Source organism: Erithacus rubecula (genome assembly GCF_903797595.1).
Source record: "Erithacus rubecula genome assembly, chromosome: 2".
In the NCBI taxonomy this organism is placed as follows: Eukaryota; Metazoa; Chordata; class Aves; order Passeriformes; family Muscicapidae; genus Erithacus; species Erithacus rubecula.
In genome coordinates, this window is record NC_136685.1 from 36,475,669 (window position 1) to 36,764,026 (window position 288,358).

Sequence of the window (288,358 nt, forward strand, 5' to 3'; positions counted from 1 at the left end):
TAAAAGCATTGTTAGAATTCCTGCATTCCAATTATGTTTGATAGATGGACAATGCTTGGGAATGTGTATAAATGCCTTTTATTCTGCTTCTGTTTGCAAATATATATGTGGGAAAAAAGTGAGAGATCTTGGCATGAAAAATATCTTTCACTGTTAGAACAGAATTTCCTTGCCCAATTCTGAATGAGATTTATTCACTGGTCTTCTCCTCCTGTTTCATTGAGATCTCTGTTCTAAAACTTACTAAAATCAGTAGGTTTTGAAATGACTCTTCATGTTCCAAAGTCATTTGAAAGGATTTATTTTCTATTTTTGAATCTCATTCGAAAATGAACACTGTATGTTAAAAAATACCTTAAACAAAATAAAATGTCTGGAGGTAAATGTAAATCCACTCATCAGAAAATTTAGTTAAATCATACTTAATACTTCATTCTTCTGTGTTACCAACCTAGAGCATACAGTCACTTCTATCACATGTTTGTCAGTCAAGATTAAATCATAAAATCGCAGAATGTTTGAGGTTGGAAGGGACCTCTGGAGATCATCTAGTCCTATGCCCATGCTCAAGCAGGTTTACCCAGAGCAGGTTGCACCAGGTAATGTCCGGGAGTATTTTGAATATCTCCCAAGAGGAGCAGCCTTTGCAGTGCTCAATTACCCCTACACTAAAGAAATTCTTCCTCATAATCACCCTGAACTTGTTCTGTTCCCATTTCTTCCCAATGCCTCTTGTCCTGTTGCTTGGCATTACCAAAAAGAGCCTGTCCCCATCCTCTTGGCACTCTCCCTTCAGATATTTGTAGACAGTGATAAAGTCCCCACCCAGTAATTTCTTTTCGAGGCTGAGCAGGCCCAGCTCCCTCAACTTTTCCTCATCAGAGAGATACTCCTGCTTCTTAATCAATTTTGCAGTCCTTTTCTGGACTCACTCCAGGAGCTCCATGTGTCTCCTGTACTGGTTAGCCCAGAACTGGACACAGCACTCCAGATGTGGCCTCATCAGGGCTCAGTAGTGGGGTAGGATCATTTCCCTTGATTTGCTGGCAGTGCTCTTCCTGGTGCATCTTTAGGTACCATTGGCCTTGGCCACAAGGACACCCTGCTGGCTCATGGACTACTTGCTGTCCACCAGAACCTCCAGGTCCTACTCAGCACAGATTCTTTCCAGCAGGTCAGCCCCCAGCCTGTATTGGAACTTGGGATTATTCTTCCCCAGGTCTAGAACCCTTCATTTTACTTTGTTGAACTAGATAATGTTGTCTGTTCAACTCTCCAGTCTGTTCAGGTCTCAATAAGTGGCAGCACAACCTTCATGGCAGCCACTCCTCCCCATATTTGATCCTCAGCAAGTTTGCATTACATTCTGTCTTTTCACCCCAGTCATTGATGAACAAGTTGAGCAAGACTTGACACAGATCTGACTCATGGGGATCACTGCTGTCTGAAAGTCACCAACTGGACTGGCCACAATCCACCTCATTTTTTCCTCATCTAACCCAAGAATCCTGACCTTACCTGTGAGGATGTTATGGGAGAGAGTGCCAAAAAGCCTCACAGATTTCAAGGTGGACGACATCCACTGCTCTTCTTTCATCTACTCAGCCAGTTATTTCATTGCAGAAAGCTATTGTACTCATGAAGCATGATTTCCCCTTGTTTACTCCTGGTAACCTACTTTTCTTTCCATGCTTGGTGATGACTTCCAGAATGATCTTACCAGTGATGAAGGTTGAGCTGACTGGCCTGAGGTTTCTTGGGCCCTTTTGAAAACTTTTGAAGACCCTTTTTGAAGACTGGAATGACAGTCTTCCCCAGTCCTGGGCATCTTTCCTGTTCTACATGACCTTTCAAATGAATGAATGAATGAATGAATTAATGATTTCACAAAGATGATAGCAGGACTGGAGTAACTCTTCTCTGAAGATAGGCTAAAAGAGTTGGGGTTGTTCAAGCAGGAGAAAGGAAGGTTCCAGAGAGATCTTACAGCAGCATTTCAGTGCCAAAAGCAATACAGAGGAGGCCCCTAGTGATAGGACATGGTGGAATGTGGGAAGATAGGCTGAAAGGATAGTGCAGAAGGCAATCTCTACCAATGAATTACAGCTGTACTGGTTGCCAAGGAGTAGAAACAGCCATGTCTGCCTAGTGAGAGTGGGTGTTATTAAAGAATGGGCTAGCTGGCCATAAGTTGTAGTTGGAGCTTGAGACCCAGAGTCTGTTGCAGTTTGGGATGCTGGCTGTGATGTGAGGAGGTAAGGGACATGTGGTCATGAAAGGGACAGGTAAGATAAGAAGATGTTGTGAGGGACAGACAGGGTTAGGTGGCCAGGAAAGAAGTTTGGGTTAGCCAGTCATGTAGCAGGAAGAAGGAAACTTCCAGAAGAAAGGAGTGTGAAGCTGCCTGAGAGAAGTCCACTGAGAGAAGGCATGTAAAGCTTTTAATAAAGGACTGGTGATGACACCAGTCATGTCTGTCTCAGTGTGGTTACTACAGTGGAATGATTTTAAACTGGAAGAGGGTAGGCTTAGATTAGATGTTAGGAAGAAATTCCTTACTGGGAAGGCAGCTAAACACTGGGGTAGGTTGCCCAGAGAAAGTTGTGGATGCCTCATCCTTGAGGTGCCCAAGACCTGGGTGGAATGAGCTTTGAGCAACCTGGTCCACTGAAGGGGGATTGAAACTGAATGATTTTAGAGGTCCCCTCCTGCCCAAACTATTCTATGATTCTATTTTAATGATGATTAAGGGGAATGGGCAGAGGGGAAAATAATCTGGTTTGCAAGATATTTCCTACTACTATTACTAGTGTACTCGTCTAATGACTTGCTGGTTGTCTCTATCCATTTCAGAATTTTGCCTGGAGAAAACTTAACTCGTCCTAAAGATCCATATATGATCTGTGTCCAAACACAAAAGCCTCAAACTCACTTCAAGCTCTCCAGGAATGCTGGCAGACAGTACTCTTTTGCTAATCATACCATATGTAGGTAAAAAGGTGCCAGGAGTCAGACCAGACCAGAAACATCTCCCACTCAATTACTTGCTTGCACACAACTTTTAGAAGCCAAATTTTAATAAACAAATTATTTTGCCATTAGTCCCCATCATCTTTGCTCAGTCTTAACAATGCAAAAGCTATCCCTTTCCTAAAACCTCTCTTTGGACACGTGTCCAAACCTATGATATTTAATGGCAACTCATTACTCATTCTTGTTTCATTGGCAAGTACACCTGCTGACAGCAGCCAGGCAAAACTGGAGCTTCCTGTACTCATAAACTTTCCAAAAGTCTGCTAGAAACACAGCATACCCTCACTTATTGGGATACTGCAAATTATTTCCAAGATCATAATAAAAATATTTAGCATAACAACTAAAGAAAATAAAATGCTCAACGTTATTTGACCATACTTAAAAATTGCTTTGCTTGTTTTTTGAAGAGGAATGCAATTTCATAGATATGGAACTATTTTTTTTTTTTTTGTCACTTCATGGTGAAGACAAAGTTGACTTAATCAGGAAGGTGTATCTTGGTACATTCAACCTGACACAAAGTTGTTGTGATCAATAGAAAAACATCTACCTTTTTGACACAGTGTGGATATAAATGTAATGCACTTGAAACCTGAAAGCAGGCTCACGGTTTTATGGCATATCTGTACAGATACCAGCAGTGCTTCTAGGAATTGTTACCACTGCCCTGTTTATACATGCTTGTATCTTGTTTTTATCTGATGTTTATAACATCTTTATCTTTGTATATATATGTATGTGTGTGGTATGTGTATAGAGAGGATGAGAGAGAGAAAGAACATGGTGTAAGCTTACACAATTACAGTGAAGTCTCATAATCTTTTATTAATATCATTTGCATCTTTCACAAATGTAGTTGTATGCAAGATAAAATAGCATCAAAAAAGGAAGCAAGCAGACACACTGTGAAAATTTTAGAAAAAACTTAGAGGAGAATTTGTCTTCCATAAAAATGAAACAATAATTTTATAGAAAATGTGTATCTGTTGACACGTAACATTCCCAGGGAAGTATTTATTGTACAGCTGCTGGGAAACAAACCCTTCATTTGTATATTCATTTTCTCTGTCATGAGCATGAGCTGCAGTTTACTATAGAAAAGAAACATTGTCTGGCCATTTATATAGATTGTATTCTGCCTCCTTTTTATGAAATGTTGTCACATAAATATCATAATGCTACAGTTAAAATATTCCAAATAATTATGGATTGTGTCACTTCTAATGAAGAAGGTTAATCTTTTTTAGAAGCAGGAATGTACTCAGCCCTCCATGAAATCAATTTTAAACACAATAAGCGAAGTAATATACCTGAAAGTAGCCTCTCAAGCATGGGGTTGGATCAGGGCTAAGTTGGTGATTTTTCTGGACTAACCAACACCCACTCACAAGTGGGATAAATGTGGTTAAAAATTTAACATAGATTCTTTACTATTTTTCCTTTTTTACTCACAATGGGGGGAAAGAGTTGTACACAATTTGTTCTGGGTTTTAAGTTCATAGGTGAGGAGGATTGCAGAATTTTACTACCATCTAAACTCTTTTTTCAATTCCCACCTCTTTCTTTAAACTTGCAGCTGATTAGAGAAATGTGCAACTGGTTTAGGAATGCATCAATAAGAGGTTTTTTATTTTTATTTTTGCAGTTGTCAGAGACAAAGTTTTGAAAAGCGAATCTTGAAAGTGATTCAAAAGGAAAAGTATTTCTTTTGTGTGATGAAATTTTAAGCTGTAAAAAAATGTCCTTTATCATGCAGGTTGACACTCAGACTGCCTAATTCTCTCTAACCTGATACTCAGATAGAATTTAAATCATTTATGTCTCAGACTGATCCTTTACACCTGAGACAGTGGCATGAGAATCTGGACACCTTTGGTTTGGAATATAAAGTTCGTAATATGCTTAAATCTAAACTGCAACATATGTTTGAAAGTAGCACCTGGTTCCCACCTAAACCACTTTATGATTCACAGATGGGCTGGGAAGCAACAACTCATTTGGAATTCCCAATATGTAAAATATGATCTTAGCAAGACAATACACTCAGACAGTCTAGAGTTTTAATTAAAATCTTACTACAGTTAATTCTGATAATTCAAATGCTTACACTGAGGGATATGGATGCAGATACTAGAGCTTCAGCCCTCTAGGGGTGTCAGAGCTATGAATCTTGCAACCAGGAGGGAAATTTAAGCACCAAATAACAAGCTGGACAGGAGCAGCTTCAGCTCCTCTGGGTTGAATCTTTGCTTGATTCAAAGAGCAAAAAAAAAAGTGTGGCTGAGCTGTCTCTAAACCTTAAGAAAATTTCTCCAGTTTATATATACTTGGACTCTAATCTATTTCTAAAAAACTTATATTTATTTTAAAGAATGATACACAATGCAAGAAAATAATTATTTCTTAAATAATTCCTTAAATTTTAAGTCCTAACTTTCCTTCTTTCACCCACTAAAGTGGTAGCCTTAATGTTTTCACAGTCATGTCTAAATTTCCACTTTGGTTACAGTGCAGATAATATAATTATAAAAGAGTAACCTCCCTGGTACACTCCTTTTGTTGCTGTGTTTTAAAAGGAAATGACAGCCACTTCTGTGCTCTCTGTCGTGCTGGTTGTCTAATATAGGTGTACAGTGGACTAAATTGGAGTAAAAATTGCTTTCTAGATTTTGATTGGGAGATTTAAAGCTGTTCTGGCACATAAAAATAGAGCCTATACTGGGAATGTAGGGGCACCTGAGGAATGTTCATTTCAAGTGCTAACAAGTCTATATGCTTTGGCACTCCTACAATCAGTTAAATATATATTTTCAAGATCATAAATTTGAGCCTAGACACACCATTCCCACTTTATAGTCCTTTGTATGTCTTACCTTGTGAAAATGTTACTCCCAGCTGTAAGTAAAGAATATGTGTCTTCCCTTACACCTATATCACTGCATTGTTAGGAATGTTGATTAAAGTGATTTTTTTAGTTTGTATTTTAAACCCTTTCTTTTAATTAATTAAACACATCTACCTTTTTTTCTTTTAAGTCACATAATTCTTTTGTTCTAGATAAATAGCATGCCATCTTACATATTTATTTGAAAAGATATGTTGCTGACCATCTCTGGTTTTGTTATTGAATATTGTTATGTGGTCAAATCTGCAAATAGTTGAATTACTTCAAGCAAATTGTCCAATTTTGTGTTTAATATCACATTGTGTTTAATTTCACTACTGTGAAAATGTCTTTGATGAAAAGCATTCTGCTTTCTGAAAGAAAAATGCATAATTCCAAATCTTCAATCACAGAAAAATATTACAATTCCATTTAATGCACTTAGTTTCAAAGATGAAAAATTAAAGAGATTCCTTTTGACACATTCTACTCTAAGTTAAAAGACTTATTCAAATTTAGAAAGCATGAGCATACCTTCAGAAGGAAAAAAAGAATTCAGAGAAAAAAGCCCAACATATGCTATGCACCATTGTCTTAATACCATCAAAATAACACCAGAAGCCACTTGAGGATTCTCTGCTGAGCTGCAGAGACTTGTTCACCAATCACTAGACATTCAAGTGGAAGTAAGAAATCCTCTGTAAGACCAGCTAAAAGGTTGTGAATTATTCCTCCTTTCATCTGACAGACTTGCCTTGGCCATTGAATGCAGAAACTGATCTGAAAAATAACAAAAAGCTGCACCCTAGCTTTGAAGGTTACATGTATATGTACATATGTGTGTAAGTTTATGTGTATAGTGTATATAGTCATACATATGGAGCCTGGGTCAGGTATCACACTGAGCTGCCCCTCTGCCTGCCTCACCTTAACTGTGAGCTAGAATAGATTTTGGTGAACTCCAATGGTGCTACAGGCTTGTCTAAAGATCTTGTTTGTGCAAATACAGAGAGAAAAGGATTTATAAAAACATTATCTGGAAGCACACTGGTACTTTCAGTGCAGATAAAACTTGTTCTCTGCTGCCAACCAGGTGGGAAGATTTGAAGCCAATATTTCAAGCAAATCAAATATTTTCAAGCACACAGTGCTTCCCTCACTAGCCCACATGCCATCATTCTGCCCTTGGCTTTGTTTACTAGAGGCTGGGGGTTAGGGAAGCTGGAGATCTACAGCTTCTGTTTTCCAGCCTGGAAGCAGTCAAATGTAGTCAAGTCTGCGGGGGAAAGTGCTATGGTTTCTTGTTTCACTGCAAGACATGGTACAGCCACACATTTTGGACTTAGATGATAAGTGTGCCACATGTATTTGTAAGGATGCCTTCACAACTCACTTGACAAGTTAAAAGCTGCTTGATGCCTCTATATGGGATACCCTTTGTTCTTTATTTGTGCCACTGGCCTTAATCCAGTTCCCTGCTGCTAACTTTCTTTTCCCTTCCTGTCTGTTGGACAGATATTTTCAGATAATGTCTTCTGATAACATACCAGCTCTTGCAAAGGCTGAGCTTATGAATCCCTGACCATACAAGCAGTAAAAACTGTGATAAGGTCAGAGAGTGGATACAGAACGTGGAAATACTTATGCTTACAATGCTACCTGATTGTTTTTGTGTCATGAAATCGCTTTTTGTGTTTTTTCCCCAGTATTTCTCTGGTGAACTTATAATGGAATAATATTCTTAAGTCCCTTTAGACTTGCAAATATTTGTCAGCTGTAAGTTTTTTAATGAAATTTACCCAGTCTGAAAGTCTATGTTATTTGTTGGGATTTTCTTCCCCCCACAATCACATTTTTATGGGAGTTAAGACTTAGGAGCAGTGATAGAGAAAGCTTTTATTTTTTTATGAGAAGAGGAAGAAATGAATAAATTGAATGAATTAGCTTTGCAAACAGATCTCTGATTACAGTTGTTGCTGTGGGACTATCACTAGCGTTACAACCAATAAACAATTTGCTAATACTAAGCCAAGTTCTAACTCTCCAGCTGCTAATTTTAGGTAGAAAAATTGTTTTCATTCTTAATATGCCTTTATTTCACTTATGTATTTTTCATATCCTTGGCTAAAAAGGTAAAATTGTGCTCCATTTAGGTCCAAATAGGTAATTTTATTGTATTTTTTCATACTTTGCTAAGTATTTAGCGCCTAATTTTCACCTTAATTGTCTTTTACTCATACTTGAATAAGAGAACTGAGAAAAAAATCTCACATTAAGACTTATCTTATATGATCCTAGAGGAAAAAGCTTTTTTTAGACATCACTTTTTTTTTTTTTTTTTACTATGTGTCCATCTGCTTTTTGACTGGAGCCCATTTTTTAAAAAATATATTTTCAGTTAATTGGTTTTGTACTTTGGGGAAAAAAAGACAAAAAGAAACACATTAACAACAGTCTTCCAATTTTGCTTCTCCAATTTTTCAATGTCTCTCATGAAATCTAAGTTATTTTTCAACATGCTGAGCTTCCTACTAACAAAGAAACAAGTTTATAAAACTTTGTTGTCTTTCACCTTTAGAAAATAGGAATAATGATATAAAAAATAAAAATAACAAAAAATATATTCATTTGCAGTAACTAGGTGTTGTTTCTATTTAGAATAAGAAATACCCTTGTACCTTGGTTGTAAACTTTTCAGTTATATTTCCACAGGGATGTCATGAAGATGGGCTTGCTGATAGCTGTAAAGCTGAATGTAATTTTAAGTTATCTAATTAGTCCTAGTCATATAGATTAATTACTGGTTTTAAAAAAGTGCAAAAGATTTTTTAATGAGTCAGCTATCTATTCTAGCAGGGAGACTGGAAGGTAGGCCTAGAAAACAATGATTTTCTGATGTATTTAATATGGACTGGGAAGAACAACCTCTAAAAGGAAATATGTAACCAGGGAGGAGATAGTGGTGAAAAAAAAAAAAAAAAGAAAAAAAAAAAGAAAAAATCACAGAGCTGTTCCTCATTGCATTGCCTGCACTGCTGCGCCTGTTTGTGAGAACATCATTGTGCATGGTGACAGATGCAAAACTGGGAAATACAAAAAGAGTCCAGAATACTTTCCTGTAGAAAAGCATTCAGAACCATTAGCCAACCCATATTTTTTGCTTTTCAGTGGCTTCGGTTGATTGATCAAGAAGGCAAATCTTCCATAGATCTTGATTTAGGTCTGTCATTTTGTGCAAATGTCTCAGTTTTCAGAGAGCAACAGTGTACTACATGCCTAATGCTGGCATGAGACCTATGGGTTTTCATCCACTTGAAAGGATGCTAGCTATTCCAGTGCTTCTAAAGTGCCTCAGGACACCTATGTTTAAACAATGCCTAGAAATTTAATCTAAACTTAGCAGAACCATTCATCCCCTCCTAGTGTACTGACAAGATATGTGATGATTGTCCTACTAGTGGTAGAGAGACCTTAAGATAGACACCCAGACTTAGGTGCCTTGGTCTCAAACTGAATCCCACCCAAGGAGGCTTTTTCTTGACTAAATGGTGGCCTTGCAGACCCAGCACATGATAATCAAAGAGATACATATTGTCTCATCCTAATTGTTGAATTGCAATAAAAGTAAAGGTGTTATTTATGGAGCTCCCCTATGCAGCTTTCCCTGATGGCAGAGCTGCCCTGCATAGCATTTTCTGTTTAGCTGACTACCTAAAGTTTCTGTGCAATCTCCAAATTTGTTGGGTAATAGAGTTCTTGGCTACCCTGCGTGAATCTTTTCTTGGTTGAACACCAGGACATGCTTGAACTCAAAGGATCTCACAATGGGTTCCTGGGCACCAGCCATGCTAGCTTCATGTCTCAATATATTATTATGATTTTTTTTTAAATGCTGTGTGAAAAATTATCAGCTGTGGCAACCTCTAGTAAGAGTCAAATTGCTCTCAAAAATGCTGTTCATATTCATATAGTATTTTTACAAGTATTTAAAGTATTTCCAGAGGTTCAATTTTTTCTCCTGCTTTTAACTGCCATTTCATAACCTCTTCTGAGCTTTACTTTATGTATTGGGGCTGCTTTTAAGCTACCTTTATGCTTCCACTATTCAGATAATATTTTATAGAAGTCTGGCTTCTAATTATTCTCAAGACATGCCAGAGCATGATGGCAATCTGGCTAATTCTAAAATCATATATCTAAAACTACTTGGGAGAATGCAGCTGACAGAATGTTAAATTGCTATATTATTCACTCATGTCATATATTATAAGGGACTTTTCTGGCCATCCTCAATGTCAAAATAAAATGTAATATAGACACAGAAATTTGGAAGCAAAGGAGCCATGTAAAAAAAAAAATTAGGCTAGAGCAGATGTAAAGTGTGAGATGGGAGAGTCTGAAGGTTTGAAAGAAGTTGAATAGTTAGGAATACATCTTCACATATCTTAGAACAAATATTACTCATTCAGAGGTGCCCATGCTCATACTCCAGTATAAAGTCTTGGGAAAAAAAAGAAAAAATCCCAGGTGCCATAAAAAGCACCATCTAAGGAGCACTTAAATAATTTAAACAATAATCCTTTTCTTCTTTGCACATATAAAGTCTTCTTATTTTTTTTTGCTGCCTATCTGTAAATAAGAAAGAAAAAAATCTCCTTTTTTTTTAAATTAGGTCTTAAGAAATCATTTTTGTGTGCAGTACAAGAGGCATAAAACACAGGTGAGGAAGATGAATCTACCAGAAACAGAAATACCACTAAAGAATTATGCATATAGGAAGATATTTAGAAATATTGGAAAGTAAATGAACTTTTGCTAAGTGAAAAAACCACCCAAAATCAAACAAACCAATAACCCCCTCCCCCCAAAAAAACCCCACCTCTAATTAACTAGAAGAGAGATATAGCATCTGATAGCCAAAATACACCAAACTTCAAAAGAGAAAATAACTTTACTGTAGCAGTGAGCAATTCACTTTGCCACTCTGAGTTTTCCCATATGTAATTTGGAGAAAAGCATTTATTCACCTCATAAGAGTTGTATAAGGAAAATAAGAAAATGTATGTGCATAGCTTGCTTTTGAATAATATTTTGATTTTTAAACAGGAATTTTTAATTTTGTCTTATGTATTTTGAAGACTTTTACTGCCATTGGTGTAAACATGGTTGTGGTATCAGACATTCTGAAAATTCTGTCAAAACCCTCCCACAGGAACTTTTAAATGAGATTTAAATTAACCAAAAGGGATCAAACATTGTCCGCTAAATGTAATAATCTCTGTCTTGTAGAATTATGTAAAAGTAATTAAAAAGCTGAATGAAGGGATCCCACATAATGTTTCCCAGTTCATTCTTGCATGTAACGTTTCATGCAAATCAGATTATGTTGTTTAATTTAAAAATTACTGGGCCAGATTCTCAGCTGAACTGAAATCAATGGAGTGGAGCTGATTTACACAACCTGTGGGTCTGATCTATGACATTTATTTAACTTATTAAAGTTGTTGAAAAAAAACAACAAACAAACAAACCAGAACAACAAAAACAAGAAAGCAAGCTTTCTTTCTAGATATTTTTTTTTCTTTTTGCCTCTAAGTGTAAGATATCGTTGTGGTTCATGGTAAGCAACACTAAACTGATGAGATCCATGAAAAATTATAAAGGAACAGAGCCTGAATTTAGGCAGGACTGTGGGTGAAGAATGTGCCTACACCCACCCCAACCATTGGAGGCAATACATGTTCCTGGACTCCATTCCTCCTCTGTTTCCCTTTACATCCAAGGAGTTCATACTTATTACTGGTGAGGCTCCACTCTGCATACCTATGCTCCCACTGTGAGTTGGCTGAGTTGTTTTGGCCAGGGAAAAGGAGAAGTGAATCACTGCTGTGATTGTTCTTCCAGTTCCCATAAAGCAAACTGGCCTCACACAAGACCTATCAGGTTCAGCAGGAAAAGAGCAATATGGATAATTATGCAATCTATACACTTTGGAGGTGCAGCAGCAGTAAATGAATATGACATAGTAGTGTCCTCAAATTCAACATGCTCTCATGATACATCACTAATTAAGAACCAGGAGCAGAAATACTATATAAAAACCAGTTGGAAGAAGAGAATTTGATCCTGACCTTTCTTCAGCTTTTGTGGGTTTTCTTGTTTTCAGATTCTACTGAAATTGAAGGATGATTTTAATAGACACTTTGGAGGGAAATAGCAAAACAGGTTTAATTTCCCTTCATGTACCTAGATTTTTGATTCTATTTCCAGTTTTGCTTTCATAGTTACTGTGTCTTTAATTATCATAAATTAATGGCAAAACCAGGGAAATCCATATTAGGTGGGTTACAGAGATAGTGGAAAATCACACTTTGTTTGATGGAAAATGAATACATCAATCATTGGATAGATGTATTTTACCCCAACTAACTTATCTCCACTGGAATATCATAAATATCAAAAATCACCTTTAATAAAATGTTTGTCATCCAATCATCAATTTTTTTCCCCTGTAATGAAATAGTATGAGGTTTTTCGCATTAGTCTATGTTGCAGTAGCTAATAGCTTGACACAAACCCAAAAGTTGGTGTAAGCAGATTTTATTATGTGAAACATCATGGAAATATATTTTTTTTGCATTATTTCTGCATAAAGGTTACATGGCAATAGCATCTTTATTAATTTGCACTGAGCTGCTTGTACATTTGGCAGTGAAGTGCAGGGGTGACTTCAAATTCATTAACTGAAGAACTGAATGTATAAAATTTACTCACAAACTACTCACTGTGTTTGGGATCCAATTAAAAGGAACACTTACAAAAGCAGATCCTTCTTGCTCTGGAGCAGTGAAGCTGAATGAAATATATATAAGACACAGATATAAGAATTCATAAATTCTAATCCATGTTTTCTTGAGACAAATTGAAGAAGATTAAATAGATGTCTGTTCAGACCTCACTTGAAAAATGTATCTTTGAAGATTCTATGCTTCTTGTGTGTTCCACTTACTCTGTCATATTGAAATTAAGACAAATAGAAAATCCGTTGTTCCAAATTAGTCGACATATCCACACGATTGCTCTACAAAATCTTAGCATTTCTTCAATTTACTATAGAGGTAAAACTTTTCTGGAAAGGGAGCTCCACCAGACAAGGAAATCAATACATATGTGTATGAATCTTCACATAAATCTGTTGGAATAGAGAACAATTTGCATGTAGAGAGCACATTGAGTGTCATGGAGTTTACAGAGCTAAATTAAATGTCTCTGGAATATATTTGTAAACAAACCTACTTTTTATGACCTGTATGTCACGTGGTAGTTTTAATGTAATTATACTGATTGCAATGTCATTTCCCTAAAATATATATTTTTATCGTGCTAGAGCATGAATAGGAAAGATGCAGAAACCATAACTGATCATGTCTGGACTGGGAGAGCCACAAGTTTGTCTGAGCTCATGGTGCAGGTTCTTCCATATCCACATCCACTTTCTGCATTCTGTCTGTTGCAGGAAAGAAACTTGGATATACAAGGCCTTGGTATGTTCTAAGCAGATCCTCAGAGACAAACAGCCTGATCCATCAGGAAAGTTTTGATGATTGTTGCTGCAATGCGGAGATCAGTGGAAATCTCAAATCCACCATATTGGCATAAAATAATTAGTTCTAATTGTTCAGATTTCCTGTGTGGCATCATTGAAGTAACAGAAACATCTTCTTGTCTCTAAGTTCAATTCAGAAATAGAGATAACAGTGAAAGCTCTCTCACAGTTTCATGTTTTCTCTGTACTTAAACTGTTACCTTAAGGTTTTTGTATTCAGAGGAGAGTGCATGTGTTTATGGGTGTGCATGTGCATGCATAGGGATAGAGAAAAAAATGCTGCAGTACACATTTTTAGAAACAGAAATAGAGATAAATATTTACTAGTAAAAGAAACAAATAATTTTTATCCAGTTGTAAAAAGTGCTTATGTGCAGGTGTTGCTACTCTGACTACATTAGCTAGATCCATGTTAACAAGCTGAGCAGGGCAGAGACTAGTGCAGCAGTGCTCAGTCATGCATGTAGATTTCTAAAAGGCCTTGTAAAGATTCATCTTTACATGTTTGTCGAACTGTGCACTCTTCTCATGGTGTCATCTTTGCTTTAGACAAAAACAATAGAAAAAATATATTTTTTGAAGAGTCTTTATTTTCTTGTTTTCTAATGCATTTTTCCATACAGCCATCACACTTAAAAATAGTAAATTACTGTATTCAAACCACCTTCTAGAGGTGTCAGATATAAGCATTACAGATGCTTTTGCACCCCAGGTCAAACTGAGAATGAGAATTTTGGATCATCTTGGCTAATATTTGCATACCTGACCAGCTCTACTGTCAGTGAAAAGAAAAACACTCAAAACATAAATTTCACAAACAGCAAACATCTTACTTTGGGACTCTACTTTAAATACCACACTTGTTCTTTCCATTGGCTCCAAAGTCAGTAGATAAGCCAAGCTGAAAGATTTTTTTCCTGGAAATCTATCATCATGATGCTTAACTAGAATACCTCCAGAAGACTAAATACCACCTTATGACACTTTTTCTTCCTGCATAAGGTCTTTTTGAGTTTTGTTTAAATTTATCCTCACTGACAAAGCACCAATATGCACAATAAATAACAGTATTTTTTATATTTTATTTTTAGTAAAGAAAAATTTTATTCAATACAAAATAATTTGCATTTAAATAATTTGCAACATAGACATGTTGAAAAGATGTAAATGCCACCAACACCTGTCTTCTTCTTTTTGATGTAAAATCTTATTTTTAGGAGAATTGTATAGCTCTCATGCCCTAATTTCTTAGAGTACACAATACTGCCTGCTACTAAAAAATTGGTAACCTAAAAAAGAGGTCGAATGGTTGATACAGATGTTAAATCATGTCTACAGTGTACATTAAACAGCCAAAAGATATAAAGCAAGAATTTAATTGACCAATACTTGGGTAGTGTGTGACATTATGTAGCTGTTTTAGCTGGCTTTGTAACATCACACAAATCTATAACTTCATACTTCATGAGTCAGAATCAATAAACCTGCCATTACAGACTCTAAAATCAATCTTGCCTTACATGCTTCCCCGCCTTTACTTCTTCCTATTTTCCTTATACTGCCCAGCAAAACAAAACAAACTGCTTTGAGAATTTATAATCTTTTGAGCTAAGTAAAACAGATGAATTAGGAACATGGATTCTATGGGAAAAGCCACTTACCATACTCTTCAGGGTTGAGTGCACCCAAGTTGGTATTCCAATGTAGCCATAGTCCCTTGCTCCTCTCCCATTATTTTAGATTATTGTGATTTAAGATTAACATAATCAGCCTTGGGCAAATGAAGATCTTCAGTTAAATTGAGAAGCAAAGCCCTAATTTATCCTTTAATATCTGCAATTCCTCTATTCTTCTTTCTGAGAACTAGCTTCACAACCCTGATATTCAATATAGTGATTATATCTTTTCCGCCCTACTGTGCTTTTTACTTCCTCAGTTGTGGACACCAACATAGGTACTAAACTTCGTGTACTTATGTACTTAACCACATATTCAGATGTCTTAAAGTCTTTACCATACAAAAATCATTAATGTCCCAAAAATTTCATAAACTTAGTCATTGAATAAGCAATGTATCACACTCTTGTCATTCTAAAAATTTTACTACAGCAGTTGTGTCACAAGACTAATTTTTATAATGACTCTTTGACCTTTTAATACATGGTCGATCATTTGAAATCTTTATCCTGCCAAGAAGGAGGAATAAGATCCTTTAGATATCTTACAGAGAAAGAGGATGTTCATGGAAGGAGTATCTCTACTTTTTGAAAGTCCAAGAAATCACTTACCTTCATTTTAAGGTTAGTATTTGTTATCAGAGAAAAAGGGAAAGAAAATGAATGTGAATATTATTAACATTTGAATGACCAAAATAATTGCACAAGCTGCCCCTACATTTATTCTCTATGACGTTTTGTTGTTTATTCAGTAAAAATATATTTATTTTGATGATAAAATCTTGTCTTGATATTTAAATGTCTGGAGGATTCATCTCCAAAGAAGCATATGAATCATATAAGAAAACATTTCAACAGGTTTAAGCATGGTAAAAAAAAAGATAACCTGCTTGAACAAGCTAGGCCAAAATCTCAAAAGCAGAAAAGAAGTGATATGATCTTTGATTTAGTTCATTATTGTTCATCAAGGCAAAGCTGCTAATAGATTTAAGATTTTATCTTGCAAAATGAACATACAAATACAATGTTTTGTACATCATATACTCCTGGCAGTAACTGAACTCCAACAGTCTGAAAACAAATCTCTTCTGAGCACAGATTTCCTGTATTTTCCTCATTATTTATTTATATTTCCAAATAATCCAGACACTGCTCAGGATGTGGTTTAATAACCCTGGCTCATACTGTTGAGCTATTAGTGCTCTTGTAGAGAGATTTTGGCATGAATTTTGCTGTGTCAACCCACTGGAGCACTCAACAAAGATTGGTAAATGAGAAGTTTGAGAAGGAAATAACTGTTAGCAGGTGCCATGCATTTGCTTGCAGAGCTGCACTTGCTACACTGAACATGTAATCTGGCAAATATTTTGGCTTGAAACAGCAGAGAGAAAGGGAGAAAAAAAAAAATTAGTATAACACAATTATTTTTCCTGTTGTTTCATAGGTTCTGGCATTCTGGCACAATTTTTGCCCATTTATAGGAAGGGCAGTGCAGTTCCTCCACACAAGATGCCATGTCATCCTTAATTAGCCTCTCTGATCTTTTTGAAAATGGGATGTGGATTCTCTCCAAGATTAATAACTGTACATCTGTTAGTATAACAGTGAGGCAGATTTGTGATCAATAGCCCTACACATGTATCTGAAGAGATCAGTGTCACTGAATGAATCTAATCATGTAATTACAAAAATTAGGCCATTCTACAAGTCATTTGTGTCTCTTTGCTTTGATGGTATTTGATTCTGCTATGATATTTTAAATGATCAAAGTATCACCCCTTCCCTTCCCTTCCCTTCCCTTCCCTTCCCTTCCCTTCCCTTCCCTTCCCTTCCCTTCCTTCCCTTCCCTTCCCTTCCTTCCCTTCCCTTCCCTTCCCTTCCCTTCCCTTCCCTTCCCTTCCTCCCTTCCCTTCCCTTCCCTTCCCTTCCCTTCCCTTCCCTTCCCTTCCCTTCCCTTCCCTTCCCTCCCTTCCCTTCCCTTCCCTTCCTTCCCTTCCCTTCCCTTCCCTTCCCTTCCCTTCCCTTCCCTTCCCTTCCCTTCCCTTCCCTTCCCTTCCCTTCCTTTCCCTTCCCATGACTCTATTCAAATTAAATTAAAAATCCCTAATTAATTGCAGTAGAACATGGAGGAGAATTTTGACCAACCAGTACTCAGTAGACCAAACATGTCTTTTAATCTCTTTGAAAGCTGTTCAAATTCTAGAACTTTTTGGTACAGACCAAGTTTATTCTATTTTTGGTTGTGCCATCAAATATTGGTAATAAAAACACAGAAAGGGAAAAAGGAATATAGAAGTGTTTCTACATTTTAACAGCAGCATATACACCAACACTATCTTTAAAAACTGACCAGAGTGTTTGCTCTCCTACATTTGATGCTGTGGTGTCTATGTGGATGAAATTGTCACTGAAAAACATGGCCTGAGAAAAAATTGCAGAGAACTTCACAGCCAACTCACACCATTTAGTATGAATCATTCCTTTCCTGCAGAGGAGAGGAAAGTGCTGTCAATAAAATGAGGTTTTGTCCTAATTCTATATGAATTAACTACTTGTTTCATTTGGAAAAGAAAATAAAGAAGCTTGTGGATTTCTGTATTTATTCTTCACACCAATGTACAAACCATCATCAGTTATTATCACCAGACTTCAAAAATTTTAGATTTTTTTCCACTCTGTTAGGAATCTGAAAACAACTCTCCAACTTTACATACATGTAGAGAAATCAATGAACCAATATGAGCAGACAATAGGTATTTAGTTTCTGAGACCTTCAGGTTTTGGGAAGAAGCATTATCAAGATCTCCTTTTGCACAGAGGTAATTATGTTTTTCATTCAACGAATGCATGGCAAACTGCACATGGATATGAATTCTGATGCTCCTTGTGAGTTGTTTTGGCCATGGAAAAGGGTAAATTTAGGCTTAAATGAATATGCTATGTCACTAACTGACTTATCTGCTTACAAAGAAGGAGTAGTTATTCAAAGGAGGTAAAGAGACAGTCTACCTGGGGATTCTCAAGCTGTTATCATTAATAAATAATTGTATTGATCTCAAGATATTTTTCAAATTAGAAGAAAACAGACAGACAACCAATAAGAAAAGGGTTAATGAGATAACTAAAGTTGAATTATAAGGGAATTGTTTGGGTTTTTCCACAGTACTACACCGGGAGGCTTCACAGTAAAGTCTAATCTTTATAATCTTTCACAACATGAGAAAGCTTTTGTTTTTATGCCAACTTATGCCTTGATAAAGTCATGACTGCTTTCATTAACAGCAAGCATTTGGCCTCTGCACATTGGGTTTTTGACCCTTTGTGGTGGCCTGCTTTTAACTTTCAGCCATGGCTCTTCAAAGCAGCATATCAGTTCTCCTGTGTTTGGGGAAGAATCTTGATGAGAGTGAAGTTCCATCGCTTCTCCCTGAGGATCTGGCTTCTTTTCCAGAATGTAAACTCTAATGCTTCACATGCTGTCCCTGGCAGGAACTTTCCTAAGCAAGATTTGCAATATGAAAACTATTTCCTACCTATTGAAATTGTAGTGGGGAAGACATAAAAAATATTTCAGTTGTCGAAGAAATCATATAGAAAGACTCTCTTTGCCAGTGGTAGCTCAGATCTGTAAGCAGGTGAGCAACTACTGCTGACTTTTTGCAGCCTGCTCTGGAACTAAATGTCAGCATGGGTTTATGTGCTACACAATACAGCTGACACCTACCAAGGTAACTATAGTGTCTTTTTTTTTTATTTTATTTATTTATTTATTTTTTTTTTTTTTCCAAAACAGCATCCCTGTACATCGTTATCAATAGAGGAATGATTTCTCTTTCAGATTCTTTTCTGAGAGGAGTTAATTTTTGCTCTTCCCCCCACATCATTTTGTCAATGACCCATTAAAATGACATGCAAGAGCTTGAAGTTAGAAGTGCTCTAAATTATGTATTTCTAGTGCGGCACAGCTGCCTGGGAGATACGAGCTTGATTTCACATCCAAATCTCATATTCCTGCACATTTAAACAGAAAACCCATGAATGGTTGCTAGTAATTAATAACCCTCTCCAAACTGTCATCTCCCTCAATTCCTGAGAGCCATACTGCTTCCCCCATCAGCACAATAGAAAATGCAAGGAAATAGCAGTAGAGATGTGGATGGCACTATTTTTGTGTTGTGTCTCTTAACAGCAAGCTACTGCTTGAAGCCCAAGAAACAGCTCTGATCAAAAATGAGTTAATGTGTCCACCCCCACCTTGAAAATATGTCAATGCCTGCCCTGCTTTTCTGAAGACAAGAAAAAAATTCCAAAGGAAAGCTCAAATTGATATTTCTAATTCGCTATCAAACAATTTGTTACATTGAATAATTATTCTTAAATAGATATAAGCATATTTGCAAATTGAAATCTGATTATTGCTTTTGTTATAAGGAAAAGAAAAACTTTGTTTTACACAGAGAGGTTGTTACATATATTACTTTTTTATATATAAATATTTATTCTTGTGAATACAGATCACAGGATACTGGTTTATGTTATTATCAGGCTCATTCTTACTGTATTGTCCCCTAATATCCAAATTTTGAATACATTTCTCTGCTGAACACTTTAGGCCATGGGGTTTCTAAATGTCTACAGCAGTCTGCCATTGCATATGGAATTGCAGATTTTTGGAATTTAATAAGAGCATCATAAAATTACAGGAAAAATGAAAAATTAGTCTTTTCAGAACTGTGTCATGCCAACAATGGAAGAAAAATAGTGATTTGAGTATGAGTATACATAATGCTGTAACATTTTTAAGAACTGTGACAGTGAAAAGAGCATGAAAAAACAGATAATACTAAGTTTAGCAATTACACATAGATTTTTGGCAAAAATTGAAGCAAAGAAAGTAAGTGTTCCTTTAAGAATATTTATCACTTCTGACTTATTTTTCATTACAAGGCCTCAAAGAGCTTTATAAACATCAATTAGATCACACTTGTCTCCTCATCCACTTCAAATGAGTAAACTGAAGTTCAGGGAGATTAAAGGGTTTCTCTATCATAAAATAATAAATCAGTGGAAGAAATGAAAACAGAATTTGAGGCTTGGATGAGAAGATCATATGCAAAATTTTCATAATGCAATAAAAATATCTTAAATATAATGGAGATTGTTTGTTATATATATATAATTGGATCTAATCTAGTGAAAACTACATTTATATTCCAGTGGAAACAAAATTTAGTTTTGTGATGGAAGTATTCAAATCACATTTGGGACTGTTTTCCAGTAATAACACGCCTGTTTGTGGGTGAAAATAGGTTATTGAAAATTGCTTCCACATCAAAGAATGAGTGAGAATTTATGATTTTATATCTATGTATATGCATAGTGGTATCTATGTATATGCATACCAATATGTTTTTATATATATATATATATATATATATCAAATAAAATTGTGTTATTAAAGCTACAAATGCAGGAGGAACAGTGGGACTGAATATGTTACCAGACCATGATAATTTTCATGCAAAACTACACAAAATAAAACCAACAAATTTAATCCAGTTCTAATCCTAACCAGAGACAGAAGCCAATGTTACATTATTAACTGAAAACTTATTTCAGGTTTCAGACATGAGCAGTTGTTTTGTAATATCTATGGTTTCTTTTATAGAATGAGCATTGTTTCTGCAAGTAATGGCAAGTAACATCAAAAGTTAAGACAATGAGATGTATTTAAGATATTTATTTTTTTCCCTACTGACAACTGTAAGATACACTGAAACCTTTGGTGAACTTAAAACAAAGGTTTCGGCACTTCAAAAGGTTCATGATGTTTTTGTTCTTGGAGATTTATTTGACTATATTCTATCTGGCACTATCTGGTGAGCAACTAACAACATAACACAGCGGTGACTGCATGATGCTGTCTCTGTTCTCACTGTGAGCTGGGCAAAGATTCCTCTCTTATATATCCTTAACAATTTGTTGTAGCTGTGGAAAAAAATCGTCTGAACTTGTCACATACTGGCAACAACAAAAGCAGTATTCATCCAGGAATGTTTCTGTCTTGTTAGTTTTGGAAGTTGGACGTGTAAAGCACACGTCTCAGTGACTATGTGGGTTTATCTCATTGGGGCCTCCCAGAGCCAGCTCAGCACCCAAGTGTCACTGGCCTTAGCTGCAGATACTGGGTAAGGACTTCGGTGTGTTGTATTGCAATCTCCCTTACACCTTGTCATTTCTATCTTTCACACATTTTGCTTGTTTCATAGCTCAGTAAAATTCCAGCTTCCCAGGCAACTGCCAGCTGCAGCTGCAATGTGGCTGGCACCTCTCTGATCCCACTGCAGTCAGTGGAAAGTTTCTCCCTGATTTCATCAAGAACTGGACTAAGAGTTTTGTGTGGAAAAAAGCTCCTTCGAGACTGTAGTCTGTAATACTCCAAGTAAATTCCTCTGCCATACTCTTGGCCAGATAGCAAGCTTAAAATCAAATTCCTTCTTGCCAAGCTCAAACAACTGAACACAGGCCATTTCTGATCCACCTGCAAAACTCAGCAGAAGTCAGTAAAATTGTATTATTAGTAGAGAAGAACTAACAGATGTGGGGTGGTTTTTTTGTTGTTTTGTTTTGTTTTGTTTTGTTTTGTTTTGTTTTGTTTTGTTTTGTTTTGTTTTTGTTGTTGTTGTTTTGTTTGTTTGTTTGGGTTTTTTTGTTTGTTTGTTTGTTTGTTTGTTTTTTTTGCGGTTGGCTGCAAGTCCTTGCCTATTTAATCAATATTACTATAGGTTATTTGACAATATCCAGGGGTAAATGTTGATTTATTCAGGATTCTCAGGTGAGCCTTTTTCTACACGAGGCAGAAAATATATTTATATGCAGACATATATAATACTTTTATGGCAGTTCTTCCATTTGCAAAGAAGAGGGAGATAACAATAAGCAAGTATTCAAACTTCTCATTCTGAAATTTACTATTATTTTGTTCATGTGGATATAGTCTCAGCTAACCTTAAACCAGCTGCAAGCTCAGCCACATCACCTGGAGTTTATCTATAGCCTAGAGAAAGAAAAACAATGAATCTAATTCTAAAACAAGCAAGTCAGGTAAAAGGAATGACTCACTTTCCAATGTACCTTGTTTCTCTGCATTAATTATAGTAGCTAAATAATCAATTTAGGTTGGACATATATAGTCTCTGTCCCACTAATTTTTTCTTAAAAAGTTGAATGAGACCTGTTTTAAAGACAAACTTTAATACATCTGTCGATGCATAAATGTATGCATATGATTAAAATATACATAACATGAAATACATAATACAAAACCATATATATAGATGTGCAAATCCACACAAATTCACATATGCATCAATTTATGCACATATTACTACCATAACTCTTGCCTCTATATACATGTGATCAGGTTCCTTAGATGTCTTTCTAAAGTCAGTAATTCTGTTTCCTTAAATATCACTACATAACCTAGTCACATCTCCCTGTGGCCTCCAAGGTACTTAATTAAGAAAATTACATCAATAATTAAAAAATATGTGGCCAATCTGAATCTGTTTTTTTTTAAATTTGATCTTCCTTAAAAAAATTACCAAAAACCAAAACAATCCAAACCACCACATATAATGCATTTGTTTGCCTGTCACTGTATTGTATTAAAAATAAAATCTTAGAAAGATTTCCTTTCAAATATTCATTATTCAGTACATTTAAAAAATAATGACTTGCTTCTTTTAATAGTGATTTTAATAGCTAAAATGCCATTTTGATGACACCTATGCTTTAAAACAGCCATAATAAGGTTTTACAATTCATCTTTTATTGAAAAATTCTCATGAGAATGGAAGAAACAGCTTATTAGTAAGAAGATAGAGGGACAGTAAATGCCCTGTAAGATTGGAGTCATCTTTATTTTCAAATTAATGTTAATTTTGCAGCAGAGAAATATGCTTCAATCAAAAATTACTTTATTCAGTTATGTATTTGAGTTAGATTTGAACCTGACAAACCAAAGAGATGATGAGACATTACAGTTATAATGTCCTTTAAATGGATTTAGATTCAAAGTCTTGCATCCATTTTGGCTTGCACTTCTCCTCCAGATAAATGCTAACCTTTTAAGAGATTGTTGTCATTACCAGTAATTGTTAACAATAATATTGTTAATACTAATTAGCAAAAATGCTGCTACACACAGAGAAAAAATAGGCATAGCTAAAAATACAGAGGAGGTGCTTGTAAGGAAACTGATCAAACAAGCTTAATTATGACCCCCAGATAAAGGGACTGCCATTAAGCCATTAAATTATCACAGATAAGACAGATGCTCAGGCACTGTCTGATGATAAATCACAGCTAAAAACAGCAAGGAAATCAGAGCTTGAACTGCTAATCCTTCTGAGGTTTGTGATGAGCACCAGTTCTCCTACTGCTTTGCATCTATTTATATTGCACTTCGAACCCCCAAATGGCCTCTGCTTATCTGCAGCTCTAGATAATTTATGCCTATTGGTGTGTCACCTCACAGCAGAGGTTGTTATCAGGAAAGAGGAGTTTAGGAAATCTGATCCCTTGAAATGCTAATCCTCTGGAGATTACTGCACATAAACGAGTTTTCTGCTATGACTTACTTTTGTTTATTAGTAACAGAGATTAGCACTTTATGCTTGCCATTTCAGACAACTGCTTCGTTTGGGAGTGATCACTTAATGTACAGGATTTTCACATATGAAATTGTCCTGAGTCTAGCAGTCAAAGGCAAGATAGTAATTTTTCTTTACATGTTATCTCTTAAAAAGATTTGTAAATGTTTTTAGCACATGAAAGGCTGCTCTTAAATGCCTCATTCCTCAGACCTTAATCCAGAAAAGCACCTACCTACAATTCTGTGCAATTTTAATCATGTGGGTCATCATATAGTAACTTTGATGGGATATTCTTGTCCTTATATCCTAGATGTACTTAAGCACTTTGCTGGATCACATCCCAGCAATGACATGCTCTCTGGTTTCATTCAGCAATGATGGGTACACTCCATGCTGAAAAGGTTAATGATGAGAAAGGATATGTGAGTAGGAATTTTATTTAAATGCTCTCTCCCTATCTTAATGCTGTTGAACTGCTAAGAAATCTTATCTTTCAGCATTTGATGGGGTTATTTCCTATATGAATAACTCCCAAAACCATCAAATTCAAACATGCCTATTAAGGTAGTATAATGAAAGCTTGAACTGCAGACATATAAAGCTGCTGAAAATACGTGGACTAAACACATAGCTGCTATGAGTTTTCAATTTCCTTTTTTGTTGTTGCACTCAGGTTCAATAGTCAGACTGGATGAGATCACACCAAGTGACATGTCTGATTACCAATTAGCCAAGCACACTGATGGTAGCTGTTGGTGGCAGCTACTGAGATACAGTACTATGTGTCAAAGAGATAAGGAGATGCAGGAAATTGAGTCGACCTTGAGATTTCATTACATTTAACGTCACCTAATGGCACTTGATATGTTTAAATCTTGGTTACATTCACCTCACTAACTCCATTCCATCTGGTAATTATTAAAAAAAAAAAAAAGAAAAAAGAAAAGTTTCAGAACTTGTGCATTGTTTTTTCTCAGGGGAATACTTCACTATAAAATGCATATGAGAGCAGTCTGGAGGGAATGAAGTGACAGAACTAGTGCCTGCTATTCTCAAGGGTGACAGAGGGGTTATTTCATTACTTTAAAGCACACATTGTATAATTTTGAGGTTATTTCTTAGGTCTCTTGTGGGAATGCAGTTAGTCAGCAGTTCTGTTAACCTTCTCCAAAAGCATGAAAGTGAAGAGGTAGAAAATAAAGCCATCAACAAAATAAAAGCCAAGGATGTACACAAAAAGGAAAGAAAGAATGCTGATTACATCTCTTCGTGTTTGTTTTTGTTGGATTTCATAAAATTACATCCTTATACACAGGAAGGTTTCTGTGAAATTTTGACTCAGATATTTCACAAAGGCAAAGGTTTGCTTAAATTATTTTATTCCTAACATATCTCTAGTTTCTGTGCAAAGAAACAGAAACTTTTGACAGCCTTCTCTACATCTATTTGTGAATGTGTGCTTGAATTTTTGTGTGCACCCATGGGTAGATAGATAAAATTTCTGGCAAACTTAGAGACAGAGCTTTTAAGCTTCTGCCCAAGAATTTTGCCTAGTTGTACTTAAGGAATTATTCACAGCTCTGGTGATAATTAAAATGTGATTACACAAATTTCCAAATCCTTCAGTTTCTATTCACCATCAAAATGAATGTACAGCTTTCATAACTGCATAGATAAAATATAATCCTGAATGGACTAATGTGATAATTTCTATGTTTTTATTTGGAAAAGATTAATAATATTAATATGTTTAACTAGCTTTACACTTAATTTGAATAAACTACAAAAGCCTGCACTTATATTTTTCCGTGGGCTTTGTCTACTTTTTCTATAAACTAGAAGCTAAAACTATAAGTTGTGTTTTCAACATATATTAGAAAACACTAAAGCATTAAGTTTTCAGAAAGAACATGCTCCACATATTTTTACCTATTAATTGGCACATTCTTGACAATATAAATAATAAGAAATTTATAATAAGAAAACTGTATGTCTTGAACTGTCTAAAGAAATTTCTGCTGTCTCTAGCAAGCAAGACCTACTACAGTAGTGTTTGAAATATTCTTGTCCAAATTGGTATTAATTATGGTTGACAACAATGCATTTTCTAAGTTTCAGTTAGCTGAAATATTTAATGATGCATATAACCAACTCCTTGTATTTATTAGAAAAACCTGCCTCCAAACTGACCATCTCAATTTGTTTTTCTTGATACTTCAGTTTTGATTAGAATTGCTGTCCACTGGTTAAAAGTTCATTTGTAATATTAATGTTGAGAGACTTCCCTGGCTATGCATCTACACCAAAGCATGCAGAATTAGCAACAAACAGTAGCTGGAAGTCATGTTGCAGAAGGAAAACTATGACATAATTGCCATTGCAGAAATATGGTGGGAACACCCACACAACTGTAGTGCTGCAATGGATGGCAAAAATCTCTTCAGCAGGAGTAGACAAGGAAGGGAGTGTTTTGATTGCCCAGAATGTAGTGATGGTGATGTTAGGGTTGAGTGTTTTAAGAGTAAGGATCCAAAGAAAGGCCAACAAGGAATATGTCGTGGGAATCCCTTAGAAACCAACCAGCCAGGATGAAGAAGTGAATGAAATAGTCTACAAGCTGCTAGGATGTCTCACATTCACTGGCTTTTGTTGTCATGAGGGACTTCAATTTACCACATATCTGCTGGAAATACAGACACACAAGACAGAAGATGGTCTAGGAGGTTACTGGAGTGTGGAAACTCCAAAAGGAGTTCTATTGGGCCTGTTCTTTGTGAACAAAGAAAAAGTTTGGGTGATGTGATGGTCAGAGGGCTTCTTGGGTGCAGACATAATGAAATAATAGAGTTTGCAATTCTTGGGGAAGTAAGGTGTGGAATCAGCAGAGCTTGGCCTTCTGGAGGGCAGACTTTGGCCTTCTTAGGAGCCTGGCTGAAAAAGTCCATTGGGAGGCAGTCCTGCAGGAGAAATAAATCCAGAAAGACTGGATTCCCTGTGCTTTGAGAGGGAAATCTTAAAAGTGCAGAAGCAGGCTACTACCACCTGCCCTGAATTTTGGAGGTGAGGAAGAAAACCACCTTGGCTTAACAGAGAGCTTTGAGTGGAAATCAGGGAAGAAAGAGACTTTATGACCTTTAGAAGGAGGGGCAGGACATTCAAGGAGACTACAAGGATGTCATGAGGTTATGCAGGAGGAAAACTTGAAGGGCTGAAGCCCAACAAAAACATAATTTGGCTACTGCCATAAAAGATAATATAAAATGTTTCTGTAAACACATCAACAACAAAAAGTAGGCTGCAGAGAATTTCCATCCTTTAATGAATGCAAGGGAAATATAGTAACAAAGGATGAGGAAAAGCCAGGGTACTGCTTCATTCTTTAATAATAGTAATTGTTAAGGTGCTGCGGGGTAACCTCTGACCTGAAAGAAAGGGATGAAGAGCAGAATGATAATACATGGGGAAATTTTCAGTGACCTGCCACACCACTAGGTGCACACAAGTGTTACAGGGCCTGGATGGGATCCACCTAAGGGTATGGAGGGAGCTGCTGGAAGAATTCACTAAGTCACTTTCCATCATTTTTCAACAGTCCTGGTTCTCCTGGGGAGCCCCAAATGACTATAGATTAACAAATGGGACACCCATCTACAAGAAGGGCTGACCTCAATATTGGGGAACATCTTGGAGCAGATCAACCTGAGCGAGATAACATGGCAGGTGCAAGACAACCAGTGGATCAGGCCCAGCCAGCTGGGGTTTAGGAAAGGCAGGTCCTTTCCTAAATCAATCAGCTTGGTCCAGCTGATTGCCTTCTCTGAGAGGGTGACTAGTTCAGTAGGTGAGGGAAAGGCTGTGGATGGAATCTACTGGGACATTAGCAAAGCCTTTCACACAATTTCCCACAGGATTCTCTCAGGGCAACTGGCTGCTCATGGTGTGGATGGTATTTGCAGAGTAAATTGCCTGGATGGCAGGCTCAGAAAGTGATGGTGAATAGAGTTAAATTCCAGTGGTGAAGAGTTATTAGTGGCATTCCCCAGAGTTCGGTGCTGGGGCCAGTTCTGTTTAATCTTTATCAATGATCTCAATGAGGAAATTGAGTGTACTGTCAGTCACTTTGAAAATCACACAAAGTTGGGCAGGATTGCTGATCTGCTGAGGGGTAAGAAGACTCTACAGAGGGATGTGGACAGAGTGGGTCAATTGGCCAAGGCCAGCTGTATGAGGTTCAGCAAGGCAAGGTGCTGGATCCTGCACTTCAGTCACAACTAACCCATGCAGTGCTACAGGCTGGGGCAGAGTGTCAGGCAAGGTGCCCTGCAGAAAAGGACAGGAGGGTGCTGGTCAACAGCCAGCTGATCCTGAGCCAGATGTGTGCCCAGGTGACCAAGAAGGCCAATGGAATCCTGGCTTTTATCAAAAGTAGTGTGGCCAGCAGGACTGTGGCAGTGATTGTCCCCCTGCTCCTGTCACTTGTAAGATGACACCTTGAGTACTGTGTCCTGTTCTGGGTGCCTCACCACAAGTACACTGAAGAGCTGAAATGATCCAAAGAGAAATGAAGCTGATTCTAATGAGGAGCAGCTGAGGGAGCTAGGGTTGTTCAGCCTGGGAAAAAGAAGGCTCAGGGGGACCTCATTGCTCTCTAAAACTACCTGAAAAAAGGCTGTAGTGACAGGAGGCTGGTCTCCTCTCCCGGGTAACAAGTGGTAGGACAAAATGAAATGGATTCTAGTCATGCCAGAGGAGGTTTAGGTTGGGTACTGGGGAAAATGTCTTCATGGAAGATGTTCTCAAGCATTTGAAAAGGCATCCCCAGGAAAGTGGTGGAATCGTCATCCCTGGAGGTATTAAAAGATGTGTTGATGTGGTGCTTAAGAACATAATCTAGTGGTGGATTTGGCAGTACTAGGTTAAGGGTTAGATTCAATCTAACCCTTTTCCAAACTAAATGATTCTCATTCTATGATTCTTTTCTGTGAAAGTGCAAACATATGTGTAAGTATTTACAGGAAAGAGCTAACTCAAGCATAAAATAAATCAAGACTCTAAAATGTCAAAGAAAATTTACTAACTAAGGCTTTTCCTTTTATTTTTAAATATGCCTTTTTATATTTTTTAGTGTGCAATAAATTGAGAATTCTGGTATTTCAGAGGTTTGGAAATCAGTACTTTCAAAAAAGTTAGAGTCCCATAAATGGCTTCAAATTGAGATCACAAAATTTTGAAAACCTTAGAGCAAAGATATGTTACAGGAAATGTTTTTCTTTAAGTGAACTAAAAGAGAATTTTTTTCTTTTTTTGAGGAATCAATCAGTCATTTATAACTTCCTAAATATGGGTTTTGGAATAGAAAAAAGATTGAAACAGGTCTTTCAATAATGTAAGTGTAGTTTACAGTCAAAACACAAGTAAAAAGACATTTTTCATAAGTAAGCCTGCCAGCAACAACCAATGAAATCTTAAATCATGCACTACATAGAAAGAAAAGAGCTAGAAAGGGCTGGTGACATGGGCTGTGAGCAAGGAAGGGGAAGTTCTCATGGATCTGGTGTAAACACACAATATCAGAACGGGCACAAAGTTATCACTTAGATGTTTTTGGACAAGTTTTAAAACAGAGCCTTCTACAAGTTCCTTCATGTCTCTAAGTATCTGAGCCTAGAAAGATCTTTACTGTTATTTGGTGTCATTGCATAAAAATCCACTTTCTTTGCAATCTTGGCATTAAATACAAAAAGTTTTGTGCCTGCCCAGTACACACTAGGAAGGACAGACTGACCTGGGATTTGCTATGAATTTTTCCTTATTTCTGAGTTTCTCTTCATTGCCTTTTTTTTTATTGCTACCTGACATTATTACTCAATTAATAACTATCAATTAAAAAGTAGAACACAATAACATAAATATTAGCAAAACAAAAAATGCTGAAGCACTGGAGAGACTGCCAACCTATAAATCTAGCAAACTGAGAAAGTAAGAAAAAAATTACAAATGTGTAAACTAGCCTTTATTAATATAGACACATAGATATAGATAACAGAGATAGCAGTCATTCAGAGCTTGTTCTTTCTAAAACAATCACAGGGCAGATTGATTTGATAGTTTGCAGAGTCTCCTAATTTTTGGTTTATTAGTTCTCAAAGTTCTTCTGATTCAGAGAAAGAATGTAATGGAACAGATGTAAATTCGTTATCCCAAACCTCCTCTGGCAGCTGGTTCACTTTTCTCACTGGCCAGATTAGTATAGCAATATGTTTTAATAGAATTACTTTTATAATTACAGAGAAAAATAATCACAGTTCATAACTATGGTATGTTTGGTGGGGTTTTTTTGTTTTTAATTGGTTGGGTTTTTTTAATATTGAAGATGTTTCTAAAACATAAATAAATAAATAAATAAATAAATAAATAAATAAATATGCTCACACTTCTTTCTCTCAAATGTTCAGCATTCAACTCAGCTTGAGACACACTAAATGTCAGTCATGGTTCACTTAAGTTGCTCACTCTTTTTCCCTACTATGTAAGATTTCTGGTATGTTATGACTCATAGGGTCTACTCACCTGTCTACATTTACATGCTATCAGTATTCACATAGTAACATGGGTCATGGCACAGCACTTGTGTAGACCAAGCACAGGTTTTGGAGAATTGCAAGAGTGCTATTTGAGTGAAGGTAAGTTATGGGTTATGTAGAGTGAGTGCTTTCTCACAAGCAAGTTTAACAGGTCTCCAAAGCTGGGATTCAAATTTTTGTCACTGCTTTCATTGGTGGTGTAACTTAGACCCCAGCTTAGGCTTCCACTAAAACAGAAGTAGCTAAACATAACTTTGAGTGCTCATGGTGACAGGGTAGTTCCCCAAAGTTCACTCAGTTGTTGCCTAACCCTGAAAGTCCAACATTCACTGGCTAGAGAGAAAGAGGGATTGTGACCTCAGCACTGTAGATTGGTTCTAGAGCTCACTGCAGGAAATACTGGGATCAACAAGAGAAACAGCTGCTGTGGGAAAGATGCTGAAACTCTTACCTCACAGCACCTTACAGTCCCATGGGTGAGGCAGTGTTGAAAAATACACCAGTTTTAGTACATCTCTCCCTGGTTTAATTTACCCCATCTGGATGTTTCTTCTGTCCACTCAGACTGTACTCTGCTCAGTATGAAGGAGTTGGTGGAGGTTGCTGCTTAACACCTAGGTTTTCCCTTTTAGTCTCTAGAGGGTTTTGACTAATCTGGGTTTACAGCTTTTGCAAGGAGACAGGACATCTAAGAGGCTAAAGGCATTCCTAGATGCAGTTTTATGGATCTAGCCCCCAGCAATTTTTCACTCTGAAAGTTGTATAACCACTCTGTCAGAACCAGAAGGCAATAAGAAGGTCTAAAATCTACTTATAAGGTTTCCAGTTAATAAAACATAAGTGACAATAGTTTGAAGTCCTCTCTCCCCCAACCTTAAAAACATAGAAGTGAATTATAGCAATTGGCTGCTTAAGTGTATGCAAAGATTCCTGGACTGAAGCATGAAATAAAACAAAGGATTTAAGCAAAAGTACTTTTATTAGTAGTAAAGGGAAATGTGATATCTAAGAACTGTCAGATGAGAAAGTTTGATACAAAATGTTTTTTATAAGTTAAATCAGTAATGAACTGCCTGGAAAGAACTGCAAAATGATTTCACAATTTTCAATGCCCTTAGCCATGTAGGAGTGATGAAATCTGATAAAACAGAAAGAACTGAACAAGAGGAAATAAGTCTAACTGTACACACACAGGAAGGGACTACAAATTAACTATTGCTTGAGAAGAAAAAAATAAGGAATTAACATCAGACATCTGAAAATATCAAGTCAAGCACCCAGTATCAAGTAAAAATGTGAAACAGGATATTTGGATGATTAAGAAAGAAACTGTAAACAAAATAGAAAACATATATATATCTATATATCACTGTATAAATACACTGTATCGCTATATCACTGTATAAATACATCATACACTCTTATGTTGAATAATTCATGCAGCCCTGGTCATTCTACTTCAGGAGAAAGAAGGGCAAGACAGAGAGATTGACAGAAGAAGGAAGTAAATTCACAGAATATAGGACAAATCCAGACTACTCATCATAGTGCACCACCCTGATTTGGGAAGCATTTGAACTGTACACATTGGATATAGAGCCCTGAAGATGTCTGGAAGTCAACAGCTGAAGGTGTCCCTAATGTGTAGGGATCAGTGGAGGCTTTTTAATAGGACTGTACCCCTGGACTGTACCAAGAGGGTACACAGCCAGGGACACACGGCTGGCCATGGGGGCTTGTGCCTGGAGTTGGTGCAGCTATTCTTACTCCATGCACAACCAAATGTCTTCTTGGAAAAGCTGACAGACAATATCAGGGAAGGATTGTGAGGAAAAGTATAGGTTAGAAATTAATATATAGGCAAAATAACCATGCTGTCCTTCAATCTCAGGATACATTATAATAGTTTGGGCTTTTTTCAATCTTTTTCCTGTAACACCTTGTGGCTACGAGGTAGCTGGTACTAAATCCCTTCCCAAATCATGCATCCAGTTCAGTGTCTGAACCCAGAAGGTAGGTCAAACAACATTTACCAGAGGTATGCCACATTTCCTAGTGGAAATTTTTTTATTATTTTTTTGGTAGCAGAGGGTGGTAAGGTGCCACACAGCTGAATCCTCTCTCAGCACCAAAAGGTAGGCACGGATAACCTCATATCTGCTATCATGCCAGAATCAGTGGCAAAATTATGCAAAATCTGGAACTTGGCTAAATAAAATTAGTAGAAGTATTACCTGTGTTTTGATATTGCTTTATGTTGAGTCTCTTATTGCAAAAAGTTGTATGCAACTGAGTTAATGGAGTTCTTTCAAATATGTTAAAATGATATGTAAAAAATCTGTATTATGGGGTGATGTTATGACACTACTTTTCAATCCCATTTTTTAAATGATAAGTGGATTGTTATAAAACTTTGAGTTTCATTTAATTGAAGAATAATTTAGGCAGGGAAGATTTTGGTAAATTGACATCATGGTTATAGGATTTAAATGCAGTATTTCAATAACAGTGAAGAGAAATTACTGAGGTGGGAATCATTCTTCCAGCACTGCTGAGTATTGAGTTTACTCTCTACACCTCGTATGTTCTTTAGTAGCCGAAGTTTTTACATTGACAGAGAAGGTCTGGTAAATCTCATTGCTAAAATGGTACCCTGAGATGACAAAAGCTTAATTAACTTAAGCAAAGTTCAAATTGAAGAAAATTAAAAGAAAGTGCTTAGCCATTGCTGACATTTGAGAACCCAGTAAGCCACCATTTACCAAAATCTTCAAGCAAATGATGGACAAATCCAACCAGTTAAGGATTTTTGGTAATATTTCAGCTATGACTTTCAGTTGCCTCTTCCTCACTTAGACAAATTATTTGACTCTTATTCAGAGTCACCAAGATATTCTTAAATGAGGCCATTGTCTCCATGAGACAATACTTCAATCATTCCACTGCTAGAAGAAACTAAAAATGGGCGTCATATTGGTAAGGTGTCACAACAACCAACTCGATATCACTCTGGTGTACATTCAAGATTTCAAGATGAATGACTCATGAAAAGCTGTGTTACCCTGAAGGAGAAGAAAAATTTACCCAGTTCTGTCCTCTAAAACGCACAAAAAATATAACGCACAACTACTTATAATAGCCTAAACATCAATACTTTGCAGTCAGAAGTACCAAGTGAAAAGTGTCTATATATGCCAAGGTAGTAGAATACTTCATTAACAGCAGGAGTCTCTCAACTGTCATACCAGTACATCAGCTAAGCTATAACTATGTTCAGAAACAGTTTCACTGGAGACGGAAAGATCTGAGCCTTTCCAGCATGCTTTCTGATAAACCTTTCCAGGCAAAATGGAAGAGCTTTGAGGAGGTTTTAAGTGGAGACAGTCTGCAGCAAAAAATCCGACTTCCTGTAAGTAGATCCAGTTAAAAATTCTTAAAGTAGTTGGCAAAATGCCTTTTCTCAGGGAGACATAGAAACTGGCTTTGCTCTTTGCAGACTAATCATTAGACACGTCTGATCACAGAAGCAGAGGAGAAGGAAGTGAGGAAGAGATTAGACTGGCCACTTTTCAGCTTTCTTACTCCTGAAGAATCCTTACCTTGGAAATCAGGGTATTTTAAAATGTCTGACAGACCGAACATGTCAATTTTCCTGTTTCCTTCTAAAAATACCAATTTTCTAAAATAACAAAAAACCCAGAAAAAACAGTCCCATATAATTAAAATAATTACCAATTTTATCAGAAATTTCATGAAGTTATAAAATATATTTATTTTTTCAGAATGAGCAAAATCCCCCTTATATTTTTTTCTGTAATACTGAAATTATTATTTTCAGCATTAGAAAAAAACCTGTTAAAATATTCTTCTTTCCTGTTTCCATTTCACTGTGAGTGGTATAATTTCTGCTTCTTTCTGTTCTAGAATGAAAGGACATTTTAAAATGTCCCAGATTGGCTGGAGCATTATAATTTTGCTGAGTATTTCTCAACAGGGCCTATTTGTAAGCAGAGGCAAAGACTCACACAGATTCATCTGCAGGAGTATGACTAACAGAATGCTCTCTGCCTATTGCTGCTATGAGCAGTATCAGTAGGAGTAAATCTGTATCATCCCAGTTTAAACTTCTTCCCCAGCAGGATCTTTGGAAAAGTTTATTTAGCTGCTTCTCCTTCTCCTTTGCTCTTCTATATACATATTTCATGTATAAGAGGGGAGCTAGAAAGAAGATGGGGAAGCAGGGTTATGTTAACGTGAGGAGCTTCCAGGGCAGGCTTCCAGGGCAGCTTTGCTGGCTCTTCTCTCCCTAGCAGCATCACCATGTCCTGCTTCGCCATCCTCCTGAAATCATCATGCTCTTCAGATGTGGTCTTTCATTCTTGTCATTAGTCATAATCCTCAGTTTGTCAGATGTGTGTTCTGGCCTCTCCCATACACCTCTGTTTACTCTTCCTCCTGTTGCCAGTCTGTTCCTCCCTTCTTCTCCATTCCTTTCCATGCTTCTTTTCTACATTTCCATTCTCTAATCCCAACTACAGTCCTTATGAGCTTTAAAAAAATGCCTCATAGCGTTCACTGTGCCTCCAAACCAATCTCATGATCTTATGGTTATAACTCTTGTTTTGCTTCCCCTTTCTGCTTCTTTTGTCTCCTGCCATTATGCCATTTCTATTCAGGCTGTCATCTCTTCTGGAAAGGGATTTTTCTTGTTCTCTGTTTTGCAAAGCACCTGGCATGTTTTTGATTCTGTCAAACAAATAATAACAACAGATATGAAATTTGCAGTGCAGCAGAATCCTGATATCAGGAAGTAATAGAGGCAAATTACACTATCATTTTCATTGCCATGTATACACCACTATTTGACAAAATTTCTCATTGACTGGCTAGGTAAACATCAATAAACTCAAAAATTCCCAAGCAAACACCTCTAACATGAAGGAAATGTAGTTGTGCTTCACTCTGGATCTCAATGAGTCACGGGACTATACTTGACAAATTCAGTATTAAAAACAAAGGAAATAAATGAATGAGGTGCACTTTTTCAGATGGGGATTAGGGTATAAAATTAAGTACTGGGAGAAGATGCAAATAACTGTTTAAAACAGAGAAGCAGGACAAGGGTGGAATGGGTGTGTTCAATTTAACTTTGCTTAATTAAAAAAGCATACAAAGGTAGACAGATTCTAGCATGTAAGCTAATGAAAGTAGACTCTCCCTTAGCCCAATATTATCAGAAGCTATTAGTATTTAACTGACATTAAAAACATCTTAAGTGACTCATCTCTGTCATTTTATGATATTAGGCACCTAAAGAGAATGTTTATGTTACTTGTGCTGCTAAAAAAGTCCCAACAAAACAAACCCAGGGCTTAAAATAGAAAAGGAAATAATATGATGTGGATTTTACTGTACATTTAGTGACAGACTAGTCATATGAAATCTCTAAAAAATACAGCTTTAGCACTAATAGATGTAGGCCAGGACCAAATGGAAATTATTTTACATATGGCTGGAAGTCTCTTAACTAAATTATTTGAAAATTCCTAGGAGGAAAGCAATTTGTTATAGACATTGAGACAAGCCAATGTAACACTAATGCTAAAGAAAAATAAACCAGTAGAGGAATGTCCCCTTACTATACCAACCAATATTCATATAGCTGATTCCAAAGTAGTATCTGTCATTCCAACACATGGATTAGATTATTTAACAGTGTGAATCAGAGGGAAGAGACTCATTCAAGAGAAGAGTGATATTAACACATCATTGCATGACATACATCTCTATCACCAAACTGGAAAAAATGGGAGCAGATGTTTTATGATAAACTGAGAAGAGGATCTGATATTATTAATAGCCATAATATCTGAGGCTTAACAAACAAAAAAGAAGAGCTAGAGGAAACAATCTGATGGAGGAACAGAAAAATTTCTTCTGTCTCTTATAAAGGGTCCTACAGATTAATTTTACATGAAGGGAAGGTATTAACTAAGCGAAATCTTCTCATTTCTATTAGGTTTTTTGCACCTGCCCTTTGAAGCCCTAGTAATTCATGGAATGCATGAGAAAAGAATTCATCAAAAAGGCACTCTGAGGAGAAATTTTTTCAAAAAGGAAGAACTTTTTTACTCTGATAGGTCCTTTAAGTATTTTTAAGACAAGTAAACCTTTGAGTTAGTAAAAATGATTGACATGTAAATTTATTCAAAGCTAAAGGTAAATGGTAGTCAAAAATGGCACTTTGAAGCATAGGTATTTAAAACCTCAAGTAACATTTGTATTGGCTCTCTCTCTCCTGATATCTTTTGGTTAGCACCAGAACAAAAGTCTCCAGATAAAGAGATTCATGAAACAGAGTACAGGGCTGCCCTGGACTGTGGCTCAGCTTTACTCTGGGCTGCCACAAGTTCACACTGCCTAAGTACCAGTTTCACCAGAGCACAGCCCAGGTGCAAGCTAGCAAGTATGAAACATCAGCAAATGGGAGATGAGAATCCCTGTGCAACACATGGCAAACCAGTGAAATAATTCCCTTGCATCTCTATGACCCAGCTACTCATTATCATAATGGTTCATTTCTACCTGCTGTGCTGTCCCCTATCATTCCAGACTTGAATAAGACAGTCTATCATCTGGAAAGGGATGGAATCCCAAAACGGTCTGGAGAAACTGAAGGCCAATCAAAGACAGTAGATAAAGCCAATGAAGTGAGGATAGGGCTTCAGTTCTTGGTTGCTACATCTGTATGGTTGGATTTAGCACTTATTTATCCAGTCTCTGTACATGCCAAGGCCCTATCTGAAATCAGTAATGACAGAAAACGTGCAAAAGTTACTACCCACACTGTAACTCCACATAAAGGAAACCCCATGAGAGCTAGCTCTCAGAGTGGTGTTTGTTGTGGGTAAGCCATCAAGTACCCCAACAGTATATCAGGATGTGGCAGGGATCCACAGCCCCTAACCCTCTCTGAAATTAGATCCCTAAATTCATCCTTTCAACAGGAGATACATGTAAAGAAGGATCAAAGAGATTGCACACACTTTATCTAATAGTTGAGCAGTGTCAGAATGATATGGCAAAGTGTGGTGCCTGCAGATTGAGATAATAGCTCTTCTGGGAAAAGAAGGCCACTCAATGTCTTCCAAGAAAAATCTCCATTTTCCTCAGAACAAGTCTCCTCATTCCCACAGAAGTGTCATAAACAAGATTTTCAGAGCAGAAGGAGGGGATTTCTGAAAAGGAAGGGTGCATCAGGAAGGGAAAGGATTCTACAGTGCAGGAAGTAACTTCAGAGGTAATTTTGGACTTGGCTTACCCCACCCAACCTTTTCCCAGGCAAGCAGCTGCAGCTCAAAGTGTCTGGCAACATATGAATACCAATATACGAATCTTTCCTCTCCCACACAGAGGTTGAAAATATCATGTTGGCCTTTTTGTAATACCTTCCCACAGCCCAGTACTGTAGAGTCAATTTTAGTCATTCTATGTCTTTCTCACCCAAGAGATATGTAACATTTCCACAAGTTCCAAAAAAGTAGGCCATTCATCAAGTCAGAAAAATAAGGTGAGCCTTATCCATAAGGATGACAGACAGGTATTACATGTATATCCATCAGCATCCAAAGCCATGACTCAGCTATCAATAAGCATGAGGGGAGTCAGTCTGCTGTCTTGTTCTAGAATTTATGCTAAAAAGGAGAGAGAGTGAGCCCAGTAACAGCTGGATATCATCTCTGTGAGCTCTCTCTTGCAGCAAATGGTTTCTACCAATTTACATCATATTCATCTGCTTACTAATGCTGACCTTAGCTAACAAGGACTTTAAGTAAAAACAATAGCAACAACACAATAGAACTCACAGTCTAAGCACTGTTAAATACAGTGTCCTGTTTTGCAAAAGTATGCTGCAATGGTTCAATGACATGTTTGAACATACATAAGTCTTTGCTAAGATATCTGGCTTCTGTTTCTGTAGTAGCCAAAGCAAAGGTTTCTTAACTTAGACCTGAAAATAAAATCTTAAATATCTCATATATATATATATATATAAAAACTTAAATAACTTGACAGCATCTGATGCTAAAAAAAAAAAAAGATAAATTCAGCTTTGCACAATCCTATTACATATATACAAGTGTAAAAAATGGTAATAGCTAATTTAAAGGCTTATTTTTTATTTTTTAATTTTTTTCCCTTTTCAATAATTATTAAGAATGCTTTACTATACTGAAAGCAGTTAAAATTTCTAAAGTCTAGAAATTTTCTTGCTTTTTCAGCAAATAATTCAGAAGCAGATGACACAGGTCAAGCATTAGTTTTCATATGATTTTCAGCAATCCAGCTATATCAATGTCATAAAATCCGGAATAAATGTGTATAACAGTACAAATGAATGTGAAGAGACTTTCCCCCCATTCATTATGCGGAGTGTAAAATCCCAAAAAGTAAACCTTTTTCTCTCCTTCCCAGCATAATCCCTTCACCAACCATTTTTTTTTCTGACACACAGCTCCCCCTTATATTGCACTGCCAACAGAAAGATTTTGACATTACTTTAAACACACTCCATTAGCTTGTAACAACTGGAGTTAACTGGGCAGTCCATGTAAGCCTGATATTCTGCTCTTCTGTATTCAACGGCTCCCCTTGCTGTAAAAACACTTTTTCTTGTGTGCTTTGATTTGTTTTGACCAACACTAATGACTTCTGCACTTAAGAAGGGTCTCCCTGACTCTTAGTTTGTTGGTTGTAGATAGACATTGCTTTTGTTGTTGCTAGGGTAGTTAATATTCCTTCCTCATGATCATCTACTTACCCTGCAGGGAAGCACAGGTGCTGCTAGGTAAGTATTAATGACTGATGCCAGCTGGGGAGAAATTGAAGTAGAGCATAGTGCTGCAAATAGCTTCCTACCTCATTTCCTGGGAAAATATCCCTCAAAGGCAGCTCTGCACAAGGAAACAAATATCGGCAACTGCAGAGGGAATTTGGTGTTGGGATACTCAAGTAACTACTGCAAGAAAGGTACTGTCTCAGAGCCATCCTGCTGCTAGCAAAGGAATTTCATGGGATAGGAGGCAGCTCGTGGCTGAGACTTGCAACAAAGAGCACACAGAATAATTGGGATGCTTTTGCCAGCAAGAAGGCATAAAAGAGGATTTGCCTCTTGCACAAATTTAGGTAAAGTAGGCATTGAGACAATTATTTCTCTTGAAAAAAGCACTACAAAGAAATGCCTGAAAGCTATTTTTTTTTTTCCTTCCTTGCCCCCATTCCTGCTATTGGCAGTGGATGAACAGAAGTGTAGGGAAACTATGTAGTAAAGAGCAGCCCTTCCCTCCACAACAGCAATGAATTATTTCTCCATAGCACTAAGTGGTTAAGGCCCAGTAATATTAAAGGAGAATCCTCATTAGGAATACTTGTCAGTGCATTGCTGGCCCAATTTCTTCAGGTAGCCATATTTTTCTGGATTTGAATCTAATCCTGTCTTTTTCTCCAACAGCCCATGAGGGTACAAATATTGTCTACTGGCAAAGGAGACACTGCTATTTTGTATAGATTAATACAAGGGATGACTTATGGGCTACTCCAGTAAACAAACTAGGAGAGAGACCTGGAATGAAATGGCCTGAGGGCAAGAGCCCTGAAACTCTCACTTTCTGAACAAAACCCTAATCACCCAATCACTTTAAAAATGCCATTTCTGAGTGGCCTTCAAGAGATATCTGGGTGATTTTTACTAAGTTTCTTCCAGACAAATCAGATTATTCATGCAATGTACTATGTGAAACATTTAATTTATGACCCAAAAAACATGCCGGAGAGAACAGATCTGAGATTACTGCACCTTATTGCTGTTAAACTACACATGTATTCTTGGCATAGGCTGCTTGTCCCTGAGAAAAGAAAATTAAAATGTTTTACAGCAGATGTTTTAAATGGACATGCAGCCCTTCAGAAAGCCAGTGGAAGTTGGCATAGTAGCACAGGTTGAACAACAGTCAAGAAATTGCCTGAGTAATTTTGTAATGTTTCTACAAACATGAAATGAGAGGGATCAATATGGATTCTTTCTATCTATCTATCTGTCTGTCTGTCTATCTATCTATCTATCTATCTATCTATCTATCTATCTATCTATCTATCTATCTATCTATCTATCTTTCATTCAGTCTAGCCTCTTGCAAGCCAAGTTTGAATGTTAGAGCAAAAATAATGGATGATTTTTCTTCTCAATGAGACAGGATCTTTGGATCAGGAAGTTCATTCCTTAATGTAAATTCATGGTTTTCTTCATAATTCTAAGGAAGTAATGACAGAATCACAGAATGGGTCAGGTTGGAAGAGACCACACTGGGTCATCTAGTCCAACCTCACTGCTCAAGCAGGGGTGTCCTAAAGCACACAGGATTTCATCCAGATGGTTCTTGAATATCTCCAGTGAGGGAGACACTACATTTCTGGGCAATAAAATAACAAGATAATTTGTATTGCGCTCGATGGATCCTACAGGCTCTCATCATTCCTTCTGTTTTCTTTTGGCACAAAACAGGAAGGCTTTAGTCCATAGACTTGGGGCTATAATGTCTCCAGTTTATAAATGACTTGACACACTCAGAGTCAGGGAACTCTAATACCATTATCACACATAAGTCTTTGGGCATAGCTATGGCTCAAAGTGTGTTTTTCAGTATTAGCCATGTTATGATTCATCAGATGACCTCTAAGTTGTAGGTTTTAATTATGAATTATTAGTTGGTATTAGCAGCACATTTCTACAATTGGTTATTTGGTTCAATTAAATGCAGAAGCCTTGGTCTATGGATGAGTAGATTTTCTATTCCTGATTTAGCTCTTCTGGCACCAAGCATTATGTCTTGTTTTGTCCAAAATTCATTTGGCTGGCTACACAAGTTTTGCCTGGCTGTATCACATCTTTTTTCATAGTCTATCAAGACATCAGTTATTTTTTAACTTGTGGTTCTTTTTTGGTCACTCTAATTAGACATTAATTGTACCCAATTTGTATGGCATAAGTGCTAAAATCTGCTATCATTATACAAGACTTAAGGAGAACTACTGTAAAATCATCTGAGAGTAAATATCATCACAGTTCATGTCTTATTTTCAGGCTTTTATTGTAAAATTTTTCTTTCATGTCTCAAATTCAAGTCTGCTTGAATGAGTTGTGTATTACCAGTTGCTTTCCCATCTGTCTCAATTTAGTCTCTTTGACAAATTCCAATCTGGCCTGAGGAAAAATCAGAGTACTGAAACGACTCCACATTACAATATTAAGTATATTATATTAACAGTGTCTCTTTACTTAAAAAATCTTCACACTCCTTAACTCCCCTGCCAGCAGTGTCTTGAGGAGCCCTACAACTTAGACTCAGACACTGTGAATGACTTTTCAGTGTTCTCTGTCCACTCCCTCCCATCTTCTGACTTCTCACCCATACCAAAGCGAGGGTTTTCATCCATAACATCTAACCTTTCATAATCTTGCTGGATGTAACCTACAGGGTGCACACATCACTCCTTTCACTTTCAAACTGCCTAACCCTTACCCACCCTGAAAGTGCTCTGAGAATTTCATGGATATTATAAACATGCTAATTTTATCCCTTAGGCTGTCCCAACAGATTTGGCTCTAAATGCATGTGTCAATTATTGTAACTTAAGTCTCAAAAAACCAAATCCAGAGGAAAAACTCTCACAAAAGTACCTTGCATTCTGCCATAACTACTCTTTCATCAGGATATTGCAGATTTTATGCCTATGGTTTAAACTTTTATATTTTTCAAATCCCTATATGGAATGTCTTACAAAAATGGGGAGCCCTGTATTCCCTTCTCAGTCCATTTTTGCAGGAACTTTAATTGCAGAACTACCTATTTCCAAGTAAATAGAGGGCGGCACTACGCAAACAATAAAGATCTCTGTTTAAAAATAGTTGTACATCTGAAACCCTTAAGAGAATACATGAAGAAATATAGGCTGCAGCCCAGGATTTCTTGTTTTACTAGAAATTTGTTTAGACCAAGACATTAGAGTAGTCTTGCAAATCTCAGATCTACCATATGCAGGTCCAGTACAAGTTAGTGGGGAAAAAAAATTCACCTGCTTCCATGTATCAATTAATTTATCAGAAGTACAATCCTAACAATCCCCCACTGTAAGATGGAGAAAACCTGTTGTGATAGTTGCTCAGCAAATCATAGCACCGACTCTGAATATCCCTGCAGCACCTGCTGCCAGAATGGCTCTTGGGCAAGAATTTGTATTGTACTTTTCTAAAACAGCAATTATTATTCTGTATGGGATCTGTTCTCTCATGTGAGAACCTCGAATGTAACTTGTTTAAAATAAAACAAATAAGAGAAACAGTTCAGCCAACAAACAAAACCCACCAAAGACCAAATGCGTACCCTGAGCACATCAGTTTTAAACCACATGCAGGCAGGCAATGAATAAAGGATGTTTTAGCTCCAACATGTCACAAACATACTTTTAAAAGATGAAATGACCATTTTTTGGCTGAGTTGCCCTTCTTTCCTTTCACACAGCCAGCTGACTGCTTCATGCCATTACAGGGCAACAGAATGTTGGCTGAACCTGCCCTTGTGGCAGGGTGTCTCTGCGTGGCCTGGCATTACGGCTGTAGTGACATGATCACTCTCTGAGCAGTAACCCAAAAATCCCAGAACTTAAATCATTCTCAAAATTGCTATATATGAATTACTTAGAAAGTTAAGGACAAATTATTACTTTTTTTTTTTTATTTCAACTACTAACCAATAAATGTAAAAAAATACCAACAACAAAACAAAAATAAACCCCATTCATCCCCCACATTAAAGCAATAGTTTTTGTAACATTCAAAACAGTGGAAACTATTCATCTTATATTACTATTAGTGGAGAAAAACAAATTTAATTTAAAATCACTTTTTCAAACTCCCTCAGTGGATGCCAGATAATTCAAGCTTAAGCAAATAATAAAAAAACTCATTTTAAATTGAAAATAATACAGACAGAGCTCAATTATTGAGATATTAAGGGCAACATTCAATTTGAGATACATTTAAGCATCTTTGCCTCCTGGAGATTTTACATGACAAGGCTTTAGATAAACATGGTTTTGCAAACAGCAACTATCATATCTGATCACATAACCTCTGGACTAAAGCAGTATGTCAGTAAATATTTCTGATTATTTAAAATATTAGATAACTGTAATTTACTAGGCAGGTCTTCCTCAGAACAATCACAAAAAATTTTAAGAATTGATATCCACATACAAAAAGCATTTAGATGGCCTGTTACAAATCTCTGAATAATGATAATAAAAAATCACCTCTCTCTGTAATAAAGCCCAGTTCAAATACATTCTGGGATATACAAGTGGTGGAGGATCTGCTGTTCTATGACACTTGGCTTACAAGGAAAACTGTAGCAGCCAAGGACAGATAGGGTAGGAATCACTTCACCTAACTTTAGCTATGTAGATATTAGACGCCTAATTTAAGCTAATCATCTGGCTTCCCTCTACATCTAATGGAGATGAGCATTCCCAGAGGGAGATTCATCCTGCTTTTTTTTTTAGGCATCTCTCTTCTAGGTGCTTGCAGATTAATAAAGTCAAGAAAGATCAGTCTCACTGACAGCCTGATAATCTGTCATTAGCAATGCACAATGTCCAAACTTTTTGAAATAAAGCCAGAACTGATGATTTTTTCTCCATCATTTAGCCTTTCATTCTCCCTGTGACCCAACTTTTCCTTCAGTTCCTCCCATGAACATCAACTTTCTCTGGCACTTTATTTATTTTACCCTGGACTGTTTTCTGAAACCTGGGGAACTGCTACCAATGCCAATATTTTGCTGCTCTACCAGTTACAAATCCATTTACATGCATGTGATCTAAATTGCAGTAATGATCCGAACGTTGTAGATAAGTTTTCTGATTGATTGCGGTTGATCGCAATTGTGCTTTCTGGGTCTATTCTACCACTTTCAAATGTGTAGAAATCTGTGGCAACATTAAGGCAGTCAAGGTATATATATGAATGCTAAAATATATTTACTATTCTAAGAAGATGGCTTAAACCAAACCAGGAAAATTAAGGAAGAAATACCATTAGGGCCCTCACTTGTATATGCGTGAGCCCCAGCCACCACACATGCTTCGAGGCCTCTGTGCTTCAGAATATTGAACAAGTCCTAAAGGTGAAGCCTGGCCTCAATTTTTTTTGCATTTAGGGTTTGAAAGTTCTCAGCAATACCAGCATTGCTGCATCGCACTTTTGATGACCAAGCCCTTAGAAACAGTAGCCGAGATGGATAAGGAAGCAGGTGTCTGAACTTAGACTCCTAAATTCTTAGCTGAGTGCCTAAAGCAGCAAGACTGACAATCACCCTGCCCAGCTGCCCACAGATGCTCACCCCAGCAGTGAGGCACTCAGCGTTTGTTATAACACAAAAAGGATGTTTATTAATTGTGTATTTATTAATTGTGTTCTAATGGCTACTTGAAGTGCCTTGGCCGAGTGCTTGTGTGCACACTAGTTCCAATATGCATATTGGGCATGCAGTCTACTCTGCATCTTACTCCTACAGATTTTTTAGAAAATTAATTTTAATAGTTAAAAAAACAGCTTGAGCTGCATACGTGAAAATAACTTCGTTACTACTGAATGACAATCTAATACGAAATAAGAATAGTCACCTTTTTTTCTTACTCTGCCCAAATCCAGGCAATAAATTAGGCTTCTCAGCATGACTGTAAAGTGCTGTGAATTGTATAAACAATCATATATGGACACTGAAAAATAACCCTTATGCACATTGCATTATAGTTCCAAAAATATATTTACAGTCTATTACAAAGATTACAAATGGAAGTGTCTATGTATCAGGATTATGCTAGTTAAAAGCTTTTTACAGATTTTCTTCAACAAAGGTGGGTGGGGACAAAAAATTAGCATAACCAAACTGATTTTTCTAGTGAGACAAATAAATAAAATGACAAATATAACACTGTACAGTGATCAAAAAGGAGGAGAAAAAAGGAGGGGGGAAAATGATGCATTTAAGTTTTTGATAACTATCTTTGGTCCTAAATGTGGGAAAACACATTATGTAGCACTGAATATACATGTTTGTTTGTGATGCTCTGCAAGTAAAATAGAAAAATATAGTGCATTTTCAATGTATTCAGAGCTCACTACACATAAATGTGTATACAAAACAAGACAGTATAAATAAAATTTACAAGTTTTACAAAGGAACATTTACAAGGTTTTTCTTTTGTTTTTATTTTTTTTGTGTGGATGCCCACATTATCAAACCAGACCAATTTATGACTGATCCCTGGGATCTTTCTCTATCAAAATCAATAGAAGCAGCCCAATTCTCTTTGGAAGTACAGCATTTCATTGCTGGGGTAGTTCACAATTTTCAGATTTTTTTAAAAGCATTTCTCTCTGGTTCACGTACATTCTTACAATATCTGCAAAGACTCTGTTCATTATTGCTTATGGTAATTAAATATTTTAATGAAACAAAATTGATATATAAGTGATGTAAAAAGATATTCCATTGAGCAACTACCGTTGCATCTCTGTTCCTGACGAATGACTCCTGTTTCTGTGTGACCAGGCACACACATGTTCCTTCAGAGCAGCAAAAGCTTGTAAAAAAATTGGAAATTTTGAACTGCCCCTTGTCTCATGCTCTACAGTTCTCATATAAAAGCTATGTCCTTATTCTGACAGCTGGACTGCATACGGCTTAAACTCATAGAAAATATACACCAGCTATTTCTCTTAGATTTGCTAATGCAGAGTACTGAAAAAAAATGTGATGTGCTCAGATTAAATGGTTTAGGTAACACTGGAGAACTGCACCTGTACTCTGAGACACTCCTACAATCACTTGTCCATTCAATGCTGTGTCTCAGCAGGTTTACAGCTGTAGATCTACATCTTAGAATATATCTCAGTTTAACTCTAGTCCATTAAAATCATGTTGCAAACAATTTGCTAAAAGTGCCTAGAACTACTTAGGGGGTCATTATTGCTTTTCTTTTTCTTTACTTTTTTTTTTCTCTTTTATTTTCTTTTAAAAGATAGCATATGTATAACCTTAAAAAATTCTTTAAAAAATATCAGAGCTCTTGGCAACTTGCATTTTCCTGACTCCCTGCCAATTAGCTAGCCATGTCAATACAGTGTTGATTTAACAAAAGGAAATGGCACAAAGGGATACCAAAGTTCGGATAGATATACATTGCTTGGTCATGCTTCTTAAATCTCTAGGAACTCAAATAATCCTTCAGAGGTACCCAGTGTAGTAATGTGTCATTGAATTAGCACTAAAAAGGTCCAAAGATATAAACATCATACTAAAAGAAAGTCTTTATGAAGAATAAACACAAATGATTAAAAAAAGATTCAGAAATCACAGATTTAAGGAAAATATTTTGTTGAATTCAACAATAATATCATGATTTTATCTGACAAATATATTCTTTTTAAATTTTTATGTACATTTAAAAAGTCTATTAGATAAAAAGGAGGTTAGAGAGCTCAAGGTGTTTGTATGTTTATTCAGGTAGTACTTTGTTTATTGTCACTGCTGTTTTCCTTGCCACCACTGGTGGATCCTAATTCCCTTTTCATAAATTCTGGTGGCACTTAGGAGTTCAAGTCTGTAGGTGCTTCTTGTAGCTCTTCTATTCACTGCAGGAAGGACCCAGGAAATCAAGTGTCTTCTAGCAGCACTTCATATATACTGAAGGCCAGTGCTGTTCTCTCAGTCTGTCACCTCCCTCATAAGGGAGAAATGTCTATCACACTTGGATGCCAGTGCCGTGTAAATGTAGCATTTGTGCTCTCATAGTCTGAATGCTGCTCATGATTTTCTTTTGATGACCAACCAACGTGATCCCTAAACTCATCACATCCCTGGGGAAGATAAATGCGTACATTGTTAATTTTTAATTTTTCAACTTAGACTGCTATTGTATGGTATTCAACTGAGTCAAAGCTACGCAGTGGTTTGGGCTACAGGGTTCTGACACTGAAGCTACGCCGTAGCCTCAGTTCTGGGAAGTTCATACAGGCACTGTTCAACCTCTCAGCAACGAGTGCAATTGCATGACAAGTGTCATGCAGTTACACTGCGTGTGTCTCCACATCTGAGAAGGAGGTCAGCATGTCTAACATTATGATAATCTTTCAGTGTAGCTTTTAAGGACACCCGAAGACAAAGACACTTCTCTTGTAAAATACTTCGGGTGGTTTTCAGGACAAAGTTGTGTATAAATACAAGATTTTGGGGGATCATGGTCTGTTTCCTAAAGAGATGCCTAGATGCCTTTGCATATTGACACATACCCATCATGCAAATGAATGAGGAGCAGCAGTTTCAACTCTGCCCCTACTAATGCTAGAAGCTTGTGGACTCTGATGACAGTTCCCAAGCTATAGGCTGAGACCTTAGTGACACCACACAGATAAGAATAGGGTCAAAATCTTGAGAATATTGGGTTAGAAACTTGTTTAGAAACCCACCATTCTCTAAGGAGAATTACATGTGTTTGGCACCCACCAGGACAAGAAAGTTGTTTGCAGGGTGCCAAGAAGACCTGTTTTAAGATGACAGTACTGATACAGGCCATGTTTGCCTTCAGAAAATCATTTTGCTTCTACAGACTTATTCTGATGCAAAGTCCTGTCTTGCAGGACACAGACAGCCCCCAGCCAATTAGAAGAAAATTCTACATCTTCCCAGAACACATTGGGAAAAAGGTACCAATTAGGCAGTGGAGGCAAAGTGCTTATTTTCCTATACATACATACTTTGGAAGGGGCCACATTCTCCCTCAAATTCGAGTCCCTTGGTGTTATTTCAATTGGTCTGAAAAGCAGGGAAAAAAGTGATGCCACGCAGAGGTAGCAGGGTATTTGCCCTTTCATGAGATGCTCTAATACAACATTATCAGCTGCTAAAATGGCTGGTTTGACCCCAAGTACTATGTTTGTACTCAGAGTAAAGTTTTGGAGTTGAACATTGTACCTAGAAATTCCCTAAATGCAAGTTAAACATGCCCAGTACTAACTTACTCAATAGTCATCCTGGCAACTGATTCAAGAGAGTTGTAGCCTGCTGCTGTGAAATTATCCTTATATCTTTCCATCTTAATAGCTTGTAACCATTCGCCTACGGAGCAGAAAGTGGTAAAATCGGGAGTGTTCTGGTCCAGAAGAGGGCTAATTGGTCTATGGAGAAGGAAAAAGGAAAGTAAGTTGTTTCCAAAGAGAGTAAAACATCAGGGAGTATTTAGCAAGGTGAGAGTCAAAAAGTTTTGGGTATTAAAAATGTCGGGAGTAGAAAGTAATAGGCCTTTATATACAGTTTAGATTATTCTGTGAATAGCACTTGGCTGCTCTGTAGCTCACAATATGTACTTCCTAAGCTTATTCACATGAAAGATGAAAGGTCAGAGTGAGCAAAATCAGCCTAATGGACTACTGTTACCAACAGAAAATCAACCTTATTACCTAGTATGACAGCAGCTGTCTCTATGTTGCTGAGTAAAATAAAGATGCTATTCGTTTATGCATCTTAGAAAACACAGTAGTAGCTATTCCCATTTTTCAACTGGATGGGACAAAACAAAGACAAGGGAAGAGCAGAGACAAAAAGTCTTAAGGTCACACAGCAAATCAATCAGTAGAAGAATCAGGAGCAGAACACAGGCCAGTTGATTCCCTAGTACAGTGGTCTATCTAGCAGATCACAAGATTATCATGATTAAATAATTCACCTGAAATTTATGAAGAAGCCATTAAAAACTACATCATGAAATACAATGAGATGCAATCACTGAAAGGAGATAAAGCCAGAAAATGGAAGATAAAAATCTAGAGTAGCATGTCAAGGTACATTGGCCAAGCATGAGTATTGTTAATTACTATTTCTACTGTAGCAGTTCCTAGGGCAAGGGATGCATCATACAAAACTATAATAGACAACGATCCTTGCCCTCCAGCCTTTATGATTTGAAGAAACAAGGAAAACAGACTAGTGGTGAGAGTGCGGAAAGAGTGATGAGCAGGTGGTAGATTACTGAGAAATGTGTTAGTTCCACAATATTTACTTTATTTTGGTTGGTTTTTGTTTGGTTTGTTTTTTTTTTTTTTCTAAGAAAGCCTTTTTTGTTTTTGTTTAGCATGGTAAAAAAGAAGGGCAAATGAGGGAAGAGAAGAACAAGGAACAAAAAGAAGGAGAAACTGAAAGACAGATGAAATAAGTTTGAACTGGAACCAGCCACCAAGCAGAACATCCAGAGCCCAGCCATGTGCATACGCCATAAGAACACATACTAAAGCTTTTCTTACCTGCTACAAGTTCCCAGTGGGGTTTTCAAGCTGTTTGGATTTCTAATCATTTTGTCCAGAATGCCAACTATCTGCTCAAACTTTGGCCTTTCACCGCGTTCCTTCTGCCAACAATCCAGCATCAGCTGGTGCAGTCCTGCTGGGCAATCCATGGGTGCTGGCAAACGATAGCCTTCTTCGATTGCTTTTATAACCTAGCAGCCAACATAGTTAATCATTTTTCATCAACAGCAATTTAAATAATATGTATTGCTACCCAGTTCAAATAGCTAAGAAAAAACAAAATAAAATCTAAAATTTTCCATTGATGTAGCAAAAACATGAGTCTGTTGTTTTGACACTAGTCTTCTGGTTTTCAAATACTTTCCCCAGCTTTATCTTTGGGCTTATTAAGCATATTGTTCTATATGTGCAGAACATAGCTATATTACCTAGACAAGTGAGTAGCAGGGAGCAACAATTAAATTCACCAAGGGAGCAACAGATAGATTGATAAATGGAGTTATTTCAGAAAGCATTATTACTAGCCCCAAGGTTTTTATGAAAGAGTGTGTGGTAGAAACAACTGACTTTTAAATGGATGGATATCTGTGCATGCACATATAAAATAGAAGAAGCCTGAAGGTATTATAAAAGGATCCAAGAAAAATGTTTAGCAGATAGAAATTGTTAGGGAAAAAGGTTGTATTCTATGTCTAGCCATGTTATATTAACGATAAAGAACTGTGCTGTGTGAGAGAGAAAGACCTGGGTAAATGCTATTTTAATATATCACAGAGAGTTAGATTTAATAAGAGATGCTGCTAGATGATGATATGATCAAAGGACAGCATAAATGTCTGAACCAAGAATTACACCCACCCGTTGACTTCCTTAGCCAAGTCCATTTAGATTTAAGTAAAAAATAAAAATGGATAAAGTAAAATCACAGCAAACTGCTGTAAACCTTGAGGGCAGAATAAAAAAGCACATCAGGAAGCAAGGCAGATAAGAAAAGCTAGTGAAAAAGGGCTAAAACACTGTTCATGGGGGATTTCAAGTAAACTGACATTGACTGACACAGCAGCATTAGAATTGCTAAGAAAGGGTGCTTGCTCCTGAAGGGGAGTGCACAGGACTGTCTTCTCCCTCATTTTGTATAGAAAGCAAGACCAGAAGCTATTCTGGATGTAGTTCTGGGAAGGAAATCTGATACAATAAGCAAAATTGGTGAATATCTAGGTTTTAGTAAAAAAAAAAAATAACCTCAGAAAAAAAATATTCTGTAGGTTGTATGAGAAAACACGTAAGTAGTGGACCGCAAAGTAGACAGAACTGCAGACAATACAGAACGACCTTCAAAAAGCTGGCTGAAATCCAGCCAGGTTTTGTATGAAAACCTTTTGCATAAAAGAAATTTTGTGAAAAGAGAAGGCATAGCCCAGTGGTAGGGCACTGACTGCAGTTTTGTGTCACAGAATGTCCTTCTGACCTCAGGGAAGTTGCCTCATCTCCCTAGGCCTCAGCTTACTCTCTGAACATTTAGAATGACAGTACTGTCCTACAGCTCAAAAATGACTGAGAAATATTCAATTCCTGCAGAAACATCCACACCTTGAAGAATGAGTGCAGTGACCTTTTACAAACGTTGAAGTTGTCTGTCAGACAGGGTGTGGAGAGAGGTTTACTGCAGAAGAACAGGGAAATTGGAAGAACAGAGCTATATAGTAAAGAAAACATTAAAAGTAAAATGTAAGATCCTTTAGAGATATATTAAGAGGAGAAAGAAAAGGACAGCTCACTATGCTTAGAAGTTGTAGTGGAATGAAAGTGAAAAAACAGTCTGCAGTGTGTACAGGACAATTGCTGTGCTATGAAAAGTTATGCAGAAATTTCTGACCCTTTAAATGGCAAAAGGTATTTAACATTTTGAGCATGCTATGTATGATTTACCACAAATGATTTAGTTGCTTACGAGGTCAGAAGACACAGATCACCAATGTGAAATGAAAAAGTAGGTGCCAGCAACAACAGTGCAACCACCAAAATATCTAATATACTTAGAACTGGAAAACTATCTACATAAGACTATATCCAAAAATGTAAGGGAGAGTGAAATCATGAATGAAGGGATCAGAACAGGATTTTCCCCATTCACTATGAACTGCAGAGAAACCTGAAGAGAACTGAGAATCAAGATGATGATACTGTTTTTGAAAAGCTTTTGTGATACTTCAGAATCAGCTTCTCTGATGTGTACTCCAAGCAAGAAGGGTGAAAACAGGAAATACAAAATAGTGAGTCAGCTAGAGATGGATTAAATTGCTGTGAATACCTAAAAGACTGAAATAATTTTCTAAAATATTGATAAGTAAAGTATGGCAAGTGTTTACTTTGCTAAGAAAGAAGGAGGTGGAGTTCAAAACATCAGTACTCAAAAAAAAAAAATTAAATACATGCAGGATTTTTTTTTTTTAATAAGCAAATCTACAGAGAGAAAACAGCTGGAGTTCTTACTAATAGAATTGATTTATGTCATCTATACTTCCCACAATTTGTTTTTGAAATTCTGCTTTTGCTGCAAAAAGAGTAAAATGAAATACTGTTAAGACTATGCTTTTATCATAACCAGGCTGAGGGGGAAAAGCAGGATAGAATAGTACCGGGTCTGTTCACTTTATATACTGGATGCCAATAACTGGACAATGCAATGTTGTAACTCTGATTATGGTCATATAATAATAACACAAATTAATGATTATAATAATGGTAAGAAATGCAGAAGTATAGTCTTGCCCTTTTCTGAAGAAGTAATATGCACTGGGGTCAGAAACAAAATGAGAGCAAGAACATCAGCAGTCTAATAGGGGAATGTGATTTTTAGGGCTATTGCTACTGCTCAGGGAAGTTGGGACAACTCTGTGTATCATCTGTGCTCAGCCTGCTGGGCCTCTGCAGGGAGTTTGTAGGATGAGTGTTCTTCTGGTGCACCCTAGCTCCAGGTCATTGCTAAAAGGAGGGCTTCACTTGAAAAGAGTTCAGAATACAATTATGTATCTTCCATCAATCTAAAGGAATGACTTAAAGAAGGAAAGAATTAAAGAAATGCTGTCAAAAGATCCAGAGTCAGGGAGGTCGATTATTTAGGAGATCTGATATGCTCTGTGACTACATCCACATCCACTTTTAGGTAAAATTATACACATAAAGTATATAAACTCTGTGCAAAATTAGAAGAACATATTTAGAACTTTTTATTCCCATTAAATACTCCAATTGGTGACTCTGAAGGAGAATAAATAAATCATTAGGTTAGTCCAAATTTTTCCTCATATATTATATGTGGGATTGGTAGGATGTGTATATGGTATGGGAGAACATGCCTGAAGATCACAACATACAAGAATATTTTGAGAATATTTTATAACATAAAAAAATTATTTTACCAAGCAATTGGTGCATCTTTTAACTATGTGCTATTAAAGATTATCAAGAAAGATGCTAAAAAGGGATAAAACTGTAAGAAGTGGCAATTATCTGTTTTTTGAAAGAGGCTCACTTGTGCTTTACATGCAGTTTTCAACAGAAGGAATACTTTTCAAAATCTAATAAGAAGCATAAAGATATCAAAATTTCTCCTCTATTTAGAAGTTTTCCTTATTGTTCCCTGAAAGATAGGTAAGGTTTGCCTTTGAGGCATCTTATATTCCTGTCAGACTTCTTTTATGTTTGAATCTAGTACAGAAGGAAGGTGTCAAAAGAAATGAAACTCTACTGGGTGTCTGGGGAATGTAAATATTTCTCTTTCTCTGCCCCAAGGACTTGTTTGCCCATATTTTGACAGTCCATGAAATCTTTGACACTGAGACCTGTCAAATATTAACAACTTTGCACTGTGCCAAACTGACTCATCATCTACTTTTATCTTTTTTTTTTAAACTTTGATGTTGATCATTCAATCAAAAATTAAAATAACAATTAAAAAACCCACTCAAGCCCCCACCTGAAGAACTTTAAATGAAACTCTTTCTGAAATCTTTCACACCTGTATGGCTTTTGCTTGTGTAATTTCTATATTAATAGATACTCCTGTCTAAAGTCAAGATTAACACCCATCTGTTCTATTACTGCTGACCTGTTGCTCTGGATCATATTTTATGCAAACAAGGATACTGTTAAATCAGCATAATTAACTTGAAAAAGCCAAAGTAGGTCATTAACTGCCACTCAGACTTTTAACAACTTTTTTCAAATGATTAATCATTGCTCTAAGGTCAGAAACCTCAGAATTGTTTTATATTGGAAAAAAATTAATTATTTCCATGCTTAAGCACAGTGAAGTGAAGAGCACATATTACTATTTTTGATATTCCAGTTTTAATTGATACTTAGGACAGAAACCTACAATATCCATGTGGCAAAAAAAAGATTTTGATTTCAGTAAAAAGTGAATGCTCTTTAACTTTTTTCATTTTGTACTTTGATAAGTCTTATTTCTAAACCAATATTTTATGCATTTATATTGAAATGCATATGTATGGGGTTACAAAATGTAGTTTTTGTTTTACTAACACACACGAACACTCACAAACAGACAAACCTACATCTTGATTTGACATGTCCCAGTAAGGCCGCTCTCCATAAGACATTACTTCCCACATAACTATTCCATAACTCCACACATCACTGGCTGATGTAAATTTGCGGTACTGAATGGCTTCTGGAGCTGTCCATCTCACTGGAATTTTTCCACCCTATGGGGGAAAAAAAAAAAAAGGAAGGAAGTTTTCTTTTTACCCACAGAAGTTCCATAAAATCTTCCACAGAATGAATTTGTAATTATTTCCATCAACATCAAGAGCAGCACTTACACCATCTGCTATGGTTGACCGATTGCAGAATTTTCAAAGGTGTCTAAGGAAGCTTAAAACATCTTAAAACACTTTGAACATAGATACTGGGCTGCTTAGATGTCTGATTTACACTAGCCATTTAACTCCTGGCTGGCTGAAGCTAGGTGAGTGGAATCCCAATCTGTACATATACATCCCATTGACTTGTCATACGGGTCCTTGGAAATCTTGGTCTGACATTTTTAGGATCTCACTTAGAGCCGTGCACACTGGTGTGGTTTCCTGGATCCCTGTGCCTGTCAGAGCAGATTCCAGGGGCCCCTCCTTCCCTCAGCATGAGAAAATAGGTACAGGGAGGCCCCTTGGGTGGGAAAGTGGAGCTGGCTCAACAAAAGAATAAAGAGCATAGTGTGCCTGATGAATGCATATTTAAGAAAAGCGTCCCACCCAAAAGCAAGGGAAAATACAGGAGTTGAGCTTTGTCACAGACTAGCCTCAAGCTAGGCAAGTCTTTGGTGGGATAAAATCTAGCCTGAAAAATAGTAATAGGCTACAAATATTTTAATTGACTCATAGTAAATTGGATGTTTAAAATTTTTGTGGGTAAAACTTCCTTATTTGTTCAATCAGAAAATCATGCAGAATGGGATAATGAAGATACCGCACAACATTTTTAGAACTATTTCAAATAAAAATGTATGTTCTTATAAAAATATTATCTCCCAATTAGAGACAGATTTCTGCGGAGACTCTTCCTTTTGACTGGTGAAACTCCCTTCTCCTCCATCAATTATAGTATTTATCTTATCTATACTTTCCAGAAGATACAATTCTTCTAAATAACCATATCTCAAAACTATTAAAACCCATTGATTTATCTTACAGTTGTAGTGTAGACAGCCTCTGGATCATCTTCTATAACTCTGGAAAGGCCAAAGTCTGATACTTTACAAACAAGGTTGCTGTTGACAAGAATATTGCGTGCTGCAAGATCCCTGTGCACATATCCCATATCGGCCAAATATCTCATTCCAGCAGCAATTCCTCTCAACATTCCCACTAGCTGAATGACAGTAAATTGCCCATCATGTTTCTGGAGGGAAGAAAGGAGCAGCAATTCTTGTTAGTATAGCTGAGAAGAGAAATAAGAATCAGTTTACGACTTCAGCTTTCCACTTATTTACTCCTCCTGTGGCACAGAAACTCACTCCAAACTCACTTTCTTCAAAGATAAAGCAGTGCATCCAGTTAAGAAATGTGTGAGTAATTCATGTACTGATAGTAACAAAATTTGCTAACCACTGTATATCTCTTGCTAACTTGTGGCAAGTAATTTCTAAGAGAGATTGTCTAATGAAGACTTCCTTTATTCTTATAGCTTATTTCCGTGCTCTTCACCTCTCAGAATAATTATTTGTACCAAGAAAATAAGATCTATCTCCTTTTTGTAACCCTAGGTTCTGATAATTTTCATCCACAGCTTGGAGTTTATTTAAAAAAAAAAAAAATTTGTTCTCTATAAAGTGCTTACATATCATCTCACATGGACCTGCATACCTGATAAGGAGTCAGAATTGGAGAGTTCAGAACACAGTTAAAAAAACGTTAAATAGTTCTGAATTTGCATTCATTTTTACTTTGTTCATCCCTTAAACAGAATCACAATTCACTTAGGGATTCTTTTATGCAGATTTCCACCATGCTAACAGAAAAATTCTGCTCCCAAGAGGCAGAAGACTGGGATTCAGGTATCAGTGTTTTTAATTTCATCTCATGGCTAGAATAAAACCTGCTATGTCTATGCCACACTAAATCACATAAATTCCTAGAATGCCCCCGCATGATTCTGTCTGATCCTCTCATTTCTGATCTGGTTTTGCTGAAATAACATAGAGAAACTGCTAGTATTTATCAAAACTCCATTTCAACCTGAAAACTATTTTAATTATATTTAACTAAATATAATAAATGTAATATAATATAATTAATATTTTTATTGTATTTAATGATATATACATATATATGAACAGGTATTAAACACATTTTTAAATGAGTCAGTATATATGTCACTTCAAATATTTTTATATATTTTCACTTTGGTACTCACCCTAAGAAATGCATCTAAGGCCCCATTCTCCATGTATTCTATTACAATCATGACTGGTTTCCCTGAAAGCAAAGAAGGCAGATATTTGAGAACTGTAAAACAAATGGAGTGCCTTTTTTTTGATAAAATGCACACTATTCCTTTGAAGGACTGAATCATTCAGACACTGAACATATCTGAGCCCTCCAGCACTGTTACAGAGCTCTAATTTCTTAAATATCTGCATGGAAAGTGGTCATGATTCATAAAATTGAACCATACAAATCAAAAAGTCAGTGTGTTCTCCTAACTCCTGCTGTGTGAACAGGACTCTGGAATAATGACACTTCAGATAATATGAAAGGACATGAGAAACCTTATCTCTCTGCATGGTCTTTGAGGCTAAATGAAACTAGAAAAATAATATGTTTCAAAGTACTTCATCTTTTAATCATGTGTGCATCTAAATTTTTTTCCTCAGGTTGTAGCATAAAGTGAGTATTGTTTTAGTTAGTTACGCATCAGGAGAAAATCCATTAGGAGTGTGCAGTCTGTTCATAATTTGAATCTTTGACCATGAATAAGGCAGAGTAATTTCTGCCATGGTGCTGGTATTTGACTGACAGACCGAGCTGCTGCTTACCTCTGGTAACAACTCCTTCTAGGTGAACCACGTTGGGATGGTCAAACTGTCCCATGATGCTTGCTTCACACAGGAAATCTCTCCTCTGCTTTTCAGTGTAGCCAACTTTCAGAGTTTTTATGGCGACTGCAACGTCTCTCTTGCCAGGAAGCTTCAGACGCCCGCTGCACACTTCACCAAACTCTCCTAAAATGAAGTAGATCAACGCTGAATTACTCTAAATACTAGTATTTTTTTTTTTTAGGCCTTGATTCAAATAGCCACCTAAGAGCATGTTTAAATTTTATGTGTTCATATTTGAAATGGATTACTTTGGCATGAGCCTTAAATGAATTGCTGACCCTTATGGAATAAACACTTCAGTTAAACTAACTGACAGGACTGTTATTTGAATATTTTAAAAGGCTTGTTAGTAATTTCTTCCATTTTTTCAAAAACAGAAAATAAAAAATGAAGTGGCTTTCATAAGAAAACACTATTATTGAAATAGTAATGCAATCCCTAAGTAAAAATGTCATTCTGCTCTACATGGTTTCCTTGCTATCTTTAACTGCAATGGGCTTTTTTCTTTCAAAAGGCAACTCTTGCAGAGTTGCTTTTAATCTAGCATCCTTATCGTGTTAAATGAAGCACTACATTATTACCTTCAAGCAGGATAATTTACTTTACAGATTATGAAATTAAAGGTGTGACTTATAACAATTTTGTTATATTAAACAAACACAATCAAATGCTGCAAGTTTGTAAAAGCTTCTAAACTAACAGACAATTGGAACATGAAGAAGCCTGTGATAAAAAAGACCAAAGTGCCAGCAAGAATACAAAAAATAAAAGCCCCAACAACCAAATCTGGAACAGAAGTAATTGGATTTCATCACACAGGAAAGAGGATGGAAGCATGTGAGATGTGGAGCTGAATGGCAATAAATCTACCTCACTATTAACAAGATTATGAAAGATTTAAGAATTGTCCCTTGCCTCACAGCTGTGTCAGCAGAGAGCAAAAGTGAGAGCTCCAATTCTGCAGACAGGAAGAAAAATATCCTTTTATACATAGAAGAAGAGTGTAGTAACATATGTTACTGAAGAAAAGGCAACATCTCTTTAAAAAGAAAGATTACCCACAAAAATATTTAATAATCTGGTACTTTACAAATTCATCTGAAGTTTGAGAGATATGGTTCCAAGTCCCCTCTCCAAATTAAATCAGGTTAAAAATTTATCTCCTACATACCTGGAGTGTCTTAACATTAAAGTGCTATGTATACACAAATATGCAGACACACCTACATCTAAGACATGTTTTAGGATGAGTGCTGAAAGAAATGACTGGGCTAGACAAGACCTACACAGAGAGTTTGATTAGAGAATCCTTATGGGAAGAACCTTGTGGGATCAGAACTAAAATGAACATGCACACTGGCAAAGTTCTGGCTGTCAGTGGAGAGAAGTATGCTCGGAATTTGGGCTGAATACCTGAAGACATAGATGTTGGGGTGTTTTAATGGGTAGGCTGCAGAAAGTCTTGTTTATGGCACTATCAGTATTTGAATACTACTGTCCTCCTATCAGCCCCAAATTGAGCTCATTGAAAGACAAAAGCAGTACCTGGGTCTTGGCTTCACAATTCATCCAAAAGAGTAGAACTTTTAACTGACTTGTTTGAGCAAGTCTCCACTCAGTATGGTTCTTTACACAAATCTTATAGGGGATGACTGCACAAATTCCTGTCCCTCACGTTCTATGCTAGCTGAATCAAGGCTAGCTCAAATCAACTCCACATACCTCTGTTAATACCTTGCTGTGGCTAAGCAAATTGACCACACAGAAACAAGTGTTTCTGCCTGCATATTATCCTCAACCATCCTTGGACACTGAGCTAAGAATGCCACAAGGTATAGCTGTTACATACAAAACAGCTCAAGCTGCTCCTGCCCCTAGCTTGGTGCCTTAACCTCCCTCCAGCACTTCATTAGCAACACGGATGACTATTAATGAATTCACCACTCACCTCACTCACAGCTCCTAACCACAAGAACTTCCTAAAGGATAACAATTTTCTCTAGCAGTTCTTTCCAAATTTTTTTTCCAAAAAAAAGATGTGAGTATAGGAGTGTGTTTGTGTGTCTGTGATATTTCAGAGCCAGGTAATTATGATACTTGGCACAGGAGACACTAAGCCTTAACTCCTTTCCAGCTCTCAGTGATCTGATTTTGATTGATTTCCAAAGGCAGATCACACACACTTGGGCAAACCATAAACTTCAACTTGTATGTTATGCATTTCAGGCCAGGATGCTAGCCAATGAACTACTTTTATTCCCAAGAAAATAGTCTATTCAGCTGAAATGATGCCCAAAATTAAACCAGAAAATATGACAACAAGAGACGGAATACTGCACAGCCACACGGCCACTAGCTCAGCATGTCAACAAAGCAGAGGCTTAAACAAAGGATGTGTGGTATGAACATCTTAGCATAGTGGACACCATATTCTGTATCTGACAGGTGGCCACAGCAGGATGGTAATGAAAATGCTGGCAAGGAAAGCACATATCCCTCATGCAAATTGAGCACAAGCATACTTGCACCCTGTTTGTATCTGACAGACGTGGCACTACTCAATAGTTGATGTGGCCAGCACTGCTGATGCATATTGAGATTTCTAAGTGGATTTCTGGTGCTGTCACTAGCAGAAATTCCATATTCTTCTTTGATGTATGAGTTTCGGCTGCTGCTTTGGGTCTGTTTGCTTCTGTTGTTCCTGGACTGCATTTCATTTCACTCCTGCTTGTTATTTACATCAACAGGTTAAAGTCATAGCTAAACACGATACACAATATGCTTTCACCACTGCACTCCTAATTAACTTCAGACTGACTACTGACACACGTTAGTTGTTTTTCCTATCAATTATACTCATTAAAATCAAGAATAAATTCATCTGTAGTCAAGAAAATTAACATTCTGGAATTTGTCATAACAGTGAAAATGCATTTTAAACTATACTCTGCAGCTCAAGTGTTTTCAGCATTTTTTTCAGAAGGCATTAGCAAAATTCTACTGAATATATCTTTGTGCTCTGAACTGTTGCTATGCTGGTAGCTTTTTAACTCAAAGCAAAAGATAAGGCTCAGCAATTTTTCTATGCTAATCTTGCATATTTCATATTTATTAGACGAGATGCTGCCATTCTGGCATCACAAAAATTACTAGTTAGCAAGGGCTGGATTCTTATGCTCTTACTCATTGAAGGAATAATTTGCTCAGCAGTGTGGTTAATTTCAATGGTGCTACTTTGTGATTAAGACATGATTCAACATGACTGAGGTTACTTTAAAAAGGCTTTGTGAATTCTAAGTGTAAAGATGTTTTTATAGGTAAAGCAACTTATTCTAGAGATATTTCTTCTTGCATTTTTAAATAATACTGCAACATGTAATTTACAGTACCAAACTACAGGGTGATTTCAAAAGTATTCTACTAATACTTATACAAAACAACAGGAAAGCAAAAGAACATTTCCTCCAGGAATCCAAGGTATTTGATATTTTTCTTACTCATGGAAACTTAATTTCACTACATGGAGTAGTGCAATAAAAATGTCACATATCTTATTAATGCAAACAAATGAAACTGCCTTTTTAGAGCATGAACAGTATGGCTTAAGTAGGTGGTAGACAGTTCAAGAGAAAAAAAGGCAATGTAGTGCTGGTGCAATTACAATCAGTCATAAGAAGTTAAACAATAAGTTTTTGTATTCATAAAATATCAAAAAGAAAAATGGTAGAAGAAAAAACAGCCTTAGGGAAGATTTTGTTATACAGAAACAAGACCTTCCTACTCTCTATTTAAGATTTTGTGCTGCAGCCAGTTTTCCTTACTCACATGAACAAAGCTGCAGAGGTCAAAAAGCCCCCTTGCAAAAGGCAAGCGAGCAGAATTTGCACAAATGCCTAATGCCTTTACTCTGACAGTAAATAATAAGCAGCACAACTGGCCTACTCCCCCCAGTTCCAATTTTAACAGAAGATACTTGATTAAAAACCCATAAGCTTTCAATGTCAAGCCAGACTTTTAATTTACTCATTTATTTGGGGTTTTTTCGCTGTTGTTGGGCTTTTCCCGTTTGTTTTTTACATTTTAGAAGCGGGTGCAGCTTCATTGCTCTTAACCACTCTGGCAAATGCAGAAAGTTCTTCTATACCTGAGGTATAATTATTTGCCTGTCATTATGATGTATGAGTTTCGATCCCAGCTAAATGGAACAGTTGAATCAGGAAGCCACGGCAGCCTTACCTGCGCCAATCACACGCTCAATTTTAATACAAGAGGCATCTAGCTCCTTGGCGAATTGATGGACAGCTCTATTTGGGTCCTCGTAGGTTTCAGGGTCAATGTAGGTTTTGGTGCCTGGAAATTTAACTGTAATGATGTAAGAAAGCATGACTGTGATGAAGCAAAAGCACTTATTGTGCAGTCAGCCCAGGAATTTCATTATGCAGAGTGCTCCTTGGAAGAGTGAACCTGTTTCCATGCTGCCTGAGCCAGAGCTGCTCTGAGAGGCAACCTTAGTTTTAGGCATCATCTGCAAGCATGCTGACACAAGTATACACAATCCCATGTCTAAAAAATGACTAACATTAGCATCTGCATCCCCTCTTGAACTGAAAGAAGTAATAAATATTAAATAATGCTTAATGGAATAAAATGCAAGGGTTGAGTGGGAGTCAAAACAAAGCGGGGAAAGGGTATAACACCAGCAGAGGAGGTGAAAGTTTCTTTTCCATGTAAAGACATCTTATCCTCTTCACTCAGGATGTGTAAACATAATTTCTTTATGTTACTTCTCTCCTCTAGTGGGATTTGAAAGGCTCCTCCACCCCCTTGAACTTGCTTAATCTACTGAATATAATATTGTTTGTAGACTGTGGCAATAGCCACTATTCACAGCAGTCAGAAATTACATCCTTAAGTGTGCTCCTTGCATTATAATATGAACATGAGAAACACCTGTAGCCAACTTGGAAAAGCACAGGAAGGGAAAGTGGCCTCTGTGGCACAATTATTTCCCCTCTCAAGCACTGAAGTGAATAATATGCAGCAACTTGTTTTTTCTCATTCCTTCTCCACGCTTAGTGCAGCTCAGGCAGCATAGTGTTCTATGGCCAGCATGCAATTTTTTTCCCTTAGTTTGCTTATGATTCAGGTAAATTATTTTTTGCTATTCTGGTCAAAGCATAAACTCCTGGTGATAGTACAGCAATCCCAGAAATCTATTAATCAAGCAACTTTTATGAAAAAAAATTTGCTCACAAGGAGCCTGTATTAAATCAGTGAATTAAAACTTAATATAAAAATGAAAAAATGTTCCTCTGTTAGCTGATATACTCAAATACAACAGGATCAAAAGCCAATACAAAACATAAATAATTTTCAGTTGCTTTGTATTCTTTTAATTTAACATAAAATATATTAAATTTGAAAATATATTCAAAAACAGCTTAGCAATCATATGTATTTATGTTTTAGATGGTATTAATGAACTAAATCCACAAATCATAAGAAAAAAAAAACAAAACCAAACATATAAAATTGTTTCAGTAATATAACAAATTTACAGCCAGGGAAATTATTTGAAATGTTGCCCAGATGTTATCTGTCACATAATGTATTTAAATGGATGTTCTTTTAGTTGTATTGGCAATTTGTATGCTGCATTTTTTTTAAATTATAAATATTTATTTCTTAAAACCAAAAGAGACTGGACAAAATGAGAATTAAGCAGTAGGTTGACCTCTGGTAGTAGGGCTTTAAGGCAAGGAGATGGAGAAGGAGACACCCTCTTGTGTTTGTGATAAAGGGCCTGGATTGGAAGTAACCTTGCGAATCTCAAGTGGGCCTCTGATGGTTCTTTGTTCAAGCTGTCATAAAACATTTTGACAGGCCAAGGCTATCCTAGCATAGCAACGTGAAATAATGCTGGCCTGCATTTGCAGACATTGTTAGATGAAAAAGGGAGGAGGAAACCAAATATAAATCTGAATTGCTTGACTAAACTCCTCCATTGTACTTGTATCTTCAAGTGTAGCACTTGAGGTCAAAGAGAGATGAAGGGAACTGAAATGAAATATATGATGGTCCATTAAATGCACTGCTTTAAAATCTGCCTCAAAAAAAATGTTTGCTTGTAAGTTTTTGTTCTAAGTAAGTGCTTGTTGTAAGTTACATTTTTGAAAATCCAGTCTGGTACTTCAGTGCAGAAGAATGTCTAGCTATTATAGAGCAAAAGGCCACCAAAAGGGTGTTCACAGCTCTGTGACCAAGCTGATGACCACAGCACTGGGTTCCATCTCACTCTGTACATGGCTATCAAATGAAATTAAATGCCACACCTAAATCAACAAATGAAGGAAAACTAGCTTGGCAAGAAATTACTTATATCTGGTGCCATGATTGAAGAAAGATTGTGTATGCTAAATAATCAGGCTAATTTGCTAGATAAACAGATTTGTTGAAATTAAAATGAGGGACAGGAACACTTATGAAATCTCACAATTTCTGGATCAACTATCAATTATTAAGTAGCAGCTTTCCAATTAATTAATTTACACTTTCAGTGAAATTTTTAAAAAAAGTCACCAATAATGGAGATAAGAAATGATTTAGTTAGTGTATCCCTTTTTTTTTATATACTGACATACCAGAACACATAGTTGATCTTTTCCTTCAAGGACATAACAGTAATTTTAAAAGTAAAAGTAGCAGCTCTTTTGAAGGTGTGAAAAGCTTATAATGCATTATGAGAGGCAAATTTCAAATCCATCACTCCCAGAAGAGTAGCATTTAAGTAAAATGAAATTTTTGACAAATGCTTTAAAATCAGCTGCACTGCGAAGTGCATGATACATAATTCTTATCTCATTATTATTTTCCACCTTTCTGGCACATTGTACGAATTGATTGACTAAAGCTGCAATGATGTCACAGTTTAGTTTGACACTCACTGCATTTAAACAATTTAGATTGCCACACACTCAAACTTAGGAAATGTGATCAATTTCCAGCTGTTTTTTTCAGGAAACAAAGATAAAACAGAATCTTGATCTGATTTTCAGTGGAACTTTGGCTAGAATTATTAATTTAAAGAGGAATGCATTGGAAAATGTTTAGAAATTATGAGTAGTGGCTACTTCATTTTCATTACGTTTAGATGACAGCTTGTGATTTTAATTTATCTAAAACAAGCCCTATGGCTGTCATAAAAAAAACCCTCCAGTATTCTGATGGATTTAATCTACAATTGCAATTATTGATAGACAATAAAGGCTAAATACAGCATAACATAAGTAAATAGCATGTACTAATATGAGAGTGACCAGGTATGGGAAAGACCAGCATTTCCTGGATCAGAACTTATGTGCAGTTTAATTCTGAAAATTTTTTCAATTAGGTTGCTCAAAACAATTTTGCAACTCAGTTTGACACACTTCCTGAGTTCATGACTAATTGTAAAACAGATGAAAACATTCCTCTCCCCTTGCATTTTCAATTGTCATTAACCCAAGAAAGATGTGTTTTATTGAGTTTTCCAGGGTTCTAGTTTAAGTTGAAATGGCAGATGTGATTTTAACAAGAGAGGCTTTAGGTATACTATTCTTAGCTAGGCAAGTGATCCTAGATCACGCAACAGTAATGAGGTGGCTGACCTTTCTTTTCATATTAAATATTCTATTTTTAAGGACATTTTGTTGTGTAAATATTGACGGTGCTACTGTATTCGCAGCAGCAGAACACAGCTTTTGAGCAGAACAGATTCATTTTAGGGTGAAGCAGTGACTCACACTTTCTTAATCTGAAGTTTGCCTGAGGTAAAGGTCAAAAAGTCACTTAGGCAAAGGTCTCTTGAATACTGCACCTCAGAGGGATCATTAGGACAACGTGAAATATGTATTCAAAGCAACCAAAAGAAAACAAAAAAATGCAGAATGAAAACAACAGTATATCATAGACATGTATAGAAATAAAACCATCTGTGTGAGCAATGTTGACTTTAATCTGCATTCTTTTTGTGTGGGTCACATTTTTACAGTGTTTAACTTCCCACTTGCTATTTACACAGCATTTTTGTATTTCCTATAGCATTATCTTTCATGGAGTCTTGGTTTAGAATTGTCTACACTATTCCAATTGGGAATTTTTGAAAGGGGGGAAAAAAGCAAAACACTTACAATGAAAGTAAAGTTCTTCATCCCCTTCTTGATCCGCTTTGCTGTAGCCACAATGCCTGAAAAGAAAGGAAAACACCAGTTTCACTAGTAAATAATGATTTACTTTTCACATCTAAAGTTCTGACAAAATCAGTTCTGCAGCCTGGGATTTTCAGGCACTGAGCACCTAACTGCTGTAGGCCCTTTGAAACTTTCACCTATAATTCTATTGACAGCACAGTTTTAAATAAATCATGAACGGTTGCAATCAAAAGGCTTTTGTATCAAATACCAGTTGGGACAGGTCCTAGAAAAAAATTCTAGTTCTGGTGAAAGGCTTCTACAGATAAAACAGAGGATTAAAGAACTTGAAAGTAGAACACTGTTTTACATGAGGTTATTCTTAAACTTACTGCTGTGTCTCTTTTTCTTGAATGTAAAGTCATTTAAAGGCTGATCAGATAAAGTGTCAGACTTCTCCATGTGAGAAAACTGAACAGAAAGAGAGACTTTGAGGACTACAGGTAAAGAACCTGCTAGGGGTTCCTTTTACAGCACATTTACGCAGGAAAAAAAAAAAAAAAAGAACATCGTGATACAAGTATCCTGCCAAAGTAAGAGGACAAACCATATAATTGATAATAGGATTTAAATGAAAACTGTCCTTACTAAGAACCATTTCTGTTTCAGTTTTGCAAATTACTATCCCAGGTTCGACTGTGTCTCAAGAGTTCACAAGAGTGGTGTCAGATGTGCTTACGTCCATCAAAGATGCAATACCTTCGTCCGATGATGAATCCAAACACCATGAAGACCAGGATGATTGTTCCTGCCACAGCAACCACAGCTATGATAATAACAGGATTCTGCTCACTGGAAACAGCTGTGGCTACAAACAGAGCACAGAGCTTAGTAAAAAATTAATCCCTACTAAGGGACTTCAAAAATTTAAGTCAATCATCACGAATTGTAGACAGTCTACTGTTGTAGACTGCCTTTGTCTGAAACAATTACATTGATGAAGACAGTCTAAAGAAGGAAATCCAACTCTATTAGAAATTCAGCTAAATTCTTTATGAATTAATGATTGTCTACATTGAATAAAAAAAAAAGCCAAGCTGTAATTTTCTTGGCCAAAGTGGTACATCCATAAGCTGAAAGCCAGCACTATTAGCATCAGTCACTTCTACTTCCCACTACTGATCTGCTGCACCTGTTTTGACTCCCTCCTAAATGTGGAGTCCTGGATATCCCTGTAAGAGCGACTGTAGGAGACTAAACCCTAACTCAGCTCCTAGCCTCCCCTCTAAAACTCATTGATATGACTTTGAGGGTTTCCTCAAGGAAATAGTGTCTTTAAGAAAAATGTTTGAGCTGAAACACTATTAACACAGATTTCCTAGGTAGCACATTTCAATCTCTTACTGCTATTAATCATTGTAAATGGCTATTATTACTTACCATTTGTTTCTGTTAGCAGGAAAAAGGTGCTTCCACATTAATACAAAATGGAATTCTCCATGCTTCAGAGAATTTACATGCTAAAATATCCACACATTATTGCTCTTTTTATTCAGATATGCCAATTCCATTAATATATGCAAATGTATACATGTCACATTAATGTAAACTGAGGATGTAAATACTTAGCCTGAGAAACCTTGAGGCTTGTTAAAAACATTGCTTGCCTGACATCTAATAAGGGTGGCCATGTTACCCAGACACATTGAATAAACACAGCTCTCTTAAACTCTGCTGAGACGCACTGGTTTGTAACAGTGAGCATCTGAACCAGAAGATGAATAGAGGATGAGAAATGAGGGACTGTGTAATTGAGAATGGAATCACAGAATCAAAAAATCATGGAATAATTTAGGTTGTAAAAGATCTCCAAGATCATCAAGTCCAACTTTGACCAAATGTCACCATATCAAACAAACCACAGCAGTAAATGCCACTTACAGTGGTGCTTGGAACACCTTCCTGGGTGGCCCATTCCAATGCCTAACCATCTATTTAGTAACAAAATTCTTCCTGAAATCCCCTGGTGTATCTTGAGGTTGTCTTCTTGTCCTATCACTAGCTGCCTGGGAGAAGAGTCTAACCCCCACCTTAAACAAGCTCCACTCAGTTACTCTTAGAGAGTGGCTCCTCCCTGAGCCTCCATTTCTCCAGGCTAAACAATCCCAGCTCCCTCCACTTCTCCTCATCAGACTTGGGCTGCTTCAAGCTTTGTTGCCCTTCTCTGGACATGCTCCAGCAACTCAATGTCCTTTTCAAAGTGAGCAGCCAGAAGTGGACTCATGGTGTGGCTTCACCAGTGTCAAATACAGAAGGATGATCACTATCCTAATCCCACTGGTCACAGTATTCCTGAAACAAGACAGGATGCCATTGGCCTTCTTGGCCACCTAGGCACACACTGGTTCATGTTCAGCCACCTGTTGATCACCATTGCCAGGTCCTTTTTCACTGGGCCACTTTCCAGTTACTCTTCCTCTGGCCTGTAACGTTGCATGAGCTTTTGTTGGGACCCAAGTGCAGGACTCAACACTTCGCCTTACAAACGTCATACAGTTGTCTTTGGCTCATCAGTTCAGACTGTCCAGATCTCTATACAAAACTTTTCTATCCTCCACCAGATCAACACTCTGGTCCAACTTAGTGTCCTCTGAGAGCTTACTGAGAGAGTCCAAATCATCAATTATAATATGAAATGGGACTAGCTAGCCCCATTAGTGAGTTTAGGGAAACCCCACTAGTAACCATTTACCAGCTGGATGCAGAACCATTCCCTACCACCCTCTGGGCCTGGCCATCAGCCATTTTTTAACCAGCAAAGACTGCACCTATGTAAGCCATGGCCTGCCAGTCTCTTCAAGAGAATACTGTGGGAGTCAGTATTGAAGGCTTTATTGAAGTCCAGGTGGACTACATCCCCTAAGCAGATAACTTAGTAATAAAAGGAGATCAGGTTGATCAAGCAAGACCTACCTTTCCTAAGCCCAACTGGCTTACTTGATCCATTTGTTGTACTGTATGTGCTGTGTGATCACATTCAAGATGATATGGCACCAAGGTCAGGCTGAGCTCAGCCGGCCAATCTCCAGTCATCTGGGACCTCAGCCTTTTCCTTATCCTTGGTTACACTCCTCCACCATCAAGAAAAGAATGGATATTTTCCTTGACTCTCGTTTTGTTGTTAATTTATTTATAAAAGCACTTACTATCTTTCATAACAGTGGCTAGATTGAGTTCTAGCTGAACTTTCACCTTCCTAGTTTTCTCTCTACATGACCTAATATCCTTATATGCTTCCTGAGTTGCCTGCTCCTTTCTTACAAAGATCATAATTTTTTTTTTCCTCTGAGTTCCAGTGAATGCCCCCTATTTAGCCAGGCCAGTTTCCTTCCCCACTGGCTCACCTTTCAGCATACAGGGATGGCCTGTTTCTGTGCCTATAAGATTTCCTTCCATCTCCTCCTGTTTGTTACCCATATGGTGTGCATTGGTGTAGATGGACTTCAGTTGGGCTGATTTCACCCCCAACACTGGCATGCCCCCCTTAGACTCATCTCTAGTGAGCTTGGTCTTGCCCCCTTTCTCTTTTAAACCTGATTTAGAGCCCCGCCAATCAGTCCTGCAAACTCATGGGTTAGAATCCTTTTATCCTTTTCACACAGGTGAACCCCATCTCTCTCCAGCATGCCTGGGGCCATGTGAACAGTCCCATGACTGAAATGCAGCCAACAGATGAAAGAGAAGGAAAAGAAGGAAACCAAACTGATAGCTGATTAACTAAATTAATGGTATCATAATATGGTTTACTTCTGGTACTGGTAGCTGAACAGGAATGTCTACACCAGGATTTATGAACTCCACAGAACTGGATTCCTGTTACAGACTTCAGAGGTTCCCATAGAAACAAATAACCCAGACTTTTCTTGGAAGAAGTGAGCCAATCAAATGATTTATTTTGTCACTGACACTGACCTGTACCAACTGTTTCCCCCCAAAATAACAAAGCCCTTGTTATACTACATGGATTTAGAATACTCTGCAGTGGAGGGAAATTACACACACATGCATACACACACCCCTCTAATTTTATTTCTTGAATAAACTTGTAATTTTTCTATATTCTCTCTAATGCACATGAGGAAGATCATACTATTCCTATAACTCTTTAAATAAATATAATGCTTATCTTTAAGTAACTATAACTTTCTGAGATACACAGGTCAGTAGGATGCTTCTGTAGACTTGTCTCTATTCCATTCATGCAATTTTTAAGAAATCAGTGGTGACTGTCTTGTGCAAGAGAATAGAGGCATAAGTCATACAACTCAGTTCCTGCAACTTATCTAGGCCATCAAAACAGACAATCCCAAGGAATGTTAAATTTCTGTAAAATACAGCATTTCCTCAAACTGTTCCCGTCTCTCTTTGAACTTCACTGCAAGCCTCACTTGGAAGTGAAGAGGCAAGCATCCTGTCATAATGGCCAGGGTGTAAAGCTTCATCCATCCAAAAAAGTTTGGAAAAATCCCCAGCCCAGACTGTAACCTAGCCCAGTAGCCAAGATAAGTGCATAGAGACTGACATATGTGAGTGGGTTGCTCTATGTAAGTGCCTCACAGATTTTGGGTACTGGCACAATCTGGAAGCAAGCAGACGATGTTTTTTGGGCTCTGGAAAATGTTGGGGACATGGTACACTGGCCAACTGGTAAGACAGGTGGGATGCAATGCATGATTTCTTTTTATATCTTTAAAAAAAAGCAGGGGAGGGGGCTTTCTGTGGGCATGGTCTGGTATAAATTCAGTGACAGCAGTGTAAGACATCTGCCTCAGTTTGGGTACTCTGCTGCTTCTCCTGTGTGATGAAGTCAATTTGCTGGTGTAAGGGTGAATCAGAACAGAGCTTCTGGAACGGACCCTGTGGCTTGGCAGAAACAAAGATTCTGGAGTGTTCTTAAAGGAAGGATTTTGGGATGCAGAAAGTCCTTTCAGGGGGTGCATGAATGGCTACCTGTCACTGGTGATGCCATAACAGTGATGACAGGGAATCAGCACCAGGAAAGAACAGGAAAGTCCTTACCTCTGTTCACATTGTCCTCAGGCTCAAGGAACAACGGTAGGACACAGGGAGTGGAACCTGGGCATTTGGCTACAGCTGATACTGATCTGAGCTATGAGATGTGCACATCCAATGAACACTGCTTAATTTAAAGGAGCTAAATTTAAACCAGCTTTTAAATACATGGTTGTAGGGATGGGAAATGCATATCTGAACAGCCTGGAGGATTTAAAAAAGGGTATCAGCTGAAAATGCTGTGCTGCTGCTCCAACAACCTTTTCTCACGCAAGCAACTTCAAATGCACAATTTCTGGAAAAGAATTCTTGGCGAAGTTCACCATGAAAAACTTCAGTGTTAACTGCAACCATGTATGCCAAATGCCACTTTCTTAAGTACTCTATGCCTTCTATAAAAATTTGTAGTATTGGAATTTCAGACTTTAGAGATCAATTTTACATATGCATAATGCTTCAATCTTGTTTGATATACTCTGATTCATGGAAAAAGGAAGAAGCAAAGACTTCATGACAGGTTTTGTTATGTGCTTCTACTTTAACTTTAGTGAGAGCTGTAAAGAAGTCAAAGATTGGACTCAATGACCTCAGAGGTCTTTTCTAACCTAACTGATTCTGTGATTCTGTAAGTGAAAAATCTGTTTCTATTATAAAATGCAGAGGATCATCTTTAGGTCCACTGGCTACAAACTACTTAACTTGACTTTTAAATACTTCAGTGAACCAAGACATAGATTGACACTTAAGTGATATTTTATACATTTGTGTGTTTTTCCAGAGGGGCTTCAGACTTCTGTTTCTAATAAACAGCCAACAAAAAAATAAGACTAGAGCCATTGATTGATCTATGGCAAACACAGTGTAGTATAGAAATAGCCTGTTTTTATAAAGCACATTTACCTCATAATTGTGATTTTTTTCCATAAATATATATGCAATACTCAATATGTATGATATGATCCACTACAGGTATAATATATATATATGTATTACATATCAGATAATATTAATATAAGGGATATAGTCCTCAAATATGGAAAAGTGGCTATACAATTTCTATCACAATTCAGAAAATAGCACACAATTCAAAAATCTACCCAATTAACAGCACCAACCAAACAGTGCCAACACGTGGAAGTGCCAGGAAAAATCCAGGTAGGTAACATGTCTAACTGAATGTGGTGGTCATGACATACATTCTTGCATAAATATGTATGTGTCTATTTTCTTCTTAAAATACTTTGACATGTTTAAAAGCTGCATTTAGAAATTCACTGGAATAATGAGAAGCCAAAGCCTCTAAACTGTAGCATAACATGGTTTAGTGCTCTCTTGCATGATACTTCCCTTGAGGTATTTTTCCCCAAAACAATCCAATAAAGGTCTTCCTTTAAAATGCTATCAATAGAAAAATTTGATGAGCCTGTAAGTTCTGATAAAACTATAAATATATTAAATAAATACATTTGTGTAAAACAATTTTAGAAGAGTTTAATGGCATTTGCTATTTTTTTACCAACATTTTCACTATTTCTGAAGACTGTACATGGGAAATTTTGGATGTTTTTCTTTGCTGAGAACTATGTTTTATAATGTTGTCTTAAGATAATGGAAAGTATGCTCCTTGTAGAATTTTTTTAATGGAAACACAGGACATTTTTCATGGCATCTCAAAGCATGTAGCTGGCCTGTGACAAAAGAAACCTGCTGTGCATCCTGGCCAAGAATCTTTGTGGTTTATATGGATTTTTTCATCATCTGAGTCGGAAAAGGAGTACAGGAGAATGGTCAGTGATGCATTTATTATAGGATTTCCTAATCTCCCATATGTTGACCAAATTCCAGTCAAAACTTTAGCTTTGAAATCATCTTTGCTAATCTTAGCAGCTACCAGTCTACTTATACTGAGTATGTAATAAATACTCAGATAATTAAGGAAATGTTAGGGAAATATTTTGATGCACTAATTTTAAACCACTATGGACAATAAATTATCTAATTAGCAGAAACTTATTATGACAGACTTCTAATTTGTTTTCCAGAAAACTATTCAAAATAAGAAATTACTTCTGGCTGTACCTCAGGTTCCCATTTTGCAAAATAGGGATTCTGCTATTGACTCTCTCTACAGATGGGAAGTATGCTATTAGACATGGAGCTAATAATATTAGTAATAACAGCTTACTGATGCTATTATGATAATTACTGTTTCAATTATGCCTATTAGATATGTGGTATTATTCATTATTTATAGTTTTTATATTCTGTGTGGAACTAAGGTGGAATCAAGACCTAACTACTGTATATTAAGAATAACCATAAGTTGCTCAGGTTAGTAGGATGCAATTAGTAGGATGCAATAATGTGTGTCTGCACACAGACTGCTGCATAGGGTGCACAGAGGGTTTGGCATCCACATCCTTTGAACTCATGGGCTATGCATTCCTATATTCCCAGCTCCAAATCCTGCTCACCTGATGTCAACACCAAGGTGAAGCAAATGCTCTAAACCAGGGTAACCTAATTTGGGTCTGCAATAGGGTGGTGGAGCTGCCAGGGGGACAGTTCCTGTGAAGGGGCTCAGGGCTACCAGGTCCCACTGATGGAAGTAGTTTTATTCTTACACAGCTTACAACTTATTATATGAGCCTGAAAAGAACATAGTATCCTTAAGACTCCCATTTCTTCACTAAATTAAATTGCCAATGAATTCAAAATACACTAAAGATGGACTTATAGCTGAAGACATGCACATAAATGAAACTACCAAATTGTTTTTATTTTTTTTTCAGAAAATAAAATGGAAAAAAATAGCCTGGAGAAGTGTCTGTGGGTTGAAATCTCCTCCTTGCTTCTCTCTTCAGTTACAGAAGAATCTAGGTGAGTTATTCAGCTCACCACTAGTCAATTCTTTTATGGGAAAAATAAATGTGCATTTGAATTTAAAAAAAAGTCTTTGAGTATTAGAAAAACAGCAAAGAAGGAGAACCTAATATGCAACAAAGCTCCTCCACCCATTATAGGACTAATTTTCACTTCTATGGTAAAATAAATTATGAAAGCTCACCCTTCAAAAGACAATGACAAAAATCCACATTCTTGTAGAACTGAATTCTTTCTAATTATAGTTATATTGCTTATGACTCTTTCCTTTCTTACTTTCCTCACTACCTCTAGAGAGTTAATTAACACTCTTGAGAGGGTTAATTTCCTGTAAACCTAATTCCTTACCCGTGGCTTCTTCCAGTGTGGCAACATCCAGTCTGGGACTGTAATTTCCATAACCAGCAGCAGTAAAAGCACGAATCTGGAAAACATACACTGTTCCTGGCTTTAGGTTATTAATAGAAGCTGAAGTGGACTTGGTTTTCACTGTTGAATAGGTCCTCTCCCTTTGATCCTGGAAACAATAAGACAAAAGATTAAATTACATTTACAGATAAGATTTTATCATGATTGCACAACAACAACTGACAGCCAGCCTGGGTAGTTTATTTCAATTTGCTGAATGCTCTTTTCCCTCAACAACAAAAATAAAGCATACTCTGTGGAGTATTACAGAACATTGTCAATGCAATGAAGAGCTCTAAGTACAACATAAAATTCAAATGGGATGCTCATGTTTTTACTCAGAAAACATCCAAACAAAAAAATGATTGCTTTTTTGGCTCTGAATAAATTTTGTGAAATTTTAATGAGAAAATTCAACTGCTGCTTTTCAGGGGAATCTATGAGGTCTAAATAGTTCAATGACAGGGAAATTTTTCTTTCATGGTCAGAACATGACAAACATAGAGCTGTACAACCTGCCTTCATTCTGCATTAATTCAGTTTATAAATGTCAGATTTTTTTTTAATTCTAGAGTACTTCAAAGTTACCATGAACGAAGTCCTGGACATTGTAAAATGAATGGAAAAACTGACTGACATCATTACTTTGACACTGTACCCTTCCATCACCTCTAAAAAATACAGTATCACCAATGTATAATTGGATGGATTTTGCATAATTTCTGCGGTCCTTCACTCACTTTTCACTTCAGATTTTTATCTCTGGCTTTTAGTCTTTTCTCAGTTTGAGACTCTAAGGCATAAGAGGAACCCAGGGAAAGAAGCTCAGTATGACACTCCACAAATTTGAAGCTGTAAGATTACAAACCCTATGAGTAATAACTCACTTTCAAATAGTACAAAAGCTGTATCACAGATCATTAGAGTATTCAAAAAGCTATACTTATTCATCACATTTACTGACACAGATTATGTTTCAGCATAGATATGTGAAGCCCTGTTGATTTTTGGTGGCAGATGCAACCCTGATTTGAAGGGCAGAAGAGATGAATTAACCAACCATCTGAATGCACCACATGACCAGAGAAGCATGAGCTGTACACAGCAGTGCTAATGAGATGGATACAGAGGGAAGGAATAAATCTGTAACTCATTTCAATAATACTTCACCAGCTAAAAGTGATGGAGAGCCTTCCCTGTCACAGTCAGTAATGCAGCAAAGGCTTTTGCTGAAATACAGGGCTATAAAGACATACATGATTTCTTTTCTCAGATTCAGTAAGGGCTTCTCCTGGTTCTTGCCCAGTCTGTTAATGGAGCAAGCCCACAGTCTTGGCTAGAAACAATTTGCCATGTCTTCTCCAAGAGAATTTAAATCATCTTTAAGTGAAGACAATGGCAGAATGTATGTTGGTATGTGAGAAAGAACAGGAATGCTTGAGAGATGAGAAACAAGTGTAAGGAAACCATAAACAGCTTCAGTACTGTAAGGCACAGTGGAATTTCAGTTTGGGTTTTGATGCATAAACAAGGCTTATTTGAATTGCCAACAGTTCTTGTATTTAAAAAACCCAAACAAAATAAACAAAAAAAAAATAAAAATAACCTGTGCTCAAAATCTCACAGGACAGGCTAACTTTGGAGACTTCAGGCAGTTTCCATTCCAGCCCTAGCCAGAAGTGAGAGGTGAAAAAAACCACTTATCAGAGTATTTCAGAATGACAAAAATGTTTGATTTAATTTGGCTCTAAAAGGAGCTGAAAGTTCAAATCCTTTTTCTTTTCTTTTCTTTTAAATTAGTGGAACAAAACTTAAACAGCCTCTCTCATTCTGAGCAAGAAGATTATGAAGTAATTTTAAAACTGAAATGCATTTTTTTGGAAGGAAAATAACCATTTCAGTATTTGCTCAAAAATTGCCTCTGCTAAAGTTGTATAGTCCAATTTATCTGTGACTGTTAGAATGAGCTTTTTATTCTCTTTTATTAATTTCACTGTACTAAGTATAATACTGGAAGATGTCCTTCCATTAAAAAAACAAACAAAAAAACCACCAACTTTAACATCAGTTCTTCTCTTTACAAACAGAAAACTGGCAATTAAATTGTGATGGTTATTTAAAATGAGTATATAGGGAAAATAGTAAAAGCCACATCCTAAAAGCTATCCTTATATAAAAAAGCTGGGTGTCCTGGTCATTTTTCTGTCATCTTAAACTACCCATTTAAATTATTTATTTTATTTGAACAAATTAGATACTACTCTGCACATTAAAAAAAAAAAAAAAATCCAAGGATTTTGGTTATTTATTTTTTTTTTTTGGTTCAGACTACAGTTTTGCCTTTGCTAAATATGTAAAGTTTTAAAAATACTTGGACTTTATTTGCATGTGCATGTATACACACATGCTGGAGGAACAAAAATCATCTGCTAAAATTAACAAAATTTCTTCTAAAGAATTATTTAACTATCTGCTAGATTTTGTTATAAGACTCATTAGAGTGAACAACTTAAACTGGAAGTTATCATCAACAAATAAAAAATCTATTCCCTTCCCAAATTATATAAAGATCTTTTGGTAAGTGTATTTGTGCAATTCAGCACTGAAAATTAAATATGACACTTGATATTACATCCAATCTGGGCTGAATTTACTTAATTCTGTGTTACCTAGTAAGATGACATGCTCTTTTTGATATAGGGGTACTGTTACCTTGCCAGCAGAAATGTCTTCATGACTGACCACAAAGGAGCCCCTTTATTATTTTTTTTTCTTTTTTCTTTTTTTTTCCTTTTTTTAAACCAAATGTTTTATAAAAATTAGGAGTATGTTTTGTAATGCAGTCAATTTCCTGGGGAATCTGGAGGAACCAAACTTAGTCTGGTCCCATGACAAACATAGAGCTGCACAACCTGCCTTCACTCTGCTTTCATCCAGTTTACGGTTGTCAGAATTTTTTTATTGTGCAGTACTTCAAAGTTATCATGAATGAAGCCCTAGACATGCTGAAATGAATGGCAAAACTCCAACTGACATCAGTAAGATTGCAATTTCACTGTACCAGAAACAGAGATCACTTCATCTACTATTGAAAAGCAGCCTTCAATTCATTATTGTGTTGAGAGAACAACTGAAAAATAAATTTCACAGTCCTGTTTTTTTTTTTTTAAAGGACGAATAAGAAATATTTATTCCCTAGAAGTCTAGAAGTGTTTTGAAAATTTTCAGACATCAAGTAGAAGTTGCCCAGCTCATAAGGAAATACAAAATGCAGTCGGGAGTTCTACTTGATCCATCATTTCAAGACTAGAATTACATTGATCCAGAAGGAAATGAAACAAGCTTCAAACACAACATAGAATAGATGCAAAAACAGCAATATAATGGTAAAAATACCCAAGTACAACTTAACAATTTTTAAAAAAAGGAAAGGAAGGCAGATTTCAAGTGTACATTTCATTTTTAGTATGCCAAAATACAATATATGAGACATATGATAGCAATAATAATTACAGGATTTAGCTAGTTATTAAAAACAAGCAAAATCTCTGACTTTGGAGAGATGGGGTAGTTGATAGCTGATGACTTTAACACTGTTCCACAACGCAACAAGCCAACATAAAGCAAACAGCACATTGTTGCACATTACAGATAATCTTAGCACTTACTTTCTCATAATACTTGATTTCATATTCAGTAATGACTCCATTGGGATGCTCTGGTTCCTGCCAGGAAAGCTCCACGCTCCTCTGCAGCACTCTTTCTTTCATTACGCCACTAACTTGCGAGGGAGCTGTTTGGACAAGACATGTCAATAAATAAAAAGCAAATTTGTTGGATGCCTAAAATCAAATGTCATTACTGATCCACCCCATGCTGAGCCACTTCCATTAAGGTAAAAGAAAGCACCTTTTCATGGCTCACAATTCAAAGCTAATGAATATTCTAGCAGATCCCCATTACTGTTCATAAACTTAGAACAGAAATCGAACTAAAGTGCAAACAGCAAAAGGTGTCATTGTTTGAGTTAGTGCAAAACTGAGATTGATGGAATAGGAAAAACAATTAAGCAAATTAATTCTGATGATTATAGCAAATCAAATTTTTAGATTGATGAGTAGTAAATTAAGAGTCTAAATATTTATTGCGTATGTTTCTGAAACACACAAAAAAGAGAAATAGTATTTTAGGAATGAAATCACATTTTAGGTTGATTTGATATGACTAATTCCAGCTCTGCTCAGAAATAATCTCTCACATTATCTAATTGCGACACGACAGTGACTAAAACAACTTTGTTAAGAGACTAAGCCCACTCTCCTTCATTAGTTCAAACCTTTCCAGGACATTTTCTCTTTAGAGCTAAGTTTCCATATTTGGTCTTAGCATTTTTTAAAAGACAATTTAAGGAATAGATCTTATGGAACAAAGGGGACACTGTCTTCCTCCACCTCACTCTACAGAGATATAAATAAATGCACACTTCATGCATGAACTTGCGTGCACAGTGAGTTTCCTAATGAATATCGCCCACAAAAAAAGACCTTTTGAAATTAAAAAAAAAACCAAACTCAATATAAAAGCACTATAGAGACACTGACACTCATATAAAAATGTTTGAGAGAATGTAATAAACTGTGAGACTCTGAAAAAATAACTTGCTTTCTCAAATTATTTTTAATGTGAAAGATGGCAGACACTTTGCTGATGTGCAGCATCAAAGGTGGCCAAACATCACAGTGTTCCTCAAACATACACACTGAATTTGGAACAAAAGTCCTGTAAAAACTATAGCACTTTGAAAAACACTTATGGTATTGGAACCATGCAGAACTTGATCTTGTTCTCATTCAGTTTAATGGAAATCAATTTTGCTCATGCAAAAGATAGAGAAGACCTGACCCTCAGCCCCCTATGGTTAAAAGCTAAATGCCATTTACAGTGATAAGGACTTAGTCTTGGAGCAGACTCAGACACAGGAAAGCTGTCTGAGATAAATTTATTAGAAATAATATATTAGAGATAAATTTATATATTTTTCTAACACAGAATCTAATATTGATACTTTATTTAATTTTTTGTTTAAAAAACCTGAAAATTCTAAATCTTTTAGGTAAAAAAATACCACCTTATTTCAGAACTATGTATAAAGCTTTCACTGTGTAAAACCATGCAATCTTTAGATAAAACACAATTCTTATCCTAAGCAACAAGGTGATCTTCACTATTTTTTTAAAATAACATAAAACATCTAGAATGCACACTCCTGCATAATTAAGTATAAAAACATAATGATAAAATTTAACTACTTACAGAAAAATCAAGAAAATAATCCTTTAAAACTAAATCAGATTGTTAACTTCTTACATCAATTTTGAAGTTTTTAGGATTTTTTTTAGAACTATAGCATGAATGTTCATGTAGGTTTTTAAAATTTGTTTACATTTCACTGGAGGCTCCAAGAATACATGAAAATTAGGGATTGAAGCCATGCATGATAATTTTCATTATGAACCATTATGCTGTATATAGTCAATATAATCAAAGTTGAAGATTTCTTAATCTAGCCTGCCTAACTGATAAAATCATAAAATTGTATCAGACAAACACCCTGGGCTGCTGCACAAAGCCAGTATCAGTCTCACTCTCTTTGCATTCTCTTTCTAAAAGCTTAGAGTATTTTCACTCTTTAATTAGTGAAATATATTTTTTCAGTGCTAGAACTCCAAAATGCAGCAAACTAATTTACTGTCTAGTTTTTTTTGACATGATTAACTAGTTGTCTTCTTTGCCTAAATAAATACCTCTGCATCCTGAATAAACTTCAGAGAGGTCATTATGTTTCATGTATAATTTTCTATCTCACCCAGATAAATGTTTCTCAAATTGCTAATCTTACATTTTTAGGTGTCTGAAATTGTTAATGTTGATATTTATCGTTGAACAATTTTATATTACCTAGGTCACGGGCATTTGTTCTCCACGTTTCCTGCTTTTTGTTTTTGCTTATCAATTTTTTTCATTCCGTTGGCCACAGCATTTATTTTTCTTAAAGCAGTGAAGCAAAATAAATTTGATATTACTTAACTCTGTGTATGTGGGGAAGAAACAGGAATGTGAAGGAGGAGGGGCTAAGAGAGGGGAAGATTTTAAATGAGGAAATGAAATACACTGTGTGGCATTCCTACTTAACACCTGCACAAAGTACATCAAAACCAGGCATATTCCATTCTTCAAGAATCTCCATTCAAACTAAAATCCCACTGATTTATCAGCATTTATCAACAGCATTCAAATTGCTTTGGGGTTTTTGACAATTTGTTTTTGTTTTGGGTTTTTTGCACCCAACACTAAAAAACCAGTTGTGCTACCTTTAATTGCTAGAAGAAGCACATGAGAAAGAAGTCTAAATCTACAGTCCAACCTTACATATGCTGGCAGCTCTGAAGACAATTATGTTGTGTATAATTGCCATACCACATGAGATTCCTAAAATGCAGCATGTTACCTAACCTTATTTTGAGTCCCCATATTTTTCAGGGGAAGAAGGGAATCATTAAATTGACTGAAGCCAGAGTATACTCCTCTGGCAAGGACCACCAGTTTGCTTTCATTGCACAGAAATCTCTTCAAACTAGAACAGCCACATAAGACAATCCATTGATGTGAGAGGGTAGGCTACCCTTATCCTGACTTTTGGGCTGCATTTTTTGATCTCTGCTTAATGAGAGTGTACAGGTCAGACGCATTTTCTTCTTTTTTCTAGTATAATTATTTCCTGTATATTCTCTCTGTGGCTTTCTTACAGATGGTTTTAAATTTGTGCTTTATTTGTTATGGCTTCCTGACACCTCCTTTTAAACCTTTAGCCAATTTCTCATTGCATATCTATGCTAATTAATTGACAACCTTTTATGGTTTTAAAACAACTATATTTGAGCAAGATTGAAAATGAGCTAAATAATACAATTCATCCTTAAATATAAGATAAGTTAGGGAATTCAATTACAAAAAAAATAGATAACTATAAAAACAGGATTAAAAATAACATATTTGTTCCCATTTCTAGCTAAACCAATAATAATGAACTACTTCAGGGTGTTTTTCTTCTATTAATTTACTTCTTGCCACTGCATCTCTAATGAAGTCCTTTATGGCAAAGACCCCTCTTACAGCATTTCTAGACACCTAAATGCCCAGTCCTGAATGACTTGAGCATGCACAATCCCTACTGTATCACTTCAGGTACAAAGAAGCATCACTTGACAAAATCATTATTTCCATAATATATTACATGGGGGGGATACAGGCTGCTGAAAACACCATTTGCTATCAACTTGCTTTCTGATATACCTCATCTCTTCTTTTTTCTCCTTCCTGCTGACACAACATCCAATGCATCAAACACACACAGCCTCTCAGGGCTAACAGGCAGATGTACCTACACACGCAGCATAAGAAAGTACTTTGAGAATGACAGGCCCTCAGCACACTCATTCACCTTTTTTAAATGCTTCAAATATACCATTCAGCAAAAGAAAAAATTGATTTTCCCCAGGTTTCAACATCACAGCCACTGAGAAATATAACTGTGCTGGGTTTTACTGATAAAGCCTTCAAGTTATATAGATTTCAAGCTGGTCATCATTTTCAGATCAAGTTATAGAAAAAGTTAAAACTGAGGTGACAGAAAGAGCAGGATATTTCAAGGATATATTTTGTACCAGAGAGAATATTGCATTAGGTAGACTGATGTGTTCCATCCATACTGCTAAGCTAAGCATATGTTACATTATTAATATGTGCAAATATTAAGGTATTGAAAACTGTAGCAATTACTTGGAAAGTGCTACTTTTCGTCCAGAGTAATTTGAAAATTTTATCCCATAATACTGCTCATGCCTTTAATCTCTAACCTTAGCTATTCTCTGGCTCTCAAGACTAACATTTTCCTTGGTCTGTAGTGTGCTTTCCAGAAGGCAAAGAGAGGTGTATCAGAACACATCCCCACCAAAAAAAAAAACAAAGCAAAACAACAACAAAAAACCGTAAACAAATAAAACCCAAAAATAGTTAAAAAGAAAAAAGCCAAGCAAATAACAAAAAAAATCAAAACAAAATATGTGAAGCTGGACGTTAACATATAAGAGGAACTAGGCATAATGTACCAATTGCTAGCACAAAATCAGCTGTAAGCATCTTTTTACTGAAAAAAGGTAAGTCAGCAAAAGGAACATAGCCATCCATTTCTCAGCAATTTCCTAAAGTCCTGAATATTGAATGTGTCTCAATTCCATCAACAGCATCAGTCATGGAGACTTTTAACTTGATACTTTTTAAAAAGTGTCTCTAGAAGCAGCATCCTGTGTATTTAGTAGTTCGTGTATATGAAACAAAATACTTAAAATTCTTTGAAATAAGGGTTTACAATCCTGCCGTCACACTTCACACAGAAAATTTAATAAATCAATAGGAGTACATGCTCCTTGTGCAGAACTAAACCCAATACTAACAAATGCCACCAAATCTGTGCTTGCAACTCCAGTTTCATGACTTGTCATACAAATTCTAAAAAATGAATGGACTATCAGACTTCCTTAACCTTTTTTTTATAAATTTTCTTATCTTACAACAGCAATAACGTGCTGAAGTCAATCTGAGCTTCCTCTTGTACTTGCTAAAGTCAAACAATAACACTGGCAGCACTTTGATAGCACCCTTACAGCACTTCCTAAAGGACAAAAAAATCTTGGCATTTGGTATCTTTTGTTTTCATATCATGAAGATATGCAAGAATCATTCAAAGCCACCAGCTTTTCCTACAGCAGCAATGAGATCAATTTTACATCTCTGTAAAACTGTGTCTTAGAGCCCAATATAAGTTTTACATGACATAAACCATTTTTCTGCAACAGTGTTCTACAGCAGTTGAGGGCTATTTTGAGTATTAAGCCTGAAGGGGACATTGCAAAACACAGAAAAAACAGGGATACTGGCATCCCAATAGTTATAACCTACTCTGTTATTTCTTTTTAACATGTCTTTTCTGTGTCCTTTTTCAGCAAAAATCATTGGATAACAGAGTTGTTTTGCCTCTACATCTATTTTAAGTGAGACTGTAATCTGGCATTTTACTAATAACAAATGTAAAAAGAACCTGGATATATATATACATATATATAGATAGACAGATATAGATATGTGTGTGTATATATGTATCTATATATGCATATGAAAATAGTAGCAGGAAATTATATTGCTGCTAGCTCTTAAATGGTTGTTCAGGAAGAGAATACAAAGCTCCCCATACTCCATTAGTCCTGCACCCAGATTACCCCAAGGGCACCTTTCTGCACTTTCTTTTTGCACTGATTCGCTCCCTAGAGAAGAATGTAAGTGAAGTCATAACCTGGCCTCCAACCATGTTCTGGTTTGCTCTCAAGGGAAACAGGCATCACAACTGCTAAAATTACGAAATAAGAGTGGAAGGCAAACAGATTATACACCTTGAAGAACTGCAGCTGCTGCTGTCAGAGATCTGGGGGTCAGCATGTGGCACCACACTGGTTTTTGTGCTGGTGTGAAACAGGATACCTCAGGATACATGCCCTCCCTTGCTTCAGGACACATGCCCTTGCTTACTTCTAAGGAGCTGTCTGATGGAAAAAGAGCCTTGACCAGGATTGCTAGTACTGGGAAAATTTTAACACTTTATTGTATATCTATTTCCCTTACATATTCTGTTTCTTAGAAAGATAAAAAAGCTTTTTGGTGAGAATAAAAAAAAAAAGTTTATTAATTATTCAGATTATTAAAAATTTCACAGCACAGTAATATAGCACTCACTCGAGTAGCTACTAAAGCCATGATACAAAACTGCCATAGCTTGTCCTTGAAATGCTTGGAAAAATACTTATATTTCACTTTATCTTTACACCAATAAGCACAATAATTTTCATGTTATTCTATATCATAATTCATGCAAAAAAGATAACAGAAAAGATCATGATAGCTATCTTAAACCAGAAATTATTAAATGTATTGATAGAAATTTACAAGACTGTGTTTTGTTACAGTATATTTCTCTCCCCTCAGTTAAGCCTCCACACCACAAAGCAGCCCATGATAAAAGGTTATTGAGTACCACTGTATTATGCCATTAGTACCCATTGCTTTGGATCAATGGCAGAGAAATTCCCCACTGTGTTTACAAGCTGCAGCATTCAAAAAAAGACCCAAATAAATCAGATATTTTACACTAACAATATCCTACAGAGAAACCATTTTAACTTCCTTGCTGACACACTTTACTTTCCAGCTCATAAATATAACACAGTGTACTTACAGTGCAGGGTAAGCCATCAGCAGAGGCACACACAGTTGCTCTGAGCCACTTGGGGATGTCATGAGTACATGGGAACAAGCAAAGTAGTCAAGTAGTACTTGACTGCATTTCTTGATCACATGCTTTGCCATTACTTTTATGGCTTAGAAACTCTCAAAATACTTGCTGATATACAGAGAAGAACAGAAGTAGTAGTTGCCCAAGCACTGTACTGTTGAATATCAATTTAAAAGTAGAATCATAAAATATGCTGAGTTGGAAGGGACCCATGAGAAAAAAAAAAACCAAACAATAAATACATTCTGATCTCCCCTAATATCACTAGCAAATTTTTAAGAAAGCTTATGCCCAAATAGCATTACTATCAAATATGTAGTGATTTACTTATTGTCCATACCTTTTAAACATCTGATGCATTTAAAATGTGTAATGATTTGGTAATTCCTACTTCAAACTCAAAACTTAGCAGCTGCATCAGTTCTGTATGCTGTCTACTCTGGCAAAGTTCTGGGGAGGGAAACCAATAGAAAGAAAGAAAAAATCTACCAGAAAGAAATAAAACAATTCAGAAAGATCAGGCTGACAGCTTGTCTATCATGTTTCGATTTTTTTTCTGGTCACAGTCTACATCTAGACCCATTCTATGAACTCCCCTGTTTCTTCTGCTTGACATTTGGTACAAATATTACTGTTATGTCTGCATCTCATTTCTTTGAAAACTGGCAACTTGGGCATCAATCAGTGATGTACGGATGCTGAGTTGCGTAACAAGTGACAACGTTGTCTCCCAAGATATCCACAACTCTTGTTTTGTGAATAAGTTTTGACATGTCAGGCACAAGCTTGATTCTTACAAATGTGTTAGAGTAACAAACCAGCCTTACAAATAACAGAGAGGGGCTTTTGTTCTCCTGAAACATTTGTTTTCCTTTGCAGAAGTATTTCTATGTTAATTAGCTTTTTCTTTTGTCCTGTGTTATTTTGTAATTCATCTTTCATAACTTTTTCTATTTTTTTTTTTTTTAGAAACATCTGCCACCAGCCTTGCAGTAAATCCTTGGTACACAGATATTATTCTTCATTAAAGAAAACAAAACACCACAAAACTCTCCAAAGATGAGGACACTCTTTTCCCTGGTGGGATACTCAGACACATAATGTTCTCCTGTCTCCAGTCATCTCTGCTGGCAAGTGTCAATTACAGACACAGGTTTTAGGGAACAGAAGGATAAAAAACAATTTACAAATACTTTTCTCTGGAAGTAGACAGGTGTAATGACTGAGACAGTTTGCTATAATTGAATTTCATGCTGTCATCTATTCAGTCACAAATAGATGTCATCTTCAAGGATGCTACACATGGGGGAAAAAATAACAACAAAACCCCCTTAATACATTCTTAATGATACCATATAGCTAAGTTTGCTGCTCTAACTTGACTTCAGCAAAACAAACTTTTACTTTTAGAGAAGTGTATGAAGTGATTTACAAGAGTGGCATTAGAGGCCTATGGAGTAGTTAGATTATTTAGACTAAGATATCCAAAACACATCTGAGTGAATTCCAGCACTATAACAAAACATTTTGTTTTAGACACAGTGAACCAAATTCTGGAAACAAAGTGCCATGCCAAAAAAATTTAAAACACTTCATCAAATATTAATGGAAAAGCATATAAATATTCTATAAAGATGTCAGCACAAAACAATAATTATGTGGGAGAGGTTTGATCAAGCTGATGCTTCCAAAGATACAATTGTTCTGTGGGGAAAAAAATATTACTCTACTAACATTCCTCAAATGTGTAACAACCTCTGTTACAGCCTTCCAAATTCCTGTGAAATGCATCACAGTGGCACTGCTAACAATGGACACATTTCTGAAAGCAGCATGGGTAGTAGTCACAGGGAATACAGGAAGAACTCCATGCAAGAACAGTTTTTCCCTCATGTTATGAGCTGTTTTTCTCCCAAAGAGCAATGACTCTCCAGAATTTAAGAAGATGAAATATCCACCTGGGAATCTCTGCTACAGTGATAAATATCAGAAGCAGTAAGGCTGAAGTTATTGACTATGCACAGGAGGGGAAGTCTTGTCCATGAGGAGAAGGTCAGGCACAGCAGACAGCCCATGGCTCCCTGGATCAGGACTGAGAGGAAGCAGCTTCACTGGCCAAAGCAAGGTCACCACTGTGGAGAATTGCCCCTGACTTAAACACAATATTCAAAATTTCTCCTGATGTACAAAAACTCACGTACATTCTGTCAGCTGAGAAAAAATCCATTTGATACAGCATTGATTGTCCCAAGTGAAGTAACTTTGGATGTTTGCACAAACTGTTTGAAAAAATACTCTTGTGCAAAAGCAGAAGGAAAACCCCTTATCTTTGGTGGAATGTATTCTGCAAAGTAAAGCTATTTGATTGATTTGACTATACAACAAAAATTAACATCTCAGTATTCAACAGCAAAAAACACTTTGGACATAATGCACGTATTAATTTAAAAATAAAGCTAACAAGTTTTTTATGGAAATATCATTGATATTTTTTATTTCTTTTTTTACACCGAAATATTAAAACTTGTAATACATTTATAGGGCTTATGCAACTACATATGGTAAAAAGTAGGATTTCAAAAAATGTATTCCTGCCATCTATTACACAAAAAGTAAACGTTACATAATTTCAAAAAGATCTTAAATATTCTTCCCTTTGAGTAAACATTAATTCCTAAAACTTCTTACTGCTTAAAGTAACTTTGAATTTGGGGGAATTTTTTGCTGTTGTTGTTGTTGTTGTTGTTATTGGAGAACGTGCTATGGTTTAATGCTTCTCCAGGTTCTGCTCACCAGAAAATTTTCCTTGAAGACTTGTCTGACACAGAAATGTATTAAGCTCGAAACACATCAATCACTTGAAGAATTTACTATGTGGTTTAAAAATTTTACAGAATTTCTTTTTTTAATTTTTTTGTTTTTGTTTTTTTTTTTTTTGTTTTTTTTTTTTGTTTTTGTTTTTGTTTTGTTTTGGGTTTTTATTTTGGTTTTTTTTTTTTTTTTTTTGTTGACAATCTTTCTAGTGGCTTCACTTCCCTGAATACTCTAAGACTCCAAAGGAAAGCAAAGTTCCGTATCCAAAGGTTAACTTCTTGGAGATTTAGATTACAAAAATGTCAATTGCACAAATTATAAACCCATTTAGCCTCCTGATTAGTTCCACTTTTAACATATCATTTAGGGCTCAATTCTGACCTCTTATCAATTTTATCTTAGTTTAGCTGCATTGATTTTATCTAAGCTATCCTTGCTTTATACCAATGGAAACAAGATCAGAATCAGGTCCTAAGGGTAAAGTAATTAAAAATGCAATTACCACAACTGATTATGCAACATAGCTACATCATTAATTGGATACAATCTTATATATTTTTAAGAAAAAAATTTACAATAGCTTTGCCAATTTCACAGAGATTGGTCTATATATATATATATATATGTATATATATTTCTTTGGGTTTTTTTTTTATAGTAGAAGTAATTCTAGATGAGATACAGTCAATCTAACTTAGGCACCTGGGTGCACCTCCCCTTTAGGCAACTCCAGCACACATAAATTAAGTGCTTAAGTTCACCCAAACAGGTTTGCTCCCTGCAACAGAAGTAAGTGCACTGCAAAGATCCAAAAAGAGAACCTGCCTGTTTAAACTGAGACCCATAAATTTTAAAACATCACTTGAAAACCTTTGAAAACCTTTCTGCACTGACTACACAGTGAATTTAGGCATTGATTTGAGAAGAAACAGATAGCCTAGTTAAGTAAATAAAACTGACACATAACATTTACGTGTTTTTTAGGTGAGGTAGACCCCATCTTTCTCATACATTATTTAAAATTTCTTCCTTCCTTCTATATTTTCCTTTGCATTTAAGGAGATACTCCATTATCCTTAAAGCTCCTGAAGGTAATTAGCCAGGAGATTGTTTTGACTTACCTCTCATGCAAATCTTGTAGGATCCAGGTTTCTACACACAATAGTGTAAGTCTGAATCCTGGTGAGCCTAGAGGTATTTTAGCAAACTGCTATTTAAATACTGTGACTACTTATATAACTCTACCTTCACAACTGCAGAGAATCAAATTAATGATGAAAATATTCCTATGTAGTATTGAAGTCTGAACTAATATTTTATAAGGAAAAAAAAAATCCACAAAATAACACAACCAGAACAGCTTCTGGGTTGGGTTCTATTTCAATTTTTAATGGTGTGAATAAGCAGTGACTGCATTGACTCCTTTCATCCTGAGTGCTGAACTTCAATCAATATCTAGGATGAAGCAGATGAAAATGGAGCTCTTTGCAGTAATACAAAACCATGCAATAACAAGTCAAAAAGGCTAAACTTAAAAAAAAAAAACCCAAAAAAACCCCAAAAAAACCACCAAAAAACTCAACCAAACAAAACTGGTTCTGTTTTATTGCATTTACTCAATTTTTGGAAAAATAGGCAAAATTGCATAGTTATCTTGAATAGTTTATTATGGTTATATTTATCTTAAAAAATGAAATTTAGATCTGATTCTCCATCCCTTCACTCATATTTAGGGTATTGGGAGAGATTAGGGTGTCTTTCAGACAGCATCCAAAAAGTTGTCCAAGTTGTTCTGTTAAATGAAAGTAAGGAAAATGGTGTCTGCCTATCTGACAAGTCCTTCCAGATTGTAAAGGAGACAGCAAGAAGACCATAAAACTGGAATGTCACGAAAGCAATTAAACTAGAGTGTTAACAACAGCACAATCCTGTGTTTTAATGAAAATAACTGTTTTCCTACATAGAGGGTGCAGATCATTTTTCAATTACTATTTTCCTCTGAGAGCCTCCAGGTCTTCAGTAGAGATTATTGCTACTTACATGTATGTATAACACAAAAGCTGCACTTGACACCAACAGCAAGAGACACAAATTTAGTGATTCCAATTCCCATCACTAGCAGAGCAACTGAACTGACATGAGTGAGCACAGTGTACAATATGGGTCATATTCAGATCAGTCAAACAATACAATATAACTTAGTTATGTTAGACCATCAGTGTATTAAATAACAGAATGTGCAAGGTTGCACAATATGTAAACAGAAACAGAAATATGACTACATCCTCTGAACAACAGTCTAATATCTTATTCATTTGAAAAAGCTCCAGTGTAATTATTTATACTCATGAATGCATTATAATACACATATTAAGATGGATATACATCAGAATCATAAACATTTATAGCTGGTTTCCTCAATGAATATGGTCTCAGCACCACTTACTGTATGAAATGAAAAAAATAAATTATTGGTACTGGAATTTTCCATGATAATAAATATATGGAATGCTCTTTACTCTGCCTTTTACGTGCAAGTAAAAAACCTTACTTAAAAAATAGCTGGCTAAACCACTTAGAAACAAACACCTCTTATGATCATTCAATGATACACGTAGTCAATCTACTCATTACCTAGCTATAAATTTTTGAAGAGCTTTATATGAGCACGGCTAGAAAAAGGGAAATAGTAGAGATTACTTAATTTACAGATGACTTAACTAATCAAAGCTGTACTGCTCAGGTATAACAAAAACAGAAAAAAAAAAAATCCTCCTTTTTTTCATCTATCCAAGCATGGTTGAATTAGTTACTAAAAAAAAGCTGGAACTGATATGTCCAAGCTTTATTTTCAATCTCTGCTTGAAGCTTTTTCTCTTTTTTAACCTTGTCATTTCTCTAATCCAAACTAAAGGTTTATGAAATATATGTATAAAGTCATACAATATAGAGACTCATGGAACTTTTTTTAATAACATCTGTATCTACAGGAACCAATAAGATCTTTATACATGCAGTATGTGCAGAGATTCAATAGAATCACTATCTTCAAAAGGACACAACTCCAAACTATTTTGAAAGTGGAACACACAACTGGCTTATCTTTATTAAAAGAACTATTACTGCATATATTACAGTCTTTAAGGTAATGTACAATTCACCATTAAACGTTATCTGGACTCAAATTTCACACCTCAGTGTGCAACACCTGCATGGACTGATTGCATCTTACTTTCCACCAGATATATTAAAATACAAGTCTAATATCATTAAGGTCTTTTGAGTTAGTGGAGAAGGAGATCTTGCTAGTCTTTTAGATTTTAGGTAAGCAGGTCTTAGGTGTGACTTTAAGCTTTATTGTTTCTACAGGCATTTCCTAAGATAGAATCTACATAACTTAGACTGTTTTCTCATTCTACATCTTTTATAAGGTTTGGGTTTTTCTAAAAATTTAATTATCATTATTAAATTTTAAATCATTCATCTAATATTTGTTTTCTCTAATAGGAATACAGAGATGCTAATTTCTGGTATTTGTCTCAATTTATTATCTACAGCTGGGAACTACCCTTCCTAATTTAAACCTCTATTTAGTAAATGCTTAAAAACTTTGCAAGAAGAAATCTAATCAAGGAAAGGGGCTTCCCCAAAAGGCCTGCAGAGAAGCATCCCCCCTAGTACAGCTCAGGCACCCAGCTAGGGAGGCTGGACTCCCCTCTGAGGGATGGTGGAAACATCTGCCACTCTTCAAGGGGTAAATGAGGCATATCCTGTAAGGAGTCTGGCTTACTCAGAGTTTAAAATTTGTGTCGATACATAGCACACAGCCAAGTTTGGCAGACGGAGTCTACCACCTACCCACCTTTCTGCTGCAGTCATTAACTTTTCTCAAGAGTGCCTAGAAACCACTCTCATCCCCTAGATACAAACAGACTTTCGAGTTTTCGCAAGTAATTCTCACAAGATTGTATTCTATGAAACGCATTAAAAAATGCATAAAAATACACGATAAATAAGGATTGTGACAAACGCAGATCTGGGAGATTTAACATGTGAACAGCTGGCAGCTGACCTAGGGCACAACAGCCACATGCATGTGTTTTAAGTGACCCAGCATGGCCTCAAGTTACAGGATCACCCCAAATTGTGTTTGAACTCTACTGCACAGCCAGGCCACCCAGATTACAGACTCTTGCTTTAAGTGTGTACTTCTCCTCTTTTCAACTCTGTAGTAAACAGCTTGCCAAAGAATTTAAAAGAATAGAAGAGATCATCAATTTGTTTTTAAAATACTTAGAATGTACTTTCATATTTGCAATTTGTTAATATATATTAATTTAATATCAAGGTTGGACTGCAACCACCCTACTCCCCCCTGATACCCTCCAAAAACACTAAACCAGGAAAGATATTCCAAATCTGCAACACTTTTGAAGAAGATTGATTAGATTATTGTGAAATTATCCCATTTGACCCTTTCCTTTAGTTTTCATACTAATCCATAGCTCAGGGCATATAGTTCAAGGAGGAAGAAGGGAATATGTTCCCAAGAAGGGAAAGGGAAAGGGAAAAGGGAAAGGGGAAAGGTTGTGGCTTTTTTTATCAGTGCATTCATTCTGAAAAATCAGATGCCTGCATCTCTTTCATTGAATTTATCATGAAGAAAGCAAAATCTGGAAAATTTTGGCCCAGTCCAGACTGTAACAGTAGGTGAGGTGCCATGACTGGTCTCAAGTACTGGCTCAGAAGTTCCAGAAGGTCAGGAATGCAAGCAGCTGGCTAGAGTTTAAAGGAAGCTTAACTGTTGTGAGAGAAAGCCATTTTAATGACTTACCAGAGGCTTACAGAAGGTTAAGCTGTCTGAATAGATACAAACAATGACAATAAAAATGTCAGACAAAAGAAATTCTCTTTACCTATAGAATATCAATGCTTATCAGAGGAGCTTTATCTTGTTCTTAACAAGTTGAATCATGCAAAAACAAGATCAATAAGGGAGGATGCCTTTAAAGTTCCACTGTTGCATAATGAAAATTACTTTGAAGAGCTGGCTGTGTGTTCATGGAGAGTTAGCAAACTGTCCCTGCAGGCGCTGGTGACATTAGGCAGCTCAAAATACAGTATTTCACTTGAAGCACATCTGACTCATTCTATTGGCATAAACATCACATGTTTAGCATTAACTGCTTTTACAACCAGCTTTATAAATATAGTTTGCTTCCCTTTCCAACAGCTGTCTTCTCCTTTCTTTTGTTGCAAATATTTTTGCTTGTTACTTTTGCCTCTGACAGTTTGACAGTTATTACCTTAAGACATTGCAGGTGTTCTTTAGTTCTTTCCAAAGAATCATCTAGGTACCCAAAGCCTTCAGCACATTAACAGGTGAGTAATTTTTAATGGTACACCTAAAAGAATAAAGCTCAAAGGCAGAAAATACAAAAAATATAAAAGGATGACAGGAGCACTTTATATGTTTTTAAAATCCAGTGGTATTATTTTTAAGGCCAAACGAAGAAGAATCTAACCACTAGCACTGTAACACTCAGGTTATAACAAATGGAACACACCACACTCTTAATTAGGCTATTGATCAGCAGAGTGAAAGGTGGATCGACACTGTTGCCATTTCCTCAAGATACAGATTTCCATATTGTCACCGGTTATCCAGATAGTGGCAGTTTTGCTGGAATGCTGGTTTTGCTTAAACAGCACCTTCTGCCCCAGCCATTCTGGGACTGAAAGTACATCTCCCTTATTTCCTTTGTTTCCACAGCAAAGTCCCATTGCCGGGAATCAGGATGTAGGCAGACAATCCAGAAATGTCCCCTAGCCTGTATTAGCTTTTCCTGGACAGAGCCACAGGCTTCTCTGAATAGAAGCTGATATGGGCAAAACTGTTTCTCCTCCCAGAATAAAGCAGGGAAGAGAAGATCAAACTTACTTCTTTATATTTGTTATCCTACTATTTCCTTTTTATAAATGTATGTTGAGATTGATTAGAATTTTTTTTTCTCTATAGAATTCCTATCTTCCTTCCACATTCTCATTTTGTTTGTATTGAAATGTAAACCCAAAGTCCTTCCAGTTCTTGACTCAACTACGACTTATGTTGTTTCATGTATTTAAATGCACTCAAAATTTTCAAATAAAGTTGTGATGTTTAAATAACAAAATGGTAGAGCCTAATGATGACTTTAAGTATCCCTACTGTAGAAAAAAACAAAGAGAAAGGAAAAGACAAGATTCTTAAATATAGATATATTGTAAGGAAGGCTATATCCAGTCATCAAAAATATGGACAATAGAGGTGACCCAAATTTACATATAATTTAGAGCAACCTCAGAAAGTTATACTTCTAGGTCTCCTCTAATATTACTATGGAATGCTATCACTTAACTGTAATTTAACTTACATAACTTAAAACTTTTATTTTGAGCAGAAAATCTCACTACAGCAGACTGTGATGTTTGCTGTTGTGTTTGTCCATGCCAGATGAAGAGGAAGATTAAAAGTTACATATGTAAATCAGTGATGTACCAGCATTGAGTGGTTTGTTTAATAGACAATTATGTTTGAACAGAGATTGTCAAAACTGGGCTCTTTTGTACATCCTACAATTATCTTTCATCCTTTTAATGGAAAATGGTAGATTCTCTTCAAAATAATAAACAGGATATAGTACCCCTTTCCATCCCTCTTTGTTTTGGAACAATGTTCTAAATCTAGTCAGTAGAAAGTATCCATACTACCAGCCTGCATCCCCCAAAGGACTGGAAGGGATGTGATGCAGTGTGCACCACTTGAGAAAGAGGCCCCAAGAGTAAAATGCTGCTAAGGGCTGGAAAAACAAATTACGTCTTTGCATCACTGGAATCATCCAGCCTTGTGCCAGATCACAGATAAAATAAAATCAAAAAACAAAACAAAAAAAAAATGTGAGCAGAATAAACATGCAATCTTAATGAAATTAATTTTTGTCTTCTTTCTCCTTGACTCTTTTGTTATGGTCTTCAAACAGAGTTTGCTTCTAAATAAAATTAGTATGTCTTTTTTCAAATTCTCCACAGATTTGCTTTTCTAAGGTAGCTATTTTGAAATTGCAGTCTTAAAAATGGTTTATTTAATGCACTTTATAAAACTACTTCTCTATTAGACATATACTTTTATGTACTAACTTAGTGCTTCCATCTTTCTTTTTAACTTTCTAAGTTTATTTTACTACTTGCAGTTTTCTGCAGCTGCAAGGTAAACAACAACTTCACCTATGTACATCAGGACACTGCTCTTTTAACTCAAACTCTGCACAATGAAGGCTACACTATGGTCTTTCAGGCAAGATGTATCACCTGGCACTTTTGCTGTTTGGTTGGTTTATGCATTTTCTGGTCTACCTGACTCATTGGAGTATCAACTGTGAATAGAAGCTAATACACCTGTTTTGTTCTCACTGCTCACAAGTTAAGTTTGCTCACCAGAAATAATCAATACTACAAATGACTTGTGCATTAATGACATAAACAAAAAAAAGTGTTAAATTAATGACTTTCTAATTATCACATCTTTATTGAGGCATTGTCTGCTTATTTATAAATGAATTTTTGGACTTTTATATTGCCTGTACAATGATTTTTGCCAATTAATGAATCTCTGTATCCTGAAAGAACACTCTTCTTTCCTGTGTTAGATACAGATTTCTGATTACACAGAGATGTTCTTGGGAAAACACTACAATTTTTCATTTTAATGTTCTTTTATTTGTGAGAAACAGCAAACTGAATTTGCTGGGATAATTATCATGCCCAAACCAACCAATAATAAATATCATAAACAAACAAAATCCACCAAAGTGATGTTGATAATAAAATAAATCACTGCATTATGTTTCTCTGATAAAAAAAACCCCAAGAAAACAAAGCAAAAAAAGAGGTAGTAGGCCCATGCAAAAACAATCCTGAGTTTTGCAAGACAGGTTTTATAGCAACCAGGTGCTGCCATAGCAAGTATTTATTTATTTTTAATAGGTTCTCCCATTTCACTAAAAACATGTATTGTTTATTAGCATTTACTAAAACATCAGGGAAATACCACTTTTAAAGCATGTTGATTAAAAAGTATAGAAAAAAAGGAATTTCATTACCAACAGAGATACAGCTGCCTTAGGTGTTAGAAATTTTCATCTAAAATGAAGTTGGGGAACTAAAGTACCTTAAGCATCAGCATCTGGTGCAGTGACTGGAAGGTGTTTGAATGCCTCATGTTCTAATAATGATTTCAGACCAGAAAACCCAGGTTAACCATCATACAGCTTTAGGCACTAAGTGGCACATCAAAGTTAAAAATAAAATCTCCAAGTATCAGTGCAAAGTCACCTTCTGATTTAACATCCCTATGTCTTGCTGTTGAATTCATGAGAGTCTCAAAAAAAACCCTGATTTTATCACTAAAATACAGTCTTCTGGGTAGGTGTTAAACTTGATAAGGATTAAAATTAGGCCTGCGTCCTTATCTAAAAAGTGTATGTGACTGAACTTACACAGATATATTGTCCCAGGGGAGTCTGGAAAAACAGTTTTTTTATCAAAATATGATCTACTGCACAAATACAATCTCAGTTGGCCAAAGCTTGCCCCAAAGGTCAGTAAAACCAGCACAAAGGACAAAACACAGCATGACAAAACACTAAACAAGAGCCTAACAAAAAGATGCTCCAGCTGAAATTACAGTGTTTACTACCTCATGATTTTTTAAAATTTTCTTCCTTATTCTTAATTGTGGAAATGGTGGCATCTCTCTCTAAAGCAAAGTGAGAGGAGAATTCAGGGCACTCTGTTCACATTGAAACTCCTGCTTTAAAAGCTGCATCCATTCAAGTGTAAACATCGATTTAGTGATCTATGCTAAAAAAATGCAGGAAAACAAAATCATGAGCTCAGTGTATCTCTCCTTCAAATAGGGTTTCCCTATGTATATCTAGGACTTGGGCACAGCTCAATGAGAAAATGCTCCTACCACTCAGAGGAAGTTGTCTTAGAAATGCTATTCAAACACTTGCTGCTTGTATGACTTTAGATTGATTACACAATGCTGAATATAAAACACTCAGCTTTTACTTATTAATTACAATGATATGTTCTTGCTCTTTCTTTATATAGGTCAAATACAATTTATAGAAAAGTCACTATGAATCCTGCATTGCAAAGAAAATTTAGGACGTAGTTTTGCAACTATTAGTATTGCCTGTGAGAGCTACTCTGGAAAAGAACTGAGTGAGAGGAGCTGGAGTATCTCAGGAATGAGCGAGTGTGTGGGTGAGATGCCCTGATACTTCTGTATCACAGATGTGTATGAAATACCTTCCCTTAACTATGGTCATTACAACCCTTTTTATTCACCAAAAATGAATTTTGCTCTTAAGATCTGGCCACCTGAGAAGAGGCTTTCAGAGGCAAAAGAAAAAGTGGGTGCCGTAATTTTATTTTAAGGATGATGGCCTAAGGGATACTTTTTGTGCTCTTCTTGAATTTTTTATATTTTTAAAATATAGACATTTCCATGGGGATATAAGGTTAGGTTATTAGCTGAAAAAAGGCAGTAAAGTGCCAAAGAAAGTAATAATTTAATGTCTATGTATTATGTATTGCATATGTAAATTGTTTTGGTTTTGTGCATACTGAACAATATAAAACTCATTGTTATTCAACCTAACAATTCCAACCAAATTTAAGTTCATATGTTCTGCTATTGCACATAAGATTTTTCTTCATTACAAGATTTTTATGTTAGGTTGGTTTGGGTTTTGGTTCTTTCCCTGTGTATATTTCTGTTACTAATAGAGTAATATAGTTTATATCTATCTAGAAGTAACTTAGTGTTTGGTTCATAAGACACATATGGGTTGGAAATGCATACATGGAAATATTAGGGCATTCATTGAAAGGAAAACTGCACTAATGTAAGTCACATGGTTCATAATACTAAGATTAAAAAATGGGTGCTATAAAATATAATTATGCAACAATGATTATTCTAATACATAGTATTGTCTCAATATAATATAAATTGAAATATACAATACATATATATGCAATGAATAGTAAATCCTTAGAATACAGGAATTCATAATCTAATTATTAATATTTTAATAAAAATCTAATAATAATTAGATCCCATTAGATAAAAAATGTTCCATTTACTTATTTATTTGGATTTAGCCCCTCCACCCTCCACTAAAATAACACCAAACGCAATAACAACCAAAAGCACCAATAAAATTCAATATTTTGTAAATCTGAATTCAGCAAAGTTCTCATTGTCAAAAGAATTTTCCCTGGTAATTATTTATATTCTTTTAATATTAGAACAATTTCTAATATTAGAACTTTCTTTACAAAAACCTACAACAATCAAAAATTACTAGCATCATTATTCATTTTAAAATGCACAAATATATTTTTTCTGTGTTTTACTGTGTGCTTTTTAACCTTAAGTCTGGTTAAATGTGTATTTCATCAGTGTTTAATAGAAGTTATATTTTAAATACTCTGGAACACAAACTTTTCCAAGTCCTAGAATTTGCAGATTATCAATAACTTCTGACTTAATGCAAACTCTCACTAACTTTTGACTTAATTTCCTAATCTAAAGTTCAAAAACCATTCAAAGTTTTTCTGTCATGTCTAATAAAAAAAAAAAAAAGTCCATGTCAGAGAGTTAAGAAAGAAGACATGGGAAATGTGTGTCGAACTAGCAGATAAAGATTTTCATTTAAAATAGTGGAAAGAAATTTGAGGAATCTGTATTGTTATCTAGACAGGACCATCGTAAATTGGCATAATAAATGAGCATGTCTTAATTACTCAGGAAGTTCCTGAAATTAGAATCATAAAGCTGTCCTTCAGAGTAGGGACTTTCGTCTATTCCACCATGCAGACCATTGGAAAGAGGTAAACAGGACATTAGCATTTCACCTTGTCCTTGGCATAGCATGCCATTGTTACTTAGAGTAAAAAGCTTTTTTGCTTAGAGAATGCATTTTTATATGTGGATCTAATGACTAATGTAGCCAGCCTGAAGTCTGATGGGAGCCTTTTAATGCTGTTCCAAAAGAAATGAAAAACAGTAGAGAAAAAAAAAAGAAAAAAAAAAACCAAACCAAAAACAATCAACCAACCCTGATAATGACACTGTCTTTCAGCTAGTTTGGTAGCAGAGTTTTTACGGCTCTGCAGATGAGAGATAATTTTAAGTATACTTCAAAAATAAGGCAAAAAGTACAGTGATTCCATGGAATTAATAAGACATATTCACAGCAGAAAAGTAACTGAATTATGTCTATTTTTCCCTGCCTTATACATAACTCACTGCTATCCTCTTCCTTTTTCAGAAATACTGGCATGAAACAAGATATGGTGCTTTTATTTCTATCTTGGTTAGCAAGGCTCAGTCCTGCAGAAAAACCATGAAGTTGATTTGTGACATCACAAATAATGTTCCATGTAACAGTTCTTAGCAGATTTTGAAATAATTTTTGAACAATAAATCAGAAAAAGATGGGTCATCAGCAGAAAAGTCTTAAAAAACCTGGAAAAACATAAAAATGGGGAATCAAAAGTGATAAAGAATTATTTAAAGCTAGTTTCAGCAAAGGCCTGTTTTCCCAAACTGTGTGCCACAAATATGCAGTGTGAATGCATATTCCATTCCTGTAAATATTTATAATGCACAGGCAGAATTCCCTTTCTTACTCCACCATTAATAATCAATAATGCTAGTGGTATATCCAGACAGCAGTAATACCAGTAGGGCATGGTAATGGCAATAGTGAAGGAATAAATCTTTTAATATTACAGCAATGATTGTTTCCAGTGGCTCCTAAAGTGTGTTTAATATTATATAAAAGTATAAAGAGAATGGTAACATATGTGCAAAATATAAAACTTTCCATTATCCCATATTTGCCAGAATTCACCAAGATGAATGTTTATGAGCATCTCCATAACACTCAATAAGGAATAAGTCCACAAAAGGTGCATTCAAAATGTGCACTGTTCAAAGATGGGCAATTATACCACATCAAAAAGGCATTTCATTTAAAAAAATTAAAAAGGCAAAATAATAATAAATAATCTCTATTTCCTTGCCAGAATTTCAACTCAGTTATTCTGCTGCAAGTGTGGCTAAAATAAATATGGCTATATAAATAAGTCATAAAATCCCACACATTCCAGCCTTCCTCTTTTCACTTAACATGAAAGATGAGTATTTTATTTCCAAAGTTTGGTATTCTTCTTCTGCAAACTACTGAGCATAAAAACCACAAAACCCATCAGTCTGAAAAATTTTAGCCAAAAATTAAGCACTTAATTCTATCTGTAACCACATTTAGGCTAAGATTATCACAAAAGCAAATACATTCAAGGAAGCTTTGACTTCATACAACCAGTATTACTAGGAGATGTTTGGCATTGGTCCTGCAGCAACAAACAGTTTAAACTTCTGCCATTTGAGGAGTATACGTGTTCATAGTCATATCTAATTTTAAACACAGTACTGATATACAGAAAGAAAAGTTTTCTTCTTAGTACAGAGAATAGAGAAAAGCAACAAAAAAGAATTATCATAACTTATTTAAAGATAAATAATAAAAACAGAGGGCAATGTTCATAAACCCTATCTAGTTATACTCGACAATGAGTCAAGTGTATGTAAAATTACATAAAACCATGTAAATCTGAAGTAAAAGGGATAGCGTTTGTTAGCTAATGAGCTTTACTTTTTAATCTGCAGAGCTGTTGAAAGGAGAGGCATTTCAGAGCAAAGAAAAGTCCACCATATGGTGCAAGGAAAGACGCATAATAATTAACCCTTAACAAGGGAAGCGCTGCATGCAATCAGCTTATGAATTCTCTCCACATTAGCTAGGTTTCAAATGGTGACATAGTTTTAAACAAAGAGAAATCTGGAGGCTCCCCAGCAGCCCTCCTCAGGAGTGCTGTGGCTCAGATATCTCTGTGCATCAACAGCTTTTTCCAGGCTGGGGAGAAAGATTTGATTTTTACACCTGCAAAACTTCTGTGTAAATATTTTGTTTTGATTCTGTAGCATAGATGGGTAGAAGAGGAGCACAGAGTAGAAGCAGAATGTTTAATGGTCCTTTTGGAGCATGCTGCAGTTCAATGATTTGATTGCATCCACATGCAAACAGAGGGGCAGGAACAGCAACCCTGGGCTGCCAAGTGGGCCACACGTTCTGCTAATGCTCTGATTGAAGATATGTACCCTTAAAGAAAAATACAGTCGTTTGCAAGGCAAGACAGAGGGGATTAAATGTTAGCTCTACTCCTTATCTCAGGATGACATCTAGGGTAAAGCACAAAAGAGGGGAAAAAGCCTGAAGAGCTTTTTACAATACAAATACATTATTGCATTCTCACTTCAAACACTTCAAGTATGATGAATTATCAGGATTTTAATATTGCAAGCAAGACCCTAAGAGAAAGAAATTTGTACATTCCAACATATCAAAATTAAAACATCTGCAGCAACATTAGATGTTTAAACTTTATTAATTTTTTCTAGGCACGTCTGGATTGTAAGTGCAAATGAAATGTCATCCTAGTCAACTCTACCAAGCATAGTAAAATTATTGCTATTAACACACACACATCGTTTCTTAATAGTTTTCTGGTGCCTACCATCAGGGATATGCTTTCTGGAAAACAGGTTTATGTACTTTGACAGATGGGGAGGATAAATTTTTTTTTTTTTTTTTTTTAAGAGGATAAAAATTTTTTGTATTCATACGAAAATGTTGAAAACCTGTTTGCAGCTCTTAAATTTCAGAATATTCCCTTATGAAAATTGAAGAGGATTTGGGGAGAAAAGTAGGATCTCATTTCAGACAGCATAAATAGACAAAGCGCAAGGAAAGCTTTCTAAAGATATTTTTTTTAAAGAGACAAAAAACCAGGATTGAAGCACAAAGCAAGTTGAAGGGATGCAAGCATACAATATATTCTTTATCTTCCCTGAAACGGTTACTGTTTTGAAGCCTTTGAGGCTTAATCACTAACGAGTGATGTGCCATATGATAACTCAAAGCCCCATCTCAGGATCTACCCACACCAAACCTTTATTACCCCTGGAAACTTCAACCTACTTCTCAATGGCTCACTCAACTGAACTCACATACACTCTGCACTGGCAAGTGGGAAAGCTTTGAATAAATGCAAAGACAGAGCTATCCAAGCACTGCCTTTCATTAGCAGGAAGCTTTAAATAAAAAAATGCAACTTCCACTACCCTTTCAAGCTAAATCAGAATTAATCTAATTTGTTTTAATGCTGAAGAGGAAAAAATCCCCCCGAAAAATCCCCAACATACTGGGGGAAAGAAGAAGTGAAAAAAGGCAGTGGAAGATGTGAAAGAGAGATGAAAGAAGAGAGGTGGAATCCACAAAATCGTAGCTGTGAAATCCTGGCCTGCAGATTAACACAGCCCAATCTGCAATAAATTCAGGATATGATTTGCTCCAGCCTCAACAATTAAATCAGTCTGAATGCTACTTTATAAATCATTCAGTCATTTTTTAATAAGATGAGCTTCTGGCAAGATGCTTTCCCTCAATCCCTCCTGGAAGAGATTACATTTTTAAAATCTTTAATTTCTGAAAGTCTTCAATATGCTAAAATATGGGCTGCTCCAAAAAGCAGCTTTAGCTCTGTATTTCAACAAATGAATTGAGTCTGAATACACAAAGAGAAAGATGATTTACACTCACTGTCTCCCACAGATTAGTGTGGGGCAAACAGAAATAAACAAAAACAAACAAGTAAATAAATAAATACCAAACCACTCTTTTTCTACATAAGCCTTGTTACTTTGCTGAAAGGCTGATTCTAATACAAACTATCACAGAGACTGTTTGTTGAATCAATGCTTTTTTTACTCCTGCTTCCAGGAATGGGCAATACTTTAAAGCCAAATTCACCCTGATACAACTGGGTCATACTAGATTAGATTCTCAGCTACCCGGAATCAATCATTTACCTGAAATGAGTCACAAAGCCACAAAAAGAGTTTTCTGCTTTTGATATTTTTCCTTGTCATTTTCTTCCTGAAAGATAGCACTGATAGAAAATAAATCATATATTTAGAAGCTATGCCATTCTAAACAAATAATTTCATTTTCTGATTCTGAATTTTTTTAATCTGATGCAAGAAAATGGTAGGAGAGGTAAACACATTTTAATCTACTTGTAAATAAGTTCAGCTCTGTAAATTCTGAAAACCTGTGCTTAAACTTTCAGTCAAGTGAAGTCAATATTTAAGAATATTCTGACTTTTGGTTACTTATTTTGTTAAAAATGGTTGTTTTGTGGGATTAAGTCCAAATTAAGTAATCCATCTATAGTCAACTGCCTGCTTTAAATCTAAACTACTACATTCCTGTACTCTAACTATATTTAAGAAGAACACAAAGTAGATATATTTGCCCTTTATATTAGAAGTATTAGAGGCAAAGGATTAAAAACTCCCCGTAGCTATGTGTAACAAACATTAGACAAACTTTGCTCAGGGGAATGCTAATCTAAATTACTCTGGGTTTACACACAGATGCCAGTGCATTTGGTGGAAAGTTCTCTGCCAAGCATTTCTAGATTCTGCTGCATTCTCCCTTTCAGAGTTCACTTCTTGCAGTTTGGCTCTGTCTCATCAATCTCATACATGCCACAGAGGGAACAGCATAGAGGGAATCCATCTAGAAATGAATACACCTGTTGCACATTAACTTCAAGGGGAATTTTATTACAGTTTGTCCTTCCTCAGCTCTCCCTTTCAAGCCTCTGGCTTTGGATAGTAAAAAAGTGAAGCACTGAAGGCATGACCTGTGTGTGTTTACATACAAATTCTTAGGAAGAAAGGATTAAGTAAAAGCAGAAACCCTACAAACATGGTTATTAACTTTTCATTATATAGTTTTGTATTTACAATCCCACCTAAAAATGAGATACTATGCATAATTTTCTATATAGCCTGGGCATACTACTCCTTTTTTGGCAAGATTTATTCTGTAGACAAAAGCAGTCAATTCTACAAGACTTCTACATATTATCAAGGCTTAACAGATAAGACACACATTAATCCATTTCACGTCCTAGTATCTGTCTGAGGTCCAAGATGCTTCAAATTATATATATTGGTAGTGGACTGTTCCTGTTTTTCAGCAGGCTTTTAAATTATTTGGAAAACTTAATCTCTGCATATCTCAAGGTGTCTCAATATATTTAAAGACACAAAATTACCACCACCAGGGAAAAAAACCCAAAACAAATCAAAATGAAAACACAAAAAACCCCCAAACAAACTTAAAACTGGTGCTATATTAATGACACTTCTAAAGAGTTGTCTCAATTTAAATCAAACCTGTTTGGATTCCATTCAGTTGAATTTATACTAAGAAAGCTTCTTTTGTAAGAGAAAGGTTTATATAAAGGTACATAAATGCTCATCAACAAAATATTAGTTATAGGAAAGAACCACACCATTAAAATCTTATGGGTTAGTGCTGTAACTTAAGCACACATTTGGGATTCTTGGGATTTACTCTCCAGAAACTTATGGTCAAATGGTCTTCTTTACCTTTTCCTTTACTACACAGACTTCTTTGATGTGAAACTGCACCAAGCACAATACTTTAAAAAAATGTGGAATGCATTGTCTACGTTCTCATGACAAACTCACAGGAGGTATTGTTGTCCACAAAAATTGGATTCATTACCCAGAGTGGAACAAGCCAAAAATTAGACACTCAAGAGAGACATTGATAATTTATTTCAGAGTTGTACAAGCCTGGCTGCTCAGTGGTATTCCCCAAATCAAACACAATCACTATTAAAACTTTTTACTATTCATAACTTCAGCAAAAAAAGGAATCAGTGTTCAGTGGCTACAAGTTATATAGTCGTTTTATTGATAAGTATTCAATCTATTGGTTACTGATTCTCTCTTTTATCATGCTAAGCAGTCCACATGTGCAGTCGTTCTCTCCTTTTGAGTCAGTGGTCCATGACTCCGTGTTCATGATCTCCCCCTGCCAGAATTGCCTTTTACCCAGCTGGAGCTGATTTCAGCACAGTTACTGAGTTGGCCTTGTTAGTTTCTTCCTTATCTTGGGAGTTCTGTCAAATGTCCTTGTGGCCTGTAAATTTTACATTCTTTGTGTCCATTATCAGTGGGCGTCCTTCTTCCCAAGCTTTTTTAACCTTCCTCTAGGTTTGAGATCATTGAACACATCAAGCCCTAAACCTTAACAAGGCAATTCTACCAACAAGTAATTAGTATTTCTAACACCTGGACATTACTTACAGCTTGTTAGCTGCTATTTAACACATTAAATCTCCCTTCTTGTTGATTAGGCTTGAAAGTATACAAAGATCAAACACTAAAGAACAGCCTTTCTTAAGAAAATTTTACATATTCCACATTTTGGAACAACATGACTGATAAGTTTGAGGGTTTTAGCTTTTTTTAAAAGCCCTAATCAAACCTGCAGGGGCAGACTTCTCTGCTGTGATGCAGCCAATAGATTCCAGCAGCATGACAGAAAGTGCCCAACAAGATATGCAACCAAGTGCTGAGACCCTAACAAGGCCCCTATGATTGCTACTGCCAGCAACATTTCAAGATTAAGTCAACAGTTAAAACATTGCACCCAGTTAGTTTTATTAAGTCAACACTACAAATTTTTAAAATGTGAAGTTGCCCTTCTGCAGTCCTCATTTTATAGGTTTTTTATTCTGAATAACCTGACCAAAGGTCGTAACTGACATTCAGACTCAGAAGGGAATATGTACAGACACTGGAACATTCCTGAAGCAGCAGGCTATCATTTCATTAATTCATTATATGTGCCATTTAAGAAGACCCTGTCTAGGGATAACAGGGATAACACCCCTGAGAACTGCTTGATTGAATTCACCAAAAGATTCAGACCAATCCTTAAATTCTCCCATCCTTCTTCTTGAGGGCAATAAAAGATATTCAGGAAGAAATTCAATTATCAAAATCCTTTCTCCTGTGCTTTTCAAAGAAAAAGCTCAACTATTAAAATACCAGGTTGCCTCTCACAAGATGAGTCTTCAGTTGTTTGCACACAGAAGATATGAGTCATAAGCTGAACTAGCTAAACACTTACACATATTTTGTTATTCACTTCTAATTAACTGTTCTTCATCCCTCCTCCTCAATGTCCCCAAAATATTATGAAGAATGAAATAAAAATTTGCCAAAGTTCTCTTGATTATCATTCCCTCTTTAGTTTCAGGAAACAGAAATTGGTCATAGCTGCAATATCCTAGACAAAATTTCTGCATTAAAAGATGGGTAAATCAGACAAAGAACACAGACACATTTTAAAACTTCATAAAACTGAACAGGGAAAGTGACACTCATGTCAGCTCTTTGTACCACTCTTTGAAATGTACAACTCCTTTGCAGCTGAAACTGCATGTTCCTTGTCTTCCTCCACCAAGCTTTTCTATACTCAGCTTCCCTTTCCATTACATAGGCCCAGACACTAAACCCAAAATTGTTAAAAATTTCTATGCTATTAGTTCAAAAAGCTGCATACAATGCAAACATTTTAAGAGGTAATCGTGCAGTTCCATCCCTTAAATTGCTGTATTTGTATAGGAAGAATGGATGTTTGTGTATCAGAAACACTATGTTGTTACTATGACTGGAACCCTCTAATATTTGAGCATAATGTTCTCAGGATGTTCCTAGGAATGCAGCTATCTTGTTCTGATTGCCAATAAAAATTATCTGTGGATTGAATCGACTTTAAATGAAGACAAATATTAGAAGGCACAAAAAATACAATTAAATATACTACTCCGATGCTGGGAAGAAGAGAAAACCCCCCCAAACCAAGGAACATTTAAGATCCTCCTTGTAAGAACATTGAGTTTATTCAAAAAGAAGCTTCAGAAACTTCTCTTGCAACCATATTGTTTCTATGGAGTGAGTATTTACATTCTTTTTGACAGACAGCATGAATTTGCTTTCCCTGCTATCAAGTACACATAGCCTGACCAATAACATGATTACCAATCTTTAGCTCTTTATTATAAGCTATTTCCTTTGAAATGCTGAAAATCTGATTTAAAACAGATTTATTTTGGTCTTCTTTTTTAGTTTTAGTCCTCTAAAGTCCAGGGAATATTGACATCTCTGAACACAATGGATAAACATTTTAAGAAATGCCACTTCCATTGAGCAACAGCTTGATTTACATATTCTGAAATTGGGAAGTTCTCCATCTCTAATGGAATAGGCTGAAAGAATCTGGAGATATGTCTCCTTGGCTGACACATTTTGTAGACACTTCCTCTATTTGGTAATATGTTGTTTAATTTCTGAAATTTCTTGAAACCAGAAACCCTATAATCCACATAAAGTCTGACAAATCATCGTACTTCTAAGACTAGAAACAGATTATCTGTGTCACAAAATTTAATTCTCTGTTAACTACACTGCAGACAACATCATGTGGTCCCGATATGAAGATTAAAAATACTGTAGAGTTGCTGCTTTTTTTTGGCTGCAAGATTGTTCTAGAATGAGATGCATGCATTTTTAAATTAAGGAGCATTTCCTATCTGCCTTTCTCTTGCTAAACAAGCTAGGTACTTTAATTTCTTCTCACTTAGGGGAGGCAAAATGCATACATCTAACTCTGATAAAGTGTTTGGGAGGAGTTACTAAACAATCTTTTAGGTAGGAGAGAAATCTGAGTGGGAGAGAACTGTTGCCTAGGAAGCCTGATGCCAGAAGTGCTGTGCTGAAGGGGTAGGAGGTAGAAGTGACAATAGGAGGGGAAGGAAGTGAAGGAAGCCAAATAATGCAAATTTTGATCTCTCCCTTACCAGTGGTATGTGATAAAACCCAAACAGAAGTGTTCTTAAAAGGCTGCTTTCTGGACAGCACACTGATAGATACAGTTCTGCTGAAAACAAGTTCAGAGTAGCACATCACAAAGAAGTGAATTAGGTCTCACTCCTTTTGTCTTCTTCTGCAGCCCAGGCTTCTCAAATGGTGCAGAGAGGTAGAATGTATCCAGGCAAATTACAATTCCCTTTTTCTGCACAGCCTACCAGCTGCAGAGCAGAAGTGCCAGGATGCTCCTGAAGTCTGCTTAAGCCCTGAGAGTTCCCCTTGGAGAATCTGCCCTATGAGAAGAACAAACATCTGCCAACGTCAATGCAGTGATACGGGGAATAATGCTGCTTTGGCTTTGCATGTATTTTTTTCCCTCTGGTTTTAACCTGGTCTTGGCAGCCACACGCCTCTTGATGCACTTTTAGAAGGATAAAATATATAGACTATTTAGAGCAGGTGATAAAAAGAGAGAGAAAAAAAAAAGTAGAAGGGAAAATAGGAATAGAGATGGAGGCAATTTGGCTGAAAGATAATGTATGGCATTTCCAGGTGTCTATCCAAAAGATGAACCATATAGCAATCACATGGTCTTCAATTTCTGATACTTTAGGTTAATGCACTCTATGTGTTTAGCTTAACTAGTCCATTCTATTTTTAAAATAATTAAATACTAAATTAAAAAAAAATAATAAAACAAAAACTCACATCAAGTATTTCAGTCTGATTGAATGATTAACACACAAAACTTGAGAGTAGAGATGCTTGAGAGTATACTCTGCCAATGATTTCTTTTCATATCTTCAGCAACAATTGAAATCTCTCCATCAGAAATTTCCAGTGCAGCACTGGACAATAATTATTACCCTTATTTGTGATAGGTATGAAGATTGGAAAATAATCAGTACATCACATTTTCCTAGGGATTTTCCTATACTTAGGACATGAACCCTACAAGGCATATCTCTGTGAAAACATAGTATAATTACTGCATTAAACAAAAAGGTCATTGACTGACCCTGCTGTGTGTATTTAATAAGAACATTTCTGAAAGACCATTGCTACTTTTGTATTTAGCAACAGTGTGTGAGGCAGTGAGATTATCCTTGCTTTTCTACACTCACCAGCAATTTTTCTTCTCCCAAAGATAACGACCATGAAAAACACTTGCTTTCTTATACAAAAACTTTATTATTTAAGTTATTATTATTATTATTATTATTATTATTATTATTATTATTATTATTATTATTATTATTATTATTAATATTATTATTATTATTACTATTATTATTGTGTTTTGGAAAAATGTGTTAGCTATAGGTTCTACTATGACTAGTAGACAATAAAAACATGAATCTGAAAACATGAGATTTATTAAGTTCATTATACCTTTACAGACTAATTTTCTAATTGCAGCAGCAGCACATAGGAACAGCTGCTTTTAGACTCTAAATGAATGAATCCATCAAGCCACGATTGGAAGGTTGTGAAAAGGCTGTTTAGTACTATAAAAAAAGCTTTGGTTATCAGAACAAAACAAATTATGCTAATCAGGGTGAAGATTAAGCTTCCTTCAATTTTGTCCCAACTTACTCAAACTATCAAGATTTTATTTTATGCAAATAGTTATAACTGAGCATGCTGACACATACAAGAAAAATAAACAGCAATTTTTAAGTTATCAATGCCTATTTCTACTTCAAAATATATAAAAGGATATAAACAAGCTAGTTTGATATGTCAAACAGAGAGAAAGATGAGGAATGAAAAAAACCCTCTTATCCACAAAGTGGGAATATGAAAGGTCAAATTTACTTTTTTTGTTTGTTTGTTTTTTACTATTTTACTATAATTATTACAAGTTTATTAAAACTATCTATGAGTTTGGCTTCCTGAAACACAAGGAGAAACACAGCCTTGATTTTATAAGCAAGTCAAAATGTGAAAGCAGAAGTACACAGCAACTCTAAATCAGCACTCTATCTCCTGCTTTCAAAAGAACATTTTAACCCTTGTTGCCTTGAAAAAAGCAAACAATAAGGAGACAATCATGTCTCAGGGGTCAAGCAACAGGACAAAACCATGAAATTTCTGTTTCAATTGCAACGAGCTCAAATATACATTAAGACTCTTATGCAGCAGACTGGTTTACTTTATCCACTGACTTCTATTGCATTTTTCCAGGTACAGCCTATTGTTGTAGCATTAATGGCCCCATACCAAAAGTAAATCAAATGTATCAGGGTATGTTTGGAAAATTGAAATTAAATTGGTCTCTGCTAGGGCTACAACACCCCTTTCAATAGTATTCTTTATGTAAAGCACTTTCTTGCTCAGAACATATCCATACTAATTCTTTATGAATTGCTATATTAAATTTTAATTTTCAGCTCCTAATTGTAACAAACAGATAATACAAGGACTTTTATTCTTTCTCTGTTTATAGTAGCTGGACCAACTTCCAATACTTCGGACTCTTTATAGAACACTGCTTAAATATGACCATTTTCCTAATTTAGATAATTCCTATTGGCTCTGTTATCAACTACTTTGGAATACACTTCTGATTTCAATACCTTTCTGAAAAACCTAAATCCTTCTGGCACACTTTGTAAAAAAACTTGTATGGAGAAAGATATGGTGTGAAGTCACTATATATAGTTTCTTATCTATTTATACTTTAATATGCACCACCAGTTGTTAGTAAAAACTGTACTTGGATTTAGCACAAATTCCACCTGCTAAATTTTAGTTTTATGTAAGCCATGAAAATAAAGAAATGCAGCTGAGATCACACAATTCCTTTCTTTTTACACCTGCCCTTAAAAACTACTCATTTATTAAATGCTGGGTTTCACTAGAAATTAAGACCAAATGTGGTTTTAATAGTGAAATTTTAGTAAAAGTATGAATTAATTTTAGAGAAAATGTATGTATCCATGTTATAATTTTCTCCACTGAAAAAGGAACTCCAAAAGATGAGCTTTATACCCCTTCACTCCACCCTGGGGAAGAACAGTTATATTAGCTTTTTTAAAAGGAGTGCAGCCATTAGTGTACAAAGCATTTTTGCCAAAGTTCATTGCACAAAGTAAGAACATATCCTCTAAATTTTCATTCTATTAGACATCATGGAATATAGTTTTCATAAGTAGGTGATAAAATGGCTACATGTTCTTGAAAAATCAATATAGAGCTCAAACTGAAAGATAATGAAAAGAAAAAACGTGGCATATTCTTTCAGGTTATCAGGTTTATCTATAATATACTAAACTGCATAAATGCCAGAGTAAAAATATTTTTGACCCAAAGTTCTATATTAGTGGTAATAAAATTTAGTGCTCTGGAGGCAGTATGGTCCAGCACAATTAGTAAAGCCCTGAGACAGCACTAAAATATTAAAGGTGAGATGAGAATAAGCTTTCTGCCTCATAGGTCCCCAAAAGAACCTGGACATGGTTAGGGGATAATCCCATTTGTAAGAAGTTCCCTATGTCCCTCACACCTACTATAGAAACTGTGTCTTCTTTCCTGTGGAATTGGCATGAGGTAAATATGTATGACAAACCCACTCCCTTATAAAACAACATGGCTTTTTATCCCCCATGCCGTTGTTTCACCATCATTAAATTTGCATAATTATGGCCTTGCCCTGCAGTCAGGGAGTGCACTGGAGTGCACAAATGCACACGTGCTTTAAAAAATGGACATGGCTGTGATATAAAAAGGGACTTCAACAATATGAATGTTTGCTTAATTTTTATTTACAGGTACAGTCTATGACTGAAACATCTTTAAACGTTGCTACATAATAATTTTCTTTTGCAACTTTCCTAAAAGTTAGAAACATGACACCTGAATTCTGTATGAGCTTATATTTCCAGGAAGCCTAGCTCAGTGAAATGCAGGATTAGGATGCCTTTCTGGCACTTTTTCATGTTTCCCAGGCTGGATTATGATGGAAATTGGAACGGTCCCCAGGAGATGACAGCTGAGGGGAGGGGGGTGCTTTCTGTATTATAGCAAACTCCAAGGATGCCCTAAGGTAAGCAGAATTGCTCAGAGTTTGCACAATGCCACATGCTGTTATTCTGTTATTGAAGGCACCATTACATTTCAGTACACTGTACATTCACAACCCACTGGCAAAGAGGTGACAGGCATCACTGGTCATCTAGTAAAGCAGCTCGGCTCCCCTTACACTGCCATTTATAATGCAGCCATTTTATATGCCTGGAGAGATGCTTTTCTCTGCTACCTGTGCAATGACAACAAACAAAAGAGTCTGCTTCAGAATATACATGCCAAAAATGAGGCAAAAATTCTTCGCTGCCTACAGGATAGTAATGTGCATGAATAAATCTCACTTCCCTCTATGTTACCCCATTTGTACAGGAATGTCACTGGAACAGATTTCTGCTCTGCCAGTGTTATCAAATGTTGTATATTGTGGAGAAGAAAGAAACATGTTCCACTTTTCTTTACAGCCCATGGTGCATCTACAACATTTGGGAAAAGCTTGCACATTAAGAAAAATTGTTCTGGGAAAAATATTAATATGATGAAGAAAAAAAAATAATCTGTTTATGCTTTAAAAAATCTAGTTCTAGAAGTAACACTGAACTCAAATAATCCTTGGTATAAATATATGGCATACTATTAAGCTAAGGAGAATAATATCCTACACTGTTATAAGACTTTTGCATGGCCAGGACCATAGAAATTGTATTTCATATTGTTCATATTAAGCTTGTTCTGAGGAGATTTAATCTGAAATGCTTGTTTGAAAGGAAGACTTTGGTCTCTGAATCCATATTCTTCCTTTAAGTCTCCCTGGCAGTGGGACTCTCTCCCACTGTTTGCACAGTGCCTGGCACAACAGGACATCAAATCTCATTGTGTGCATTAGACACAACTGTAAAATCATTACTGTCTATACATATCTGTTCCATCTTGGTTCCTCACACCCATTCAGACCCCCTCTCCTCTCTCAAACCTCCAGCTGAATGTTCTCGTGTGAAACAAGAGACTACATTGGTAAATATGAACTGTACAGATTCTGAAATCTGCCAGCAAAGCATACATGGTAACTAAACATCAGCAGATGTGTGTTATTTGCTAACTAGGCCTTAAACATCAATACAGTCTGGGTTATGTTCTGCACTCCTCAGGCTATTTATTAAAGCATAGTAAAAGCAAATGCTTACCTGATTTGACTTTTTTTAAATATTTATTTTTAAACTTTTAACTTCCTGCTGGACTGAATTTATAAGGCCAAAGTAATAAAAATTAAATACATTTTCTGCTAGATGATCTGATCAAGCACTCTCTTTCACTTCCAGTCATTCCTGATTTTTAGCATCTTCAAGCCTGACATCAGTTTTGGATGCAGCTAAATGCCAACTATCCCGATAAACATGTACACTACCAGCTGTGGCTCCATCTGCTCAACTAAACATTTTCACACCAAATTTGCCAGGGAAAAAAAATATTGTTTTTGGAGTTGGTTTGTAACAACTGAAATATTAAAATCTTAACTCCAGGTGGCCCTTCACTTTTCTATTTCCTCTGATTAATATATTTAGCAGAAACAACCATCTATTTATAGTCTGCCTCAAACCCACAAAATCCAACATAATGAATTTGGTGCAAAAAGCACAGATAAACAAAATGTAAAACCAGAGCTGATAAACCTTCACACTGCCTTTTGCAGAGCCCTTGCAAATGCCTCTGTGACTGTGTGACCTGATGAATGTGCAGCAGCAGCTATAAATAGCTCCTGGTCCCTCTGCCCCAGCCTGGAGGCAGGCAAGGCTGGTGTCTTTGTCAGCCTGCTCCCAAAGCACTGCAAACCCAGAGTGGCAATTGTCACTTCAGTACATTGGGATGATAGCTGTAGTTTTTCAGAGCCTTTCATGAAAACAAAAGATGTCCCCACCCGCTTTTTTTTTTTTTTTTTTTTTTTTTTTTTTTTTTTTTTTTTTTTTTTTTTTTTTTTTTTTTGTGGAGGAATACTTTTAGTATCAGTGCAGACACCATGCTACCAGAATCCTGGATGTGCTACCAGTCTGCACTGACTTCCACCTGTACAGACTCTCAAGTCAAAGCTGTGTACTTCCCTTTGTATCAGACAGAGATCTAGCTCCCAATCTGTTAAACTCGTCTTGCCTTTGAACAGTCACATCTTCTTAAGCAAAGGAATAAAAGTCCTCAAGAAATGGCAGAAAAACACTGTGAACATGGTTCTTGCTTGCACTGTCAAAATCATGTTAGAAAGTTAATGTGGTAATGAGAAGGCACCAGAAACAGCACCTGCCACTGTGCAATAAGCAATATAATGTACCAAGTCTGAAATAGGAACAAGGTTTGGACTACACAGAGCCAGGGCTCAATACTTTCTCCTTCTCCACTGGGAACCTGACAGAAGGTGTCCAGTTCTGTCATTGTCAAAGCTTGAGTGGCTATTGTGAAACATGGACAGCATAATGGCTCAGCCAGAGGAGAATAACCCCAAGAAGTCCATGTATTTATGTTTCCTGCTATACCTGTTAGGGCCTGTACCCTGCTCCTTATGAGAGTCCTCAGCTGCACATGCCAGAGTCCTGAGGTAATCTTACACCTTCAGGAACAACAGTTTGAAAATAATGGATAAAAGTCTATGTAACTTGAAAGACCAGCAGCTTCAGTCATCAGCTGGTTTGTGCAGTATCATCTTAAAGGCAAGACCAGAACAACTCGCCACTCCAGCCAAGGCTTTTAAATAATTGTACCAATATAAGAAGTCAGAAAATGGCAAAATAATCAATTTTATTAGAATGTGGTTTCAAATTCAAAGAAATCCTATTGGAAACTCAAGAAGGATGAAATGGTATGACGCTTCTCTTAATTTTTGTTGAAATCCCAAGAGTAATTTCATTGAGTAATGCAAAAAAATTTCATGCTAAAGAGACATCAGACCCATTTAGTTGCAAAGTACTTCACAACTAAATACCTTTCTGTTCAAGAAAGTTAAATTTTATTTTTGATATTACACCTTCTTCTTTTCTGTTATACATATTCCTTACAGAAATGAAAGAGAAAAAAAAAAAAAAACCACCCTGCTACATCTAATAATTTCTACTAATTAAAAAGAATGTCACCCAGGAATGCACTATAAGTAAATATGGCAAGCAATTAACAGCTTACACACCACATCAGAGACTTCTGAGCTTTTTTGATACAGCTTGCTCATGATTTTGGTCTGAGTTGATTCTTGCTATTAAACCCTAGTACATAGGAAAGCCAGAAAGTTTATTCAGCTGGTAAAATTAAAAAAACACAAATTAAAGCAGTAATGAGAAAGGTATCAAGATTCTGCAGAAAGATGCAGCTTTGTATGTTTTATTTTTTCTGTTCCACTTAGCAATCACTTGTCTAAGACTTGTCTATCTGCAGGTGATGCAAACGTGTCAGTGGAAAACGCATTTATCAACTAAATTAATCACCTAACTGTTCTTACTAGAGATTACACATTGCCACCTAGTACTTACTGTTGCTGTATCTAACAAGTTAATACAATTAAACTGTGAAAAATAACTTTCTTTCTCATTTTTGACTGAAGAAACATTACCAAAAATCTCAATAATAAAACTAATTGTGAGACACATGAGTGCCAGAACTAAACCAAGTATTATGAAGTTATATGCAGAGGCACATATACATAAACCACTTTATTTCCTTCTGTAGCTCCAGTTTCTCCAAAAGAAGTACTACTAGCATCAGTCGAAGAATAATGAAGAAATACGTTTTTGTAAAACAAAACAAAAAAAAAGTTATGAAGAATTTTAAACCAAGATCAATATCCAGCACCAAACAAAAATAATTTGGGTTTTCTTTTGTTTAGTAGCCAGCATCTCTGCCTGCTAGTTAACAGTAAGAAATAATACTTAGAAAAAAATTATAACATTTATTTAATGACTTCAGTATTTACTTTGGTGTAGATATTGCACTATTATCTATGTGACTTCGAAAAAAAACCTAATCTAGCAGCTTCTTTAGAAGTAAAGCCTATGATATATCAAGTTCTCATAATAATGATTTCCCATCTATGCAGTAATTTGTTATAATTTGGCCTATATTCACTTGAGTTCTTTGAGCTCTACTAGTTTATAAGCCAGGGATATTTACAAACACAGAAGCATATACATATATATAATATACATTCCTCATCCTTTCTCAAGAAGGAGGGGAATGACTAACTGAACACCTAAGCTTCAAAGTGTTTTTTTGTTCTGCTTATGGCTGTTTCTGTGCAACTATCAAGATTGAAGCAAATCCAAGAAATTTGCATCACACAGAGAAATAAAGCAATATTTTGATAGGCATCAGATTCCTTGGGAATTAACTCAGAAACTTTGATGCAAACTGTACTGCTGTATGCTCTCTCCTACAGATAAGCCTTATATTTTCTGTGAAGAAATCCACTGAAGAACTTCCAGCAGTGAAACTATCAAGCACTGAGACTTCAGATAGCCTTTTAGATATCTGGGCCCAGGCCAGAGAGTCTTGAAGATAAGAGTGGAGACTGCAGTTAAGCCTAATTCTCTGAAAAGCCAATGTAAGGCAGTCTCATGTGCTCCTGGTGGTCTGAGCTGCTGCAACCTTTTGTACTAGATTACTTTCCCTAGCCAGCAAGAGCTTTATGCTGAGATATACTGTGCTCCTATCATCCAAGGGAGAAGAAGAAATGCAAGAATAGCTACACACAGGTGTAGCATCCAGCAGGATGAGGTCAAGTCTCTTATGCAAGAGGGAAGATGGAGTTTTATTTACCAAATGCCGCTCAGTAGCAGCCTTAGGGCTGGCACATAATACAGAAATACTCCTCAATTATGGAATGCATTGATGAAAAAACAATATGTAACTCTCACCAGAATGTCCTACACTGGGGCCTGGAAACTCACTGAATTGTCACTTTATTCTGTCTGACTCATTTAGGTTCAGTTTCAAACAACTATTCTTTATTTCTGTGCTGTTTTTTGCAATCAGTTGCCACCACAGTGAAACTGGAATGGTTACAGGCCTCAAAGGACAAAAGGAAATGTATGTGATCTGCATATTTCTCAAGCATACCATCTGACCTGTTCACACAGTAGCTGAATATAGATGCCAAAAAGAGTTAGCAATAAAATTGATTCTTGAAAGACACCGGAATGAAGAACAGAAAGGCAGTCTGCCCTGACTGCTGGTTGGATGTGTTTGTCTGGGAATAATGCCAACCATTTTAGTGTATTACTTGGGATCCTGCTACCTCTCTCAAGCAAGAAAGTACTATCTCATGATCAACTGTGTTAAATGATTCAGATATGTCTAAAGTGATGAGAATAGATGTCTGTATGGTGTCCACTGACAGGAGCAGATTACATATGCCACTAAAACATTTCAAGTCCTCCTTTAAATTCAGATTGTACTGGATCTAGAATTTTATCTTAATTTAGTTAATGCAGTTGGCCTTTGGCTAGCTTCTCTATGAGCCTGTAAAGAGTTTTACAATTATTTTGTGTCTGTATGTGGGGACAGACAAAGAGAGACGATTACAGTTTGCTCTAGGGTGAAATGTGGAACCTCTTATAGAGCACATGGAAATGCTACACAAAGATTTGGGACAGGAAATGAATAGCTAATCCAACTGAAGCTACAGGAGGAGTGACACGGATGTGAGACAGAATTATTCAAACTGAAATTTGCTTAGGACACTGAGGTTAATGCCCCTCCTCTTGAAAACTGTGTCAAGGCTGCAGCTGACAGGACTTCAGGGGTTTTAGTTCATTTGAAAAGCAACAAATCTGACTGCAAAATTTTTTTTCTCCCACAAGGGACAATGGGGTCTGGCATAACAGAGTAAGAAAGAACTATCTTCTGAATCATCCTCAGCACTTCTTTCAACATTTGGACACACATTGCAGGTATCCATTTCCAGCAATAATAATCCCCATTATGACTCAGTATGATAGGTGAAAAGAAACAGTTTAAAGAAGTGTAGCTACAGTGACCATGAGTCAAATACTTGTGTAATTTAACACTGCCAACTAACAAACAAAATAACAACACACAGCAAACTAAACACTGGAGAACGTTTACTGAAAAATTTCTATGTTGTTTACTTGCAATTTAAGTAAGAGTGGTAAATAGGTGAATGAAGGTTATTAAACCATATATATATATATATATATATATATATATATATATATATGTGCACACACATATTAAAAAATCAATTTCATGATGTTCAAAGCTGTAAAAAAAGTACTTCGACTTTGTGGGATTTTGCTGATCAATCAAGAATGACAGATCAATTTGTTAAAGGAAGAAAAATGGATTCAAAACCCACAATGTTTTAAAAGCAATTCCTTTCAGAGCTCCACTTTTTTGATAAATTAACTATGATCAGCAATGAAGAATTCCATTTTCCTTTCCATCAAAGCTTCAAGTAATGATATATGCTAATAATAATAATAATAATAATAATAATAAAGAATGCATATAAGCAATCCATGCCAATGCCTAAATTTCTAGAAGTAGCCTCTAATTTTCAATTACTTGGTTTTTGTAACTCACATAATGATTTTCAGAGATATCAATTGCCCACAAGTCCAGTGACATTTCAGTTATGCAGTAAAATAATTTTGGCAAGAAGTCTGGTAGGTGTCTGCTTTGTTGTGTCCCTGAAGACTGACTGAGTAACCTGGTGCAACTTGAATTTGTGTCCTATTACCACAACTTCTTTCCTGACCCTTTGAAAGGAACAGCTCCTCACAATAATCACTGCTGGAAATCAGACCATGGGCATCCAGCACCAGAAGCATTCAGATAAAACACATTTTAAAACCTTGATCATATTTCTACATAATCAGTCAATTATGTCATTACTTATAATCTTTAATCTTAACCCCCTCCTCCTGGGGTTTCATTCCATAGAGCAAATTAATGATCCTTTGCAAAGCACCATCGTATAATATGATTCCAAACTTCATTTCCACACCTTGATTATGACTGGCATCTTCTTGTCTCACCTCCAGGACGGTGCTGAGTCATTAGCAGCACAGGATATGAGAGCAGAAGTTTTAACATTAACAAAGACAGGATAAACACGATTGTGTTTGTTCCAAAGAGTCCCTTGAACTTAGACACTACATAAGACTATACTACCATTATCTGTGGCAGAAAAATCTTTGAGCAACTAGTGCAACACAAAGGCAAAACTTGTTTAAATTGCATTATAAGGCCATTTACCGTTAACGATCATACATTTGCCTTCTGGGTTTGAACCACTGATTAAATACTACCCAAAAAAAAAAAAAAAATCTAATTTAAAGTCATTTAACTGTAGTACCAATGTAAAGCAGTATTTCCAAGTACTCATTTTACTGACTATGACATGATTTGTCCTCCCACAAGTTGTAAAGAAGTGTTTTGATGAAAAGATGGTGAAGTCAGAATACAGTCAAATGGATTTCTAGCACCCATGAGGCAGAACTTACATATTCTAAAATGTTAACAAATGCAACATTCATTTAAAAGTAAACAAACTGGGGATAAGTCATTGCTCACCTTCTAAATTTACGCTATCCAATGAAACAACACTTACTCTATGCTTTATCAGTCTTGACATCAATATTAAAACAGATATTACCAAGTGCCATAATTGTTTATACATCCCTTCCAGCTATTTCAATGTGAACAGTGTCCTCCTTGTTTCTCTATCCTACACACAGTGATTTCATAATCTCCAGTTCACATATCAATTACCAGACTTGTGCAATCTAAACAAAATTTTTTCTTTTCTATGTCCAGCCTCTCTTAAGCAATAAAAAAATACCACCATCAAATTACAGGTGAAACGTTCCTGAGAAACCAGAGAACATAAAAAAATATATTTTCCTAATTAAGAAGGTAGGAATGGCAGGGTACTTTGGGATCACTGTCTGCAGTCACCTGCCATCTAAGGAAACCATGTGATGTCATTCCTTCCAAAAGAATGTCCACACTCCATCTTAAAATCAGATTATGTCTCCTATTACATTTCCATCAAAAGACAGTTTCAGAATCTCCCTGGTCTGATGGCTAGAAAAGTTAAAATTTCCAGCCTAAATATCTCAGGGTACAAAGCCAACCATTTGTTTTCCCATCTGTACTAGGTATTTTGTTAAGCTGGCATGTCATTCCTGATTGTTCCCCAACATTCAATCCCAGAGTATTTCTGAATACTAGTAAAATCTGAGGCAGTCTCTCTGTGATTCCTGTTGAATCTCTACCAGGTGAAATAAAGGCAACAGAAGAAAATTAGGCACTATACATAAACATTGCTCTGTGGACTAAAAATAAGGATATTCTTAAAGACATGGAAGGAGCACACTAAACCCAACAGTTAAAGGAGGGATCTGAATCTCCTATTTCACCAGTTATGGTATAGTGCTAGAACAGCATTTCTGAGTCACAGCACCCTATTTAAACAGAAGGCTTAGCCTGTTCCTTTCTCAAAAAAAAAATCATGAACACTGGCACACTCAGGACAGGTTTTCTGGCTCCCAAACCCCTACACACTCCAGTGCCAAATTAAAGGCAGATGAAAGGAGCTATGTTTTCAGCTGAACAGGTCCAACAGCTTTGCTGTTTCTCTTGATACCTTCTGAGTCACCTGACTTTCTAGAAGCAGAGGGTGAAATTTCATACTCTTCTTGATCCCCTCCTAATAAGGGGCTACTGATAAAATATTCTGGCTCTCCTGTCTGCTCAAAACGACACTACTCCATCATTTCCTTTACATGAGATCTTTGGAACAAGTCCTGAGAATAAGAGGAAACTGTTCTCTTGCCTCCTTGCCACTGGAGTCGTGAGTACCAATGCAGGACCCAGCACTCAGCACACAGGCCCCTTCAAGCACTTGGTTTCTTTTTCAACTGTGAAACTGAGCTAATTATCAGTTCTTAATGTAGTGTTAAACTACCTATTTCTCCATGCTCACAGAGATGACCACAGTGCAGATGCAATAAAAAGAGGGTCAGGTCTGATGAAGTCCATGCTGAACTCACACTGAAGAGTAAGTTATGTTTTACAAGTGGTCACTCTAGCACTTTTCAGAAGGAAATAAATTTGCCAAACCCCAAAATGTAAATTACTTCACCCATGTAAAAAAAAAACAACAAAAAACAACAAAAAACTAAATCTGAAGTATAGATGGTTTCATGACTATTTTTTAAAACTGATCTGCAGTTCATTGTCATTAATCTTACAGCCATTACAAAGCTTCTGCTTTCAAATTGTTTTGTTTTTGTTTGTTTGTTTTTAAGATCAGTTGAAGACAAGAAAGCAATAACAACAATACAGCACCTAATGCCACAAAAGTGAAGAATTTGCTTTCAACTCTTATAGGAGTCTAAGCCTCATCTGTTTCATTTTTCATCACAGTTAATCTCTGCAGATATTACACTATATTAAATCTATACTACAGCCATATATATCTTCAGTTCTTCTGTTCCATGTATGTTCATGACAAAAACAAACAAAAAAAAAAAATCCCCAAATCAAACTCCCCAAGATGTCTCATGTGATGAAGATATGTGAATAGATTTCTTTTAATTCATAAGTAGTTACCAAAATCTAACTATGCTTATGTTTTGCAGTACTAGATCTGCCTGGCTGTATTTTAATGTATAAACTCCAAGCAAAAAAAAAATTAATCATTTTACCCACTGTACCCTTGTAATCATATTACATTCCTACTCTCTTTTTTCCCTTTATACCCCTCCCCCAAAATAGATTTAATAATACAACTAGTGTTAATCACCTAAAAGGTTAATTTCCCGAAAGGTTAAAATGTATTTTAGAACTGCAATTTCAGCTGCTCCTAGTATGAAATTACACTTGAGACAATTCAATGCAATAATCTACAAATGTGGGTAACAGTTCTGTGACCATACTTTTCCAACACTGGCTTGCATTTCAGTGAAATCTGTAGGCAACAGAAACTGACAGCTATGGAATATAATTTAAAAATTAGTATTCTAACTCAAAATGGATGCAAGTTACAAGCAACCAAAAAAGAAAAAAAACAAAAAAACCTTTAGAGAATTCCCCTGGGCAAAAGAGAAATAATAATGCATAACACAAGCTTCTCTGAGATTTTTAATATTTTGTGTATGTGCAAATAATAATTACTGATGTCTATGTAGTCATTAATAATACTGTCAAAGAAAATCTTGTTTGTAGTTGAATATATTTTTTTCTTCAAAATTCAAAAATTATATCACCTATTCATTTCAAGGTTAACAGAATAATGCAAATTCATATGGGTCCCTGATGATCAAGGTAGGATTAACATATTTTCACCTTCTCTAATAGAACTGCTTTGGTACAAAATACATTGTTCTGCACTGTCATGATGTATGGCTCATATTTAGAAACCTGACAGTTTAGGAGTGCATTATGGCATTCCATTAAACTGAATACATTTTTGTGCTGCTCAGGAAAAGATAAAGAGGCCTCAATTCCTGTCTTCTTTTTAAAGAATAATGACTTTTCTCACTACTGTAGTGAAAATTTTAGAAAATGTGGTATTTAGTGCACTGCTAAGTTCTACTCTCTGTGTCTCAAAAACCATGAGGATAACTCTTTATTTCATATACAACCTAATTTTTTTACAAGAACATGACTTATTGATAGAGATGTCAGCTAAAACCCTCAATTACAACTGCTCTAACAGTAATTCTGACAACCTTTGGAATTCAGCCTATAAGAGGACTGTGATGTTTCATCTTCTGAGTGATATTCATAACTTCTGTAATTGTAAAATTCCAGAAACATTGGTGATGCACTGTTACTTGACTAAATAATGCTGTCACTGACATAAGAAAGAAGGGAAAGAAAACTGGACTAGAAAAACAGGTGAATCTTCATGTTAAAAGAGATATGTGCAAAGACACCTTATTCCCATGGTGACAGGACATTGCTAAGTTGTCTACAATACCCTGAAATGTAGACAAGGCATTAGAGATTTATCTATCCTTAATATATTTGGGGTTGTACCACTACAAAGCCAGCTATATCATAAATGTTATTAGCCCATTGTTCAAATGCAAAACATTACTTCAACAAGAATCTAGAGGATGCTTTAAAAATAGTTTATAAATTAATTTTTTTTTTCCCTTGGCAGTATGCATTTTACCTCCTCTTCAGTCTTCTACCCAAAGTTTTCAAAATCAAGGAACAGCTTTCAGAAGATCCCTGTTCTCCCTAGTGAGAATCATAATTTAGCTGATCATTAAGAAAAGCAAAACGTTTGTGCATGGCCAGAAGAGGGGACCATACCACTGGGTGCAAGTCCTTTCATCACAGGACCCAAAAAGGTAGAAGTTCCAAAGCTTCAGCTGGGCATCTGAGTTTCTTTCTTCCCTTATGACTGAGTCAACAGAATGCAATGCAAAGCAAGAAAGTGGCAAAACAATCACAGCTTCACACAGCAAATGTGTGAGGAAGAATGGTGGCTTTGAAAATGTGTTGAAGAAGGAACGAAGATTTGATGGTTCTGACTTTGCTCACCCTTAGCTGAAGATGTGGCAAACTGTCCTCTGTGTTTGCACCTAAAATTCACTCTGTGATTACATCCTAATATTAGTGGCTTGGATTTGCTGAACAAAGATGACTTTAACTATATTTTTTTTAAAAAATCCCCAAAATAACAAAATTGATCCCCAAAGTTTAGTATCCTCTGCTATTCTTTACACCTACTTTTGTGTTATCTTAGAGACAACAAGGTTTAAAATTGCAGCCATTGGAATAGAAGCTTATGTCCATATGTCTGAACAAACTCTGGAGCTTTAATTGTGTTGCAATGTGGCAGAAAGGTGGCACCTAAACTTTATAACACTTCCATAAAAAACAAACCCAAGATCCTTCCACATGAAAAGATACAAGAGCAATGGTGCTGATTCCAAAATTATTCCTCTCATTTGGAGCAGTGGGGTGAGAAAAAAATATTAACCATGAAAATGCAGTTTAATATGACCAATCTTGTTATTTTAGAGTACTGGGGGGGAACAGCTTATTAACTGCAACACGGTCCAGATCTTCCCAGATGCAATTAGGGAATGAAGGAATGCATCAGTGTTACAGTTTAAAAACTGCTGTATTAAAGATGTGGTTTTATCCTATGGAAGACTTTCCTAGATAACTGCGGAAAGGGTCAGGTTGCCAAGAAAAGTCACAATTATTAGTTATTAAAAGAAAAGTTCCAGAAAGAACAAACTATTTCAGAAAGCTCACAATCTCAGGACTTTTTTAATAAGCAAACACATTATTAAAATATCCTTAAGGGTTTACTCTGCTACCTGCTCTGTCTGTCTGAAAGCTTCAAAACTCCTGGTGAGATTTGGTTCTTTCATATGCAACACTGGCAGCTACCCAGTCCATCCAGCAGAGCTGCAGGAGAAACAAGGTTTCTCAAAAAGCTTGTGGCACACTGGACTAGTCCTGTTTAAAACCTCTCTTTAAAATGTAGAAGGATTTAGATATAGAGGGATGAAAAAGTCTGTTCAGTGAAGTTTAAAAGAATTTTTAAAAAAATTTGGCCATCACTGAACAAAAAGTACCAATACCTCTAGATTAACATGAAAACAAGGACTTAATTCTATTTTACATTTTAACTAGGAAAGGATATAACCCTCCAAAAACCAAATAATGGAAGATGGATAACTTTAACCTATCTTCGTATTTATAAAGCCACTAGCAAAATAGTATCTGAATGCCTCACACTCATTAATGGATTTTTCCTCACAATGCTTCTTTGATGCAAAGAAGTTCTATTATCCTTATTCTTCTAGTGAAGAACAGTGTCATGGAGAGATTAAGTCATTTATCCAAAGTAACACAAGATGCCTATGGGAATGACTATGTAATTTATCACAGATCTCAAGAGCCGCAGTCCACTGCCTGAACCAGTAGACCATTCTCTTCTTAACAGAGGAGAGCTTAAATGACAGTACAGTACCTTAAATGACCTTTCAAAATGGCTATTTTGTGCATGGTTTTTGCTTTATCACCATTCTGAAGAAATCTGTTAAAGCAACATACTTTGAGAGAGCTTAATTAAGCACCCTGTATCTTGTCTCAACACCAGCTGTGAAACTTGGGAACACATATACTTTCAGACCAAATATTACGTATCTCTTGGAAGTCAGCAGCAAAGCTAAAACTCAGCAGCTTGGCAGCTGGAAAAGATCCTTCATGCTCTGCAAATGACCATACTTTATTTAAGACCTTTAAAGGTTTTTTCCAAGGCTTTTTATATTCCTGTGACTGAAAAGAACCACTATACTCACAATATATGTCTGAATATATGGCAGGAGGCATTTGGTAACTACCAAAATATGTTCCTTCCTGGCACACTGAAGAGCTCTGTTTACCATTTGGTAAAGCTGCTTTAAAAAAAGGCAGCCAATTGTTTTCTCTTTATATTCAACGAATGGTTTTAGGTTTGAATGTAATTCAACCTATAGAAGCACTCATGAGACTGGTCTAAAACACTGGGTCAGTATCTGCCTCTGAATACACAAATTAATTAAAATATGCTATTTAAAGAAAGAACTACTAAAGTTTTGTCTTTATCCAAAGAATAAATACAATTCACATCAGCAAACTAAAACTCTCCAGCCACTATGTTCACCTGAAGGGATCGTGACCAGGAGTGAAAAGTTTACTGGGTCACGCTCCTTTAATCTCACCGTCTCTTTTGAGCGACTGCCAAAAGCCTTGCTTATGATGAGGTTTATGAAGAAGAAAATGAACTGAGATCATTATTTAAATTCCACACAGTTCACAAACAACTTTCATATGGTAACAATTTTTGGTCACTGGTTTACTGAATTTGAATTGGTGACCTAAAGGTGAAAGATTCTGCATTCCAGTATCAATCTCCATGCTGTTTATTATTCCAATTTTCTGAAGTTCAAAGTGGTAGAAGCGAGAGTTACATGGTTAAACACAGTTGTCTCCACTTTACATCCACTTAAATATTTTCAGACTTTTTTCCTTTAAAATAATTCTAAGCACAAATCACCATTATACAAAATTTTCTTGTGTGTCTGGAGACTCTCGATTTTAAAAAAAAGTACATCCATTAAATAAGAAAATAATCTGTCACATAATAAAATTATGATATTTAAGCAGTCCTGTTATGGAAAAAACTCTGTTGTAAGTTAATTCACACCTTTGTAAAATTGTCTGCTTCTTTCAAGGGCTTTTAATTATAAACATCATACAGATTGCTTTGGTTACCTTAAAAATTATAACAAAGAAAAATCCTATGAATTTAAGATTTCATAATTTTCCTCACAAATCCTCACATTTTTAAAATTCCTTTCATTTTCCCTAATCCATCAATTCTGTTCTGTACTTAAAACATGAAACTTAACTAATACACTACTTTATCAGCTTCAGTGATAAAGTGAGTTAATTTATTTTGAGGAAATGGACTTGTGAAAATTCTCAAGGAATTCTCAGCTGCATCTGCAGTTTTCTTCCGTCAAAACTTTTGGAAAAAATAAACCTCTTTTTTTTCTTTTTTTAATTAGGGAATGGGAAAGAAACTGACAGGAAACAGAGAAGAAAAAAACACTTTCAAAAAAATTAGAAAGGAATTTCAAAATACTCAGTGTGTCTAATCTGTAGGCAACCAAATGAAAGACTTGCACCATGCAACTACTTTTAACCAGTGAGGCAATTTTTCTTCAGTTTTCCAAGTACCTAAGTTCTTCACCATTTTTTAATGAGACAGACACAAGAAAAAATAACCCTACCTAAAAATTTAATTTAAAAATTAATAGCCATGCTATTTAATTTTCTTTTTCAACAGTACATTTTAAAGGTCTATCTTTTACCCACAGAGCAATGAAACAAAAATCTGAACAGAGTCTGAAATCCTTAATCTGATATTGGGAGGTGGACTTCTAATTTATCCTGTGAACGCACTAGTTCTACAAAGTAATACAGAGCTCATGCTGTGAGAGTTATACATTATTCTAGAGCAAAAAAAAAGATTATTTTTGGTACCCAGTTTCACAACCTGGTAACTATTTCTTCAGAGACTGATTGACTTCTATGATCTATGCTTTTAATTATTTTTTTATCAGCCATCATTTTCTACCATTGTCCTTTTCTGCTTTACATTATGCAAATCTCAACTATGTCAACAAAAGCAACTAGACCACAACATCTGTACGAATCCATTAAGCTAAGGGGAAAAAAAAAACAAAAGATAAAAAAAGAGAAAGGACCCAAAATTTGTTTCATGGCCTATTTGGTTTAACAACAGACCCAATGCCCATTCAAGCACATATAATTCAGAAGGCCTGCCTGCCAGCAATAAAGACTGAAATTGGATACTTTGTGAGATTAATTACCTAGATAGGGCATGATAATGCTAGTCAAATGGGAAGGTAATTAAAGTGCACCTTCCATGAAAATTATTCATTGCTGATGGATCAGGTGACAGATAAATCAAAAGGCACTTAAGAAAGCTACAGGTTAACTTGTGGAAGGCCGTTCCCCCCTGGAAGTCCCTGTAACCATGCTCCTGTTGTGAGACAAAAGGAGGGTAAGGCGGCCTCCGGGAAAGAGGAGCCCGGGGAAAAGTTACCAGCATTGTGCCTGCACACAAAGGGGCAGCTAGAGTGGAACCAGCCTTCAGATTCCAGGATCACTCTGCTTGTACGGCATGAAGGGTTACTGCACCGTGAAAGGAAGCAAGTGATGAATTAATAAGCTGACTGGTCCCCCGGGTGCAATCCTTACAGGCGCAGGACATGCCGCGGCAATCAAACGGGGCTATAAATTGTGTACATTGAACGGCACAAGACGCATCTCACTTCATCACCGCTAAGTCAAGACTTCCTGAATTTGTCATTAACTCTTTGGCTTCAATGTATTTATTTAAACAGTAAAAGTAAGAGAAAGAGCTTACAATAACAAAAGGGCAACTGATACTACCCAGCGGGATATACAGTCTAATGGAGATCACGGACTTTTACTTTCTACAGCTACATGGGTCAAAATCCACTCCTTTTACACCAAAGCTCCCCCTGAGATGCACCGATTACACTACATGCACTCCTGAACACAGAATAAAACCTCCAAAAAACACTGCATCAAGTAATTTTTTACAGCTAGTTTATGCAAACTGCTAAGTACTTATTCCATATTTGAAGGAAATGGAGCATTTACATGGATAAGCATTTCCCAGATCCCAGATTTTTACAGAAAATTTCTAAACAACCTTATATTAGATATAACATCTGAGATTATTAAAATGTATGAAAAAGGATCAATGCATTAAAAAGTTCAATAATGACCACCTTCTCTTTTTTTCTTCATTTTTTCTTTATTTTTTCTAAACGTATGCTAGCTCTCTAGGTTGTGATACTCAATAATACTGACTGTTTGGAGCTAGTTCAATGCAAAACAATTTTGTGCCACCTTATTTGTCCTTATTAGTCATTTTAAATGGCTTAGATACCTATGAGAGTTACCACTGACTTTGAATCAGAGCATAAGAAGGTAAGAGAATATTTTTTAGAAATTCTTTACTTAATGTCTTCTATCAAAAATATACTTGAGGTTTCCCACATTTTGAAACAACAATTCTGTGTGTTTTATCAGTAGATTCAAAACTATTTTATACATGCTCTAAATATTTTTATCTTTCCTAGGCTTCATAGTGAGTAGAGGAAAGGAAAAGTCAAGTCAGTATAGAAAGATAATGCAAACTTTAAAAATAGGAATTACAAACTGAAGCACTTTTTGTGGGTCTAATAGAAAGTATAACCCATTTTCAAAACAAAATTTATGAAACAAGCTATGATTGTTCCCAGGAGTGTTCTGCATTCACAGAAATTTATATGAGCATGTGACCAAGAGAGGCATCATACCAGTTTACCAATTTCACTGCAGCTGGCAGCTGTGGTATTTCCCCCAGAAAAGGAGCTGTGCTGATTTTATGAATAGTTTTATCACTTTGAGATTAGCTCATTACAATATTTTGCAAGAAGTCAAATTTTATAGACCTCCTGATCTATAAATTTACCTCAGGAGACTTGGTAAACTTAATCTAGGTAAAGTAAATGGTACTAGAGTTGAGAATGGAGTATGAATTCATTCTTGTCCATATTGTTACTTTGTTAGTGTGCTTAGCTAGTTGGGCGTAATTCTGGCAATCTCATTATGGAAACACTACTCTGAGAGACGAGGAAGTTAATTTTGCAAGCATGAGCCCTGACATGCCAGGAACAGAGGACGAATTTGATCTCTTTTGAGCAGGCTTAGCTTTGGTAAACAGGGAACACCCATTAATTTCTTTAAGAGTCCCACTGCCTGTCTGCTGGTATCCCAGTGGAGTTTGAGCTATCAATTTAGATCTATAGGTTGCTAAATGGGATGGGACATGTCTTCCTGAGAGATCACCACCAACATCTCAGTATAGATCTGAAAGGTAATCTCTCTGCCATTCAGAATTTACCCTCCAAAGCACTGTGAATGTGACAATATTCTGAGAGCCTGGGGTACCTGCTAGGGAAATGCTGAGAAACATCTTCCAGGAGTTTGGTGAAGGAGTTCACTTTCTCTACTTATTGCTCGTTGAAGGTTATTTGACTGTAATTGTTCTGTGCCCCTGCATGGCTCATCAAATTAATTTTTTACACAGAAGGTTGTAACACTGATGGGTGGCCATAACTGCATTATTGTAGCCAAAATAAGCTGTAAAGCACCTGCTGCCCTCCTAATGGGGACTCTTAACTCGCATTGCAATAAATATAAATCATAGAAAAAATATTTTATTTTTTTAAAACATTTTTAACATTAAAGCTTCAAACTGCAATCAAGTGAAATATCCCTATTTTTAGGATACACCTGTTTATGAATATCCTCACTAAGCATCTTGGTTAATTCAGTCCTTGGTAAACAGCTTCAAAAGGTCTCAATAACCACTAATGAATTACTAATAAGACAAGCAAATTAATTTCTAGAGTTTTAAAATCCCTCAGACAATAAACTATTTTAAAATTTGCTTACTTGCTTAGTATTATTTTGAAAATAAATAAAATCATGTAAATATTTAATGTTAATATTGTGGCAGAAATTAGCATTCGTGTATGTGCTGGGTGGGGGGAAGAGGGCATTCAAGTCATCAACTTTTGCCAGTTAATTTAGGTGGCTAAATAGGGAAGGTAATCTAACGCTTCCTCTGTAATTAAGGACGAGTCAATGCACAATTCCTAAACTTGGCTCCTGTTCCAAATCACTCCCTAAAGAAACCTATCAATCTCCACTGACTACAACAATGTAAATACCCACCAAAGATTTAAATGCTAATGTTTAATGCCAACACCAAAGAGCAGAACGTTTAGCCCTAAAATACTCCACGTGATTAACTCTATGCCATATAAAGTGCAATGACACTTTCCCTCTTCATTATCAGTTAAGCTGCAATACAAAAAATTAGAACTAAGGGTGAAATTTTGATCTCAGCTACACAAGGGAATATCTGGAATAATTCCACAGGAGGTCCACAGAGACACATCATTACTGTATTGGCTCTGAAATATTAGCATCCAATTCCTCATTTCACAGCCATGATTAGAGGCTGTATGAACTTAAATAGACTCTTTAGCGAAATAAATGGCATTTCTCCACATAACCATCAGGGTTTACTAGCTTTGAATATGCTCTGCTGACTCAGCCACTACTGCCTGATAGGAGCTCGGGTATTATGGAAAAATATGAGCTCTCCATGATGACTTAAGAAATGGGATTCTCAAAAAAAAAAAAAAAAAAAAAAAAAGAAAAGAAGAAACGTTTAGGTGACAGAAAAGGTCAAAAGGAGAGATGGCAAACAGATACATTAGCAGACAGGAGATGGCAGATACAGAAGCTGAAGAGTCTGCTGCTGCAAATGCACACATGAGACAAAACACCAGATTCAATGGATAATTTTGTACAAGCTGTTGAAACACAGGTAAGAGTTTTGGAGAGGTCATACAAAGCAAAGCTAAGAACCACAGAATGACAGGACTTATCCCTAATTTTAAATCTACTTAAGAGGAAATGAGATCTATCTGAAAAATTCTGAAAACTACACTAACAGGATAGAAGAAAAAGTGACTGAAAGGAGATTGAGCTACATGTATGTGTGTGCATGCATGTACACGTGTGTGTATCTGCCTCTCCCTCTCTTAAATAGCAGAAACACAGTGGAAGACATGAAACATCCCATTCTGCCCTTCTAAGATTTACTGCATTAACATTGGAAAAATTCAAGCAGATATGTGATTTTTTTTTCTTAAGGGTTTCTGTGTTTCTGAACATGTGGATTCTCCTGTGTCTGACACACGATTTACCTCATTCAGTAAGGAATGAGGTCTCTATTGGCCCACTAACTACAGGTAAGATCTTAAGATTTCTACCTCTCTGTCAAGCACAGCTAAAAGTGGTCAAAAACTATTGACAGAGAATACAGGAGCTGAAGGAAAAATTTCCAAAGAGATGTGTATTTAGCATGCTCTGAGTCTTGGATGTTTAGAAACTGAGCTAGAAATGACCTTTTCTTAATCAGCATTAATACTAAATTGGTTTGAGTCATGGGACTTATGACACTTGCTGTGAAAATTTATATGTACAAATAAAAGCAGCAAGTCAGGAAGTTTAAAACTACAGCTATCACTCAAGTCTTATTTATTTTGCAGAGTGCCAACACAAACAAACTACCTTAGGAAACATAAAAAGCAGCTTGTTATAAGCTCGAATTTAGGACATTTATATTGGTCCCACAGTAAGAAGATTTCTGTGTCATTACCATGAGCATGATTTAGTTGTATTATGTTCACATGTAGACACCATTATGCAACACTTAGCTCAGACAAATGGCTCTGTTCTTGATCTTTCTTATTCTACTGTAGTTAATGACCAAATATTGTTAAAAATTGGGACACTAATTATCTGATGTCGACATGTTATGGATAATTAAGAACTGCTAACTCTGAAGCCATGCTAATTGTTTTTCACATGTCTCCTTCTCTTGTCCTTGTGTCCTCAACAAGGCAAGTAGCTACAGGTTTATACGTACATCTCTGTCACGTACTTTGTCACAGAACATACATCATCCTTTCTGGCTCATCCCCGATTAATTTTGCTGGCTTGCAGCAATTATCTCTCCCTTTGTGACTGACCTCCTGGTAAATGGAGTGCATGATCACCGGGCAATTTTTTCCTGCGTATTTTACCACTTAATTGATCCTTGTTGGTTGACCACAATAGGATACACTAAATTTAAGTCATAAAATGGTTGAAGTTGAGAGGAAGTAGTAACAATATTTCAGCAATTGTAGTTGACAGCTGTAAAAAACAGATCTTGATAATGTACTCTCATTTACCCTATTACTTGGATCAGTTGGTTAAAGCTGTTAATGATCCTCTTGGATCAATGTCGTTTGCTTGTAGCTATAATTTACAGCATTGGTGGATTAGTACAGATGTTTTCATAGATAGCTCTGCATCATTCCACCAGACTGCTGTCTGCATCAAATTTGCTTCCATTCATCACTAACGAAGCAAAGAAAAAGATAATCAGTATCTCCTATCTTAACATTAACTATTGAACTTGGGATAACACTTTTATTGTTGTCAATTTCCAGCCTTCAACTGCAGCTTCCTCAGTAAATTGCCATGAGAGTTCTCTCTAGAAATAGAACCAATTAGATATTTTGATTGTTACAGGGAAAGACTACAGAAATGCTTAACAAAACAATACACACACTAAAGAGCAGTAGATAAAACTGCTCAGTTACAAATATGCCCTATGGAATTAGGGGAGGTTCTATCACATACAAAGCACAAGAAACTACATAGGGCAGCAACGTGTCAAAGTTGCCAAAAATTGTTCAGGCTATTAATTATTGAGACTATTCCAGCACCCAAAAAAATCTGCTGACACCCATGGGTTGTCATAGTGGGTAAGTCAGCAATGCTCTATTAAGGAAGATGTTTCCCTTTTGTATTACCCCACTAGCATCACAAAGATCATACCCAGCTCTTCACAGAATTTGTCAATCTTTACCCTTTCTTGCCAAAGGTGAATCATTGTATTTTCCCACTGAGGCCCCATTTAGCCAAATCTGGTTTTCCTTCTAAAAAAGGAAGCTTATTGGCACACACAACAAATATAAAATCAGTAACTGAAAAAAAATATGATGCACTCCAAAAGAGAAGCAGCAATCTCTGACTCTATTTCTAAAGAAAATACATATAAAAAAAGGAAACTGGAAACAAATTGTCTTAAATTGCTGGACAATTCTACATGGCATCATTTAAGTTTAATGAAGAAACTTATTTAGCTCTCCCTATACAAGCTACCTTCTTTCTCCTAAAGATTTCCACAGGAGGCATTACAGTAGATTGGCTCCATGCCATGCTGTCATCAAATGCTTTACTATATAGAGATGTTGCAGTCTAAGAATTTTTTAATTTGCTACATTCAACCTTAATTAGGATTTACATTTGGTAGCACTTACACATTTGCAATAGTGCCTTTCAACAGTGATGTTCATTTCTCATTGAAAAAGCATCTGAGCACTTAAAAGGTTTTGTTTGTTCTAATGACAATGGCACTTGAACTCTTCAAAAGGTCTGAAACAAGTAACAGTGAGTTCAGAGCTCCTGCTGATGATGTCCTGCACTTATTTAGATCCTGAATCCAGCTACCATACTACAGCTCACAGGAGGCAGTAAAACGAAGATCTGGAGATGTTGTTCTGCTGTGAAAATCAATGGTCTGTGGAGTTGTATATTCTTTGCACTTAAGTTAACTAGCTGCTCTAGAATGTGTACCACCAAATATAAATATACAAATATATATCTTTGTAGTATAGCTGTCTTAAAGTCTTTGACACTAGCTGGGTTGTCACAGAACCATGTATTCAAGTTCCCAAAAAGTACAATAAAGTGCAAAGAGTTTCTATTTTGTTGAAAAGGACTTGTGGCCCTGAGAAAAAAATATCTAACTATGGATGAAGTGAAAGAAGAATCCAGGCACATGTATGAGGGTTTAAAAATTCACCCAGCAGTTGTCACAAGTACAGCTCTTAAATTTTAGAGACCTTTCAGGGATTGGTGTGATGTTAACACATACACTTGCTCTTTCAGATCAGGATTAATTTTTCGTCACTGTTTTTATGAATACAACTGGTTTAACTCATAAATATTGAGGAGATAGCTGGTCTATATTTTTTAAAGGAAAAAGGGGCTCCTAGTCCTTTGTGCGACATCAGTAAAGTAATCCCTTCTTTCCATGGCTAAATTGTAGCTTCATGTTGCTCATTTTCCTCCTCAAGTACATAGTTTGTTATTGTGCAGTTGGTGAAATTATTCTTGAGTAGTGTACATTAGACCATGGTGACATAACCTGCTTTTTCAACAGCTCAGTGCACAGGAAAGTCAATAGCCCTGTGGCTGTCATGCTTCTCTGAGCAGGTTGCCACCAAACATTCAACATACATAGCTTAATCAGACCATTTCTAATTTGGAGTTCTGCTTCTTTGAAGCTGAAGCTTTACTTTATCATTGTGTAGTTACACTAGAGTGAAGCTTCCCATTCTTTTCACTTCTAACTATTGCAAAATTTGCATAATCTTTATAGAAAAAAAAAATAGCTTCTTAGCAAAAATTATTACATCTCTTCCAAAAAAGTTTTTATGATAGAGCTGGACAAACAAGAGTTCTGATATCCATTTAAAAAAAAAAAAAAACAACAAAAAACAAAAAAAAAAAAAAAAACAAAAAAAAAAAAAAAAAACAAAAAAAACAAAAAAACTACCTAGTTGTATACTACTTTAGTACACTATACAAAACTTACATAGTTTAGTACACTATACAAAAAATCCAAATTACATTCAGTCATAAACTGATGTGCAAAATCCTGACATAATCAGACTCAAAATATGATATGAAGTTAAATTTTCTTTCAGGATGACAGAGTGCCCATTACTTTGATTCCTGTGTGTTCTGACAGAGCATAAGGTTCAAATCCTGCTCCTACTGAAGTCAATGACAAAGCTTCCATTGACTTCAGCGGTGCAGGATCAGACCCTAAGCAACACAGTTAGCACCTGCTTGCTTTCTATCTTTCTTATCTTTCAGTGAAAAATATTGAAACAAATCAGGACTAAATAGTAGAAAAAAATGGAATTAATATCAATAGGATACTCTGTGGTACATTTTTGTATAAAACATACTGCATGTCATTCCATTTTTTTTTTTTTGGGAATATATGTGTATATAAAATATCATCGAAAATCTCAAATATATGTGCCATACCATGTTACATCCTATACACTGAAACTCCTGAAGAAAAATCTAACATTTAATAATCTAATAATAATGCCAGAACCTTGCAATTCTGTAGTATCTCTATAACCTTGTGGATGTCACAATATTAAATATGACCTGATACAATCAGTGAATGAACAAACTGCTTTCCTTGATCTGATGGCATTTGCTATACAGGGACTGGAATTCTTATCAAGTTTTTATCCATTGGTTTAATTCAGGTATAAACTCAGTTATCGCCTCCTGTAAAAAAATCTGTGATATTAGTTCAGGGTAATGTGATTGCAGATCAATAAGCAGTCTTAGCTCCACAGAAATAACCGAATCCATTCTTTTAATGTACTGAAAAGACATCTAAAAAAGTAGAAGAATAATAACTATCATATGCAACTCATTTCTACTCTAATTTTTCCTTTTTTAGTTGGTCACCACGGAGTGCAGAACACTTACACATATATGCTCTCTGCCTACTGGTTTAGGAAAAAATTTAAAAATATTAAAATATATTTTAAATATTATTAAGAATAAGCACAGACATCCATATAGCTCCCATTAAAAAAAAGCAAAAAGGTAACCCAAAATGCAGTCATTACCACATATATGTTTCTAAAAACCTCCATTTAATGAAAGCATTTAGTGAATATTACATTTGAAAAATGACTTTTTTTAAAATCATTCAACAGGTGGAACACATTTGGTAAAAAGAAAACATTATTTTTATAATCTGAATTATTTTTACATGAGGCATTGCTTTTAAAAAAAATAAATATTGATGATGTAGCCATACCAATGTGCGAAAAAGCTGACCTACAGTTGGATGTTAGCAGATGAAGCATAACTCGAAAAGTAAAGTCATTTGCAGGAAATAACCAAGGAAATCCATAGCTAAAGGAAGTCTACTGAAATGGGAAAACATTGAAAAAATGCTAAATTGAACACTGAAGCTATTTGTAATAAGCTGTCATGTAGCACCAGAAGTGAGCATTGGATGGAAGACGCAGATGGAGGTAGATTAAAACAACTTGGTGGCAGTATGGGAAGAAACCAAAATGGCCTGGGGAAAGGAGAGAAGTGAGAACAGGACTAGAACACTGAGGTCACAGTGACGGGGAAAGCCGCAGGCATCAATCTTCCTGATTGCTGCCTCTGCTGGGGGACAGATCATTGCTGAAGGAAAGGCAGGCTTAAGTGAGAGTGACAGGGAACAGGAAACAAATAGATGGTCAGTAGGGCAGAGGCTATGAAAGAAGAGACTTTAAAAAATGAGTGGGGATAATTGAGAGCTGAGGAAAAAGAAGAAAGAAAGAGAGAAAGAAAGAAAGAGAGAGAGAAAGAGAGAAAGAGAGAGAGAAAGAGAGAAAGAGAAAGAAAGAGAAAGAAAGAAAGAAAGAAAGAAAGAAAGAAAGAAAGAAAGAAAGAAAGAAAGAAAGAAAGAAAGAAAGAAAGAAAGAAAGAAAGAAAGAAAGAAAGAAAGAAAGAAAGAAAGAAAGAAAGAAAGAAAGAAAGAAAGAAAGAAAGAAAGAAAGAAAGAAAGAAAGAAAGAAAGAAAAAGAAAGAAAGAAAAATTATAAGCAGCAAGAATGAAAGGAGAATGTAACAAGAGAGTGTGAAGTGTCTCTCATTTAGAAAGGCTATGGAATTACTTAAGAAAGAACCCATCTCACATATTTGCATTTATGCATTCATCCATTTCCTCTTATCATGTTGCTGCTAATAGCCATGATTTTATAGCATGTTATGTTTTTGTCAGTTCAAGTTCCTGGGATAATGCCAATTTGAAAAATTCAGCTCCCCCTTATTTTTTTTTTTTTTTTTTAACTGTGAAATCTGGGATCTGCTTTTTTTTTTGAAGGAAAAGGTCTTAAATTGAACTCTAAGATACAAAAAAGGAATAGCAGCAAATCAACATATACAAAAGAAACTGTTACTAAAAAAAGAATGTTTGTCAAGATGAAGTCTTGATTATGGAACTGAATCAGGGTTTTTTAACCACTTGAAGTTTGTCGGCATTAAGTGCATCTGAAGGCACAGCATGACCTAAGAGTGCTATGGGGCATCTTTCTCTTGCTGTGAAGCAGCAGCAAGCATTAGCAAGTGCTCCCTGCACAGGAGCAATGAGTACATTTAGGGACAGCTATAGGCATTACATTTTAACTTCTGTTTGTCTTAGTTACAGCAATAGGGCATGATGAGCGACCCCTTGGATGTGATTTTTTTTCTTTTCAATGACTACAAAGACAATTTAAGCTAGCTCAGGACTCACACTTAAATTTCCTCAAACCCTGATAAATTTTGGTATTCATTCAAAATATCCTAAGCTTATCAAGGCCTTGATCCCTTTACAAGAGATGAGTCAATTTTTCATTCAGATAAAATCTGGAGAAAAGGATGCAGAAAGATAGTTTTAAAAACATACTATCTTTGCAAAAATTTCATCATAAAAATTATAAAATTGATATTGAAGCATATTTCGTAAAATGAAAAAGTAAGAATGCCAAAATAAAACAAATACTCATCTGCAGTGAAACCTACCCAATATTCCCATTCACCTTCTGGGTGTTGTATGGAAAAAATGCAAAATTTGGGAAGGAATTTAACAGATCAAAAGGAAATACCAGTACAACTGAAAGGGGAATATCTTTTCAGGGAAGTGTTCAATTTTAGCTTTGGTAAAAACACATTCAATAAGCTGGCAAAGGTAGTGCTTTTCAGCTGTTCACCAGGTGCAGCTCTTCAGTGCATTTGTTTATTGCAACTAGAGCTCAGGCACATTTAAATCTGAATTCTACAAGGATGTAGGGGTTCTAATAGATCAACTTGCAGTACTGTATACAGGAAATAATACATCTGTATTCTTTATATGATGCTGGATAGGCAAGATATGAAACAAGATGGTTTACTCCTGGGGGACTTAGTGTACTTAATCTTGTAAAAAAAACCAAAAAAACCCAGCAAAACCAAAAGCCTCATGGTTCTTGGCTGAAGCATAAAAATATGCCATATGACAACTGATAGCCTAGTCACAAAGTCTTTTTAAAACAAGGAATGAATAGCAATGTGTCATACGTGTATATGTATAACCGATGTGAAATGATACCTACCCACTTGAAGTCATTTTATTGTGCTGTTTCCACAAATATAAATAGGTTTTTATCCACCACCTGGTTCTTTTATGTGTCATGCTCTCTTTGTTTCATCAGAAGCTTGTAACATGTGGGTGAAGAAACACTGAATATATTCTATAACCCCATTCTTTTATCAATAATTTCCTGTTATCATTACACAATGATTTGAATTTTGTGACTATGGCCACAAAGGAGCAATTCAATTAAACCAAAACTACAAAGGGAAAATCTCATTGCAATCCTCTGTGCAACTGGTGAACCCAGTAATTATACAGAGCCACCTATTGTGTTAGCATAATAACATGTGAAGAAGGTTTAGTTAGACACATTTACACACATAAAAAGCAGTATGAGCATAGAAAAAGTTCGTTTTGCTAGAAGTATAGAACAGTCACACAGGGAACAAATGAGAGCTGCATGAATCCTAGTTTACTTGGCTATAAATAAATCCAACATTTTCTTTCTCTCCATGGTAAAATAAAAGAGAAACACAGAAGCATAAAAGTCTCCTTTGAGCAACCAGTCTCTTTCTGTTCAATTATAGTCATCAATCTGTTCCACCTAAAATATTTTCCTCCTTGAGAAACCAAAGAAATCAGTATTAGCATCCAAAACACACTGTTGCAAAAAAAAAAAAAAAAAAAAAAAAAAAAGAGTAGCAGAGGTCTTTCCTTCTGCTAAATGAATTTGTTCTGAACGTCTGCATTTTCTTTAACACAAATTTTTTAATTCTGTGAAAAAAATAAAAAGCTGCATTTATGTGGCACTTCTAATCAGAAAATCTTGATGAGCTTGGTAAGGAAAAGTGAAGGCTACCTTCATTTTACAGAGAAAACTGCAATGAAAAGAGCTTAAAGCCTTTTTTTTTTTTTTTTCAAAATCTGTCCCCCCATGTATATTCCTTTCAGATGTCAAATTGGAAGCTTTTAAATCTTTATATTCAGAAGTGCTAAACAGGCAAAGCTTCAGTTTTACCCTTTCTCTAAACAGTGTCAAATCCTGGGGAATGCTGGTCTGTGCATAATCCCACACCAAACTGAAGAGTGGGAAGGAACAGAGTCAGATCTCCTTCATGGTCTTACAAAGCTTGTCTAGGAGGTTGAAGATGTTTGATTACTTTAAGGCTTTAGTAAAGTTTAGATGTTGTCTCTAACACACATGCAAACTATAGTTTCACTGCTATCTCTGGGCTTGATGTGAGGATTATTTCATAAAATCACATAGCTTGTGCTACTTATAGCACAGAATAACCATCTTCTGTCCTAATAAAAGCCCTGTATAACCATGACTATGGCAACACAAAATAATGAACTATAATGACTTATCTTGGAAAAAACACAACAAACTTCTGATAAAGGCTTTTTCCTCTTCCTGAGATGTGATACTAGCCACTAAATTGCACTGTTTCTTCCTTTACCCTGTGTGCCACTGAACCGTCACAGCACATACAGTAAAGCCAATTTGATTCAGCTAAATAGGAAAAAGTCCAAATCCTCTTCTTCATGTGATAGTTCTGTACAGTCATCTACAGAGAGCACAACACTGTCCACCTGTGCATGTTTGGAGAATTATTTTGAAGATGAAAAATCACAGTGACAAAATAATATCATCTGTGGTGCAAAAATAGTTTCAGGGTAAGTTTTCTGTGCTGAAAATCTCATCATAAACTTCAAGAACTGAATGAACACAGAGACCAATCCTTTCAGCCACAGAGAAGGTTTCAAAATAATACAAAATGTGCATTTGGAGTCCATGAAAGCACTATAGGGAGATTAAATATCCCATAAATACTCCAGCCTAACTTTAACACCATTATCAACTGTCCTATTTTTTTTTTTTCAGACTATTATCTTTAATGTAAAAAATAACTACATTTTTTTCCTGTTTGTTTGTTTATTTGCCTTGTTTGGTGAGTTTATTCTTATTTCAAAACATTACTTTGGAGATCATTTCTACTGCATTATGAAAAAAAAAAAAAACATGATTCACAGTCATTGAAATTTCCTCCAAGATATAAGTATGAAGTATCTTTTAAAATATTACTGAAAAAAATATAGCTGTTTTTACAGGAAGCATCATATCTGTTAGTCACTTTATATTTTCTTTTACAACATTTCTTTGAAAGTGAGATCTTGCAAATAATATTTGGTTTAAGATTGTTTAAATTACACAAGGTTAGCTTTACTACCCTTCTTTTAAGACCACAGGACACTATTGTCTGCAATTTTATCAACAAGCAACTCGCCAGTTCAGAAACCTCAATCTGAGAATTCTTTTTTCTTTTTTTTAATTCAGCTATAGACTAAACTAAAGCCCTTTTTTTTTCCCCTGGGGTGATATGCTGGTTTGATTTTATTTCCTCTGACATTTCACCTGTCAGATTATGATAAATAGAAGAAACAAAGAATAATCACATTCTCATTGCATCTCATAATCAAATATCTGGAAATATAAGATAAATCAGAAATATTGTCCTGAGGGAAAACATTAACACTGAAAACACCATTAGAAATCCAAACCATCTTCCAGTGACCTAAGACTCCCATACATGTTTAAAAATTTCAAAAGGAAAGTCCACACAGAACCGTCACATCTATTTTTTTAATCTTCAAATACTAGGAATTAACTATAATGAAGTAAGAACAACAACAAAAAAAAAAGTTCCTAAGTTAAGAAATTCTATTTAATGACAAAGCCGTGTGTCTCCTTTAAGTCTTTTGTGAATGCTTTCTGAAAGCAATGCTGAAGCCAAGAAACAAGACAGGTTATCCTGAAATAGTATAAGCTCAAATTAAATAGCTGGCAAGGTAAAAAGATTAATGAGCCAGAACACACTAAACACACTTCTGATTCACAGCATCTATAATTTGAATGTTCCAAATTTCTATCAGTCTCACAGTGTTGAGATTCATAAGCGATGAAAACTTACCTGCTTGGCCGGTGGTAATACTGACAGCTGCAAAAAGCCTCTGGGAACGACTCAAGTCAGAAACCCCATTCACAGCTTCAACTTCAAACGTGTAGTTAGCATGAGCTAGCAGGTCCATGACAGTGACATAGTTATCTACTAATCCAGTTTGCTGGGGCATATATCCAATGTTACTCCCACAGGGAACACACTCGCCCTGCTCCCAGCTGCACCTCTTGCACAAAATGCGGTAGGTCACATCACTTCTTCCCCCATTGTCAGCAGGAGGACTCCACTCCAAACTCACAGTAGTCTGGTTGATATTGAAAATTAGGTTCTGTGGTGCAGATGGAGGTCCTACATAACACATAAAGAAGTCCGGGGTAATTACACAAAACCACAGCAGGACAAACAGGTAGCATTTTAATTACTGAGATAGAAAACAGTTGAAGCATTTTTCTTCACAGAAACATTTCATTCTTTTAGTGCAGGCTGCATAAAAGCTTTCTTGAACTCATTTGTTAAGAGCTTTATTTATTTTCCATTAAGACATCAGAATAACAATTGTCTGTATATTTACTGCAACCGATTTTAGCTGTTTCTCTTCTGTGTAATTAAAAGGAATGCTTAATATACCTTAAAGGTTCTCTTCTACATTTTTTCCAAATATGGGATTTATTCATGTTCTAAACATGCTGCACAAGCTGCATCTAGTCTTTTGTTATCAGCTCTGATATGCTTTACAGAGATATTTAGTTATGTTTTGGATTTAGGAGACTTCCACTATTTGAACCGCCAACCTGTGTTGGCCTATATATTTGCAGTTAGAAGGTTAAATCAGATCCAATTACAGTTCAATCAAAATGCACCTCCACAGAGGTTACTTTTCATTTTTCACATTACTAATTTTGGTATTATATCACATAATACACATTGTCTACAGCACTTTGGAAAGAAATGGGCCTGTATATATCTATCACAGTGAATTATGCACTTATGCAATATGCAATGTTTCTCAATGCTGTATCAAGCAAACTTGAAAATCATATTTATGCTGATTCTGTATTCACTGTCAACCATTTCTCCCTCTGCCTTTCAACTTCTTTTACCGTTGCAAATGTACTTTTCAAAGACAGGAAAAGCCAGACAAAACTACTCGCTGCAAGTGGCTGCACCTGGTTGGTTAAGCAACGTCCTTTACTATTAAGCTCATGACTCACTCACTTGTGCATGCGACATATGGTGGATCAGAAGGTGCTCTGTAATAGCTATCTTCACACTCGCATCTGGAAGATCCCTCCTTGTCAGAGAAGCTGTGAGTAGGGCAGCGGGAGCACTGCAGATCTTGTGAGGAGGATTTGTAGAACCCACGGCCACAAGCTAAAGGAGAACAAAACAAATAAAGATTTAGGTTTGCGTGGACTGCTATCCTGATCTCTTTTTTTTATTTCTGTCGCATGAGGTACACATTTCTGTAAACATTTAAACTGCCCATTCTGTTATGTTGGCTCAAGCAAGATAGGCTCACCATTACTTTTTCTTCAGATGATGCTGTTAATAATTTTGTGGCACTTTTATGAGGTCAAGTATATACTATATGTACCTCAACAGCTGGCAGTACAATATTCCAAAACAGAAGGTCACATAAATAAAAGAAGCATCCATTTTTCACCAAAGTGGAGTACAATAATGGTGTGAAATATCTGAATGCCTGCAATAGGCCTAAACAAAAGGAAAACACTCTTGAGATCTGCTCTAAGACCACTGAAGTGGTCTGAACTAGTAGTTTTGGAGCAAAATTTATTCTTTCCCTGATCTCAGAAACCCAAAGAAGTTGTAACCCACCAGCAAACTCTGATCCTGAGGGAAGAATGAGGCATTTTGTTTAAAAGATGATGCTGGTAAGAACACAAAGAGGAGGAGAGCAGACAGCATAAACTGCTCAATTAGTTTTTCCAGTTTCAGAGAAAGAGACAAGTAGGTTGAAATAAACTTATTAAAACTTTTTTTAAAAAAGACAAAAGGTAGACAATAAGAAACATGTATACAAGAGAATTTCTGACTTTGGTTTGCCCACTTTGAACCCAAGAAATTAAAAAAATGTGTTGTGTTACAACGCTGATGTTTAGAAATATTTCTTGCAGCTACTGCCACAACTCTCAAGGCAAAAACATACATAAAACACATCTACCATTAGACTTGCAAGCAGAGCACTGCAACCTAGACAGACAGCTTAAGAATGTATAAACTATGAGAACTGTAGGGAATAAGGAACAGGGAAGTGGGGATCAGACAACATTAACACTGAAAATAGATTAAGACTCAGTTTCAGCACTGAGATTACAGACAAACCTACAAACATTGTCAATGAGTGAAACAAAACACAAAACTCTCCAGAACCTTCTAATAAAGCAAATATATTTTCAACCAGACTATTTAAGTAATTTTTTTTTTTTTTTTAGTTCCAACCCTAACAGACAGTCTAACCTTCTTAAGCCATCACCTATATGCAAAGGAAAGGGACAGTGGGTGAAACTTTGTACTGGGTATCAAAATATTAAAGCTAGTTAAATAGTCATTCTGTATTCACAGGGAGAGAATTTACTTTGGTTACATTCATATTTGCTTGGATATTTTCTCAGAACAGAAATGCAAAGTATCAAAAGACACTGATATTTGGAACTGTTATTTCAGTTGTCTGGTACTGCAGTGATGGAAAGAGCATGAAAACAATGAACTTTAACCAAAGCTCACTAAGTCAATGAGGAGTACCTTTGACTTTAACAGCCTTTGGACTGGACCCAAAGTGCTAAAGCAACATGAGTCATATTAGTCTGATTAATTTTATGCAACAGAGAAAAAACCACAAATGCGGCAATACTTAAGACAACAGTAAATTAAAGCTGATGAATTATGTAAATCAATAGTGGATTACACCAGTAGGAAATTCAGGCTGTCTATTACTCTGTCAATATCCAAAGTTTTTAAGAAAAATATGCTTGAAATTGCCATAACATTTAGAGTTTGTTGTGCTGGAAAAACCCAGTGGATGTAACCTAAATTATTTGGCATAGCCAATTAGCAGGCAAAGCTAGTAACCTTTGATTTTGACAAAGAGGCACAAGAAAAGCTAGTCGTGCTTGTAAAATGTGCTATAGCTTGATTGTGCCACAGCAGCTGTTATATATGCTATTTAGAAAAGATAACAAAAAGAATTTTGGAGAAGCACTTTAGATAAACATGACCTGTGAATCCATAGCTGTGGCAAATTCAACTCAAAATTATCCTCTTATACCTTCATCCATTGTTCCAAAATTTTCTGACCAAAGCAGACAAAAGCTGAACAGATTTGTATACACGCACCTTAAGACATACATTTAAACTTCTGTCCACTTTTTTAGTGTTTGCAATAGAAATGTAGCTAAAATTACCAAATAATAGTTTCCTGCCTTTCTTAATTTGTCATGTTCCTGTTATACCAAACAAAATACTGGACAAATACACTGGAACTTCCAACATGCAGTCCTCTGCAAAGCAAAGAGCAACTTAAAAGGCAAAGATCCCTACTGCGTTTCCAGTCTGTCCTTCTCAGCAGGGAACATCACACGGCAAAGATGCAGAGAGTAAAATAAAGATTTCAGACAGAAATAACAAAATGTAAACAGAAAACTCCTTTTCAGTTTTGGTTTTTTTTTTTTTTCCTGATGACTTCATCAAGACATTTATATGCTTAGTCACTCACTATTTAAAGTAAGTGTGCATTTCTTATTAGAGTTCAAAGGATCTGAGTGTCTGTGACTAGTTTACATGACTGAAAGCCAATTATTCTCCCACACAGCATAACACAGGCAGCAGGTTCAGGCATTCAAATCATGCTACCATTCCATTAGCTTTTTGTCCACTAAGAGGCTTGTGATTTAATGACCATCCCTTTAACTTATAAATCCCAGAGATATAAGAGGCAGAATATTCCAGAACTGATTTTTTAACAGTATAAAACCAGCATTTTTAAACAGGTTTTTTAAAACTTTATAGTTCTTCTGAAAGGAGGGTATGCAGGGCTGTACACTATAATTAAAGGTACTAATTGGAGGAATACAACTAAATTATTCTGCCATCTTTCTTCATAAAATTAAATTTCTCACAGAAATTGTTTTTTTCAGGCTAGCAGAAGAATACTTGTAGTGCTTAAAAACTGGGTGCCTATGGGTCCTGATCTGTTCTTAATACATACCATTGTCCTTGCAAAGAAAATCACATCCAAAAACTCTACCACTTATGAAGGTGTGAGAACTTGCCAGTCAGCTACACAGCTAACAGATGGGAAAAAATCATTCAAAAATACTGGTTTGATTCTTTTTTTTCCTCCCTTTTTATCTTCCCTTGCCAAATTGCCATGGTGGATTTTTTTATTTTATGAGTAATTTAGATAGATTGTTTTGTTCTACCCTATTTTAATTCTAAGTATTTTGATTCAATTTAGTTTTTCATGTAGTATTTTTAAGATTACAGGGACAGGTGGTATAAAATCCCCACTGCTACTACCTCCATAAGGAACATTTAAAAATGTTAATTGTAAAATAACAAAACCAAACACATTAGCCAAACAACACTCAGAGCTGTGTTCATGCAAATCTAAGGTGATAAATACAGCTACTCTTTCCCAAAAGTATCTCATGGCAAAGCTTAAGGCAACTCAAACGACTTTTGATCACATCTATTTTAATATTTAATTTCATTAGAACAGGAAAGCACTCTTTAACTGCCTTTCTTCCTTATAAAGGAAGCCTTAATTATAAGTCAAGGCACAGAACTCAAGCAATGACAGAAGATAGGCAGGGAGATATAACTGGTGAGATGGCACTCTGATGTTGTAGCTCTAATCCCCATCCTTGCTGATTTGATTAAAATGTGAACTCATTTCATGTTCCTTAAACAAGTTAAGATCCAGCAGTAGTTTTGCAACTGAAGGGCTTCTGGGGTATGACAAAAGGCAGCACAGGGGTGTGGAGAAAGGCAAGAAAGGCAGCACAAAATGCAATTCTCTTCCATTCACTCTGTTGTGTCATTTACAGTTGCTAATTTAGGAGAACAGCTCTTCCCAGATGAAGCTCCATTTTGCTCAAACAGCTGCTCCAAAGTCTTACTTGTTACTGACAGCACTAAGACACGGAATAGCACCTACCTGCCTGACCTCAACCAGCTTAAAACAACACAATTAGGTTTTAATTCTTTCCCCATATACTACAAAATCAACAATAAATACAGAATAAAGGCTTGCTTCAGCCAAGGCGCAATTCTTCGTTTAGTATCTTAGCCTCAAAACCACCAGGGACTGTCCATCACTGACCCTCCCAGGGCTGACCAGCTCCTTGGACTTGCTCACTTGTCTGCAATAGCCATGGCAGCTTCTCCGAGCAAATCTTTTCACCTCCTCCATCAGAGATTTTTTTTCTTTGGGAAGCTGGCAGAGTTTCAGCATGAACTACAAAGACAAAGTGAACAAAATCTCTCGGATGAGAGAGCTTTCCTGGAGTTGGGGTTTGAGACAGAGGAAGCCCTAGATAAAGCTATTCTGGCTGTATACAATGAAAGACCCTCCAGAAAATCATACCAGCAATCTTCCTGGGCATGGAGTAAGTTGCTTGCTTCTGGAACATCCAGTGGCACTCAGCTGTGACCATGGGGTGTGGCACACGGCTGGGCACAGCTCCGGCATCGGTGCACAGTGCCCACCTGGAAACCTGTGTAGCATATGCCACTGCAGGCAGGGAATTTGCAAACATTTTTAGCCAGTATGTTTAGTATCCCTTAAGGGGCTATACAAATACTGTAAAGAATGGAATTTTGCAAAGCCAAAAGTAAATATTGAGGAATTAACACACTAACGAGAACTATGATGCCACTTCCATGGCATAAGCTGCTGACTGCACCTAATGGAGAAAAATAGCAGCTTCTCTGCTGTGAGCTCATCACATGCTTTAGTGGCCTGCTAGACATCAAACAAGGTATATGTTTCTTTTCATATTTATTTAAAAAAAAAGTCCAAGGACCGCCGGAGAAGGGAATGAAGGCAGATGCAGAGGGCAACAAACAGCAGTCTATAGTCCCACTTGTGAGGCAGGAGAAAGAAAAACAAGGATGTGTTAAGTACTATTCATTTTTATGTAGCCTTTTCACTATAAACACTGTGAGATTCATTATGTGTCTAGGATAACAAGAGAACTTAAATTAGGAACAATGATGGAAACACGGTGAGGGCTATGAGTGACGTATGTAACAACTGATGTTTATATAATCAAAAGAGAAAGAATAAACAGTTATAGGGCACTGACATATTAATCAAGAAAATTATTTGCTACTACAATAAACAATTTTAAAAAAAGAAGAAAATCTCCATTTTTCAAAGTGAAAGGCTTCCAGGTGGCCTATCAGTTTAAGACTTAAAGGCCACACAATTATTTCATCATGTTAGACTCTTGATTGAACATGGTTTTTAATACCTTTTGAGTTTATATGAAAATAATTAAAGAGGTGAATGCACTAATTACTGCTTGATCCTATTATAAAAAGTAGTCTGGTGTAAGAGGATAAGAATAAAGATGACATACTGTGCTAGCAGAGCAAGAGAGCTTGCCTATTTACTCTGGTCTGTGCACCATTACCTGGGTTTGCTATTACTAGTAAGCCTTAGTGGTGTGACAGTTTTATGCACACTAAGATGAAACTAACATTTAAAAAGCAACACTTTTTCAGAGTCAGTGTCAAAGGACGACAAAGGAGTACCCACAAATTTTCAACAAAATCAGTATTACCTATGAACTTGGGTACCTGGCTGGTCCCACTGAGAACCATGACAAATTGACTGCCCATCTTGGAAGGGCTCAGGGCTTCCCCGGGTTCCTCTCTTCACTTGAGTAAGTTGACTATATTATAAGTGATTCTATACACTGTATTTTTTCCTACCAGCAGCGAGTAGAATTTGTTTTATATCTGTGTGGGCATAACTCGCCATTTTTGTGATTTGTTTTCCATTATCTTAATCAACTCCCTACCTTTCTACCTTCTCCAAGCCTGAGAAAATTAAAGAGAATTCAGCTAACCCTCTTTTCACAGAAATGATGTATACACAAAGAGTGTGTGCAGATGTTTCCTGGATGAAGTTATGCAGCTGCAAAGACTTTATTAATTATAAAATGCAAAATGAATTGTTCTGTAATTGAAACTCTCTGGGGCTCAGATACATTTGAAAATTAGTATACATATATGTATGGCCAGGACATAGATGGATGCTGTTAGATTATTTATTACAGATGGATATTTTAGCTAATGAAAAAAAAAAAAAAAAAGCTGGTCTTTCTCCACTGGAGCTTTCAAATATTTGCTTCATATTAATGTCTATGGTTCCATAACTCAGGACTAAAAGCACAGCTTGCAGAAACTACTCCCACTGCTAGTGTTGCTGACCTCATCTAGGATGGACAGGTCTAGAATCTTTATTTTAATCCTATTGACAGTGCCTCAGTGGGAGTAATTATAACAGTCAGCCACAAATCCAGACCTCCTGTCACTGATATATTAGGACTTTTCACAACCAAAATGAACAGCAGACAAGGATAAAAGCAACATGGGGTAGTGATTATAGCAAGATTTGTCAACCCTCTTCTGTACTAACCTGCTACAAACACATGACAATTTGGTATGGGAGACATGAGAAATACAAAAGGTTTAACCTTTCACAGTGTCAAAAAATATTTTTTTAAAAAACATTTGGGGAGCATTGTTCTCTTATGAGATACTTGGCCAGTAGATCACATTGGCCAAAGGCACTTTTGAGCTGAAGTCTTTGAAAAGTTTAGATAAACTGAAAGCAGACCATTATAAAACAATTCCCAACTGCAGATTTCAATGTGAAATATTAGACATAAGAAATCCAGTAACAAAAAAGGACTTTAGAACCTCTGATCCCTTTTTTTAATAATTTGTGTATGTTCCAGTCATGGCTATGTTTGAAACTGTAAATTACTTTTATAGTGAGAGATGGCATCTGTTATGCCTTCTCTGGCACCTAATATATATTGTTTTATAAGGAGCTTAGACTGTGGTATTTTGTCTAACTACTATGCAATGCTAAATGTCTTACTGAAAAAGAAGTTTATTTTAGCTTGATTTTTAAACTGCAATAACATCTAAAGATTATTCATGTTTCAACTAAGGAGCTATGTTGTATATTTCAGTCAGAGTAAACTCAGGACTTTTAATGGTGCCTAAGCTACAGTGTGAATGACATATCTAAATAGGGTTGTCCCACGGCTGCATACCATCATTCACTTAATGTTTGTTGCTGCCTTTCAGGAATCTCTCAGACCTCATATTAATTTTCCAAGCCTACTATGTCCTTTTTTTCCAAAATCCTGCTAATGTCTTTCGAGAGATGTTCACATACTGCTGGTCACACAAACCGAGATCCAGAAAAAGAATTCTGGCTAAGTAGCAGTAACTTGCTCTGATTTTTCCCACTGAATGAAGTGAAAGCTTCACCTCTCCCCAAATCTGCTTAAAAAAAAAAACAAAACAAAACCAAAAAAAAACAAAGCCCCAAAAGTAAGCATGTCAGCATATGTGTCTTTTTAACTTATCTAGCTGCAAAGAAACATAGGCACCAAGTAGTACTATGCTGTTTTCCTGGCTAATTTCTAGACAAGGACAAGGTAATCAGATTGAAGAACATGTCCTACAAATCAAGGAATACCCAATGTCACTATACTGTAACAGCAAAATTACTTTGAATCTAATCATTCCGAATCAGTACATCCAAATGGCAATTAAAGACACGCTAGCATATTATGAGGAGAATTAAAATTAACTGGGTGAGTTTAAAGTTGTGCATTGAGGCTATGACATAATGTTTCTCTAAACTTGCAGTTTACAAGGATAAGGCATGTGCCTCCCACTAACTTTCCTGAAAATGACAAATATAAAACCACCATGAAAACTCGGGGAAATTAACATGTGAGAGATACAAAGACACTAAAAATGCAGAGGTATGTAACTCTGTTACAGAGCTCAAAACTGAAAGATGGATTAGAAAACTAAAGTAGAAGAGATATTCTGGCTTTCCTGATCATTCTTCTCCTATTTCTCCCCTTGTGTTCAACCATGCCCTTCCCTCAAGATAAGGTTTGCAAGGTGCCTGAGTAGTTTCTGCTTAAGAGTTGAGTGACAGCTCAACTCATTAGCCAGTTTGGGAGCAAATGCTCCACACTTTGTAGGATGTGGTATAGGTTCATCTCCAAAAACAAAAAAAGAATATATGCTTGATGTACTGTCAGCAGTAGAAATTTTATCTGTCTTCCTCAGAAGGTTCTCAACAAGTCAGAAAATTAATGAAGAAATGCACTTGATTCATAGCTTCTGTATCTTTAGGTTTTGGATATTGTTCCTTCCTCTTTTATTAAATGGTAATATTCATTGATAAACTTTTTAAAATTTTTACTATAAAAAGAATTTGTTAAAACTAAAGTGACTAAGAATTCAGGAAATCTAAAGCTACAAGCAATTTATGTTGCAAAAGTTATGATGGTCTGATAGGAAATTTGTGTGATTATCTAACTGAGAGCAGAGTAACACATCCCTGGATGCATCAGCAGACAACAGAGAACTGCTGCAACAAAGAAGAAATTGGCTGTGCAAACTTGGATGTAAGTGGTGCTTTTTCTATACAGATACACGAAAAATAATGCTAAATTTGTTACATTCCTGTAATGATTTTTTTTTTGTTGGGTTTTGTCTTTTTTTTTTTTTTTTTTCTTTTTACTTATATACTATTCAACTGTAATAGCTGTAAGAAAGTTTTTTTAAAAAACCAAAAACAAACAAACAAAAAACCACCCCAACCCAGTGTGACGAACTGAATACAACAGACTGTTTTCATTAGATTTTTCTCTAACTTTTTTGCTTCCCAATTCTGGGGCATAGCTCAAACAATGAAGCTTACACAATATTTCCACTTAAATTATAAACACTGAATTCATCAGGGACTTTTGACAGTGGCGATTCTGTGACTAAACTCTGATTTCACACATGTTTTGTAGAGCCATACCTTGTCTGGCCATACACAAAATTAACATTTTGAAGTGTCTAATGCACATTTGGGCTTTGGTGTTACAAATGTGCCTTAGGTATAGTTTCCTGTTGTTTTGCAAAGAGAATGAAAAATATCAAAAAAGTAATGAAAATAATGGAATTTGGGAAGGGGAGGGGCATGTATTTTGGGTTTGCTTGTTTTCTAAATAAAAAATACAGTAAAATTTGATCACTGACAAATAATTTGGAACATAATTTTAAAGTAATTTGAAAACAAATTTTTTAATTTCAGGCCAAAAATATTTCCATGGTCTTCTGGGTCTTCTTACCCGACTTTCCAATGTTGCAAAGGCCTTTGGAATCAACAACAAAGCATCTTTAACATATAGAACTGTGTTTAGTCTTGGGTCCCTCACTGCAAGGACACTGAGGTGCTGAAACAGGTTCAGAGTTGGTGAAGGGTCTGGAGCATAGGTCTTATAAGTAGCAGCTAGAGGAACTTTTTTTGAGTAGTTTACCCAGGAGAAAAGGAGGTTAAGGGAAGACCTTATTGCTGTCTACAACTGCATGAAAAGAGGTTATAAGGAGGTGGGGGTCAGCCTCTTCTCCTAAATAACAATCAACAGGACAAGAGGAAATGGCCTCAAGGTGTGCTAGAGGATGTTTAATTTGGTTATAAGAAAAAAAATTCTTCACTGACAGGGTTGCAAGCTTTGGAATAGGCTGCCCAGGGAAGGGGTTGAATCATTTTCCCCAGAGGTATTTAAAAGATGTGCTGATTTGGCACGTAGGGACATAGTTAAATGGTAGATTTGGCTGTGCTGGGATACGGATGATGATCTCAAGGGTCTTTTCCAACCAATAATTGTATGATTCTAGGATATTAAAGGAAAAAGTGCAGAGTGGAATCCAAATGTGAGGAGTACTAGATAGGACTTTTTTTTTCACTGTCCTATTGATTTTTGTTAAGAAACTGTGATTTTAGCATCTTTTAGCCTCGTTACCTCAAATCAAACAAACAAAGAGCGACGGTCACACTCTAAATAGCAACCTTATTACACAGCACCACTCCAACACAACTACAATATGACAACCTTTTATACAGAGCAGTGAACATGTCCCCCAACATGAATATCTCTAATGCCTAGTAAGTTCCCCACAGGCTCTCATTTCCCTTGCCAAATGAACATCCATAGTCTTGCCAGTACAGCTGTCAGAATCTTCTAATCAGAGAAGAATCACTGTGTTTTTTCACCAAACCTTACAAAAAAAAAAAAAAAAAAAAAAAAAAAAATCTAAGAAACCCTCTCACTCCTTAGTTACCCCTATTCTCCCTTCCTGGGAGCAGCAGGGAGAAAATTCAAGGAGAAGAAACATGAACTGATGAAGGGAAGATGCAATGATAGCTTTTCTGACAGAGCTCCTTCTAAATTACCATCAGAGGGATAACTGAAGGAGGTGTAAGTTTTGGTCTATCATTGAAATATGTCAGCTACATCTACCACTCAAGGAGATCTAAGTGTGCAGTATCAAGATTTGCAACTCGCCTTCCATCCTTTGGAGCTGTTCCTCAATGGACAAGTCTGGTGGCTGCAGGGGACAGATGGCTCATGCTGCCCCAGGAAGTGCAGATGCCTGCAGGCAGATTATTTCTCAGGCTGTCTACATTCTGCATCTGCCCCTCTGCAACCCTCCAGGAGAATCCACATCTTGACCTGCCTGCCTGACCCATCCATGGACAGGTATGGGTGGGAAAGTGTTGGCCCAAGACAGCTGGAGGATTCCAGGCCAAGTTTTCCTTCCCAGGATGCCATGAAGTTCACCTAACACTTGCCTCTAAAAACCTAAACACTCAGAAAGTCTGTTTTGCTCAAATGTTCAACGCTGATGTCCAAAAATAAAATGTAGAACATCTATGCTGACAAAGGAGTTCCCCAACAGCAACTTACTTCTGCAAAATATAAAAATTTATTATGTGGACAAGATAATTCATATATCACTGAAGCCTTATGTACAAAACCTTGTGACATACCATTGTAAAACTAACTTTTGTGCTATTTTATTGGTTCCTCAATCCAGTTTACTCTATAGCCATAAGTGTCTGTGAAGGCACTAACATGCAAAATTGAGTAGAAAGTGGAAAAGGAGTAGAAACATGCCTCTCAGCAACAGTGTTTAATCAATGCATTAATAAAATGCAAAGTCAGTAAAAATATAACCTGAGTAGCTTCTTGTACTTCTGTTGAGAGAACAGCACTAAGCTAAATCATTTTGTCTATCTTTATGCCAGATTTCCTCTTCACACAGATTATTCCCTCCAAAAACCCCAAAAATCCTGTCGTACAGTTCTCCAGATACCAATAAAATTGAACACTTTCATATGCAAGTCTCAGATAATCTAAAATCTTTTCATGAAACCATTTCAGCCCCCATGAAATAATGAAGGTCTTTTGGGGGAGTCTCAGGTCTGTCTCAGATCTCCTGGCTCAAGGATAAAGTTCTCTGTAAAGCAAGGGTGCAAATGAATCTGTTCTATTTATTCTTGAGGCTTTGAGGCAGTCAACTTGTTGTGGATGTTTAATTTAATTTAACTGTAATGGTGCCTAATAATTGGCTGGCAAGAAATAAATCTGGAGGGCTTTCTTGTGAAATAGAATAGAAGCAGGCATCTCTATAAGCTTTCCAATTGAAATGAAGTTAAAATAACTTAATAACACTTTTTTTTGTTTCCTTTGGACAATGACCTACTATTACCATTCCAGGCCTCAATCCAGAAAAAAATTTTCACAGGTTTCTGTAATGCATTCCTCAAGGCCATTATTATACAGCAGGCAAATCCATCCAAACAAAAGACCAACTTCTAAGAACCCACAAGAGAGAAATTACTCCACTTCAGCACAACAGTGCTATAGAATCTAAAAATAACTTTACTTGCATATCCTGGTCTCAGATATTTCTACATTTAATGCTGATTGTCCTACTTACGCAGAAAAAATATGCTCATGCCTTTGAATGCATTGTGGTGCTTTTGAAGGAACTTTAATGCAAAAAAGCAACTGTTCTCCACAGCTACATTTGGCTTGGAATGGGAAGAAACAGAAATGCTGCCAGAAACGTAACAAAAAATACACTCTAATTTCTTTAAGAAAGGATTCCCTTCCAGGTTCACAGAAGACAAAAAATTCATCAGTGCACAAACTGGAAATTTAAATGTCTTTGTAAGAATTTAGCTATAATCCTTTAAAATAAAAATGGATTTAACCCCTTTATCTAAAGATTAGACTGTCAGTTTATTAAGAGATTACAAACACATAACTCCCCCTTAAATGAAAAAAAAAAAAAAAAAAAAGGAAATTCATTACTATAGTAATTCACAGACATGAAATTGAACTGGAACAAAATATAAAGAAACTTCTGGGTTTCAGTAAGCAAGTGGTAAGAAAAAAACATTGCTAATTCCGACAGATTTATCTGTACCAGTTTTTATGATAAAACTCCTTGGATTCACACAATGCTTTAATTCCAAATAGTACAGCATGAGTTGTGATACTGTGAAATGAAGTTGTCTTTACTAATTGCATACTATGAACAGAAGTGTGTCTTACAGCAGAGAGCATATCAAATCTGCCTGACTGATCCTTATGATTTGAAAATGTCACTTTCTACTAAGCACAGAGAAAATAGGGAGGGGCAATAAAGTCGCTCAAAGATAGCAGCCATCCAAAAAGATAAAGAACACGCTGAGGAAAAGCAGACAACAGATTGCAGAGACAGAACAATCACAGATGGAGGCCAGGTGGGTGGGTCAAACAATTTTTTTATAAAAGGTTTATTTTCATATTTAAACAGTACCCCGTTGTGTAAATGTTCAGCAAAGAACTGATAAGAAAATGGATTTGTAAGTGTGTTTGAACAAACAACATGTCTTACAGTCAAGAGGGTCTTAGTCGTATATAATTAAGGGATAATGTGCATGGCTGAAGAGTGTATGATACTGCAAGTGATTAAACACCACTGCAAAACAAAGGAGTTAGATAACCAAGGAAGCTTTGTGGAACCAGCATGATGCAATCTCAAAACATGAACTCTATTTTTGTTAAAGAAGACAAGAGGATATTTATCTAACCAGACAAAAGACTTTTTTTCACTGAAAATGCTGTTCACTTCCAAGCTGCTTTTGCCATGCAAGCACACTAACTAAGATTATCACACTTTCTGTTTCAGTGTACACTACTATTACATTTAATCCTTTAAAACCCCTAAGAGAACAGCTCTGTGTACATGCAAGACCCATAGAACTGTGGAATCACAGTTCTCTGCAAATTCCCAAAAACTTACTGGCATTAGTCAGCTAAGTAATTACAGCCCCGAGGGCTTGAACTAAACCCACTGAAGTAATAGGTGTCTTGGACAATGGATGACCTGTATAATGCAATAAAGACAAGGCAAACAAGGAAGACTGAACATCCATTGAGACCACTGGTATTTCATAGTAAAGACTGCAGTATAGACACATGAACAATCTTTGTTGCAACTGCCCAGCCATCAGGTATATTTTCAAGGATACTAATATTCCATAACATTTACCAAATTTTAAGGGCTTAGAAATGTAGAATTTCTATTTTTGACGTTTTGTTATTAGAATTTTTTTATTTATGTCTTGGGTTTCAACTTGCGAAAACTGAAAAGGAATAGAAAGAATGCCAATATAACACTAATGCATCCACATTCACATTTTTGTTTGAATACAGAGTGTACTTTTGAAGGGATTTCCCAGTCCTCCATGCTTATTGTGTTTTGGTTCCCATCACATAATCTCAGAGCAAGTGAACAGGTTTGTTTTCAGAGGAAAATAACAGGAAGATGTGCTCCAATAGTGAAACTTATGTGTTCCAACTACAATTGGATCAGAGTAGACCTACTACAAATAACACTTTCCTGAAAATTATTTAGTGTGAACATCAAGTCCTCAGGACAAACTGTTTTGCTCTACAGTTCATTTCTATTGCTCTATTCTCCTTGATAGTGACACTAACATGAGGGGAAAACAAGAATTCCTTATTTAGAGAAGCTTTAATTGTTGGCTTTGATTGACGAATCACTACTTAAAATATCTTACAGACGCAGAGGTGACTCAACATCCTAATTGTGAACAATTTGTATCTCAAATGATTTTTTTGTGCAAGTAACTCTTCAAACATCTCAGTATAGTTTGTTAGAAAGACAAGTTTATAGATGTTGGTTCTTCAGTGCTCAAGAAACTGCACAATTATTTGAAAAAAGAGCAAGATACTGAAACAAAAACAATGAAGGAAGCAACTTGTTATACTCACAAGCAATAAGAAAACAGAAAAAAGCTGGTTTATCTAAGTCAGTGGGGAAAAATCCCAAATTTTTATCAAGTTCAGTAACAGGCAAGGAGGCCCAGTTCATCCTTGCCTAACACGTTTGCAGCTCCCAATAGAAACCATCCATGTTACAGAAGAGCCCTTGAAGCCCATGGCAAAACTCAGTTTTCCACTTAAGGCAGAATTTAGGGCTTTTAATTAGGCAGCTCTATTCAAAAATCATTCATTTATTCTCAAAAGGATGCACTGCCAAGTAAGAAATAAAACACATCTCACAAAGGCGTGAAAGTCATGGCAATGGCCCAGGGGACAGAAGATACTGTCACTGACAAAAAGCATTCCCTGGTATCTCCCTGGCCTCTAATGCATTTCCATCTTCATTTCTACTATGCTACCTGAAAACATACTGGCTAGTATTGCTCTCCTTCTGCCCCAGTCTTGCAATTTTCTGCATTAAATACTTAAATAGAGTTTTTTCCTGAATGAAAAAGATCAAGTAAACTTTAATTGAAATTAATTTAAGAAGAAAAAAAAAAAAAAAGATGGAACAAATTCAGAGAGCAGAGTGGCTGTTGAGGTCCACTAGAAAGTGAGGAATAGGGCTGAGCAATGGGAAACAAAACAGGCATGCAGTCTTCATGCAGGGTGCTCAGTTCCTCCCCTTCCCAACCTTTTCTAATCACTCAGCCAGACACATTTCCATTATACAATCCACCTCCTTATCACCAGCAAGCACACCAGTCCAGCAGACCCACTGATCTCAAATAGGTCTCCTCTGAGACAGTCACAGGAAAGCTACACAAAGGAAAAAGATTGGTCAACTCTGACACTGGATTTAAATACAAAGTCAGACTGGGAACTGGGTATCCTGAGTCTGCCTGGAGGACTTCTGCAGGAAAAAAAGGGCTGTTGGGAGGGAAATATCAACAGAAACTGCAGCAATGTGATAGAGTGTGAATATTTTTTAGAGAAGTTGTCCAAATTAATCCCTTGATCTCTACTGCCCAACTGACAACAGGCCACAGATTAAACATTTGGGATGTGATTTCTCCCAAGATTTTACAACACCTAAACTTCAGTTAGTGCTTACACTTGTACAGTTCTCACTATAGTCTATGGAGATCCAGGACTCAACTTTCAGTTGCCAAAGGCTGTCCTGCCAGGTTCTCAAGTTAATGGTCCAAAACAAAATGGATCTTCTGTGACTCCTGTATCACATCTGTCAACCAACATTCTGCACACTATACCCCACCTCAAACAAGAACAGACAAACAATGTTTACAAACCCAACCCAAGCCTCTTGCAAATGGTCAGTGGAACTCATCTCCAGGTGACAGCTTCAAATAAATCCTTCTATCACTTACTCGTCCTGGCATGCCAACATAAATTATCCAGTCAGAAAAATAACCAGTAATCCTCAAACTGCACCCGGCTTCATAGCCTCATAAAACATCTCCTGCTTTCATATGCACAAAGTTCATCTAGCCTCCTATGAGGCTGGGTAGTGATGAGAAATTAGAACAGTGGATTGTCCAAAACTCTTTAATAATAGCTGGATCCACCTAGATCCATACACATAGTGTTGTAGAGCTTTTTATAGCTTGTCACACAAAATCTTGGTGACTGAGCCGAAATGAGTAATATATGCCTACAGGGAATGAGATATCAAGCTGAGGTTGGCATATTTGAGCTTTGAAGTAAAGAACTGGTGTACTGTAACTAGTTCTCTAAATTCAGAATAAAATACTGGTGCAGTCAAGTTGTTTATGACTGTATTAGGCTATTATGACATTTATGTGGATGGTGATGAAAACTAATTTGATATGAATACAAATGCTAGCTGGCAATTTCCTGCATTACAGCAGCAGTACAGACAGGACACACGTTTGAAGAATCTTAATTTGTGGGCATGTGTGTACACATATGCACACTTCACAATCATTCACATTTCAGCGATACAACCCTCTCTAGTGGCCTCTCATGCTGCCAAAGATGAATGGTATGAGCACCAAATAGCTTGGGCAAACCAAAGAACAAGTAAACATACTCAGTTATTAGTGACTGCAGAAAGTTGCACTCTTAAAGACTTTATCAACTACACATTTGTAATGAAGAGAAATTTTAAAAACACTCTATATTTCTTCCCATGTCCCCTTTCTTTCTTTGGAATAAACTAACCTATTATATCACTGAAATAGCATATGCAGAAGCCATTTATTAGGCCTTTTGCCAATACATTTATGAAGCAACAATTATTAATTATGGACTTGAGGGATCTGGGTATCCCTGATAAACATGCTACTTCCTGCGCTACAAAGTGTACCAACCCCTTTGCTCAGCCACTAATTCTCATGTGAATAAAGCACCTTTGTGCACTTTTGTGCCCTTTTGGTTTGTGTGTCCTATAAGGCCTGTAAGTGCTTGAAACTCTAATTGGCATTTAAATAGCAGTTTTCAAGACATATAATAATTACTGGGAACTTTGTGAAAACAAAATGTTTTCTCAGAACTCAGAATAAGGAGTTATAAGATGTAAAAGAAGTGCAAAGCTCACTGGAATCTGTTTCAAATGCAGTGAGAGGTTTTGACTGTGTGCAAACACATTTGATGTAAGAGTGACTTTACTGGACATATTTGCAAGAATGAGCCCAAATGTACATCAACACTGAGAAATACTGGTTTTCAACCAGCAACATTCCCAACAGGAACCTTTGGATGGACTTAAGCCAATATATCCTCCAATCTGTGCTCTGCACTTGTATTTTTTCAGTAGTACCAGAGATTTCAAACAGCACTTTGAGCTGGATTTTCACTCATCCTCCTTCAGTCCTGAACATAGCACGTATTGTGGATTAGCAGTCAAAAAAACCTGTTTCATCAAAGTCTGATAATGGGAGCTTGTGAAAAAGAAATGGAATTTAATGTGAGAATAGGTATTGCTAGGGTTGCTGTACTGATTTTTTCTTTCTTTTTTTTTTTTTTTTTTTTATCTGAATTCACTTACAGCATCTGCTTTGTGTTTGCAGTGAAGTGCTCTAAAATTTTCTGTTGGTCATAACTGCAGAACTAAGGGTTTCTGCTGTACAGTTCAGAAATACAGATACTTGACCTTTTCTGTGATTATGTTTCTACAACATCCTTTGGCAGCAAGGCCCACAGTCTAATCAGTCGTATAGTAATTGTCCTAAAAATTAATATAAATTATTCCTGACACTGCATAAGCACATAGCACTTTTATCTACGTCCACTGGCACATTTTTTTGTAGTATTTGTAACAGGTTGGCAAACTTCAAATTTTAGGTGGAAATAAAAGAGTTTGTACGCACTGACCTGCTTGAAAAAAAAAACAACCTAAACCAACACAACCTAAAAAAAATAAAAAAAAAATCACAATCTTACAAATGAAGACAACAAATGCCAAGTCATACTAGTAGATGAGTAGTTTCCACATAAAGCAGCTCTTTCAGATGAGAAAGTCGGAAGAGAACAGGGGAAGAAGCAAAACCTCAGACAGAATTCAGGAAGATTAGATGGGGTTTATGTGGTTTTACTAGTAAATCAAATCCAATAACACAAAACTTGAGGAAGGGATTGCCTTGTGGTATTATCTCAGTCTATATTGTTCAGGTAAAGATTCGACAGGTATATAGCCCATTTACATGCAGGTCTTTGCATATGCAGCAAAATTTATGCCTCCTCCTCAAATTTTATACCACTTCTGTTAAATTTAAAAGATTGATTGCACTGCTGTTCTCATGAAGGTCAAACAGGCAATGCAAACTTCTTCTGCTTTTAGTTCCTAATTTTCTGTAGAGTTACCTTAATGGTGCAGGGTTTAGGTTTACTTTATTAAGGCTGTAGCCATGCTTAAATATGTCAGTGGAGTGGGAAAAGGCAATTTTTCTGTATAAGAGAACAACATAACATTTGGCAATCCATACATCTGCATTCATTTTCTTCTTGCATCAAAAGCATTTTAAAGATGAAGTCATTTTCTTTATTCTCAATTTCTTTTCTAGGAGAAAATAATGTAGTAAGAGTCCTAAGTAAAAATCTTTGTTTGGGAATGGTCCCCACATTGGCACTTAACAATTTTGTTACCAGACCCAGCCCAACTTCTCTATTTTCTCTGGTTAAATAATGAAAACAAGGAGCAAAGAAGGGATATATTCACATTAAGTACATGGAAAGGAGCACCCCAGAATCAACTAATTCCTGTTCTTCAGTCTGGCTAAAAGACATAGGCATTATTACAGCAACAACATCCTTCAGTAAAATCTGTGCCATTTCAGAAGAATTTAAACTGCTCAAAGGAAAATATCACTAGAATAGAGAGCACTTTCCAACAGCTGATAAAATTAAATAGAATAACTGACTCTCTTCTCCACCAAAACAAGCATGAAATGATAAAGTGGAAAAGAGCCTTGCTGTCAGCCATAGGATGTACCTAACAGACAGGCACATTGAAGATAAATGCTTTATTCCTGCATCTTTTTTTCTTGTGGGTTTCAGGAAAGGGCTGTGGAGGTAAGAAGGTAGACAAGGGGCTTTTATTGATTTTTCTCTGCTATACTTGCTCTTGCTACTTATTAAGAGCTGTGGAAATTGCCCATAGCTATCTTTTCCCATATTTTTTTTCTAGCTGAAATACTGTCACTCCTCTCTTTGTTCGCGTCCTGGAAAAGCAGCTCCTCTAAGGACCACTGCTACAACGGCAGCAAACACCTAAGTCATATAAATGAAGACAGTAAGAGAAGTGCAAACACCTCACAATATTCCAAATTCTCCTACTAACACCACGGTCATTTAAAGAGGTGAAGACCTTCAACCCACTGCCTACAGTTAAGACCATCCAAAAGCTCTTGATGGCAAGAAATACCCCACAGGATCAGGCTGTAAAAGACTACCTTGTTTTTAACTGTGGGTCTTCTGTTCCAACTAGAGTAAGACTCTTTGCAACTCTCCTTTAAGAACTGGCAATGGTGCCAACAACAGCGGCAGTAGGGACAGCAGCTTTCCAAGCATCTGTCATGTCAGTGCTGGGGCCATCCGCAGAAACAGATTGTGCTAGAGACTGCTGTCCCATGTGAACCAGTAAGACTCAGCCAAGTCTCTCCATTCTGCACTGATCACTGGTGATTTACCCTTCTATGTATTGAAGGGTAAATAAGTTCCTTGCAAAAGAAAAAAAATAAAAAATAAAAAACCAAAATCCCCTCAACCCCCCAAAAAGAAAAGAAACCAAAACCAAAACAAACAGCTCTCCCTCCCCACAAAAAAGAAACAGAAAAAAAAACCCACACAAAAGCCACCAAACCAAAAAACCCTCACCAAGCATGGATTTACTTTCCCTGAATTTCTTCCAATAAATGCACACTCCAATCTGATAAATATTCCCTGAAAAGCACCATGCATTCTGCTGTCCAGACATGGGGGAAGGGAGGAATTTAAAAAATCAACCTATGGATGACTAAATACTGATGAATATGGTGCGAGTTCTGAGGTGGGGTGTCCCCTCCACTCTCTCCCACTCACTAATTTACAGAATCTGCAGTATTTAGAGTCACAATGTCAACCAAAGTCAGAAGAAATAGAATTCTAGAAAGCATTACAACCATCATTAGCACTCTCTATCCTGACTACTTATCAGACACATATAAATCTTGATGCCTATGTGACTCACTATGATGAAATTAAATGAGAGCAAGCAGAGCAAATGCATGTCTACTGCTTTTATCTCTAACCTAGACAGACAGTCATCAATATATTTGAGCTGCTGCAATATATTCTGTAATATTTCAGAATATTGTTATCATTTTATTAACCCAAATCTTTAACCAGTATCTTTAGTATTTTCTTCTATATCTTCACAATTCTGTAACAGATAGCACCTCTCCAGCCCTGCATTATCCAGCATTTCATACAGCATTTCATAAAACATGTTCCTTGTTCTAAAGAAAAAAAAAAAAATTATAATTTCCATTTAATAATGCTCAATATAGTGAAAGGAGAACTAAGATCAGCATGCACAAAGGCAAGGAGGCAAAGCAGTTAAGAGTCTGTAAGGACATTAAAGCATGTGGTATGCCTGTTCATAACTGCATAACTGCAAAAGCACAGAAACTATACATTCACACCAAATCAATCCTCTGTTTACCCTCAGACATTTTAATCTGTTTCATTAAAAGGACAGGTGCTGATAAAGATTTGAAACAGAGACCAAATTAAGAAAATGACAGGAAAAAAGAATCCCTGCTGCTACAAAACAGCATTCTCACTGGGACTGCATTTCTTAAATATTCTCCCTCAAGGAGAGTAGCGTATCATTTTTTATATTTAGCCAGGGAAGGTGACAGACTGAAATCAGAGTTGCTAAAGCCAAAGCAGGTAGTGTGAAATCTAAGAAATTACAGAAGTAGGAACCTAAACTGAGGAAAGAGTTTAATTTTTTTTCATCTTTAGAAAATCAGCACATTATTCCAACTAAGCTAACATGCACAACTGTACTGCAGGATTACAAGGAAGCTGAAGACAAAGGTTTCATTCACAACTCTACCCTTTTACAAGGGATAACCTCATGCACAGATGTAAAGTCACGTCACGTCTGATGAAGTTCACTTCTCCAGTGACAGTAGACAACACTTTGGGAATCAAAATAGAAAGAAAAACCTTGATCCTCTATTGTTCAGTGTCCTGTACATTGTTCATATCAAAATTTAGCATAGGAAGCAGTGAATGTAGATAGCCATTACAACTATGCTAGAATTCAGGAAGAAGTTTTAACCTTCCTTTTCATTTTCACCACTACACAATAAAAACATCAACTCTTTCTAACAGTAAGGTGTGAAGTATTTTTAAACATGATTGATTTTCCACCACTTATTTTCTTTTATTACAGATAATTTAAAATAAAACATTGTCCATGAGGCTTAGAACTGTACCTCCTCTAGATGTCTGTTTTACCCTGATATCTCTGCTTTGTGACATCACAAATAGCTGTCATTAAAATGAATATAAGATTATAAGCAGAATACCTTGGGTCAATTCCCTGTCCAGTAAAACTAAAATTCACACCATTCACATAACTAAGGACAAAATTACACCTTCTAACTTCCACCAGTGAAAACCCAGTGGGAATAGCTGAACAGAAAATGGCATCCAATTTTTTTTCAATGCTTGATAAATAAAGTCAGCAGGAGTTTTACCATTTGTTTTCATGGAAACATGGATGAACCTATCTCATGCAAATAAGCTGTGGTGGCAGAAAAACATGCATAAATTGGAATATTTTGTAGAAAGTGACATTTTCCTCACAAAGCTTATGATTTTTAGGAGCTTATTAGTTGTACCAGTGGCCAAATTAAAAGAGATCATTTTACAAATAGGCAGAAAATTATTTTGCTTGTCCATGACTTACACATTGTTTTGTTTTGTTCTGAATTTCTACCAGTGTACTGTGAGATTCTATTAACTTTTTGTGCTTACTGAGGCAGCAAAGGAGAGCATGAGACTCCTGGTCATACTAGAGAATTATCTTTTACTATATCATTTTTTAAGTTTGTCAAAATATGTTTAATCATTGCTTCAAACTGAAAACAATAATGTAAAATTATCCATATAATACACTAATTAGGACCTACTGTAGAAACAAGAAAAAAAAGTAAAATGTAAGACAGAAAGCTGACACTAGAAATTTTTTTAATCCATTTCTGGACTAATATGTTAATATTTCTCATATATCACAGAAAAGTAGGATGTGTGCTGACCTGGCACTGCAATTTTTTGCAAATGCACGGTAGCCAGATCTTAATACCTTTGAATGTTATTAGTGCACTGTGGTGAGAATAAATGTATCCATGAGTTCTTAATGACTTCAAATGAGATGCCTCTGTGAAAGTAGCAAAGACAGGCACAAACATAATACACTGTGTTTTATTAATAAAAGAACAACCATCTTTAACTCCATTGAGATTATCCCCTTCAGGCCTCAGGTGCACCACAGGTGATAGCTAAGTGACAAAAGTAGAAAGGCATCCTCTAAGTCCTAAAATAATGCCTAGAAGCAATTACTTTCTTCCTTTGAAGCAAACAGATTATTTGAGACTTTCACACAGCCTTAAATAGCCAATAACTGGAAAACACATCTCAACAAAAAACTTTACACTCCTTGGCTAATGAATGATATGCATACAGAAGGGGCACTCTACTTATTTGCATTGGAAACTTTAAAATATGAGCATCTCCATTTTTCTTTTTTGATTACCCCTTATCACTTATTATCTCCTTTTGATATTCTTAACTACACAACATTTGTCAAGCATCAGAAGTGCTTGACAGGTGATCCTTAAAAATTCAAGAACAGAAACAGAAATACATTTCTGCAGGAGCTGAAACTGTACAGCAGCAAATAGCCATAAAGCTTGTGACAATACTAGAAGAGTTGGCAAGATTCACTTCATGCAATGAAGCAAATTCAAACTTATTTTACTGTTCAGTTCCAGCAAGTTCCTGCACTTTATTTTTAGCACAGGATTAAGAGTTACCTCTCACTGGTGCAAAGAAACTGAGTGAATGATGGTGTATTGCAGTTAATTCAGCAGAGCAGGAGTTGATCATTCCAGAAATGTAGATGTCATAACATAAATGGGCAGCAGCAAGGCTGTAAATTTCTATGGGTGTGTACGAAAAGAACTGTGCATTACTTCAGTGGAAGTAAAAAACACATGCAAAATAGAAAAATGCACAGGCATACAGTTCTGAAAAAATCAGACTAGTATTGCATATCCAGTAGTTTATCCCCATTTAGCACCCAGTGTTAAAGAAACTAGACACTGGAACTCATAGCTAAACATCTGATTTGCAAGCCAAGGATCACTGCAGTCTTCACAGCCAGTTGTTCCTGATTATAACCATGCAAACAGAGTAAGACTTGTTCCTGTTTAGTTTAAACCACTTTAAAACCTGGATTCTCCTTGACATGCTTGTTCTGCACCAACAATTCCTGTTTTATCCTGAGCTCTTCAGCACGGAGGAACAGGTGTGCCCTGACTAGAAGCCGTCTGCTGCTCAGTGTAGAAGGATATTTCCTCACTTTTAACCTAAATTTTACCCACAGGAAGACTCTAATTACACAGACACTGGAATGCAAGTCCTGTGCTCCCTGATGTGCTGCATGAGAGAGGCTGTGAAAGAGCCAAATCTTGTGCATTCGAAGTCCTGTGCTGTCTGGCTGTAGAATTTTACACATGCAGGCTGTAGCGGGAGAGATAACCCTTCATGCTTATGGTCTGCTTGGTGAGTTCTGCAGGAAATATGCTTAATTTGCAAGAAAAAGGATGGTTTTGTTATTCATCAGCAATATAAACCCACTTTTTACTTTGGATCTTTGAAAGCCCCCAGGGGGTTTCTCTCCTCCCCATTTCTCATCAGTGGTACCAGTGTTTCCACTAGTTAAATTATGTCTTCCTTTACACCTATGCAACAAATAAATATTCTCCTACGCTTGGAGACACTTTGCCCATGATGATTTTATAGAGGTAAAAGCTGCTCAAATTTATTATGATTAGGCTGTCACTTGCTAAGCAGTCCTGCCACTGGTGTATGACATGAATTAAGATGCGTGGTTTAGTCCTTCAAGACACACTGGTTCATCTTAAACAAAAGAATATTAAAAAAAAAAATTAGAAAAAGAATCCCAAACTGACCAAATATTTGTGTATATATATATATATATATATAAAACAACAACTTTGCAGTTAAATGAGAGTTTTAAAACGGGCTTTAAAATCTAAGTATGCTTGAGCATATGAAGTTGCTATTTTTTTACTTTTTAATATTCATAATTCTAAAGCAATTGGTATTCTAATTTATATTCCAGTGCCAAGAATCATATGGTTTTGCTGTTATTTTTTCTGAATGACCATCTAAACTCTAGCTTGGAAAAAATGGCACCTTGTTCTTCCAGCTGTAGAAAATATTTTGAAAAGATGACCCAATTATATTCAGAGACTGAACAGATGCATACAGAGGGATTAAAAAATAATTTTTATTTCAGACATTCCTGATATTGTGGGCAACCAATTAATTTCAGCTACATGATCTATGTCTGTCTGTCTAAAGCTAAAGAAGCTAAAAAAAAAACCAAAAAAAACCCAATAAATTCTCAGCTTCAGAAAAATTCTTCTTTTACTCAACTCATCTTTAATTTCCAGTTTTGCAGGCACTTCAAGATGGTGCATAGAGAAAAGAGACATTCCAACTTGTTTAATGAAAAGCACAAAGCCCAGTCACCTTAGGTTGAGATCACAAATTCAAATTGCAACATTTTGTTCTAAGAGCTATTTTTCCTGCTTCTCTTGCCATGTGGATAAAATGCAATGAGGTCTTTTGCATGGACAGTACAAAAATCTAGCTTCTTTCACACCCTCTGCCATTTGAGAAGAAAGAGGAGGAGCAGGGAAGAAGAATGTACCTTATTCTCCTCCACTAAGAACATGGCTGTGCTCACAAATGAGCCTTTCTTTTTTTATTACTTATGAAAGGTATTTCCACAACATTTACCACTGATATTTCATCTATTAAAACAGATATTTCATCTATTAAAAAAAAAAAAAAATCTATGTGTGTGAAAGGCACTTTGGAAACTGTTACCATTAAAAAAAAAAAACCAAACAAAAAAAACAAAAGAGAGGCAGCAACTAGAGCTCAGTGCTTATGAAAGGCAAAGACAATCTCCTAGTCATTTCAAAGGGTAACATCTTGTACATTTGCATTACTGATGTTATGAAACAAGGCAGAGCTCTGAGTAAAGGTCTGGTGGAGCAGAGCAGGGGTGGCTGTGTGGGACTATTTGGGGCTGTGTCACTGGCCACGGCAGCTCCCCAGCACGCCCCACGCTGGTTATTAGCACAGCACAGACACCACTCGATGGAACTGCACACCACCAACCCAAGCTCCTGCTTTCCATTTGTGCTCAGCCACCTCTGGACCCATCCACTGCCTGGCACACTGAAGTGTAGGGTAGAAGCTGAGAAACACCACTGCCCTCCTCAAGCTGAGCCCCTGCCCAAAACCTTATCTTTAAATTGCATCTCCTCACCTGTCCACAGCTCCTCATAACTGGCTTACCCTCTCCTTCCCTCTCCCCAGGGATATATTCCCAGGCTTCAATCTGACAGCAGGTGCTTTACACTATTCGTTTGATTTTTTTAGTTCCCCCATATGGCAAATTTTGTTTGTTGTAAAATCATGTATTTCGTTATTGGTAGGTTATTCACAGCATTTTTGATCTGCTAAACAAAATGGTACATGGTTTAACTGTTCTCTTTGAGGTGATTCTTTATTAGTCATATAATCCATTTTTCTACTGATTAAGAAGATGAGTCAGTACTAAATATTCTATCTCCTCATACAATTGATTTTTTTCTGTGCTTTTTTCTTCCAATACTATTTTCTCCAACCGAGTTTTGCTGGCGATTTTTTATTAGTACAAATCATCTGCAGACGCGCTAGAGATTTCACACTACAGCTTCAAAGAGGTTTTCTAGAAACTCTGGAGAACAAAGCAATTTTTCAAATCTAATTCCACTTTTCTCTTCCCAGATGATGTAACTGTCAAGAAAATCACAGCCATGCAAACAAAGCAATCCAAATTAACTTGGATCCATACAGACTGTTTCTGTGGAGGTCCAGAGTCTAGAGGTAAAAATTATATATTATCCTAAACAATAGAAACAGCCAAAAAGTTCTGCTGTTGAAGACATCATCTCTCACAGATCAAATTAATCAGAAGCAAAACCAACTTAGTTTCAAGTAAGAATATTGGATTCACAGTCCCTGACAGGCTTCCTCCATCAGAACAGCCAGACAGCACCAATGCCCCTAGCAAACCCACTGCTGGTGGTGCCTTCCATCAGCAGGAGAGACCCCAACCAGATCCCCACACCCCCACACCTCTCAGTTAGCTGTGTCCTTATCCTCTAATGAATCTTCTGCTGACATTTATTCCAAAGCATATCTTGTTTTGTTCTGTTTTGTTTAAGGAAAAAAAAAAAAAAAGAAAACAAAACAAACCAAAGCTAAGGCCACAAACAGAGAAGTACATTAAACCAAACACTTTCAATTTATATTATTTTTGGATCACTTCCTCAGTGGCTCGCCCATGGAAAGCTAACATTTTGCAAACTTTCAACTAAAATAAGAACAATATTCAATACCAACAGGATGAAATGAATCAATCTGTCCATGGGTTAATTCACAAAGGCAAATTTCTCTTTCACAGTCTCCTTCCAGAAATAGGAAATAAACTTCTGTGGTTCAGTATCCATTTCTGCTGGAGGAGAGGGCAGAATTGGGTCAGTTTGATGTTTCTTTTGGCATTCTACACTTTTCTTAGAATAAAGCCTGAGAAAGGGACAGACTAACAAAGCCAAGCCAGAAATGAACCAATTTACAGCAGAGTAGTAAAACAAAAATGTGACTCAATCTGGTTATTACTCAATGTAACTTACAGAAGAAATGGGTCTTTGTAAAGTCTTAAACAAATTAATTTGCTTTCTTAGCAGACTTAGGGCTTGTTAAAGGCCCACTAAGGTGCCTCATTGCTTTCAGTGCTCTCTGGCTCATTGCTCTTTCCACACTGTTCAGTAGCTGCCTGTAATTCTGTATTTCAGAAATTTTCATATAACTTCACATATTTTCAGAATGACTGTAGAATAAACTGAATATAGGACTGGGGCAGGCAGGGAGAGGGGATCAGAGTTAATCTATTTGGACAAATTAGTACTATCAGATACCCCATTAAAATCAGTTCTAAACTAAAATTAGCCTTTTAATCATCTGAGCTGTATGACTGAGCCATCATATGTCACAGACAGCACATAAATAACTAGAAGCTAATGAAATACAATGCTGTACTTCAAACAAAATCAATCACCAATTCCTTAGAATTTCATCCAGGAACTGAGTTAATACTGAGCAAAGACAGCGAGAAATCTCTAGCTGATGAGTTTCTAAGGAAATCTGTTACTACAAGAAACATGTTCACTTCTCTAACAGGTACAAACAAACATAACTGATGGGAAGAATACAATCAATAACAGAGTTTCCAAAAATACTAGGACTGTTTATCTTAACATCAGATTTGAGTGATTTCAATTAGATGCAGATCTTTTCTGGTATTTCTCATCTTTGCCAGCTTGTCAGATAATTGCCTCCCGAGCAACTGTGATTATCAGGCTTTCTCAGTTCAACTATTAACTCATTCTTTGACTGAAAAAAAAAAAAAAAAAAAAAAAAAGTCATGCTATTTTGAGTTCTTTTTCAAAAAGACAGGAATGCATCACAGCCAGAAAGGTGTTAACTATACTACAATCATCATTCAAACATATTTTTAACACCAATACCATGAGATAATAGAGAATTTTCTAGATTTTTGTCACCTGCTGCTGCATTTTGTACACAGAGGGGAAAAATATGGTTATGTCCGAAGTTCATTGGTTGATACAGATGAAATTTGCTATTAATGACTACTCATCCTGCATCTGCACTTTATTACCACTTTATTATGCTCATCTTGCACAAGATAAGCACACATGAGCCAGCATTATAGATAATTTACAAGAGAAATAAACCAAATTGAATACTTTTCACCTCCAATGTGTGATACATGATTATAACTTTCCTCGAATCAGAACCACAGCCTGCTGAGAAATAGCATTGTGCTTTAAAAAGAACCATAGTGTTTCACCCTAGAGTTGCAGCATATGTTTGACACTGGCTTTTAGACAAGAGGAGCATGGATGTGTTCTGTTTCTAGGAGTCTGCAGAAGGCTTGGGGACTGTGTGGATTAAATGCACTGTACAGATATGCAGATTTCACCAGTATGCTGCTATCTTAGACAAATTTCTGGCAAAGTGGAACCTGTAAGAATTATTTATCCTTCTGTAATTAAAAGATCAGAATAATCATGTTTCACCATGACAGAGTATCACTGGAGACAAAGGAAGATATTAGCAATTGCTTGCAATAGGCCCTTCAAAATAAAAGCTGTCTGTACCTCTGAAAGTGGTATCTTTTTTTTTCTTCTATAACATATTTCTTTTCATGGAGGTATGCTGTAAAATAAAACACTATTCTTCATTTTGCTCTAAAAATGTCTGCTTTGAACTATTTAAACTATTTTAATTACTCACTGTTTTATCTGCATAAATAAATTTGTCTCACTGACCCATATATTTCTTATCTAAGTGAACCAAGCGACTTCTCCCAGACCACTTAGTGCAGGTTAGCCAGGCTTTGTGAGCAGCATATAATGATATGCAAACCAAAACCATAACTATGTCAATTTAAGGTCAAAAAGGCCTATTTGTGGTTATTATGGAAATCAGTTCAAATGCGAGGTGCCTAAACAATGTGTCTTTGCGTACTGGCTCAGCAAAAAACCACAAACAACCTGCCAACATCTGCTTTTTGAAGTGTCAGATAACATTATTTCCAGGATGACATCAAGGGCCTTCATTGGCTATGCATAAGGTCAGTGAATATTAACTTCATTTACACTTGGCTGAGAATTGGCTGGTGCCAACAATAGGGGTTTAGATCCTCTGCTGAGCAGGGTTAAAAACTGACAGAAAGCTGCCATTGAGGAAGATGGATGATCGTCCTGGCTGACCCCATTCCTCCCCAAGTGTCACAGCTTCGGCCTCTTTTCTATCTCCGCAACAAAAGACCCTCTCTGAGCTTCCCAGTGGCCTTCAGCTTTATTGGCGCTAACAGGCCCAGACATTTTCATCGATTGGATTCTCTGCCTCTTAAACACAAGAGCTTGCCCTCCCTGGCTAGCCAAACCTTGGCACAGATGTCTTTTTTTGTAATTGCTTCTCTGCTGTCTGTTGGGAAGGATGCAATCGGACAGGCGAACATCATGTCAACACAGAAAATGCTTCACCATTTATCTCGGTTTCCCAATGGCATTTTAAGGAAAGTGATACCCTGCTTGCCTGAGGTGGGGGGGTTAACCCTGCAATGTCTCAAAGTGTCTATAAATACAGAAAAAGAAGTTGCTGTAATGTTCCTGTAATAAAATTATACTGTATTTGTCCTACACATCATTTACAAATTACAAATTTAGTTTTCTCAATCAAAATGTTAAAAATCTACATCTCTAAATGCACAAAAATCAGCTTAGTGTTGTTACCATGTATGCTTCTACATCAGATCCTCAAGGGCTTTTTCAGTCAAGTTCAAAGTATAAATTTAAGGCTTGAATAGTTAATAATGCAAACATCTATAGAATTTCCAGTCTATTTAAATCTGAGAGCATAAACTTAAGAAAAATCACAAAAATACACTGGGAGCTTATATGGAACATATCTATTACATGAAATGAAAACAATTATTCTAACATTTGAATGACAAAAGGACTGGAGAAAGGATATAAAGAGCTGAATATAGGATATAAAGGATGTAACAGAGCTGCAGAGAATGCTTTCAGGTTGAAGAAAAGCAAAACTGATGTTCCTTCATATTTTTTTTTCCAAACATCTGCTACTGGACATTTGCTGGCAAAGAGTAATGGATTTGACAAGCCACTTGTTTGATCCAATACAGCAATTCCTGTCTTTCTGCATACACCATGGAAACACACAGCCTCCTATCATAATTTATATATTTTCCCAGATTCTGGGCTGTGTTGCATGTGCTCTGTGCCAGACTGATTGTTCAAAGCCACCCTTCAAGGCACTACAGCCTGCCAGGGGACTGGCCTGCCACTGAGGTGCAATCAACAGGATTATAGCAACCCATGTTCTGCCTAACAGATTTATAGCCAGAAGTGAAGGAGCACGGATTAAATGCTCCTATTAACACTCATAGCTCAAGTTACCTTGCAGGGATTGGCACAACTCTCAGAACTAGTGATGAACTGATGGAAAAACAAACGGGCAGGAAAACATCAAACTGATCCTTTTTACAGAGATATGGGGTTTGCATTAAATAGGATGGAATCATTCTCTCAAATATGAAGGTAAAAATAAAGACTACAAGGGAGGTCACAAAGTTGGGGGAAAAAAATACAATCTAACCTAGCAGTTCATCCTATAGGTGAATGGAAGTAATAGCCACCAAAACTACCTCTCTGCCATGAGATGGCATGGTAAGATGGATCAAATTCTTTCAATTCTCCAGTAACACTTGTATTTATAATTGAGGGAGGGTGTTGGACTGTGTGTGTGTGTCTGAGGCAGGGGAGTCATCAAGCAAAAAGTCAAACATTTTCTGCTGGAGGAGAGGGAAAAATGGCACCATTTTCAAACTAGCTGCTATAAAATAAAAATAAATTTTAAAAAAAGGGTTTACCTCAGTCATAAAAACAGTAGAAAAGAAAACCCAGTCATAATTCAGCCATAAAATAAAAAGATGTACTACAAAAAAAAAATGCGTGAAAGTAGCTGAAGTGATTTTTGAAAATACTGCAATACATATATTTCTTGGAATGAGATGTTTATTGCATACAGCCTACTGCAATATAACATAATGCAATTGTGTGATTGTACACCAAGATTCATGATGACTTTTTTTTTCACTACTGGAAGGGAATATTGTCACAGTAATGAGGAAAACACACATTTTTCATATTTGTAGTAATTCCTATTAAACAAACTGCTTTTAGCAAGGACTGCAAGACTGGGCCCTTGCTCTTTGTGTTAATAACAGATGGTTATGACATGGGGCCAATTCCTGTTTTTCTTACTTTCACAAGCAGTCCCAAGGGACTCATTATTTTTTTTTTTTTTTTTTTATGAATAAAGCAAGCAAGATTTTACCCAAGGGAAAATAAGCAGTTTTGCAACAGAAACGTTTGTGGTGCCCTTTTCCAATGGGTAAAAGCAGGGAGCTCTGCCTCATTGCAGGAATACCCTGCCAGCCCCTAAGAAGCACCAAGGAACCCCAGTAGCAGGTACTTGTAAGAAACAGGGAAAGAGAAAACTGGCAGGCAAGTATGAAATTATAACAGCTCTCAACAGATTTCCCCAATATGCTTCAGAAACTGTTATCAGGGACAGAGATTGGCAAGGGATTCCCAGCAGCACGCTTCTTCCATCTGGAGTGGGTGGAACTGCAATGTCTTCCAAAGCTGAAAGTTATGGGGATTTTAAAGAAGACAAGACAGATCCAATTTTTTAATTTACAGAGTCATGTAATAGAGTTTTGCCCCCATGGATAATCATAGGAAAAGGGCTCCAGTCATATGCTCTCCTTTTCAATCACCAGCCCACTGCCTTAATAAATCCAAGTCAACCATGATATATTTGGAAGCATATTCAAAAAATTAAAATTGAGAAAAATTATCAGAAATAAGTACCTGTGAAGCAGGTGCTTATCATATATTGATGACCAGGCTGTTCACTTACAAAGGAAAGTGTCATCTCCCTGAAAGCCTCTCCAGCCCATAAACCACCATACTCTGTTTCTTTAGCTAAGTACGGCCATCTTTGTATGAGCAGGTGTCCACCACAAAAGGCAGGAGGAGTTCAGACACTCTTCCCACAACACACAGCCTACTCAGCCAAAGGTAAGTGGAATTGGTATGTGACACTCTAAGAGCTTGCTTATATCCTCCTTTATAAGGAGGTGTGAGGGTGCCATTAGGGTGTCTTCATTCTACTGAATTTAAATACACTACTGATTGCAGGAGATCCATGCAACTGGTATTACTGCAGGTATGTAAAACTCACTTCTGAAGAGACCATAGAGATGGCAAGATTGAAAGACCTCTTCCATCTCCCTATTTCAAATTATTATAAATGAGGGGTTGGGGATTTTCTTCTGCCTAAAGAAAAAAATTGCATTAGTATATATCCATTAGGTAAGTACATACAGCACTCCAAAAAGCAACATAAAAATATTGCTGAATGATTAAGCACCTCAATCACAAACAGCTAGAAAAAGAACAGTGACATGTTATTCATATTTACCACAGTAAACTGAACTTTTCTTATCTGGTGACGACAGTGCAGGAAAGTGAAGGTTTAACTTACAAATCAAGTGAGTCTAGGATACATGGAAGGATGTCCTCCCTTCAGAAAGAAGGACAGCCTGAGCTTTTTGTGTATGGGGAGCTGATCTGTAATGTTTCTGTGTATTCAGATGACCTGAGCAGGTTGTTTGTGCATAGTCCCAGAACATGTCCATCAATCAATGTCAACATTCTTCCAAGCTCCACTCTGACTGGCAACTGACAGTCAGTTATCTCCTGAATGTTAATTAATAATGAATACCCTTGTCACTGCTTAAACACACAAAATGTCTTTAAATGGTGGAATTATAAAAGTAGGGCTTGTTTTGTGAGAATAGTTACTGCATTTTCATTTAGTCCTTGTATTAAGAAGAGAAATAAAATACCTTACTCAGATACTGCACATCATTTGTGCTATCAGCCTGTGCTTTATTTTCTAAAAACCATTCATCTCTACTTGTCATGGAATTTTGAATCTTATCTTCTTGGATACATGATTTTTTACAACAATAATACACAATACAATGACTCTAGCTCTAAATATGACAGAAAATCTTTAAGATAAAAGATCAAAAGTAGGTATGTCATTGTCTCCTCCTATGTCGCATTTGCCCAGGGAAAAGAAAAACTGTTTTAAAAAGATGTTCTTTCTCTCCCTTGTTTACCAGCATTATTCACTAGCAATTCCACTGACAAGGCTTTTTCAATAATAGGAAAATAGAGACTTACTTTAGCTGACAAACAAAAGCTGACAGACAAGCATATACATCATAAAGACAAAATATTGTGCCTTTAAGTCAGAAAATTAAATGATATGCAAATAATTATAAGTGTTAAGTAAAGAGTAGATACAGTCAGAGATCATAAATAGAAAATTCTATTCCATCTGCACAGGGGGACATGATTTTGAACCCTGCTTATGGTTTTAAGCACATTATACTTTCACATTTCTGAGCATCAGACTGCAGATGAAACCCAGCTGAGATGTCCATAGGTGAGATAATTAGGTGACAGTGTGGAGCCTTGAGATTTGCTAACAGTTAAAACAACGCCCATTTCCTTTAGTAATTACTGGAAGGACTTTATCACTGCTCTCTTTTTCTACTTACTGTCAATAAAACTGATCACACTTTGAAAGTTGTCCACCTATCTGTATAACAGACAAATGTGTCCCTGCACAATCAACATAGAACAATGTCACAATTATAATAGACTCAGTAAATAATATAATGAATGCCATTTTTTTCAGAAGAGCTGATACAGAACAAACCTTCTCAATAAACTGAACATTTATTTTTTTTTTTACTGGGCAAATAAATTGATCAAGAAAAAATATGTTGACATTTTGAAACATGAGAAATGAAATATCCAGGATTCAACGTCTGATTTCAGCTAAGAGGCTGTATCATGGGCCTGATCCAAGACAATAAAATCAAGTAAGAAGATCCTCTCTTAGAAACTATTCCAGTCACATCTCAAAACCATCTCTATGTAGCAATTAAAAACAAAATACCAAATACTATTAAAAAAAAAATCTGTTTCATACAACCTTTTTCTTTCTAGTTACATTTTCTTATTTGATGTTTTAAGACTTCAAGCAACACATTTGAACAGAAACAAGAGAAAAGATCAATACATCTCCATTTGCTTTGACATACAAACACATCACTCTTATAAGCAAAAAAAAAAAAAAAAATCAGTAGAACTGTTTCTCCAGTTCTACCATTCATACATATATACACAATGCAAATAATTAATGAAAACAACATTATGTCAACATTTGGAAACACTAGAACTCAAATACTCAAGATTAAATGGTTTCTATTTTATATGCATGTCTGTGTGTTTATATATTATATACATTCATATAAATAAATAAATATATCTATATAAAAAAGAAAGTTCATAACCTCATAAGGGATTGGATCTGTCACTCCATATGAATGGTTCTAACTGCTACACTATGGGAAGAACAAGTTTCAGCAGTAGCTAATAAAACCTTCTCACTGTGATTGCATGTTGGTTAAGAGACATGCTATTTGATGCAAGAGATCCAAGCTCAAATTCTCCACAGCAAAAAAAATAATTGACCTAAGCCTGGATAACATGAGTTGAATGAGTTCATGTAAATATGGCCAGAGACCACAGACATGTTGCCCACTCAGACCATGTCCCACAGACAAATTTTTGAACATGCAATTTGTTCCAGCATTAACAGAGCTGAGTTGTTTGGCACGCAAACAACCCAATTTTTAGAAATACAATAAGCTTTACTTTTAGAGCCTCAATTGCCAACATTCTTTAAGAATTTTCATGGTAGCAGAGGATGGATTCCAATATTTTATACTGGAGGTTTAATGAGTTTCTCAACACCAACTATATCCTTCTGTGAATACAAATTGATTGATTCAAATAGGTACCACACAGACTTTCATTAAACATATCACTTCTTCTCAATATCTACCCATAAAATAGTTTAGTGCCCCAAAAATAAAGAAAAAAAATAAGAAAAAAAAAAAAAAAAAAAAAAAAAAAAAAAAAAAAAAAAAGATGGTACACTCAGGAAATTAAACAAATACCGTTTACTATCCACAAAATAGCATTAGTTCATAAACTGAGAAACTGAGGGATTTGGAGTGTTGGAGGCCCCATGCCATCCCAACTTTTCAGGTCAAGTGGATCAAGACATTAATATATGCTCCATAAAACTCCTGAGTTTTGTTCTGGTGGTCCATCACAAGTGAATGAAGGACATCCTGCCTTCTCCTACACATGGGTCTAGACTTCCATAGAAAATATGCACACATACACTAAGTTATAAGACTGCAAGTAAAACATATGTATGGTGATTTGAGAAAAAATGGCTCTAGCAACTGTCAGGGGGACATTTGCAGTTTAGTCACATTATGAGGACACATCCAGTAAGACCAAGAAAAGGATTGTACAGCAGGTCCCACGCATGTGCCTACATGAGGCCACCACATTAGTCACCTGCCAGAAAGCCTCCAAATACCACTTGACCCTCCCCCACACGAGTTTAATCCATTGTGTTCCATCCACTGTAAAGTGAACACCAGTCATCTACACTGCATGATATATCATATTCACTACATGCAAGGAAAGAATAATAACAAGTTATAGGAAATAACTATGCTAGAGATTATACATCTCACCAGTGGGAGATGTACCATCAGTGTTATTTGAGCATCCTGTTAATATTCATTTCTCTGTATACATTTATAGCAGCACAATATTAAAATTCTGAAAATTCTAATATAGCATGCATTTAAATATATTTCATCAACATAGAAGTTTCAAGTTTATATGTATGCTTACACTTACCTAAAACTTAAGCACTTTCCTCAGTAGGAAAACAGCAACACGTGATGTTACTGTCATTAAGTTAATGGGATTCCTGCCATTAAGTTCTGGGGATGGGGCCCCAGCCTGCAGTTCTACAGATAGTTTCCTCCATTAGGCATTACTTCCTTAAAATACTTCTAACTTGTTTAGTGAAAAGTATAAACCTCATTTTATGAGCATGTTTATTAATGGTAACACATAGTATCAGAAGTTTTTTTGTTAAAGAAAAAAAAATTCAGCAGCCAGCCTGCTGTAGACTTATTCCAGCCTCTCTAACACCTTAGTGTATTTCAGTACAACAAGAAGTAACTTTTGCATTTATGTATACTAAATACATTGCAAAATATTAACAGTAATTATGTTTCTCAATCATGTACTTCCTTTCTTTTCCCATCAATCACACACATTTGAGGTATGCACTGATATCAGATGATATCAACAATTGGAGTGAATTAGACTTTTATTGGAAAAATGCTTGATACTATTATTGCAGGAAAGCTATGTCTTGCCAAGAGACACATGTAACTAATCTAGATCATAAAAATTAAGAGGCTAAAGTATCAAATTATCCTGAGTAAAAAACCCTGATGTTTGTTAGAGATATGAGCAACTTTATTATCCTTAAAAAAAGCAGGGCCACCCAGCTAAATAAAAATGTACAGGTACAGGTACATGCACAGGATCTGAAATCAAGAAATACAATATTTGAGCCCAATTCTTATTACATGCAAGTTTTGCACTTGATTGCCTTTGCTATTCTGAATTAGACTTATAAATTAGCTTGATATTAACAAAAACTTTCCAAAGAGCATATACATTCAAAGAGGTAACTTTTCCTAAATGGAACATCTCCCCTTAATGAAGAAAACCAGAAGGAAAAAAGTGCTACATACTGAACAGACACTCTCCTTTTTGCTGGTATGTTGTGTTTATTAGGGGGACTGTGAAGTCAGAAACAGTCATTAATAGAAAAATATACAAAAATGTATACAGAAAAGTGCACATAAAATTCCAGCAGGCACACATTGCTGATGTGTCTGAGAGAAAGAAATGAAACACGAGATTACCATGGTTTCTGCCATGAACTGTTAACTGGATACTATCCACTTTCACATGTTACATAGATTTTTCATTAATATTAGGGACACTGTGAGAGACAGGAGCAGCACAAAGATTAGGAAGTGCACAGGGGTAAAAGCTTAAGTAAGGAGAAGTGTGTTCATAAAAACATCTTAAATACATTTGCTACTGTTGCTGTTCTCATAATAATAAAACATTATAGAAGAAATTAAACACACCATTCAGTGAAAAGGAGGTTTATCTTAATGAAATTAAAAACAGGTAATGCTGACTTAAATAGTGCACTTGCCCATTTTTTGATTCTCTTTGACACCACAACACTCTGTGAAGGATTAGAGTAGAAATCATCTGCATATTTTTCCTGTCAAGTGCTTGACTTTTGATAAGTTCCCTGAATATACTTTTCTAATTCTTTGAAGGAAACTCCTACAAACTGTTTTACTCTCACTTTGGTTACAGCCTTAATTTTTTTAAAAAGTAGTATTTATAGTAAGTCTAGGAGAGGGAAAAAACAACACAATTAAGTTAAATGCATATAATTTATGTAACTTATTTAAAAGCTTCAAAATATCCATTTCGACTTTGCAGATATTAATTTGAACGTTTTTAAGTGTTAATCCACAGTAAACTGTATACAGCTTATTGTTTTTATTAACTAAATTAACATTGCAGACAGAGCAGCTGAGAAGTCAAGAACCAAAAATTAATTTTTGCTCAATAGTTCAAGTAATAATAAGCATTACATTAACTGAAAACCTACACTAAAACTGTGTCCACAGTTTCCCAAGTGAAAACAGAAAAATATTAAGGATTTAATACTGCTTAATATATAGGAACTGCTGTTGAGGAGCAAGTATTTTCACAATAACAGAGGAAGTTTTGGATCCATCAAATTTCAGAAGCTAATCTAGTTAACCAAACATTTTGCCCACGTATTTTCCTTTTTTTTTTTCAGTTTCAGTATCAAACATAGATCTCACCATATGGTTGTCTCACTTCTTAAATAAAAACCTCAAATTCAGTCCTTTATTTAAGGTTCCTTATTTTCAGAGAATAACTCAAACTTTGAACTGCAGCTTTCTTGAACAACTTTCAACAGCCTTTCACCACAGAGATAATAGACATTTTACAGATATATGAAGTAAATTAGGTAAATAGTTATTAAGTTCTTCTCTTTCCTGTGGTTGGTTCTTCCAATAATTGATCCCTACTTTCAGTTTTTCTGTTACCTACTAACTCTCTTTTTTCAGTTCCTGAAACCTTGTTTTCTGGGTGAGTTTTGTTTAGCTTTTTCTGAGAAAGCTAATAGTCATACTTAAGGGAATGCATATACACTTATGATACTCCTTATGAGGATTATATGTGATTTGTCCCACTTGTACTCAGAAGTGAAAGACTACTTAAATTTATTTTTAGTAGCCGAATTCTGAGAGGTTAACAGAAAGCCTGGACAAAAAGAAAAACCAGACCAAAACATACAAACCACAAAAACCTCTCACAGTTTCCAAGTATGTAGCTTCTTTTCCATGTAGAAAAACATTTTTACGCTTATAAACACAGCAAACTTAGAAAATTACAGTAAAGCCATTAGACACCCTTGCACCCTTCACAAAAGATTTCCGAACAGGAAAGTTTGTTTCAGAAGCAGAACGTATGGTTTTGGGCAACAGACTTGACAGGATGAGATTCCATTTCTAAATACCAGCTAAAGCTTCACATAGAACAAACAGCAGATAGACTTTATGGCTATGGAGTTAATGGCCCAGCTGTTGAGCAACTGTAGCTAATTCAGCAGTGGCATCCCAGACCCGTAAAACAGACGGTTTTAGTGCTTCCCCCTGCAACTAAAGGAGATATTACCAAAATTCTCTTAGATTTCATTGCTGGTTTTGTTTTCATTTCAAAATCTGTGCACAGCAGTGGATCTGACCCAAAAAAAAACCCTAAACAACAATAGACATGCACCAAATTTAGTTTAAGAAATTGGTATTCATCAAACCTCAAGTAAAATGTAAAACTCAAATTAAATCCTGGAGACAGCAGAAGCTGGGAAGAAGGGCAGGCTGGAAGACAGAGGAGAACAGAGACAGGAGAGGGAAAGAGCCCTACATTCAACCACATTGTCAAAAAACCCTACTTCTAGGATCTGAGCTTCTGATTTGCCTATTTGCATGTGCAATTTCACCTCTTTCAGCTCTTTTGGAGAAAAACTTCTAGTTTATTGGAAGCTAAATTTGTCAGTAGCTCTGCAGGTAATTCATTTTAGGGATTACTCTGATGGCATTATCAATGAAAACTAGATACTTTTGACTGCCTTCATCACTTATCACTTTGACTTCTCATCATTTTACTTCGGAGAGGATTCTGTATCACCAAAAATATGACAGTCTATAATCATACTAATTCAGATACTTCAGGCAAAGCAACCCTACAAAAAATCAATTGTATCAAAAGACAACACAAAGAGACCTGAAACAGACTTTTACGAAACATGAAGGTATCAGCTTGTTTCAGCCCTGACCACTGAGACCACCTACCATTTTGTGTTACTTAATTTGGAAACCACTTTCCAAGAGATCATGTTTAACAGTGGACATAGCTGCTTTCCCTTTCTATTCTCTGTGCTTTCACATCCAGAAGGCTGAAGAATATGAAGAAAGTAGGTCAAAGAAATCCAAATTAGTTAGAGAGACTAATTTGTAAAAATCATCCTCTTTATGATTGTTTTGAAAGGAAGATATAGCAAGAAAATATACCTTTCTACAACACCTCCCTGACACAAAGGAAGTCAGAAGACTACAGGGTGAATGATAGCCAAAGCACTCAACTTTTTATAAATTCCAAAGGGGGCTTAAAGCAGAAATCAAAGCTCTCCATTTCATGGTAGAAACACCATCAGTGCTTCTTGACCATCTAGCTAGAAGGTCCTACTTTCACTTTAGAGTATCTTGTTTATTGTTCTGAAACCTGCTAGGATCCTTTGCAAAGATACCTACCTGTTAAACTTTTTTTTAATCAAATAGTTCATATTCAGCTGTACGTGGTGCCTGATTATCAGATCCCACTGACCTTTCTTTAAAAAGGAACAGAAAAGTTATTTAATATGTTAGGGAATAAAAAGAGAAGGAGATAGATGCTCTGCTGTTGAACTTCTATGGGCTTCTGAAAAAATGACAAGACTCAGTGACACAGAGATACCCTCATTCTCTGCTCAAGTTCAATTAGCTGAAACTAATTACATTCTCTTCCCTAGAGTAATTTTGGAAGCAAATGGAAGAAAGGTAACTCTTTCTTCAAAAAAGAAAACGTTTAAAGTCTTGATGAAATAAATGCCATTGAAATGTTTTCTATCATTTTCCCCATCTCCACAAAGCAAAAAATTTTCAAGTTGAAAATGCAGGAATGTCAGCATAGGTTACTCAAATCACAAGTCACCCACAGCTTCTGTGACACACTCCCTGAGCTGAACTCTACACCCAATTCACAGTATGTGCAACTTGGGCTTTTGGGAAGCATAGTAATATTTGTTTTAATGACAACTTATTCACATTTCCATCTTAATTAATTGTCCTTTATTAATAAATGTGTGGCACTTCAGCTCCTAAATGGAGTAACTTTAAAAAACAAAACACACAAGAAAGAAAACAAATAAACAAAAAAAAACCAAAAAAAAACCACAACCACACATATTTTACCACAAATACACAACACATAAGGGAAATTCAGTTTCTGGATCTGTTATAAAGCAATATCTCACAAAGTGAAGAGATAACAAGTTTGTCCCAAGAAGAAAAAAAGAGAAGAAACAGATGCAGCTTGCTCTTTGGCACACTTCATAGCACTTGACAAAGTCTGGAAAGAAAAGCCTGTAGTTCCCTTTTTACCTCACCAAGATAAAATGTGCAAAGAGCTATAATTCCATCCTCACTTGGAGGCCAATAAAACAATTGTTAATGCATACAGTATTATAATATGCTTAACAGTAAAATGCACCCATTTGTCTTTCCCTAGGAATTTGAAATTTTGGACTTGGTGCCCAGTGATTCTATTCTCAGTTCAGTAATATTAAGAGAAGCTTCCTACCTTTTGAAATATCACTCCACTGCTCTGATTGAATAAATTTAATTCTCTCTCTGTCCACCCCCAACTAACATGAAACAGATGGAAAATACATTATACTTGAAACTCTCATAGAATTATTTTCACCTTCAAATATCAATCACTGATCACAGTGTACTCCTTTACATGCATACCATATCAAATGAACTCCACTGTGAGAAAAGTCCAAGTTAGACCTATTGGGAGTCCACTACAGTTACTGAGAAGTCCATTGGGTTTTGTGGTTGGGTTTGGGTTTTTTTTTTTGTTTGTTTTTTGGGGGGTTTTTTTTTGGGTGTTTCTGGTTTTTTCCAGAGCAGATGCAGTACATAGTGTTAAAAGAACTAAATATGTCTAAGCACCTTTCTGGTACAGCTGTTAGGTACCCTTCAAGATAATCCTTTAAATTGTATGATTTCCACACCTAGTCCTAGTGCTACACATCAACAGACCTAAAATCAACACTAAGGAAATAGTCTCAAAACAATAGTTTGCAATACAATTGCAAAACAATTAGCAACTGAAAGTTCAGAGGCTCACATCATTTTCCCATATTTGTTTCACACATCTTTAAGATTTTGCTTTAAATTGCATTTGTGAGCTCTCTGAAATTTGGCTCTCTTATGTATGTGTTAGACCACTGAAGTTGCAAGGATTCTTTGGCACTCATATAGTGAGAAGTAATCGGTGTACATCCAAAAGGAAAAAAAAAAATTAACTCTGAAAGATCAGGCAATGAAGAGGGAACCTTATTTTCCAGATTATGTGTTTCACCACTTATGATTGTTTTCTCTCTTATCCTTCCTAGCACTACAAGTTACTTACATTCATTTAAAAAGAAAAATGCATCCAGTGCAGAGCTGTGTATAAATCAAAATTCAATTGTTTTAGTATCTGTACTCAATAAATTTCACAAAGAGGAGAGGAGGTGTATGCAAAAGAAACACATTAGTCAATCACAGACAGCCAATCAAGCTAGCGTAACACAAATGAAAATCCCTGCTGAGTTACAGGCTGAGGAGCTATTTGGAACTACAGTGTGGACATCTACTCCTACCTTTCCTACAACACAGCCAGATAAGGTACTATTCTGTATCTTTAAAAGACCATCCTACTGTGTTAATGCAGCAGAGCTCCAGCAAGTGCAAGAGAAGAATCACAGACTGCCCATCCTGACAGAGCACAATACTCTCCACTCTGAGCAGTCCTGAAGAACTCACACAGCATGCCAGGTACAAAGTATTTGTAGAAGTGAGCCCCCAGAGAAGGCTATAAAAGCCCTAGGTTAAGGAAGCACACACCAACTTGCTTCCACTTGATCTGCTACACAGCTTGACAGTAACAGATAGCCAGTTGCATTAGTGTCAATGTTCAGATAAGTTTCTCTCAGTATCTGTCACAAAAAACAGACACAGTATCAGTGTGCCAGCTGCATTATCGGTCGCTACATAGTTGGTCATACTTAATAACATCCTGGAGCCCGGACAGGACGCACAGACAGCAATTACCAGCGTGTGCCACCCAGATCCGACTCGGGGCTGCACTCGACGAGTGCCTGCCTGCCACCTTTTCCCTCTCAAACACATTAGCTTGCCTCAATATGGGGCCAGAGTTTGTTTTGAAACGCTTAACAGGATCACTGAAAGAAAAGAGGAAAAATACCATAAATGATCCTCTGGACTGCTTCCAGAGTAGCGTGTTCTCCTAGCGATTGCTTTGGAAGCAAGCCAAAAATGGGAAGTGTTCTTGCAAATGAGCACGCCAGCAGGCTCAAGTACAAGTTATCATTTAATTCTTTTGTCAACATCAGCACAGTTAGAAATTAAGAAGCCTGTTTAATAAACAGGTTACTTGAATTCCAGTCACCAAACATCAATTTCTTCTCTATCCATCCCTGCTATGCTCACTCAGCTCCTGTACCCCACCCCCTTCCTAACATACACTGGGGTTTTTTTTGGATATTTTCTCTCCCTTATTGAAAGTCAAATAAAATTAGTATATTAATTACATCAATGATAAGTAGGTCTGTAATCAAGAGCAAGTTAACTAAAAAAAAGGAAAAAAATCAGTCATTCAGAAAAAGAAATACTAAAACCTCAACATGGACTTCTATGGGACACAGCACTTAATACTTTTAACAGACCTCTAATACAGTCTCCTGAACAGTTGGGGCAGTTTTTCACATTACAATTACTCCTAATGAGATCACCCTCTGCACTGTTTAAGACTTCATCCCTTCCCAACAGAACAATGAAAGATCTGTGTGGAGCTACAAAGGCCTCAGATCAATTCCACTCACTTCACCTTCTACTGAATTTCCTCATAAAAACTCATCAAAAGCAAAACTGGGTTTTTTTCATGAGGACAAAATAATAACAAAGAGACTCATTTACTTTGTTTCTGGATGTCCCAAATCCACTACAGTTTTCAAAGTCCTAATCAGACTGAGGGACCTCAGACTCAGTGAGTGCTGACAGCTTCATTTTTGATATCACATACATTTCTCTTCTTCATAATTTTGTGTGATTTTTTCCACTTTTACACTTACAATATTTCTCATCAACAAATGTCTGCCTATCTTGCAATAAAAATATGCTGGTATATAACTCCTTGTGTTATCTTATGATAAAAATGATAGCCCTTTTATTAAATTTACATGAAAATATCTCTTCTCAAACAAATTCTTGCTCTTACTGAAAATAAAAACAATAAAATATTCTTTCTTATCATAAGTAGAAATAACTTATGCCTGTAGCCCCAGTGAAATCATTGCTAAGGGCAAGAATAATTCTAAGAACATGGTTAACTGTATTAGTCTTGAATCAGGAAATACAACTCAGTAGACTGATCTGCTAGTGTTTTAATAAAATAAATAAGTAAAATAATCACCATGATCCAACTGCAAGCCAAAAGTTTAGAGTTAGTTTTGTAAAAAAAAAAAAAAAAAATTACCAAAAGGATATCATACTTGATTCTGAAAATTCAATACTTTGTTTGAAATATCTGTCTTGTGTTTAGAATTTTTACACACTCAACACAAATCCCTAGCTCAGTTTTGATCTTTTGTGTATTCTTCCCACTGCTAACCACACCCCATTCTGTTTAGTACATCCATTTTAGTTTCCTTATAATTCTGTCAGAGACCATGTGAAAGAAGAAACTGTTTACCTTTTCATACCTGACATTATTAATACAATGTTCTGAGATACGTGTGACTTACTCAGCCTTACCAAAAGGTACAAAAAACACATTAATCAGTTCATGTTAGTCCTGAACCTATCTTTATACTTCTTATGACTTCAACTTTTTTTCTTTACATTTAAAAGTGCACTGTGCAACCACTGACTTTCATAATCAGACAGACTGACTGATTTAGATTAACCAGTGTGAACTTCACAGATTGAGGATCTGAAAACTTTACAAGCAGACTGATGATGCATTTCTCTTAACAAAAAACAAGCGAAGAAAGAAAAAAGGAAAAAAAAAAAGGAAAAATCTGGTAGCACATGACCTACAATTCTACAGCAAGTTGTGTGTTTACTCACGTTCACAGGTGTCTCCTTTCTGCTGGTATCCTGCTTTGCAGATACATTTTCCAATAGGCACTAACCATTCTCCCTCCGCGCTACAGTGCATCTTTGGCGAGTTCTCCGCCTCCTCTTCCGCGCTGCTGACACAAGTTCCTCGCACTTCAACTAGAGAGGAAAACTCTGAGCCAGTCACTGTGTCGGGAAAAATAGCTAAGTTCTCAATGATGGACCAGCACTTCTTGTAGTAGACTTTGACAGAGACCAAAGCAATGCAGGCCCCTACGTCCTGAAACGCAAGATAGAATCCTTTTTTGGACAAAGGTCCAATTTCTCTCACCTCTGTGTTAAGTTTCATTTTTCTCTCCCCAAGATCACCCTGGGTAAAACTTTCATCTGCTGCAATAGTGTCTATTTTTACATATTGGTTTTCTCGGATATTCCTGCCAGTGTCGTAGTCTGTTTCATAATAATACAAGTTAAAAGTTTCTTTACAAGTCCCCAGAACTCCAGGAAGACTGTTACAATCCCTCAGAGTGAATTTCAGTTCTACAAAAATCCTTTGTGCATTGCTTTTTGCAATCCAGTTAGTCCGAAGCCAGTTGTTTTGGTTTGATTCCATCACCTGGCATACCTGGTATGTTCGTATAGGAGTGTAGTTTTCATCCAGTCCACTAATTTCTTCCCACTAAAATGATAACAAACAGTTAGTAGTAAAAAAGAAATATGTCACCAGATGTAACAAATGTAACTACTGAGTATTTTTAAAAGCTTCACAAAACTCATGTCTCCCTTATTTTATTTTTTTTTTTACAGTAAGTTATTGTTAAAAATACTGTTGAGCACCTAAATGAAGAAAATACACATTAATGCAAGAGTAAGCTCTCTCTCCTTCATGTCTTTCCCATATACAACTTCCAAAAATCACTGTCATATCATGGGCACACTTGCAAAGGGGCAGCTTCAGAAAAGGCTGTTTAGCATACCCGTTTCTGGTTTCACCCTGAGCTCACACACATTTCTTTAAGGTCACAGTGGTTTTGAGCGAGCAAAGACCAAAAGAAGGGAGGCAGCTTGTCTTCCAAAGAAGCCTAACATGAGTGAAGTCTTAGAAACTGAAATTGCTTAGCATTAGAGTACATAAATCTTGTGCCTGTAAAGCTTCCAATGAAACTTGCAGCTGTATAGAAAGCAGGGGATTGGGTCCTGAAACTCATGAGACAGGTGATTCCCACCCCTGTGTGATTGAAGTGGCATAGAGAGAGGGCAAGAAAAAATTAAAAATCTGAAAGCAAGAAGACATTTGAGTTGTCTCCTGTTCTTTCAGTCTGCCTTCTGTTTTATTTACAAACAGAAAGGTTAAGTAGCAGCTCCTCCTCACCTCACCTTTTGTCCAGTGGTTGCACCTGCATTAGAAGGGGTAAACTTCATTTAGCTGGGAGTTCAAATGAACCATGAGACTATATACAGAATTAAAAACAACCCATATGACTGAAAGCTCGCTGGTTCAAAGCCTGAGTTCTGTTGATGCCCTCTCTTTAGGTTACCAACTGTGTAATGAGCTGGTAAGCCTTTAACAATCCCAGAGTCTTTAATAGCCTTTGGTAGCGTGGGAATTTGCACATCCACCAATGGCAAACCTTCCACTGGAATCAACCAGGCAGATCAGCCCAGGTGTAACCAAAACAATTCTTGTCTCCCACCTTTTTCCACATTTCTTGTAACATCTCAGTGCCCGCAGAAGTTGCAGCTGTAATAAATTAGAGGAGGGGGGTGAGCTATCGTCACCCCAGGATTCAGGCAACCATGACTTCTCTGGATGGCACTTAGCCCTCTGGCCCTGTGTCAATAATGCACTTAAGCTCATGCTTAAGATCAGTGACTGTACTTATGAGCTTAATGGTAAGCACATGCTTAAGTGCTCTGTGGGACTCGTATAGTCGGCACCTCTGCAGGATAGAGCATCCACTGACATTCCTTACACCACAACCAAGCATGGAAGGCATTGGTTTCCCAGATCAGGAGCCACACAGTGTACATTACTCTGCAAGCCTCTCTGACAGCAAATGAGAGCATTTTAATGTTGTTGTCTGTTTCAGGAAAAAAGCAGATGTGGATGAATTGGTGCTGGAAGTTATTGCCCCAAAATGTATCACAGCTGCAGATGCTGAAATGCACAGAAGTTGTAAATATCAAAGCACATTTCAAGGACCTACAGTTAATATAGATGAGATATATACAGTATTATATATGCATATGGTATTAAATGAGCATTATTAAATGCTCAGGGAGTTAACTGAAGTGATTGCATATGGAACTGTAGTAACCTCTGAACAAAAGAAAGTCTATCTTCATAACAGATTTATTAGAATGAGTAATTTTTTTTTTTTTTTGCCTCTATAAGAGGTAGAAAAAAAAACAAGAAAAAAAATGTAGCCCTGGATTGAGAGGGTTTTGGCTATATCACAATAATAAAAAATATATTTCTCCATTAAAAAAAAAAATCCCATCAAGATGACACAAAAGGCATAAAGCCTAACATTTTGCCAGGTAATGCTATGTCCTTTGGGGTTTCTTTGAGATGGTTTGGGGAGGTTTTTTGTTTTATGTTTCATCTTGTGCAAGCACACTTCACTTAAGACACCAAGCCAGATTCTGCAAGAAAATATTCAGTAAGACAATGCATTGCATCTTTGACATGAAAGTGACAAGCATCACGCAACAGAATCTGTCTCCTTGAGTTTTGATGTGGATTGCTCCACCAAAACTAATCACCATTCCTCCTCAAAAAAACCAACAAACAAAATACATTTTACAAACTCAGCCTACACTTCACAATACAACACTAATGAGTTTTCTCAGAGTCAAAATCCCACTACATGAGACTAGCTAACATTAAAGAGATTCTTATGCTGCAGTCAAGGAAAATAATACAATTTTTGTGATCCTTGGCATTAAGCACTGGAGTTATTTTTCCATATTTTGCCACAGCCAAAATATTAAGGAAATGTGATTTATGATGCAATTATGTAATCAGAGTGTCTGCATGGAAAAAAAATACATCAGTACCTCAAGATGTTTTCACCTATGGCAGCTGAGGTCACCATTCATTGAAGTCTTCTTATAGTGATCAATTTCACAGAAAGAAAACTACACTTTTCTTTGTCCTACTGCAATATATGGTGCTATAGATGCAAATCTATTTGAATATGAGCTGTTCTATTGGTTTCAATTTATGGTGTTTTAACTCCTTAGTTATATTAACAGCATTAAATGTAGCATTTGCAGTTGAATGAGGCATTTAACAAGTGTCTGACTGATATATTCTGTACTGTAATGATGCAGTAGCTTCTCTCAAAATTTTCTGTGTTCATTCCCATGAAGTCTTTATTGCATAGTAAATAATTCATTAATTAAAATTAGAAAAACATTTATTTTCAAAATTACATTATTAAAATGGTACTTTTATGTTAATTTACAGACAACTTCTTGTGAAAACTTTCACACATACAAATCTAGCCATTAGTTTTGATTCACTTTTAATTTGTGATTGAAATTCGCTTCTACTTCTGAAACTCGCCTTTCACTATTTGTAGAATTTGACTCTACTTTCATCTTTCAGTGTGCTGATGTGCAACATGTGTTGACATGTCTTTCATTATCTACAGGTTAGTTTAATGTAAGTGCCACCAAGCTAACCTTTCAAACACCTCTGGTAAAGGCTTCCATCAGCACCAAATGCTAATTGCTGAGGTTATTGGCCATCATGCACATTGAGCCCGCACTACACTCCCTCTGAAGTCCTTAGATTAGTTTCCAGTTTATGCTTGTATTGATACTACAGTCTTACTTTTAAAGAAAGACACTTCCACATTTTCATTCTTCTCACTTAAAGGATTTGTTACACTTTATATCCCTACTCACACTTCACGCTCTTCTGGCTCCAGATTTCTAAATGAAGTGAAGATTAAGGGACTGATCCCCCAAGTTCTTGTTCAGGCAAAGCATCACAATAGATTCAGCAAGAGTGTGTCCATGAGCAAGAACTGTCCATATAATCCATGATTTGTCAGACTAAGTTCATGTAGGACTGAGTTAAGATAGGACAATATATCCATTAAATCTTTCTGAAAATGTTCTTCCTCAATGCTTGAGGAAAAAGAGGTTTTATACCACTTTTAATTCAGACTCAAAGCAGCATTTCTCAACTTTACACATATAATAAATAGGACAATAACACTAATGTTTCTAAACATCTCATTTTTTATAACTATGTATTTTACAATGGTACATTTCATAGAATGCCATGAGATTAATTTGTACGCAAGCTGGAGGTGGCCTTAACCACATAATTCGTGCCTAGTTCCAGAAATCAAGCTCCTCAAGGCTTGGGGATGTTTCAAGTTTGGAATGTCATTTCAAACACATCTGCAATATAAATGTTTTTATTTTAGAGCACTTCAATCTGTGCTATTCAATTACAAAGAAAACATTGTAAACAAATTTATGATCACCCATTCTACAGAAAATGAAAAACATATTTTTAGAAAGCTTCCACACAGAAGCAGATCTGTTGTTTCTAAAGGAAGGGGGGAAACAGTGATTTAAAATACTCTGTTATAAATATACAGTGTAATCCTTTGTACAGCACAAAGAAATACAGCACTACAAAACATAAAGGTATAAAAAGTTTCCAAAGAGCTACTTTCTTTTAATTAGCTTGTACATTTGTACACTGTAACCTGAGGTTTCATTCTAAAAATGAAGAAGCCATAAACACTTGGTATGATTACTGAGAGAAATATGAGGGGGAACTAGTTTAAAGCAGGTCTTTCAACTGCTTCGATAAAATAACTACTCATCTTTAGGATCTTAAGTTTTGCCTGCAGTACTTACCCCATTGGGAGGAGAGGAAATCCATTCCAACTCTGTCTGTTGTGCTTTAGAGTCCAGCAATATTACTAAAAAAAAAAAAAAAAAAAAGAAATTCCACAGCTTGTTAAACATAACAAGGGGTGGGTTAAAACTAAGGAACACAATATGAATTTTAAAAAGTTATAGAATTAATATATATTTTTATACAGATTATTAGTTATTCTTCACATTATTAACAAATTATCTGCAACAACGACTAGGTATTTATTTGTAAATAGAGAAATTAATATGCGCTATTCACATGTAAGCAGACATACATAAATCTTTACAATTTCATTGCTTAAAACAAAGTGAGGGGGGTTTTTTATGTTCTGAAGTGCTATTAATCAGTCATTAAGATGCATGCTCCCTCCCTCTCCTTTTTTGTAAGGACATTTTCCATATGCTGGCTATTGCAATCACCTTAAAGCACACAGATACACAAACATTTCAACACATTTCCAAACTGATTTATACAGGATTGGTCTATACCTTGCCGAGAGTCGCTTTGAAAAATCAATTATCTTTTTTGAGTGTCAAAGTGAAAAATACTTCCCTTTGGTGATAAAGCAGTAATTCTGCAAATAAATGACAACCAGGAATACAGAAAATAAAAAGCCTCTGCAATTACCTCACACCTTGCATACACAAAATCACACTAATTCACATTATGGTAACAGCTTCCTAAAATCTCCACGCCATGGTGACATTTACATACAGAAAGACATCAGTTCTAGCAGCACCACAATTATCTTCAGCTAAACATAACCCTGCCTCAAAAAGTGGTTAATCACAGCCTAGTAAACCAACTCTTTAATAGCATTCCTAATTTGAACCCCTTCTACATATCTTTAGCTATAAAGCTATTTATAACTTTGTACACAGAATTTCTGTACTGTCTAAGATATTTACATGTGTGACTTAAGGCTGCAGCTTGAAGCAACTTTTGTCAGGTCTATCAAAACTGTTTTAATTCTAGCTCTGGCCCTTTGTCCAAGGAGAATTTAACACAAAATTTCACTAAATAACACTAAAATGATACCTAAAAAGTTAATTCATACAGTAATATATGGAATGTTAGCTGAACACAAAACGGTAGCTTCCAGGCCTGTGTTTCAGTAATGAAGTGGAACTACTCATTAAGGAAGTTTGATAGTCTCCCTCTAGAAAGATTACCTGCTTATGTCATTAAGGTTGGATTCAAGGGGCTTTACTTTGTAACACTTTCTGCGGAAAAGCAGGTGGTGTGTTCGGCGGCTTGTTAAACAAGAACATTTATAATGGTCCTGGAAAAAAAAGGTACCACCAAAAATTTAACCGCTTCAGCACCAGCACACTACGGCTGCAATTAATTACACTTTTTATTTGGCAGTAATTCTCCATCACGTAGCAACGGGTGAGCACATCAGAGAAAGAAAAGACACCAAGCAAACAAAACAAACAAAAAGAAAACCCACAAAGAAACAAACAAAAAGAAAACCCAACAGAGAAACCCCTGCTCTGGAAACACCCCTCGCAAAGGAATCTTGGCGTTCCTTCTGGCATCCGGAGTTACCGGGGAAGAGCTCTCCAAGCCAGCGGCTGCTGCCCTGCTCGCAGCGCGGGGAGACCCGCGGCCGTCACGGCTCGTTCAGCAGCGCGGGGAACTAACGCGGGGGGGACGAGGGGACGGCGCCGTGCCCGCCGGCACCGCAGGGGCTCCGCAGCCTCCGGGGCTCCGCAGCCTCCCGCGCCCGTAGCGCCCCGGGGCTCTAGCGCGGTCCCTCCGGGGGGGAGCTCCGGACCGCGCACCGCGCCGCAGCGCGACCGAGAGCGAAAGGAGGCGGAGAGGCGGCGGGCGAAGCGCGGGGGCGCGGCCGCGGGCAATGGGATCCGCGGGGCCTCTCGCCTACGCGGGAGCCGCGGCCGCGCTCCGGGCGCTGCGCGGAGCTGCGCGCAGGCGGCCGCGCCCAGCAGCGGAGCTTGGCGGCCGAGCCGCAGCGGAGCGCCGGTCCCACGGCCGCCCCCGCCACACCCCCGACAGCCGCGGGCTCGGGAGGAAGCGTCCGGGACAGCGGCCCCAGAACAGAGCCCCGAGCTCTCGCCGCCACGGAGCGAAAGGATAGCCCGGTCCCCGTGTCTGCGCTGGACCCGAGGGTCCTGCCGCTGGCGGAGGGCTCCGCAGGTAACGCGGAGTGTGCCGCGTTCCTCTCCAGCATCTCACAGTGGCTTGCATTGAGCTACAGAAAAGAAACTCGGCAAACTTTACAGCCTTTTACCCCTCCCATCTCTCTTCCGCACCCAGCGAGGAGGGGTAGGAAACCTCGCAGGGCTGTTGCCGCCACCGAGCCTTCGGCGGGGCCGGCGGTGAAGCTACAAAGTTACTTTTTTGTTTGTTTGTTTTGTTTAAACTCGCTCTTTCTTCCGCTAGAGTTTTCTGCGCTTGCAGCAGGTAGCGGCTATCAATCCCTGTCTGCCGCTCGCCCCCTCCTGACCCTCCTTCGGCTAGGTGATTTTCTCCGAATATACAGACATTATACACGCACACTCATAGCTATAGATGCAAATATATAACCACCCACACACGTATTACAGAAAAAAGCGGGATAGGCTACTGGGAAGCACCGGCGTAGCTCCGATCACAGAGCAATCCGAAGGGCACAGCGGGGCAGGCAGCCGCAGCCTCCCCGCCTGCTTCCCTGTCCGGCTGCCCGGCCCTTCTCCTCTTCCCACCCCCGGCTCCGCGCTAGTGCCCCCCGCGTGTGGGTTTCTGTGCTTTACAGCCCCTCCAAATAAACTTTCGAAATGCTGCTACGGAAAGGCTCCTTCTTCTTTCCCTCTCTAATCTCGCCATCGACTTCGTCTTTTAAGGGCAGAGTACATTTTAATTGAGGCATTTCTTAAAGCTCCAAATTATATTTTATTGCACGCCAGAGGTTTGATGAAAAATACCGACGCATCCAGCTGAGGCGGGGGGAGCCCCAAAATGCATACATATGCAGAGGCACCGAAAATGCCCTGAGTCCCCTTTCGCTGTCATGTCGTGTGTGTCGTCGTCCTCCCTCCCCCCCCCCCTCAGAAGATGGAGACGCATCTTTGCCTTCGGCTGTCAAGCGCGAGCAGGGCGCCCCTTTAAATCATTTCGGATCTTCTCAGCGTGAAAAAAGAGATTCTTAAATGGACTTTGTGAATTGATTTTAAGCACCTACATCAGTCTCTGATACAAAACTGCCTGGTTTGTCTCCGTGCGCGGGGGAGACAAATGTGCTGGGTGCGCCTTACGCGGACCCCAGTATTGGACTGATGAGAACGGGGAAGCTGCGTTGTGATACGCAGATGGTGTAAAAACCTCTCCAGCGATACCAGGGGACAGCACACGCGTTGCAGGCACACGACGCCAGGCTGTATGTAACCCTAAATACATGCCCAACCCGCACGGCTGGGACGTGCGGAACTGCACCCCGATGCTCCTTCCCGCGGTCTGTGCCCGGCGCCGCCGGGCCGGAGCGCTGCAGGCTCCCGCTGGGGAGCGGCGGGGAGCGCCCCGCAGCCCCAGCCCCGCGCTGTGCCTTGCCTCCCACCAAGCGTCCCGAGCCCTAACACTCGGCCCCTGCCCGCGGAGCAGCGAGGATCAGGGCTGGCACGGGAGAGCGACGCTGCCCTGCACGGATACCCGGCCCGGGGGCTCTCCCTGCCCCATTCCTCCTCATCACGTGCGAATGGCTCACAAACCTCATTCCTGGGAGCAATGGCAGTTGTCCCGGTTCCTCACACATACATACGCACAAACCCCAGTGAATACCCTCCTTTTGCCTCCCTCCCACCTCAACCAAAACGTCTTTTTTTTTTTTTTTTTTCCCTCGGAGAGGGGGCTGGCAAGCAGCTGGCAGGAGCATGAAGGTCCCTTACTAAGCCTCCAAACAGACTTTGTGTGCAAAAGCAATAAATAAGCTCAAACTTTTGTTTTCCGCATCACCTTACCTTCTTTTGCAGCCTGTGCCTCCCCCGTGTGTGCAAAGCGGAACAGCCAGACGGAGCACAAAATAATCCAAGAAGGGAGCCTACTTTGGAAAGCCATGGTGCTGGGAGCGGGGTGATTTTATATTTCTAGCTCTCTATTCCTAGACACTGCCACTGCCGCCACTTGGTGGGTGCGAGAGGACGGTGGAGAATCTGCAGCGCTAGTCTGTGGCTCGGCGCTCCCTCCCTCCAGGCTGCCTTGTCTCTTTCGCCTCCTTCTCCTCCGCCTCCGCGCCGCTGCCCGGCTCCCGCACCGGGCCGGCCGCCCGCCAGCCCCGACTGCAGCCCGGCCGCCCGCGCCGCGCGCCGATAATATCAATGAGGGCGAGGGGGCGGGGCCTCGGAGGCCGAGAGGCCCGTCCCTCAACGTGACTGACAGCACCAACTGACCAATCAGCAGCGGATATCGGCGCCCGGCGGGCCGAGCCGCCCCTTGAGTCGCTGCGGCCGGGGGGGCGGGGTCGGCGGCGCTGGCCAATGAGCGCGCGGCGGTGTCGGGTGTCCGCCGGTGCCGGGGAGCCGCGGGCTGCGCGCGGGGCGCAGCGCTGGGACGGAGGGACCGAGCCGCGAGCGGGGCGCCGAGCCCGGGCGGCTCCCGGCGCAGTCCTGCACGCCTGGAGGCGACCGGATCGTTCTGCGACCGAGGGTGCATCCTGCCCCTGCATCCCTCCCATAGGGCTCCTTGTGGTCTTCCCGTATCGCAGCCGCCGGGGTAGCTGGAGAGAGGGGTCCCGACCGTGGTCCGGCCGAAGCCCAGCCGCTGCCGGCGGGTCCCGGCGCTGCCCCCGCGCGGTGCCCGCTCGTGGCCGGGCTGAGCGCGCACCTGGGTTGCTGCCACCGAAAGGGAAACTTCGGCAGAAGCTGCGGGATGGTTCCCCGAGACAGCCCCGCCATAACAAGTTCCTCGGGGCGCATATCACTTGGGATCCCTTCCCTCTGTTGCGTCCGTGTTTTCCGCCCCGCGTCTCCGATTTGCCCCAAATACGATGAACAGGTTAATGTCAATATAGATATAATGTGGGAAGGGGAAGGAGCGGCTGCTTCCCCCCTGCCCTCTCCGGGTGTAACCTGAAGCGCGTGTAATCCTCTAACAATGAGACAATTTAAATAGGAGGGAGAGGGGGGTGGGGGGAAAAAGTGAAACCCGAGGGAGAGAGCAACTTGCCAAATCTCTCTTGTCAGCGCTCACCCTGCGGACCGGGAGAGCTTTTCCCGGGAATGCATCACGCCCCCACCCCTCTGCTTTTCTTTCTTCAAGCCCATCCCTCGCTCCTTCGATGAGTGAAACAGCTGCGGGACGGACACAAGAACTTCCCTCTCCCCGAATGAGGCCGCGGAGCGGAGCGCGGTGCGCGGTGTCTCGGCGGGACCCTCCTCTCCCGGGCCGCGCAGCCCCCGCGCCGGGAGGGGCGGCGCGGCTGCGGTCCCGCTCCGTGCCCCCGCTCCGCGCCCCCGCTCCGCGCCCCCGCTCCGCTCCCCCGCCTCCTCCGCCTCTGTCCCGCTCAACCTCCCCGAGGCCGATGCCCAGCGGCATGGACCGGGCTGTGTGCCGCTCCGCTAAAAGTGCATCGTCGTGTCCTTTGAAGGATAGGTACTGCGATGTAAACAGAATAAGTGACTGTCGCCTCGAATGCAAGAGAAGGTAGCGAAGAGCTAGGGATGTAATTGCAATTCGGTGGCAAGATAGAGCGAGAATCTGAAACACGCCTTGCGCAGATGGGGATCCTGATACAGAAATTGTTATGCCATAAATGGAAATTTAAACTGGGGGGAGGTTTGTTTATGGAACCTTTAGGTAGATAAGACAAAATTGGAATTACTACTACTAATAATGATAACAACAATACAATGCTCAGCACTGACGGATAAACAGCCACCATACTCCGGGCTTTGACCACTTTCCCTGTGGGCTGCTTGCTACTTCCGAGAAGGGTGTAGAGAGAGGCTCCAAAATGCGCTGTATTTCTTTCACTTCTGAATAATTAATATGGCTTAGAATATGACAGTGTTTCATTCAGAATGCTCTGTTGATACTTTGTATACCATGATAAGTGTAGGCATAGTACAGACTCTTGGTTTTCTCATCCTCTGTCGTCTGTCATTCCCATCCTCATGCATGTGTACTTAGAAAGGGGAGCTGTGCACAACAGTGAGTAGGCTTATCTTATTTTTAAAAGGCTGTTTTAAATACATGCAGGGATTTTGTGACTTCATGGCAAATTTTCATGCGTGAAGTTATTTTTCATATTGCATATATTTTAACAATGATTAATGAAGGTGTAGGAAGTCTTCAACCTAGTTAGTCCTCCACAATTTCCTAGCATGAAGTGCTAGCACTGTACTGTGTCACTAAGCCAAAAAGACAATTTTTGCCCTAAAGAATGTACTAAAAAATTATGTTGAGGTTTTGAATGACTATGTTTATAAAAATGTAGAAACTTGCTAAATGGAAATATTTACAGGAGAAAGGTTTAAATGGTGATGAGGTGCATTCCTGTCCTGAATATAGTATTAGACCAGACACTTATTTTCTCATCAACTGCATTTATACATTTTGTACTGTACTGTTTCATACAATCTAATAGTATATATGTGTGATATATGTATCAGATTGTATACAAGGATTCTCAGTTATGTTAATGTATTAACCACACAAAGGATCTTTCTGTACATGAGTGAGTGTATAAAGAAATTAAATAAGAGATTGAAAAAAAAAAAAAAGACGTATATTCTTCTTGCTGATCACTAATTTTAGATGCCCTGTCTTCCTGCTAGTTGTAAGCTAAGATAAAGATGACATATTATATGTACTTCATTGTTAAAACAGTAATGGATGTATTCAATGTTACACCAAAACATTCCATATACATTTGGAGTTTCTGTTAATGTTGGGGGTGGTATTTTGTGCTTCTCACACATTAAAACTTTGTGAAATTGATGAAAAAATCTTTTTAAGTGACTTTTATTTTTCAATTTCCTCTGTTTATTGTTAATGTTTTCTAGTACTTCATTGTATTCTGTAGGATACATCCTGCATTGCATCTCGTCCAGCTGTGTTAGATCTTCTGGAAAGAAAAACAGAAAAGAGATGTAATACAACTGAACAAAAATACCCAAGTTAAATGGATTACAATCCTCAGATTTCGTAACAAAACCTCTGAGAGTAGAAGGAAGAAAAAAGGTGGGGAAAAAAAGGGACTGGGAATTTCATTCAATTCAATGTGTTACTATTCAGGCACCACCAAAAGAAATGGTTAATGGGAAAAGGACAATGTAATCCAAGATTGTGTCTTTATTCTGTTTTGTCCTTTTTCTCCTAACTCAAAGTCTGTAGGCCAGATTCTGTCTTTTATTTTTACTTGTGGTTAGAATGATTTGACATTACCAAGCTTCCTTATGCTAGTACTAACTTCATACTAGCTGTGCTTCTCTATACTGAACTGCAAAGTTCTAACCAGACTTTGAAGAAACATTTAAATAATTTCCTCCTCCTTAAAATTTACTAACTCTATATTCACCACAACTCGATCTGAAATTGTGGCACAAGAAGTATAGGATGAATTCTAGGGCTACACAAACATATGTAAGGACATGCACATTGTTTGAAAGTTGTTACAACGTTCTCTTTTCACAAATTTTCTTCTTGCAGGATTTAGCCATTCTTTCCTTCTGACTTTGTGCAGGGCTGAAGTGAATTTCAATAGTTTCGAAAGGATGTTGAAAGTTAGCCTCAGACACAGATTCTGTAAATGATGTTGTGTCTTGATTCCGTCCACAGAAGAATGATCCTTAAAACTGGTTTTGGAGGAAAATAACAAAACAAAAGAAAAACAAACAAAAAACAAAACAAACAAGCAAACAAACAAACAAACAAAAACACTTGAGCTCTTAGAGTAGCCAAAGAAGAAATTAGGTTTAAGTATAAAAGAAGATCTTCTAAGCCCTGACTTTTTGGTCTTAATCTAAGAAATCCCTAAGCAGATTTTATCCATGCACAAGGTTTTCTATTAAATACATAGTACACTTTTTTGTGCAATTTTTGTCCATTTTTATATACTTTTTAATACAAAATTCAGTGGCTTTCTGACATTTCACTTTTAAGTTGTGTATGTATAATAAATCATTTTATTAGACTTTGCATTTAGTTTTACAGATGTAATGGCACATTTCAAATCTGGACCAGAGATGAATTTTCCATTCACTGACAATTTCAGATAATCTGGTGGATTTATAAATCAGACTAGCTCTATTATAGCAAAGAAGGCAATGTATTAAATAAATATTATTGGTTCATAAAGAAATTTTAGAGAATGAGGACTGGCTTTTTTGAAAAGTATGCTCATATGAAAAGTTATTTTTCTAGTTAAATTGCCTGTTTGGTTTTGGGGTTTTTAAAACTATTTTAGTTAACACAAATCAAAAATAGTACCATAAAACTTCACACTTTAAAGTCTTTACTTATATCAGAATGGTAATAAAAATTCACTGTCAAACTTTCTCTCGGGAGATTTAAAGTTGTACTGTGCTAAATAGATACATAGATCATGTTTTTCCAAATCTATGAATTTTCAATATGCTTTGAGAAACACTACAGAAATAGAGGTAGTATGGTGTGTCATCTTGCCATTTAATGGAAATGAAATGCATTCTATGGAACAGCAAAAATTAAATTCACATTGAATGTACAGTGAGCATAAAATGCTTTTGCCTTTCCTGAGGAAGAACAGCAGAGTTGCAGAGGGTCCAAAGCATGCTGTATTTGGGTCCTGTGAGATTGCTTCCCTTGATACATCTGAATTTGGAAACTGCTTTACTGAGGAACAAGAGCCTTTGGAGAGCATACTGTCACTGTGTTGATCATTCTTTAGAGTCTGTTAGTATATCAGATTGTGCTGTGGACCTTCCCCTGGGAAGCTTGAGCAGGACAAAGCAGTGCCATCATCCTGTGATAGCATCTGGAGATATTCTGAAAGGAGATAATTAGCCTTTCTCACCTATGAATTAAAGGAGTGTCTTTGTGTCCGGGTGCAACAACAGGTATCCTCACATATAAGCTCCTTGTTGACTTCAATTCTTCATAAGATTTAAAGCTTCAATTTTCCTAGGACATTTGTCATACTAAAAATTGTGCACAGAAGAGCCTTACCATAAGGGCAGCAAATTCGTATTTTAGTTAATTAGTTGTAATTGACAGATAAACTCTAGCAGTATGCTCCAGTGAGGTTAGTAGCTTCCTGTTCTTATTCAGCACAAGTGACATCTGATCACTTCCATCTGTGACAGTCCTAGATTCTTCTTTCAGCCCAGCTGAGGTGAAAAATCAGACCCAGTAGATTTCCTGTTTCCATATATTGCCTCTTCTTACAGTCAGTCTCAATATCTCAATTTTCTTCTGTGAAAGAGCATGAAAGCATCTCTTCTCTCAATCTCCCTTCTGTGTTAGGAGGTAGGAGGGGAAAGGATAAAAGAACAGATGCAATAACCCTTATTTAGTTCTGAAAGAGAAACTACAGATTGCAATGGCAGGAGTTCCAGTGCTTTCACCTCTAGATCCAGGAAGTGTGGTGATGTGGAGCATCACTACTGACAAGAAAGCTGCCAAAATGTATGGGAGAAGGTGTTCCTTGAAGTAGAATAATTCAAGAATTGCATCTCTCAGGCGTACAATCCTCTGCAGATTTCCCTCTTTGTCATCTTTCACGTATTCTCATACTCTGTCAAGTTTCCATGCAGATATATTGCCACTTCTGTCCTGGCCTGTGAATTTACCTCTCCCCAAAACTAATCTCTCATTATCCACCGCAGGTAAACCAGATTTGTGACAAGTAATGCACGTACTAATTTGTGGGAGCATGTTTTGCCCTCAGATACATGATGATTGCCAGATACACTAAATCACAAGACCTTGAATATTTTATCTCCTTTAAATATGAAAGTGCACGTGATAGTGTGTTTCATGAGTAAGTAATGCTTTATTCAGAATGAATTTTGTTTTGGTTTGAATTTTCCAACTGTGGTTTCAGAATGTGATTTCTTTAGTATTTACCATAGTGTGACAAAGGTTAATAGAAGTACCTAACAAACTGTCTTTATACAGTCAATTCTGGTTTGTCTAGAGTAATAATCTTCTAATACAAATGCAGGGATGTGCATTTATAAAATTAAGCTACATAGCTGTAGAATGAAGAAAAAAGGCTTTGCTGAAGTAGACCCTAAAGGCCAAGCTAACCCCTGCCTGGATCAGTAAAAATATGACAAATAAAAACCTCAGTATTGCAATATTGCCTCTGGTCCCCTTCTGTCCTTCATGCAACCAGATTAGCTATCTCTGTTCCCATGAAAACACGCACCACAAATGGATAATTTCACCCCACACACTACTGAATAGTTTTTCTTTTAATTAATATAACTTCACATGCATTTGCCAAGCCAATTCTTAGTTGTTTCCCATCTGAGGCCTCAGTTCAGATAATGTTTTCCTCCTGTAAGTGGTTCCATTGATCTAGATGAGAGGTAGGTGATACTCCAGTTGAATGAGAGTGACACTCTTAACACTAGGATCTTTCATGCTCTTTCAGGTGAAAAGCACTTAATTTCAAGAAATACTTTGTCCTTTTGCACATCTTTTTCTTGGGAAGATGAACTGTGGTGATAAAAAGAGCTAAATGGTGCAGTGGGGTGTGCATCAATTTTTTGAGTGTTCCTTTTTTCTCATTAATAGAATGGCAGCTGTCTACACTAGTTCACTTGTCATTTTGTTGCCTTGTTGCTTACAGTTAGGGTGTGTAATCCATTGCATAACGTTTCTTAATTCTGGCTACCCCAAATAATCTTTTGCTGCATTGTTGTCTACAATTTATCTGATAGGTAACAAATATATTTTCTACTCATAGTACATATCTTGGAGCATCCTATAATTTCTTAACATCTGTTATGATACACGACTTAACATGTTGTATTTCCCTTCACTTTAAAATTTTGTTCTTTAGTCCATTTTCAAATACAACCAAATATTCAAGTAATGTTGCAGGAAAGGAAATTAATTAATATATCTGGCAAATTAAACCTTAAAACCAAAGAATTCAGATTTATGGTGTCTGTGAGGTAATATGATTTTGTGTTTCTTTCACTTATTTCATTTGTACACTACCAGAAAAAATTCTATAACTGATGTATTACTGTAGTAAGCCCCACAGTAAGAAATCAACTTACCTAAGTGAACTTCCAGTATTAAGATTGGAAAAAAAAAAAAAGAAAAAAAAAAAAAAAAAAGAAAAAAAGAAAATAGTCTGCCAGACGCAGGAGATCTGCCAAGGATATTTTAGAAGAAATCTACCTCCTGAATTCCAGGAGAAAAGATAGATCTACACTTATTTTTCCTTGTTGATTGTTAACATATATCTTCCTAATCATCCCATATGGGTAGTAGGAGTTTGTTTTTCCCTCAAGTGGTCACAGGCTTGTCAATGAATGTTGCTACACAACAAACAAACAAACAAACAAACAGAAATACCAAAAAAAACCACCCAAAAATTTACCATTGTTGTGCCTCTTAAAATTTACAGTCACAAAGGACATGGCAAGCTGAAAGAGAATTAAGTCACCTTTGTGTCCTTCTCATTTGGTAAGCTGAAAATGCCCTTATTGTATTCTGCAATGCTCAAAGGTCCTGTAAAATTATGGCACACTTCTAAAGCTGGCTGGTGCCCTGCAGGACCAGTTTCAGCCTTTGCTGTATGGAGCCCTGTCCCAGATTCTCCTCCTTCCCCCAGCCTGGCCTTAGCTTTGCCCCTCGCTGTGATTTGCAAGTCAGTGCTGTGAAGGTTTTCTTATGGCACGCCTGTGCAAAGGCTTTCCTGTCTCAGAGAGAAACAGGGAGGCTTTACTGCTATTCCAGCCTCTTTGTCCTGCCATATAATGTGCCTTGCATATAACCAGCTGTAGCATAATTAAGCTAGATTTTAGGTGCTTAATCAGGCTCAGCAAAATACCCTAGTTTGTCACATTCCTTCCTGCTGAAATCAGAGCATAGCTTTAAGTCTGCACTGCCTCTACTGTACCTGTTAGTAACTGCTGGCAGCTGGCAAGAGCTCCATCTGAATTTGGATTCACTAGGAGATTATTTAAGATACTTTTCTTTCAAAACAAGTACTGTACCGTATCTGTTCATACTGAGACTTTTCAGTACATTTATTTGTCAAATATGCATATGTATGTGTCTACATACATAATTTCCTCATAAATTCAGTAGTCTTAGATAAATGGAATGTAGAGATAATACAGCTTCATGCACGGAACACTGTTTACAGAGGGCCAGTCTCTTATCTCCTGTGAATTGACATAATTGCAACAACATTATGCTAGTTGGGGCTTTTTGGCAAGAATTCATGACAGTTACATAATTCATTACAGCCTATTCTAACCTACTGAAATCTATGCATATTTTTAGGCGTAGCTTGTATATTCTCAGTGATTTCTGCTCTGAATTCCCTTTTGATGTGCCCTCAGGTACCCCCTGGGTATGCTTCTGTCACTCTGTCACTTTGAGAGTCACTGTTGCAATTCTCCCACCTATACAATTCTCATAGAAGTCAGTGCAGGGTTTAGATGCACATATGTAATAGGGCTGGATGTTGGTCAAAGCACAGTAGGTCCTGAGCTCGTTTAATAGTCCTTCACACACGCTTCCAATTACCAAGTGTTGTGAGCCTGAGCCTTACCTGATGTGAGCCCCTGGAGTTAGTATTTTTATGCACCTGCTAAGATTTCTACCTGCTAAGTTATCTAACTTATGATGAGTTACACCCTTAAAGCTTTCAGAAGTTTTTTATCTGGATATTAAAAAAAAATCAAGTATCTGGATAATGTTAGATTTTTAAAGGAACAAAAAATCTGCATTCTTTTATGAGGTTGGAGAGGTTTTTCTCCACCTCTTGCCCCATTAGCTTGCCACCTAATTTTTTCTAGAAGTCTGGGAATTGTTCCTGAGGAAGTCTGACTTGCAGTTGAGACAGTAACCTAGAGTCAGACAGGAGGTGTTTGAACTGGCTTCTGCACACCCTCGCTGAGCCATGCCTGTCCTTGGGATGCATCCTCTCTCACCTGGGGGCAGGGCAGGTCTGCCTGCCTGCTCTCTCACTGTTTTGGTTCTGTTTCAAGATTGTGTTGGAGGAACGAGAGGAGTGAGGGAGGATTTAGAGTACAGCTTGCCTCCTCCTCTGCCCTGCTGAATTAGGAGAGGGGCAGCTCAGGGAAGCAGAGTAGCAGGAGTAAAGACAAAAAGAGGAGTCTGCTGTGCTGTGCAGGGGATGTGCTGGGTTATCACTGTGGGTACTGCCATAGACACTTAACAGTTCTGTTGCTGTTTGCTGCTATTACTGATGATACTGATGAAGATTGGGTATGCTGCATTATCGATGCCTTGCCTTTTCTTCTCACCTTCAGTTTTGCTGTTCATAGGGAATTAGACGATTCTCAGAAAGGTGTAGCTTTGATTTGAAAAGGTGTCTGTCTGCATCCAAATGATGAAAAGCCAGAAGACTTCATAAGGAGGCTAAAATAACAAGATTGTTTTAAAACTACATTTGCTTGTGTTTTTAGCTGTTACATCTCTCTAGCATGCAGATGTGTGTGATATCCCCACTTCACAGACAGGTAGGTCACATTTATCAGGCTGCTTCTATAACTGCTTCTTTTTACCTGCAACTTCATATTGTTGTCCAAAAGAATTCTACATTCTTCTAACCAGTGAGGAGACACCTGTGCTTGGCTATGTTTTGTTTTACTGTATGGAAGGAATTTATTAATTCACATCAAAGTTACACTAACTTCAGTGACAGGTAAGACTGGTGTGTAGCAATGTGAGCTGATATAAAACCCTGCAACCTGGCTTTCAAAGGACCTTTTAACATAGCTCAGAAAAGTGAATCCCAGCATAGTACAGCTCACAGAATTGCTACAAAGGAAATAAATGAATGAAAACTGCATGATTAAATGCTTTCATCTGGAAATTTTGGTGCAATATTCAGAAACTCTACAAATTCTTCTAATTCATCATACTCTTTGTTTATTACTAATAAATTATTGTGCTGATGGAAGGAATTCATTACCCTTTCTACACACTTCACTAGTTGCAGGTCATTTATTAATCTGTGTTATCTGGTAAGACTAAAACCAGCTGTAATTACATTGTTAAACATTGATTAATAAGCAGCCCACATCACTAATATACGCAAGAAGCGAGATAAAAAATCTTTTTAAAGATTTAGAGTAAAATTTGAACATTCCTTTGGGAATAAGGAAATCTGGATCTTCATAAATATTCATTTTTGTAAAATTTCATTTGCTTGCACAGCTGTATTTTTGAACACCTTTTGGAAACAGATTAACAAGCAAATTCAATTACACTAGAGTAAACGAACTGCATCCACAAAGTGGTATTAATGCACTAAGTGAAACATTTAGGATGAAATATTTTTTTAAAATAGTCTTCAGCTAACCATATTTTTTTTTAATTCTTAATTTAATCCTATCATTAAGCATCCATTTTTTAAAATCCTTTTGTATTTCACAGATTTTGAAACAATATTGCAATTAGAAATACATTATTAAAAACACTGCAGATTCCTAGTCCTTGCTTTTGCAGGTTTTCAATAAAATCAGTTTGATTGAAGTGACGCAGATGAAATTATTACTTGTCAGAAGCTTGGATTATCATTAAGGGTAAATAAGCAGAATGTCTCTGGCACTTGACTAAATTGGGGAACTGATTTTTATGATATAGCTTTATAGGGAATAAATCCGATGGAAAGAAGATGCTTTTAGAAAAGATGTTTTAAGACCATCCTCAATTAATCATAAATGACAAATCTCATTATAGCAGCACTATTGTTAAGGGTCTGTCAGTATTTCCATTACAAACCTGTATTTCAAAGACTTATAAATGGGCTACAGAAATTAACTCTGGGATGAAATTTGCTGCTCACACTGTTCACTATAGGATTATGCATTCCTCACAAAACTTTGAGAAAATCTGTTTTACCTTTTTCAGTTGGGCAGCTTCAAAAGAAACAGAAATTAGAAGTTCCGGTGATGACTTTTTTTTTTGGTATAATTTTTAAGAAGGACACAATTTAATAAACCAGGAGAACTGTGATTCTGTAGCATAAAGAATTGAACTTGCATTTTTTTTAAAGGATTACCCCTTTTAGTATGAATTCAGATTGTAATAGGGCTGCAAAGGACTGCTGACATTGTTTACTCATGCTTCTAATCCTTTAGGGTTTTTGTCTATCCTAAAGGAATTTGAGACCTCATCCAGCTTATCCAAATTTGTGCTAGTCCAGACCATGCTTGACCACTGGGATCTCATAGGACTTTGAAGAAGAGCCTACTATTTCTGCAGAACTGATTTTCTAGGGTGCAAAAATAAGTATTGCTATTAAGTCCAACCAGTATAAAGGTCAGTAGTGTTGTGGTTCTTCAGTATTATGACTTAGGAACGTAGATGACCTGTCAGGATTTTGAAGCCTCTGGGAGAGACAGGTAGAATTCTTTCAGGACATTTTGAAGAGGACCAGAGCCATGTTTTGAGATCTCAAAGTACATTGTCTGTACTAAAGGATGTTAGAGGGATGCTGTCCTTCTTTCGTACTGTTACATTCTTGGGAGACAGGACTACCCACATACATATGTCCACAAAGCTGGTAAGTGCCCTATTCTTAGAAGCATTCAGTTCCATGTTGGATAAATCTCTGAGCAATCTGTTTTTGTTAAAGATGTTTCTGCTTATAACAAGGAGTTGGACTAGATGCCTATTCCCACCCAAACTCTTGTATGATTGTGTGATATTGAGATGCTGACGAGGAGATCCCATTTTCTGGCACCTGGCTGTGGGATTTTTTTTTTTTTTTAAATATCTTAAAAATTCCTGATTTATAAGGGAGCATAGGCTTTATTCCTGAAGAGACACAGTATTTGGCTGGCTGTCCTGGATGTGCCCTTTCATAAGAGAAAAATAAAATATTGTTTTATTCACTATTGCTTAAAAGTTATTCTCTTAATAGTAGCCATTGAATTGGCACACACTAAAGATAACAGCCTGCTATCTGGCAAATCAACCTGCAAATGAACCTACCTGTTACCACAAGTGAACCTTGCCATGTCTGAACAAGAGGCTGGCATGTGTGATCTATGTGAACAACCAGACAGCAAGTGTCTCCATTAGCCACAACCCTCACTTCATCTTAGATGGCAAACTTGGCTGGCTGAGGAAAGATAGTACCCTGGAGCCAAAACTCAAGCTGAATTTCCAAGAAACTAGATTTGAATAAGTAGATTGAAAAAAGAAAACAAAGTTCATGGAAGGAAGATATTCAATATACAAATGGCAAGTTTATTGATGACAGGGCTATTATGCTGAAAATGACAAACCTGCTGTTTGTGTAGAGAACAGAATTTATGAAGAACAAAATGCATGATCTTGTGTTTTGCTCTGTTAGAAAACAGCATTTATGATAGGTAAACTCTAGGCTGATAGCTTGCTTAATTTAGACAATTGATGCTTAAGGTATTGTGGAGAAAAAAACCCTTCCACTTTATTCAGGAATAAATTACCTAATATTTCAGGTGGAGACAAATTTTGTTGCGTCACTTTTCACCCATTTGCTGTTTGTCTTTATACCATGTTGGCCATACTGAGGACAGCAGAAGCTTTCTAAAATGTGATGCCATCTTCTAAGAATATAAAAACAAATTTAAAAAGGGGTGAAACCAAAGAATATGGTAATAAAGGGAAGTGGGTCGAGTGAACAGACAAATAAGTATTTAATTAAATTTTCTTTTAAAAATATTATTTTTTCTAGACTTTAAACAAAGGTATTTTATTTAAAAAATAAACTTACTGAACATCTGTAAAAGTTAAAATGTGGTACAGGCCTCTCTGCAGTATGCAGTGGGTCTCTTTTGCATTTTGCTGGGGTATAACCAGAATTAATGTAGCCAAACAGTAAATTTTCATAGAAATTCATTGGTAAGTGTATGGTAAGTGTATGCTGACTTGTGATTGCTGATGATTTTTGAGACTGAAAGATGTGGTATGTGAAAAATATAAAGGTTATTTGTGCAGGTGATTGTTGTTTTTAAAAGGGTCATATCTTTTAATACATTTAAGTATTTCTAAAAAGAGGATTATTTCCCTTTATTTCATTATATCTGTGCCTGTTATGGACTAGAATCTCTATTGTAGAACTTAAAAAACCATCCACTTACTGACAATAGAAATAACTTCATTAGATGGGTGAGGATCACGCACATCACTTCTGGCCTAAAAATTATTGATCTATCCAAAGTTTAATAAAGTTAAACAAAAGCAGTCAGTGATTCATTACTCAAAACATATCTAAATGTTTGCGGACTTCTGTTAACCAATAGCCTAATCAACAAAAAATGAAGAGGAGTTACTGAGCAGTGTTAATTCTAAGCATTGCATCTGCTTAATGACTCACATGCAAATGTTATCAAAAAGGTCCTTGAGCTCACTCGTTCACTGCAGAGTTCATTTCAATATGCTGCATTTGAATTATTCGTTTTTTGATTAGCCCAGCTTGGCTGAAGGTGTGTATCACACATGGTAGTGGTAGCATGTGAGTGGCCCAGTGCTTGGAAGTCTTTGGGCCAGAAGCACAAGCACAAACAAGATACTAATTGAGAAATTCCTTCTTTCCTATACACATACAGAAAAAATTACAGGATCCTGAAGACAGAGCAGAGTACCATATCTGACTGTGCTGTACCTAGCCTGCCTGCATGAGTAGCTGCTGAGTTTTGTTTATTTAAATCTTTAAATCTGTATTATTTATCATGCTCACTGCCTAAAACTGAAAGCCTCCATTGACACATGTAAAAGGATTTCTTGCTATGAATGGGACTGAAGTTAGGAGGAGAACTGGAATTGAAGCAGCCCTATAGCACACCTTGGGATGATTGGAAAGCATGATATCAACTTACAGGAATGTGTGGTGTCAGCTGATTTTGACCCAGCAGACATTGCACGACCTGCCCCTCTTCTCCCAAATGCACTTGTGCCTTCTGTGGGCACAGTCCTGTACTAGGCAGGCTGAAGGCAGTTTGGTGAAGAGAGAAGCTCTGATGTGCCTTTGGGGAAAATACAGAAGATTCTCCAATTGCGCCTTCTGTTGTGCAATTTGAACAAGCATACTGAAATCAACACAGTTTTTAGGTGAGTTTCACCAGCCAAGTGATGTAACAGGAAATGTTATGTTATAAATTCTGCCAGTTTGGTTGTCTCTGTTTCTTCCTACTATAATTATAGCCTGTTCTCTGTCCTTAGATCATGGGACCTAAGTACAAACATGTATTTTGCAACTTATGATGATATATTTGTAGGGAATCTGGTAGTCTGCATGATTTTCTGTGTCCTAAGGCACCTGACTGATAGTTGTGCACAAAAATGAAACTATAGATTGAATTTAATAAATCTGTATTTTTTGTTTTCCTGTACGAAATCCCTAAAGAAAAATGAAAATATTTTTCTATTTGAAAATTTTTTGTGGTAGTGGAATTTTATTTTCTTTCAAAGGGAAATTAGAAAAATTTAATCAGATTTTTCTTTTCAGAGAAATACCTTAGGTAGAAACTGTTTATCTGCTTATTCATTAATTTTAATAAAGAGGGTTTGTTTTTAAGACCTCTTAACCAACTGTAATTTTATATTGAGCATTATTATCCTTCAAAAACCTGCTAAATACCCATAAAGGTCATTTAAAAAATGAGACATCACAAAATATAAATGCAGCTTTTAGATTTGATGGAAAGCAAACAAAAGCTATATCCACACAAAAAAAAAGAAGCCATGTTGTGCTCCTGTTTGCATCTCCCTCCTAAAAGAGATAGTGCTTCTGCAGCCAGTCCTGCTGCCTTGTCCCCCACCTGAGCTAGTGCTGGCCACTCCACACACTTCCATCTCTGAGCCTCTGCTTGCAATTACAAGTGTGGGTGGGATAGACTATAGACGCTCACAGGTCCCTGTTTAGAGCCATGCCCTGCTCCTGCTTAGTGTCTTAATGAAAATGTAACAGCAAGTAGTTTTCTGCAAAAATGTTGGCAGCAGTTTAGTTCACCTGCTAGTCTTGATCCTCAGTGACTACAGAGCTTTTCTCATGTGGGAGAGCCTCACCAGAGATGAGCAGAGCACAAGGAAAAGCTTTTTGGCTTGAAATAAGAGTGGCCTGTTTTAGATGATAATTTTTAATAGAATGTGAATCACCACCATGTCTTCAAGGATACAGCAAAAAGGCACACGAAAATTCTGTCAATAGAATGCTATTTCCATGGACTATTTGGTATGATTACAAATTGCACTTGCTCTAATAAGTTACAAATGTAATTTATTACAAGTTAAAATCAGGACTGAGACAAGTCATTAAAAATGTATAATATACAAAAATTTGTTTCTCCTGATGAATCTGAAGTTCTGAGCTCAACTCACCTCATTAGTATGTGACAGTGCCAGGAGATACTTTGATCCGGAAGGCCAGATATACATGCTGTATGCCATAAACACATTTTAGTTTTAATAACAATCCAAGAGGTTCAGCATATTGCTTAATAAAAGATCAATGCAGTAATATGATTAACCACTCTGTGTTGCATACTTTCCATTTGTGAGAAAAGATAGTTCAGGAGCTGCAATGCAGTGAATAGCAAAATGACTAACTGACAGGCAAGATGAAGGTTTTCCTAAGGGTTTTTTCTTCCTTCCCGCCCTCAAGGCTTTCTTTGTTGTTAGAATGCTGTTAACTCTTTTGTTTAGGGTCTCTTACCTTTAAACAGGCTTGTGGAAGAGCTTTTCATATTTTTTAGCAGTGGATTTACTTGCTGAGTAAATATAGCTGATGAAAGAAAAGTTGGTGATCCATAAAAGACCAGGCTGCAGGGATCCTCATTAATCTTCCAATAGTTTTTGCTGTCATTCCTCTTTAAAGTTCCTCCTTGCCTTGTAAAGTGTTTGTGGAAAATGTAGGAGCACTTTTGCCTTCCACTAAGCAGTGATTTCCAGCCAGATCCCAACAAAAGCTCTCACTCCCTTTCAACTAATTTTAACTTCAACTGTGTCATTGGTCAGGATTCTCAGCTGTGAAAGGGGAAACATTATTTAACTGAGTTTTACAAAAGAAAGACAAAGAAAAAGCCAATTTTCTTGTTATCTGATGGCGGTGATGTGACTACATCACTAAATGCACAAGATAAGTAGGATAGAATGATAAAATAATTTTTTAAAAATATAATATATTCAAATTTAAAGAAGAGACTGCCCTTTAGAAATCTTGATTTCTCTTGCAGAGATAATGAAGCATATGGCATGAAATTGAGGAAGTTAATATAATTAGCTGTGATGGATTATGGTAAGATCATGAGAATATTAGGATGGAGGCCTGCAGTTTAGAAGCTATTTCAAATTTGGGATTGCTGAGCTCTCAGCAGGGCTCAAAGAATGGCCTGCTTCTCCTGGAGATTGTTAAAGTGACTTGTGTTCAGATTACCTCTCCTATTTTCAGCATTTTAGTGCATCCATCAGATATGCTACCAATGCATATCTGCCCAAGGAGTCACTGAATCATGGTGTGGGGTGGAAGGGATCTTAAAGATCATGTAGTTACAACCCTCTTCCCAAAGACAGGGGAACTTTCCTTTGGCTCCATTTTGCTCAAAGCTCCTTCCAGCCTGGCCTGGAACACTTCCAATGACGAGGGATCCACAACTTCTCTGGGAAACATGTTCAAGTGTTTCTTCACTCTCACAGCAAAGAATTTCTTCCAGATATCTAATCTAAATCTACCCTCTTTCAGTTTAAAGCCATTCCCTCCTTGTTCCATCACTATTTAAAAGATGTTATTTAGAAAGTGTCTCTCCAGCTTGCTTGTAAGTCCCCTTTACTAACTGGAAGGCTGCTTTAAGATTTCTCTGGAGTCTTTTCTCCGTGCTAAATAACTCCAAACCAGCTCTTTCCCTTGGTCTTTATAGGAGAGAGAGGTGCTTAATCCTTCTTGATTATCCTTGTGGCCTTCCTCCGCATTCACTCCAGCAGGTCCATGTCCTTCTTATATTGTGGATCCCAGAGCTGGTCACAGCACTGCAGGTGGATTCTCACAAGAGCAGAGGGGCAGGATCCCCTCCCTCCCTCCCCCTGCTGCCCACGCTGCTTTTGATGCAACCCAGGACACAACTGGCTCTCTGGGCTGCAAAATGCAGATTGCTGGGTCATGTCCATCCTCTCATCCACAAGCACCTCTAGTCCTACTCAGCAGGACTGTCCTCAGAAGTTGCATAGAATAATTCAACCTCTTTCATGGACAAGAGAGAAGGGAATAAAATGGTTTAAAAACTTATTTTGTCCAAAAGGTAGGAAAAAATAAAAACTACCAAAATTCTACCAGTTTGCATCAGACTAAGGGGAAATAATTTTTGCTCAAGGTAGGGGAAGAGGGTTACAATCTTAGACAGTATCTCCACATTTTCACCAGGGCAGTGCAAAAGCTTTGCGACAGAACATATTTTTGGTCATCTTTCAGTGTATTTGGCACACTTATTTTCAGAGCTGTATGAAAGTATTTTCGTGGATCAATTTTTCTAACAAAATATGAAGTCTTAGGAAACTGGAAAGTATTTGATCTTGGATAAAGTTTAATAAATATTTTTTGGTGAAGCAAAAAAAAAGGAAAATCTAAAAAATAGAAAAGACAGAATAAGAAACACTCTAATATTCTGGTTCAGCATCCTCAACAATCTTTTCTTTTGATGTAAGCACCACTGAGAAAATCAAGAGAGTCCCCTTACAGTAGAAGTGGGGGTACTTCTGGTAACCCTACTCCTGAAGCCTTTTCTGGGACTGTGGAGGCAAATTTTTGACTTATTTTCTTTGTGAATTGAAACACAATTTTGTGAATAATGACAGTCAATTGCTCTTTCTCCAGTCTCCCATGTTACAGCTTTTCGGGTTTTTTTTTGTAGAGTTGAGATTATTATCAAGGCACAATCTAAAATTTAAGAGGCAGTTTTATGTGGCTTAGATTTATACTACTAAATGAGAGTAATTTTGTTTAAACCATCTTCTAGAATCCGTCTATAGTTAATGTCAGGTCAGCAAAACAGTCTTAAGACCTATCTAAGGATTAGTCTGAGCTCTGAATCTTTCTCTCCTCATGGTAAAGGGAATTAAGATCATTACGTAAAATTCTGTGTCTCTATGGAAGTGGGCCAAGGTTTGGTGATATGAATCCCTGATGGGGCATCTGCTCTTCTAGCAAATCCCAGACCTACTTTCATTTTTATTCTGTGACCTAGTGGATAGTTATTTATTTATTTATTTGTACAGTTGGCAATAATTTTAAAACAACATAGAAAAACATGGCTCTAAATGAAGAACTTACATTTTTCTAGTAGGATGAAGATGTTAAGAGGAAAAATTACCAAATCCATGAAGGAAATATTTGCTCTTCTAGAAAAAACTAAGTATATATTTGTCTCTGAAATTTGATTTTACTTTCATTAAAATACCTGTACAATGGTATAAAATGAGGTTGTATAATAAACACATTAAGATAATAATGTGTTCAAGAGATGCTTAATAGATGTATCTATCTTTGGTAGCATAAAATAATGATGGTCTTTTCTATTATTTGGCCTCAAAGTGACCCAGAAACCAAAATTTCTCCTATAGGAAAGAAGTCAGAGCAGTAAGATGCAGCAAATATTTGGGATTTTACAGGCAAGCCCTCAACAGCTACAGAACATGGCTCTGTGGCTTATTCTGTGTATAGGTCAGCCTTAGACAGATGGCTTGTCCCTGAGAAAGCCTTCTACAGTGAGTTACAGAACTGCCTGGGGCAAGCTCTCTTTATGGAAATGAACTCACCTCTTCTTCCATTCCCAGATTCCTAATTTTTGGAAACACCTGTTCCTTAACCTGGGGCTTCTTGGCTCGAGAGAGTTGCTTCAGCTCATTCCTTTGTAGCCTTGTCTTTGTATATATATCTTTGCCTGCTGGGTAGAGATAGAGGGACCTTTCCACCAGGGAAGAAGACATTCACTCTCTGGGAGTGAAGAGCTAAACACACAGACCCTGATTGTAATTGAAACTTGTTCCCACTGCCAGCAGAATAAACAAGACTAAGGCATTAACTGTTATTTCCAATAGCCATCAGTATCAGGACTGTGGTGCAGGACCTCCATGGTAAGGCAGTTATGATCATAAGTGAAAATCTGTGCCTCAAAGACCTGTAATCTATAGACCAGAACCAAGGAATGGCAGATAATACCCACTGGTATAACTTCAAAGGAATTGATGAGCTCAGAAAATCAAGAATGTTAATGTAATTCAGTCACTAGAGAGTAAGTAATGTTTAGGAAAGACCTACAACAGTCTTGATTCACATTTTAAAAATCATCAACTCAATAAAGTCGTTTTATCTTCTGGCTCGCTGAGACAGAAAATAGCACAAAACAAAATCAAAATATTCAAATTATGGAAAGTAACCTAACCCCACACAAAACAGAAGAAGAATATAATGGCCTTTTTCACCTTTTAGTTCCAAGGTATAACAAATAGGACTGGGTGTCATGTTCTGTGAACAAGACCAGTCCACTCTAGAGGAGCCTACCTTTGAGCTGGGTGGACATGAGGCCCCAGGCATGACTTGGCTTGCAGGTCACCAGTTGCTCTCTGAGGTATCTTCAGCAAGCTCCCTGCAAAGTCATTCCCTCATGGTGCAACACAGCATTACCTCTGGTGGTGAATTTTGAGATAATCATTTATTGAGATAATCATAAACTATTTCCCTGTTTTAAAAATACACAAGTGATAATACAAAAGGGAGGGTAAAAGCTGGGTGAAATAGATTTTCTAGTGGTTTTAAGGAGAACCAGTCAGTTCTAATAGTGCAGTTTCTGTTCTGTGCTCTCACTAGATACCCTGGGATGTTGTGTGACTGATCTGACCAGGTCCATCTGCTTCACTGCTCTTGCTGAGGCTAGGCTGAAACATCTGGGCTGTTCTGCTTTTGCTGCCATTGTAATTGCTCTCAGGATTGAAGAACAGAAAGGTAGAGAAAAAAGAAAAGGAGTGCCAGTAACAAGAATCTGAGGAAAACACAGAAATATGCTGAAGGAATGAAAGAGGGTAAAAGATCTCTTTTTCTGTGTTTGTAACTCTGTGGACTAGTGATCAGGTGTCCTTTGAGGGTACATCCTGCTGATCCTGCTTAATGGAAGTGTTTTGATGACTGTGTTGACAACAATAACAGAAACAGTAACAGCACCTTTTTTTTCCTTTTTACCTCAGACTCAATACTGAGGCCATTTGGGAGGAAAAGATTTTCTTTTAAAGCTTTGAGAAGTAGGGCTACAGATGGAATATAATATCCAAGACTATTTCATTCAAAATTTAGCCCCTTTTCTGTAATATTGATTTTGGTCTGTTGTGGGTTGTTTTTTTTTTTTCAGTCTAGCCCAATCTTCACATAGGTGTTGAACTTTATAAAAATTCTTGTCATGTGAAAAAGTTTGGGATTTTTTCCCATTTTTGTAACACTTTCCTCAAGCAGTGTATTGTTTTATGAACTTTTGACTACTTTGAACAACTGAATTCAGCATTAAGCAAAATGTTCAAGCTCAGATTTTTACAATAGAAAAATAAGGAAGCAATAAGGCACATTGGTCAGTGTTGCAGGCAGTTGGCTCAGGACTACTTGCAGCCAGAGAGTTGGGAAGTATTTTGAAGGCATCAGGGAAAAGGAGATGTTGAAAGGAAGGCAGTGAGTTAGGATTGAAATGTGAGTTAAAAAAAAAAAAAAAAATAAAAAGAACATAAAGGCCTGACATAGAAATTAAATAATTGTATTGAACAGAATGAAAATGGCTAAGATAAGCCATAAGAAAGGCTCTTCCTTGAATGTAAAAGCAGGAGTCAGGGTTCAATGTAAGAAAGAGGGAAAGAAAATTCAGGAGAAGGACAGAGAGGGATGGATTGAATTGGTCAAAGTGCCGAACTATAAAAAAGATCTTTACAGAACCATTTTGAATTTATTGAAAAAGAAAGATTAACTGTCTTAGGTCCTGTGAGAAGGATGCTGTGTTAACTGAAATGACCAATAACAGGAACCAGTTGAAATGGATAGAAAAGGCTTCAACCAAGAGATATTTCACAATACTTAGGCACATTCTAGAAATAAAGATCTAGGAAAAAGTCTATATAGACCTAAAACTATCTATTAATCTTCATTAGCCATTAAGCAAATCTAAATGACTGTTAAGGTTTAATTGTTCATATCTATTTCTGTGTTGGCTAGGTGATAGGTGTGATTGACAGATAGGTCTTTGCTTTTTTCAGCAGAAAAGAAAAATGGAGAAAGTCTTTAAGAATAAGAACAAGATTCTATTTTAGCTGCATGGAATCTGAGCTGACGACTAGATATATTCAGGAATGTATGAGAGATGAATCAGTATTTTGATTTGTACAGGAGAAAACAGGTTTGGCCAAAATAGAAGTATGATTTGTCATAACAGAGGAAGAATAAAATCAGTTTGCATCTGAAGATAAAATTACCTGTAGAGAATGAAAAAGAAGACAGTAGTCTAGAACACAGTTTGTAGTTCCACCACATTGAGGTTTCTCCTTTGATTAATGCACTGAAAGGTCATATGTTAGAAGCAAGAGATGATCCAGGAAAGTATCACAGAAACTAACTGAGACAAGAGTTAAGGAGAGGTCAGTAATATCAAACACAGCTGATAGATTAAGATGGAATAGTGTCTGGCAAAAATAGAGTTATTAAAAGCTGTAGTAAGAATAGCTTCATTGTACATACAAGGATACGCTGGAAAATAGTTCAGGTTTATGGAATTAGAGGGTACCTGAGATTAAAAAATAGAAAGAAGAAAGGGATTTCTTCTGAGACAGCATAGTAGAATGAAGGGTAGGGTAGAAAAGCATGTTTTTTACCGAATGATATTTCTTATGAGAATAGCCTAAAATTATATATACATTTTCTTCAAACACAGATTACCTTAGAACACTCTACTGGATTATAACAGTTTTCTTGTTTGGTGCCATTAATTATTCTTTAGAAATTCTACAAAAGCTAAAACCCCAAACAAACTAGGTTTTACTTCCTAGTCATTATATATAACACATAACAAGCTAATTCTTAAGAAAAAGATCTATTAATAGCAAAAGACTTAAATATTTGTCAGCGTGCTATGATGGCAATGAGAAGGTATGGTAGTGACACAGAAGTAGTTAGAAGTATTAGAGTATATAACATTTCCTAAAATAATCTCTTTAATTTTCAACCATAACTTCACTGAGTTTAGATTTACATAACAGAAAAGAGTCAGGCATAGCAATGGTTGAATGGATGCTTTACCAACCAGGGGTTCTCCAGGACAAGCAATCTGCACACCTATATTTCTGGACTGCATTCTAAATCACTTTTGAAGCAAGGAAAGTATAGCTAAGTGCTCCTCAGGACTGAGAATGAATCCTGCCTCACCATCTGTTACTAATTTTGGAGCTGAAGACCCCATGCATTCTTAAATCACCGAGTTTAAAAAAAAATTGAGTTTAACTGGTGTTAGCCTGCTACATTTAGAAATGTTAATGTTGCCTAGATTTGGGGCAGGATGTCACTCATGAATAGATTCCTAACCATATATATCACCTGATCTGGATCTCTTTGGGGCAGAATATGATATATTTTGTAAAGAATTGTTTCACACTGTGGTGACTGAGTATTGACATAGTCTTGAGTAGTAATATATTGTAATCAGTCTTTGCTGTAATACCATGAAGCAGCTAAACACTGAATTACTAGTTAAGGGTATGCTCTCAGCTGTGTCTGATATATGGTGCTATCTGATCTGTATCCACACGATGTGATGGCTTTAAAAGGCCATCCAGTGCTTTACAAAGGTCAGCTTCTTTGGCCCTGCACTAGTCTCTTCATCTTTTTGTAAGCAGCCCAACATGACTGCAGAGACAAAAGAGCAGGAGATGACAATTTCGACTTCATTTGGTGTTGAATTCTATAGTATGGCAATAGTTCAGAGCATTGCTTGGGACTGAGTCCTTAATTCTAAAGTTCTCTAACTTAGTAAAAATGGAGGTATGCTTTCAGTCTGGGTAATTTGTAAGTTTACCTTCCTTTTCTGCAGGATTTCCCAGGAGAAATATATCCATGTAGCACTGGGCTTGCTGCACCTGAGCTGTACAGATGGTCTGCATGTGCACATAAAATCAGATGGATTGACCTGCCCATATGTAGCCTATATGTCTCTGCTGCTGCTCCAACTGAGCTGCCAGGCATCTGGAATTCTTAAAAAAAGTATCCAAAATACTCAAATTCCACCTGGACACCATTTCCGGGAGGAAAAAGAGGACATATCAAGAAAAACCTGGACATATGGCAGCCCTAGTACATTCAGAATTGTCAACTAAGAAAGCATCCAAATAAAATAAATCTTGTATTCTGCATTCTCTGTCTTGAGCTGAAAATGTCGCATACCTGTCAATGTGATTTTAGGGTGATTCTTTATTTATCTTTCTTTTATCATGGAAATTAGAAAAAAAAAAGAAAAAATATACGGATCTTCTACAGTGCATTTGGTTTGCAGTCTTATTTAATGACTATATTTTCTATAACAAAGTTATATTTTTTTCCATTCTTCCCAGGGTCACTATCACGTCATATGAATGTGTATCCTAAATAATTTAAAATTGCTACAGGGGATCTGCAATTACAAAGCAAGCTCACTGAACACTTTTTCAACATCTTTATGTTTTATATATGTAAAACACAGTCACTACTTTTGTTACTTTGCAGCATTAAAGTAATGACTCCTTTAAACATGGAAACACTGTGTTGTAATAATAGTACAGATTGCATATTACAAACATACAGCACTCAGTGCTGAGCAAATATCCCAGTGGCAAGTAACTACTGAGAGTGTGCAATAGTTGCTTTAAAACTACAACATATTGCCCAATTTAAATTACTTAAACTGATTATTCTACATTCCAGGCTAATTGCCTGCAAAATTTCATTATAAAAATCACAGCTGTTTTCTCGTGCATGTGTGCATGGGATTTTGTTTGTTTGGTTGGGTTTATTCATTTGAGAAAAGAGAAATGTGTGTCTGAAACATTTTTTGTGTGTGTTCAGAGCAACATTTATTATAAAATGTTTAACACAGAAAAAGTTTAAGCCTATTAAGCCTTAGTGCCTAAGTTTCCATCCACATCATCTCTGTGTGGATACTCACCAACATGTTGCTCAGGAGGATGGACCAGTGCATCAATGCCTAAAGACACATATGGCTTCAAAGCCCATTGACTTAATCTGGGTGTAATTTATATTAAAAAATGGACAGTGCCTATCCTTATTTGCATAGAAAAAGCCAAAGACATCTTCAGATATGAATCAGAAAATCCGTTTGGCATCAGTGGAAGTACATGATCTAATACTAGCATATGGTCAACAGTTTGTGGAAAACAAGTGTTCTGGTCACATCTTTCTTAGAAACCACACACATAAAGCTCACATGTTGTACTTTCACTGAGTGCAAAATGGAATATATTTCATTATCAAATATTTTTTTATATTCTTTATTTTGGTCTGTATCTCTATCTGGAAAGATTGAGTTGTGTTTTAACTGAGCATTTATCGAGACTAATAATTAATGTTGCATAGAATAAACCACTGACAAAGAGCTAAATTTACCAGATCAAAATATGACTTAGAAGTCTACTTCTGTTACCTGTATAGACAAGGGTAGAAGTTGCTGCCTTACAGAATGCCATTAGCTGCAATAGTAACAAAAGTGATCATGGCGTGTGAGCAAGATAAGACTGGGAGTCATGCCTTATATAGTAATTACATCCAATCAATTAATCACTTATTTCTGTGCCATCTCTCCAACTGCAGGCAGTGTCACCTGCCTCCTTAAAAGGCTGAGAGTATTCTCCCTGTAACTGCAACTACTACTCACTCTCTGACTGGAGAGGGTTTTCTGGTAGACAGTATTTAGTGACTTTTCAAAAACACCTGCGTGACTCAGAAGTTTGAAAGTGGCTTAGACACTTAGGAAAGTCAATAGAAATTATGCACCTCAGGGCCAGATTTTTAAAGGCTACTATCTTCCATTGATTACAGGAATTAGGAACCTAAATACCTTTACAAATCTGGCACAAGAGGCTAAATCACATTTGAAAGTCAATAAGAATTAGACTTCTAAGTGCCTAAATCAAATGAAAAAAAGACGTGTTTTAGGAGTGAGACTCTTTATAATTGTATTCCCGCTAGTGTAACTGCAAATTATGGGTTCAATTATTCCACTTAGGCACAGCTCAGAGGAAGAAAGTGGTATGAAGTTGCAATACCCCAGAGGAAAGCAACCATTCCTAAACTGTTTCAGGAGATGCAGAATACTGTTTCATGAATTTTAGGCTTGTGAAAGAAAGAAATAACAGTTTTGATTTAGGCTGTTTTCCTTAAACAATCAAGATAAGGGCTAATGATACTACTGGCCTTTATTTCTATTTATAATATGCATTAATTTTTTTAAAAAAATATACTGTTTGTTATTTCCTACAGTTCTGAAAATTGATATAATACTTAACTCGAGGTTTGTTTGAGTCCAAGATCTTACAGTATAGGGTCCAAACTACACCATTATTTGAATGGTCATGGGTGTCCTCCAATGAGGTAAATCAGTAATAAATAAATAAGAAGTAACATTTTACCCAAGTACCCATTGTGAACAAATAAAACAAAATACCACCATAAGTAAATACAGACAAATAATATAAACAACAGGAGTACAGAGAAGTGAACCAAAGAAAGGAAAATAGCAATAAGATGATAAGAGTATTTTTTCTAATGCCTTGAAAGACAAATAACAGTATAATGGTGACACAGAATTATTTTGTTTATAATTTTATCATAATTGCATAGGAGAGGTGACCTATCATTACCAATAGGGCAGTGATTACATGCAAAGGTCATCTCTCTTCACATTAATCAAGGAGTTAACAGTGATTGAGATAATTCAAGAAAATCCTAGAATGAGGAGGGGGTAATTGTTCAGAGAAATGAAGAAAAACAGGAAATATGGTGTATTGAAAAATTAATAATGACGCTCCAAAATGAATATCACAATAATTTTTAACATTCTTCCGTTTGGAAAAATAAATAGAGAAAAAAAGAAAGTTCCATTTGTGCTATCAGTGTCACATGCAATAATCTAAATAGTTTTTAGTTCCTCACTTGGAAGACTAATAACGGAAACTGAGGATGGCATATAAAGAAAATTATGTAAAGGAGCCCTATAAAATCATGTACTTTATAGCAAAAGCAAATTGGGAACTGCTATACACCAATTCTTACCATGCACAGTTAGTGTGCAACCCAATGAAGTTAACAATTAGCAAGTGTAAAGCAAAGAAAAGGAAGGCCAATTTTTTTCACACAAAATATTATTGCATTCCATAACTTTTTGATGGATACAGTTGCAGAATTGAAGTAAAAGGTTGATCAAAATGAAGAAAAGGGAAACTGGCAATTTCAATTCTGTTAGCATAGAGGTTAAATCTTAAAATCCCTAACTTTGATGGAATGATTTCTAGAATCCAGGTAGCAGGGAGAAGACAAAGCTTATGGAGAAAAGAGGAAAATAAGAGCACTAGAAGAAAGATTATGTGTATCTTATTATTACATTCTTGCCTTAACACAAATTAGCTGCTGGTGCTCCTCATGCTTCTTTTTCTTCGACAAATTAATTCCTAGGTAAAATGTTTTTCCCTGAAATCTGATCTGGAGAAGACAAATAGGGAGAGAAAACCCACTCTGGAGCAAGCAGAAGGATTTTGGGAGAAATAATAAGCAGAAAAGGGAGGAGGGCAACAATTTAAGGGTCACAAACATAAGAGCAGGGAAACAGCAGGAAACACCAAGCAGAATCCCCCAAAAGCTCTCATAATTTCTTGAAAGTATCATCCAAGAACAGTTGGGCACTGCCTGCTGCTGTGATGTATGGAAATGTGACAGAATGAGGCAACAGTTATAATGTCTGCAGTTGCCCCCTGTTTCCATATATAACTTCCTTTTCCTCATTCCAGGAATGACCAGGGCCAACAGGAAATTAATGAGATGTTAGGGCATGGTAGGCCCTCAAGCCTCACAGATATATAGGAAAGGAAATCAAGAAAAAAAGCAAAACACTAAAAAGAGGTTCATGAGGAGGTGGAATAGCCACTGCAGGTGGTGTTCAAGATATACATGTTCACCTGGGTGTGCCACTTGCTGCAGGAATAATGGGGACACTAAGAACTTCTCTATGTCCATGAACATAATGGCTATTTTCCAATAATACATAGTCAAATGTGGAGTGTGCTGCTCCACAGTCATATTTTTACCAACTTGATAATTATAGAACCTATCAATTAGTCTAGATGGGGCACAAATGCAAGGAAACAGAGAAAAAGAATTACATGTATGTCAGGAGTTGATTTCAAAGGGCAGTTAAGAGTCAGACATGAGGCAACAGGGGCCCACATATACCCATGAATTATAGTCCAGCTGGTCTCCAGCCTTGCTGACACCCTTCCTCCATACACCAAGAGGATCTCTGCCACCTACATACCTGTAGTGAAGGGTTCAGCAAGACTCTCCTTTTCTGATGGCAACAGAGAGCATAGTAACTACATAGAACCTACAGTCCTATTGGCATATGCTCTTGGGAACAGTGATGTTGGTTAGACAAAGCTTTGGTCTAAGGCTGGCAGTCCTTATTTTTCCTTGAAGTTCTCACCTTTTTATGCACTAAGTCCAAGCTCAGTTTGTAGCCAGTGTAGAGAGAGAGACACCTTCAAATAGTGATTTATTTAATTCTGGAAATGGCTTTCTCTCATGATAGGGTGATTAACCTAGGTGTCAGAAAAATATTGTGTAGGAGGAAGCAGTTCATATATATTGAATATTGAAGGAAAAATATTCTTGTTACCTGACTTGGTGTTGATCTGATATGAGGGTGAGTAGCTTTCATAATGCCAGATCTAGCTGTCAGATTGTAATCATAAAAATCAGTTTTCTTCAATATTTGGTATAAAGAAACATTTAGAACCCTTTCAGGCTCATTTTTTTTTGGTACAGTACGGAACAATAAATGATTTAAACTTTATTTGTACTGCTCTATTAATACAATAAAGCCACCCTCTGAGAATTTCCAGTACTGAAACACTTTCACAGCAAGTGCTTCATTTCCCATACAAAATAAATCAGAAGTCATATAATGCTGCAACAGAGCCCTGTCAATACCAGTTAGGAATACAAGGGGATTTATGAGGTGGCAGCCTTCTGATTCCTCAACACAAGGTAACTCAAATTGCTCCAAGGTTTGATTTAAAATCAGTGACCCTTGAAGTTTACTCCTTAAATATTATAAAAACTTGCTGCTAATTATCAGGGCCATTACTGTCAACAAAACATGACTTAGAAAACTGAGCCTGAGACTGTCTACTATCCTATTCATATATAGAAGATTTATAGTTGCAATTCACATCCTGTCAAATCCTTTCATCTGTAAAATGACAGGTGTGATTTACGCATGTCACTTATCTATTAAGTTCAGTGAAATTCCAGGGTTCAATTCCTTCATATTTCTTTTAACAAAAAAAAAAAAATCCATATAACTTTTTTCCAGTGAAATGAGCTATCCTCATTAATTGAGAAAACATTATTTGTGGAATCCACAGTTGTAAATAGAAAAGTAATTAGTGTTTGAAAATCATATGGCTTCAGTTCTTGTCACTTTGAATACTTAATTGAGTGTTGGTTTTGCAAATACTTGTGTATGTGAGTGCTATGGTTAAGGTTAACAACGCATCTACAGCTTTGTAATTTATCCTAGCATTTCCTTTTGTAGATTATGGGATACACAAAATAAGAAAAAGGATAGTTTGCAAAATCAATTGCTTTCATTTGCTGCTCATTAAATGAACTCAAGGTATAATCAGTGATGAGAGGACTTTTTTTTTTTTTATAAATCTCTGAGAGAAGATTAGTAAATTTTATTCCTTAATCTCATTAAGTATTTTCCTCTATCCAGATTGCTCATGAAAGTTCTGTTAAACACTGAACCTACCAGTTATTAAATGTATTTATGTTTCTGATTAATATTCAATCTCTAACTTTAATAAAGCAGCCATAAAAAGTATGAGAATTCTTTTTGCTTCAGGAATTTCAACATTTCCCTCCAACTAAATGATCACATATCACTGAAGAACTAAACTGCTCATTACAATTCATCTCTTATGTTGCTTATAATTATATTTTTCTTTTCATTATTATTTTGCTTTCCTACATAGGGCAAACAAGATTTCAAACAGTGTCATAGAACTAATTGCTCTTATTTGTTAGTCTATGCTATGCAAGACTGCTATTGTATTCAGAATATGCTGATATATCTGTTAACTTGGTTTTGTCTCCTTCTCACATATCATGGCCTTTAAGTACTATAAGCTATAGATTGTTTCTGATTACAATAAACAAGAGTCATAAAAATTCTAATGGAGTATAAGGATTTTTCGTGTACATGTTTATTCACTTAGTAAATTGAGCTTTTCTATGGCTTTTTAAAATGGATCTAAAAAAATCATTCATCATTTTTTAAGCGATGCAAAAATAAAACCTGTCTTGAAAGAAATGGAATCCCTTTCCTCCTCATAAAATCACTGCATTACTACATTGGATTAGGGACACTAACCAAGAGGTAAAATTTGTTAGCATTAAAGGAAAACATCCCTTCCTTTTGTTCTTGAAATAGTTCATTTGTTTTAATTGTTGTTCAGTAACCATCCTGCCTTGCATGAAACAGACTTCCAAAAGTATGTGGTATTTATACATGTAATTCCCTTTAGTACTAATTAAAACACATAATTATGTGTGCAGAATTTTCCCATGTGCCACCTGGTGAATTGTCTCTGATAGCAAGTTTCCAGTCTAGGGAGAATGCTGCATGCAGAGGACAGCATGGAAAAAACCCCAAAACAACAGAAAAAAAAGTAATGAAGCTGTCACAAAAAAAAAAAAAAAAAAAAAAAAAAAAAAAAAAAAAAAAGGTGAATGGGATTTTCTGGTTAAAGAAGAGGGAGTATTGTGGGGTATGTCACGTTTTGGGAAGTATTCACTAAGCATTTAAACAAAACAATAATGGGTTTTTGCTTAGTAGTGTCATTAGTTTCTGCTGGGTAGCTATCAGTGAACCCTTGACAGCTCCACGCTACTGACAGATACATATCCATTTCTTTTCACTTCTCACTCAGCAACTGCACCCAGCTATGGCATTCAACACATTCTTCTACAGCTGGATCTAATACTTTAAAGTCTGCAGAAAACTATCCCGAATAAAAAATACAGAAAGGTAGAACAGAAGAAAGAAAGAAAACAAACAAACAAACAAAATCAGAGAAAAACAGTAAAAGGAGGAGAAAGAAAGAAAAAAAGTGAATGAGAAAGTGAAGGGCCTCTGAGACTATAATTTCCTTTGCTTTGACTAGAGAGATCCAAACAATTGATTAATAATAGATAGAGATTAATGGATTAATAATTGGTAGACAGCTAAAAAAATAAGAGAAAAATTTCATTCTTAGTGAAATAGTGTTCAAACCAGATGCAAGATTAAAGAGGTGAGTCTACATTGACTATTTTACATTGCAACCACATGACCATTTGTTCTGGAACTCCCTATTCTGTATAGTGAGATAAAGAGATGTGTATTTGCAGTGGGCCACATAGCCCTGTAGAAAGATAAGACACAGACACACTATTTGAATCCTTCCCTACATCCTGATTCAAAGTATCTTTGTCAGCTGGCAACATTGCTCTCAGCTTCCTTATGAAAAAATATTTTTCCATACTAGGAATTGTCTGTGCTCCCTTTTTCTGCTATATTTTCTCTTCCCCATAGCTCCCATTCCCGAAACTCACCTCTCTGAGACTTGGTGTACTCAGCCACTTCTCTCAAACTGCCTCTTTCTACTGATTCTACATGAAGAATTAACTTGCTTCAATACTGTGGATTAAATTTCCTGAAACTTCTAACTTCTCCTTCTTCTTCTTCTCCTTCTTCTTCTTCTTCTTCTTCTTCTTCTTCTTCTTCTTCTTCTTCTTCTTCTTCTTCTTCTTCTTCTTGTTACTACTACTATTATTATTATTATTCCTATTATTATTATTATTATTGTTGTTGTTGTTGTTATTAATTTGCAGTATTCTGGATTGCTCTGCCTCTGCAACAACTTTTGCTCTGTTGATGTAAAGCCTTTCTCCACACGTTGTGCCTTGACCCAAAGTTCTTACAGCATACCAGTTATTGCACTTCCTCCACAGACACTTCCAGTAGCAATGAGATTCAGGGTTAATTCTGTTTCTAGCCTTTCTGCCAGGAATGGCTGTGGCTTCTTCAGAAAAGAAAGATATTTGGCTTATGGTCCCAGGATTTCAAAACTATGTAGAGAAGGAATAATCTTCCTATTAACCCAACATAATGTGCCTATTTTGTTACACTGATTGGTGTTTCCTTGATTCAACTGGAAGCTGTTTTCATTGCCAACTTGAAGTCAAAGCGTTACAAAATACCCATGATCAGATTTCTATTTTCATCCTTAAATTTAATCCTATAAAATTATGCTTATTTATGGTTAATATGCAAAGATAGTTGAGTCATGTAGTCTTTACAGAATTAATTTATTTAATATTTATTAAATCTGCATATTTGTCTGTTTTTAAAACTCATCCACTTGAGATTTTCTTGCAAATTTGATTAAATTGTTGCTTAGGAAAAGTGGTTCAATTATTCTCCTTTTTTTCTGCAGTTTTTTGAGGAGTAACTGGAACTGAAAATAGTACTCTAAAGTGCACTGATGTACTGCTAAGCAGTGCAGCATAATTGCCTAGCTTGTTTAACATGACACTTCTAATAATGCAACCCAGATAGCATTTATGGTATTTGAAATATGTCATGTTGTTGACTCATTTAATTCATCATCTCTTAAAGTACCTAGATCTTTTTCTCTAACTGCAAAGTTACAGATACTTGTATTTTATATGAATGCATTTAATTGTTTCTTTTCATCGGAAACAGCTTGCCTAATCTCATTGGATTCAATATTCCTTTTCAGGAATTATATTCTGTTTATGATTGTTACAGTTATTTTTTTTATTATTGGTAGGAAAAACATATTCATAATCCTTGGTTGTGGTTACCAGAGTTCTGCAATACTGTTTATTGATGGGCTAGACACAGGCTCAGCCATTTGCATCTGTCTTGTACCACCACGATATTTTGATTACTTTCAACCCTGTATTCATCTACAAATGCAATTAACATATTCCCAACTTTAGTCTCCAAGTCATTATTGAAAATATTGAATGATACTGAAGCCAGAATGGATCCCTGAGAGACCCAACTTAATATCTTCTGCCAAGCTAATGTTGAGTCATTAATATTAGAGTGGAAGAATAATTCATCCTGACTAATTTACTGGATGAGCCTTATTTTTTTCATGTTCTTCTCACTAGCAAACAGTAAACATTCACTTAAATGAAAAATCTAGTTTTCATTAAAAACCTACTGTAGAAATCTGTGATTACCACTTTTCTCTTCAAATGCAAGAAATTGCACAGCAATATGTGTTTTAAACTGTGTACAGTGATATCACTGTTCATGATCTCTATAAACAGAAGGGTCACAGAGCAAGAATCAAGTACAGAAATAATATTTGCTCTTCATTAATTCCTATTATGGATGTACACCATGCTTTCTCTGCCAGGGACCAGTTACTCCCTGTTCAAGATGGTGTAGCTATTTCAGACAACATAATTCAAATTTCTCACTAATACTGTCTCTGTTCCAATGGGCTATACGTGCATAAGAACAGTTTTGGGTGCTGAGGCCAGCACATGCTGCTCACCTCTCTGGTGGCAAGCTCTCCTAGCTGCACTTCAGGGTACAGCATATAAGATGTTTATTGGGAATGAGCTGGTCTGTACAAGCTCTAGCTCCAGGCATGGTCTGGACCGTGCTAGCTGGCAGGAGCCAGGTAAGTGCCAAGGAACATTTAAGTGTTTATTCACATAGAGAGTTGTGTTCCAGCATCTGGAAGCCTTCCCAGACATGACTGAATTTAATGTGATAGGTACGGTTTAAAAGTCTATGCAGAATGTTTGTGTGTCAGGCAGATGCATTTTAAATTCATATCCCATTGTGCTCTAAATTATTTATCTTAAATTCACTGTCTGTGTGTAGATACATGTAGTAACTCCTAGGAACTGTTTCCCAGCACAGTTTTCAGCATTAGTTTTACCTTGGATCTTATTCCTTGGTCATTCAGTGGCCAATGACTCGTTGGTTTTCAGTCCATTTTTTTGCCTTTTCTATTGAGCTCTTTTACTAGGACTGCAGGTGAAGGAGGTCAGTTACTGTTAAAAGTATAAAAAAACCTAGTAAATAAGCAATATTTTCTGCTGAATCCAGAAAACAATTCCACTGAAGAGGCAGAGAGTGCTGTTAGTGATTCATGGGAGTATTCAAACCTGTAACATCTTCAGTGTTTATTCTCAAAATACTAAAAATGCTATTCCCTCTTAATTTTCATGACATTTCATATTTTGTCTTGGTCAACTTGATTTTTTCATCCTACAAACTATGACCAATTCAAACATGTTAAAATCATGTTTCAGTATCTCCATGCATGCCATCCTGAACCTCAGCCTAGTTTACATCTGAAATACTGTGCAATTAAACATTTTAAGAACTTTCCATGTCTGGTAGCAAAATTCACACACACACAAACACACAGAAAAGCTTCTTGTGTATCTTATTTGATGGTTGTTCTTGAGTAGCTTTTAAACACAAACTTCTCCTTAGAAAAAAACAAGAAAAGGAGAGTTGAAAGATGAAGATAGGATTTAACAAAATAAAAAGAATTTTTAAGGAAATAGATATTCAACAAATAATGGAAACACTATAGCCTTATTTCATTTGAATTTTGTTCCATAAATTTTATCCTTTCTTCTTGCCACATACACTACTCCCTCCTCCTCAACATAATTTAGATGTTTTTTAATACTTTCTCTAGGTAGTTTTATGTATTTTTGTGATGATTTCTTGCCAATATACAATTGCTGAATGACCAGATGTCTGATTCCTCTCAAAGGAGGTAAAGGAATAAGTTATATTTGCTTTTCCCTCAGGGAGACAATAATTTTGGGGTATTTTCTGTATCCTGATTCCAATTATCATATAAACTTTGAAAGTTTGAATAACTTCAGAAGTTATTCATAAGATAGACAGCATATTAGAATAAGCCTTACAGCAGCAAGAAACCAAACTAAATTGATACATCTGGAATAGATATTAGAACTTCTGCTTATATATTCTTGTTACATTTTTATAGATTTCAGCAACATTCAGTTCATACCGTTCAATAATTTCCAATTAATCAACATTAAATTTCTCAGTTTTATGTGATGTGACATACTAATCTTGTTATATGATTCTTTTAATGTTTTTCAGGATGTTTTACATTATTAGATCTTGACCAAGAAATGTTTGTGTAAAATGGCTCTAAGCCAATAATGTGCCTTTTGTTTAATAAAATTGCACTATGAACAGTTTAAAAGATGGCTGTGTTAAATGATGAATAAAACACTGAATGTCTCTTTCTGTAGCCAAGTTGCTGTCTAGCTTGAGGTGCTAACAAAGAGTAAATTTTGTGGTCTTTGCTAAGCTTGGAACTGGAAAAAACAGAGAAATTGCATGTGCAAGAGGTTTCAGGGCAGGACATAGAAAATGGCTTAGTGTATAAATGAAGTAGTAAGAGCAAAAGATTCAAAAAATATTCAGGAGGACCAATGATACTAACTCACAGGATGATTAAACTGAGGTTGCTGTGCTGTCTTGGTGCTCTGCGCCTTACCTTTTTCCTGGGGGTGCATTCCCCATATAGGACAGCTGGCTCTGTGTGAGGCAGCTCCTGGATGGCATCATTTTGGAGCTGGCCTTTTGCCTTGATATGGTAGTGATAAGCTGTTCAAGAAATAGCCTTCAAGCTGGTCCAGTCTTCCCAGCTGCAAGTGGCCACATCAGCAAGAAGCAAGGTGAATAATAGCAGGAAATAGCTGCTTCAGCCAAACAAGTTAAATCTACTTGTGCTCACATGTCAGCACCAAGATGGAGTGAGGTGAGAGTCAAGGTAAAATTTAAGGTGAAATGTTGAGAAGCTTTCACTCTAGATTTTACTTCACTTGAATTTTGAGAGTTCAAGGCACTTAATCACAAAAAAAATATTTTTTGAATCTCCCCAGTTTAACTTTTCCAGTTAAAAAATTACAAAGTGCTAGGTCCTTCTAGCCTTAGGGACAAACCCCTTCACATCTCAGGGCTCTTCTATCACAGAAGTAATTTCTGGGGCAGTGGGACTTCTTCATCAAGCAATGAATATTCATTTACACAATTCTTTCTGAGATAAGGTGTTTATATTTGTCTAGCAGCCTTAGTGGTTTTCTTGACAAAGTTTTGGAGTAGGGGTCTACAGGAGTGTCTTCTCTGAGAAGATGACAGAAACTTTCCTTATGTCTGACAGAGCCAATGGCATCTGTCTCCAAGATAGAAAAGCTGTCAGCTAAGGCTGAGCCCTCAGAGAGAGTGGTAGTACCACTGGGATAACCTATTTAAGAAGGGGGAAAAGTTACTGTGGAAGAGCAAATCTCAGCCAGAGAGGAGTGAGACTATGTGAGAGAAACAGCTCTGCAGACACCAAGGTCAGTGAACAGGGGGGAGTAGGAGGAGGTGCTCAAGAGATCTCAGTTATAGAGCTCAGGCTAGTATTACATTCTTAAAGCTGTATGATTCCAAACAGAAGGGGAAGAAGTTTCCAGCTTGATTTCTACTTGATTTGTCCATATGCATTGTGTATACTCTCTATTCATGAAATGTGACAGATCATGAACACAAGATCCAATCAGATCCATAGCTTAAGGTTTTAAGATCTGGAACTCTACATATTTGGGTTAAACACACACACACACTCACCCCCACACACATGTAAAAGCTCCACCTAAACAACTGACCAATGTTTTCTCAGCTGGGAACTGTCCAGGGCATGTGGGACAGATATTCAGACAGCAGGAGGAGGCAGGGGGTAAGAAGAATGAAACACCCATCATTCCTTCTTCTCTTGAAGCATGATTCCTCTCCAAAGTCTGCTTTGGTTGGGGAGCAGGGCAAAAAGCTGTGTGGTAATCGGGGGTGTAGCTGGGAAAACCATCTCTCTGCTTCTACTAGGTGAGACAGAAAAGTCTTTTTGAAGTGGGACCAAAAAAAATGCGAGACATACAGAGTCACAGACATGGGGTATATGAATAGCTCTTTCCAGAGCAGGAAATACAGAGATATTGGAAGGGATAAGGTTGATAGGAAAGAAAGAGACAGCTAATGAGTACCTGAGCTTTAACAAGTTGGCTACTGTCATCAATCTTTCCTGCACAGCATCATAGTCTTCACTGTCTATCTTATTTTTCTGTTGGGGTCTTTTCACAATGTCCAAATCTCGTTGGAGTTTTCTCATCAGATTTCTTTGAAACTATTTGTAACTAAGGTGTTCTGGCAAGAGTTGTTTCTGAAGGACTTGTAGCTTGGTCAGCTGTCCCCTATTTCGTGCCATAGGAGAATGGATTGCCTCTAATCTTTTCGGACCTCATTTCTGAAACTGTAGTTGCAATGTCTGAAAAGGAACTAGTGTGAGACTTGGTGCCCCTGCACACCTTTTCATATTATATGTAAACCTGAAAAGCTGTTTCCTGTCAAAAACTCAGATAAAGATGATCCCATTATCTGCATCCTACTAAACCCTCCAGTGTTATCTTTCTGAACACTTATTTATCACAGGAACAGTAGGACTCTGACTCAATGTAAGATTTTATAGCACTTGAAAGGACACTTAATCAGAGACTCATTTGTAATTTAATTTTATTATACTTAAAGATACTATAAATACAAATTTAGGGGCTGAGGCTGCACATCTTTATTCATGCAAATAGCCCCATTGCACTCAGAAGGACTGTTTCTGTGATTACAGAATAAGCTCTTAGGTTATTGGGAAGCTACACAGCTGTTAATCAGACAATGTAATTTTCATAATAGTTATTCAGAAACAGGATCTATACCCATGTTAAGAGGGAATGAAGGAATATTGAAATGGAAGATATGTATGAGAAAAAATTGCGGTCACATAATATAAAAACATGTATTATATTACAGTTTATAAATAAACTTTGGTGTATGTCAATTGCCCTTCGCATTCAAATCTACCTTAGAATTTACTTTTATTTTTAAAAATAAGAATTCCTACTCATATTCAAACAGTCTACTTCTGTTTACTCATCTATAAGAGAAACTCTTTTAAGAATATAGAAATTTATTTTTAGCTCTTGCCTTCAGTAAAACTAGGTCTGTGTTAAAAAGTTACTGTGGCACAAGTGACAGTCTTTGTATCTGGCATGATTACAGCGCCAGATTTGATAACTGGCAAGATTGCAGTAGCAGAGGCTGTTCTAGTATAGACAGTACTCAGATATGTAGTTTTTGGATAAATGTTCTGTAAGTGGTGTCTTTAGCACAGTGGCTGAATTGGTTAGTGATGTTTCAATAATTCCTTTTTTTTTGCACGTTAAAATATTTGTTTCCTTTACCACAATTTGTTTTTTTAATATAGAATGCATTCTATAATATATAGAATGAATATTCACTTGATTTCTTTTTACCTGTTAGATACATGTACTTAACCACTTATACTGGGAAACCACAGAAGATAGAAGGAGGTAAGTTTTACCACCAGCATGTACTCACAAGACCACAGAAGGGTTTGGGTTGGAAGGAACCCACAAGGATCGTTGAGTCCAACTCTTAAATGAACAGTCCATACAGGGACCAAATTCACAGACTTGATGTTTTTAGCACCAACCAAGCTAATTTCAGGCTCATGTACCCAGACAATATCTGTGCGCTGCTGAGGGACAGCCTAAGCCAGGTAGCATTCCAATAGAAGTTTAGGTGCAGCTCCCCTGCTTTGGCAGACAAGTAGTTGTGTGTTATTGAATGGAGGACTCAAATACATGGCCTGCTGGTTTGGTTCAGGCCACAAAAGGGTCCGTGTCATTTTTTAATTTTAATATGCATGTAGTCTTAGCCTCCTCACCCAGTGCCTCTCTCATCTCAACAGAGAGGCATAGGCATTGCCAGTAGGTTCAAACTGACTTAATATCTTAATTAGAATGATTGCATGACCCATGGACTTCAGAAGGATCTGTATTGATTAAGTTAGAGCAGATGTTACCTTAGTCAAAGTTCAGTGTGCTAAATCTTAGGCTGAATCCCTCATGGAGGCAACCATGAAGGAGGAGAATTTGCCAGCTGGAATCTCAGTAGCAGCAGCCTAGAAACTGCAGAATGAATGTGAAAAAAGGGCTAAAGACATTCATGATACAGTGTGCTGCAGAGAGACAGCAAGGTTTCATGGGAAGCTTGAGTTATTTGAAATCTGAGAGGTAATAAATAGGCTTGAAGGAAATGAAAATAAGTAACTAAATATGTGTAGGTAATTGTATATTATTAGGATATTCTCTTACAAAGTAGTCTATTTAAATTATTATTTGGGCATATTTTTATGAGGTTTTACCAGCTACTCACTTGCACTGTTTTTAGACATGAATGATATTATGTGCTAGGTGAGGTATAGCTTTGGAAAAAGTAAAATGTGATATATCATTTCAGTCTCCTGTTATTTTGCAGTGTTTGAAGTGGACTGTTGTGTGGCTGTAAAAGGTGGAAATGTTTATTTTTCCAATGGGTTATTGAACTTGCTTCTTACTTTTAAATGCCCCAAATATCAGACTACTTAGGCACTGAACTCAACAGATCACATTTCATCTGCACTACATCATCTTTGATATATCCATGCATGACTCCAACACTACAAGTCCACATCCAGAGGACTCCACCGCATGTAATTCCTGTTCTATGTACGCTCTCTCTAGGGCTATTTCTTTCTTTATCCATATTTTATATGTCAGACTTAAAGGACAGACTTCTCAAATCACCTGACAACAGTGAATGACTGCTTTGTAAGCATATAGCTTGTAATTCATGCAAAAGTGTCTTTGTGGTGACAGCAAATCTTTATGTGTCCTTCCTGAAGGAGTGTTGTTGACATGGAACCATCAAGATTTGTGGACAAGTCTGTGTGCAGTGATTGACAAAGTGCTTGTGCTGCTATTAGTTAATGTAAGTCCTCAATGGCTGCACAGGTGCTATCAGAAATGCATTAATTCCCTGACAAATTGCTGTCTGCTCTTCCAGCTATGACGTGCCTGACAGTTGCAGGATGGCAACTGAGCTCTTTCCTCTCCAAATGATATAGTTAATAGTTGTTCCTCATAAACATCACTCAACCCCAAGCTAAGGGAGGCAAGAGGACATCTTGCACAATGTGGAAAGTGATCATAATGCCTTGGATTCACCACAGAACTCCTGCATCTTGGATAGGAGACCAAAGATGTACAATGCTTGATATCCATGTGTTTATCTGAGCAATGGAGCCTTCAGCTTGCTCTGAAGGCTGTAAACCCACAGTGAACCCACCCTGTTAATCCAAGAGGTAACTTCTTCTGTAAGGTACTTATCTGAAGGAACCTGCAGCAGTCACAATTCCATATCTTCACAGAAGCTGAAAAGACTCTGTATTCCTTTAAAAGTCCCTTATAGTAAGAAAAATTAATAAGTGTACGGGTTCTACACAAACTACCCATGTACTCAGCAGAAATGAACATGGCAGATATCCTGTTGGAACACCTGAATTAACTCCTTTGAGATATAAGGACTTGTCCATAGCTGATTGCTACATTTAACATAATTATGAATAACTAGAGCTTTTAACCAATTGTTGGAACTTTAAACCATGTGCGTTTACATTAGAAAGCAGACAGTTTTAACAGTGACAGTGGCAGAATAATAAATCAATGGAGTAACTGACTGCTGCACGAACTCAATTTTCTGGTAGATGTTGCATGACTGAATCTCCAAAGCAAGCCTTTTTTTTTTTTTTTTTTTTTCTTTTTAAAACCGTGATTCAGAAGTTACTGAGCCTTTTTAGCCAAATAACAGGTTTCTTGTATTTTGCAGTAGGTTGCTATATATAGATCTACACTTCTGCAAATACTATATATGGTCTGAAAATCATCTTTAAACTGTCTGATTTAGCCTTGCTGACTACTAGCACTTTTTAGAAAACAGTTACTACCTGCTGTCCTAGTTCTAAAATTAATTCCTAGGAGATGCCTATCTAAAGGCCGGTTTGGATAATCTCAATTATTTTTTATGGTATCATAATGTGGGAATATCAGTGTTGGGGACAGAAAGACTAGAATGAAGTTCAAGAGCATAATCAGAGAGAAGTTGTCAAATAGCCTTCTTCCTAAGAAAACTTGGTCCTAATTAACGATACCTTTGTGCAAATGTTAACAAAATTTCTTATCCCTGAGCTAATGGATTCAATCCAATTTAAAGACAGATGAACAACCATGAAAAGGACGTCTGAATATACAGAACATGAAAGTCGCTCTCGAGACTTGGAAAATGGATCAGTTGGAAAGCAAATTAATTTGGACAAGTGAAAAGAGGATCCTGATGGTTACGATGTATTGGAAATCAGATGGACATTCTTTAGGATGAAGGAGCAACTTTCATTCTTGAGTAGTTCCCATGGAGAATTAGTGCAAAGTACAACCAATTCTGTAAACAGGAATAAAAATTTGTCTCTTTTCTTTCAGCCTGCAGCTCACACTCTGTTTACTTCCTAAGAAATATTTTAAATATAATTATTTTTTTTCTCAGAGATCTTGTGTTTTTATAAAGAATGCTGTTGTAGGAATAATTTCATGCAAATATTCTCAAAAAAATAGAGAGAAAAATAAATCTTAGGAGAAGAAATGAAATTTTAAAAAATATTGTTAGTTTCTTATTCTTGGCTTCAGGTCAGGGCTATAAGTGAAGGTGTGAATTACATCGTTGACAGATGAGAACCTAAAAGACAAATGTGGGTGGTTACAAGACCAAGCTCATGATGGTAAAAATAGTTTCATGACTAGTATCTTGAGTGCCTGTACAACAGTGGGTGGACAGACACACACCATTCCAGATCCACCATTACATCATACAGATCAGAAAACTATGTTTTCCATTTGTTTGGGTTTGAGATCTAAACACTTCTTTCTGAAATATGAAACCTCCTTCTAAAAATCTGTACATATGTTTATCAGCTTCAAGCTGAAGTGTCTAAATTCTGTCATTTGATGTTCTGAACGCCCACTATAATTTATATTTTTAAAAGGTTATTATATTTTATATGTGGTTTTCTATGTTTTTTTGGCCAGAAGTGTAAGAAAATATTCCAAAACATAAATAAAAGAAAATTTACTGATATAAAACACATAGGGCAAGCATATGAATCTTTTTATAAATCACAGTATCTCAAAGCACTTTACAAATGCCACTTATGCCTTGTAGAGCATATCAGAAATTTACAATTTACCATCTCATTTTACAGATATGAAGATAGAGAGTTGTGACTCATGAGCTGTAGTGCATTGAAATGCAGCAGCTCGGGATTTTCACCGGTGATTTGTCCTGATACACAATCAGAAGTGAATAAAAACACTAAATACTGGTGACCATGGGGTCGATGTCTCTGTTTCTGCCTGGTGCCTGCATGAAATGGCAGCAACAGAAACACATGGGTGCACACAGGTGAGGGCTGGGGGAAGCTAGAGGAACCTCCAGCAGATCTATACCTTGTATAGATAATTGAAGTACTGGGACTGATTTTGATATCATGTAAGATACCCACCCACCAAACTGTGCCCCTGCCTGTCAACACAAATAATTCTTTACTTACTAACTGAGGATCAAGTCCAGATTGCATGAAGATCATTTTCCTATTCCTTGGCCACACCATCTTCCTGAGTACAATACAAATTTCAATTGTATTGATCTGAAACAGACAAAAGTAGCATATCTTTTAATAATTAGATTCTAAGACAATTCTGACCACAACAGCTAGGTCTTCATATCAGGAGTTTCATCATAACATTTAGGAGCAAGTGTGTTGTGCCACACTTTGACATCATTGATTTTATACTCTGAAACATATTTTAATTTATCCGTTTAGGAAATTGTGTGCCACGTTTCTTTACTAGTGAGCATTAAGAAATGGTAGGAAAAGATGTATAGTCTTTTAGTTTTATGTTTTTGTTTTTGGTTTGGTTTGGTTTTTTTCTGAAAAGAAAAACAATGTTAGAAGCATAAAGGTTCTCTAAAGATTATTCCAGCATGACATATATTTATACTGGTGGTATAACTTGTACATGCTGAGAAAATGGGTTCGCCAAAGGACTTAGTTTCTAACTGCTTTATTAGTGACATAAGGTAGGTAACAAAGAAAATTCAGACATTAAAGCAAAAATACTATACCAAATGATTGTACAGTGTACTGCCTAACTGAAGAAGCAACAGGAAAAGAAATAAATCCCAGAAATAGTTTTATCTTAGAAATCACAGGTTACATTATTTAGAACAAAGTAGTTCAAGTTTAATTCAAAGGTTTTTTCCAGCACTTTCTCATTTTATTTATCATCATTTTGTAACCATTCCTCCAAATTCTGTATTCTGTTTACATGTTTAGTGAGGTGAAAATTATTTCTTGTCCTAAACTGCTCAGCAGCATTATTTTATGACAGAGAACAGATGAGTTCTTCAGTCTTCACTTCCTTCTTTCACTGTGCTATTATGATCTAAGTTAACTAATATTTCTAAGGCAGTATAGGATAATTTCAGGAGAGTTACATAGTTAACACAGAAATAAAACACTGGGTCTGGATCCATCACATTTGCTGAAGTTCAGAACAATGTTGTGGGTGTGATGAGTACAGTTTGTGACTAGCAACAGCGATGAGAATTTCCAAAGGACAATTTATCCTCCGCATCTCAGAGACCAAATTTAGGACAGGATGTGTCATAAGATTACCTCCTCATTTCAACCTACTTCTTATCACTTATTGTAGGAATTACATATGAAAATATCTTAGAGTAGCCTGAATTTCTCAATAGCTAACGTTAGATGAGAGAATTATGCTATGGTCTAAATCTGCATCTTTAGAGTGATTTTAATGGAGCATCACAGAACTGTAGAATCCAAAGTTTTTATCTAGGGGGAGAAAAAGTTTAAATGAAAAATGAAAATTTGCTTGGAAATTGCACGTTATAGTTTAACAGAAATCTAAAGGAAGATAAAAATGCTTTGAATCAGTACATTAGCATAAAAGGAATAGTTAGCCATCAGGTTGGAAAGCTACTAAGAAAAAAACATTGAGAACCCCAGAAAGGTCATTGTAATTTGTCCTCTTTACTCTCTTTTAAGTTAAACTGTTGGATATGACTTACAATTGGCACCAATCACATAAGGGTCAAAATTCAATTTATAATAGGAAAAAATTAAAATCTTTAAGATCTTAGATAAACTAGAGATTTAATTGACTTTGCCTTTAGAGAATTAGCTGAAATAATTTCAGACTAGTTAATGGTAATTTTCAGTAAAAGAAGGACAACTGAAACATCACAAAACTGGAAAAGATGTAGTGACTAATCTCAGGTGGTAAGATGAAATGTATGTGCTGAATTTCAGGCTTTGAAATAAAAATCAAACATTCTATTTGTAAGCATTTTGAAGAAAATAAGACAGTAAGTAATAGCCAGCACAGATTTGTTAAGAACAAATATTGAATATTGAATATTGAATATCGAATCTATAAAATTTCTATCTATTCCTTGGGGAAGAGACATAACTGAAATATGTAGGTTTTTCTTGGTTGTTAAACAGTTTTGAGTGACATCATAATCATAATCAAAGTAGCTTAAGCATGGTAGAGATAAAACTATTTAAATTGGGTAGACAGAGTACTAGAGAAGAAAGTATAGTTTTGTGCAATTTGCTATCAAATAATTCAAGAAAATAGATAGATATCTGTTCTGAGTCTGATACCACTTATTTTTTAACAATAATCAGGACTACATTTATTTGATGATAACAAGCTGAAAAGGATACAAGTACTTTGGATAGCAGAGATATAATTCAAAATGACCAAGGAAACCTTCCTAAGTGTTTGAAAAATACGAAAAACTTATTAAGAATGAGAACAAGGTACTAGATTTAGTAAGAAAAACATACACCTGCAACGCATGTAATGATTGTCCTGATAGTTCTGCAGAATACAGTCTGGGAGATAATTTAATTTTTTCACTGATCATCAGTCAACAGTGCCACATACTTGTGAACCCAAAGATTTTTCTGTGATGTATAAATAAGTAATTCAGGTATATAAAATAAAATAAAATAAAATAAAATAAAATAAAATAAAATAAAATAAAATAAAATAAAATAAAATAAAATAATCCTTTCCATGTCCCAAATGGTTTTAATTAGTCATGATCCAGACAACCATGAGAATTATCAGAAGCCTAGAAGACATGATACAGAAAGGAATGGATCATAAGTCATGCAATAGACAAAAAAACATAAAATTGCCTAGGGAAATCTCCTGTGGTCTGTACCCACAGGGAATGAAATGTGAAAAATTTATTTGAGTGCCAAGAGGATTTTAGCTTGTATGTCTACAATGATGAAAAGTCCAAAACTTCATCTCTGGTATCCTATTCTCATGTTTGGTCACCTGCAGAATAAAAATGTTTTGTTACTTTTTTTCTTTTAAGTGGCATTTCCAGTATTTGTGCATTTTGACCTTCTCCTAGATGCTTAATATCCTCTCACTCAATATTTAAGTCTATATTTTACTTCATCAGTTTTATAATACTTTTGAAGGAAATGCAGTATCTCTAGCTCCTGGGACATTGCAGGTAAGCAACCAAGGTGAGACAAGAGAAAGAATGTTTTGACTTTGTCATAAATATCTGTCAGAAATCTTACATTAAATCTTCTACATTAAGTAAAACCAAAACTATTTCATGATATTTTGGTCTCAGCTTTCCATTTAAAGTCATTGACAACCCAATAAAATTTCACTGTTTACCAAATGCATACTTTAATATTCCTTTTATTTGTGTGTATGATTACTTTTTAATTCCTCAAATTGAAAATATGGTCATATTTTTGCAAGAAGAAATTATCTCTATCATATTGTCAAATAAAGACTCTCAAAAAGTTCATTTTTTATCCCTTGATAATAAAGTTTATATTTTCTTCTCAAATAATGTTCAAGCAAAAAGTCCGATAAGAGGAGCTATTTTTTAGACTGAAGTAAAAGTTGAGCATATGCAAAAATGTTAATTCCTGTTATCATTCTTATTCTTCCTTTAAAATGAACAAAACTTTGAAAGTGTAAAACTTCATATGTACAATGCGTTGCTTAAAATTTGAATGAATATTGATCTTGTTTTTAGTGAATGGATGAATGAATGGTCTTTAAAATTTATATATTTTAGAATATATTGATTACCTTAATTGTTTTAAATACTGAAAATTTTGTGATGCATTTTTACTATGGAAATAGTAGAATAAAATAACATTCAATGTATTCACTTTTACTGCAAAGGAGTATCTGATTTGAATCAAACAAACAGAACTATTAAATATCTGAATTTGTAAGGTGCTCCCAAGCTAAGTGATAAATTAATGTAACTTCATCTTTAGTGCAAGACCACAGGACTGAATTATCTTCCTTGTAAATTAAAACAATTCAGAGGTCCTTTTTACACCTCTTTTATTACTAGTTCCTCAAGATGCAACCCTACAGATACCCCTCTTTTCATTGAAAAGTAGATTCCTCCTTTTCCTTTTTAAAAACCTGTTTAGTAAACAGAAGGATTTGATTCTTAGAGGGATCTTGGCAATACATTCCTTGTTAAGTTGCTTACAGTTTATTTTCTTGATTAAACCTCCTTGAACAAACTGCAAGCAGGCAATTAACATGGGCTGTTAATTCAGAATGCAAATCACTTCCACACTTGCTATCTTTGCCTCATACTTCTACCTCCTTCAGAAAATTTTCCATTCATTTCTGTATGGGGGATTTTTTTTTTGCGATTATTAAGCTAAATGATGGTTTCTGTCACAACTAGTTGTAACACCTTGCCTATTTGAATACTTTTTCATCCGATGAAGAGGGGCCAATTAGGCAAGATTTGGTGCCTCAGAGCTTTGCTGGATCTAATCCCATCTGAATGTTAATGATTTATAAAATAATGTACTCTCTTGCATACAGAAGGCCTGTAGAAGTCTTAAGCTGTCCAAAGATTTAGACAGGTTTATGTGGTTTATGTACTGCTTTTTTATAGGAGTCCTTTGCCTCACTTGGATGTATAGTCATGTACTTTAAGTCGTGATTTTTCAGATGTGAGTCATAGATCCACTCTTACCTTTGAAGTACCGAGTTATTGGACTGTGAGCTTCTCAAAAAGAGGAAAAGAATAGAATGTATAGAGCACTTGTACCTGAAATTAGATCTGTTCATCTAATTCATCCTTGAATAATTTGTTTTGCAAAAAATGGTGAAATTCATCAGATAATCTGATCTGCGATGAATAACTCAGTTACCTTGACATGACATTACATGCAGCTCCAGTTCCTATAGTAAGGCTGCAGGAGAAAAAAAACATAACTACCTACTTGCCTGATCTGCAGGAAGGAATGAATTTTGAATTTTGCCTTCAGGAAAGATGGTTACACGTCTGGAACAATTGCTCTGTACATCAGAGTAATAAAATTTTCAGATGATTTCATCCCATTTGACTTCTGCATACTACTACAGTAAAGACAACTTCTCTGATGAGAAAGCTGACACCTCTTATCACTAGTGGGCGTCTAACTCAGCAGCAGAAGCAGATGGAGTCAGGGAAATCACAGCATCTGTCACATAGACAGCTATGAAATGCATAAACACTTTCTGTGAAGGTGAAAATTGGCAGATTAGTCTTCTGGTTGTAGTATAAAACCATGAGGTCTGGGCTCCAAAACTAGCTCCTGGATGGATCATCCTCACAGGTAAAAGTCACCAGTTTTCACAGCTACATGCGCATTCATCCTGCTCTGGGCTCGGCTAAGCACAAGACTGCCAATTAGCTGTGGTGGGAGTAGAGAGATGTTGGGGAGGTGGGCAGGTAATGCTGACAAGTCTAAAGAGCAGCAGGGGAGATGGTCTGGTGTGCTGGAAGGTGGAGACTTCAGAAAGTGCTTTTTTTGGAAATTACCAACACTTACAGCTTTTGGTCATGCTACTGTTAATGTGACTTCTAGGCTTTTCCAGAAGCAAGAGATGTTGAGAATGGAACAGAAACAGTAAGATTCATGTCACAGTGGACCACATGGCAGGAAAAGATGATGCCTACATCTGGCTTGAAGTGCATGAACATTCTGCCAAGATCTGTGAATGAGATATCTGTCAAACAAGATATGAGTTTGTTAGTAGAATGCCCTGCATATTATTTCATGAGCTGATAAAACTCATGAATTTCAGTGTTTTGATGCACCAGTATATAATGCTTTCTACCAAGCATAGACAGATAGTGGGGAAAAGCAATTTAAAGCAGACAGAATCAATATAACTGCCCAAATTCAGTAAGAGAAATTGTGAGATGAGAAAAAAAAAAAAAAAAACAAAAAACCCTGAAACCACACTCAAACCAACAAACCAATAACAAAAACAAAAACAATGATAAAAAAAGAAAAACCTGCCCTTTTCCCCCACAAAAAGAAATACATTAGAAGGATATTTGAAATCACAACCACTTTAGGGCCTTGTCTGCAAATAAGCCAAGCTCAATAGTAAAAAGTCACTCAGTTTGGATGAGGTGAGAGAATTAACTTCCAGGTGTCCAATCTAGTAAGCCAGATATAAAAACTGGAAGATAACTAGGGATTCACCTGAATCATTTCACTTAGGTAATGGATAACTTATTTGCTTGAGAAGTGAGAGGAAACTGGGAACTTGATGATAAACAAGATCTTAACTGTCAAGTGCTGTACGTGATTAAACTTACTTTATCATTTTAGATTTTTGCATGTTATTCACTATCACTGAAAAATAGTGTCTTTCTCATAAAGAGCTAGGGTACTGAAACCAGTGTGATTTTTGTTATGGCAGAACCTACAATGTCCATTTGTGCAGCCAACTGTCATGTTGAAAGGTTATGAATGTGATATGATAAAAACTGTAAGTATTTAACAGTGCTTTGTCACTCCATCCCACAATCCAAAAATGGCTCTCAGCTGTGTGTACAGCAACATAAACCTTGGACTCAGCCAGTTTTCTGCCCAACTGGTACATGGCAAAAAAAACACAAACAAAAACCCAAAAAATGGAAAATAAAATACTTCAAAAGGAAAAATCAGGCAGAGCTTGACAAGTTTTCTCTTCTTTAAACCCTTGGAATAATAGGAACTGTAGGATTTGTAGAAAATTCAGGGTAAAAAAAATGAGGAATTGAATATCTGTCAGCTGAGTTATTAGCTCCATGTAAAATGGGAAATGGGAACCACTGGCCTTCTCCTAAGATTCCATAATGTCAGATCTGTGAAATAATTTAGTTTACTGCTTGTTTACTGCATCCAATCCTGCACTCTATCAACTGCTATTTAGTCTCTTCTTTGAATAATATTTCTCATATTTCTATTTCTGTGAGCTGTGAATGAGGGTAGGTATACACCAGTGAAGTAACCCAAAATAGGGAATCTCAAGGCAGAAGATTGGCCATAAAGCCTCAGGGCAACAATGTACAAATGAAGGACTATTCTGAAATGAGATTATCTTGTCTCAGAACTGAATTCCCTTGCACACAATTGAAGTAAAGTTACTTGATTTAAGGCAGATTTATCTCAGCTCTGTAGTCTTCATTATGTAACTGGAACTGCTTCTTTAAATTAGCTGGGATTTCTCCATACCTTCCTATTTATATGCTTATGCCCTTGTTTAACAAATTGTATTTCTCTTTCCAAATATATCCTGTTATTTAATTAGTAATTTTGTATCCACTTCTAAAATGTCAGTCTGAAGTTACATAAAAGGTAACTCTGTACTTAGTATTTAACTATGCTTAAACAAAATGTGTTATCAATATTCATTGTGAATGTTATTTCTGCATTAATGACTGTGAATATAATAATTTTTTGCTTCTAGCATATTATAATTTTATTCAAAATACATATATTCTGGTCATTCTTTCTTCACTCACAAATATAATGGGATACAGAGGTGAAGCCTACGTTACATAAAATCAGAATTATATTTTGTTTAGATGATCCTTCTAGACTGAATGACCATTAAATTTAAGTAATGCTTATTGTCCTTTACAGCATTTTGATAATTAACTGTTGATGAAAAATTATGTGAAACCTGAACCCTCTGAAATATTGACTGCTGAAAGAGCAGATACAGTATACTTGGAACAAGTATCCTCTTCTTGTACGTCTGCCAGAACCTGAAATAATTAAGTAGAAATATAGTGCCTGCACTAAAAGATGAACTATAATTGAGTAAAGATCTGTTAGGAGATGCTAAAAATATTGATACAGCTTCACATTTAAACTTGATAATTTCTATTCCGATATCTAAAAATTATGAAAGCTGCATGAGACTACTAAGAGCACTTGTCACATATAAGAACTGTTACTGAGCATCGTGGTTGTCCTACAGCAACCCTTACCCAATGAGTTTTGATTTTCACTTGGTAGAAACACTTAGTGTACCTTGCAATGGACTCGGTGGGAATATGTCAGGTTAAATCTAGGAGAAGGGTGGTTAAGAGAGGGTATTTTCAGTTAATCAACTGTATGATCTTCATTCTGATCCAGCACTTCTGATTTGGCACTTGATTGCTAAGAGCACTTTGTCCAGGTTTTGGCTGAAATAGAATTGTTCTTCTTCCTAATAGCTGGTGCAATGCCATGTTTGGAATTTAATAGGAAAATAAGGTTGACAATACTCTGATATTTTAGCTGTTGCTAAGTAGTGCTTACTGTAAACCAAGGACTTTTCAGTCTCTTATGCTTTGCCAGTGAGGAGCTGCACAAGAAGCTGGAGGGAGCATGGCTAGGACAGCTGACCTGAGGTGGCCAAAAGGATATTCCATACCAGAGAAGGTCAAGACCAGTGTATAAACTGGATAGAGTTGGCTGGGAGAGACCAATTGCTGCTCAGGGAAGGGCTGGGCATTGGTCAGTGGGTGAACTATTATGTCACCATCATTTTCCTGACTTGGGTTAGTTCATTATCATCATCTTCATCATCATCATTACCATCATCATTGTCATTATCATTGTCATCATGATGTTATAATTAGTGGTTTGTATTTGACTTTGCTTCAGTATTTTAACTGTTCTTATTCTAAATCCACAAGTTTAACTTTTCTTCAGATTTTCTTCCCCACTAGGTGAGGAAAGAGGAAATTATGAGTAAGTGCTGCATGGAATGTAGTTGCTGGCTGGTGCTAGACCACAAAACATGGTCATTGCCTAAAGACTCTGATGCTTTCACATTCTTCTTTAGAACTTCTGTATTAGTTGATAAGTCCAGTTCTCATTTTGTGACATCACAGCATACTCAAGTGCATCAGAACGTGGGAAAGTTCCCCAAGCTAGGAAAGCAAAGGATGTGTAGCCAGGTGTCTGCAACAAAATTTGATTCTATGAGTCATTTGGCACACTGAAAACAAGTTAAACTTCTAAAATACCCCCAAGTCCATAGTAGTTGCCCACAGCCCCTTCTGCAGAAACACAGAATGGTTGAGGCAGTAAGGGCCATTTGGAGGATGCTGGAGATCGTCTTCTTTCCCGGGCAAAGGAATCCTTTCCTGACCCTTTGATTATCTCTCTAAAGTCATGGTGTCTACTCGTGTTCTGAGATTTTTGACATTTGTTTTTTTTAATATAGTGGATGCTTCATTCCTGTAAATGTGTACTTATTGTTGCCTATGCCTCATTGAGACCAGAGACTAAAAAGCATGGTGAAGAGGTGCTCTCATTTGAGAAGACCAGCTCCTTTGGAACAATTTTTGTTTCTATGGGAGTGATTGGCAACTTCTGTGTAATATATTGGAAGGGGAATTAGAGCACTTAAGTTGTATGCTCTTTTTTTTCACCGACAAATTTATTGCAGCAACAAAAATAATTAAATTATCAGAAACAAAATAAAAATTATTTGAAATCTTCTCATGTTTTCATCTGACTGATAAGATTTTATATTTATATTAGAAATATCACCTCTGTTCTTGCCTGAGATTCTTTTCTGAGTTGGAGAACTTTGCTGGGTTGCAATGATAGTAAGCATAGCACAGTGAATAATACTCTTTCATTTAATTGTCAATATGTCTGTTTGTGTCAGAATAATTTGAAAATGAAACAAAATTTCAAAATAAGAAAATTTACACCTCCACTGAGAGAGGGCAAATGCAAAACTTTCATAATTAGTCAATTCTATATTCTGATAATATGCTTTATTAAAAACAAAAAACAAAAGACAACAAACAAAAAACAAAACCAAACAAAAAATAACCCTAAAAAGGAAAATGTTTCCCTATTAGTGTTTTTAATTAGGACTCTGGTTTTGTAATTGAACAAACAAAATAGACTATAATTGTGTCTAGGTAGAAGCTAAAATGCTATATCAGGAAATGGCCACTCTCAGCCTGCTGAATTCTCATGCTCTTTCCCAGAACACTGATTACTGGACATTACTTGAAACTGCTTTCTGAGTTATATACCATTTTCATTTGACCAGCTTAGCAATTATTGATCCCTATCTATTTTCTGTTAATATGAGATTTTTGCACATACCTAGGATGCAATGCAGCCTTCAGACTATTTGCTGAAGGAAATTATAGTAATGTAAATGCATTTAGGATGACAATAAAGGTATTTTAAGCGGGTGATATTTTGCACATATAGCTCTTGCTAACAGAGAGGAAATTAACGGAGAGAAGATAAGCCAATTTGTAAACCTCACCCTCATGCATGTGAGCCATTACTCACATGAATGATCCCTGAGTTTTCACTCTCACTGCACCAGAGAATTGCTTGTGAAAACTCATTATTTTGTAATCAGAAGACAGGGGCACAGGGTAGACTTATGCTATAAGTACACCCTTGGTGTGAGATTCATCATATGCCAATATATGGAAATCCTCATCCTACCTCAGTATAGAATTATTTTCAGATGGCATTCAGCCACAATGAGCAGAGTCTGTTTGACGTACTTGAGGCATTAAGGATCATATTGTAATTCCAGCTGATATTTCTGTGAATCTCTAAGCATATGGCTTTGAGGTTGTGTTGGAAATTTTCAAGAAATGTGGAGGTGTGTATTTAAAGTTGGAAGCTGACCCATAACACTGTGTAGTACAGTAAAAGGGTTCTCTGTGTTTTTCTATAATGTGCATGCAGATGAATAGTTTTATCTTTTTGTACTGGCTAACTGATTAGAAAACACGCCTCAGAAAAAATTTTTCAGCCAGATATCTGTTAACCCCCTCTCCCTTCAAATCCTCTTTTAATGACATCCACAAGGATATTTGTGGAACAAAATGTAGCACATGTATTTTAATTTTGGGGGTTGGGAGTGGGAAATATAGCTCATTGCAACAAATACATTTTTTCTCCTCTAAATCTCAGTCAGTGTGATCTTAAATGGCTCCAAAACAGACATTTTGTGCTGGGGTGAAGGTCAAGAGAAGAATGCAAGTTAGCAGGGGAAAGAGGGACAGGATATTTCTGGATGTGCTGAGGGAGCAGTGCCTGCTAAATGTAAAAGATCTATGGGAAATCAAGTCCTGATTGCAGGATATCTGTGAAAGGATTAGTTCCCATCCTTCCTTTACTCCTGGCAGGAGAAACTCAAGAGCTTTGCTGCTAATGGCTTCTCCAGCATTTAACTTAAGTGACTGTCCCTAGGCTCACTCCTTCTTCGAGCTGACAGCCTCTCAACCTGCCTAGTGCCAGCCATGCTGCATTCATGAGGAGACACTCCTGGGGCCTTGTAACCTGCTATGTAAGCTCTGTTCCTATTCCTGCTGCTCTCAGGGCCTCACTGCTTCCTTCTCTGTTCCTACATTTCCCTCCAAGCAATGCAGCAGAAGGAGCTTTTGACTAATTTCATTAAAGCTATTGAAATAACAGAGAAATTCAAATAAATGTAGGCAAATCACAAGTGAAAATGGTTCTCCTTTCTTGAAGACAGCATGCTATTTTTATTAATAGTCTTGGCATATTTTGTCTAGATACGGTGATAATATTCAAATAGAGAAAGAATAGGCTTACCTAGATGCAAAGAAAAGAACATGTATTTATTAATAAGCAACAATTGGGTGCTTTAAACTACTGCTGTCTCAGAGGAGGTCAACTTACAGTCACAACAGCTACTTTAGTCTGTCCTGGAAACAGCTTGGTACCCCTCACATTGCATTGTAATGCCAAAACATCTTCCAGTATGCTAAGAAAGGACTTTTTAACTTCATGAATCATTCACATTACAGAGCAATTATTAATGCAAGTCAGTTCATAATCTTCTGTGCTTACACTAAGTCAGGAAGGTATATTTAATTTTTCCTGTGACTTCTTCAGTTCTGTCCTTGCAGAGTTCAGTCTCTCTCCAGCATATCCTGCTCATTTGGACCTTCTTTCTGTTTCTTGGCCTTTAGTGTTCAGTTTTCCCTTGAGCTTTCCCCTTTTAGGACACACTAGGAATGCCCTGCTTTTTGGCTGTAAGCTCACTTAATGTTCTGATTATAGCTGTTGTCTTCTTTTTTTTTTTTTTTTTTTTTTTTTTTTTGCCAAATTGATCTGGACTATTCCCAAACCAGTTCCTGTCATTTTCATGCACTGATGCTCTGTTTGAAATGCCTCTAACAGAATCTTTCAACTCATACTCCCTGTTTTTCCTTGTCCTTCCTGCTGGTTTTCAACATTTTTGCTCAGTCTTTTCTTAAATTGGATATCCTTTCCATATTTTTAACTGATTTGTCTTTTGGCTTTAAGCATTTCTTTATTATTTGTTTATGTGGACATTATGCATATGCAAATATAAAATCTTCATTATGCATTACATTCTCCAAACATCCTACACATTGCTGGGGTTTTTTGGTTTTTTAGGGGCTGGGGAGCAGAGTTATCTCAAGTAATGATAATGTTAAGAAAATACTCCTGATTTTTATCCCAAATATTTGTAGTTCACATTTTTGTCTTCTTCTGTCTCATCTGCTGTTCAATAGTGCATGGATTTAATCGTATGGATTTAATTTCTGAGTCTATGTTCTTCTACTTTAGCAGTTTCCTGTTCTTATTGATGTCAACACTATCACTCTGCAGCTGGTACCTAAAACAGCAGGACTGTTTGGTTGCCTGGCTCTCTCTTAACCATGATCCACGCTTGTAAGTTTTGACAGCTGAACTATCACAGCTAAAATATGTGGAAAAAATTACACACTTCACAAAACTGTACAGTCCATACATTCATAAGATAATATAATAGCCAAAGTGAGTTAGAAGTGAAATAGTTCTGGTCTATATTGGCTGGATGTGCTTGTCAGAATAGCTCTACTGTTACTTATTTACTAACAAATTTGGTACTGACATGCATTTTGTGTTAATATTTCCAAGTCTGGTATTTTGTTTCGTGTTCCCCCAGTCCCAAAAGTTCTTGTTCAGGCTATCATCTCCCATGTAGCATTCTGCTCCTGCAAAATTATAATTTACCATGGTGGTTCTGTTTCCAATGTTCTTCTTTAGAATTTGCTTCTCTTGAACCAATGTCATAGAGTAATGTCATAGAAAATATTTAGTGGACCAGTGTACTGAAATCTGTGACTGATAAAAGTCAATTCATCTCAAAGCAGTAACTCAACACAGCATTGCTGTTGCTCCATCCTCCCATCCTTTATGTCATCTCTGTCTTGTCTCCCTTGCCAACCACCATGTATAAAATTAGTCAAAGAAAAAAATATAAACTCAACAACATTCACAAGAAAAGGACATGCCAATACAGAAGAATCACAAAGAAAAGATTAATGGGACAAATGCTGTGGAGGAGATCAAGCTGTTTTTACAGGCTCATCAACCAATGTCAAGTTCAAAGGTCACTGCTTCTGTAACAATCCTCACAGGGGTATTGGTCATTAAACAAACACTCCAGTAAGATCACCTTAGTGAAAACAGCAGTGAGCATTCTGAGGATGAACAGTCCCTCTGCTTAGTAAGTGGCACATTCTTCTTTCTGAGAAGTTTGCTCAAAGAATTAAGTTATCTTAAAAAATGCTAGAAAATGTTTTACAATCTTATTTTGGGGATTTTTTTCATGATTTCTACAATTGAACTAACACCAAAATAAAGAAATCAACTTTTATAGTAATTATTGTGAACCAGATTTACTACATATTTATAAAAGCTCACATAAACCTGCATTGTTGTGGTTTTGTTTAATTTCTTTTATTAGAAGTAATACAAAACGTTCCTTCTATGAAAAAACCAAACACGCCCCCACTCCCCTCCTTGATACTTTTTTTTTGATTTTTGAGAATAGAATGTGTATGTCATATAAGAAACATCCAGTGAAAAACTTCCAGTGAAAAAATTTCCATCTATTTCCTTATGTCCAAAGCAAAAGTCAAGTTCAGAGAAACTTTCTTGAGATGGAAAAATATCTAAATTCAAGTAATACTCCTACAACTGTAAATTCTATTTACAGAGTAGAAGTTTATGTATGAACTCAGTATTTAGATTACTGCATAGGTTTACTTTTGAGGTAAGGTAACCTAACATCAGGTGTTTCACCACGGGGTGCAGGGGCTATGACTGTGTCAATAAATTAACAGAGCCAAGCACTTCAGTGCTATCCTGGGAACATCAGTTCTGCTTCAAAACATGCCATGCTCCTTGGATCACTCTCTGCTACACACCAACAAACACTGGCAATGCTTGAGCACTGTCCAGGAAATAGCATGGTCTGTGGATCTTTCTGAGCAGGTCATAGGGACTGGCTGATAAGACAGCTTAGCTGTGGGGATGTGCTCTTTTCCATGGCACTCCTGCTTGGAGACAGGAAATAGAGCTTGGGCATTTCTTAACTAACATATTTGCAACTGAATTTCTAAATTTTATATTTTAGTTTTGGTTCTTAGGTGACTATGCATGGAAAAATTCACTTGTTTAAACTCCCTTTTGGTTCCCCAAGGCTCATAAGTCATACTGGCACATCAAGATCTCATAAGTATATTCACAGAATAAAAAAGAAAGTAAAAGGTAGATTAATTTTAACATGACTCATGAAATTGGAAAACTTTTTTCTTTATAACACCAAAGGAATTTTTTGTACTCTACTTGCTTTTACTTGAAAACTGCATTTCAAAATGCTGTTTAAAAATGTCTCTTCTTCAGTGTAATTTTATTTATTTTAATGCATGAGAGATGACAGCTCTGGCTTTTGGTTTGGAATGGGAAGGAGGAGTATTTGATAAATAGGAGTGAAGGCAGGAGATCGACTTCTGGTTTCCATTATCCATTTCTGTATTTTTGAAGTTTTTCCTGCCAACGTTTCCATGACTAAAGCAAAAGGATTTCATAAAAGTAAAAAAAAAAAAACCAAAAAAAGTAGTGACAATGCTTCCACTGTAATTTACATGTTGTAAATTTTACAGCTTCATCTGCTGGTGGTATTTGGGAAAAGAATATTTTTCCCAAATAAATGGCAATATGCCATTTTTGCTTCTGGAGTGAGGTCATCTCCTTAAGATGTGCACAGCCACTGGGAGCTCAAAGAGCCACAGATGTAGCATTGAGGTGATGTAAAAGGCCCCTAATTAGAGAAACAAAAGTTTGATGTGTGCACCCAATAGCCTTCCCTTTGCTCTCCTCTGGAGAAGATATATAAAAGAAAATGCCTAATCTCTACTAACTCACATGAATCCATCCATGAAAAAAATGTAAACCCATGCTAAGCCTCATCGGATGACTGAGACACCAGGCTGCAGAGGGAAGAATAATATCTTCTTAATCAGTGCAAAGAATTGCATGAAAAACAACGTGGTATGCACAAACATCTTTTACTGAAAAGGTTCATTAAATTTGATATAAACAAAAGCTGATGTATTCTATACTCATCCTTTAGATAAATATAAGCAATTGCATTCTAATTTTGACTGAATTTCATGCTATTAACTATTTCATGTCACTAAATAATATAGTGGAATATAAAAATTTTTTCAACTGAAAACTCAAGAGCCCAGGTATATTTTTAGCTGGCCTTTGCAATGGAAGGACACTTCAGTAACCTGTTCTGTTGTGCATACCTTTTTGTCTTTCAAGTTTTAATGAATTTTTTAATGAGAAGTCTAACTGTCAGTTGACAATCATAATATCAGTTGAAATGTTAGTTCAATTTGAGATGGGACTAGAGCCTCAGAAACATAAAATTTGCAGCTAAAATTAAGAGAAAAATACGTCGGGATGGAGCAAAATGTGGAAAAATTCAAGTTTTGAGGAAAAAGATATAGGTTGCTGAAGCATCCAATAACAACCAGAATTCTACAACTTTCCAACTTGAAGTATCTAAGCTTTAAACCTACATAATGATACTTGTACAAATGTAATATCATTGCACCTTGTTCTCACTCCCTCTGTTGTCCTATGCATAAAGTACTAAAAATTTGTTAGCTTACCTTTCTAATTTGTATCAAGGTCTATTTTAAGTCACAAAATTTTACCTTTAATAAACCTAATTCTATGTTTCCCAGAAGTTCTTTTATTTCTAAACTTATTAATTTATCTATTCCAAATAATTTTTTTTTTAATATTTTCGATGGAAAGATGTACAGGACAATCTAAAAATATATATTTTGTTGGGTTTGCTTTTTTAATTTTCAGATAAAAAATCCATTAATTTTTCATTTCTGAAATGAAAATTTAATCCTAATAAGTGATTAATATTGCTACAAAAAATTGCATATGAACAGCCACACATCTGGTAGCAATAGAAAAACAGAGGGCACATCTAACTCCAGGCATAAGGAGGTTTCTATGCTCAATATAAGTGGAAACCTTAAGAAACTCTATTTAATTTCCTCCCCAAGACTTAAATGATTAAGCCTATGACAATCTGGCATACATTTGTCCTACTTTTTTTTTAAATTGCCACTAATGGAGATTTAATAATATCGCCAGACAGTCTATTTTTTTTATTAACAGCATGAGAATTTTTTGCTTTACTTATTACTTGATTTTTTTCCTGCTACATCACTTTTGGTCCTTTGGGCTGTGAAGGCAGAAGACATGTTTTTCCTTTCCCTTTGCAGTGCCCTGTATCTGCACAAATATTTTCATATATAAATTTATATATAAATATACATATATGCTTCCCTCCTTCCTTCTTCATTCATTTCATAAGCCTTCCTCTTGGCTTAAGATAAGCCAAGTCATTCAATATTTCCTTTCAAAGTAGTCCTGATTTCTAGATTTATGATTGTTTTTGTTTGTCTCCTCTGTCCAATATTTTGCTTGACATAAATACCAAATACTCTGCTCAGCATTCCATCTGGAGCCTTGCCAACTCCAAACAGGACTGTTTTGTACTTTTACTTGCTCTTCATATTCTCAAATGATGTCTGCATTTTTTGCCACAGACTAACACTTTTGGCACATGCTCAGGTCAGGGTTGCCTATAATCTTCATTTTTTTTCTATTATCTAATTTATTTCTATTACTAACAATTATTAACTGTTCTGTTACTAAATTTTTTTTTTAATTCTTTATTTCCACACCTGATGACCAATGCCCTATTTGTTGTCTTATGCACATGTTCATACAGTTCCTCCCTAATGCTCCTTATTTTTTCCTCCATTTCTCAGAAATATTTTGAAATCTAATCTTTCCCTCCAAAGCACTATCATGATAATAATACCTGAAAATGTGATTGAATATTAAGGAAACTCTTGATATGCATTAGCCTGAGGACAACACCTTCACAGTATCACTCAATATATTTTTCTATTTCAAAGTGAATTTGTACCTGCTCTTCAAGCAGAGTAACCTGAACATTTTGATACACATTTTAATTTAACTCCATACAGTGCATGTACCTCTATTTTGCCAATGAGAAGGTAACATGGAGAGCATGAAATCAAAATGTCTACTGCTTCTCTTGTTATGAAGGAGCTCCTGCCAGTTTTTAAATGTTTCTAGTGCCCTATGCCAGTGGTCTGATACACATGCAGATATCTCACTTTTCTCAATGGACTTTAATCTCTCTTTTTTCTATCCTAGGATATGATCCTTCTTCCCAACTGCCTTTGTTGACCTTTTCTCATTAAGCACCTCAGCCATTGAGAGCTGTGCCTTGACCATTGCCAGGACAAAGGTGGGCCAGAGGAAGGAATCACATGAAGTCATGGAATAACAGGGAATTGTATGTGTCAAGGCTGAAAATGCTTAACCTCTCATCCTTCAGTTTAGGAAAAGATAAAAGATTTTGAAAACGTGTGTTTTCACAGACTAGATAACAAGTTAATGCAGCTGCAGTGTCATTTCTAAATAGTGGTGGATGCAGAAATATTTGCCTAACTTTCATGCATCCTGAAGTAATTAACGAGATGTGAATTTCCCTGTTTCTATTTAGCTGATTGGAATATCAGCTTTGAAGCCCAGTGATGGCATATTGCTGTTGGCATTTACTATTTAGACACTGTTCATGGAATGTGGGCCAAAAATGGGATTTAAACCTCTTTGGGTTGAAAACGAAGGACTTGAACTGTGAAAAGTGCAAAGGAAATGTAAAAAGAGGTTAGAGACTAAGAAGAAGCAAAGTTTTAAACAACAGTGGGCAGAGCAGGTTCAATTTTTTTTTTTTCAGAGAATAGCAAATGTGACAAGAAAACAGTTGGACAATTAAATAAAAGTCTGTCTGGGATCACTACAGCAGCTCTCCACTGACGTCAGTGGGTGTTGTGGCCCCTGCACTGCAGACAGTACACAGCCTTGAATTTATACCTCCTGCTACAAATAATCATATTTTGATATTGCCAAAGCCAGTAAGTGTGTTAAACTTGTAAACCAGCCATGCAACAGAACCAGAGAAACTGCCTTTTAAATTAAGATGATCAAAAACAAATGGCCATTCTCTTCACCTGCTGTTTTAAAGCCTATAAGGTCAGCCTGGGTCGTGCTCTCAGGCTGTGCCCTGAGTGTTTTTTGATTGAAGCTGAAATTCCCGCATGGACACTTGGCTCCAGAAGGGGGAGCTTCAGCAGGCAGGATTATTGCAGGAAAGTCAATTTGCAATGAAATATTTAAATAGCTGCTTTCTTACAAATAGGTTTGAGTTTTCTGTTCATTCATCAGAATTTGATCTGACCAGAACATGAGTAAATGCTTTAAATGTTTTCTGTCACCAAACTCTGTAAATAACAATTTTTATTATTTTTCTTTAAATAAAAACAATAGAAAATAAATACTAAAATAAAATACTAAATCTTATTGAAAACAAATACCTTTAAAAGTAGACAAGTGTTTATGTAAATTATATCTAAAACTGTTATTTCTTATATTCTAATAGCTTTCACTGTGTCTGAAAATAAACAGACTGGCTGCTTTCCATTCACACCGGGTAAGGAAAAAATACATGCTTTTCCATTTATTTATAGCTTAAATAATGAATAGGGAGTAGAAGTTGAAATAGCTGCTAGGTCATTTTATTAATTTGGGTTTCTTTGAAAGCCAGGGTAAATGCATAGTTTTTAGGAATAAACTAACAACACACCTGCAGGAGTATTTACGTGTTTTTATGTGGAGAAGTGTGCTAAATCTGGAAGAAAAGAGCCTGAAGACAGAAGAGAGAAGTTACACATAATTAAGCCCTTGGTGAAATCCAGTGGCAAGTTTCTGAGGGCAGAGTGCTGATTAAGAGTATGAGTCAAGAAAACAAATAACAAATCACTTGTGCCAAGACCAAAACATTTTGATTTCCTACAAGTTTCCCTTTGGTTATGGATTGTCCAATAGTTTTCAGAGCAGCAAGATAACTCAAATTTACAGAATTCTGTTCTTAGATATTTTGCACAGATCCTCTAACTTCCTTGGACAGCTTGAAAACCTGGCAATGGGTACCTGCAGACCTATCTTCCTCTGAATCCATGACAAGGATGTAGAATGTTCTGGATATGCCCCTCTCAGTTTGGATGGTTTAAATATTTACTACCTCAGTTAAAAGAATTTTTAAAATTTTATCCTAGAAAGCCTTAAAAAACAGAAAGTCCAGACATTTATCTTAAGTTTCATCTGTCCTGGGCACTAGTTCATAGCAGTTTAACAGGTAGTAAGTACTTCAGTTATCAAATATAGTTGAGTATTTTATAGAGTTGACTAGATAGGCTGCAGATTTTTTTTTTTTCATGCCAAGTAAATAAAGCAAAAAAGAATATAAAGATTACTGATAGAGAATATTTAGAAGAAGGTTTTAGTATGATACACACAGTGATCTGTTTCAAGGTTTTCAGCCTTTTAAACATGTAATGGACTGTAATACCCAGAAAGCAGTCACTTACAAACTCAGGTAGTGATACAATTTCCCCTTTATAATGGTTCAATTTGCAATTCTTTCAATTCCATCTTTATAGGTATTGAAAATTGGCAAAAATAAAAGAGTGTCATTTCCAAGGTATTACTTCAAATCATATCAGCTCGTTTTGGGTTATTCTATGATAAATTAGAAAATTATAACTGAATAAAGAAGAATTTAATAAAGAAATCACAGCTTGAAATGACAAAAAGCTTCTTTATAAACTAGATAAGGTACTGTTACAACTCTGGAAAAGATAATTCTTTTCAAAAGGAAACATGAAATTGTTTTGGTTTTAGATCTCTTTCTATCCTCATTGTACCTATGCATCATGTATCCAACATAAAGGCTATCAAAGTTGGTACTCTTTTAGTTTGAATTTAGTTTAGAATATTTTTCTTTCTACTTCCAGTGTATAACTACATATGTGTTTTAATTGCTGTTATGGTATAAAACATATCCTTTACTTTCTGCTTCAGTTTCCAGATTTTTCACACTTTTTAATAATGAATTTACGCCAAAACTTTTTTTTTTTCTTACTTATTTTTTCATGGACTGCTTTGATATATTCATTGTCCCTTAGGGTTCCCAGTTTGCTCATGTTATATTCACCTGCATATTAAGAGGCCATTAATATTATCTATTTGCTCCAAGTGAAAAGTGTAGCTCATCTCAGTGAGAGATCCATTCAAAGGCATCAGAGAACAGTGAAGTCATGACTTTCCCTTCTAGTTTGTTCTGTTAATGCAACATAGACACTGAAAAAATGTGCCTACCTTCCGTGCCTCTTACTGTAATTTCATAAATTATCAAAAGAGGTACTCTCCAGCTTTTAGGAAAAAAAAATATTCTGGGAATAGAAGATCCAGAATTGAGTGAGTAATCCTAATAATCATGGCTCAGACATGCATCACGATTTCAGAGTTTTTCAGATTCTCTATAGTATATCCCCAGGTTTCACACACTAATGATGCCAATGCTTAAAAGAATGCAACAGTATAAGAATTTTCTCAATCATCCCTTATTAGAGGTATAATTTTTGACAGAGTTCTGACCCTTTTTAAAATGTATGTTAATTTTAAAATCCAATGGAAATTATACATTCCAAGAGGAAAAAAGGATCACACTGATTTAAGCACCTAAACCCCATTTCTTTACTGTGATTCAGAACCCAAACTTTCACACAACTGTGTGTTCTTTCCATAGTATTTGTATTATTGCAAAATATCACATTTATTGTCAATGTGAAACAAATCTGCCTATTTTTAAGGACTTTTAAATTTATCAATTTGGAATATATCTATGAAAATGATTAAAAATATAACCAAGTTTCAATGACACTGTTTTTCTGTCACTGATGCATTCCACCAGCCATTTCAAGTTTTCAAATTGAAAATAAAGTCGAAAAGAAAGGATGGTATTTGGAAGAGAGAGGGCAGAAGTGTTTATCAGCCTTAGAATATAAATTTGATTGCCTGTTTTGTCAAAGACTGCAAAGTTATTCTGCGATACATGCATCAGAAGCATGTGACAAATATACTTCCATCGATCTTAAAATCATACCAAAAATCAGTAATCATCAAGTATTCTTCTCATTTTCCAAAATCAAAAAGCTGATATTTTAAGCACATCTCACACAGGCGCAATGTGCAGGCTCACACACACTGCCTCTCCCTCCTCCTTTTCACTTGAAGAGTTATTTGGTTTTCAGATTACTTTTTGTCTGCTTTATCTTTTGCACAGTGGTGAAGTTAAATTAGGTGCTTCAGAAACATGTACGAAATGCATCTTTTCCCTGAATATATATTTCTGGAAATCCAATAAAATTTGCAAACTTTGTTCCCCTTTCTTACTTTGTTCACACTCTGGCCTGTCAAACATTCACAGTTTGTGATGAAAAGACCCTGCTCAGCAGCTGAGAAACTTAAAATGCAGGATCATTGTAGTTGTAGTCAGTGGTAGTCTATCAGCCCATGTGAGATCAGAAATCCAGAAACAATCCTGTGTTGGGGTCGTTTGCCTGGTTTGGTCATATGATTTTGCCACAAGGAAACAAGATTTTAAACATAGTCAATTATTCCCACACGTACTACTAGGAATAATAATCTTTGACTTGTGCTAAGGGATAGCCTTTTCTCAAAGGCTGTGTAGACTGAGCATACATCCAAAATCTTGAATATGCTGGTAATTTTGTCCCAGGAAAAGGACTGACCCTCTCCCTAATACAGGGGGACTGAATGAAACAGTGAAAAAAAGGAGACGTGGGTGGCTTTAGGTTTGTGATGATGATCAACTAGCAAGGAATGAATGTCTGCATATGAAATCCTACTCCATAATTAATCTGAAATAGCTATCTTAAAATCACCTTAATATCCTGAAAAGTGCAGTATCCTGTATCACATGTATTTACCCAAGGAATCTTCAAAAAAATCTTAGAAAAATCTGCTGAAAGCATTCAGAGCTCAGCATTATTACAAGTTTGCTGATGAACAACTCCCAGTGCTGTTTTAGTCCTTTGTATCTAGTCTACTCAGGATAATTCAGGTAGTCATCACTCAAAACTTTATGGACAACTTGTTTTACAGAAAATAGGTTGAAATAAAAGCAACAGATATTTTCAGTATAAGACATAATTTTCCCTTCCAACATATCCTACATCTCAAAATCTTGCACCAATTGCCAATTGAACAATATTTCTGCTGCCTTAAATCTGCTCATAAAGCCTTTGAAATGGAAATTAAGTTTTCTGGAAGGACAGTTTAGGTTAAAAGGCACAAAACTGGCTAATAAATAACAGAAAGCAGAAAGTTGGATAAAGGTGGAACACCAAGGGTCTTACACTTACTTGAAGGCAGCAGAAGTGAGCATAAAAGGCATGAAAATGTCAGCCTTTTACAGCCACTTTACATTTTCTGAAAATGTCAGCCTTTTACAGCTACTTTACATTTTCTTTGCACTGTTGCAAAATAACTGATTTATTACAGGACAACAGTAAGCTGAACTTTTAAAACAATATGGAAACCAACCCTGAAAATTGGTTGGACCTAACTGACTTTTCCTAATCCTGATTTTTTATATTTGCTGAAACAGTTAAAAATCCTTTAGAGAGGGACTTAATTTTCAGGGGTTTAGAACTATTTAGACAATGTACACTTCAGTACTTCTGGAGCAGAACATTTTTGATGTTTTTATTGAGAAATAAAATGTTAAGCTTACTTGATGTAAAAAAGACCTACATTGCAACTAAAGGATGATTTTATGAAAATTAAACTTTCAATAAATCTGAAACTAATTAAAATACTATGATAAAAACATGCTATGCAGATTCATAGCTGAACAAGAGACAGCAATTTTCTAAAAATTTCATTTTCGCTAGAAAATATAGGCTGATCAGACACAGTAACAAAAATGCAGATGTGTAGCGAGTTGGAGAGTATTTTTTTGTTTATTACTTCCTAATTTTGTCAACAAAAGTGTATGAAGTGTGACTGATAAGTGTGAAATTGCACTCCTAAAAAAATTACTGGAATGATGAGGGAAGGGAAGGGAAGGGAAGGGAAGGGAAGGGAAGGGAAGGGAAGGGAAGGGAAGGGAAGGGAAGGGAAGGGAAGGGAAGGGAAGGGAAGGGAAGGGAAGGGAAGGGAAGGGAAGGGAAGGGAAGGGAAGGGAAGGGAAGGGAAGGGAAGGGAAGGGAAGGGAAGGGAAGGGAAGGGAAGGGAAGGGAAGGGAAGGGAAGGGAAGGGAAGGGAAGGGAAGGGAAGGGAAGGGAAGGGAAGGGAAGGGAAGGGAAGGAAGGGAAGGGAAGGGAAGGGAAGGGAAGGGAAGGGAAGGGAAGGGAAGGGAAGGGAAGGGAAGGGAAGGGAAGGGAAGGGAAGGGTAAACATCTTGGTTCTGCTGGTCTTGAACACCCTTGCTTTGTTATTGCTGAGCTCCACTGGAAGTACAACAGTTAGAGCAATGTTACTCAATCCCACAAGAGCCAAGTGTATCAATTTACTGTTTCCACAGCCGCAGGGTATTAAGTGCTGACTGCACCCAGTTCTGTGGTCATCATGCTGTGTTTAGCCACACAGCAAGTCAAGTGTCAGATCTACCACTGACAAAGGGCTCTTTTTCCTCTGGGTTGTTGGATGCTGATCCTCTTGCTCTGCTGTCTGCCCATCAACCATAAGTTCCTATTATTGACCATCACTAGCCCTTCATAAGATTCTTGCTCTGCCTCATACCTAAACACAGTCACACACATGAAAGGTAATTTCCTATTGAGAGACCTTGATAAGCTTTCCTTTTCTAGGTTTTTTTTTTTCCTAAAGGCTTTTTCCTCTGAAAACTTCCAAATTTTGATGAGCAGTGAGGACAAAGGAAAATGCTTAGGTAGAAATGCTGAGCTGCAAATAGGCATTAATGAATAATGGAGAAAGGGATTGGTATACATTCTTAACCATTTTGTCTGACTGAGAAATTGCTGAAAAGTTGTTCTGAGTTTTAGGTTTCTTCTTCCTTCATTACAAATTGCTGGAAGGTCCAAAAGCCATCCTTTCAGTTATTAGCAACAATTAAGGTTGTTCATTTGATACCCAATTACTTTGGTACTCAGGAAACCCTATTCACTGTGGGCAGTTCAGTGTGAAAACCTGACAAAAATAAAAAGAAGAGTTGAGGTTGTCATTATCCAGAAGTTTTTCAGACTTTGTAACAACATGTAAATATATCTTCAGCACTAGGATTAGGGCTCAATATTCACAGCTTGCTTTCTTCTGTGTTCCTTGATGTATTAATAAGGAAGCATACAGTCAACATACAGTATGTAGCTTTTTTCAGTTAATGGTTTACCTTACATGATTTCATAAATTCCCATGATTCTTCCCTTTAAGAATTTCTGAGAAATAGCACAGAGGGGGCACTTTTGTGGCTTACTGTTAGCATGCCACCAGACTAGTGGAACTACTTACAAAAGATGGACTTGTTACACGATTTCAGCTACTCCTTAAAAACCTGAGTCTGTGGACAAGTAACATCTGTTTTCCACTTTATTTTCTATTTCATTATCAACTGCGTGTTTTAATCTATAAAATCAAAAAGTCATTCTTCAGAACAGAAATATAGTAAGACCTACCCACGAAGGGAATTCCTGTCACTTCTTTTTGTTTAGGAGTTCTCATTCACGTTTTATGGTCCTGATGAAGATATTTGCTCATACAAATAAATATATTCTAGCATGAGAAAAGAACTCAAATGAGGGACATCTGTATTTGCCAGTTTGGTGCATGTACATAAAGTTCCTAATTTTTTGGGGGAGTACTCATATCACAAAATATTATTGCATATTGAAGCTGCTGAAACTGTCTGTATTGTGACATGTGCATCACAGATGAGGGATAATGAAGGAGTGATTCATCATAACCATCATCCAACTGTGTGAGCATTCCAACAATATTTGCACTAAGAAAAATGACCATTTTGAACAAATTTGTTGGCAGAAAAGAAATTTTTTTGGGGTAATATGGGCATAGAAGAACGTAGCTAAGTCAAATAAGTTTTGACAGAAGTGAAGATGACAGGACCACACTGTACTTTCAGAACAGTCTGACATGACTGCAAGACAAGCCAAATAAAACATATTTGTATTGTGAGGCTGCATAGTGGTGTAAATAACATGTTTTGAAGATAAGTCAACATATGTAAAAACGGAAATAATAAATTATAACTACCTGACTCTCTTCACTAAACAAAATAGCCCAGAATTTAAGGAAAGCGATTGTGAAAAATTTATTTGTAAGTTAGTATTTACTTATGCATTATTTTTTGGTTCAGTTAAAATCACATTTGTTGGGACTTTTCTGTGGTGTGTTTTTGAGGAGTTTTGGCTATCATATGCCCTTGGGTATTCAGATGGAATACTCATAAGGGTGCCGTCCTGGGAAAGTTTTCTTTAGCTTATTTGGAGGCTGGGGTAAAGAAGAGATTGCTGTACTGGGCAGAGGTGTCTCAGATGGTAAGGTTACAGCTCCTTCTCTACACAAGCTTCTTAGACAAGCTGTCCAAGCTGAATGCGTGTCATAGCAAACAGGATCACCTGAGATGCAGTAAAGGGACAGCTGTACGTGCAACCTTGATGCCCACAGATTTTTTTCCTTGCTGTGTCCTGAAAAGTGTGCCTTACTTATAGTTCAGTAGGAAAAGGAAAGGTATAGAAATTGCTTAGAAAGTAATAGAAACTGGGGAAAGACACAAGTAAAATTTTGATGGCTCTTGAGGGGGCTGGGGTGATAAGATATGGTATAGAGATATATGGTATAGAGATTTAAATGGCACAGAAGGTTTAGAAATCTTCCCTACACAACTCCCAGAACAGCTACCAGGGGCTCTTTGGGATTGCTTTCCTCTGAATTTCTGGGTACTGCATTACAGGCTCACTAGACTGATATTCCATGTATCAGAAGTGCCAGTATTCCCAGTTTCATTAAGCAGGACTTCATAATCTGAATGACTAGTCAGGCAAGGTAACAAGCTTTTCCTCAAGCAGAATTTAAGAAATAAATCATCACAATGCCTTTTGAATAACTGGAATAAGGGTCTGCTCTTCCTGATTGAGGAAGAACTCATTGAGAGACCTTTGTAAATTTGTAGGACTCTCTGTTAAGTGAGTTCGATTCATCTGCCTGTGAGATTGGATTTCCACTCATTTGAAACCCACTGAAGGGCCAGGGTCAAATCTCAACAGTGTTGGCTCAGATTTCCCTAGGAAAAGGGAAAAAAGGACTTTTTGAATCAATAGCTATGTCTGCATACTTGTAATGGCAGAGCCATTTATTACTTTGTTCCAGGAAGACATCTCTGCCACTCAATTTTGATCACTTACAGAGGTAGATAGCCAGAATTGTCCCCAGCAACCCTTTGGCCCATATCATGTATCACTTCTTCAGGCAGTGTTTGGGCACAGTACAGGAATCAGGACAGCCTACTAGCAGCTTCTAGTAGGGAGTTTGGAAACAGCTGCAGTATTCTAGAAGATAGGAAAATTTAAAAGTATGGGCATTTCAAGTCAGCTAATATCAGAGCTAAAGACTGTTCCTGGCCCCCTGTTACATGCTTTCTCTAAATTCACTCCCTCTATTATTTTTATTTTATTTTATTTTATTTTATTTTATTTTATTTTATTTTATTTTATTTTATTTTATTTTATTTTATTTTATTTTATTTTATTTTATTTTATTTCATTTCATTTCATTTCATTTCGTTTCATTTCATTTCGTTTCATTTCATTTCATTTTTTAACTAATACAACCCCCAACAAAATGCCATCAGCCAATGATACAAAGCCTGATTGACTGATGAGGATTTTCCACATTAGCATTGTTTAGCAATTTTTGCTTCATCTGTCTTTTCACAGCTCTCTCAAGAGGAAAAGAAAATAAGACTGGCCTTTGCCACATTTGTGAAATTGTTATTCTGCATAGAGGGATGATCAGAACAGAGCTGATCAAACCAGTACCTCTGGTTTCTCTCAGAATGTAACTGCAGTGATGCTTATTTTAAAATGGGCTTCTCATCCATTTCTTCTTACAAAATTCAGAGTATCCAAGCCCTGCAATAAAATGCATTTTACATTAGATACACCATCTAAACAGTATCTGGAGCAGAGAGAGATCTCAGCACTTCCAGTCCTAATTAACCTGTAGGTTTTCTCCTGTGGCATGACTCCAGTCTATTAAATCTTGTATTTCTTGCTGCAAAGTAGCACAAGTTCAACAAGAAACACAGAAAGTGTCTTCCTCTTCTAGAATACTGTGTCTCAGCAGCTAGGGAGAACTTATGGGAGGTGGATGCCATAGATTGGAATTCCCTCCATCCAAAGTAAGAACTGAACCCAGTTCATTTCCCAGACCCTTGAAGACAAAAGGGTTGTAACACAACTACATCCTTTGGTGATGTATTAGAAGAATGTAGAGTTTTAGAAAACTCTATCTTGCTAATATCCATGCAGATGGCTTTCATCAAAAAATCCCTAATTCCTGGTTTCTGCTGGATTGAACAGGAGAGATGGACTGCATTTTATATGCATATGTGGAATTCCAGAGATTTAACAACTTAAATGTCAAGCATGAACATATGGCAACTTTAGATGCTAACAGTTACAGCATGAAAGTAGGGGATGGGTGGAAACAGGAGAACAGGAGAATTTGTGAGATAAGACTGAAGATTGATAACTCAAATCTACTTTTGCCCAGTTATTAAATGCCTGTGAGCCTTTTATTTATGCAGGTAGATTCATGTCAGAGCACAGGCAGAGACACTGAAAAAATGATCATTCATATTCTTAAAATGATACTACAGTCTCTGGCTCAATATCACTCTGTTCCAACTAGTGTGCTTGAAAATAATTCTCAGGCATGCATTGGAAATTAGCACAGAGTGGGAATCATTCCCAACAGGCAGTTTGAATGTTGTTAGCTTGTTTTTGATGGCAAGAGAGCTTAATAGTAAGGATGTGCCAGTTGGCTTCAGTGACAAAGAAAGCCCTAGGCTCTGTTCAGTTTGCTAGTGTATATATAGTCCTATTGGTTCTAACATCTAAATCTAACCTGAATCTTTTTTTATTTTGCAGAGAAGGTGTAGCCTGTTTTGGGATGCTGCCCCTTGTGAATTGGAACTGACCTTGCAAACACCTATTCATATAAATTATTGTAACTCAAACAGTTCCACTGATCTTAAAAAGCTACCTATAAAATCAGAACAAACATTTGTGAGTGAGGTTTTGCAGAATCAGCATGCAGTGGGACAGGTGCAAAATAGAAACTTAGAATCTGGTTCCTGTGAAGTAGTGCATTCTGCTTTCAGAGAATCTAAAATCAAAAACAACACAGCAATCTTTCTCAACTTTGAATTGTTTGTCTATGAATAAGTAGATTCTGTGGCCTTTCCCCAAATCAGCAGTGATAAGAACTTCCTTTTATTTGTATTCCCTTGTACCAAGCAAGGGGTGAAAAAATAGTCCCATAAAAATTCTACCTTTGCAAGAATAAATGCATTATTTTTCACTGTGCAGTAGCTACATGCTCAATATGGTTTTTCCTTTTCATGCTTCCATTCTCAGTGAGGAAATTGAATGAAATCTCACATTGTTGCCTATTTCCCCATTAAGGAGTTTCTTCCTTGGAGAAAAAAGAACATTATGTACTATCTGCACTTGTCTTTAATATTAAAAACTAAAAAACAAAGTGTTGTTAATTATTTAGAAATTACTGGCTGTGATCATTATGCTAAATGACAATTATGGTTATTGTGTATGTCAAGAAGTACCAGTGAGGAAACAGAAGATCAAATTCCCCATGTAGTTTGAGCTGCACAAACACAAAGGATAAAACTAGACTCTGTACCTCATTTTGCAAATAAGAAACAATAACAACCAGTTTTAAGAACCAAAGGGCTAAGAAATAAAATAGACTGGATAGTTCCTTCCCTTCTGCAAACATACCCAGGGATGTTTATCACAACTCCCCATGCATCCCACACTTTCCTCACATTCCACCGCCTCTATCCCTTACATAGTTGTATGACACACTTCACACCTCTCCTCATCTTCTTTTGTCATTTCTGGTACAATCCTAAGAGAGAGTGCAGCTATTGTCACAAATAATTTTCTACAGCTAACTCTCAGAGTCCTGAGGCTGCACCTGCCATCCATCTCAGCATATTAAAGTACAGGGGACTTAATTTCTTCCATTTGAGGAAATATTATTTCATAGAAGTCTCAGCTGGAAGGGATCTCTGGAGGTTTTCAAGCCCATAGTTGCTATTTTAGGTGGGACTTTGCTACCACTAGGTCATGTGTTTTGTTGGTTTTTTTTTATATAATCCAAGGACAGAAGGTTCCCCCTTATAACTTGCTTGGTAACATGTGACAGTGATGAACAACCTTTCTGGGGTAGTCTTTCTCCTCTCCAATGGGAATGGCCCTAGTCATAGTTTATGGCCTTGTTATTTCTTCTGCCATTGCCACAAAGACATTGGCTTGGCCATCTTAAAAACTGACTTTGAAGCTGGTGTAGGCTGATGTTCAATTGGTCCTGATCTGTTGCCTCACCAGAGTATTGAATCACAGAACTACAGACTGATACAGCCATTAAGGTTGGAAAAGATCACTAGGATTGAGTCCAGCCATCAACTCAGGACCACCATGTTCACCTTTAAGTGTATTACAAAGGGCTGCATCCACATGCCTTTAAAGTACTTTCAGGGATGGGGATTCCACCACTTCACTGGGCAGCCTATTCCAATACTTGACAACACTTTCAGTGGAGAATATTTTCTTAATATCTAATCTAAATCTTCTCTGGTGTAATTTGAGGCCATTTCCTCTCATCCTGTCGATACCTGCGAGAAGAGACTAACCTTCAACTGGACACAACATCTTCTCAGGTAATTGTAGAGAGGGATAAGGTCTCCTCTGAGGCTCCTTGTCTCCAGGCTAAACAAACCTATGTCCTTCAGCTGCTCCTCGTAAGACTTGTGCTCCAAATCCCTCACAGGTTTTGCTGGCCTTCTCTGGACATGGTCCAGACCTCACTGTCTGTCTTGCAGTGAGGGACCTAGAACTGAACACAGGATTTTGGCTGTACCCTCACCAGTGACGAGTACAGAAGGACAACCACTTCCCTGGTCCTGCTGACTACATCATTTTTGGTACAAGCCACAGTACTTCTTGGCTATCTGGGCGCACCTTTGGCCACCGTTGGCCCCAACAGATGACTGTTGACCAACACCCCCACTCTTCCCCCAGCCTGTATCCCCACATGGGGATTTTGTGAACCAAGCATAGAATCCAGTCTTTCACCTTGTTCTACCTCATGCAATTGGCTCAGCTCATGGATCCAGCCTCTCTAGCTCCCTCTGTAGAGTTTTCCTACTCTCCAGCAGATCAATATCCTGCCCAGATTGGTGTCATCTGCAAAATGATGGAGGGTACACTCAATCAATCAGCTGGTACAGACCATCTATAAATATATTAAACAGGACTGGCACTTCTCCTGAGTTCTGAGAAATTTCGCTGGTGACTGACCACCAACAGGATGTAACTCCATACACCGTCTCTTTCTGGACTCAGCCATCCTGGCAGTTTTTATCCAGTGACCAATGCACCCATCCAAACCATGAGTAGCCATCTGATGGTCTCTCAGTGCACCCTTAGAGGTGATGTGTGAATAGCTTAGCAGTCTCTGCCTGGCAGCCCCTATATGTGGTCTAGGAGACCCCAAACTGATGTTTTCAACCCTTCTATCCTCTTACTTTGTCCCTTTTCTTCTCCTTCACATTTAATTTTTTTTAATTTCTCATGCTTACAATAGATCACATGAGACACTCTCACTTTTCCTCCTTTACAAGTTATTCCTAATGGTGTTCCCTTCTTTCCTATTAATAACAACAGTTCAAAATTTTTGTCAATGATATCCAATGAGGTGACATCTCCTTTGATACCTACTCAGCTTGCAAGTTAAATATCTCACTTCATATGTTTAAAAGGACATCAGATTTGGGACATCTGTTATTCCTGTGATGCTGATACCCTCTTGTATAACCATCACCTGGCTTCACTGCCAGGATCTGTTGCAGTGCTCCGTAGCTGGACTCTTTAGTGACTTTCAGTCGATGAACAATGTCTTGATGAGAAGAAATCCTGCCTTCTTGTTTGTTTGTTGTTGGGCTTGATGAATTCTTCTCCTCCCAGGCTTTCTCCTCAGCAAAGTTGTTCCATGTGTCACTTCCATCTGTACCAACTCTTTGCCTTTCTTTACCACTCTTCAATGTAATGCATGGCATATCTGTCTGATTTGTTTGCTCACAGAATATTCTCTAGCATATTGGGTTTTGTTAAAAGCTTGTGACTATGCAAAAAGCGACTGTGCTGTTTTCCTTACCCTGTGTGCTGGTTTTGCCTAAGACAGAGTCGTTTTTTTTCTGAGTAGCTGCTTCAGTGCTCTGTTTCAGGATTTAGTATGAGAATGATGTTGATAACACATTGATGTTTTTGTTGTTGCTCAGTAGTTCTTACCCTAAGTCAAGGACATTTCAGTTTCCCATACTCTGTCAACAAAAACGTGCACAAGAAGATGGGAAAGAGCATGGCCAAAACTGAACTGGCCAAAAATATATTCCATACCACATTAGATCACACTCAGCAATTAGGGATAGCGGAAGAAGAAGGAAATAGGGGGACACTAAGAGTGATAGTATTTGTCTTCCCAAGTAATTTTTAGACATGATGGAGCTCTGTTTTCCCAGGAATACACGAACACCTCCCTTCCCATTCACCCATGGGAAGTGGTGAATGAATTCCTTGTTCTGCTTTGTTTGTACACACAGCTTTTTGCTTACCTCTTAAACTCTTTTTATCTTAACCCTTGAGTTTTGCCAGTTTTGCTCTTCCGATCCCAACAGGGAGAGGAAGATGGGGGAAAGTGAATGAACTGTAACTAAGCAGCTGATATCTGGGTTTAAATAATGACACTGTGGTTACTATACCCTGAATGAGGTGAAACTGGATCCAGCAGGGAGGGAGGGGATTTCCTCCTGGAGAAGATGCCTATGCTCAGCTCAAGGAGGTTCTAGGATGTAAAGTGAGAAGAAAAAAAAGGGTTTAAAAACCTGACAAATACAGAAAGTTCTGCATGAAAAAGGACTAATTGACTTCTAATATAAGTGAAGATTTTTTAAAAATCCAATAAATAAACTCACAAAACCCAGAACCATACAACAATCCTTTTTATATTCACAGACCATTAGATGGCTTTGATGTATTCACTTGTGAAGAGCATGCAGACAGATGGACTAAAAGATTTTGATAGCCCATCATCCTGTCCAAATACCTTACGGAACTATTCACTCCACAAAACTGTCAGAATCTAGTTTCTCCCCTGATGGAATGGAAATTGCTGGAGGAAATTCTTGGTGGAGCTTTGCTTCCTTACACCTTTGTTACATTCTTCAGTCAGTACTAACATTTTCTTTCTAAAATAATTCAACTTCTCCAAATTAATTGATTTCCATATCTAAAATCATAGCTTCTATTTCCTTCAACTCATTTGTCACAATCTTCTGCCCCTCTTTTTCCTCTCCTCAGAGGATCTTGCCAATTTATACTGAGAGAAAAGAGATAAAGTATGAATCTGTTCTCTTTCTTTTCTCTTTTCACCCTCATATTTCTCCAACGTTGAGGATGTCGAATCTTCTGTTCTCCTCTCCTCCACAAAGTGGTCTAGAGAGTCTCATACTGTCTCCTTACCTCACATTGTGACACTTGAGCATTTTGGCCTCTGCTTCTTGTGTCACATTACAGAAAATTTCTATATATTTCCATTCTTGTAAAAAGTAAAAATGTCTTCAAACACACTTGCATTTGCACAAGTCTTTTATCCATTTCTTTTGAGGGTTTTTTTCAGTGCAAAGCTAATTTAATTCTCATTTCAATCAAAAACTTGTTCATGTATGGCTGGTGTGAGCTGCAGTGTATAAAAGCCCTACTACCTTATCCATTTCCAATGGCAAATACCAGAACAATCTCATTCCCTGCTCTTACTGCCACCAACAGTCATTCATCTTCAACATTGTCATGCTTGTTTTCTTAAACAGTGCCCTCTTTTTCTGTGGTGGCTCTGTCCTCTTCCAAGCTCCAGCTGCCATGTCCTTTAGAGAATGCCTCTTCATGCCTTATTCTCCTTCCTGTGTATGTTTCATGTATCTGCCTGTGGTCCTTTCTTCTTCATCATCCTTTGTCATTCATGGTTAATCTTGTCCATACAAATTCAACCAGAACACACCAATCTGCCACTTCACAGCAGAGCAATTTCTTTCTGTCTAAGGCAAAATTCTGATGTGCTTCTGCAATATTACCTGGTGATTATCTAGTCACTTCATCTAGCTCAACCCATCTAAGCAAATCTTTTAAGGGAAATTGGAAGTGTTTTTGCTCTTCCTTCCTAAATGCCTTTACCATGGGAAGTGCCTGTGTGTGTCATTCAACAGACCTTACTTAGGTATTCTCTCTAGGTCCTCAGGTATAGGTTATATTCAAATACTGTGTCTTCCTTTTGTACACCACCTTTAATGCACAGCTTTTCCATTTATCTCTACTACCTGTAATATAATCCTTTTGGATGCTATTTGACTGATTTCAATCACCTATATGCAGTGGAGACATTACCATCTGTGCTCTTTTTTTTGGATTTCTCCTTATAGAGTGTAGAAAAATAGCTGTTATAGAGTAAAAATGTTGCTAAAATAGTCATCCAATCAATTTTTTACTTTTTTTCCCCAAAAGTTTCTATATCTTACTAGCTCCTATGTAAATATTCATGCTGCAGAACTCTAAATTTAGCTGAAATCAATCTCATCTCCTTTTTCCTTTTTCTCTTCTGCTTTGTAATTTCTTTCTTTTAGATCCTACCAAAAGCAAACTATCCTCACTTAGAGTCCATATGAAAATAGTGTTCCAGGTTCATTTTTCCGAGGCTGTAACTTTGATTATATCATTCATAATTATTCATCCATTCAATAATTCCATCTTTCATCTGAAATCAAGTTTATGCTACTTCTCTTTCTCACTGTTTTCCATCTCTCATTTACTGTTCAGACTGACAGCCACATATGGACATTGCTGTAACTTCATATTGTTTACTTAAAGACATTTTGGAACAAACACATGTATAGTTCCTCCCAGGCTGTCCTGCACATTTAAGGAAGTATTCTCATATGCATCTACCATGCTGTAGAAATTAGATTTCTAAAAACCTCCACCAAATATCTTCTTTACTGTGGCATTCACAAGAAGCTTGTCAAGTGCTTGGCTTCTGAATCACCAAGGTGCCTGATCTGGATGTTCAGTCACTATTCTGTTTATTTTTCTCGTTAGTCTCACTGCCACGGAAATAATATTTTTGAGCAAGGGCTGTTTATGACTTATATTTACACAGTACTTAGCATAAAGATATGTCAGACTATGAAAAAATATTCTAAAAGCTTAAAAAAATTAAATAAATAATAATAACAAGAGCAATACGAGATATTTCTGTAACAAAACTTACAGTATTTAAATTATCACTAGGTCTCTAATGAACAGAATGCGCCCTTTCTTTGTTACTTCACAAATTCAAAATATAATTTTCGTAGTGCTTCAGAGAAAGAAAATACTATTATTGTTCAGTAAGTATAGCCATATATGATGTTCAATTTCTGTAGCATAAGAAGGACAAGCCTGCATTTTAGACTGGATTTTGCACCTGTCTCTGTTGGGAATGGCAAGCTATTTACAGTAATTCAGCAGCATTCCTACCAGGTAGCTTGGCAGTGACAGAACTGGATTATGTGTTATATTGTGGGTCACAAATACACAAGAAAATATATATCCAAAATTTTTTTTCCAGTCAGCTGTAATGTTCCCAGTTTGTGTACCTTTACTTTCATATATTTGCTTTGTTTATATAGCTTTTAATATTTTAAAAGCAGATAGGAGTATTCATTTGTATTTGTTTCATATTTACACAGGTTCTGAATTGAGTTAATTAAGTTTAAGCTGAGTTTTAAGAAAATAATCATTAATGGTTAATGGTATTGTCTAATTTCAGGTTATCTAAGGAAGATAAATTGTTGTTGATATTTTTAATGCAATTTATATTTAAAAGAAACTATTTCTTTTTCTTTAATCTGTGTCATGAATAAGTTCATGTCTGATAGATACTAATGAAAAAAATAAATATTGCATAGTGTTATTACTCATATAATCAATGCTCAGGAGGACATTTATCGTAACCTAGTATTTGCCTTTTCAGTTTCTTTCTATAATCTCCAGACATATACAGTAATAAACTTTCCCGTGAAGTTCATATAACCCAGAATGCAAAAAATTGTCACTTAATTTCATTAAGTTCAGATCCACCTCATGGAGTTGAGACATAAATTTTCAGTGACTGAAAGAACATCACAAATTAGCCTAGCGAGTCAATGAACATCTTTAATATGTATTTATTTCCATAAATGTAAGTGCTGAGCAGCTGATTTCATTAAAATTATGGCATATTACATTTAGGATCTCTATTTGCATATTTTCTGCAAGCTGATGTATTAGTTTTTGAAGTATTATTTTAGGCAATTTTTGCAGAGTGACAGATACAGATTTTCATTAGGATCACAGCAAGCTGTTGGCTAAGATTTGAACTCTAGAGAACAAGCCCCACTAGAACTACATAAAAATATGTTAAATTACTATCAAGGTTGTGGAAGCATGAATTCCACAAGAAAAAGAAAATTAATATAGATATTCAAGGTTGTGACCCCCTGAGATATAGCTCTTAGAGAAAATAAATAAACCCCAAACCCTCAAATCTTCAAAGCTGAAAACTATTTATTTTAAAAGACAAAAAAGATCAGGAAATATTTTTCTTGCTTTGATTTGATTGCATATTTATAGAAAAAAATATCTGAGTAGGATGGAAAAAATAGAAAACAGTCACCTGAAATACTTGTGGGATTATGCTATGCTCTACTTTCTAAACTCATGAACTCCTGCTTTTCACTGAGTGATATGACTTTTTATGCTTTGTTACATTCATATATTCTCATTAAGTCTCATAATCCAGGTGCATAGTTCTGTCTCAAGGGAGAACTCCACTCATGTTTTCTCTGCCCTCTGTTTTCAGATGGGGAAACTAGCATAACTGATAGCTGTGCTCAGTTTCCTTTGAAGCTCTTGAGTAAAGAACCAAGTGGAAAAAAAAGAACAACAACAAAAAAAAAGTGTTTTGTACATTTAATGGGGAAAGGATACTGTAGAAGGACAAAGGAAGATGGAAAGTGGAAGATGAAGGAAAAAATGGAAGAAAATCATGAGGGAACTGCAGCTGAAGATAAAATGCATTATAGTATCAGATTGCAAGAACAGAGGGAGAGAAGTATGAGTGAGTTCCAAAAGTCACTTCCTCTAGAGATCTTGTGTCACAGATGCTGCTGCTGCTGCTGAAGAATAGGATTTAGACATCCATCAAAGGCCTGCTGTTGTCCTGGTGGGAAAATAAATAGTTCAACATATTGCTCATCTAAACCAAAGTTGCCCTGTAAAGACTTAGGGAGTTGGGAAACTTGGGACCCATGAAGGATTTTCTCCATTCTCTCACTTTGTTCTCTGTCTCTCTCTTTCCTTCTCTCTCTATATCTATAAATGTTGAATACATACAAAATTAAAAATAATATATATACACACCACATATAGCACATTAGGTAAATTTAGGGTGTGTGGGTGTGTGTATTTGCACACTTATGTGCCTATTATACTTATGTGCAAAATGTATGTCCAAAATTCTTCTTAAGCCTGAATGAAGTAAATATAAAGCTTATTTAAGAGCTGGCTGAATTCCAATGTGACATTGCACATAATAACTTCATGCACGTGTGCACACATAAACACATTGTACATTCACAGTTCTAATGTTCAAATGCAAAGTATAAGCTCGGTGTTATAATTATTGACGATGTCTATCAGAATATTTCCAGAAGGTAAAAAAAACCAAACCAAAAAACGTCAAGTATCCCTGAAAGACTTTTGATTCTGGTTGGATCCATAACCAGTGTAATTAACCAGTATAGCTATTCAACAGTTATTTTTTAAATGGACTTGGATGTGAATTTCCTCCTTTTTTTTTTTTTTTTTTTTTTTTTTTTTTTTTTTTTTTTTTTTTTTTTTTTCTAGTGGGAAACAGAATGATTAGACAGGCTTTGGACAGAACTGCTAGAAAACACAACAGATATGAGGTTTCTTCTCCCACTTTTGTATCAGAAAATCTGATACAAGTGAGAATTATCAGGAAAATAGTCCGTGCATATGAATCTGTTGAGCATGGCATTAAAAAAACGGGAATCAAAGCCCAATACTCACTTTAACATCACAGTTGTTGGGTTCTCTTGGAACAAATTAAGATCACTAGATTTAAGGCCAAGGTTTTTATGCCCGCCCTGACTGACACTCTAATTCTAAACTGGATGCGGCTCATAAAGAAAATTCTTTTTTTTTGGTGTTTAGTTGTGCAATTAAAGCAATGAATTTTCTTAACTCAGTTTCTGGATTTGTGCAGCTGTTTAAACAGTAGACATTCATTTCATTCTTCTTCTCTTCTTTTTTATGATGCCATAAAAAGTTTATGAGTTATTAATGAGGATCTAGACTTTTGACCTTTGATACTTGGCTGAGGACAGATTTATCAAAGCAGAGCTATGATAGAACCGAATGGAGTCTGTTCAGGTGTAAGAATCTATATTCTGTGTCATTAAATAAAAGCAATAAAAAGTATGCTGTTTGTGCCTTTGTTCTTAAAAGTATGTTTAAAGTTGTCTGTGCTGGGCTGACAAAACCCAGTCACTGGCAGAGCTGGTGCCATTACTCCCATCTAGTTCAAAGAAGGCTCTGTAATATAAGGAGACAGAGGAGAGACTGCTTCACTCTTAATAATATTCTTTCATCTTTTCATGCAAAACATTAAGGGTACTTAACCTGGACCCACAATTTTCTGCTGACCCATAAACTAAGTTCTGCTTTATGACAAGACTAACAAGAACCTCATGAAGTTTAACAAGGGGAAGTGTAAAGTCCTGCCACTGCAGAGGACCAACCCCATGCAGCAACTGTATGTTGGGACTGACTGGTTACAAAACAACTTTGCAGAACATGACCTGGCTTCTGGTGACCAGGAAGCTCAACGTGAGCTGTAAAAACATGATTGCAACTGAGCAGGCCAACAGCATCCCAGGATGCATGAGAAGGTGTAGGTCAAGGTGTAGGTCATGATCCTTTCCCCCTAACTTTTTGCTGGAGAGGTCCAGCTGGAGTGCTCAGTCTGCTGTTGGGTTCTGCAGCATAAGAGACTTAGGCAAGTCTAGTAGATATGGTTATCAGGAGACATACAAGGAAGAACTGACTGATCTTAACCTGTAGACAAGGAGGCTCAGAGTGGTCTTAGCAATGCTTATAAATGTCCTTGCTGAGGGGTGTGCACAGTCTTGGGTAAGCTGGTCTGGCTCATCCTGCTTTGAGAGGGAGGTTTGGACTGGGCAATCTCTGAAGGTCCTTTCCCATAAGAACTGTTCTGTGATCCTGTGATGCTATGAAGCAGATGATCATCCATCCAGGAACTCCTGATGGAAGCCCTCCTTGCTTCCCTCTTGTGGGATGACAGTGGCATGCTGACAACATAGAAAACTATTCAGAATATTCTGACTTGGAAGGGATGCACAAGGAACACTGATTCCACCTCTTGAAATGGGCAGTACAGGGATTCAACCCACAGTCTTGGCACTAGCAGCACTGTGCTCCAGCCAGCTGAGCTACTCTCAGGATTACCTTTCCTTCATTTCTCTTTGCGTCCCAGCTGTGGACACTCCATGGAGTAATGTGTTTCCCAGTGGTTTCCAGAGGCTAACAAAAAGCTTATCATTACAACAAGAGAGCCACAGCCTCTTTTGTTTTTGCCTCAGCAATGTTGGAGGCCAGCTGGCTGGAGGGGTAAACCAGCCATGCTCAGAATAAAAGTACTCCCACAAAGCTAGGAGTAACCCTCCCACCAAGCAAGGAGCCACATCAGTCCCAAAACAGTGCAACCCTCATAATTTTCTATATTGCTAGGGAGATAGAAGCATAGACACTGGGGTATAAAGGTACAGATGCATTCCATTACAGATGTGCTAAAGTGAATAATATGCTGTACAGTAATTTATATGTCAAGAATTTTAAGCCCTTTTCCATCTTTGAATAAGGCAGAATAATGTTAACAGACTGTCACAGCACTTTGGGATGAGGTGCCTTCTTACATTCCACTAAGTACAGTTTGGTGAGGAAATTGCCCAAGGGTTTGGAACTGGGATACTAGAAGTGACTTTTCTCTTGTCCTTATTAGGTAGCTGGAAGGAGATTGCAGTATATGGTGTAAATTTAATGTCACCCTGGCAGGAGGTGGTGGGTTAAGAATCCTGTCAGTCACTGATTTACCGCTTAACAGTAGGGAAAGGCTTTAGAACAAACCCTGTAGGAGCATTATAAGCACTTTTTTTATTGTCAAGATGTCAGAATACAACACAGGGTAGCCACTAAGCTTAAAAGTGATCTATCAGAAAAAGACCACCTGGAGATTATCTTATTTTTGTCATTTTAAAAGGACATGAAAAGATCATTTTTGTCATATTTCTTTCCGGGTCAGTAAACAAATCCACAGAGGGCCAATTTACTCATAAAATGGCCATTGATGTTATGAAACTATTCTAATTTCTAATGTTCCATGTGATTTGTTGCTGTTACTTAAAATGATTTGTGATGCATTTTGTTAAATTACCATCTCTCTCCTCTCAACAAATTTTTAATTTTCATGTTCAGAAATCTGAATTTTCTCCAAGCTACAGGAAGTATTCAGAATCTGCTAAATATTTCAATGCTGGGAGATGGAGACTTGTAAAGGAAAACGTTAAAACTCTAACATTTTATTCTGATTTTCCATCAATGGTTATGGTTCCAGAAAACTGCAATTTTTACATTTTAAAATCCTAATACTAATCATATGAAATAACAGCACTTTTCATATGGAACCAACAGTAAAAATAACTTTTGTCAAGACTAAAAAGCTTGTAGTAGAAGTTATAAATTGACAGTTTCGGTGTGACTGGGTTAATAAAAAAAATTCCTCAAGACCCCAAAAAACCCTGTGTTTGATGTCAAGGTCAGGACTCAAACATAAAAGCAACATAAAACAAAGCAGGGTATTATATTTAGCAATAATAGTACCTTGTCCAGAGCTTCAATTAAAGGTGGTATAAGTACAATATGGACTGCTTACCTGTTTCCTTTCTTATGGTTGGTTTGGGTTTTTTTATGTTTTGGGGTTTTTTTAGCTGAAAAGTGTGGCTCAGCTTTGAAGCTACATTGTGTAGCACTTCCTTTAGATGGAAATGGCTCAGATTAACAGAGAAAACATTTTCAAATCTCTACCATGGACAACTATTTCCAGAATCTAAAATATATGGGCTGAAATAAACATAATATAAACTAATGATTTCCACTGAAAAATATCCTTGGGCTGCACATAGTATGTATGAAGCAAAGCCTGGCTCAAGGTTCCCAGCAGTACATACCTCACAGAGTTTTCCAAGGCTAGAGAGAAGCAGGAAGGGCAGAGAGGCTGCTCAGAGGCTGCTCACATTTGGGTAAACAAAGCATCAGGATGGGAGTGGGCTCACAGAGCCCTGGTTTGGAAGGATCCTGTAGAACATGGGTTGCTTTCATTCTGCACCTGAGGGGCTGGAAGAGATTGGGATCTAGTGCTGCTGCTCAAGTCCTACAACTTCCCAAGTGGTGCTGATGTCACCGAGGCCGAGTTTCCCAGGGCTGAAACACAAAGAAAATAACATGCATGACAGTCAGCTGAAGCCTTCAGAATAGTGCAAAAAGGCAATTTTCTTTTAATTGAGGAGACATACCAACCTTTTCTTTAGCACTTGGGCAGAATTATTGTTATTTTGGCTTTTGTACTTCCAGAAGAAATGCTTTTTTTCTTCTGATATTAGATGGAGGGACTAGACCATTCATCCTGAATGCATGTGAGAAAAACCTTGTGAAAATACCAGAAATAAGTGGATAGTTTGTTCCCAGGGTAATTTCTCCAAAATGCAGATGCAGAAAAATTGGATATTACAGTAATGTGAACAGATTTTTATATGTATGCCTGATTTAAAGTCCAGATACAGAATTTTTCAGTTTGTCTGTTCAAAGGGCACACTATGCATTTGGAAATCATCACTACTCTGTGGGGAAGTCTTGAAGAGTATGGGGTGCAGGGGAGCTGCTGCCTGCCCTGCTTGACTCGGGGAGATGCTGCTATGGGAAACCAGCCCAGCAAGAAGGTGTGAATGGGACTGCTCTTATGGTCTCTGCCAAAGAACTTTGTAAGAGTCTGTTATATTTCTGTTTTAGGTATTACTTTTAATCTCAATCTGACATTAAAAGCAGCAGGAGTTTAAAAATTTTCCTTGACTACTATTACTTTTTGTCACTTTTTCTTCTACAAGAAGACTTTCTAATTTTTTTCTTCCTTATTATAGCAAATATGCCTATTTTAAATATTTATGGAAGCAAGAAACTATTTTTTCTAGTCCAAAACCTAAGAACAAGTCAGTCTGCCTGATCTACATCTCTGTTGCTGTTGCAGGCTGAGGAAACACTGGGCAGAGGATTATCTCCTTTGTACGAAGGGCATCATATTTTGGCGATCTTCTGGGACTCATTCTAAGGAATAGAGTTTGAGGCAGAGTGAGGGAACATTTTGTCCACCTAATTTGCTTTTCTAATCAAAACTAAATTTTTCTGAGTACCTTTTCTCGGTTTCTCAGTTTAGTATAAGCCCTTTTTAACTTACTCTTTCTTTTCAGAACTAGCATCTCTTTCTGCTCTCTTTCTCACTGCCATGTTTCCAGTGAAGTGTGATCATACAGCCAGTACAGGAGCACAGAAATGTTTTAAAGTGAAAAGCTACTAACAGGCGAGTTTTTGTCAGTGCTATAATTGTCCTCATTTAATTCACATTCTACTAAAGTTGTTAGTTTTTCTACATAATTCTAACTTCTAAGGAACACTTTTGATATCTGGTTATGTATTAAAGTACAGCTTAGAAGAGAAGTAATTATGTAGCTATAGAAATGTTGTGAAAAGAGGTTGCCTACTTGGTTAAGGATATATGTCTGAAGTGGTATACAGTGTATTTTTCCTTGTTTTTTGTACCCCCAGTGGCAGCAATATTTCATTTATTTTGCTACACAGGACCATGGCTGGTGAGCATAGGAGTATTTCTCTCTGAAAGGCAATACACCACAGTCATCAAGCAAATTTATCACATTGCAAGCACTCATCAAGGTGTTTAGAATTGTCTTCTAAAGGTTGAGCACCTCTCCTATGAAGACAGTGTGAGGCACTTGGGTTTCTTCAGGCTGCAGAAGAGAAGGCTCTGTGTACACCTTAGGGCAGCTACCTAAAGCTACAAGAAATCTGGAGATGGACTGTGTGAAACAGCATGTAGTGACAGAACAAGGGAATGGCTTTAATCAGAGAATGTTTTATTGGATGTTAGGAAGACATTCTTCACTGCGAGGAGTAAGACATTGGAAGAGGTTGCCTAGAGACACTTTGGATGCCCCATCCCTGGGGCTGTTCAAGGCCAGATTGGATGGAACTTTTGAGCAACCTGGTCTAGTGGAAGGCACCCCTGCCCATGGCTGAGTTGGAACTCAATGATCTTTAGGGTCCCTTCCAACTCAAACCCTCCTGGGATTCTACAAATTCTTAAATCTCATGAAAACAAAGACCTATTTCTATACTTTACACATTATGGAAACAAACTTGTATAGTTAGAATTCTGTGGTGTGTTTGATTATTTGTATTCACCTGTTGTATGCTCTACACACAAAATATCATCTAGCTATCTGATGTTCCCTAGTGAACTTGTATAAAGATATTTTTTTTCATTACAGTATGAAGATTTGATCTCCAGAACTTTTGATATCTAGTCTTTTCTTGCCATTCAGCTACTGATTCACTGTGATCAAATTATCTCCTTATTACTTTTCAACTTAGGTTTTTTGGTGAACAAAAGGAATTTAACTCTTTCAGTATATCAGAGTAGATCATTTTACAGTCCTCAGATTATATTTGTAGATTTCATACATACCATGTGTGGGTATTTTAGTAAGAATTCTTTGTAGAACTCATGTAAATTTTTTTGCAGAAGAATACACACAAATATTCCAGAAACCATGACTATATTTTTGTAGTGATACCAGTCATTGTACAGTCTAAATTGAACACATGAAAACATACATTTGGCTCCTACACAATGATGACATTTTTATCCTTCTAGTGAAGATTGAATTTTTTCATTACTCTTATTTTCAGTCTCATTTCAGTCCAAGAAGTAAGAAGGTATCTTTTAAGGAGATTATGTGCAAAGAATTTGTTGCACATCAGTTCTTGAAATATAAGGTCTAAATATCCTGCAAGCTATTCATAAAACATTGATGACACATTACTTATTTTTCTGTGCATAAATATATCCTCTTCTTTGTCATATAACTCTCTTTGTTATATATTTTTGTTGTAAGAGCAATTTACTGGCTGTTAAGATAACTATAAAGCATCATAACAAGTATAAATTAAAATAAAAGCCATTAAAGACTTCAGCTGTCTTATATTTCCCTGAAAAAAAAGTTAAAAAGTCAACAGCATAACTGAAAATGAATCTGTTCAACAACTCATGTTAATCACTGAGTTTATTATTTAAACTGATGGACATTTTTATGAACACTACTTTCAGATTTTTAATAAGGGAAATTATTTTGAAGAAGGAGAGGAAAAACAGAGCAAAAGATGGAGTATAAAGCACATAAAGCAGTAAAAAGAGGAAATAGCTCTCTGTCACAATTGTTACAGAGTTTCCAAAATGATACTGGAGATTGCACAGCCATGTCCAGGCTTAGTGTATCCTTAGGACTTATTTTGTCAGACAGTTATGTGGAAGTTATAACAATTCTGTTATATATCTATATTTCCCATGTCAGAATATGCTTTATTCCACAGGATCAGATAACATTTCCTTAGAGCTCTTTTAGTTTTGAATTAGATCCAACACATATAAAAGAAGAATCCATCAATATGGTTCAAACTCTATGTAGAAAGAGGATGGAGTAAGACATACAGAGACTTCAGGGATTAGAAAACTCAAATACCCACCTCCCCATGCCTCTTCCCATCAGTTCTCTCAAATCAGGTTGACCTGTGATTGTCCTTTCTCCACTGTCTACTGGCAGCTGACCAGCATACCTTCAATGACTTTACCATTAAAGCTTTTTTTGGCACTGTTTTTTCTTACAATTTTCTGTTCTTTAAAATGCAATGAGTGTTCATGTCAAATTATGCAATAAGCACATGCATTGAACAGGCATAATACACATTTTCTCATGGAATTTTTCAAACCTATTTCAATTGATTGGCAAAAGATTGTGTAATTTTTGCACTGCAGCTCTGCAGCCAACTAGCTGGTAATCCAGAGAATTTTTTTTTGTCTGAGCCAAAAGCATTTATACAGGAGAGGCAAGAATAAAGCATCAGCAGTCGTTCAAATGCTGTTCCTATTCCTTGCAGTGTGCTTAATTCTTCACATTTGCTGTTGATTCCAGCTGAGAACTTTCATTTTAAAGTAAAAGAGCAAGGAGAAGAAACTAAGGCCAGCTCTAGGGAAGGGAGAAAAGATTTTGGTTTAGGAAAGGGGAGAAGGACTGACAGTGAGAACAAGACTGAAGATTTCATTTGACTTAATGCAACAAAAATATTGTGGTTGTTAGCTATGATGTGAGGTAATTCCTTCCTTTTCTCAGCTACAGAAAATCAGCCTAGCCTGGTCAGGCCACTATGTGTATGAGCCTAAAGTGAAATATTACTTATTCCAAATAGGTTTATCATTATTCCTCAATGCTATGGGATCCACTAAGCTTCAAGATCATCTTATAGATATTTAGACAATGGGAAAAAAATAACAAATCCAACCTGTCCTGAACAGACAGTTAAGTATTTAGCTTATTGTAGCTATTCACAGACTTCAGCTGTCTTCACCAGAGTTGTCTATTTATTTAAATGAAGGTGTCATTGTAGAACACTATCCTAGGCATTAGGTTTTTTGATAGTTAAATAATCCCAGGTGGGTCGTATTTCTAGACGACTGATTTGAAATCACAGGTTAGTAAATACCAGGAAGTCTTTACTAATCTATGGCAAAGAATGACACTGAGGAAAATGGCTCTTCCTAAAATGCACAGTAAATCTTTTGCACAGTTAAGCTTGAAGCTGTTTCTGGAGCAGTGCTCTATTTCACCCGGCCTGAAAGTCTGACTTGTAAGATTCTTGCTGTATTGCAGTTACTTTCCCAAATTTGGATACCCAGGAAGAGTCAAGACTGTTGCAGCATATTCTGAAAAAGAAAAGAGAAAAGAGAAAAAGGAGAAAAGAGAAAAGATAAGAAAAAAAAAAAGTGAAAAGAGAAAAAAGAGAAAAGAGAAAAGATAAAAGAGAAAAAAGGGAAGGTCTTGTTTTCTAGATTTATGACAACAGACAAATGCCAGGAGAGAGGCGCAGCTCTCTCCTTTGGGGCATGAGGAAATTGTAAATTAAAAAAATGTTTTGTAGTGACTGGTAATCTCAGTTAACAACTTTTGTAGCTATTCCTCTGTTGTCATCCTTGAAGCAATTACTGTATTACATATTTTAACGTGTAGTACTGAATTTTAGAGAAAGCAGCTCACAATATTTTGCATTTACAGGATATTTTCTTGAAGTTGCTTAGCTGGGAGAGGTAGATCTTTCTAAAATATGTTGTTCTAGGCTCATTAAGTCTTTTAAAGCCAGACAGGAAGGAAACAAAACGTCAGAGACTATTAATGCTTTGGGGCCTACTTAACAGCACATTTCATAATGAAATGCTAAACCCATATATATATTTTTTTAATCTGCCTTTCTTTTTAGGCCTTTTCCACCCCTTCTTGAATTGTCTTTATTATGCCTATAAATTAGTTGTTTTTAATGAAAGCTAACACAATGGAATGGATAGTGAAGCTCAATTAAGAATGAATGATTTGGGAGGCAAATCTTATTTATAGATATGCTTTATCCAAGTGCTTCATATTCAAAATAAAGTAGCACTTTAAATATTTGAAATAGGGTTTGAGAGTTATATAGGAAATATGAACACCCACTTGTACAAAAAGAGATTGCTAGTGATCATACTCTTAGCATGCAAATCTCTTATGCAGATCTGAAAATACCGTTTTGATGCTATGCAATATTGTAATCATCTTTTGATATTTTTAAAGCTGTCACCCAACATATTACTTTTGGGGAAGAAAAGTTAAAACAACATGATGGCAATTACATCAAGTCAAACAGTTCTTTGAGCACCTGGAGCTCCTTCTATGGTATTATCTTTATGTTTTCACTTTGTTTCAAATGAAGATTATCTGGTTATGATAAAATAGGGTCAATTAAATGTTGGTGAGGGACAATGACAGTCATGAAAGGGGAATAAATGAAATTTTTCAGAAATTGTTAGTGATCTCAGATCTACAACACCTCAGCAATGCTCTCCCAGGGTAATGCTGTTGGCAAACTGTTTAGAAAGATTTTATGTTCTAGTAAGCTGCTGTGGTCCAGATATTTTCCAAATTTTTAGTTCCTCTTTATCACAGTAATTCCTAAATATATTTTCTCCCACTTAATCTTTCTTTCACCTCCTTTCTGGTTTTGGTGGTGCCTGAGAGGGTGGGTGGATTCTGTGCCCCTCTTGCTGCTATTGACAATGGTTTTCAGGCTGGTGCCACCACACCTGCCCCTGTGCCCACCCCACAGATTCATGATGAGGTGTGTGGCTCCCTCTGGTCAGAGCTTTAGTGCCAGGCAGAAGCTGTGGGGTCTTGCTGAGTTCAGATGCAGAGAAGCAGCTCGTTATTGCAAGAGGCAGCTCCTGCCTGTGGCTGCTGAGCGCAGGGGAGGGGGAGCTGCAGCATTCACTCTCTCAGGGGGGGCTGCTGCTTCCCTCCATATCAATTTCTGGCAGCATTGACTGATTTCAGATCTCTGTGGGAGCTTTAAGGCAGGAGTGACTGCATTTCAGTCTGCTGAGGTACTTCTCTAGTCTTCCTCTGATAAAGTCTTGTAGGTGGATTATTCCTCCCTTGCCTCTATTTACAGTACCCACGAAAAGATATGGTTAACTTCAGGGGAAAATAAAATTGTGGACATGCTTGTATCTACTGCTGAGAAGTGAGCAGTGGTCCAAAATACAGCATGTAAGCAGCAGCCTGCAAGATAAGCAAGAATTATACATGAAAACTAATAATTTCAGGAAAAAACCTGCAATTACCCTGCTCCTGTTACATTAAAATGTGTATCAGGGGTAATAACAATCAGTTAAAAACTGTGAGTATAAGATGATTGCCAAAATTAAACCAAGGCATATGTTGGATTTCATTAGTCATGTCTCAAATGAATTTTGTTTTGTAGATATACTTAGAATTTTTAAAAAGTGTCCTATGATGGACTGAAAATTTAATTTTCCTTATGAAAAAATAAGTTCCTGTTTGCAAAAAAATAGCTGTGGCTGATGAGCCAGTATCAGTATATGTTGATTCAGCCTCAGCCCTCATAAGAGGCTTCCTCCAGAAAGCAGAAACTGAAACTTATCCAAGTCCAGCCTCTGCACATCCTCTGTGACTGTGGCTCTGCTCTGAACAATCCCCCACAGACATTTGTCTTGGGTCTTGTAAAAATAATTAAATGAGTAAGAAATATCAAAAAACATAGTTATCAAAGTAAATTCAAAGTAGCCAGAATACTTTCAATGCAGTAAATATAATTTTCTATGGTGTTATAAAAGCACAAGACCAGTAGTGAAGATTATGTCCTCAAAGGCCAGGACATTAAGACCTACTTTGACAAATACAAATGGAAATAAGCTGTATAGCACCCTGTAGCTAAGAATATACCTGTAAGGCTCCTTACTGCAACTAACAGATTTATAAAATTCTCTAGGTAGTTAAAACTCAAGGAAGTTTGAATGTGAAGCACCTGTTAACAGCATTCAGTTGTTAGAAGCTTGCTGGATACACATTCCTGTTTTTTCTCAAATGAAAATTTTTTATCTGTTATTTCAGAGTGAAGTGTGACAGAGAATATTTTTGGCTATATTGTAAAGCAGCATTGGAAAAGATACATGTCCCAAAACACCCTGCTATTCTTCTGTACAGTAAACCTTCATAGGATGAGGAATACTATTTCTTCTCAGGATTTGAAATATCAAATATATTATGTCAGTATATGTCTCAATTATGTTATTATGGGCATTGCATAAAATAGAAAATGCCACTGTAACATTTAAATGGAAAAATTTCTTTTTCTCATTCCTTTTAATTTTCACAAGTAGTTTTCATCACAAGTGCAGTAACTAGCAATATTATTCTCTCACCCTTAAACCTCAAGAGGATAACAGCAAGGCTGATACCAGCATTTCTCTAAGCTGTGTAGTACTCAGACTCTCTAACTTCTGATATTGAGAATTACATGAACACTTGCTTCTGACTGGACTTTCCCTTGGGACAGATTAGAGTGAAATACCACTGAACTATTGTATTATTGTTGTGCCTTAAAACTATGTAAATGGCTGACTGCTTTAAAAGGATTGGGTTTTGGCAATAAAGAACACTATTTTGCATTTGCCTGGGGCCCTACATCACTCATTATAATAACAAATGTTTATATATTTTTAATAAATAAATATCTAAAAAGAATTTAAAAATCAAAATATATGTAGGGTTTATTTGACAACAATTTAGTTGTGATGGAAAGGAGACATGGCCATTTTTGTTATTATCTGTAGAAATATAACAGTATAAAAGAATAAAAGTAACACTTCAGAAAATTTATAAGGAAAAGAAACAGAAAAAAGATTAAGAGTGGAGGGATAGTAGAGAAGAAAGTTATCACCACTCATGAAATAAGCAGTGAGACTTTCTTTTTGCAATTTTGATGTCCATTTGTTAAAATGATGGTCACAGTCTTGATCTGTTGGGTATGGGGGCCCAAACCACAAAGTTTGGTGGGTTAATATAGCTCAGCTTTGCATAGAAACACCCAGGTGCTTTCCCTGTGGGGGCAGTTTTACACTGTCAGCTGCAACACTGAGTGCCATGCCCAGTCCTCTTGTGGAAAGCCCCAGAAATGAGTCTGGGGGTGTTTCAGGTTTCTTTGATAGTTTATGACACCTTCTAAGACAAGACAGCTCCTTCTCATGCCGTGTAGCTGAGACAGTTATGCCCCATTAGAAGGCAGGAAGACTTCCAGGCCTTAGTGTGAATGTCCACGTACTTCCCCCAAGGGGAGTTTTCACAGCTGAGGCACTGGGGCAAGGGAGGACATTGTCATATACAGCAGCACCATCCCACCTCAGGATCTTCTTCTAATGGGTCTCTTCCAGATATGGCCCAAAATCCAGCCTGTAGCCCCCATGGTGGGTGGTTTGTGCTCAACCCCTCTGCCCCTGGGCTGTTACTCTGCACATCCTCAGCAAAGCACTGCTGCTTTTTCTAATGGCCAATTGTTTGAGTCATTAACCACTAACATTTGTCTCTCCCAAGAGGGGACACAGCTGGGATAGCTGACACCAACTGACCAAAGGGATGTTCTGTAGCATCTGGCATCATGCTCAACATACAAAACTGAGGGAAAAGCAGGAAAGGGTGGGAAGTTCGAAGTGATGGCATTTGTCTCCACAAGCAACCAGAGAAGGAGGGATGGGGTATCCACCATCTATCTGTGTGACCTCTTCTTATGTGTCACCATCCTCATTGTAAAAATTATTCCTGTTTTTTAATCTAAATCTACTCTCGGGTTAAACGCACATTTTCTCTGGTCCTATTGCAGCAGACCCTGCTTAACACTCTGCCCTCAACTTCTTATAGAAAGAAATTGGAAATTTCCTTAGGCCTACCTGGCCTTCCAGTAATTAAATAATGAAGAATATAATGTCTCCCCAGAGCCTTCTCTTTCTCAATTTGAACAACTCCAACTCTCCCAGCCCTTTCCCATAGGAGGTGGTCCAGCCTTCTGACAATCTCTGTGGCCCTTGCCTACACCCAGTCCAACAGGTCCGTGTTGTTCCTGACCAGCTAAGCAGAGACAAAAGGAAAGACTCTGACCAGTATAAATACTTTCTGTTATGGAGGCTGAAGTGCAGTGCCAAACCTCTTGTTCTCCTCAGGCCATTAATTGTCCTCATGGTAACTTCAGTAGAAATCAGACATGGCAATGCTTTAGATTACCCTTAATCATTTAGCTGTGGCAAGGACTTTTTCTTCAACATACTAATTTCCTTTCTCAATAGTATATAGGCAGTTGCAGCATTTATTTTGCTGCTGATCACTAATGACTATTTTCAGAGCTAGAAATTTATAATCTTATGTTTAAGCCTTGCCAGTCAAGCCTCTTTTGAATCTGAAACTTCTTCATTTCTGTCAGTGTGTTTGTTATTTGCACTCATTTCCTAAAAGCAGAGAATTGAAAGCTTGGAAAAACTCACCTGACATAATTTCCTAAGCTTCTTATGCCTAAATATAGCTCAATTAGGAAGAATGTTTCATTTGAAAGAAGGGAAAAGGAGAGCAGCAAGATTGACAATAATTTTTTAAAAAGTATTTAAAAATACTGCTTTGGCAATTAGAAAATAGTTCTGTTGATTCAAGAAAGAAAAATAAATTTCTCTGAGAAAAGAAAAATGAAAATATTAAGATCATAAATTTTTCTTTTTTTAATCTCTGTTTGGCTTGGATGTTAATTAATAATTAACAAATTAATTAATAAAACTAATAAGCCTAATTCTAAAGCAAACCTTTGCTATATATAATTTTGTGAGCTAGATCATG

The 288,358-nt window shown here is 36.6% G+C and overlaps 1 protein-coding gene across 6 annotated transcripts; it reads right to left on the reverse strand.

Moving 5' to 3' along the window:
* Positions 1-43,402: 43,402 nt before the first annotated feature.
* On the reverse strand, positions 43,403-195,327 carry EPHA7 (EPH receptor A7). 6 transcript variants are annotated; one of them, XM_079297712.1, is made up of 18 exons: positions 195,006-195,327; positions 191,028-191,092; positions 186,766-186,819; positions 186,150-186,420; positions 141,837-141,992; positions 140,634-140,969; positions 77,685-77,809; positions 73,957-74,125; positions 66,412-66,520; positions 65,653-65,708; positions 61,721-61,846; positions 57,422-57,607; positions 56,800-56,861; positions 55,576-55,785; positions 54,444-54,593; positions 49,861-50,054; positions 48,583-48,738; positions 43,403-47,421 (listed from the first exon to the last, which is right to left on the reverse strand). In XM_079297712.1, exons 1-18 carry the CDS (start codon positions 195,100-195,102, stop codon positions 47,307-47,309), a joined length of 2,637 nt encoding a protein of 878 aa, XP_079153838.1. In that variant the 5' UTR covers positions 195,103-195,327; the 3' UTR covers positions 43,403-47,306. The 6 variants fall into 6 exon arrangements, with proteins under 6 accessions (XP_079153838.1, XP_079153835.1, XP_079153834.1 ...); XM_079297709.1 differs by having other exon boundaries at positions 61,721-61,834; positions 186,150-186,819; XM_079297708.1 differs by having other exon boundaries at positions 186,150-186,819.
* Between the last annotated feature and the right edge of the window lie 93,031 nt (positions 195,328-288,358).

What these genes read in the sequence shown, in the direction of transcription:
- EPHA7 (XM_079297708.1), bottom strand. Translation starts at nt 195,102, where the DNA reads ATGGCTTTCCAAAGTAGGCTCCCTTCTTGGATTATTTTGTGCTCCGTC. An exon ending in GGATTCATCATCGGACGAAG is followed by an intron (nt 65,709 to 66,411) that starts GTATTGCATCTT and finishes CTTTCTTTTCAG; the next exon opens with GCATTGTGGCTACAGCAAAG. An exon ending in TGAGCGTGTGATTGGCGCAG is followed by an intron (nt 57,608 to 61,720) that starts GTAAGGCTGCCG and finishes ACTTCATTTTAG; the next exon opens with GAGAGTTTGGTGAAGTGTGC.